Raw genomic sequence first — 288,358 nt, 5'->3', positions numbered from 1 at the left:
GAACAGCTGAAGGCGATCCAATGGCCTTCCAACATGACATAGACATTACACATGTGGAAGCTCCCTCATCTATAACTGTTCGAAAAATATTAGTTTTCCGGTAAGTAGACTTTATTTGAAAAGCCATATGATGAGGAAGTCTCTTTTTGACATTGAGCATATCAAAAGTGAGCACTAAAGAATTGTTTGGATCAACTGCCCCAATCGCTAAAAGCAAAGCACTTCGTTGAGAAAGATACGACTGGAGTACCTCTAAAGCAGACATAGCGCAAGGACTTTGAGCCAGATCTTCTACAATGGACTAGTTCTGGGCTATCCTAGCATTAGGGTTAACAGTCGCACGCTTGGCGGAACCTTTCAGTATCCGAGGTGTAGACTCGACAGAGGGTTTCTCAATATGAAGTGGATCCATAGTTCTGGGAACAGATTTATCCTTAGATGTTTCTGCTTCACCATAATCATGTGACAGTGTAGCCACATTGACATTAGAAGTCATCATGAAAACATTTGAGGAATTGTCCCCTTCTTGGTTGCCCCCTGCAGAGGTACTAGGGTTTGAGCTTGCGCCATTAAGTAACTGTTGCCCCTTGGGGAAAGGTTAGTTAAGACAACTTGGGAGCTAGAAGACCCTTGCTGTACTAACAAGCGCTGAGCATCCTGAATTTTCGAGTAGAGATGAGTCAAATGATCTCCACTGCATAACTTGCATGAAAATTTAACCTTTTTCTTAGACTCCTTTCTACCCTTACCAGCACCGTTGCTGGGCTTGTTTGCATTACCCTTCCCATCCTGATTCTTATTTTTACCTCATCCCTTCTTCTTCCCATCAGAATTTTGATTTCCTTTGGGGTTAGAGGCCTGAATGATGTTTATTGAAGAAGGCTGGGAAGGCGAAAGAGTAGACGATGCAAGTTGATTAGAAGAAGCAGTTTGTAGAGACAACTACTGCAATTGGTTCAAAAGGTTCACCGAATTTGCATCAACCGATCCAACTATACCATTAGCGTTAGGGCTTGGCTTCAGTTTGGCTACATCAATTGTAGATCTAGGAGCATCAGGCAAGATTTTCTGAAGAGTCCCAGACTGAGAATATATCAGTTCTAACTACTGGGCGCGAAAGATAGCTTGCTCTTCTGAATAAATGCTACACATAGAAACATCCTTAGAGATCTCAGGTTGTAATGATTTTAAAAACCATTCGAGAAAAAATTCAGGTGGAATTTTGGCTTTTATAAGCCTTTTTCTCTATCTCCATTCCTGGATATGATCTGAAATGTGAGTAGCCGTGTCCTGATGAAAATTGGCCAGAAGCTCAGTTCCGGCTTCGTAACGGACAGGAAACTGAAAATGGTTTAAGAAATGTTAGCCAAATCAGCGAAGGACGTAAAGGTACCCCCTGGCAACTATATATACCACTTAGCCGCATTCCCGGTTAAGGTGCGCTGAAATAATCTCAACCTGATCGAGTCATCAATCAGGGAGTTAGTTGAGCACCATAAATGGAATGTGGTTACATGGTCGCCTTGGTCTTCACCACTCTTCCTTTTGAATTTTGGAATATCCGATGGAAGTTTTGTTGGGACCAGAGGCCAAGTTGGATTATATCTAATTGGGTCATTCATCAACTTAGTCAAGTCTGGCAGATTAAGCATGGCCAGAAAAGGAAGTCGTGGAGGACCTTGGGGATTCCACCCAGATGGGGTGGGGTTCCCAAAAGTCTGAAAAGAATGACCTGGATTTTGAAAGGCACCAGGTTGCCCGAAGTAACTAGTAGAACCTACTGAACCAAAAGGTGACCCTTGTGGTCCAGCAAAATTCGGAGTTTGACCAACTCCAGCCGAAAATCCTCTGTAACTGATAAAGTTTCCCCCTAACGAAGTATTATAAGGAGCTGACAGCCCTTGGTAGGGGTTCCAAGCGTTAGCTAAGGGTGGAAAACTTTGAAATGAATTAACTGAGGAATACGACACATTCCCTTGTTGGCCAAAAAACTGATTCCCAGTTCCTATCCCACTAACTGCAGGGTTTGTCCAACTCTGAAAGGGGTTACTACCTTGACTTGTGAAAGGAAAAAGCATAAACCCTACTGTCGAATCGGAATGTGGTATATGACCACTTCCAAATGGGAAACCCTGAAAATAAGTCGATCCACTCATCATGGATGTGGAGGCGGTTGATGGTGCATTCAATGGAACTGGAGGAATACCTTGAGAGGGAATTCTAAAAGGGAAGAATCCAAAACTGGATGCATTGGCTTGAGAACTTCCACTCATCGACAGAATGGAAGTAGACCCAAATAAGGATGTGCTGGGAGTGTTAGAAGGGATGGAAATAGTTCCTCCCCCTTGCACATATATGGGAGTTTGCATGCTTGCAACACTCGTGGTGGATGCCATGCTTCTAGCAGTGGTCATTGAAGGGATAGATGGGTGTAGAATTGGGCTTGAAGGCCTGTGAGTCAGAATTCCAACATATAACAATACGTCTGGATGATTAGGAGGGAGAGGAGAATTCAGAGCCGCAATTGACTCTCAAAGCTTTTCTACTTCAATACTATCTTCCGACTAGAAGAGTACTTGAGAAATAACTGGTGGGTTCCTCTCTAACTCTGTAGTAGTACCAGGTCTATCTTGTAAACTAATGACCCCAAGCAGAGGATCAATCTCCGATGTACCTGCTGCCACTGGTTGAAAACCACTGGCAGAATCACTCCTATGCCTTCTAGGAGAAGGTTCTAGACTCGCAGGTGAAAGCCCACGAAGTCTACGGGACCATCAAGGTGGTCGGTCAACAACTTTGAATTATTTTTATAAGATCTAATTAAAGACTCAAGAAAATTGAAAGCTAGGCTGACTAGGAGCAGAAAAGACACACTAAAAATGTCCCTAAAGATATCAGGAATCAAACAACTTCCAAGTATTTCCGCTTCGGGTGATTAGGACCAAACACCAAAATACAAGAAAGTTAATAATAAGGGCCTTCCGAAAATAGACTGGGGTAATTACACCCTAGGTCTACTAGCGAAGGTATCAGAGGTAGTTACGCTGACCTCCAGACAACAGCCTTTTCCGATGCAAGCCCCCAAGCTTCGCAAGGGTGCCCTCCAGAAGTACTGCTGAACGTGATGCAACGTCAACCTCAGGTGCCACGGGATTCCCCTCCGCAGCCACCTGTGTAGATCCCTAGGATAGGCAACTAAAGACACCAACTCGTATCAGAAGCCGAGCAGAACAGTCATGAGGTAGGATCTGACAAGTAAGAGAGGGGGTATCTCTCGTCCTTATCTTCACGAAACCTCGTGCTTAACTCCCAGTCATGGAGCTTTCCTGGTCTCCCTAACGCTATTGGATTTCACTCTTTAATTAGACTTCTATGTTTTACAATTTAGAGTGGCCTTGGAGAGTTTACTCTCCTCTCGCCTAATCCAAGGCCCTAAATAAACCTAAAACTTGTTGGTGTATTCTGATTGACAATACAAAAAGTTCTAGTTTATTTTATTAAGCGCTTGATTTTAAGTCGTTGTTCATTTAAGTCAAAGGTACATTATGGAAATGAAATCGATGGTGTTTGTAAGACGCAAAAGAAATTAATGAAAAACTAACTTATATGAAATGCACTTGTTTGTTCTTCGATGAAAATAAATTTCTACTTGGGTTCTAAGAAACTTCTATAAAGCAAAAACTTTTTCCTTTTCTTTTCTTATAGCAGACTTCACACTCACAAAAACTAAAAAGACTATTGATGCTCTAATAATGCAAAAACTACCCTAATGCAAGGTGTACATGATAATGCAATATTCTAGATTACTCTAAAAAGAAATGAAAGCAATTGTTTAAAACTTTTTAATAAGCCAACTTAAGTGTTTGAAAAGAATGCAAGTTTCAAATTTTCCTCCAAATAAGCAAGGCAAATATCGAAAAATCACAATTCACTTTCAAAAAACCAAAGAAACCAAAATCAAACTTGGCAAAAGAAGGCAAAAACAATTTTTTTTAAGAACTTTTCTTTTTCAAGAAGCAATGAAAACAACTTTTCAAAAGCACTCAAAATGCCACCAAAGACTCAAAGACTGAAAAAAAAAAGAACAAGGAAACTTTGTAAGTTACCAATTCCACACGAATGAAAACTTGAACAAAAAGGGGTTTCAACTTGCACTAAACGAACCAAAAGTAGTAAAAGAGCTTTGAGAAATTGACCAAGAAGTCAGGAAAGAAACACTTTCAAATTCATCAACAAGAAACTTTCGAAAAGTAAGAAAAGGTTTATGGACACGAAATGACGGAAAGCAAATCAAGTAGACCAATAATGAAGTTTGACACAAAGATCGAAAACAATCTTCTGTTCCAGAAGACTAGAACAATCAAGAACCTCTATAAGAAGTCTTGTGTGTTCAAACATAAATCATAAAACTCACTCAAAAGAAAACCTAGGCCAAAACTTTTCAAAGTAGAAGAGAATTCAAAACAGCAAGCTCATTGAATAATGAAATTCCAAATACAGAAACTGACCACTCAGAAACCACACAGACCAAGAAACAAAACTTTCTGGGCAGAAAGATTTGAAAAAAGCATGAAAAAAATGGTATACGTGACTGTGTTCTAGCACAGGTGCGTATACATGCACTATAACAAAATAAACTCGCATATATGCAGTTTCACTTCACAGAAACAAGCATGTGTATGCTTCTGTAAATAGACAAAGATGTGTATACTAACTTTTGCAAGAAAAATAAAAAACAAGGCCTGTTGAAAAAGATCAGACTTGAAGTCTGAGTTCCAACAGGAGCAGGCAATACTATCACAGCAAGCAAACCAAGAACTAAGCCCTGATTGACATTTAACAACCCAAACTAGGAATAACAAGATTGTTATCCCCAACGGAGTCACCTATTCTGTTATGGGAATAAGTACCCTAGGGCTTTGGGTCAAAACCCCAACAGAGAAAGAGTAATCTACAGCAAGAAACACGCATACAACTCAAGCAACATTCTTAAATAAACAAACTATGTAAGGATGAACATACCCAGATGTACTTGATTTGGGCATTCCAAGCAGGGTTAAAACCCTCCGCAACTCCTGATGATATTTGAATATGCAGATCAATCAATCCGAACATACATAACAGCATATAGATAAAGCATTTTAATGAAATCGACTTTATATCATTTAAGCAAATGGTTAGTTATACATCAAAATAATCATTCATGCATGAATTACAACAATATCTGATGCATGAACAAGATCAATCTCAGGAACAAGACAACGTTTCTTTTCATTGTAGAAAACTATAATAAACACAGAAAGAGTTCACTTGACTCTCCTTCTTACGACTCCAAGCGGAACCATCCTCCAGGTCCGTCCAGTCCTAGTCTTCAACAACCTCCTTCCATAACCAATACCATGATATCTCAAGCAAGTGGGAGAATATCAACAAGGAAACAAGGGTTTCCTGAACTAGGGGAAGTGCTTGAAGCATAGGGATACTTCAGACTTGATCAGGGGATAATCTCAGTATAGTAATTATATCTCTTCTCTCCTCCTTAAGGCCTTCCCGTTGAAGTCTATTTATACTTCTCCCAATTAGATTTTTAGTTGGGAAACAGTTGGGCCACGGGCACTAGGAGGTAATGAACAGGTAAAACCGGTGAACTCCACCCATAGTTAAGGAAATTTATTTTTTTAAAGTGTTTTAACACATATACGCGGGTTGGGTATAGACTAACCCGTGTGTACATGCTTTTATTACAGGGCAAAGTAGCGTATAGGAAGTAAAACACTATTTTTAAAATATTTGGACCAAGTCTGGAAGGAGGGGTTGCCCCAGGGCATAAACCAAGCATCACAAATACCAAGGGTGATATTTGGAGCTATAACAGTAATGTTCCTTATTCTAAAATATATCTAATAAAAACTAAGTACACTATATAAATCTATCTAACTATGCATCAATGTTAATATTAAGTGATTTGAATAAAGATTAAGATCAATCAAGAAGGCATATTGATACCAGGGCTCAATCATACCACCAAGAACCAAGATGTTTGCCTCTATAGATGAGGGCTTTATGCAAAGTGGAGATGTTGGAAATAATACTGAGATGGGGGGTGAATAAGTATTATCAAGTCAATTATTTTTCATTTCATAACTTGATTTGTTACACAAAATATTGTCACCATGACTTTCTGCAGTCAGTGTGAGTCTATCACCACTCATACTGTCCTCCTTTGCAAGTCTTAAACATCAGCTCTTCATGTCAAGCCTTGAAAAATGAGAGAAAGTCCTTGAAAATATTTAAAACTCTGGTTCTGCACTTTCTCTTAGCATTACCTGCGGTCCCGCACCCCTTGGTCATGTTCCCTGCAGACCTGCCCACTCTGTATCTAAAGGAAAGGGTGCGGACCCCTGTAAAAGTAAAAAAGGCACAAGTTTATTATTAAAAACTCACTTTGGGTTAATTTTGGACGCTTCTAGAAGGAATCTTGAGGTGGCAAGTTTTCTCCTAGGTGGTTCATGCATCCCATAAGTAAAGGAGCTAACCCCTTGATGTGAGGAGCTTATCCCTTTGAAGGAGGACTCTATCCCTTTGAAGGTGGACCTGGTAACTTCCTTCCTCTGCACTATAAAATGAGGCATTGGGCTGGTTGCTAGGGAGGTTAAAAGCTGAATATTTTTTAGGGTAAACATTGTTGGAATTTAGACTTCCTAATTGAGCTTGAGAGGAGAGATTAAATACCTTTGATCTCATTGGGAAGAGTGTGAGGCTTTTCAAAGTAGAGGAGATTCTTGCTTGGACCCTGGGAGGAGCTTGTACAACATCAAGGCACCAATGTTGTAAAGTTCTTCTTTGTTTAAAGTTAATACAATCAAGTTCATTTTTCTCAATAAGCTGTCTTCTAAGGTTTATTTCATGAATTCCTTGATCATCATGATGAATATGATTTATTATACTGGCTATGCAGGTGTTATTTGATGTGTGCCTATTTGTGTTTACAGGTTCTTAAAAGGAAGCTCATTTGGACGGTCGAAGTGTGGCTGCCACAAACTAGCGTTGGACTTAAGGTAGGGTCTAAAACACCTCTTGGCTTTTATTTATAAATCACAATATTTAGAGAAAGGTAGAATTTGCTTGTCTTGTTTGTCGCTAGATATCTGTAGATACTAGGGAGATCGGTCTTGTCCACAAGAACGATTTATCCGGCCGACATGATTTGCATACGCTACTTCAGTTAGTGAAAACGACGTATATACACAACTACAGTTAAGGAAACTTGCGTATAACTTGCAGACTTATAATTTAATTTATTCTTCAGATGTTGATCATTAATCTATGTGTCAGAACCATATAACTAGTAACCAGGAACAGTAAAATAGAACAGACAGTCACACACAAGAACACAAGATATAAGGTGGAAACCCAATGTGGGTGAAAACCACCTGCTGCAATTTGTCTCTATCTTCTTTCAATTAGAAACTTCTTTTTACAATGGATCTGTACTGGTGCAGTCTTATACCAGTACGCAGGCTTCTACCTGCAGAAGGCTACAACCTTCTCTCGTTTTCCAGCTTCTCCTGGAAGGGAGCTACAACCCCCTTAGCTCTTGTACTAGCTGATGTACTAGTACGTAGGTGCTAACCTACAGAAGGCTACAACCTTCTCTTTTCTTCCAGGGACCACGTTTCATAAATTTTCAGACTGGATCCATCAATGAAAATAATCAACCATCAAATACATCTGCATCAACCAATCTCCTTTGCTTCAATCAAAACTGAATCAAACAATTACTTCTCTGAATGCTGTAACTAGACTACATTGACAGTAACCAGAAACCAATCCTGAACCCAGAACACTGCAGCAATAAACAGAAGTAGCTAAAACATATTTCATGAGATGTATGCTACTTCAATATGTATAACCTGTGTACATACACTTTTGTATTAAGACCAACCAGCGTATACGCTGCTTTGACTTACTGAACCAGCGTGTATACGCGCCTCTGCTGTGCCGAACCTGCGTACAGATCTATAAAAGATAATTTACCCTTTTCACTTATTCAGACATGAGTTATACCCAGATTATCAGATTTATAGATCAAGTCATGCACCAAATATAACAGATCAAAATCACACAAAGATACTACTATTCAAGCCTTAAGATCTTGACCCAACAATAGAACTTATCCTTCTTCTTGCGCTTAGGTTCCTCCTTGGTTCAGATCCAGCTATGCACCATAACCCAATTCTAGATCTTGCTCTTCATAAGATATTCAATGCTTGAGTGAATGCCTTTGCCAAATGATCTCCTTCCCTTTTTATAGTCTTAGGCCTTACTCAATACCATGGTCCAAAACCATAGAGAATCAATACCATGGACCCAATACCTGGGTTCAACACTTCAGACGAGATACCATGGTCCAAAACCATAGGTCCAAATACCAAGGACTAAATACCATGGACCAAAAATTAAGGTTTCCCACATGTACGTGCTTTTCCTTGCATGAAAATGCGTGCACATGTATACGAGCCTTATGATTGTCTAACCCCCATGTATATGCGACTTGGTTAAGAGGAACCTGCATATATCTCTTTTTCCTTCATTCTGAGAGCCTGAACTGTGATCTGTCATTTGAGTGAGTTGCCATCAAGGACAAAACCTGTGTCATAGCACCAAACCTATGTCATAATTCCAACAATCTCCCCCTTTCGACTTGATGGCAACCCCAAGACACTCAAAGTCATTCTCCCCCTTTGTCATCAAGGGCAAAGGGTTATGCTCCCCCTGAGTACATAAATCTCTGCTTTGTTGTGCTGTCCATGCTCCCCCTGACTGTAGGCAAGGTTTGCAAGAGGATGTTCTACAAGAAGAAACATGACTTTATACATCATAAATGACCTTCCTATCACCAAAGACTCATACATACATCCATCTCCCAACCAAGTGGGGATATACCAAAAGTTTACACATGATAAAACAATAATATTACATCATTCATCCTAGGCATAGTGGGGAAACCAACATAGGCCGTTACATGACCTTGATAATAAAAGAAATACATGACATAGAGACTAAATATTTAAGACAAGACTATGATAGTCATCAGCAACTAACATCAACAACATCTATCAATCATCATCAAAACCAGCAACCATGATCTCCCTCTGCACCTGATCCATCTGAAACAAAAATAGCTGTGAAATTGAACCAAGATCTTCTAAGATAATGCCAACAATGCATTATTAGAATTATATGCTCCCCTTGAACCTATGCCAGATGGTCTATGTCAAACCCATATCCAACTCTTTTCATCCTGAGTCTGTCCCCACTGTTTGTCTTCAAACCATAATATACGCGACTGTGTCCATAGACACCTGTGTATGTATGCGGATACACTTCATGAAACTCGCGTACAACCACTGTTCTCTGAAACAGATAATTTCAACAGTAGGATGATGCATCGACTACTCCCAACTTCTGTCTCAGATATTAAAATGTCTCCCTGGGCAGTGGTTTGGTGAATATATCAGCAAATATCAGCAACCTATTCCTTGGAGGGAACATACTCCAATTTGACCTATTGTTCAAGCACTTGTTCTCAAAGAAAATGATATTTGATAGGTATGTGCTTGGTCTTCGAATGCATGACTAGATTCTTTAAAATACTGATTGCACTTGTATTATCACAAAAAAATGGAGATAGGTGGAGTACAAGTGATTTGAATGTCTTGCAATGTTTGCATCATCCAAAGGAGTTGTGTGCAACAAGATGCAGCAACCACATATTCTGCTTTAGCTGTAGATAATGCAATTGAACTTTGTTTCTTTCTGAACCAAGATACTAATATGGAACCCATAAAGAATGCACCACCACTAGTGCTTTTTCTGTCATCCACGCTTCCTGCCCAATCTGCATCTGTATATGCATGAAGTGTGAGATCTATATCTCTAGGATACCATAAGCCATAATTTTGAGTTCCTTGAAGATACTTGAAAATTCTTTTGACTGCCTGAAGATGAGTTTCCTTTGGATTTGCCTGAAATCTTCCGACTATTCCAACTGCATGCATGATGTCTGGTCGGGTACCTGTTAGATAGAGCAGACTTCCAATCATTGATCTATAGGTTGGTTGATGCACTGCTGCTGATTCATCATTTGCGCTGAGGCTGCATCCTGTTACCATAGGGGTACATACCGGTTTCGAATCCTCCATCCCATATTTCTTCAAAATCTGCTTGAGGTACTTGGTTTGTGATAGAAAGATACCGTCTTTGTTTTGTTGGACTTGTAAACCAAGAAAATATGTGAGCTCACCAAGTAAGGACATTTCAAATTCTTTCTGCATCACCAAAGCGAAGTTTTGACTCATGGCTTCTTCATTGCTACCAAAGATGATATCATCAACATACACAACAAGTATTAGCAATTTATCATTATCAATTTTTATATATAGATTGCTATCTGTTGATCCTTTTGAAAAACCTTGTTGATGGAGGTACTTATCCAAACAATAATACCAAGCCCTTGGAGCCTGTTTAAGGCCATAAAGAGCCTTTTTGAGTCTGCATACAAGTTTTGGATCATTCCCAAGGATGAATCCACTTGGTTATTCAATGTACACTTCTTCTTCTAAGTCTCCATTTAGAAAGGCAAATTTCACATCCATTTGATATACTTTGAACTCCTGAAAGCTAGAAAGAGCAAGGAACATTCTTATGGCATCAAGTCTAGCAATTGGTGTAAAAGTTTCTTCAAAGTCTATGCCTTCTTGTTGAGCATACCCTTTGCAAACAAGTCTGGCCTTGTTTCTAATAACATCTCCATTCTCTTTCAGCTTGTTTTTGAATATCCATTTTGTCCCTATGACATTCTTATCATTTGGTCTAGGAACTAACTCCCAAGTGTTATTCTTTTCAATCTGCTCAGTTTCTTCATTCATGGCCTTGACCCAGCATTCATCTTTGCATGCTTCACTTACATTTCGTGGTTCAGTGGAGGACAACAATGCTAGATAGCTTGAAGCTTCTGAAATAGTTCTTCTTATTTGTACACTTGCCTCTTTCTGCCCCAAAATTTGAGTTTCTGGATGATTCTTCTGGACATACATGGATGGAGACTTTTCTTCTACCCTTATCTGTTCTTTTGGTTCCTCATAGGTGTCTTATTCATCATTAGTCTGATTTGATGTTGGATGATAGTCCTTATCATCTTCGAAATTTTTGGATTTTACCTACCTTGGAATGTTTCCTTCTTCATCAACCACTACATCAATACTTTCAACAATTTTTCTAAGTCTTTTATTATAACACTTATATCCATTGCTTTGGGAGAGTAACCAAGGAGAATGCCTTCATCTGCTCTAGGTTCAAACTTGCCAAGGTTTTCATCAGTCCTTTTGATGTAACATTTGCTTCCAAAAATTTTGAAGTATTTTACCGTAGGAGTCTTACCATACCATATTTCATGAGGAGTTTGAGTGATGTTCACTCGGACGTTTGTCTTGTTGAGAATACTAACGACAGTAAATGAAACTTCACCCCAGAAGGTTGCAGGAGTTCCAGACTCATCAAGCATAGCACGAGCCATTTGTTGAACCGTTCTGTTCATCCTTTCTACTACTCCATTTTGCTGAGGAGTCCTTGGAGTAGAGAATTCCCTTCTTATTCCATGTTCTTCACAAAAATCAAAAAATTCATCCGAGGTAAATTCCCCTCCTCGATCAGACCTGAGGCATTTGATTTTGTGATCTGATTCGTTTTCAACCAAGGCTTTGAATGCTTTGAACTTTTCGAAAGCTTCGTCTTTATGCTTCAGAAGTCCTATCCAACACATCCTAGAAAAGTTGTCAATGAACAATATGAAGTATTCTTCTCCTCGAGGTGACCTTTTCCTGGATGGACCACATACATCTGTATGGACAAGTTCAAGTGGCTTACTTGCTGATCCTTCCTTCTCAGGGAAATTAGTTCTGGTTTGCTTACCAAACTGACATGATTTGCATATTTTATTGTCTAGAATTTTGATGTTATGGAGATCACGAATTGCTTGATATTTGCATGCTTTCCTTATCTGAGAGAAGCTTAGATGCCCCAATATTCTGTGCCATAGCTAGTGTTCATCATTCTTTCTTAGATAACATTGTTGTTGTCCTCCCTTGAGTATGTATAAATTATTTGGAGTTATTATGCCTTTGATCATTGTTTCTCCTGTATCAAGCTCACGGACAATACATCCATTTGATAAAAATATTACCTCATTTCCTTGATCACACATTTGACTGACACTCAATAGATTATGCTTTAAGCCATCAACATACATAACATTTCTAGCTTTGACCTTTTCTTTCAAAAGAACATAACCTTTACCTTTTATGAGTACAGGGGTGTCATTTCCAAATGAGACCTTTCTTTCCTTTTCTAAGGCACTATATGACTGAAGTTTTTCTTATCACCTGTCATATGTTTCAAGCATCCACTATCGATGTACCACTGATTTTACTGTCCTTCCGCATATAAGGTTATACCACATCTTTTTGGTTGCGGTTCTTTCTTCCTCTATGTTTTGGGACTCAATGAAGCTTGCTCCTTCTGAGTTGTTTGTCGAAACCTACTCTTGCATTCAAGATCTTCATGATCGAAGTTGTTACACATAGAACATTCTATTTCATTTTCAAGAGTAGAAAAGTTATTGTAGGTTCTTTTCATGATTCCAATCACACTCCTTTGATTTCGTGCTTCTTTGGTCATGATGGTCTTGTAGGCAACACATTGAGTTGCTTTGTGTCCAAAGTTATGACAAGAGAAACATTGGCCATTGAAGAAATTCCTGCGATTATCAAACCTTCCATCCAGGTGATTGTAGTTTCCATAGACATTCATTCTTGAGGCAAATTGAGAATGATTTACCTACGGTTGGTTGTAGCTTTTGTTCATCCTTGAAGTAGATTGTCCCTGATGTACTTGGTGATCTCTGTTCATCCTTGAGGTAGATTGACCCTGATTTACCTGGTGATCTGCTTTATGCCTTTGCTGTCGATTGTCAACCTGTTCACTTCTCCTTGTTGCATCAAGATAACTTTTGGAGGTGGATGGCTTCTGTGCTTGAGATGCTTCTTTAGTATATCCAAGACCTGTCTTGATTAGTGGAGAACGCTGCACTTTGATAATCTCATCTAAAGTTTTAGATCCTTTAAAAAAATATAAGATTAAGAGCTTTTGTTTTCTCAATATCTTTTCTAAGTCCCACAATTTCACATTCTAACTTTTCATTGTGTTTTTCCCTTTCAGCAAGTTGGAATGTCAGAGTATCTATAATCATACTTTTTTCTTCTAAACGGATTTTAAGTTTAGAAATTTCTTCATAGAGATCATTTTCATCTATAGCATCCAAGAAATCATCATCTTCAAAAGCCATCAAAAGTCTATAATCATTACATTGTTCATCTTCATCACTAATTGAAAATCCATCACTGTCTTCATGCGTATAAGAGCTCTTCATACTTACATTCTATTTTCTATTCCATCTAACTGGTTCCTTACCTTTATCAAGCTTATCTTTATGAGGACACTTGGCTGCATAGTGACCGACTCTTCCACAAGAAAAGCATTTGAAAGGTAGCTTACCTCTGAATCTTCCAGAACCCCGTTGAAGGTTCTTGACAAAGTTTGATTCTTCCTCTCCTTCTGACATATGTCCTGACTCATTGTAATCTCCTTTTCCTGAAGCTTTGAATGCGGCTTCTCTCCTGTCTGATGGTCCCCCTTTTCTCATTTCGAAAGCAGTTAGGATTCCGTGCAGCTGTGACATGGTAATACTCTGTAGATCCTGTTTTTCTTCTATGGCAAAGAATTTTGATTCAAACTTAGAAGACAAAGATCTTAGAACCTTTTCAACCAAAGTAACTTCTTTTATCTCTTCACCCAAGTTTTTCATATGATTAACAATCTCATCTATTCATAAGAAATAATTAGCCACTCTTTCATCATTGTACATTCCGAGATTTTCATATTGAATTCTGAGAGTTTGTAGTTTTGCACGTTTTACCTGATCGTCTCCTTCATAGCTCAAAACGATCTTGTCCCATATTTCTTTTGCGGTTTTGAGCTGCATAACCTTGACAAATTCTTATTGAGATAAACTCCCTAATAGAGTATTGACAGCCTTTGCATTTGTTTCATACTGCTTCTTACCAGCCGTATCTGTAGGAGTTGCTGATGGAAATGTGTATCCTGCTTCCACAATATCCCAAACTTCTGTACCAAGAGATTGAAGATAGGCTGTGATTCTTACCTTCCAATAGACGAATTTTCTCCCATCAAAGATTGGTGGCCTGATCGATGCCTCTTTTTTGTAGTTTCTCATGATGATAGATCTTCCTTCAAGCGATCAAGCTTCTTTTGAAGGACCTGCTCTGATACCAATTGTTGGAAATAATACTAAGAGGGGGGGTGAATCAATATTATCAAGTCAATTATTTTTCATTTCATAATCGGATTTGCATATGCTACTTCAGTTAGTGAAAACGACATATATACGCAACTACAGTTAAGGAAACTTGTGTATAACTTGCAAGCTTATAATTTAATTTATTCTTCAGATGTTGATCATTAATCTGTGTGTCAAAACCATATAACCAATAACCAAGAATAGTAAAACAGAACAGACAGTCACACACAAGAACACAAGATATAAGGTGGAAACCCAATGTGGGTGAAAACCACCTGCTGCAATTCGTCTCTATCTTCTTTCAATTAGAAACTTCTTTTTACAATGGATCTATACTAGTGCAGTCTTATACCAGTACGCAGGCTTCTACTTGCAAAAGGCTACAACCTTCTCTCGTTTTCCAACTTCTCCTGGAAGGGAGCTACAACCCCCTTAGCTCTTGTACTAGCTGATGTACTAGTACGTAGGTGCTAACCTACAGAAGGCTACAACCTTCTCTTTTCTTCCAGGGACCATGTTTCATAAATTTTCAAACTGGATCCATCAATGACAATAATCAAACATCAAATACATCTGCATCAACCAATCTCCTTTGCTTCAATCAAAACTGAATCAAACAATTACTTCTCTGAATGTTGTAACCAGACTACATTGACAGTAACCAGAAACCAATCCTGAACCCAGAACACTGCAGCAATAAACAGAAGTAGCTAAAACATATTTCATGAGATGTATGCTACTTCAATATGTATAACCTGCGTACATACACTTCTGTATTAAGACCAACCAGCGTATACACTGCTTTGACTTACTGAACCAGCGTGTATACGCGCCTTTGTTGTGCCGAACCTGCGTATAGATCTATAAAAGATAATTTACCCTTTTCACTTATTCAGACATGAGTTATACCCAGATTATCATATTTATAGATCAAGTCATGCGCCAAATATAACAGATCAAAATCACACAAAGATACTACTATTCAAGCCTTAAGATCTTGACCCAACAATAGAACTTATCCTTCTTCTTGCGCTTAGGTTCCTCCTTGGTTCAGATCCAGCCATGCACCATAACCCAATTCTAGATCTTGCTCTTCATAAGGTATTTAATTCTTGAGTGAATGCCTTTGCCAAATGATCTCCTTCCCTTTTTATAGTCTTAGGTCTTACTCAATACCATGGTCCAAAACCATAGAGAATCAATACCATGGACCCAATACCTGGGTTCAACACTTCGGACGAGATACCATGGTTCAAAACCATAGGTCCAAATACGAAGGACTAAATACCATGGACCAAAAATTAAGTTTTCCCACATGTACGTGCTTTTCCTTGCATGAAAGTGCGTGCATACGTATACGCGCCTTATGATCATCTAACCCGCGTGTATACGTGACTTGGTTAAGAGGAACCTGCATATATCTCTTTTTCCTTCATTCCGAGAGCCTGAACTGTGATCTGTCATTTGAGTGAGTTGCCATCAAGGACAACACCTGTGTCATAGCACCAAACCTATGTCATAATTCCAACAGATGGAAATGTAAGTGCAATCCTTTTCTGTGATGAAAATGAAACCTATCTTTGCCAAGATAAGAATTTTCTTATTCTTAACTAAGAGTGAAAGAATTAATGAAGAAAAGGGAAGAGACTGAGTTTGAATATGAATTTAAGATATTTGCAAGGAACTAAAGTTTTTTAATATCTTACAAAGGGTGAGAACAAATATACAATGAAAATATTTTAACAAATAGTTATTAAAATCGCTTGTGCATATGCCCAAATTAAAATCTTAGCATGAATTCATTGTGAGTTTTATATTGAGCAAGAGAAATAGTTCTCCAAACTCAAAATAAGGTAAGCAAAGACAAGTTTGCAAACAATTGATAAATAATTATTCCTTTCCAGAAAGAAAGTCTCCATGAATTATGAATAAACCAGTCAAAGTCCTACAAAGATAACTTCACAAAAATAAAAAATTAGCATAAAATGAGTAAGATTAATAGTAGTGTTAACATTACTCATTTATACTAATTGTGCTAATTAAAACCAGATTAAATAATGAAATAAATGATAATAAATTCGTAAAACAATACAATAGTGTTATTGAAAACAAACTTATCATTAACTCAAATTGCTTTCACTTGAGTACAATCCTTGAGGTCCAGAAATCCTTCAAGACAATAATTCTACAATATTGTAAGAAAAATCCACTTTACAAAATTCAAAATTCTCTTCTATCTACAACATATATCAATACATCACAATAGTGCAATACTGTTAGGCCCCTATACTACTATTGTAACCCCTTATTGTTATTAGTACAACCCACTTATTATATTGATGTACCCATGTAGTGCGCATATTGTTACTATTGTGCCCCATAGAAGCCCACTATTGTTATTATTGTGCCCTTACATTATTATTGTTATGTAGGCTCTGATTATATTATGACCCCTTAGACTCCTATATATAGAAAGGAGGTCTTTTCATTTGTATGATCCAAGAATTGTTCATTTATGCAATGTAAAGGAGGTTGCCCCCTCGAAGAGGCTGAATTCTAAGGCATTGATCTATCTTTTCTATCTTTTTCTTGAGCTGGTTTCATAACATTTGGTATCAGAGCTTTGGATTCTAGGGTTTCGCTGCTCCAAATGTGTCATCATGGAATTTTCGATATAAATTTTTCTCTACGACGTTTCAGAAGCTAAAAAAAAACCATTTGAGAAGAAATCGCGTTGAATCTCGGGTCCGAATTTTAGAGTTGTTCGTGCTATATTTGCGGAGATATGATCTGAGGAAGTTGGTCTTCTTGCAGACTCCTGAATTTCATTCCAAAGAGGTGACCGGGGGAAAATCGTCATAACTTTCTCTCTGAGAATCGGATTGAAATTTTGTAAGAAGGTACAGAAAGAGGATGGACTGTAGTTTCTTTTATATATTTTTCAAAGTCGAAGGTTGAAACAGTGACACGTGGCACTTCATACAAGTTCGCTCTTCTGGAAAGGTCTATAATCAGGTCATCTTGGGAGATTGTGCATAACTCTTTCTTAGAGAATCCAATTTGGATCAGATTGGTGGCATTGGAAAGAGGACATGGAGGTCTACTACAGATTGTAATTTCAGAACTTAAAGATTCGAAAGTATAGAGTTACAGTCGTTTCAAGATAGAGCTCCTAAAATCAAGAAAAAGCAAGATGAGGAAGTTTGATGGCAAGGATCCGGTAAATTGGATACTTCAGATGGAGCAATATTTTGATCTACATGGTGTACCACTGTTACAAAAGGTATGTATTGCATCTTCATATTTAGAACCAGATCAATTTTTATGGTATGAAGGGCTTTGTTCTCGTAAAAAACTTGTTACGTGGTCAGTTTTCAAGGAGGAAATGATAGCACATTATGAGGATACAAAGAGCAACACCTTTTTTAGAGTAACACCACAACAATTGGAAAGAGTAAAAGGGCTTTGTGACATAGTGGAAAGCAAAATTATGGAAACCAGGAAGCATATCCCTCACAACTATAAAGATTGAAGTGTTGTTTCTCCTAGCCTTCCACAACCTACAAGGGTTACACCACAACAATTGGAAGAAAAAAGAGAAAAAGGGCTTTGTTACAATTGTGATAGCAAATGCACTAAGGGTCATAAGTGTGCTGAGAAGAAATTATTTTACATAGAATATGAAGAGGAGGAAGAAAAGGATCAAGAAACATTAAAAGAAGAAGATATATGCCAGGACCCCACCCCAGAGAAAGAAGAAATGAATCAGACCATATCTTGTAAAGCATTGGCAAGAATTACCACTCCTCAAACTCTCAAGATAGAAGGACATATCAAGAAGAAAAAGGTGCAAGAAGTGAAAGATCACATCGAGAAAGAAGAAATGAATCCAACCATATCTTGTAATTCATTGGTTGAAATTACCACTCCTCAAACTATCAAGATAGAAGGACATATCAAGAAGAAAAATGTTCAAGAAGTGAAAGATCACATCGAGAATCAAGAAATGAATCTGACCATATCTTGTAAAGGATTGGAAGAAATTACCACTCAAACTCTAGAGATAGAAGGACATATCAAGAAGAAAAAGGTTCAAGCAGTGAAATATCACATCGAGCATTAACAACAAGTTCTCCAACTTTTAAAGGATAACTCCACTTCGGTGCAAAATCAAACGAAACAACAGGTAGATCAACATCGTAGTGAAAAATGTTTTGATGTAGGTGATTGGGTATTTTTACTGCTACATCTCAAGCAAGCTATTTATGAGAAGGAAATGTTGGCAATACTACATGCACTTAAAAAATGGCGACCTTACCGAATGGGAAGACTCTTCAAGGATGAGGATGTGGAAGCATTGTTTTGTGCTATTTCTATTATCCAACCAGATTGGATAAATGAAGCAAGGGATGAATGGAAGAAGGACGAAGAAGTATGGCCACTTATTCAAAAGTTGCAAAAGATCCCAATTCAAACAATATTGCCAGAAATTGAAGAGGAAGGAAAAATGATATTGGAACCTGGAGCAGTCACTGAAACAAGAACCCGACAGCTACGAAATCGATCAATTTCATAGTATCTCATCAAGTGGAAGAACTTACCCGCTGAATATTCCACATGGGAGGACAAGAATTTTATACAGAAGCATTAAGAACTACTCAAGCGTTGAGGACAACACTTTCTGAAGGAGAGGGGCATGTTAGGCCCCTATATTACTATTGTAACCCCTTATTGTTATTAGTACAACCCACTTATTATATTGATGTACCCATGTAGTGCCCATATTGTTACTATTGTGCCCCATAGAAGCCCACTATTGTTATTATTGTGCCCTTACATTATTATTGTTATGTAGGCTCTGATTATATTATGACCCCTTAGACTCCTATATATAGAAAGGAGGTCTTTTCATTTGTATGATCCAAGAATTGTTCATTTATGTAATGTAAAAAAGGTTGCCCCTTCGAAGAGGCTGAATTCTAAGGCATTGATCTATCTTTTCTATCTTTTTCTTGAGCTGGTTTCATAACAAATACATTAAAACTCTCTATGGAAATCTTCCCCTGGACTGCAAAATAAAACCATAATGCATGCTCTCTTATTTTGTATTTTACAGGATTCTAGAACACCCATTTATAGAGCATTTATCTCTTTTTAAAACCCTAGGACCTCCACCAAAAATTGGATATTGGATAATGGTTTCTGGGTTTTTTTTGGAGTGGTCTAATTACAATCGAAATTTCTCCTTCTCATTCCACTGTAAAATCCTTGGTCTAATGTTTTGGGATCGATCGATATCCTCATGGCATTAAACTGGGGTCCAATCCTTTTTCAGAATTCATCGGATCTCAGAATTGCAACTTTCCTCTGCCTTCGACGCAAATACTTGCAAACAAAACAAAATCAAACAAAAATTAATGCGAATGAGATTCAAACTTTCATGATTCATTTATGGCAATAATTTTCTCCAATTATCATTGGACACCATCTTCGTAAAGATCTGGTAGACTGGCACATAAATTGGCACTCCTCAACAACTTCAACAATTCAACGCTTCGAAAAGCTAAACCTTTGAAAAAGGTTGGATTGAATGGAGCTGATAGTTGGAAAAAAATAATACAAGGATTTACATAGGTGAAATAAATCACTCAATTTGATAAGCACTATGCTTTAACAAAATTGGTTGAAGGAAGTGACACACACACACACACAAATATTTGTGTGTGTGCATGTATGTATATGCATATGTATATGTGAAAACATGCTAGAAAAGAGTGTGAATATAGTTTATTGAGATCACATATAAAGAGTGAAACACCTCAACATTCTCCCACTTGTTGCCTTATTTGGATAAACTATTAATACCATTCTTTTAGTGAGCTACAGTTCCTAGGACCAACTCCTCTCTGCACCAAGATAATTTACCAACACTTGTCAACTGTGTTAGAAAGTTTGCACCAATCTTTGCCATGTCTACTTTTACCAAAAACACCTTCTTGCTTTCCACCATGTTTATAATGAAATGGTATTGTACATCAACATGTTTTGTCATTGCATGGTAAGCTAGGTTCCTTTCCAAGAATATTTCACTCTGACTATCACAACCTATCCTTATTTCTTGTTGAGAAAACCTAATCTTTGAACACAAATTCCACAACCAAATTGCTTCCTTACTTACATGAGTGGATTCCATGTATTCAACCTTGATGTTGATAGTCCCGTAATTGACTAATGCTTGCTCATCTAGCTAATAGCTTCACCGAACAAATTGAATACATATTTCTATTTTACCTTCTTCTATCCAAATTGTCAACCTAGTTGAAATAAAAAAATGCTTATATAATTTCTTCACTATCATCCTCATGTCCTTTATGAGAAAAAAACATGATCACTTGTGCCATGTTTTAACCACCCCTACCACATTTACCTAGTTTAACTAGCTTGCCAAGGTAAACATGAGACATAGAGCTACTGTGACATGAACTAACCCTTAAGCCCAATTAATGGAGTGGGGCTGACAACTGGAACTTACCAACCACAAACTGACCTTGCCTCCATGGCATCCGGGTACACTACTCGGGCTCCTTTGTCCAACTCATCTAAAAGAATGCACATCATTGTCCTCAATGTGGCCAGACTAGCAACATACTTGCGCATGATGTCTACCCTAATATGCAAGTCTGGACTAGTGGTGACACGCATCAACTCGTTGAAGTACGAGTGAAGCTCCTGTTGGTCCTACTTCTTGGTATTCGCTTGGGTGAGAGTCCCAAGTGATGGAATCACATGTGTGTGCACCACAAACTCCATGCTCTTGAATACTCGTGCATGGGAAGTATGTATGCTAGTGATGAGTTGCGGTAGGTCCTCATAGTTCCAGATCTAACTACGAATATGTGCTTGCAACTCAACCTCATTTGCCCTCATCATCTTGGGAAAATGAAGTGGGGCTCCCTTGTACTTCATCGTCCATGCCTGCATATTGTCAATGACAACATGTATATTCTTCAAGATGCGAGCTCTTATCACACATCGATGCTTCCATCCGTGAAGATGAATCACTGCTTGATGCATGGTACCGAACTTGGAGTACAATGCTTTCATGACTGTGTCCAAGGATAATACTTCATCTAGTATTGCCTTCTTCAGTTCAACTTGGACAGACATTGTCACCAAGTCTCCTCCCTGCTTGGACACTTGTAGTTCCTTCGCCATTCACTCATTCTCAACTACGAGGAAGCTTACACTAGAGCTAATGGCTTCAACATACACTCTAGTTTCATCGGCCAAAGCAGTTGGGTCCTTGTGCACATCGGTCACAGTCACTTATTCTTCAACTTGTGCAAGGGATGTTCAGTCCTCCGGAGTTGATACTCTGTCAAGCTACACAACTCTGTGTTGAGGTTCATCAAATGAGTTGTTGCGCATCTCTGCTTCCGACTGACCACCAAGGATCTCAGTGCCTCCTTCGTCATTTGAGACTTTCTCATCATCTGGATGCATTGAAGCGGGCGAGTCAACCTCTCTGTGGTGAGGCATGAGGTCAGTGTCTTGTTCCAACTCCGACTGTTCCATGTCTGCATCCAACTGTTCAAGAGCATGTTTTATCTCATGAGCAAAGTCTTGCCCCTGCAAGGGTTCACCCTGTCCACTTGATGCCAATTTTTCATAAGAATCAACTACTTGTATGAGTGTTGCTTCATATGTCAGCATGTGATGTGCCCCTTGCTGAATATGCTATTACTGTTGGTGTTCTCTGTGATGCTACTTCATGTTGTTGTGCTAACCACTCTACAGATAAACTGACCTGTTCCTTGGGTCTGGAGGAATTGAAGCAATACCTCCATGAGTCCTTCTCGGCCCAATGACATGCCCTATGGATCAAATTGAGATGAACTCTCATGCAGTGATCCTTCACAATGCAATGTGGGTCATACGAGTTGAAGCTTCGGAGGTTGAACGGGTACTTCTTCATCTTTTCAGCTTCAACATCCGCTTGCTTGATGCTCTGGATCTTGTATAACCCAATCTAGAATAGATGAGTGGGACAAGGTGCCTTCTTCTTCCGCTGCAACCTAGTTGTTAATCCTGTTGAGATATGATATGCTACTTCCTGCATGACAAGCACGTCCAAAGCAAACTTTGGCAGAACATGTGGAGGCTTCTCCACAATGAACACTCTGATGACTCTGTCATTTGGTGAGGCATACCAATCCGCGATGCCTAACAATGCATTCATTGCTTCTTCTGACATGCAAGGTGGATCCTGTTCAAATATCAACCTATACACTGGGGTGACAATATGGTTGGAAAACTGTATGATCACTCCTCTGAAGCTGCACTCAGACAATAACTTGAAATATGTGTTCACAACAGTCTCCGCTGATGACCATGCCCACTCTAAGCCCGGGAACTTATGTCGGGCACAGATTGCATCTAGAATGTAGGCAAACATGTAAATCTTTGCATGCATGCCTGCAGGTGACTATTGAGCTTTCGTGACTTGCTCCTTCAGTTGATGAGCCAGTATGCCATACCAGTTGTATGGTCTTCCTTCTCTAGCCAGTTGGTTTAGCGTGACCACCCAAATCTGAGGGAAGGTATCAGTGCTCGCTTGGCCACTCAGTCGACATGTGAATATGACCAAGTATTGGTATGCCTTCCTCAATATATTCGTCTTATAGATCCGATTAGGGGTCATCTTGAAACGAGATGGCTCCTCTACCCAATCCTTCACTGGAGTGGCCTCTGTTGTTGGGCAAGCTGAATGCAGGAGTCATGATAGTCATGGGCTCATTCATCTGATACATCTCATTGTAGTCTCGTGCCCAGAAGGTTGCAAAATTTGTCCCATTGACACTACTCAAGGTCATCGTCTCGGGGTCAGTGTGAGAGACGATCTAGTGAATCATATCCACACATGGGAACACGGGGTATCTGCATGAAATCTGGTATAGGATGGACTTATTAATATTCACGTACACATAGTGGTCTTAAAGGTCTTCCCCAAAAGTACCTGCGAATGTTTTATTCACCTCTTGCCACTTCAGTTTGATGTCCTTGTCTAGATACAACTTCATATCTTCGTAGATCGGAAAACCAGAGGACACCTACTTAGTTGCTGCTCCAGCTTCCATAACATCAGTGTCCTGAGATCCTATTCTCTTGGAAGCCATTGAGACAGATGAACACCTAAAATATTTGGAAATAAGTAGCATGCATGGCAAGAAATATGTCAGTGAAAAAAATCAAATCCAGGGAAGGACATAACACATACCTAGGAAACTAATGAGCAAGATTGCACAAATTTCTTTGGGAGGCTAAGTGACTCACTGCCAAAACTACACAAAAGGAATTCTAGGCTATCTGGGAGGTTGGACTGGCTGTTGGATCTGTGAAATGCGCAATCCAGTTGGGCAGTTGGCTGCGGGATTGCGCAATGTGCAATCCCAACTGGGAAAGGATGTTGGCCTAGGGACAGATTGGTGCAAATTTTTGGGCCAAGTAGCCATTAACCTTCAAAAATGCGCAATTGAATCTAGGAGGCTATTGCTAGGAAAGAATGCGCAAATCTGGAGAGGAAGATGAGCTTTCCTTCTCTAGATTGCACAATGCAGCCGTGGTGAAGGAAGAGATTGGGCCAAGGTTGGCCCGACACGCCGACGGGCAATTAAAAGCAAGTAAGTCGATGAAATAAATGATGACACTAAGTGATAGCAAAAGTGATAAACAGTGCATGCAAAACATGAATGGAAGCTTGAGAAAATATATCAAAATGCATGTGGGGTGAGGCTGTTTGCCAGTTGGGAAAACGTTCGTGCAAAACAGTTTCATGCATGCGACAGCAGTGAGATAGAAACAAAAATTGAAACAGAGATAGGACAAGCTAGAATATATATGTAAATGAGAACAAGCGTTCAAGGAAATCAAGCAAACAACACTCACACAAGTGAATACACAAAAAGTGACAGAAATGCTGAAAAAGACAAGTTGAAGCCACTTACCCATGAATAGCTGAGCTGGATGTGTCGAAGAGTCCTAGATGTGCTATGGGATGTTAGATCTCCAAGATCGATGTGAATGAATGAGCTTTGATGCGTCAAATAAATAAGTTTGGTCTCAAGACGTGCATGCCACAAATCTAGGAAAAAGCGACACTTGGAGAGAAAATTATAAACAAATTTGCATGTAACCCTCAGCTACTAAAAATGGCTCCCTGAATCATGGGATGCCTTTTACATGTTGTCTCTTGCTATTTCAAAAAGATCAAGTCATACATGCATGCAAGTCAAGTTTCCTCGGTCCCGAGTGGAATTAGTCAACCGGACTGTCCATGCATGCTAGTGCTCAACTGCTTGGGAAAAATGCACATTCCTAACTGTAAGCTAGATGAATACCCAAGGGGATTGTGCAATTTCTTGGAAGTGCAGCTGACTGCTACCCAGATTTGTGCAAATCCTGGGTTAAATAGTTTGAGCCTAGGAAAAATTGTGCAAATCCTGCTGGGAGTGTTGGCTGGCAGGATTGGGCAATCCTGGAGACCAGCAGGCTGTCAGAGAGGATTGCACAATTCCTGGAGGGAAGGCTAGTTTCCCTCCATGAATGCACAATTTTCAAGCGGAAGCTGCTCAACCTTCAACTCGACCAAGTCTAGGTAAGCAGCCTGTGAGGGGAATGGATCAACTGTGATTGACATGCTACCTTTGTGTGAGGAGAACAATGAAGCTTGAGTACTTGACGAAGCAAGAAATTTTTTTGTGTAAGGTTGGTAGGGGAGGCTCCAAAATAGGCTAAGGAAAAATTTTGGAGGGTGGTTGTAGCTGCTACACCACTTGGTGACACACTGGTAGAACTCCAGCTCTCTGAATGGACCTTGTTCGTGAAAAACGAGTCTAACACCTCTGGAATTATTGTTCAGTTCTTATCTCATCTTGGCTTCACACTAACTTAATGTAGGATGTAGCATCTGCCAGACTCTTGGTCGATTGACATACATTCCAAGCCAAGGCAACATAGCTGTTTCGATTGGGGTTGAGGGATATATAGGTGCACAAGCAGTATAGTTGTCAGAGTCTTAGTTTCATCTATGGTGTTGCTCCACTGCCAGCAAGCCTGGATAGTACCCTAGTGGAGTCACATAGGAATAGAAGCATGGCTTCATTTCTAGTGAGCCTGGTCAGTACCTCGACAAAGTTACTTGCATCACCTCCTTGCATAGGAAGCCTTTCTCTTCTTTCACCTTATTCATTTTTCATTTTTTTTCATTTTCATTTTCACTTGTGCATAGAAGAGGTTGTTCCAGCAGAGAAGTAGTTTATTGTATCTCTGACATGCTTGTTAAGGTTTACCCCCTCACCTTTACTCTACTTGAGTAAGATGACAAGGGTTAACCAAAAAAAACAATCGACTAGAGAGGGTATACTAGTTAGCGCGCAAGCATTTTCTTTACACCAAGGTTCACTTCGAAGGATACATATTTTCCTTTGATGTATCATGGACTAAGAGTAACAAGTTAATCATACAGAGGAAAGATGACAGATAACTAAGTAGCGATAGCTTTCCAAACCCTCTTTTACTGTACCCAGCTTGTTTCATTAGTCACACATGGTTTCATGCGAACTAACCTATGAAAGAAGCAAGCGAACAAACTAACAACAAAGCCAAGAAAAAGCAGAAGCAAAAATGAGAGCAAAGCAAGCAAACAAACAAGCAAACAAAACATGAAAGCAAAAAAGCATGCAAGCAAACCACTGAAAGCAAACACTACTCCTACTCCTATACTAGCGGTGCATCGGCTTGATCACGTGAAGTGATACTTAAAATGTAGCCACCGGCGCATTGGTAGACCCATGTGGGTGAAGGCTTGGTCTGCGAGTAACCCAATTATGCGGACCAACATACAAGAAAGATATAACAATGAAGACAGCCACACTTAGTGTTTCAAAGTTCCCACGGGACACAAGTGAGTGCATGTGCATGATGGACAGTCCATGGACTTATCATGGTGTTGTGTGACACTGCGTGCAACTTTGAAGCAAAAGCACACTCTTGACTAAGACATGCAAGAAAACGAAAGAAACAAAGACAACTTGCATCGTGAACGAGTGCTTGCAATGTAAGACTCCTCCAAAGCATGAGCAATGGGATCGTTCAGCTCGAGTGGAGGAAGTGTGATTTATGAGTGAGATGGATCTTTAATGCATATAGATGAGTGATGAGGAGGCTTGGGTGATTGAACAGTTTCATGATCGGAAGTGAGACTGACCCCAAGAGAGTGAGGGCCTGACATAACCATCAGCTCGGGTTGAAGTGCCTCGATAGTATTGGGTGTCTCAAATTCATCATTAGGTAGATCATCATAAACTAGTGGCTTCGAAATATCAACTGTGATAGATTCACGATCGTGATAAAAAATGGAATCAAATGGATCACGTATGCCAAGATCAGAAAAATCAATGAATTCTTCAGCATCCTCATGATTAGATGAATCAAACAGAGGGGTAGATGAAAAGCGAATGAACTCATCCTATGTATTTCTAGAAAAGACAAATGAAGGATCACATGGATCTCTAATGAATAACTTATCCTCTCTATTATCAAATGATGGACTAGCATCCGGTGATTCCTACGAGTGATTAACAAGGGGTGCATCTGTGGATGAAGACACACATCCAAAATCATGGATGACAGGTTCACCAAAGAAGCTAGGAAAGAACGAAGGGGGCTCAAGTGGAAGGGAGTCATCCTTCACCGAGTGTTGATGTTCAAGCTCCTACTCATATTCTTCATGAATAACAATGCATGTTTGTTGTGTAACACCAACTCCATCAGTGGGTTGTTCCTCGTTCACAACAAGTTAGGAGTCCAGAATGGATGAACACAAGATAACATCATCCAGAGGAACGCCTGAGTGCGAAGACAGAGGCCGAAGAAAAGAATGCATATGGGAATTCGAAGGAATCACAATCAAATTTGCATGAAAATTAAGTGAAGTGATGTTGGGAGGGTGTGAAGGATGAACAAATGTGCGAACATGCTCCTCAGCATCAAAGGGTGATGGTGGAACTGTTGAATGAGAGGGAGGTGGACAATACGTTGAGACAGTGCCTGCTCCCACATGGGATTGCACAGTTCCATCAACGAAGAAGGTTGAGAGAGGCTTGACATCAAGATTCCTCTTGGGACGGGCAGATTTCTTAAAGCAGTCCTCAAACTGGTCCCAGAGATAAGCAAACTTCATCTGGCTCCTCGGAGCCTGAAGCTGCAAGTCACGGAAGCGATGCCAAAAATGACTAACGGATTCATACAGAGCCCTCCATTGTTGTAACAGTTTCCGGTCAAGATGGTCTAGATCAAAATGATAGAACGTGTCTTCAATAAGATCACAAAAGTGCTCACATGAGTGCACTGTGTCAGCTGGTAGGCTGAGCACCCAACGAAATGGAGATTCACAAAGTGTGTATGCGAGCAGCAACTCGACCTATTCGTCAGTAAACTCATCTTCCTTATAAATCATGGAAAGAAAGTTGTGTAAGTGCTCAAGCCAGGCGAATTTGCATTCACCATCATACGTGTGAGTGGACAAGAGATTGAAAAGCTTCCCCAAGATGGAGACATCTTCATGATTCGAAAAACATCTCAGGGGGAAGAAGAATGCAAGACTCCATGGAAGATATGCAAAGGTTCAAAATTGGATGAGAGGATGCTGCTTGTCATTATGCCTTCCTTCTAGCACCAGAAATGTTGATGGTGCTAGACCCGCCAACATGTCAAGGGGATATCCCTGGTAAGAAGTCCCAATTAGACCTGAAACCGTTTAGTGTAGGAGTCCCAGTAGTGGGTCATAAGGTAATGCCTTGACCATGATGTCGCACATAGGCAAGTAAGATAACTCTGTTAGTAGCAAGGGTGTGACTGATGCAAAGAGTCAAGGAATGTGTACGAGAGGTTCCAACACTTTGAAGGGAGCGGAAGGTGAAAGTGAGTTTCAGGTTGAAAGGGATCAGTCCCAACTTGGATAGGAACACACCACACAAAGGACATGCATAGCTTCTGGCAGAGCAACCCACTCAGATGCGACAATCACAACATACAAGGTAAGATAACACGAACAACACTCGCGGATCAGTCCGAGACAAGTGTGATGGTTGATATAGAAAGGTTCATGAGAAAGTTCTGTCTGATGTACGACAGAGTAGTCGATACGGATGGTGACAACATTAACAACAAGATTCATATAATTGCATACAAACCAATTCATATACAAGTACGTAAGTTAAACAACATATATCATTAAGGAAACCGGAATAGTCCAACTACAATAACAAAATATGCATGAAAATGTGTTGGCTCTTATTATTAAAGAAGTTGTTGTAGCGGCTACAACTACCCTCAAAAATTTTTCCTTAGCCTGTTTTGGAGCCTCCCTACCAACCTAACACAACAATTTTTCTTGCTTTGTCAAGTACTCAAGCTTCAATGTTTCCTCGCACAAAGGCAACTAGTCGATCACAGTTGATCCATTCCCCTCATAGGATGCTCACTTAGACTTGGTCCAGCTACAAGCTGAGCAACTTCCCCTTGAAAATTGCACATTTCTGGAGGGAAACTAGCCTTCCCTCCAGGAATTGTGCAATCCTCTCTGACAGCATGCTAGGGTCCAGGATTGTGCAATCCTGCCAGCCAACCCTCCCAGCAGGATTTGCGCAAATTTTCCTAGCAGCATGTTGTTCAGCCCAGGATTTGTGCAAATTTGGGTAGCAGTCAGCTGCTCTACCCAGAAATTGCGCAAACCTCCCAGGCAGTCAACCCAGCTCCCATCCAGAAATGTACATTTTTCTCCAGCAGTTGAAAAACCTCTTGCATGTGCAACTGAGTTGAATGGTTCCCCCCGGGACCGAGAAAAACAAACTTGCATGCATAATCTCCTTCTCCTAAGGCAACATGTAAAGGCATCCCTTGTCTCATGGATCTATGTTTAGCAGTTGGAGGTTGCATGTAAGGAGAAATTCAGAAACCTCCCACCAAGTGTCGCTTCCCCTAGATTTGTGGCATGCGTGTCACAACCTCGATGTTATCAACACTTGTCAATCAGATGCTGTAGAGCTCATTCCTCACATCAAGCTTGTAGCTTTGACATCACACACAGCTCATCTGTTTTGGGGTGAGCCTGCTTCCCATGCCTTGTGTTACATTTCTATCGCTTTTTGTGTTTTCTCTTGTGGGAGTACTGTTTGCTTGATTTCTTTGAATGCTTTTTATCATTTACATATACTAGCTTGTGCTAGCTTTATTTCAGTTTTTGTTGCTATCTCACTGCTGTCGCATGCATGAAACTGTTTTGCATAGACGTTCACCCAACCGACGAACTGCCTCACCCACATGCATGTTGATCTGTTTGTTAAATATTTCATTCATGTTTTGCATGCACTGTCAATCACTTCTGCTATCACTTGGTGTTAGCATGCATTTACTGTCTTAGTTTCTTTCAGTTTCTCGTCGGTGAGTCAGTCCAACCTTGGCCCGAACTCTACCTTCACCAAGGCTACATTGCGCAATCTAGGGAAGGAAGGCTCACCTTCCCCTATAGATTTGTGCATTCCTGCCCAGCACTGGTCTCGAGGACTATTTTGTGCATTTCTGGAGGACAGTGTCTGCTTGGCCCAAGAAATTGCACAAATATGTCCTTAGGCCAGCAGTCCTTCCCAGCTGGAATTGTACATCGCACAATCCCAGTAGTCAGCAGCCATACTGGACTATGCATTGTGCAGTTCCAGCAGTTAGCCAGTCTCCCAGCAGCCCCATACTGTGCCTTGTGCAGTCTTGGTAGTTGATCTCCCGACCTCTTGGTTGAAATTGTGCAACCTTCATAATCATGCACCCAGGTATGTTGCAAGTCAGTTCTCATGTTCATTTTGGTTTTTGACTGATAGATTGCTTGCCATGAGTGTTTCAATGTCTCCAGGTATCCTAGGTGTTCATATGCCTCTCAGCAGTACAAGTACAATGGTTTCCAGGAGAGTAGAAATGAAGACACCATTCAAAGTACACTTGGAGATGCAGTCGATCAAGTGTCCATGGACTTGCCTACCCATGAAGACATCAAGTTGTTCATAGACAAGGACATCAAGATATGACAACAACAACATCACAACGAGAAACATCATGAACAGCAGTTGAAGACAACATACCAAATGCAACAAATGCAAGAGGAGGGTTGTTGACAACACGGAGGCGGAACAGGGTTGCAAGCTCAAGTAGGTTCATTGATGATGAAAGCAACTTTGGAGACTCTGGCTATGAATTGATGGTGAGACATGAATATCGTGTGAAGGTAGAAGATGGAACAAAGTAGGAGTTGCATGTGCTGAAGCAGAAACTTAGGAAGAACATGAAGCTGCACAGACAGACGAATGAGTTGCCACATGAACAGGATCAACAATGGGCACAACATGCACTCACAGATGAAACTACGCTTGTACATGTAAAGGATCCATCCTAGCAACTGACATAGAGTAGACATGGTGAGCAATGTTGTTGATCGCATGCAAGGGATTCAGCAGAATGCATGTTGTTGAGTGCACACATGCAATGCAACCCATTCAACACACTCACCAAGGCGAAGACAAGAAGAAAGTCCAACTAGGGCTAAACATGTACTTTGGCAAGTTGATGCGCATGACCACTAGCACACACTTGAAGATCAACATGGACACTATGCATTAGTGTGTTGCCAGTTCAACCATACCCAAGAAGACCATACGCATGTTAGCAGACGAGTTGGATGAAGGGGCCAAACAAATGCATCGGTTGCAATGGAGGCAAGAGTTTGTTTCAGCAATATGTCAGCATGAGGTGCATGCACACCATCATGGACGACCAAGCTTGGCATCAGATCACCACCTTCACCATCACAAGCATGTCAAAGAGTTAGTCTCATCACAACAGACTGATTGTTAGTGATGTCTTGCAAGGCTTTCTCAAGCCATGTTGTTTCACATGAGTACATGTGCATTGTAATGTTGAGTCATGTCAAGTGTAAGTCAAGTGTCAATGGTTGGATGTAACAGTCATAGAGTAGGTGAAGAGTCATGAGGGTAGTTGAACTGTCACAAAGGGGAATGTCAAGGGTCACCCCACCCTTTGCTATAAACAAGGGGGATTCACTCAGTGAACCTCTGACATATCACGTGCATTCATGACATATTAAATAATACCCTTACTTTGACTACATATTGGAGAATCCCTCTAAAAATATTATTATTTAACCCCCTACCAATATTAACCCAATACAACTTCCCAATTAAGAAACCCATACTTTCACAAGGTATTGTAGGTATCCATTTTTTTATCAACATTTTTTATACCCCTTTATAATTTTTCATTAACTTTAAACTCCATTTTTTATATTTTCCAATATCAAAACCCTTCATCCCTATATATCCCCCAATATATTATGTCATTTTCCCCTCAATATATATCCCCCAATATGAACCCACGTGGTATGATATTGCTCCCCCAGTGAAGCCCCCGTGGCTATAAATAGTCCCTCATAACTCATTGTAAGGGCTTTTGGTCAGCCAAGATTCTACTAAGACTATCTTGAAGAAGGCTTGGACAGTATTGTAACGCACCTTGGCTTCTCCACTACACGAAGCTAGTACATCTCTTTGGAGGAGTAGGTGGATGTGGTTGTAAGATTCCACTATTGGGGCTAGCAGGTTTACATGGATGTATTGTATGATTGAGAGTTACACTTCTTTATATAATAAGAGCCAACACATTTTCATGCATATGTTGTTATTGTAGTTGGATTGCTCCGGTTGCTTTAATGATATATATTGTTTAACTTATGTACTTGTGTATGAACTGATTCACATGAAATTATATGAATCTTGTCGTTAATGTGTTGTATATGTTGTTAACACTGTCACTGTCCATGTCAACTGCTCTGTCGGACATCAGACAGACCTTTCACATGAACCTTGCTGTAACAACGTTGCACTTGTCTTGGACTGATCCATGAGTGTTGTACATGTTATCTTACCTTGTATGATGTGACTGCCACATCCGATTGGACTGCTTTGCCGGAAGTTGTGCATTTCATTTTGTGTTGTGTGTTCCTAGCCGAGTTGGGACTGATCCCTTTCAACCTAGAACTCACCTTCACCTTCTTCTCCTTTCGAAGTGTTGGAACCTCTCATACCCCTTCCTTGACTCACTACATCATTCACACCCTTGCTACTGACAGAGTTATCTTACTTTCCTCTATGCAACATCACGGTCAAGACATTACCTTACGACCCTCTGCTAGGACTCCTACACCAAATGGTTTGAGGTCTAATTGGGACTTCTTATCGGGAAGATCCCCTTGACATGTTGGCAGGTCCAGGACCATCAACATTTCTGGCGCTAGAAAGAGGGCCTGATGACAGGCAGTTTCCTCTCATCCAGTTTTGAACCTTTGCATATCTTTCATAGAGTCTTGCACTCTTCTTCCCTTGAGGTGTTTTTCGAATCGTGAAGATGTCTCCATCTCAGGGAAGCTTTTCGATCTCTTGTTCACTCACACGTATGATGGTGAAGGCAAAGTGGCTTGACTTGAGTACTTACATAACTTTCTTTCCATGATTTATGAGGAAGTTGAGTTTTCTGACGAACAGGCCGGTTTGTTGCTTACATACACACTTCGTGAATCTCCATTTCATTGGGTGCTCAGCCTATTGGCTGACACCATGCACTCATTTGAGCACTTCTATGATATTATTGAAGACAAATTATATCATTTTGATCTATACCATCTTGACCGGAAACTGCTCTAGCAACAGAGGGCTCTGCATGAATCCATTATTGATTTTTGCCAGCGCTTCCATGACTTGCAGTTTCAAGCTCCGAGGAGCCAAATGAAATTTGCTTATCTTTGGGACCGATTCGAGTACTACCTTAAGAAATCTGCCCGTCCCAAGATAAAGTTTGAGATCAAGCCTTGCTCAACATTCTTCGTTGATGGAGCTACGCAATCTCACGTGGAGGCAGGCACTGTCTCAACTGACTGTTTTCCTTTCTCTTATCCAATAGCTCCACCACTACCCAGTGATGTTGAGGATCATGTTCACACACCTGTTCATCTTCACACCCTCCCAACGTCACTTCACTCAATTTTCGCGTAGATTTGGTTGTGAGTCCTTCAAGTCCTCATATGCATTCTTTTCTATGACCTCCATCTTTGCACCCGGGTGTTCCTCTAGATGATGATGTCTTGTGTTTGTCCATTTCGGACTCTTCACTTGTTGTGAACGAGGAACAACCCATTGACGGAATTGGTGTTGCACGACCATCATGTGTTGTCATTCATGAAGAGTATGAGTGGGAGCTTGAGCATCAACACTCGGCAAAGGATGACTCCCTTCCATCTAAGCCCCCCCCATTCTTTCCTAACATCATTAGTGAACCTGCCATCCATGATTTCACATGTGTGTCTTCATCCACGGATGCACCCATTGTTGATATTTCATAGGACACACCGTATGTTAGCCCTTCATCCAACAATGGAGAGGACCAATCATTCATTGGAAATCCCCTTGATCTTTCATTTGATTTTTCCAAAAATGCAGAGGGTGAACATCCTTCCTCCTCATCTACCCCTCTGTGTGATTCATCAAACCATGAGAATGCCGACCAACACCCTGAATTTTCTGATCTTGGTTTTTGTGATCTCTTCACCTCATCATCCGATCACAATGTTGATTCACTTGTTGTTAATCTGTTTAAGTCACTGGTCTACAAAGATCCATCTGTCAACAAAGTTGAAACCCCACAGACCGTCGAGGCACTTCAGCTCGAGCTGATGGTTATGTCAAGCCCTCGCTATCCTGAGGTTGGTTTCACTTCCGATTAGGAAATTGTTCAAACACTCAAGGCTCCTTATCACTCATCTGTATGCACTCAAGATCAATCTAACACTTAGATCTTACTTCCTCCACTCGAACTACACAATCCCATTTCTCAAGCATTGGAGGAGTCTTACATTGCAAGCACTGGTGCGCGACACAAGTTATCTTTGTTTCTTTTGTTTGTTTGCATGTCACAATCAAGAGTGTGCTTATGCTTCAAAGTTACACGTAGTGTCACAAAACACCAAGGTAAATCCGTAGACTGCCCGTCATGCACATGCACTCAGTTATGTCCTATGGGCACTTTGAATCACAAAGTGTGGTTGTCTTCATTGTTATATCTTTCTTGCTTGCTGATTTGCACAACTGGGTTGCTCGCGGACCAAGCCTTCACCAACATGGGTCTACCAATGTGTTGGTGGCTGCATTGGAAGTATCACTTCACATGATCAGGCCCATGTACAGTTAGTGTAGGAGTAGGAGTAGTGTTTTATTTCAGTTGTTTGCTTGCATGCTTGTTTTCTTACGTGCTTTGTTTACTTTTTTGTTTTCTTGCATGTTTTTTTACTTGTTTCGCTTTCATTTTTGCTTCTGCTCTTACTTTTCTTTGTTGATTGTTAGTTCATTCACTTTTTTTGTTCGTAGGTTATTTTTGCATGAAACCATGTATGACTCTTGAAACGAGCTTGGTAAAGTACAAGAGGGCTTGTACAACTATCACTACTTGGTTATCTGCCATCTTTCCTCTATATGATGAGCTTGTTACTTTTATTCCATGATACATCGAAGGAAAATATGTACTGTTCAAAGTGAACCTTGGTGAAAACACGATGCTTGTGTGCTAACTAGTGTCACCTTCTCTAGTCGGTTTTTTTGGGTTAACCCTTGTCAGCTCAGTCAAGGAGTGTAATGTGAGGGGGAAAAATTTAAACGTCAGAGATACAATAAACTACTTCTCTACCGGAACAACCTCCTCTACTCTCAATAAGTCGGGATCCCTCTTCTGCCTTTGAACTGAATAAGTGCTACAGTGAAAATAAAAAAAAATAAAAAAATGAAAAGTCAAAAAATTCAAAATGAAAAATGAATCAGGCGAAAGAAGAGAAAGGCTTCATGCACAGGGAGGTGATGCAAGTAACTTCGCCGGGGTACTGACCAGGTTCGCTGGCTACGGAGCCGTGCTTGTGTTCCTATGTGACTCCACCGGGGTACTGTCCAGGCCTGATGGCAGTGAAGCAACACCAGAGATGAAACTAAGACTCTGACGACTATACTTCTTGTGCACCTATGTACCCCTCGACCCCAATCGAAACAACTGTGTTTCCTTGGCTTGGAATGTGTGTGAATTGACCAAGGGTTTGGCAGATGCTACATCTTACAATCAAGTTAGTGTGAAGCCAAGATGAGCTGAGAACTGAACAATATTTCCAGAGGTGTTAGACATGATTTTGATGAACAAGGTCTATGCAGAGAGCTGGAGTTCTACCACTGGGTTGCCAAGTTTTGTAGTAGCTACAACCACCCTCCAAAATTTTTCCTTAGCCTGTTTTGTAGCCTCCCTACCAACCTTACACAACACTTTGTCTTTCTTCGTCAAGTATTCAAGCTTCAGTGTTTTCCTCACACAAAGGCAGCCAGTCGATCATAGTTGATCCATTCCCCTCACAGGATGCTCACCTGGACTTGGTCCAGTTACAAGCTGAGTAGCTTCCCCTTGAAAATTGTGCATTTCTCGAGGGAAATTATCCTTCCCTTGAGGAATTGCGTAATCCTCTATAACAGCCTGCTGGACTCTAGGATTGCGCAATCCTGCCATCCAACCCTGCCAACATGATTTGCATAAATTTTCCTAATAGCAGGCTATTCAGCCCAGGATTTGCACAAATTTGGGCAGCAGTCAGCTGCTCTGCCCAGAAATTGCACAAACCTCCTGGGAAGTCAACCTAGCTCCCAGCCAGAAATGCACATTTTTCTCTAGCAGTTGAACAACCTCTTGCATGTGCAGCTGAGTTGACCAGTTCCCTCTGGGACTGAGCAAAACAGACTTTCATGCAGAGGCTGCTTCTCATAAGGTAGCATGCAAATACATCCCTTGTCTCAGGGATCTATGTTTAGCAGTTGGAGGTTGCATGCAAGGCGCAATTCAGAAACCTCCCAAGTGTCACTCCCCCTAGATTTGTGGCATGCGCGTCACAAACTCGATGTTATCAACAATTATCAACTAGATGCTACAGAGCTCATTCCTCACATCAACCTTGCAGCTCTCACATCCCACATTAGATCTACAAGCAATCGGCACATCCAACTCATCTATTTTGGGGTAAGCCCGCTTCCCATCCCTTGTGCTGCATTTTTGTTGCTTTTTTGTGTTTTCTCTCGTGGGAGTATTGTTTGCTTGATTTCTTTGAACGCTTGCTATCATTTACATATATACTAGCTTGTCCTATCTTTGTTTCAGTTTTCATTACTATCTCACTGTTGTCTCATGCATGAAATTGTTTTGCACGAACGCTCACCCAACCAACGAACTGCCTCACCCACATGCATGTTGATCTATTTGTTGAATCTTTCATTCATGTTTTGCATGCATTGTCAATCACTTCTTCTATCACTTAATGTCGCCATGAATTTATTGTCTTAACTTCTTTATGTTGCCCATCAGTGAGTTGGGCCAACCTTGGCTCAGACTCTACCTTCACCAAGGCTGCATTGCACAATCTAGGTAAGGAAGGCTCACCGTCCTCTCCAAATTTGTGCATTCCTGCCCAACACTGGCCTCGAGGACTGTTTTGCACATTTTTGGAAGACAATGGCTGCTTGGCCCAAGAAATTGCACAAATCTGTCCCTAGGCTAGTAGTCCTTCTCAGCTGGAATTGTGCATTGCGTAATCCCAGTAGTCAACAAGCATACTAGACTATGCATTGCATAGTTCTAGTAGTTAGAGAGTCTCCCAGTAGCCCAGACTGTGCCTCGTGCAGTCTTGGCAGTCGGTCTCCCAACCTCCCTATCGAAATTGTGCAACCTTCATGATCATGCACCCAGGTATGTTGCAAGTTAGTTCTCATGTTCATTTTGGTTTTCAAGTGACAGATTTCTTGCCATGAGTGTTGCCATGTCTCCAGGTATCCCAAGTGTTCATCTTCCTCTCAACAGTACAGGTACAATGGTTTTCAGGAAATTAGAGACAAAGACACTGTTCAGAGCACACTTGGGGATGCAGTCGATCAAGTGTCGATGGTCTTGCCTACCCACGAAGACATTAAGTTGTTCATAGACAAGGACATCAAGATATGACACCATAAGCATCACAGCGAGAAGCATCAGGAACAACAGCTGAAGATAGCATACCAAATGTAATGAATGCAAGAGGAGGGTTGTTGACAACATGGAGGTGGAATAAGGTTACAAGCTCAAGTAGGTCCATTGATGATGAAAGAAACTTTGGAGACTCCCACTATGAATTGACCATGCGACATGAAGATTGCGTGAAGACAGAAAATGGAAAAAAGTGGAAGTTGCATGTGTTGAAGAAGCAACTTAGGAAGAACATGAAGCTGCACAGACAGACGAATGAGTTGCAACAAGAACAGGAACAGCAGTGGGTGCAACATGCACTCACAGATGAAATTGCTCTTGTACAAGTTAAGGATCCATCCCAGAAGTTGACACAAGGCAAACATGGTGAGAAGTGTTGTTGATCGCATGCAAGGGATTCAGCATCATGCATGTCATTGAGTGCACGCATGCAATCCAACCCATTCAACACACTCACCAAGGCGAAGACAAGAAGCAATTCCAACTGGGGCTAAACATGTACTTCAGCAAGTTGATGTGCATGACCACCATCACACACTTGAAGATCAACATGGACACTATGCATCAATGTGTTTCCAGTTCAACCATACCCAAGAAGACCATGTGAATGTTAGAAGACAAGTTGGATGAAGGGGCCAAACCAATGCACCGGTTGCAATAGAGGCAAGAGTTCTCCTCAGCAAGATGTCACCATGAGGTGCATGCACACCATCATGGATGACCAAGCTTGGCATCAACTCACCACCTTCACCATCAAAAGCATGTCAAAGAGTTGGTCTCATCACATCAGACCTAGTGTTAGTGATTTCTTGCAAGGCATGCTTAAGCCATGTTGTCTCACATGAGTACATGTGCATTGTGATGTTGAGTCATGTCAAGTGTAAGTCAAGTGTTAATGGTTGGATGTAACAATCATAGAGTAGGTGAAGAGTCATGAGGGTAGTTGAACTGTTACAAAGGGGAAGGACAAGGTTCACCCCACCCTTTGCTATAAATAGTCCCTCATAACTCATTGTAAGAGTTTTTGGTCAGCCAAGCTTCTACTAAGACTATCTTTAAGAAGGCTTGGACAGTATTGTAATGTGCCTTGGCATCTCCACTGCACAGAGCTAGTATATCTCTTTGGAGGAGCAGTCGGATGTGGTTGTAACATTCTACTGTTGGGGCTAGCAGGTTTACATGGATGTATTGTATGATTGAGAATTACACTTATTTATGTAATGAGAGCCATCACATTTTCATGCATATGTTGTTATTGTAGTTGGACTGCTCCGGTTACTTTAATGATATATGTTGTTTAACTTACGTACTTGTGTATGAATTGATTCACATGCAATTATATGAATCTTGTTGTTAATGTGTTGTATATGTTGTTAATGCTATCACCATCTGTGTCGATTGCTTTTCCGGACATCAGACAAACCTTTCACATGAACCTTGTTGTAACAATCATCACACTCGTCTTGGGCTGATATGTGAGTGTTGTACATGTTATCTTACTTTGTATGATGTGACTGCCGCATCCGAGTGGACTGCTCCACCAGAAGTTGTGCATGTCCTTTTGTGTTGTGTGTTCCTAACCGAGTTGGGAATGATCCCTTTCAACCTAGAACTCACCTTCACCTTCTTCTCCTTTCGAAGTGTTGGAACCTCTCATACCCCTTCCTTGACTCACTACATCAGTCACACCCTTGCTACTAATAGAGTTATCTTACTTGCCTTTGTGTGACATCGCAGTCATGGAATTACCTTACGACACATTGCTGGGACTCCTACACCAAATGGTATGAGGTCTAATTGGGAGTTCTTACCGGGGAGATCCCCTTGACATGTTGGCAGGTCCGGCACTATCAACAAAAGTGTAAGTCACAATCATACAATACACCATGTAAACCTGCTAGCCCCAACAGTGGAATGTTATAGCCACATCCGCTTGCTCCTCCAAAGAGATGAACTAGCTCCGTGTAGTGGAGAAGCCAAGGCACGTTACAATACTGTCCAAGCCTTCTTCAACATAGTCTTAGTAGAAGCTTGGCTAACCAAAAAGCCTATACAATGAGTTATGAGGGACTATTTATAGAAAATTGTGGGGTGACCCTTGACATTCCCCTTTGTGACCATTCAACTACCCTCATGAATCTTCACCTACTCTATGATTGTTACATTCACTCTTGACACTTGAGTTACACTTGACATGACTCAACATTACAATGCACATGTACCCATGTGAACAAACTCTTGAACAAGCCAAACTAGACACCACTCTGACTTAGACAACTATAGAAGTCCAATTGCTTGACATCCTCATGTTGATCAACAATAACATATTGGTGCCAAGATTAATATTCTCTAATAGTTTCTGTGTGTTACACCATGACATCGGTCTGGAACCTGAACCTTGCCTCCATGGCATCTGGGTACACTGCTTGGGCTCCTCTGACCAACTCATCTGAAAGAATGCGCATCATTGTCCTCAATGTGGTTGGACCAACAACATAATTGCACATGATGTCTGCACTGATAGGCAAGTCTGGATTGGTGGCGACATGCATCGACTTGTTGAAGTACGAGTCAAGCTCCTGTTGGACCTGCTTCTTGGTCTTCCCTTGGGTGAGAGTTTCATGGGATGGAATTGCATGTGTGAGCACCACAACCTCCATGCTCTTGAATAATCATGCATGGGAATTCTATATGCCAGTGATGAGTTGCGGTAGGTCCTCATAGTTCCGGATTTGACTCTGGATACATGCTTGTAGCTCAACCACATTGGCCCTCATCATCTTGGGAAAATGAAGTGGAGCTCCCTTGTACTTCATCATCCATGCCTGCATGTTTTCAACGACAGCATGTATGTTCTTCAAGATTCAAGTTCTTTTCACACATTGATGTTGGCATTTGTGAAGATGAACGTCTGCTTGAAGCATGGTATCGAACTTGGAGTACAATGCTCGCATGACTTTTTCCAAGGACAATACTTCATATAGTATTTCCTTCTTCAATTCAGCTTGGGTGGACATTATCACCAAGTTTTCTCCCTGCTTGGCCACCTGTAGTTCCTTCTCCATCCACTAATTCTTAGCTATGAGGAAGTCATAGGGGTTGAAGCTTCGGAGGTCAAAAGGGTACCTCTTCATCTGTTCAGCTTCAACATCCGCTTGCTTGATGCTCGAAATCTCGTATAACCTAATACACAACAGAAGAGTGGGTCAAGGTGTCTTCCTCTTCCACTGCAGCCTAGCTGTTAATCCTGCTGAGATATGATACGCTACTTCCTGCATGACAAGCATGTCCAAAGAAAACTTTGGCAAAACATGCAGAGGCTTCTCCATACTGAACACTCTGATGAACGTGTCGTCCGGTGAGGCATACCAATCTGCAATTCCTAACAATGCCTTCATCGCTTCTTCTAACATGCATGGTGGATCCTAGTTGAATATCAACCTGTACACTGGGGTGACAAGATGGTCGGACATCCGTATGATCACTCCTCGGAAGCTGAACTGGGACAATAACTTGAAATATGTGCTCACAATAGTCTCCATCGGTAACCATGTCCACTCTAAGCCTGGGAACTTATGTCGAGCATAGATTACATCTAGAATGTAGGTGGACATGTAAATATTTGCATGCATTCCTTCGGGTGACTGTCGAGCCTTCGTGACTTACTCCTTCAACTGATGAGCCAGTATGCCAGACCAGTTGCATGGTCTTACTTCTCTAGTCACTTGTTCCAGCGTGACCACCCAACTCTGAGGGAAGGTCTCAGTGCTCACTTGGCCACTCAGTCGAAATGCGAATATGACCAAGTATTGGTATGCCTTCCTTAATATCTTTGTCTTATAGATCCGATTAGGGGTCATCTTGAAACGAGCTGGCTCCTTTACCCATTCCTTTAGAATGTCTCTGGAGTGGCCTCTGCTATTGGGAAAGCTGAATGGAGGAGCCATGATAGTCAAGGATCATTCATTTGATACATCTCATCGTAGTCTTGTGCCTAGAAGGTTGCAAGCTTCGTCCCACTGACACTGCTCAAGTTCATCGTCTTGGGATCAGTCTGACAAACGATCCAGTGAATCATATCTGCACATGGGAATGTGGGGTATGTGCATGCAATCCGGTATGGGATGACTTATGAATGTTCACGTACACCTGGTGGTCTTCAAGGTCTTCCCAAAAAGTACCTGCAAATGTTTCATTCACCTCTTGCCACTTTAGTTTGATGTCATTGTCTAGACATGGCTTTGTATCTTCGTAGATCGGCAAACTAGAGGACACCTGCTCAGCTGCTGCTCCAGCTGCCATACCATCAGTCTTCTAAGATCCCTTTCTCTTGGAATCCATTGAGACAGATGAACACCTGAAATATCTAGAAACAAGCAACATGCATGGCAAGAAATATGTCAGTGAAAACAAAACAAATCCGGGGAAGGACACAACACATACCTAAGAAACTGATGAGCAAGATTGCACAAATATCTTTGGGAGGATGAGTGATTGGCTACCAAAATTGTGAAAAAGGAAGTTTGGGCTATCTGGGAGGCTAGAATAGTTGTTGGATTTGTGAAATGCACAATCTAGTTGGGCAGCTGGCTGTTGGGATTGCACAATGTGCAGTTCCAGCTGGGAAAGACTGCTAGCCCAGGGAAAAATTTGCACAAATTTTTGGGCCAATCAACAAGTGAACTCCAGAAATGGGAAATTCAGTCTAGGAGGCCAGAGATGGGCAAGAATGCACAAATCTAGAGAGGAAGGTGAGCTTTCCTTCTCTAGATTGCACAATGCAGCCTTGGTGAAGGCAGAGACTGGGCCAAGGTTGACTTGACTCGCCGACAGGAAATTGAAATCAAGTAAGTCGATGAAATGCATAACGACACTAAGTGATAGCATAAGTGATAAACAATGCATGCAAAACATGAATGGAAGATTGAGAAAACAGATCAACATGCATGTGGGGGAGGTCGTTCGCTGGTTGAGCGAACGTCCGTGTAAAACAATTTCATGCATGCGACAATAGTGAGATAACAACAAAAATTGAAACAGGGCTAAGACAAGCTAGAATATATGTAAATGATAGCAAGTGTTCAAATTAATCAAGAAAACAACACTCACACAAGCGAATACACAAAAAGCGACAGAAATGATGAAAAAGACAAGTTGATGCCACTTAACCATGAATAGTTGAGTCGGATGTGTCGAAGAGTCCTCGATGTGCTATGGGATGTCATAGATCCAAGATCGATGTGAATGAATGAGCTCTGATGCGTCGAATAAATAATTTTGGTTTGAAGACGTGCATGGCACAAATCTAGGAAAAAGTGATTCATGGAGGGAAAATTCTAAACAACTTTGCATGTAACCCTCGCCTGCTAAAAATATCTACCTGAATCATGGGATGCCTTTTGCATGTTGTCTCTTGCTATTCCAGGAAGTTATGAGCGCCAGTATTGTAGCAAGAATGTTGCAACTCCTGGGCTACCAACTTTACCTTGTCAACCCGGGGTTCATACAAACTTGGAGGTGATAGTGCTATATAAACAAGTAAAAGTGATGGTTCTACCTTTCGTCACGGTTCAACTGGCGAGAGACCACTGGGGTTTTCAAGCCAAAATTCTATGGAGTCATATTAAGTTTTTTTTCTTTATGGAAGAGAGTTGAATCTACTCTAAGGGAGAGCTACTCTACTGCAATAATGAAAAAGACCTAAATTCAATGCTAAATCACACCATTTCCTAATTAACTACCGAGAAACTATGCTTTGCAATAATGCTAAATTAACATGAACCAAATGCTACTATCTAAGCATGGAAGTAAGAAGCATCAAAAATCACTAATGTGAAAGTAAAGGGACTAAAATAAATCTATTTTTGTCTTTTTGTCTTTTCATGCAAAATCAACTATGCAAACTAATTTCTTTTGGTGATGTGGCAAGTGAATTAAGGATGTTGGAGGATGGATGGAAGGGTTAGGAGATGGTCAGAAGGTGTGGGAGAACCTTGGGAGACCTTTTATGACTTCCTGGAGGTTTTCCCTCAATTCGGCCTCAAAACAGACCATTTCAGGAAAACCTACAGGATGTACTAGAAACCTACATGATTCCCTGTAAACCGACAGGATACTGCTAAGAGAAAAATGGGAGGTGTTGGAGGTGATGAAAGGCTTAGGGAAGGTGGTAGATGGGTGTAATGAAGTGAGGAGATGTCTAGGATCACTTAGAAGTCAACAACAAAGATAGAGGATGGTTGGATTCGCTCAATGTGCTTGGAAGAATTTCTATGTAAAATGATGAAAACTAGTGAAGGCAATGGTGAAAACAAGGAATGACTATGGTGGATGAAGTGGAAGGTGGTTGCTGGCTATGAAGTCTTTGTCTACTCCTGAAGCACCTGCTCTACATAAAACATGTATAATTTCCAAAAAGCTATGTAAACAAGAAGCATTCTCATAAGCTAGAAAAGCAGAATTAATGAACTAACTGCCTACATTATGCATGAGGAAAGTTGTTGAAAGGAATGAAAGCATGGATGAGATCTACTACAAGAATGAAGATAGAAGAGATGGCAATGAAATATTACTTTTCAAAACTGATCAAATGCTAACTTAAATACAATAAAGTCTAAATCTCATGCAAGAAATAGAAATCTGTGTTTTTGGGGCTGCATAAGGGTCCCTTCTTCAAATCATGGTCCCAATGGGGGGAAATGAGGCCAATACACCTAATGATAGCCTTGTGGTACTCTTTTTATCCCTACTAACCTGCTACTAAATTAAGTCACAAATGGAAGCAAACTAATAAACAACCAATCCAATTTACACTACTTGCAATGAAAATACATCTAAAGGCAAATTAACGATGAAGCTATGAGACTAATCTAAGCATACAGATACAAGAAATAGGAGCCTTGGCTGCTAGGGTTGGGCTCTAACCCAAGAGCTTTAGCCCTTTAATTTAACTCAGTGCTGGCTCAAAACAAAACTCATTCTTATTACCAAAACAGAAAATTACATCAATAAAACTTTCACAAGTCTGGAGCTCGAAAATAGCTTAGAGTTTTACAACAAAAATTTGAATCCTAATGAGGCTCTAGGCCTCTCTACTTATACAACTGAAGTCCCCAATGAATTCCTTAAAATTAGGGAGGCTCGGCTCCCAAACTCGAGATAAACTAGCTCTTTGTCTCTCACTTGCTCGGCTGCCTTCTAATCCTCATGGCTTGGCTGCTTGCACTCCGAGCTGGTGTGATGGATGGAGGAATATTCGAATGGGGGAGAAGTAAATGAGGAGGATTTACCTCCTACAATCCCTCTCCCTTGTCCCATTCAAGTTTTAACCTTAGTATTTTCCAAAATTCCTTGATTTTCTCCTTCAATCCTACATTCAATGCATATTAGTCCACTAGGCATAATATCCAACTCTAACTCATCTCATAAACAAAATATAATCAAAAACATGTAATAAGTTGTGAGAAAAGTTGGTTTTTCTAAGCTAGGAGGTGAACTAAGTCCCATATAATTACCCAATGATGAGGCTCATCATCACTCCCTACTGAAAGTGTTGCTCATCCTCTGAGAAACTCAATCAATATCCATATCCTTCATAGCTCTAGTGGCCTCCCTGGCATCCCATGCCTCTGTTGTGGTTTCCTCTTCTTGTTCATAGAAGCCTGCTTTCTTTTCTACCTCATCTCATTGCCTCTTTTCTTCTTCTTCCTTCCTTCCTTCTAGCATTCCTAAGAGTAATGGTGGACTGAGTTTCAGGCCAATACAATTGACTTTTAGCCTTTGCATAGATTGCTTGTACATGGGTGTCATGTTTAGTGCTTCTCTCAATCTTTGAGGAGAGTGGTACTCTCTTATATTTAAGTTGTATGGTAATGTGTTCCATCTCCCCAGGCAAGCACGTATGCTATCATCCCCTAACATCCTAAACATGTCCTCAAAATGTGAACTTTCTTGCTCTTGGGTAGCAAGATACGTAGGTGCAAGCTGAGGATCATTTGCAATCAAATTATGGGTATTGATGAGGGCCATGGGATCTGATTGTTCAGCTCTGATCATAAGAGATTCATTTTGCTCTCTTGCCAATATCTTCTTCATCTCTGCAACCCTTGATTCCTCATGGTTCATCCATGATGCCAAAGCCATCAACTGTAAATCTCCTTACTTGTCATTAGGATCCCATATATTCATGTCTGTTAAGGCCATGTTGTGCAAATAAAACTTAGACATCTTGGCCCTATCTTCTTGTGTGCTCTGATCACGAAGATCAATGAATTGCCTATAGTCCTGAAATGGCACGGTGCCTCTCTATGCTAGGGTCTTGATCTAGAACTGTAGCCACTGTTCCTTGAGGTATAGGGCATAGGACTTAGCTGGCATCCTACACTGGATTTCTTCCAAAGAGAGACTGGCCATACATGCCAATTGATTCTCTCTTTCTTGCAGTTGTCCTCTCAACCATGCATTTTCTGTTTCTAGTTAATTTTTCATTATGGCCTCTCTGTCTCTCAAGCTACTTAGCTTTGTGCCCTTTGTTAAAAATAGCAACAAGGAATGAAAAATGGAAATGCTAAAAATAACATTGCTATAAATAGAATTTCACGATAGATTCCAATTTTAGTTAGTCCTTGAACTAAAATTGAGAAGTAAAATTCGAATTTGATCTTAGCAGCTGTTTGTAGAATAATTAATTAATTCATCTTGAATAGAGTTTAGGCTTCTGTGATCCATATTAAGTTAGAGAAAGATTTCGGCGAAAATCACATGGAAAGTCATTTGTCGACGCGTTTCGAACCAACCAGTGTGGTTCATCGTCAGGACAAGTTGAAGAACAGATCTAGCGTAGCATGTTATATAGACCGAGCGGAGCCTCCAACGGCTAGTTTGACCAGCCGCTAATATTGACCAAGGGACCAGGATCAAAATACAGTAAGAAAATTAGTTGCAACAGACTACTTCTAAGACTAAATTAAGGGAGAATGAAATAATAAAAATAACAAATTAAACAAATAAATATATATAAAAAACTCACGAAATAAAAATAAAATAAATCCACAATCAAATAAAATAAAACAAATGAGAACAGATAAATAAGAGTTAAAACGCGCATGGATCAATGGAATAAAACGCATACCAATAGTAAAAATAAAAATAAAACAAATAAATTAATTAATTAATTAATAAAAATTAAAACTTAGTAATGAAAAATAATAATAAAGCTCTAAGAATAATGAAATCAAATAATAAATAAAGGGGGAATAAAACCTAACTGAATGACCAAAGGTAAAGAATAAATACCTAAATGAAAATAAATAATAAGAATAGAAATAAAATAAAAGTAGTCTGTTGCAACTAATTTTCTTACTGTATTTTGATCCTGGTCCCTTGGTCAATATTAGCGGCTGGTCAAACTAGCCGTTGGAGGCTCCGCTCGGTCTATATAACATGCTACGCTAGATCTGTTCTTCAACTTGTCCTGACGATGAACCACACTGGTTGGTTCGAAACGCGTCGACAAATGACTTTCCATGTGATTTTCGCCGAAATCTTTCTCTAACTTAATTCATCTTGAGTTAATTAGTTGTAGGAAATCAAACATGAAGTCTATGTGAAGACATGCAACAGTTTCTCCATTGATTGAGGAAGTTATCCCTTGATTAAAGGAGATTAGGATGAGTTGTACTTTGAGTTATAATTAGTTAGCTCAGTTAACTGAGTTAAGTCCAGTTAGATTAGTTCCAACAGTTTGTGGAATTAATTGTGAGTTTAGTTAGTTAATGCATGCTTGCATGTAACTATTGCACTTCAGATAACTGAATATTCTCTCATAAATAACTCGCGCATGTCAGTTCAGTCAGAGACCCAGTTGAGATCAAAGGAAGGGATAGTGTACTATCAGTTGGAGGATTTTCCTATATAGGAAACTCATCCATGCATAAGGAATCATCTCCTTCAGGTTTGTGTAGTTATTTTAGAGGTAGGAGCAGTGTGTGAGGGATTAATACACATAGGTGGCAGCTTGAGGACCCAGGAGAAACTACGCAAGGAAATAGGAGGCTTGGAGGGTAGAGGAGAAGGTTTGTGAGAGGCCTTTGACTGTCTATGAGCAACACAAGGATTATACTGAGAGCTGTTTGGCTTCCAAGCTAAGGCTTTGTGTAATTCTGTGACTATTTTCCACTTGTATGATAATACAGAGATTGGGGTTTTAGGCTGAGGCTTTCCCCAGATTATTTCTTCTGTGTTATGTGTGATTGATTTCTCATTCTCAGTTATATGTGTTCTCTTGATCTTGCTCAATTTGATTAAGCTTCCGCAAAGTGTTGTAAAATTAGATATTGTATTGTGTTTTACTATATTGCATAATATGTTGATCTATAGTGGGAATTTCTACTGGTATCAGAGCAAAGGTGATCAGGGTTGTGAACGGTATATGAAGAAGAGAAATCAAAGTAAAAAAAAAAATTGGGCCACGCATTTTCAGAGCAGATTTGAAAATTTTTGTGAAAAATTTTCAGAAACAAATATCAGATCTGAATTCCTTACGGAAAAAAACCCAAATTCAAAAAAAAATCGGTTGGATCGGACTTCGGATGAGGGAGATATCACTGATTTAAAATCAGCTCTTTTTCCAGAAAATTTCATGATGGCATTGAAGATGAAACATATTAGTGTGCTAGCCAAGAACCTATAAGGTACAAAATGCATGCAAAGCCTTGAAGAGCAAGGCAAAGGTTATATACTTGGTGGTTGAGAGGGAGAGTAAATTACCTCTCAACATGCAGTGCCAGAAGAAGTCTTAGACTATTGTGGAGGAGCCACAATTGGTGAAGCAGCTTCAGGAGGTTGTGGAGCAGCCACAACTAGAGAAGTCGAGAGGAGATCAAGTGGAGACATCCACACATGCAGAGACCTCCAATAGGGGAAAATTTCAAGCCAAGTGGGCAGAGGGATCACATGCAACCATACCTCCAGGTGTGAGGTGGGGCGATGTGAAGTGATAGTCCCAAGAAGGCCAAAATAGGGGCAGGATCTTTGAGGTAGCCAACCTCTTTGATTAAACCTCGCTACGGGAGGTTCGACGAGGAGTAGAAGGACTAGCTAAGCGGGTATAGGCAGATGCACATGGAGTGGCAGAGAGAGCTATAGTGCAAGAATCCCAAGATAGTGCAGTGCTAGCAGGCTGCAACAATGCGAGAGGCACAAGAGTGTTGCAACAGTGCAGGATGGCACAGAGAGGTGTGCAACGGTGCGAGATGCATGGAGTGTTGCAGCAGCTCAGAGGCCATACAGTGAGCACTTGTCAATGGCAAAGGAAGCTTTAGTATCAGAGGATGTTTCTGTTAGCTTCCTATACTAATAGGTTTCATTTTTCATGATTGACAGTGGAAGTGCTAAATATGTTCATCTTTGATGCTGCAAAGGTTCCATATTTTGTATATAGATAGATCATGTAAGTATTGTTGTTATCACACTTGATGGGTGGCCCAACAGTTCAATTTGGACCATGCCATGTTTAAATTTCTGTTGTAGAATAGTGAAAGAATGTCTGTCCAAACAGCTTAAGCTTGGCAGATGAGTAGCTAGGTAGAGAAATGAAGGAGCCCAATTGTTTAATCTGGTCCCTTGGAGGAGATAAGGGTACATTTAGATAGGAGGGCAGTCAAAAGAAAAGAGGATAATCAGGGTTTGCAAGTCTAAGTGCACCCATTCAAAAGGAAGAAAAAATGCTAGGTGTATTAGGCTGGGTAGGTAGTCTGAGGTTGCAGAAGCAAGGTCTGGATCACCTTTGTACTATCAAAAAGAGCTCATCTCATCAATGACAGAAGTGTCAAAGCAGTTGTTTGGTGGCAGAACTTTGGAAGTATGTCTAATTCCCCTTCACTCCCCCTAAAAGTCTCTTACTAACACCCCTTGAGGACCTTGGGATCTGCCCAACTAGTCCTGTTTTCACTTCACTTTTGTAAAATATCAAGTCAAGTTTTGGCTTTCCTCAATGAAAAGAAGCCACATTTCTTGTGTAAAAGTCATTTCTCCACATTCCATTCACTCCTATGCCTAAGTTTCATTTCTTAAACTTAGCCTCTTCCCTACACTTTCACTTCACAAAGTCATATTAACTTCTAATCTTATTATATAGCTCCCTAACTACTTTCCTATCCCTATTTCTACAAAAAAATCATATAAAAACCCAAAAAATACTAAATATCCTACCCTATAGCACTATAGCTATGTAACATAGTCTTGGGAAATAATAGTCCATTTGGGACTAATATGAACCCTTTCGCATCCTAAACCCGGAATTAATTTAACCTCTGGTTAAATTAATAACCATTCCCCCTCGCTCATAAGCCTTGTTATTATACCCTCCACGTTCATTTTTCAAAAGTTTGGTGTTTAAGTGTTTATTTAAACATTAGACTACCCACACGCCCAACCCTAAACCCACTTACCTAAGGTCTAACCTTACCACATATATTACGCATTAAAATAAGCGGGTCCCGCTCCAAAAGTTGCACGTCGCTCTGTTTCCCCCGTCCGTCGTCCGATGTCCCAAGCCGCAGATCTAACGGTGGGCGGTCATTTTCATGCCCCGATCCGCCGGAGGTTAGCGTCCGGGGGATGGGCAGTTTCCCTGTCGTACCCCCGCCACGCGTCATCCTCCCGGCATGTTTGGAGGCTCCCTCCTCGATATCGCTTATGCCCAGAGGTGGTGCGGGATGAAACCGGAAACCGCCAACTGCCAGTGACGTCAGCGCCACGTCACCTCCGCATCGACCCGCCGCTGCCCCGTGTCACCGCCACCTCACCTGCTTGCGTCCTTACCCTGCCAGCGTGTCCTCTGCCACGTCGTTGCCCAAGTTAGCTGCCACGTCACCCTGTCGTATCGGTACCCGTCGTTGACGTCATGCTGACGTCATCACAGAAAAGCGCCAAAAGCGCCAAAGTCCCAAATTTTCATAAAAACACGCGAATTCGACCGTTTTAGTTCATTTTTATTGGTCGAGTTGGGTGTGCTGCGCATGCTGTTTCGCGTCCCCTTGCCTCCAAAGTCCAAATTCAACCAATCGAGCCGCTGCCGCCTGCAATTTCACCTCCATTGCTCGACATTCTACCAGCTCAATTGCCCTTGGCAACTAAAAACCAGGTATTTGCCTAATTTTCACCTGTTTACCCCTGTTCCTGCCATTTTCTCCAGTTCACTCGCTTGAATACCTGCAAATTCCCAAATTAAAGTCACTCATGTACCTAAATGCTACCTAAATTCACTGATAAATCTCCAGCTCAAAAGAAACTGTGTAAACCCGTGCCCACTTACAATTTCACTATTGAAAACCGTTTTTAAGCTCGTATTCCCAGCAAGAACTCCATAACAGCTCAGCATTATCCCCTTTTGCCACATTCCACTGCAAAAACTTCAGTAATTTGGCCAAAATAATCCCCATTCCTTCTGCAATTTTCCCTTACAGTCTTTAATCCAGTGAATTCATCAGAGAAGAGAGAAGCCTTTCAAAACTCTGCAAATTTGCCTCTTTTATGATAGCTATAGACATTCAAAGCTATTGCCTCATTTGAACTTAGTTTGCAACTCCTTTGCAAATTTTCCCAAGCAGTTTTCCTCATCTGTTGTTGTTCTAAACATTATTCCAAGCTCAAGCTCAGAAAGACTTTAAAAATGGCCACTCCAACAGCTCTAAACATCACTCCTATGAACCCACCCAACAAAGAGCTTGAAGCAATGCCCCTAGCTGATAAAGATTACCTCATTCAAGATTTGGTTGGGGACAGGAATCACTTGCAGACCTTCTGCCAGTTGAGAAACAGTTTTTTAAACAACTGTGACATGTATGGCATATGGGAGTCTAATTTTCCTTTTTACTTCCTCCCCTCTGTCAATATTTTTCCTGAGATTATCCATCTATGTGCTGAGAACTATGAGCCAACTCAGAGAGCTGTCAAATCTCCATCTGGGAGCATACTTTTTCACATTACTCCTGACTCTATCAACCAGATGCTAAACTTCAAACAGACTCAACTATTGTTTCCTTTCTCTATGAACTACTTGCTGGATGAAGGCTCCAAGCTCTCCAGCTCTGAGATTGCAAGAATTGCCAAGACATTCATGAGGGCAGACCGCCAACCTACTGAGCCACCTCCATTCCTATATGTCAACTTCAATGAGGTGGGCAAGCTGCTTGTAGATATGATTTCCTCTGTGCTAGGTTTTAAAACAAGTGATCACATTGATGAAACAGTGCTGGTTCTGTTGTCTGCATATAGCCCAGGACAGCCCCCTGCTGTCAAGTATAACTATGCAAATTTATCTCCAACAAAATACATGACCAGCTAGTGAAACTGGATAGAGAGGGAGTCTTTAAATATTCATCATATATCTATCATTTATTCATGTATTACCAGTCTGAATGTTTCCAATGCCCCATCAAAAAGTTGGATTCAAAGGGTGAAAGAAGGTCTGTTATCTTTTGGTCATCAGTTTTTCATGAGGTTCAAAACTCTCCATATTCCTACTGTGATTTCATTGACCAATTTGTTTACCCAGTCTCCTGTCTTTTGAAAAGAAATCCTCCTCCTAGATTATCATATGACATGCAGAAGATATTGCAGCTGTCCAAAAATTACAAAATAGGTGATTGGTATCTCTACCAAAATCACACTGTCATTAGAATCTATGGTTGTGAGCTCTGTCCTTACAGGCTCCCAAGATATGTACCAATGAGACTGTTTGCCCTGGAATACTATATGCAACTCATCAATTCAGATCTCACTCATTTTCATAGTGCCAAGAAGAAAGCTCGCCTGAAATTTAAAGACCATCTAGGCCCCTTTATTATGAACAAGAAAGAGGGTTGGCAAGATGCTGACTAAATATTGGGGCAGAAGCTCAAGTTGAAAAGGAGTTTCTGGTGGGTTCCTTATGACCCGGATGGCTTTATCAGTGCCAGAAGAGTTAAATATAGGCTGGCAGCATATGAGAATTGTAGAGTCCCACAAATTGAACAATATTCCAACCAAGATGAGTGGCTGGTAGGGACACTAGTTGAGGAGATTACTCAAGAAGAAATTATGGAGCAAAATGTCAAAGATTTAGAAAAAAACTTTTGACTTGGATTATTTTGACCAGGTAACTTTCAAACTGCCACAACAAGTCATAGAAGGTCCATCTACAGCTGCAGCTTCACAAGCTGCCCAACAGCGGTCTACACTAGCAACAGGTACAACAAAAGGCAAGGAGCCGATGGATGTAGAACAAGAAAAAATAACAGAACAGCCTGCCACCTCAAAAGAGCAGGGTCAAGGGCAGGCCCCTCCATAGCAAACTGAGGCACTGCAAGTGCCAGCTTTACAAACTCCTGCTAAAGAAGAAAGAGGTAAGAAACGGGACCAAGAAGAAACCACACCTGCTAGTGGGTCTACACAGCAACCTGAAGCCAAGAGGCAAAGAGTTGATCCTCCAGTTGAGGAGGAAATTAGTGAAGACATCCTTGAAAGTCCAAGGAGAGACAGGGAAACAAGCCAGCAAACACCTACTAGCTCATTCCAGCAAGAGCAAGAGAGGCAGCATGGCATGGAGGTGTCCTCCTCAACACAACAAAGCAAGCGGCCACCTGGTATCAAAACTGCTTTCATGGAAATCAAGGCTCAGAATGAACTGTTAAGAGTACAGTTATATGATCAGTTTCTTAAGGCAACACCTGCCAAACAGCAGAGATTGATGGCAGCATATGACTTCAAAGAAGAAAAAATGATTCTCAGCCATTTCAAGCCCAAGATACAGCAGCCACAGTCAGCTGCAGATTATGTGAAGACAAATTTAGAGGTCCTTGCCAAGGACATTCACCCCATGGATCAAATAGAGTTGCACAAGCAAACAGGTGAGATGGTCTATGCCACTCTAGCGGATAAGGCCATGCTGGCCCATGAATTGAAGGAATATTTGAAGAATACGAATACTCAACTAGATTTGGAAAGAATGTCCTCCTCAGCCAAAGACAACAGAATAAAAACATTGGAGGACATTATTTTGGACCTAGGACATGATCCTAAGGATCTTAAGGGTGTTAGAGCCCTTATGAAGAAAAAAGAAGATGATATTTCTGCCCTCAGAAAACAATTGGGGATGCCTTCTACTATGCACCCTCAAACTGATGAGCTGGTACAAGAAAAAGATGCTGAGGATACAATGGATCTACTGATGAGAATGAACCAAAGAATAATTCAGATGGAGAAAGAATTGGAAAGAGCAGTCCAAGGCAAGCAGGGAGAGTCGACCTCCCAGCCACCTCAAATAGTTCCAACTGATGTCCCTGTTCCTCCTACACAAGCAGCAGCAATCCCTCCAGTCATCCCAACAACTACAGCAGCAGCAACTACAACAACACCTGAATCTAGCATGAGCATGGATGAAATGATGAAAGCAGTTAAAGAGCTAGAACTTCAGGCAACAGAGGTAAAAGAGGCCAAAGAAAAGTTGGCCAAACTGGAAGTAAGCTACGATAAGTCCAAGGTGACAGTAGCTGAAAAAACAAGGGAAATTAAGGCCTTGAACGACAAAATAAAGGCCTTGGAGAAGGAGCTAAATTTGGAAAAGACTCTAGCTGAAATAAAAAAGATTTTGTGGGCCAAAATTGGCCAATCAATCACTAGACAATGGAAATCAATCCAAACCATGCATGAACAAATAGAATTAATAGGCCTAGCTCAATTTGAGAATTAAAGGGCTAGAGAAGCATTGGGAAATATGCCTGAACAGGCTAGTAAAATGATTCATTTCTTGAACACTCATACTAAAGAAGAGTTGGTGGCACTAGACATCAGTAACAGGACATATACTGTTCTGACAGCAGAAAAGGTCCTGACTCTAAGAAATTTTGTGCAAAGTCTAGAAAGAAAGTGTCAGGAAATGCAGACAGAAGTAGATGATTTCAAGCTAAAGCTTGCAGCATTGCAGAGCAGAGGATTGCCCAGCCTATTGACCAGCGCTGGAAGACTGCTGACCCGTGAACAGTATGCTACCAGGATGAATAATTACATTTCAAATAAGATTAGAGCATCCACAAGTACCTCAGAGGAAACAGGACCTCCATCAGGACAGAGCCTTTATGACAAGCTGGAAAACTTATTTTACATTGAGCATGAGATCAATCACTTGTTTAAGGTCCTGCCCAATTTCTACAGATATACCGAGGCAGATGAGACATTAATAAAGATACAAAGACATCAACTGCCTAAAGAAGATTGGTGGCAAGCAATGCTGGAAATTTTGCCCAGGTAATTTCGGTCTTTTTCCTCTTCTTTTCAGTTTCGGATTTTGGTCAACCACAGATCATCTACAGGTCAGCAGAGTTGAGTACGCAGACACCGGACAGAGCATGAAGAAAATAGGCAGAGCAGGTCAAAGCAGTGACTCAACAAAGCATTGGGACAGCAGGCCCAACAACGCAAATTAAAAGCGCAGCCACAGCCGACTTTGTTGGTCCAAAAAAGTCAAAATTTCTCTGACATAAAGGACAGCTAGTGCACCAATACTGACTGTAGCATTTAATTCTTCATTTACTTCCTTGGAAGAGTTGGTGATGTAATTTATTGCATGAAGACTCATGAACTAGATATTTTGTATCTCTTTTTTTGTATATATACCTCCCCACAGAATGTATTTGGGGTTGGTGATTTTCTCTCTAAGAGCTGCGCTGTAAATTTTCAGACTTTATAATACAAATGGCTGGTGAAGTTCATGGTCTCTGCACTGTCTGGATGTGAAAGTAATGAACTGCGTTCTGCTACAGAATTCCTGTGTTGTTTAATGGAACAATAAGTTTTCCTAAACCATGTTTTGTCTTTCTGTGTTTGCAAAATTCACATATATGTTTCATGATCTTAGCAATAGAGAAGAAGAATAGCTCAGGACTTGTTTGAATGCACCCTCTGCTCAATCTCTGTTTCTAATTGTGTTTTCTTCAGAATTGGTCATAAATATGAATTCTTAATTGCTCATGTTTGCACCGATTCTTTCATTATGAATGTTGTTTAGGAATTCTTAGTTGCTCCTAGATAATATTCTTACACTTTCCCTCTATCAGCATAGTGAAAGATCCTTGACTGCCTTTCATTCCCTGATTTCATGCCATCGATTCCCAGATTTGAAGAATTGTTCCATAGATGCCTGTCTGGCTCTGTAGCATTACATTTTTCCCAAGAAATACTTTCAGCAGTACACCATCATTGACTCCATTGCCCAATAGTCTAGATTGTTCTGAGACTGCATACCAGTTCTGCCTGAAATCATCATCCAACCAAATTTAAAACAAAACCCTGTACATCATAACTAGCCTAAAATTACTCCAAAACAAAGCTAAAACATAAAGAGAGAGCCCTCTCTGGTTGCAGGTAGGCTAGGACCTGCAGCTAAAAGATTGGTTAGTGGTTACCTCGGCCGTATTCCCTTAGGAGCCAGGGAACAACCTAAGTGATAACATCATTGGCGACTCCACTGGGGAAGAATGAATTTTTCAATTGCTGTCTATTCCTTAAAACTACAGATGAAGCCTGAATGTCAGCCAGGAAGCCTTTGAAACTGTTCTTGCTTTGCATTTACAGGATTAAATAAAAGCTGCTTCAGTCAATCTTCATTCTAGTTTTAAGCTGTAAAACAGTTGTCCCAAAAATCTCATCAGCTTCTTTCTAATTTTAAAACAAACATTCCCAGAAAATACCAGAAAACAAGTTTAGAAGTTGGCCCCAAAGAAGAAAACTCAGTATACCAGGTCAAATCCTGACCCAGATCCTCCAGCTGTTTTTGACAATCCCAACTTAATCCCAAAGATCCTTAGTGTTTGGTCAATTTAGTGTGTTCTAAATTGCTATTTAAAATGTCAATCCGGGGTTCGTAAACTGACGAAGTGAAGTGTACTATATGTACTAGATAACCATTTCCTTAGTCTTTTGTCGTTTTTGAGTTCTTTTTGGTTGTTTATGGATTTATTTTTCCCTAATGTGTGATGGCGAAAATGAAAGTTAAGTATGAAATATGGATGGATGGTGATGGTGATTTCTACAGTGATTTTTCAAAACTTAAAAATGCTCAAAAAGAAAGCTTTAAACAACTGTAATGAAATCAATTCTTAAGAAAAACAATGAACTATTGACAATGGCCCAGTATCCTTGCTGCTGAATGAAAAGAAAGTAAAAACTGAACTTAAAGCAACTCAAAGCAAAGCAACTAATTCACACTACTTTAACTCTTCTGATCCTTTACCCTTCAGCTCAATCTACCTTGTGGGAAGCAATCATGAACAAGTCAAGCAATATGATATCTAAATGGCAAGAAAGTAAATTGCATAAAAGAAACTAGTCACACTACTTCAACTCTTCTGATCCTTTACCCTTAAGCTCAATCTACATTTTGGGAAGCAATCATGAATAAGTTTAAGCAATATGATAACTAAATTGCAAGAAATTAAATTGCAGAAAGGAAACTAATCACACTACTTTAACTCTTCTGATCCTTTACCCTTCAGCTCAACCTACCTTGTGGGAAGCAATCATGAATAAGTTTAAGCAATATGATAACTGAATCACACTACAATAAGTAATATTCTGATTTCTTACTAATAGAGTCACTTGGCCATAGAAAGAAACCATAAACTGATGAGTAGTATGATGTCTAAATAACAGAAAAATAATTAAGCAAATCACAACTTGAAAAAGGACAGTGCTGGAATTAAACTTCAGAAAATGAAAGTTAGTAGGAAGGAAAAGATGATCTCATATGCCAATAGTTATCAAAAAGATGAAAATTTGCCCGGGCTACCTAAGAAAACCTGCAAAAAACATTGATCAGCTAACAACTACAAGAAAGCAGAAGTGAAAATGTAAATAGCAGTGAATTAAGAAGCATCAAAATAGCGTGTTATGTACAGACTAATGATTATGAAAACAGAAACGTAAGGAAATCAAATAACAACTATACAGGGCTTTAGTGCGCAGGGGCCCTCTGCCACCTCAGCCAGTCAATGAACAGTCACAAGAACGAGCTTAGCAAAGTAGTCTTCTCATGTATTAAAGCAGCGAAATATATAAAGCAAAGTACAGTGGGGTGATAACAACAACAGTTCAGAAATTACATATCAAAAAGCTTCTACACAGCGTTCATCAACACGTTATTTATAATGAAAAAGTGTTGAAACTAACTAACTGAATCCTACGCTATTGACTGTGTTGCCAAAGACACATAGATCTCCTCAGTCGAGATCTAGCGTAACTGTCATCATGTCTATTAAATCTTCGGAGTGGTAGCTGTTGGATTCAGATTACGGGGATGATCTCCAGGTGTGCCGGTGTCTTCGTGGGCCGAGGACTGTGCCACGTAAACGTTCACGTGCTCAAAACAGAGACGTGCCACCGCTGAATTCCTTCGTTGGCTTTGCCTTTGACCCTTGTTGACCGTGAACTTCCATGGATGATTTAGCTGATTTGAAGGGACACGTTCCATGTACCCATCACCTGTAGCTTGCCCATGTGGCTCGTTTCTTCATAGGACACTTGTAGCACAACTTTTAACAAAATAGCTGCGGAATCCTGTGCTGGCTGCGGAAACTGGCAAGTTTCCACAACTGCATGAACAAAAACTAAACCAAACAACAGTCATAAACATAGTCAGAAAACCATGTAAAAAGCTCTTTTTAGACTATAATGCAATGATTTAACAGCTGGGTGGATGAAGTAAGTGGAAAAAGAAGGCTGAGAGGGTGTATAGGAAGGTGCAGGTTTGAGGCTCAACATACCCCCACTGTGAAGGTGTTGCATGTCCTCATGCAACCAAAATTGAGTTATTTCCCTGTAATCCACATGTTCCGGGGCTTCTGCAAGGACATCTAGCCCTCTTTTCTTCTTCTTTGATGCTAACATCATCATCCTTGGTTTCTTGACTAGACATTTGAAATTGAGGTTAATCAATGCTCTGCTTAACTTTTTGCACTTCTTCTTCATTTTCTGTTTTTCTTTTGCCACAGTCCTAAATGAAGCATAGTGTTATTATGGACAATCTTGTCTACCTTACTCTGCTCTTTGAGTGCTTCATTTTCCTGTTTGATATGCCTATTTAGGACTTCTAACTCAAATACCTTCTGTTTCAAAGATTGAACTTGTGCATCAAGTGGCAGAGTGGTACTCGGTCCTGTAGCTGATTATTCTAAGGATTCCAGGTAGTTATATGCCTCTTGCTGATTAGGATCTACCTTAGGTGTTTTTCTCGGACTAGGCTCAAAATCTGGTGGAGGAGGAAGACTGCTCTCTCTTTCTGGCCGAAAATGGCTTTCCTCACGTGGAGGACTTGATTCAATGCTTGGTTGAGCTGGAGATTTCTCAAGTGTCTCTTCACCTAAATCAATAAAGTGAGACTGTTTCTCTTTGGTTTTATTCCCCTTCCCTTTTAGCCTAGTGCTCCTCCTTAAGCATGGACTAGTACTCTTGTCTTGTGCACTCTGTTTTTCTTTTTGCTTTTTCTTGGATATAGCAGCGGCCTGAAGGTGTACTAATATTTCTGACAGAGGTTGATAATCCTCTTTTATGGATTGCTCAGGGGATGGATAGACTTCTTGAATGGTTCTCTTGCCTTTTTCTTTCTTCTGTTTCTTATTTTTAGCTCTATCTTCTTCTTCTTTTTGGACAGTTTCTTGAATTTCTATTGTAGGGGAGTCTTGGACTGTAATGTTCTTTTCTTTCCTCCTACTTTTCCTTGGAATCTTTGGTGGACTGCTTCCAGAGGCCTCTGACGGCTCTTGGAAGTAGTTCTTTGTCAAGAATTGCTCCCAAGTATCCTTAGTTTTCTTTAACTGGTCCTCAATAAGAATTTTTATGAATCCATGATGGTAGAGATGAGGCTCAATGTTGCCTACGTGTTTTTGAACTGTAAAACTCATCTTTTTCAAACTTAATAGCAGAAAATGAGGCAAATTAAGAGTGTGACCTTCTATGAAATTCATCATCAGTCTGGCATGATACATATACATAGAACCAAAATGACCTTCACACGTGATAAATTTCTGGATGACTAACAGTAGACTAGACCATTCCTTTTTTAGTGCATGAACAGGGATGCCTTTTGTAAATACGGTGGTATCCATACCTTGGTTTTGTAGCATGATTCTCCATATTTGATCGTCCACACTTCTATTTTTAAACCACCTTTCACCTTCTTGAGGTAGGCCCGTGGCAGCTGCTATTGTGGCCTCAGTCACTGTAAACTTTAAGTCTCCAATCTCCATTGTTTGTCCATCAAAAGACCGCGCAAAAGCTTTGGTTACCTCCTTGTTATGGCCTTTAAACTTTTGGATAAATCGTAGCCACCTGGCTTTCTTCAGCAATTCCTTAGTTTGAGGATAACCCTCCAAGTATTTCGGTCCTTCAGGCTCGACTCTCAGTAATTTTCCCATCCTCTGTTTTAAATTCTAATTGAGAGTTCTTCTGTGTGTGAGGGTTTAGGAAAAATGGCTCCGTTACAGGGTTTAGGATGACTGTAGTGACTGCAGTCGGGGTTTGGATGACTGGAGTGACTGCAGTCGGAAATGGAGAACAGGGAATGGAAGTACCCAATTTACTGGAGGAACAGAGGGTGAGCGGCAGTAAACAGGTTCAAAACACAATGCGGATGCATGCGAGGAGTATGGTATTAGTGGAGTGGTAAACGAGTGAAATAACGGTGGGATTCTTTCAAATCGGATGACTGTGTATGAAATTTTTTTTTACACGTCTCAACAGACGGCTGCGGAAATTACGGCTAAGAAGAGCCGTAACACAATAGGTCACGTCTCAAGAGTACGGGTAATAAATGGAAGTGCAGTCAATCTTGAGTTTAAACTCGGAATGATCATGAGACCGTTAGAGAAATGAATGCGAGGTGTGTGGAGTGATATCGTGGAATAGGAGTGGTAGTGGGGCTATCGTATCAAATCATTGCACATAGTAGAACTTGTTATGGTTTAATAACTATGCGTAATTATGACTTGAATTGTTATTTGATAAAGATTTTTGATCATACCTTTGTCATTTCTTGCTCAAGGCTTCTAACCAATTGCTCTTCTTTGTTGTCTTGGAGATGCCCCATGTCTTTAGCTCAATTACATCTGCATTTCATGATTATGGCACTAACAGTTGACTGTAAATTTTGAAAACAGAGTGATGCTGGCTGCGGAAATCATTTCTGGCTGCGGAAACTGCTTCTGGCTGCGGAAACGGTCTCCAGCTGCGGAAACTGAGACAACACCCCCTTAACTGCACAAAGATAGTTAGAGGAAAACCAACTGAATGAAAATAGTCCTGAAAGGGACTTTTATTGATGGAGTGAAATGGAATGAGTGGAGTGAAATGAAAGTGAAGTGGAGTGAAGTGAAATGGAAATGAGAATGAGATGGAGGTGAAGTGAAATGGTAAGTGAGATGAAGTGAAGATGGAAAGAGAAGGAGAGGAGATATTTTTTTTTTTGGAAAATATAGAGTGTCAGGTGTCCCTGATTTTCACTCTATATTTTCTGTATAAGACCGCCAATCTAGGATTGGTTTTTAGTCTTATACACATTTTTTTTTTTTTTTTTTCAAAAACTGAAAGAAACAAAGATTAGGCTGGTGGGGGAGAGGGATTCTTCTCCACCAGCCTGATTGCAGAATTCTCTTGGAACATTTTGACAAACTCCTCTTTTGAAAGTGGCTTATGATAAATTTTCAATCGGTAGCCATTCACAATAAGAGGAGTCTGAAATTCATCAATGGTCTTGATTCTTACCGCTCCATTGTTAAAGACTTTTTCAATCTCATATGGCCCAAGCCAATGAGTCTGAAATTTTCCTTTGAAGTATTTAAACTTGGAATCAAACAGTAAAGCCCAATCTCCCTCTTGAAACTTTCTCTCTTTGATATATCTGTCATGCCACTTAGCTCTTTGATGTTGAACTAGATCAGTCCTTAAAATTGCATCTTGTCTGATCTCATCTAGCTCATTCAGCTGCTCCATTCTGTGCTTTTGGGCTTCTGATAGATTCATCCCCAACTGAACTGCCATCTTGAAATTTTTGACTTGAAACTCAATGGGGAGCAGGACTTCTTTCCCATAAACAAGTTCATAGGGAGAATGTCCTGTTGTGTTCCTCCATGTAGTTCTGTAGGCCCATAAGGCTTCAGGAAGCCTTTCTACCCAATCTCTTCTGTGTAGATGAACAGTTTTGGTGATGATGTTCTCAAGAACTTTGTTTGTAGATTCTACTTGGCCATTTGCTTGCGGATGGTAAGGAGTAGATTTTCTGTGCTTGATTTTGTATTCTTCCATCAGCTTCTCCATCAAATTAGATGTAAATTGACTTCCCTGATCTGTCACAATTTCTCTTGGGACATCAAAACGAGTAAAAATATCCTCAAAAAGAAATTGAACAACTGAATTTTCAGTGGCAGAAGGCAATGCATTGGCTTCTACCCATTTAGTGACATAATCAGTGCAAACCAATATATATTTCTTTTGTCTAGATGGTGGATTAATGGGTCCAATGAAATCTAAAGCCCATTTTTCAAAGGGTTCGATGAGTACCTATGGCTGTAATGGCATTTCATTTGAAAGAGTCGGTCTCCCAACTCTCTGGCAGCTGTCACACCTTCTGACATATTGTTTTGCATCTTTGAAGAGAGAAGGCCAATAATATCCTAAAGAAAGGATTTTATAGGCCGTCCTCTTGTCAGAAAAGTGTCCACCACATGGTTCATCATGATATGCCTTGAGGATGTCAGGCATTTCATCTTCCCGAACACATCTTCTGATCTCACAATCTAGCCCTGTTTTAAACAATTCATTAGAAATCCATGAATAACTTGAACTCTCCTGAATAATTTTTCTATTTTCATTAGGAAATAAATGTGGAGGTAGCTTCCCTGTAACCAAATAATTAGCAATATCTGCATACCAAGGAGTCTTAGTAGTTACTGCAAACAAATATTCATCTGGAAACTTATCCTCTACAGGAGAATCTTCGTTAGTATTTTGGATTCTAGACAAGAAATCAGCTACTGTATTTTGTTTCCCTGGCCTATCTAACACAGTAATATTGAATTCTTGTAAAAGTAAAATCCATCTTGTAACTCTGCCATTAGTAACAGGTTTATTCATGAGATATCTAATCGCAGAATGATCAGTATGGACAAAAGTTTCATAGCCTGTTATATAATGTCTAAACTTGTTGATTGCATGAACAACAGCTAAGAACTCTTTCTCAGTCACAATATAGTTTAACTCAGTGGGAGTCAAATTTTTACTGGTGTAGTAAATGGCATAAGGAACTAAATCCTTTTGACCCAACACAGCTCCTAGAGCTGTATCTGAAGCATCTGTAGAAATATGGAAAGGAAGTTTCCAATTTGGCCCTCTCAAAATGGGTGCTTCAGATATTCTTGTTTTCAAAGTTTCAAATGCAGATTGACAATCAGGATCCCATTTGAATTCATAGTCTTTTGTAAGTAATTTTAAGAGCGGAGATGCTATTTTGGTGAAGTTTTCAATAAATCTTCTATAGTATCTAGTAAATCCAAGAAAACTTCTAACATCTTTTTGACAATTTGGAATAGGCAACTTGGAGATGACTTCAACTTTTGATCTATCAACTTTAATCCCATCTCCTGAAATATGATGTCCTAAAACAATCCCTTCAGTAAACATCATAAAGCATTTTTCATGACTTAATGATAGGTTTGTTTCTTTACATCTAATAAGGACTTTTTCCAAATTCTCTAATGCCTCTTCAAACGAATTACCATAAACTGTAAAATCATCCATATAAACCTCTACACAATCATGGATTAGATTGGAAAATATTCCTAGTACTGCCCTTTGAAATGTTGCGGGTGCATTACATAATCCAAAAGGAAGTACTCGGTAAGCAAAAGTTCCCCATGGACAGGTAAATGTCGTCTTCAATTGATCTTCAGGTGCTACTTGAATCTGATTGTAACCACTAAAACCATCCAAAAATGAAAAATACTTTTTGCCTGCTAAAGTATCTAATACCTGATCGATAAAGGGTAAACGAAAGTGATCCTTCAAAGTTGCTTTGTTCAATTCCCTATAATCAATGCAAACCATCCATTTACCATTCTTTTTGGGTACTATAACCAAAGGAGAAACCCATCGGCTATCTGAAATTGGATAAATGAAGTTCACATTAAGTAACTTTTGGAGCTCTTCTTTCACTATCTCCCTGAGGTTTGGATTCATCATTCTCTGAGGTTGTCTGATTGGTCTACTGTTTTCCTCAATGTAGATGTGATGAATGCAAGTCTTAGGGTCAATACCTTTCATATCAGTATACTCCCATGCAAATGCAGTAGAATGTTTTTGCAAGATTTTGGTTAGTTCTTCCTGTTGTGATCTTTCCAAATTTTTGTGGATATTCAATGTTTTCCCTGAAAAGATCTCAATGGCAGAACTACCAAATTCTTCCATAGAGAAAAGAGACATTTGTCTAGATGATAGATACTCAATGTCAGAATCTAACTGAAATCGTGTGTGGTCATATTCCGAAGATGTTTCAAAATTTTCTAATGTGTTCAGAATTTGACTATCTTCACTAACTTCAGAAATGGTAAAGACTGGTTGTATAGTATCTTCATCATCAATCCACTCATTATCTCCTATTTCTGTAATTGCTTTTGCTGGAGGATACAGATTGAATTTCTTTGTCGAATTACCATCAGAAATATACATATCCCCAAACCTACAACTGATGAAAGCATCGGCTGTGGCTAGCCAAGGTCTTCCTAAAATGAGAGGATGTCCTCCTAAATTACTCTTGGGAGTTAAAATCATGAAATCCACTGGATACTCCCAAGAGTCTAAGGAGACTGAAATATCTTCTAATACACCATCTGGTTTAATAATTGATCGATCTGCAAGTTGCAGTAAGGTAGGTGTAAAGAGAAGATTAGGAAGTTTCAGCTGTTCCATAGTCTGTCTACTCATAATGTTGATAGCAGCCCCTAAATCAATCAAAGTATTTGGAATTTCAACCCCATTGATATGTGTTTTGACAATTGGACTACCGGGATCTACATACTTCTGCATAGTAATTTTTCCCATCATGATGTCTGCAATTTTCCCTACCAGGTGGATTCTTCTTGTGTCTCTAGGTTTCCTTCCTGGTCTTTTAAAACTCAACTCCTTTATTGTTTTTGCTAGAATAGGAATCTCTTTAATGGCTTGTAACAAGGGAATCTTGATACAGACATTCTTCAATTCATCTAGAAAATCATAGTCAGGCAACAAGATTTGTTTTTCTACCCCTTTGTCAATTTGTAATCTTTCAGGAAAAGGAGGTGTGGATGAAGATGCAGGTTGCTCAACTATAGGAGTTGTGGGAGTTAGCTCTTTTTCTTTTTCTTTCTGAGTGTTTGGGTTTTGAAGAGATGCTTCAGAACCCTTATTGGCTTCAAGAGATTCTTCCTCAGAAATGCTTTGATTTTGGACATCTATAGAAGGTTTATCTAAAACTCTACCAGATCTGAGTTGTACATCATTGAGAGGAACAATCATATAGGCAGGAAATTGTTGACCTTCTATCATGTAAGAATTTTGAGGGTTTTTATTATTGGGGTTTGGTAATGGCTGCGAAGGAAGTTGATTTGACTTCTGTTGGAATGGGAGCAAGAGTTGAGAATTTGGATTCTGTTGAGAAGTTTGTTGTTGTTGTGGAAATGGAAATGATAATTGTGGATTTTGATTTGGAAGTTGTGGAGCTTGTTGATTTTGAAAAGATGGAGGATATTGATAAAATTGAGCAAATCTTCCATAAGGATTTTGCATACCTTGTACCCATGATTGAAAAGGATTTTGAGGTTGGGACCAAGGTTGTTGCCAAGGATTCCAATTTGGTGGGGGTTGAAAATTCATAGAGTTGTTAAACCCTTGATTTTGCTGCCCCTGCCAAGGTCTCGTTGCAACAAAACAGAGAGACTCAATTGTATTTGGATCTTCTTGAAAGACGGCTTTGAGCCCAGGAATTGAAGGAAAATCCTTGGTCTCATGATTCTCTGAACAAATTACACATGTTTCTACAACTTTTGCATCTAAGGGACATTCCCTTAGAGCATGTTTCTTTCTACACTTTGGGCAAAAGATGGCCAAAGCCTCAGCTTCTGCTTTCTGCTTGTTGTGTATCTTAAGAGTGTCTAGTTGCTCACTAAGACTCCCTAAGATATCAGTTTTGAATTCATCAAGCATGTTGCCAATCTCAGCCCTACTTACTGATCCAATTGCAGATTTGTTTGCTCTGATGAGAGAAGGATCTCTAGGCCCTTTTTGAGTTTTAGATTTCCCCCTTGAGAGATGGACACACAGTTCTGCTATATCATGAAGTGGAAGTTGAGATATGTCTCCTTTTCCCATCATGTTCAAAATATCTATCCATTCATCTCTAATGGATTTTAATAAAAGGGCTTTCAAGGTTTCCTCATCTAAGTTACTCATTTTTTCTCTTTTCAGATTGTATTGAAATCTTTCAATTAAATCCTCCAAGTTTTCATCTTCTTTTTGTACCATTTTGAATACCTCATCCTTGTGATTGGTGGGCATACAATAGTCTAGATACCTATCCAAAAATGTTTGTTTCATATCATTCCAAGTCCTAATGGATTGAGTGAGTAATCCCATGAACCATTTCAAAGCTGCTCCTTTCAATGTTGAAGGAAACAGTTTGAGTTTTTGAGAGTCTTCCAGATAATCATAGGTTCGACACACGACCTCAAACTCAAATAGAAATGTTTCAGGATCCTCATTTCTTAACCCATGAAAGTTTGGGAGGACAGATGGTGAAATATTTTTCATTGTTGCTCGAGAATCTTCATCGACTATAGGAAATCCAAATGAGTTATCTCCATCCCTATTTCCCCCATTGTTACCTCTACCTCCTCCATTATTTCCTCCTCCTCCTCTACCTCTACCTCTACCAAATCCGTTTACTCCCTCTTCTGTCATGGTAGTTTCCCTAGAGACTTCAGAGTCCTCTGGTTCCTCTACTAAGGGCGAACGAGGAGGAATTTCTCCCTCTTCTTCCTCAGGTGATTCTACTTCTTCAATTACAATTTGTCTCCCTGTAGAAGGAAAGAAAGGATCTATTCCTAATTCAGATTCGATGGATGGTGTGGGAGAGTCAACTACTGCTTCTTGAATTCCAGGAATCCTAGGGCTAGGAGTGTAGGTTGGAGATGATGGAGGTGTCTCTTGTCTATTCCTTGAAGTAGATGGAGTTGTAAAAATCGAACTCTTGGCTCTAGCTAAAAACCTTCCCCTAGAATCTCTTGCTCTATGCATGTCATTTTTTTTCTTTCTTCAAGTCGGGCTAATAATTCTCTTTCTGATCTTCTAGGTCACTCTAGGTGCAAGAAGAGAGCATACTCAAGAAACTATTAAACCAATAACTTTCTCTTTTCTGATCCTCCAGATCACACTAAGTGCAAGAGGAGAGCATACTTTGAGAGGTTATCAATTTTCCTTCCTTGAAATTTTCTTGTTTTTTTTTCTAAGAAATTGGCTACCTAATTTTCACTTCCCCGGCAATGGCACCAAAATGTTTGGTCAATTTAGTTTGTTCTAAATTGCTATTTAAAATGTCAATCTGGGGTTCGTAAACTGACGAAGTGAAGTGTACTATATGTACTAGATAACCATTTCCTTAGTCTTTTGTCGTTTTTGAGTTCTTTTTGGTTGTTTATGGATTTATTTTTCCCTAATGTGTGATGGCGAAAATGAAAGTTAAGTATGAAATATGGATGGATGGTGATGGTGATTTCTACAGTGATTTTTCAAAACTTAAAAATGCTCAAAAAGAAAGCTTTAAACAACTGTAATGAAATCAATTCTTAAGAAAAACAGTGAACTATTGACAATGGCCCAGTATCCTTGCTGCTGAATGAAAAGAAAGTAACAACTGAACTTAAAGCAACTCAAAGCAAAGCAACTAATTCACACTACTTTAACTCTTCTGATCCATTACCCTTTAGCTCAATCTACCTTGTGGGAAGAAATCATGAACAAGTCAAGCAATATGATATCTAAATGGCAAGAAAGTAAATTGCATAAAAGAAACTAGTCACACTACTTCAACTCTTCTGATCCTTTACCCTTCAGCTCAATCTACCTTGTGGGAAGCAATCATGAATAAGTTTAAGCAATATGATAACTAAATTGCAAGAAATTAAATTGCAGAAAGGAAACTAATCACACTACTTTAACTCTTCTGATCCTTTACCCTTCAGCTCAATCTACCTTGTGGGAAGCAATCATGAATAAGTTTAAGCAATATGATAACTGAATCACACTACAATAAGTAATATTCTGATTTCTTACTAATAGAGTCACTTGGCCATAGAAAGAAACCATAAACTGATGAGTAGTATGATGTCTAAATAACAGAAAAATAAATAAGCAAATCACAACTTGAAAAAGGACAGTGCTGGAATTAAACTTCAGAAAATGAAAGTTAGCAGGAAGGACAAGATGATCTCATATGCCAATAGTTATCAAAAAGATGAAAATTTGCCCGGGCTGCCTAAGAAAACCTGCAAAAAACATTGATCAGCTGACAGCTACAAGAAAGCAGAAGTGAAAATGTAAATAGCAGTGAATTAAGAAGCATCAAAATAGCGTGTTATGTACAGACTAATGATTATGAAAACAGAAACGTAAGGAAATCAAATAACAACTATACAGGGCTTTAGTGCACAGGGGCCCTCTGCCACCTCAGCCAGTCAATGAACAGTCACAAGAACGAGCTCAGCAAAGTAGTCTTCTCATGTATTAAAGCAGCAACATATATAAAGCAAAGTACAGTGGGGTGATAACAACAACAGTTCAGAAATTACATATCAAAAAGCTTCTACACAGCGTTCATCAACGCGTTATTTATAATGAAAAAGTGCTGAAACTAACTAACTGAATCCTACGCTATTGACTGTGTTGCCAAAGACACGTAGATCTCCTCAGCCGAGATCTAGCGTAACTGTCATCATGTCTATTAAATCTTCGGAGTGGTAGCTGTTGGATTCAGATTACGGGGATGATCTCCAGGTGTGCCGGTGTCTTCGTGGGCTGAGGACTGTGCCACGTAAACGTTCACGTGCTCAAAACAGAGACGTGCCACCGCTGAATTCCTTGGTTGGCTTTGCCTTTGACCCTTGTTGACCGTGACCTTCCATGGATGATTTAGCTGATTTGAAGGAACACGTTCCATGTACCCGTCACCTGTAGCTTGCCCATGTGGCTCGTTTCTTCATAGGACACCTGTAGCACAACTTTTAACAAAATAGCTGCGGAATCCTGTGCTGGCTGCGGAAACTGGCAAGTTTCCGCAGCTGCATGAACAAAAACTAAACCAAACAACAGTCATAAACATAGTCAGAAAACCATGTAAAAAGCTCTTTTTAGACTATAATGCAATGATTTAACAGCTGGGTGGATGAAGTAAGTGGAAAAAGAAGGCTGAGAGGGTGTATAGGAAGGTGCAGGTTTGAGGCTCAACACTTAGGAAATAAGAGGAACAAGAAGATTTTGCTGATTCAAGCCCTGAAACAGTTTAGCAAAACTATATTCCAACTCCTGCTAAACCCTCAACCCGTTTTCACACAATTGCTGCTTCCCCTAGTTCTTCATCCACCTCCCAAAGCACCTTTTCCACTCTTCCATTCACTGCACATACTTCAACTCCAGTCCCTGCAGTTCCAGCTGTCCCATTTCTTCCTGTTGTCCCATTTATCCCTGTCAATATGGTAAATCGTTATGCCCCTTTACAGCTACCTGCAAATACAGGGGCCATGGCTCAGGATTATCAAAGTAAGATCACATATTTCGATGGAACTGGCTCTTATACAGCCCAACAACACACTAAGAAAATGCAAGACTATTTTGAGAATTATGAGATAGACGATGATGATGTGAGAATGAAAATTTTTGTCCAAAGTTTAACAGGTGAAGTAAGAACTTGGTTTAGAGCACTTGCTGCAAATTCCATAGCCAATCTGGATGCTCTTTACCAAACATTTCTCAATAGATGGGAAAAGAAAAAAGATCCACTGCACATTTTATCAGAATATGACACTATAAAAAGAGGCCCACAAGAAACTGTCCTAGACTATTGTACTAGATTCAACAATGTTTATAATGCCATTCCTCAAAACCTTAGACCTCCACCTGATTTAGCTTTGATCAAATTCCCTGATGGATTTGATTCTGACATGGCATACCCATTGAGGGAAAGAGCCCCTCCAGGCTTAGCGAACATGCAAAATATAGCTGTTAGTGTTGAGGCAAACCTAATTGCTAAAAGAAATAGGGCAAGAGCTGAAAGAAGAACTACTTTTAAAGAAGAGCCTTCAGCATTTGAACAAAAATTGGATGCAATCATCAAAGTTATGGACAGACTTGGGGATAGGGTGGAAACCATCGAAAGAAAGTCATCATGGGAAGGTCAACCAAGTACTGTAATAAGCCCAAACTTTAGAAAGAATCAAAATCCAAACGTTGGCAGCCCTGGCCCTGATCAGAACATCAGACCTCCGTTTCAAGAAAACTATGCCGAAGCCTCAACATCTAGTGAACCAACAGAGGACCCTCACATCAAATAGATGGGTTTGGACAGTGAACACCAAGTCTTTCTAACGCAAGAAGATCAAGAGGCCCATAATTTCAATCAATTTCAAATAAAATTAGGAGAGTCATTTTATTTTAGAGAAGGCTATGATGCAGTAGCCTATGAGGTTCATAAACAGTACAAATTAAGAAGTAGAACCATAGATGTGCCTGAACCTACCAAGCTCAAGGATACCAAGTAGCCAAAGAAAGTAAAAGACAAAGCTGCTCTCACAGAATCCTCTGATAAAACAGACCCAAACCCAAGAGAAGTTACTGTGGAAGATGTATCAGATATACAGCCCACTAAAAATCAGACATTTACATGTCCTCCCACAAAAGCAAATTCAAACAGTATTTCAGAAAATATTTCTAAAATAGAGGTACTTCAAAACAACATTCAAAATCAAGAGAAGATCACTGAAGACTCAATCGAAAAAGAAAAGTCTGCTGGTCACAACACAAGAACTCAAATGGAGAAACCCTTCAATCTACAAGCAGAAATTGGTAAGCTGAAAATAGCCATTCCTCTCTCTGAGTTGGCCAAACATGAAGTATATAGACAACAAATCAATAGGTCACTCCAAATACCAGACAATAGGGATGCTGTAAATGTTTTAGATGATCAACCTGAATTACTTTTTGGTCCTGAGGTTAATGGAAAAACAGTGAATGGAGGAGTTCCACCTTTTTATGTCAGTTTAAACATTCATGACAAGGTGTTACACAATGCAATGTTTGATTCAGGAGGTTCCCTAACCTAATGCCTAAATATGTGATGGAAAAACTAGAAATAGATATCACAAGACCATACAAAGATTTGTTTTCATTTGATTCCAGCCAAGTCAGGTGTCTAGGCCTAATTAAAGATTTGTGTGTCTCCTTGGTCCAATACCCAACCAAAACAATTCTGATGGATGTGGTGGTAGCTGATATTCCACCCAAGTACAGTATGCTTTTATCAAGATCATGGGGGGCCAAACTCCAAGGATCTTTGCAACTAGACATGTCCTATGCCACTATTTTAGTCTTTGGACAGCCAAAGAGATTGTACTGTGAAACACTAATGAAATATGTGGTTAGCAGTCAAGAAAAACCCCAAAACTTCCCCATCTATTCAATACATTCCGATATGGATTCATTCATTTTATATAATGCTGACATGTGTCCCAAAACTGATGTCAAACTCCTGATAACAGCACAACCAGAGGGTATGAATGAACAATCTAATACTCAAGATCAAAAAACTGTTGTTATGATTGATGTAATAAAGGGAAATGATACATCAAATGACATACAAGATCCAAATCTGCCCATTGAACAAACTTCTAAAACTTTTAAGACAAGTCATAACCAAGAAACCTTATGGTACTTAGAGTTTGATGGCTCAGTAAACAAATTAGGAGCAGGGGCAGGGGTTTGGATACACAACATGTAGAATGACCATGCTGAAGGTCATGCATATAGGTTAAATTTCAGATGCACAAACAATATGGCCGAGTATGAATCCCTTTTGTTAGGTCTCAAACTCATCAAGAATCTAGGTGCAACCAAAGTCTCAATTTTAGGGGATTCAGATCTGATCATACAGCAGATGAAGGTAAATTTTGTCAGAAATGATCCTAGGTTGAGGGCTTACAGAGGGGTAGCCATTGAAATACTTAACACCTTCTTAGAATCTCAGCTAACTAAAATTCCTAGAAAGCACAATTTACATGCACATAGCTTGGCAACCTTTGCTAGCACTTGCAAGCTACCATTTGAGCCCAACCACCATTTCACTGCTGAAATTAAACATAGGCCTGCTGTCCCAGATAATGTAAAAAATTGGCAGATCTTTGAAAATGACACACAGATAAATAATTTCTTGACTTTGAAGGAGGAATTCTCCAGCATGAACATTGATACTAGCACTGTGGATGATCAACAACAGACAGACAGAATTGAACAAAATATATCAGCTGAAACAGCAAATCTGATCTTGCATCCAACTACTTTTGATGACAGAAATTTACAAGAACTGAAGCAAATAGACCTTGATGAATTAGCTGAGGTAGAAGCTGAAGTAATTGAACTAAAAGACAATTTTCTGCCCACAGGCTTGACTCCTTTGGAGGATTTATTCGATTCAAATGACATCTCAAGGAAGCCAAAAATGCAACCACTGAATGCTGAAATTGAGGACTGCAACATTGGAACCTCAGAAAATCCCAAAATGGTAAAACTCTCCAAAGCCTTGCCTGCTGATCAGAAATTGAAATATATAGACTTGTTTAAGGAATTCCAAGATGTGTTTTCCTGGAGTTATGAGGACCTAAAATCCTATGATACTTCAGTCATCCAACACACTATACCTTTGAAAGAGAATCAAAATCCTTTTAAACAGAAGCTTAGAAGGGTGAATCCCATCCTCCTTCCCCTGATTGAAAAAGAAGTTAAACGAATGTATGAGGCTGGAATTATTGCACCTATCAGGTTCTCAGAATGGATTTCAAATCTAGTACCTACTAGAAAGAAAACGGGAGAGATAAGATTGTGTGTTGACTTGAGAAATTTGAATAAAGTCTCTCTCAAAGACCATTACCCTTTACCAAAAATGGATCATATCCTACAAAGGGTAGTGGAAACCTCTAGGATCTCATTGTTAGATGGATTCTCAGGATTCAATCAGATTTTAGTCCACCCGGATGATCAAGACAAAACTGCCTTTACAACACCTTGGGGAACCTTTAAATATGTCAAAATGCCTTTTGGACTAAAAAATGCAGGGGCCACTTTTCAAAGAGCAATGGATATAGCCTTCGCCAAAGAAATCCATGATTTCCTAGTAATCTACCTTGATGATCTCACTACCTTTTCAAAATCAGACCAAGAACACTTAGAACATTTAAGGCAAGTGTTCCTAATTTGCAGAAAATATGGCATATCATTGAATCCAAAGAAATCACTGTTTGGCCTAGAGGAAGGCAAGCTCCTAGGTCACATCATTTCAAAAGATGGCATTAGGATCGACCTGGACAGAATTCAAGCTATCCTTCAAGTGCCTCATCCAAGAAACATCAAAGAACTACAAGCTTTTCTAGGGAAGATTAACTTCTTGAGAAGATTCATTCCTAATTTGGTCGAGCTCATAAGACTGTTAAACAATATGCTGAAGAAAGATTCTAAAGTAAAATGGACCATGGAAGCCAAACAAGCCTTTGAGGACATCAAAACAACCCTAACAAAAACACCAGTCCTCACCAGCCCCAAGTTTGATAGAGATTTCATCATTTTTTCCTTTGCCTATGAACATACAATTGCTGCTATTCTATTGCAAAAAGATGACCAAGGGTGTGAGAAGCCCATTGCCTTTTCCAGCAAAGCTCTTATAGATGCTCCCTTAAAATATCAAATCATGGAAAAACAAGCATATGCCCTTGTAAAATCCATCAAGGATTTCAGAGTTTACATTTTATACTCACATGTGATAGCCTATGTTCCAAATGTAGTGGTCAAGGACATTTTAACTCAAGAAGGAATTGAAGGCAAAAGGGGCAAATGGATTGCCAATATCTTAGAATATGACATTGAAATCAAGCCTACAAAACTGATAAAAGGACAAGGACTAGCCAAATTAATGACTGAAACCAATTTCCAAGCCCTTGACATCAATGAACTGGACAACGAAGAGGAGATGGTGACTCCACAGATCAATCAAGCCTTTTTACAATCACCCTGGTATGCTGACATATGTTTTGTATTGTTAAACCTGCAAGCTCCTCCAGGGTTGTCCAGGACAAAAAAGAGGTTCTTAAAAATGAAGGCATCAAAGTTTTGTATTATGGATAATGTATTGTTTTGGAGAAATCATGAAGGTATTTTGCTTAATTGCCTAACATTGGATGAAACTGACAATGTACTCAAGGAATTTCATGCAGGGGACTGTGGAGGACACTTATACTGGAAATCCACAGCTGATAAAATCCTAAGGGCTGGGTTCTATTGGCCCTCCCTGTTTGCTGATGTGAAAAAATTTGTTGTCTCATGCCACAAGTGCCAAATCTTTGAAGGCAAAAGAAAGTTGTTACCTTTACCCCTCAAACCTATTTCAACTGAAAGACCATTCCAACAATGGGGTTTAGACTTCATTGGTGAAATCCACCCTTCATCTTCTGGCAAACATAGGTGGATTTTGATTGCCATAGATTACTTTACCAAATGGATAGAAGCCATCCCTTGTAAGCAAGACAATGACTCTGCTATCATGCAATTCTTAGAAACCAACATCTTGTCAAGGTTTGGCTGTCCAGATAAAATTATTACAGACAATGCTGCTGCTTTCAAATCCAAAAGAATGATCAGTTTTTGCCATAAATACCACATTACCTTAGGCCATTCCACAACCTGTTACCCTCAAGGCAATGGTCTAGCTGAGTCCTCCAACAAAAGCCTCATTAGCATCATCAAAAAGATCTTGGAGGAGAACAAAAAGAATTGGCATAAGAAGCTGGTAAATGCACTATGGTCAGACAGATTGACCACCAAAATATCCATTGGAACAAGTCCATATGAATTGGTTTATGGAATGGAGGCAAGATTCCCTTCATCTTTAGGAATCCCTGTGATCAAGTTGCTGCAAGAAATACAAGCAGAGCCTAATAATATTCAAAGAAGGATCAATCAAACCATTCACTTGCAGCAAACAAGAGAGGATGTATATCAAAGAACCCAGATTCTACAAGACAAACTCAAAAAAATCTTTGATAAAAGAACAAAAGCTGATGATTTCTTCATAGGAAACAAAGTGTTGAGATGGGACTCTAGGAGGGAAGATAAAGGGAAACATGGAAAATTTGATTTTCTTTGGAAAGGACCTTATGTTATTCATGCTGTACAAGGTAACAACACTTATTTTCTGAAGAGTTTGAATGGCACAGATACTGAGGAAGGCCCGGTCAATGGGCAAATGCTCAAGCACTACTTTGATTCCTATTGATCAGCATAACATGACTGTATATTCTACATAAATATTTGTATTTCCAGCAGTTTTATTTATAGCATTTAAATAAGGAACAACATGCAGTAGAATTTGAGAAAAAGTTCAAAGAATAACTCCCCTTTTGAGGTATACTTTGAGTTTACCACAAGAAATCAAGAAGAAGGCTTGGGACGTATGAAGATGATGATAAGCACTCAGAGAAACCAGCGAGAAGCAGAGCTGTAATTTCAGACAGAACAACTAAGAAAGGTACTGCATACAGGTTACAAAGATTCAGATCAATGGTCTCCAAGACAATGAAGTTTCAGACTACAGCAAGAATTGAAAAATAAGGCCATCTGACCTGCTGTTCTTGGCTTTTCACATGGAAAATCCATCCCCAAGTGGAGCCACTGTTAGCTTCCTATACCAATAGGTTTCATTTTTCATGATTGACAGTGGAAGTGCCAAATATGTTCATCTTTGAGGCTGCAAAGGTTCCATATTTTGTGTATAGATAGATGATGTAAGTGTTGTTGTTATCACACTTGATGGGTGGCCCAACAGTTCAATCTGGACCATGCCATGTTTAAATTGTTGTTGTAGAATAGTGAAAGAATGTCTATCCAAACAGCTTAAGCTTGGCAGATGAGTAGCTAGGTAGAGAAATGAAGGAGCCCAACTATTTAATTTGGGCCCTTGGAGGAGATAAGGGTACATTTAGATAGGAGGGGAGTCAAAAGAAAAGAGGATAATTAGGGTTTGCAAGTCTAAGTGCACCCATTCAAAAGGAAGAAAAAATGCTAGGTGTATTAGGCTGGGTAGGTAGTCTGAGGTTACAGAAGCAAGGTCTGGATCACCTTTTTACTATCAAAAAGAGCTCATCTCATCAATGACAGAAGTGTCAAAGTAGTTGTTTGGTGGCAGAACTTTGGAAGTATGTCTAATTCCCCTTCACTCCCCCTAAAAGTCTATTACTAACACCCCTTGAGGACCTTGGGATCTGCCCAACTAGTCCTGTTTTCACTTCACTTTTGTAAAATATCAAGTCAAGTTTTGACTTTCCTCAATGAAAAGAAGCCACATTTCTTGTGTAAAAGTCATTTCTCCATATTCCATTCACTCCTATGCCTAAGTTTCATTTCTTAAGCTTAGCCTCTTCCCTACACTTTCCCTTCACAAAGTCATATTAACTTCTAATCTTATTATATAGCTCCCTAACTACTTTCCTATCCCTACTTCTACAAAAAAATCACATAAAAACCCAAAAAAAAAAATACTAAATATCCTGCCCTATAGCATTATAGCTATGTAACATAGTCTTGGGAAATAATAGTCCATTTGGGACTAATATGAACCCACTTACCTAAGGTCTAACCTTACCACATATATTACGCATTAAAATAAGTGGGTCTCGCTCCAAAAGTTGCACGTCGCTCCGTTTCCCCCGTCCGTCGTCCGATGTCCCAAACCGCAGATCTAACGGTGGGCGGTCATTTTCATGCCCCGATCTGCCGGAGGTTAGCGTCTGGGGGATGGGCGGTTTCCCTGCCGTACCCCTGCCACGCTTCATCCTCCCGGCGTGTTCGAAGGCCCCCTCCCAGGTAACGCTTATGCCCAGAGGTGGTGCGGGATGAAACCGGAAACCACCAACTGCCAGTGACGTCAGCGCCATGTCACCATGACGTCACCTCTGCGTCGACCCGCCGCTGCCCCGTGTCACCGCCACCTCACCTGCTTGCGTCCTTACCCCACCAGCGTGTCCTCTGCCACGTCGTCACCCGAGTCAGCTGCCATGTCACCCTGCCGTACCCGGTACCTGTCGATGACGTCATGCTAACGTCATCACAGAAAAGCGCCAAAAGTGCCAAAGTCCCAAATTTTCATAAAAACACGCGAATTCGACCGTTTTAGTTCATTTTTATTGGTCGAGTTGGGTGTGCTGCGCATGCTGTTTCACATCGCCTTGCCTCCAAAGTCCAAATTCAACCAATCGAGCCGCTGCCGCCTGCAATTTCGCCTCCATTGCTCGACATTCTACCAGCTCAATTGCCCTCGGCGACTAAAAACCAGGTATTTGCCTAATTTTCACCTGTTTACCCCTGTTCTTGCCATTTTCTCCAGTTCACTCACTTGAATACCTGCAAATTCCCAAATTAAAGTCACTCATGTACCTAAATGCTACCTAAATTCACTGATAAATCTCCAGCTCAAAAGAAACTGTGTAAACCCGTGCCCACTTACAATTTCACTATTGAAAACCGTTTTTAAGCTCGTATTCCCACAAGAACTCCATAACAACTCAGCATTATCTCCTTTTGCCACATTCCACTGCAAAAACTTCAGTAATTTGGCCAAAATAATCCCCATTCCTTCTGCAATTTGCCCTTGCAGTCTTTAATCCAGTGAATCCGTTAGAGAAGAGAGAAGCCTTTCAAAACTCTGCAAATTTGCCTCTTTTATGATAGCTACAGACATTCAAAGCTATTGCCTCATTTGAACTTAGTTTGCAACTCCTTTGCAAATTTTCCCAAGTAGCTTTCCTCATCTGTTGTTGTTCTAAACATTATTCCAAGCTCAAGCTCAGAAAGACTTTAAAAATGGCCACTCCAATAGCTCTAAACATCACTCCTATGAACCCACCCAACAAAGAGCTTGAAGCAATGCCCCTAGCTGATAAAGATTACCTCATTCAAGATTTGGTTGGGGACAGGAATCACTTGCAGACCTTCTGCCAGTTGAGAAACATTTTTTTAAACAACTGTGACATGTATGGCATATGTTAGTCTAATTTGCCTTTTTACTTCCTCCCCTCTGTCAATATTTTTCCTGAGATTATCCATCTATGTGCTGAGAACTATGAGCCAACTCAGAGAGCTGTCAAATCTCCATCTGGGAGCATACTTTTTCACATTACTCCTGACTCTATCAACCATATGCTAAACTTCAAACAGACACAGCTATTGTTTCCTTTCTCTATGAACTACTTGTTGGATGAAGGCTCCAAGCTCTCCAGCTCTGAGATTGCAAGAATTGCCAATACATTCATGAGGGTAGACCGCCAACCTACTGAGCCACCTCCATTCCTATATGTCAACTTCAATGAGGTGGGCAAGCTGCTTGTAGATATGATTTCCTCTGTGCTAGGTTTTAAAACAAGTGAGCACATTGATGAAACAGTGTTGGTTCTGTTGTCTGCATACAGCCTAGGACAGCCCCCTGCTATCAAGTATAACTATGCCAAATTTATCTCCAACAAAATACATGACCAGCTAGTGAAACTGGATAGGGAGGGAGTCTTTAAATATTCATCATATATCTATCATTTATTCATGTATTACCAGTCTGAATGTTTCCAATGCCCCATCAAAAAGTTGGATTCAAAGGGTGAAAGAAGGTCTGTTATCTTTTGGTCATTAGTTTTTCATGAGGTTCAAAACTCTCCATATTCCTACTGTGAGTTCATTGACCAATTTGTTTACCCAGTCTCCTATCTCTTGAAAAGAAATCCTCCTCCTAGATTATCATATGACATGCAGAAGATATTTCAGCTATCCAAAAATTACAAAATAGGTGATCGGTATCTCTACCAAAATCACACTGTCATTAGAATCTATGGCTGTGAGCTCTGTCCTTACAGGCTCCCAAGATATGTACCAATGAGACTGTTTTCCCTGGAATACTATAGGCAACTCATCAATTCAGATATCACTCATTTTCATAGTGCCAAGAAGAAAGCTCGCCTGAAATTTAAAGACCATCTAGGCCCCTTTATTATGAACAAGAAAGAGGGTTGGCAAGATGCTGACTAAATATTGGGGCGGAAGCTCAAGTTGAAAAGGAGTTTCTGGTGGGTTCCTTATGACCCGGATGGCTTTATCAGTGCTAGAAGAGTTAAATATAGGCTGACAGCATATGAGCATTGTAGAGTCCCACAAATTGAACAATATGCCAACCAAGATGAGTGGCTAGCAGGGACACTAGTTGAGGAGTTTACTTAAGAAGAAATTATGGAGCAAAATGTCAAATATTTAGAAAAAACTCTTGACTTGGATTCTTTTGACCAGGTAACTTTCAAACTGCCACAGCAAGTCGGAGAAGGTCCATCTACAGCTGCAACTTCACAAGCTGCCCAACAACGGTCTACACCAGCAACAGGTACAACAAAAGGCAAGGAGCCGATGGATGTAGAACAAGAAAAAATAACGGAACAGCCTGCCACCACAAAAGAGCAGGGTCAAGGGCAGGCCCCTCCACAACAGACTGAGGCACTGCAAGTGCTAGCTTTACAAACTCCTACTAATGAAGAAAGAGGTAAGAAACGGGACCGAGAAGAAACCACACCTGCTAGTGGGTCTACACAGCAATCTGAAGCCAAGAGGCAAAGAGTTGATCCTCCAGTTGAGGAGGAAATTAGTGAAGACATCCTTGAAAGTCCAAGGAGAGACAGGGAAACAAGCCAGAAAACACCTACTAGCTCATTCCAGCAAGAGCAAGAGAGGCAGCATGGCATGGAGTTGTCCTCCTCAACACAACGAAGCAAGCGGCCACCTGGTATCAAATCTTCTTTCATGGAAATCAAGACTCAGAATGAACTGTTAAGAGTACAGTTATATGATCGGTTTCTTAAGGCAACACCTGCCAAACAATAGAGGTTGATGGCAGCATATGACTTCAAAGAAGAAAAAATGATTCTCAGCCATTTCAAGCCCAAGATACAGCAACCACAGTCAGCTGCAGATTATGTGAAGACAAATTTAGAGGTCCTTGCCAAGGACATTCACCCCATGGACCAAATAGAGTTGCACAAGCAAATAGGTGAGATGGTCTATGCCACTCTAGCGGATAAGGCCATGCTGGCCCATGAATTGAAGGAATCTTTGAAGAATACGAATACTCAACTAGATTTGGAAAGAATGTCCTCCTCAGCCAAAGACAACAGAATAAAAACATTGGAGGACATTATTTTGGACCTAGGACATGATCCTAAGGATCCTAAGGGTGTCAGAGCCCTTATGAAGAAAAAAGAAGATGATATTGTTGCCCTCAGAAAACAATTGGGGTTGCCTTCTACTATGCACCCTCAAACTGCAGAGCTGGTACAAGAAAAAGATGCTGAGGATACAATGGATCTACTGATGAGAATGAACCAAAGAATAATTCAGATGGAGAAAGAATTGGAAAGAACAGTCCAAGGAAAGCAGGGAGAGTTGACCTCCCAGCCACCTCAAACAGTTCCAACTGATGTCCCTGTTCCTCCTACACAAGCAGCAGCAATCCCTCCAGTCATCCCAACAACTACAGCAGCAGCAACTACAACAACACCTGAATCTAGCATGAGCATGGATGAAATGATGAAAGCAGTTAAAGAGCTAGAACTTTAGGCAACAGAGGTAAAAGAGGCCAAAGAAGAGTTGGCCAAACTGGAAGTAAGCTACGATAAGTCCAAGGTGACAGTAACTGAAAAAACAAGGGAAATTAAGGCCTTGAACGACAAAATAAAGGCCTTGGAGAAGGAGCTGAATTTGGAGACGACTCTAGCTGAAATAAAAAATATTTTGTGGGCCAAAATTGGCCAATCAATCAGTGGACAATGGAAATCAATCCAAACCATGCATGAACAGATAGAATTAATAGGCCTAGCTCAATTTGAGAATCAAAGGGCTAGAGCAGCATTAGGAAATATGCCTGAACAGGCTAGTAAAATGATTCATTTCCTGAACACTCATACTAAAGAAGAGTTGGCGGCATTAGACATCAGTAACAGGACAGATACTGTTCTGACAGCAAAAAAGGTGCTGACTCTAAGAAATTTTGTGCAAAGTCTAGAAAGAAAGTGTCAGGAAATGTAGGCAAAAGTAGATGTTTTCAAGCTAAAGCTTGCAGCATTGTAGAGTAGAGGATTGCCCAGCCTATTGACCAGCGTTGGAAGACTACTGACCTGTGAACAGTATGCTACCAGGATGAATAATTACATTTCAAATCAGATTACAGCATCCACAAGTACCTCAGAGGAAACAGGACCTCCATCAGGACAGAACCTTTATGACAAGCTGGAAAACTTATTTTAAATTGAGCATGAGATCAATCACTTGTTTGAGGTCCCGCCTAATTTCTACAGATATACCGAGGAAGATGAGACATTAATAAAGATACAAAGACATCAACTGCCTAAATAAGATTGGTGGCAAGCAATGCTGGAAATTTTTCCCAAGCAATCTCAGTCTTTTTCCTCTTCTTTTCAGTTTCAGATTTTGGTCAACTACAGATCATCTACAGGTCAGCAGAGTGGAGTACGCAGACACCGGACAGAGCATGAAGACAACAGGCATAGCAGGTCAAAGCAGTGACTAAGCAAAGCATTGGGACAACATGCCCAACAACGCAAATTAAAAGCGCAGCCACAACCGACTTTGTTGGTCCAAAAAAGTCAAAATTTCTCTGACATAAAAGATAGCTAGTGCACTAATACTGACTGCAGCATTTAATTCTTCATTTACTTCCTTGGAAGAGTTGGTGATGTAATTTATTGCATGAAGACTCATCAACTAGATATTTTGTATCTCTTTTTTTGTATATATACCTCCCCATAGAATGTATTTGGGGTTGGTGATTTTCTCTCTAAGAGTTGCGCTGTAAATTTTCAGACTTTCTAATACAAATGGCTGGTGAAGTTCATGGTCTCTGCACTGTCTGGATGTGAAAGTAATGAAATGCGTTCTGCTATAGAATTCATTTGTTGTTTAATGGAACAATAAGTTTTCCTAAACCATGTTTTGTCTTTCTGTGTTTGCAAACTTCACATATATGTTTCATGATCTTAGCAATAGATAAGAAGAATAGCTCAGGACTTGTTTGAATGCACCCTCTGCTCAATCTCTGTTTCTAATTGTGTTTTCTTCAGAATTGGTCATAAATATGAATTCTTAATTGCTCATGTTTGCACTGATTCTTTCATTATGAATGTTGTTTAGGAATTCTTAGTTGCTCCTAGATAATATTCTTACACTTTCCCTCTATCAGCATAGTGAAAGATCCTTGATTGCCTTTCATTCCCTGATTTCATGCCATCGATTCCCAGATTTGAAGAATTGTTCCATAGATTCCTATTTGGCTCTGTAGCTTTACATTTTTTCCCAAGAAATACTTTTAGCAGTACACCATCATTGACTCCATTGCCCAATAGTCTAGACTGTTCTGAGACTGCATACCAGTTCTGCCTGAAATCATCATCCAACCAAATTTAAAACAAAACCCTGTACATCATAACTAGCCTAAAATTACTCCAAAACAAAGCTAAAACATAAAGAGAGAGCCCTCTCTGGTTGTAGGTAGGCTAGGACCTGCAGCTAAAACATTGGTTAGTGGTTACCTCGGCCGTATTCCCTTAGGAGCCAGGGAACAACCTAAGTGATAACAGTTTCTAGCCCAACAGGGAGGTTAGTTGGGAGATTTGTTGTTTCTAGAATTGCTGGAGCAACAACAGTTGGGAGAAGTGTTGCATGCAGAACATTCCAAAGGTTTAAGATCGGGTTCGAGTTGAATGCCTTTCTTGTTGAGAGGGAGTGTTGAAAATAGCAACAAGAAATGCTAAAAATAGAAGTGCTAAAAATAACACTACTATAAATAGTAGTTCGGGTACTAGTGTTGGACATAGCAACAAGGGATGAAAAATGGAAGTGCTAAAAATAGCATTGCTATAAATAGCATTTTGGGATAGATTCCAATTTTAGTTACTCCCTAAACTAAAATTGAGAAGTAAAATTCAAATTTGATCTTAGCAGCTGTTTGTAAAATAATTAATTAATTCATCTTGAGTTAATTATTTGTAGGAAATCAAACATGAAGTCTCTGTGAAGACATGCAACAGTTTCTCCATTGATTGAGGAAGTTATCCCTTGATTAAAGGAGATTAGGATAAGTTGTACTTTGAGTTGCAATTAGTTAGCTCAGTTAGCTGAGTTAAGTCTAGTTAGATTATTTCCAACAGTTTGTGGAATTAATTGTGAGTTCAGTGAGTTAATGCATGCATGCATGTAACTACTGCACTTCAGATAACTGAATATTCTCTCATAAATAACTCATGCATGTCAGTTCAGTCAGAGACCCAGTTGACATCAGAGGAAGGGACAGTGTACTATCAGTTGGAGAATTTTTCCTATATAGGAAACTCATCCATGCAGAAGGAATCATCTCCTTTAGGTTTGTGCAGTTATTTCATAGGTCAGAGTAGTGTGTGAGGGATTATTACACACAGGTGGCAGCTTGAGGACCTAGGAGAAACTGCGCAAGGAAATAGGGGGCTTGGAGGGTAGAGGAGAAGGCTTGTGAGAGGCCTTTGACTGTCGATGAGCAGCAGAGGGATTATACTGAGTGCTGGTTGGCTTCCAAGCTAAGTCTTTGTGTAATTCTGTGACTATTTTCCACTTGTATGATAATACAGAGATTGGGGTTTTAGGCTGAGGCTTTCCCTGGGTTATTTCTTCTATGTTATGTGTCATTGATTTCTCATTCTTAGTTATATGTGTTCTCTTGATCTTACTAAATTCGATTAAGCTTTCGCAAAGTGTTGTAGAAGTAGATCTTGTATTGTGTTTTAGTATATTGCATAATCTGTTGATCTACAGTGGGAATTTCTACACCCTTCTCCTTGAGCTTCTCCTCCTTGTGCCCAATGTCTTCCAACACCTTGGATTTGGCAATCTACATCCATCGATGATTTCTGGCTCTCTCCTTCTCAAGCTCGAAGAACAGTGGAATATAAATTTTTTTAGGAATGACCCTACTTTCTTTAATAAACCTATAGTATGAGTCAAGGTTAGGTTGGGGGCTAGGTTCTTTTGACTTTGGGTCCTCTTCTTTAGTTTCTTGTTGTTCGCCTACCTCCTTTTCCAATTTTTGTGTCTCATGTAGGTTCAATAGAGTATCTTGTAGGACTGCTTCTGCTTCCTATAGATCCTGTTGTGTATCCTGTAGGATTGCTTTTCCCTTGGAGGAGGTGGATCTAGTCATAGGCCTTTTCACATAGGTGATAGGAGACTTAGGAGAGGACATTTTCTCATGTTGTTTAGGTGAGTCCTCAATCACAATGGGAATTTTAGGTTGGTGTTTGGGGTTTCCCCTGCCTTAGTCTAGTGCTTTTCCTTGTCCTGAAATATAAAGGGGTCTACCTCTATCTTTTGAATTTTTGCTTGATGGGGGTGCTAAGAGTAGTGAGGGTAGTTGTTTCCTCTCTCTCAGTGGGTTTTGGAGACTCCCTAGGTGAGTCCTCCTTGTCTTCTACCTTAACATCCTCCTCTGTTTCTTCATCATCCTTCTTAACATCCTCCTTAGCATCCTCCTCTATTTCTTCATCATCCTCCTTCTCTTTCTCCTCTTCTTCTTCATCTTCCTCATTTCCTTCTATTTCATCTTCTTCTTCATCCATATCATCTTCATCTCCTTCTGCTTATTCTTCTTCTTCCTCTACTTCAGTCTCTTCCTCATCCTTTCCACTGACAGTAGGACTAACATCATATGTGAGAGATTTGATGTCTTCCTCTGCCTGCATGTCTCTGAAAACTGACCATTGTATAGGAATTCTGAGGTTTTGGAGGGCATCTTCTATAAGGATTCTAATTAACCCATGGTGAGCTAACTATTGGGAATTTCCCTCTTGCACCTTGATGCTTGTGTCTATCAGTGATTGCAGCAGGAAGTATGGTATGCTGAGCCTGTGGTGAGGGGGTGTTTCTACTCCAAATCTCAACTCTTCAAGAAGCCTAAAATGATAGCCATAGACCACACTATACCTACCCTCACATGATATGTATTTGATAAGTTGGTATCTCATTTCATTCTAGGGATATGGTAGACTTGCTCACCTTACTCCATTTTTGTCCTCAATGGGTTCCTCACCTTCTAAAAAGAATTTCCTTTTGGCAATTGGGCTATCTCCTTTGTCTTCCTTCCTCCATTGTACTCCTAGGGGAAGTGTGGTAACTCTGCTAATGAGTTCATGGGTGAGCTCTATGGCTCTTACCACAATAGTGGCATGGACTTTGGTAGGCGGAATGAGGGGGAGAGAAAAATCTCGAGCCACCTCATCATCATACCCCTTTAATATTTCGAAAAACCCCATTCAATTATGCCTTATGAAGATTTCTAGTACCTGAGGGTGTTGTTGGATTCTCTCAGTGTTAATGGGATCCTTTCTATTAAAGCCTCCTGTCATCTTGGTTGGTGAGGTTTGAGGAGATGAGATGGTTGATACAATTTTCAAATGTAGAACTAAAAAAATTGAGATGAATATGTGGAAAATTCTCTTGCACAGCTGCCAAATTCACTCAAACTAGAGGATTTTTTATTCAATTTACTTGGAAAGAGGGATGTAATTACAGATCCTACCTCTTCATAGTGTTTGCTGTGGAAAACCCTCGCGTTTTCCCCTCTAAAACTCCTCTCAGCCTATCCTGTAGATTGTCTATGTATATCTTGTAGGAATCCTGTGTGCAATCCTATAGGATTTCCTGTGTAATCGTGTAGGAATTCCTGTGTAGAAAAACGATGGAGTCTTCCTTTCTATAGGTTGCCTGGGTATGAGAGTGACTTGTGAGAGTGAGCCTTGAGGAAATGAATGCATGAATGCATAGGGACGATGATTATTTCCTCTTATGGTCATTTGGGGTGAGGTGGTGTGCTGGCAACTGAGGTACAGTTTCTATTTTTGGACTATTGGTCCCCACTACCACCTCATCATTCCCCACTTCCTCGTAATCAACTCCCACTTCATGCTTTCGTAGCTTTAACTACTTTTGTCCTTCTCCTTTCTGTTTTTGAGTTGATTGCTACCACGTGTGAGAGGAAAAATTGTTTTGTCTTTGTTGACTCATAGAAGGTGGCCAAGTTAACTGGCCGCGTTTCACTTATAAACCAAATTAATCGTAACCTTTACATCTTTTGACTAAATTATGCACATGAGAGAGTGAGCGGGATACTTACCTATGGTGCTAATACCTTGCTGCAGTGGTTGAAGACCAGAGGTGCTTGCTGTGTGTATTGGCTGCATGCTATTCTTCTTCCCTTTTTTGTTGTTCTATGATGATTCTTTTGTGGTGCAGGTACCTGGTGTTGAAGATGATGGTGTTGCTACTGCTTTGGAGTTCCTTCTGCTCTTGGATCATCGTGCTTGAAGCTTGCTATTCGCATGATTTGTATTCTGTGGGATAGGTTGCTACAGGATTTCCTACAGGATGTCTTATAGCTGCTTCTCCCTCAGAACTCTTAATCATATACTTTTTTGGGATTTTGAGGATGGTGACATGGATGGAGAGGGAGACTAGGAGTGTGGAGAATGAGGAATACTCAGGTGATGCTCCCTATTGCTCTTTGTTTCCTTCTTTGTCGAACACTGTGGATTTTTTTTTGGAAATTGATATTTTTTTTAAGGGTGAATGCAGGGGTGATGAAGGTGGACATAGGTATGGTAATGGAATGATGATGTAGGAGTGCTATTTTATTGACATAGCAGGTCATTTTTTTTCCCTAAGGTCACTTCCTGTAGGATTTCAGGGTCACTGTGATTCCTATAGGATCATCCTATAGAAAACATAGTCCCCTTGTAAATTGAAGCAAAGGAGTGGAAATAAATGAAAGAAATGGTAGAGTGATGAATGACAATGAGTGGAAAAATTAAAATGTGAGTGAAATAGGTCTCTTATCCTCCTTTGCTCTCTGATTTTCCTTCTTGCTGACCTACAAAATAGAAACTTTCATGATTTTTCTCTTTTTTTCCTTTTTTTTTTTTTTTGAGAACAACTAGGCTGCCTTTGAGAGGTTTTCATCCTAGTTGTTTGCCTTGGGTGCCTCAAGAGAGGTTTTCACCCAGGGATCTTTTTATTTTTATTTTTTTTTTTTATTGACACCATTGGGCCGCCCCAAGAGGTTTTCAACCCAATAGTGGGACTTAGGCGCCTCATGGAGGTTTTCACCTAAGTCCTTATTCTTTTTTCTTTTTTTTTTCTCTCAGTGATTTGATGAGGTAGGAGCTGAAACTTTCTCCACTACCATCACTGTTTTATTGATACCATCAATGAAATCTTGTTTTGACAATGGTCTCTTGTAAATTTTCAATCGGTGTCCATTAACAAGTAAAGGAATGGCCTCTTCATCTATGGTTCTAATCTGTATTGAACCATTATCATGGCATCTTTCTACAACATAAGGTCCTAGCCATCTTGTCCTTAACTTGCCCTTGAAGTCTTTATACCTAGAATCATATAACAAAGCCCAATCACCTTCTTGAAATTTCTTTTCCTTGATGTTCTTATCATGCTAGATCTTCCTCTAAAGTTGAATTACCTCTGTATGTAGGAGGGCCTGCATTCTGAACTCATCTAAACCATTCAACTGGAGAAATCTCTCTTTTTGTGCACTGTTGAGATCTAGATCTAGTTGGGCTACCGTCCTTAATGTGTTATACTCAAATTCAATGGAAAAAATGGATTTTTTCCCATAGACCAGCTCATAGGGTGTGAATGAAGTGGTGGTCTTTCAGGTGGTATTATAGGCCCAGGTGGCCTCAACTAGTCTATCTGCCCAATCCTTCTTGCTATTACTTACCACTTTGGTCAAGATGCCCTCCAGCGCTCTATTGGTCACCTCCACATGTCCATTAGCTTGTGTATGATAGGGAGTGAAGGTTATATGTTTGATCTTGTGCTGGCTAAGCAAGTCTTCAATCATGTTGGAGGTGAGCTGGCTGCCTTGGTCTGTGACTAGCTCTCTAGGGTACCCAAATTTGTAAAATACATTCTCCCTTAGGAACTCAGCTACCTTCTCTTCTATTTATGCCTTAATTGCCTTGGTTTCAACCCACTTAGTCAGATAGTCAGTGCACATAATGATGTACTATTTTTGTTTGGAACGAGGGTCAATAGGTCCAATGAAGTCCATGCCCCACTTGTCAAATGGCTCGAATGTCACTTGAGGTTGCAGAGGCATTTCATCTCTTGGAGCAGGCATTCCCATACTTTGGAACCAATCACACTAAATAATATATATTTTCACATCCTGATGAAGAGTGGGCCAATAATATCCTGCTTGTAACACTTTTAATGTTGTCCTCTTTGCTGCAAAGTGACCTCCACAAGGCCCATCATGATAGGTCAGAAGGATGTCAAAGACTTCGTCCTCCCTGACACACCTTCTCAAGATTTGATCTGGGCCAAGTTTGAAGAGATTGCCCCCAATCCAAGTGAAAGGGATGCTCTTCCTTACTATCTTGCTTTTCTCTTTGGAGGACAAGTTTGGTGGGAACTATGTAGACACCAAATAGTTTGCTATATCAGCAAACCATGGAGAGAGAACTAAAATAGAAAATAAGTGCTCATCTAGTAACTGGTCATCAACCATTCCTTCTTCACCTGCAGGAAAATTTAACTTAGAGTCCTTTCCATCTCTTCATTTCCATATCTTCTATATTCATTCTTGTAGTAGATCTCATCCATGCTTTCATTCCTTTCAACAACTTTCCTCATGCATAATGTAGGCAGTTAGTTCATTAATTCTGCTTTTCTAGCTTATGAGAATGCTTCTTATTTACATAGCTTTTTGGAAATTATACATGTTTTATGCAGAGCAAGTGCTTCAGGAGTAGAAAAAAAATTCATAGCTAGCAACCACCTTCCACTTCATCCACCATAGTCATTCCTTGTTTTCACCATTTCCTTCACTAGTTTTCATCATTTTACATAGGAATTCATTGATCTTTGTGATCAGAGCACACTAGAAGATAGGGCCAAGATGTTTGAGTTTTATTTGCACAACATGGCCTTAATGGACATGAATGTATGGGGCCCTAATACCAAGCTAGGATATTTACAGTTGATGGATTTGGCATCATGGATGAACCATGAGGAATCAAGGGCTACAGAGATGAAGAAGATATTCGAAAGAGAGAAAATTGAACCTCTTATGATCAGAGATGAACAGTCACATCCCATGGCCCTCATCAATACCCATAATTTGATTGCAAATGATCCTCAGCTTGCACCTAGGTATCTTGCTACCCAAGAGCAATAAAATTTCACATTTTGAGGACATGTTCAGGCTGTTAGGGGATGATATCATACATGCTTGCTTGAGGAGATGGAACACATTTCCATACAGCTTAAAGATAAGAGAGTACCACTCTCCTCAAAGATTGAGAGAAGAACTAAACATGCCACCCATGTACAAGCAATCTATGCAAAGGCTGAAAGTAATTTGGATTGGCCTAAACTCAATCCACCACTACTCTTAGGAATGCTAGAAGGAAGGAAGAAGAAGAAAAGAGGCAGTGGGAGGAGGTAGAAAAGAAAGTAGGCTTCTATGAACAAGAAGAGGAAACCACAGCAGAGGCATGGGATGTCAGGGAGGCCACTAGAGCTATGAAGGATATGGATATTGATTGAGTTGCTTAGAGGATGAGCAACACTTTCAGTAGGGGGTGATGATGAGCCTCATCATTGGGTAATTGTATGGGCTTTAATTCACCACCCAGCTTATTCAAACCAAATTTTCTCACAACTTATTACATGTTTTTTATTATATTTTGTTTATGAGATGAGTTAGAGTTGGATATTATGCTTAGTTGACTAATATGCTTTGAATGCAGGACTGAAGGAGAAAATCAAGGAATTTTGGCAAATAATAAGGTTAAAACTCGAATGGGACAAGGGAGAGGGATTGTAGGAGGTAAATCCTCCTCATTTACTTCTCCCCCATTTGAATAGTCCTCCATCCATCACACCAGCTTGGAGTCCAAGCAACCAAGCCATGAGGATTAGAAGGAAGTCGAGCAAGTGAGAGATAAAGAGCTAGTTTATCTCGAGTTTGGGATCCGAGCCTCCCAAATTTTATGGAATTCGTTTGGGTCTTTAGTTGTATAAGTAGAGAGGCCTAGAGCTGCATTAGGATTCAAATTTTTTTTGTAAAATTCTAAGCTATTTTCGAGCTCCCTACTTGAGAAAGTTTTATTGATGTAATTTTCTATTTTGGTAATAAGAATGAGTTTTGCTTTGAGCCAGCACTGAGTTAACTCAGAGGGTTGAAGATCTTGGGTTAGGGCCCAACCCTAGTAGCCAAGGCTCCTCTTTCTTGTATCTGTATGTTTAGATTAATCTCATAGCTTCATTGTTAATTTTGCTTTAGATGTATTTTGATTGCAAGTAGTGTAAATTGGATTGGTTGTTTATTAGTTTTCTTCCATTTGTGCCTTACTTCAGTAGCAAGTTAGCGGGGATAAAAGGAGTACCACAAGGCTATTAGGAGGTGTCTTGGCCTCAATTCCCCCCTTCGGGATCATGATTTGAGGAAGGGACCCTTATGCAGCCCCAAAAACACATATTTCTATTTCTTGCATGAGCTTTAGAGTTTACTGTATTTAAATTAGCATTTGATCAGTTTTTCAAAGTAGGATTTCATTTCCATCTCTTCTATATTCATTCTTGCAATAGATCTCATCCATGCAGCAACTTTCCTCATGCATAATGTAGGCAGTTAGTTCATTAATTCTTCTTTTCTAGCTTATGAGAATGCTTCTTGTTTACATAGATTTTTGGAAATTATACATGTTTTAAGCAGGTGCTTTAGGAGTAGACAAAGACTTCATATCCAACAACCACCTTCCACTTCATCCACCATAGTCATTCCTTGTTTTCACCATTGCCTTCACTAGTTTTCATCATTTTACATAGAAATTCTTCCAAACACATTGAGCGAATCCAACCATCCTCTATCTTTGTTGTTGACTTCTGAGTGATCCTAGACCTTTCCTCACTTCATTCCACCCATCTACCACCTTCCCTAAGCCTTCCATCACCTCCAACACCTCCCATTTTTCTCTCGGCTGTATCTTGTAGGTTTCTAGTACATCTTGTAGGTTTTCCTGAAATGGCCTGTTTTGAGGCTGAATTGAGGGAAAACCTTTAGGAAGTCACCAAAGGTGTCCCAAGGGTATCCCACACCTTCCTACCATCTCCTAACCCTTCCAACCATCCTCCAACATCCTTAATTCACCTGCCACATCACCAAAATAAATTAGTTTGAATACTTGATTTTGCATGAAAAGACAAAATGACAAAAATAGATTTATTTCAGTCCCTTTACTTGCACATTAGTTATGTTTTATTCTTCTTACTTCCATGCTTTGATAGTAGCATTTGGTTCATGTTAATTTAGCATTATTGCAAAGCATAGTTTCTTGGCAATTAATTAGGAATGGCGTGATTTAGCATTGAATTTCGGTCTTTTTCATTATTACAGTACAGTAGCTCTCCCTTAGAGTAGATTCCCCTTTCTTCCATCAAGAAATGAAGCTTCTTCTGAATCCATAGAAGTCCGGCTTGAAAATCCCAGTGGTCTCTTGCCAGCTAAACCGTGACAAAAGGAAGAACCATCACTTTTACTTGTGTATACAACACTGTCACCTCCAAGTTTGTATGAACCCCGGGTTGATAAAGTAAAGCTGGTAGCCAAAGAGTTGCAACATTCTTGCGAGACTACTCACCGATAATGATGATGAGATCCAAGGTACCCAATACAATCTAACAAGTTTGAATAAATGAGTTGAAGTCAAACAATTGGAAGAATCTATCAACCGGGAGACAATGATGTTTTCCCACTGTCGATAGCGAAGGATTCTGCCACTGATGACTGCAAACCCTAAGGTACTACCAAATGGACTCTAGACCTTGTTCCCAGAGAAATTATTTGAAGTCGGTGGTAAAATATCTATTGGAAGGAAGGCATTAAGGCATCCTTCATCAATCCAGCGCGAGTGTAACCCTAGGCCAATAATGTGGAAGCAATTGAATGAAAAAAGATGTAGTAACCCAATCGAAGCACGTTTCCGGCATACAAAAGATGTAGCTACTGTTGGCATTATGATACAGGTGTTTTCCTTGATGGAAAATCACTCAGATGACAAGTCATAGTGCAACAGGTCAATAGCGAAGATTTAATGATCAGAGAGAGGTATATGCAGGTTCACCTTGACAAAGGAGTGTATACACGCGGGTTAACAGACCAAAAGGAGCATATAACATACACACAATTTCACAGAAGGAAAGGCATGTACATGTTGGAAAACTAAGTTTTGGTCCGAGGTATTTGGTCCATGGTATTTTGATCCATGGTATTGGTCCAAGGTATCTGGTCTGAGGTATTGACCCTAGGTATTTGGTCCAAGGTATTGGTCCTAAGTGGTTTTGGACCATGGTATTGAGAAAGGCCTAAAACTATAAAAGGAGGAGAAGATCATTAGGCCAAGTGTGAAAGCATTCAATATCCGATGAAGTGGGAGATCCAGTATGAGGTTATGGGTTTGTAATGCTTTGCTTGATTTGAACCAAGGATGCACCTATGTGGATGATGATGGATGATGGATCGGGATCATAAGGCTTGGAATGTATTATCATTATGTGGTTTGATAACTGATAGACCATATCTGAATTATTGACGCATGTTTATTCTATAAATGTTATGATCTGGGTATGATTGATGTCTAGAATAGTTGCAAAGTTATGAGTTAATATTTGCAGATCTGTACGTGGGTTCGCTTTGGTAAAAGTGCGTATACACGCTGGTTCGGTTCATCAGAGTAGCGTATACACTATGAAATATGATATTTGAATGTGCAGATGGTTCTAATGGTTGTTGCAAAGTTCTAGGTTCTGCTCTGCGTTTTGGTGACAGGTCTTTCGTGATTCAGTGTTGGGCGATTCAGAATTTAGTGATTGGTTGATGTAATGGTTGTATTGCAGTGGTGATTGATTTTTATTGATGGGTCCAGTATGAAAATTGGATGAAATGTTGCCTTCATATATTGGTGTTGTGTTCCAGGAGTATCCAGTCTAAAAATTTATGAAATGTGGTCCTTGGAGGAAGAGTGAAGGTTGGAGCCTTCAGTAGGCCAGCACCTACATACTGGTAAACATATCGGCCAGTACAATATCTAGGGGGTTGGAGCTCCCTTCCAGTAGTAGTTGGAAAACGAGAGATGGTTGTAGCCTTATGTAGGTCGACGCCTACGTACTAGTAAATATATCGGCTAGTACAAGAGCCAGGGGGTTGTAGCTCCCTTCTAGTAGTAGCTGGAGAATGAGAGAAGGTTGTAGCCTTCTACAGGTGGGTGCCTGCATACTGGTATGATTCTACGCCAGTACAAGATTGTAAACAGATTTTTCTTATATTAAAGGAAGACGACAACAGGTGGTTTTTGTCCCGCATTGGGTTTCCACCTTATATCATGGTGTTCATGTGTGTTTCTTATGTGTGATGATCTATTCTGTTTTACTACACTTGTTTACTATTTATATGGTTAATGAAGTTCTGATGAACTGATTAAAGATCAACATATGATGGATTAACTGAATCATAAGTTTACTAGATATACGCTAGTTGCATTAAACACAGTTGCGTGTACACATGGGTTCCCTTAACTGAAGTAGCATATATGAATCTGATTATGGAAATGAAAAAGTTATTGATTTGCTAATACTGATTCACCCCCCCTCTCAATATTATTTCCAACAACTAGCGCATGATAGAAACCCTCTAAACCAACCAATAATGAAAGCTGACACAGAGGCGAGGAATCCACCAATAGGGTCAATTGGAAACCAAGGTACTGTATGAATCCCAATGTGCGATAATGAAAGTTGACATCGAACACAAGGGAAACCACTCAGTTAAAGACACATGATACTAATCGATGTTGAGCACAAGGTGACCCATCAATAATGAAAATGGGGCCAGGGTGCGGCTCTAGGTCTACTCTTAGAGAAATTTGTTGTAGTCAATAAGAGCAAGACCCGCCAACAAGAAGTCAGTGGAGACCTTCTCAAACCAACATGAGCGAAGGACCAAATAGCTAATGTGATAGTGAACATGAATCTGACAACTAGGTATGGTTGACTGAAAATGATTCAAGAGACACTGCAGAAAGGCCAACTCAAGTTTACATCCCTTGAACAAAATCACAACTCAAATGTGACAATATGGCAGCATATGATAACTTTGTATAAGTTTGTCATGCAAGAGGCACAAACAAACTCTCCATATGATTGGAAGAGATACCCAACCGGAGGAGTACTGACTCAATAACAAGGTTAAGCTTCTCCTAGGTCAAACTAAAGCCCATCCTAATGGAAGAAAGACTTAATTTTGAGTGCTTTGTTCAAGGGTGACACAACTGACTCTAGCTGCCATCAATCATGGAAGCAATGTTATGTTCCCACTCTTTTTGGAATAATTTTTTTTTGTCTTTTTCATATTTAGAAAGCCTGAAAAAAAGAATAAAATAATGCTTATGGTATAGTGGAAAGAATGAGTGTCCAAATACAGATGTGCTAGTTCCTGGGAGGGGAACATACCTATGCTCAATGCAAGGTGACAAACTAGTCAATGACACTCAAAGGAATTTTCTTTCCATGGGAAGAAGCTGTCAAGTTACATAAGCTAAGTGATTGCAAGGTTGATTTTGCAGAAGGATATGGTGAAAAGGTGGCTTATACATGAGTCCATGTGAAGCTGGCTCAAGGCCAAAAGGTACAAATAGTCAACATGCAATGTAGCAGGACAACTCAACATGTGGGAACCTCTAGGGTATAAAGCTAGAAAGATAGCGAAGAAGAAGGAGAATGAGGCTTCAACACACAAGTCATGGTGGGACTAAAGTGGACTCCCGAGCCTAAGAACAAAAGTTCAGAATGGGTGCCAAGTGACAACAAGGTACTATCTAGGGCACCCATGATAAGGTAGGCCCTACCACACAAGTTATGACACTTCTAAGTAATGAGAAGGTTCTGCATCATATCTTCGTGGGGTTGATCCTAAGGCCAAAATGGGAAAGGAAACTGATAAATTCACAATGCAGGTGAAAAACATAACCGATAGACCAGTTTTGAGAACCAATACCTTTCAGAACAGATCAACCATAAAAATGTCCAAAGGAGAAGTCTTCAAAGTTCTGTAGACATAAGTAGGAACACTAGACAAGAAGTTAATACATCCCCCATATAAACTTCAGATAAAATATTGTGTTATAGAATACAAAACTTGAAATTTTGTACCTTATATGTACAATATGGTACAGGGAACCACGCAGCCTTGCGACTTACACACAATAGTTCTTCAGGACAATCCCCTTGTGAGGCTTAGGCCAAGGACTCCTTTGGTAGTTAAAACTCATGGCTTCAAAAAGTTCCTCCTATGAAGGAAAATAAAACTGCAAGAAATCATGAGAACTAGAAGGATCAAAAGAGCAAATAAAGGGGTCCCATGTCGCCATAGGAGGAATCACTCGGTCAACTATTAGGACCAGGTCCCAAGAAGGAAAATAATAGTTCAAAGGATCCTTCTCAGAAGAAATTTAACATTGAGGATTCATTGCCACATAGTTCACCTGTGGCAGGGTAGAGTCTACTTGAACACTTGGAACAAACTAAGGGGTATTCTGTAGTAAATTCGAATTAGGGTGGTGATTATCAGATGCAAGCTAATAAATAGTGACTATATTCCTGTTATGAGAAAAACACATCATTCGAAAGAGTGAAGACACCACAACATTCATATCATAGATAAAATCACGCCCAAGCAGCATATTAAAGTCTAAAGGGTGATCAACCACCATCATATCGATAAAAACAGTATTCCCACCTAAATTAATAAGAAATTGAGGAATAATACCCATAGATACACCAATTCTTCTATCATAGGCTAGCAACTGACAATCAATTGTCAACCACTTTGGAGAACCCAAATATTTCCAAGTTAAGGAGGATATAATACTTGTAGAGGATCCTTCATCCACCATACATCGATAGACGATTGTGGAATTAACTCTAACCTTTATTTGGAAAGGTGCAATGGAAGGAAGACGAGGCTTGAAAAGATTATCCCAATCAAAGGAGACACTCCTAGAACTTGGAAGGGGTACATTCGGAGAGGCCGAAATTCCCTCTATACCAGAAGACTCTGTACTAGACATCAAATAGAATCTGTACTCCAAAAGAGGAGTGGAATTAGCCAGAGATTGCACTGGCTCTATCACTTCATCAACCAAAGATTGACGAGACTATTGAGAAACCATAACATATTTAGGAGTAGAAGAACCTTCAGACTTGGACCATATCCTTTGTACCTTTGGAATACTAGGGCACAAACGAGTAAGATGGTCTCCCTTACATATCTTACAAGGGAAATTAGGTTTAAGACTTCTACGCTTAGGTTTATGATCAACATCCATTCCACCAACATGACTAGCAGTGGTTGGTGGAAAGTCCCCAACATGACTTGCAAAGGTTAGTGACTCTTTCCCAATAGAGATAAGACATGTGGCCCCAGCCTTACTCATAGAAGTAGGTGAGTCAACAGAAATATGACTGATAGACGTAGGTGACCCATCGCTAGTATGACTTGCAGTGACTAGACTTATGCCCCAACATGACTTGCACTAGCTAAAAGCTCATCTCCAACATGACTAGTAGAGGTCAATGATGAGTCATTGCTAGTATGACTTACAGTGACTAGACTTGTGCCCCCAACATGACTTGCATTAGCTGAAATCTCATCTCCAACATGACTTGCAGAGGTTGGTGATGATTCATGGATAGAACTATTCTTCTTCTTCTTCTTCTTCCTCTTCCTCTTCTTTTTAGATCTATTATTACAAGAGGGAGGAGAAAGAGGAATCCTAGATTTCTCTTTTAAAGAAGATGAACAATTAACACCCATTTGATGCCCTTGAAATAAAGCATTCATTTGAGAAGCTTCAAGAACATCTGGAATATTTGGAGTGGACCACAACCAAACTGGTAGTCCAACATTCAATCCAGAAATATTCAAAGTGGCCATCAAGGGGGTACCAACATTTCCAAAGAAAGAAAAAGCACAAGTATCCCTTTTGGAAGGGTACCTTGGTTGGTCTCCACCAGAATATTATCCATACCAAACTTATTCGCAAATCCTTCCCTTGCGGGAATGTACAAATAAGTTTCCAAGGAAGTGAGATGCACAGTCAAAACCTTTGCCCTTGAGGCAACTCCACAAATTTCAAAAGAAAGATCAAAATCCTTTCAATATTGGTGGAGTGGTAGGTCGGTCACTCATAATATAAGGTCCAAAAGTGACAAGAAAAATCCACCTAAATCCAACTAAATCCAAGGAGCAAAGAGCACTCGACTATAAAGTCCCTAAGGATGCAACCAATCAAGAAAATTCCAAGTATTTCTGCTCCGAGTGATGAGGAACGAACACCAAAATACAAGAAAGTGAAGTAAGGGACATTCCGAAGATATTCTGGGATAATGACATCCCAGGCCTACCAGGGAAGGTGAAAAAAATAGTTATGCTGACCTCCAAACAAAATCCTTTGCCGGTGCAAGTACCCAAGCTTCACGAAGGTACCCTCCAGAAGTACTAATGAACATGATACAACATCTGCCTTAGGTGCCGCGGGATTCCCCTCTACAACCACCTATATGATCCCTAGGAATAGAAAATATGGGCACCAGTTCATTTCAAAATCCAGGTGGAACAATCTCAGGGCAGGATCCAGGGGGTATCTCTCTTCCTTGTCTTCACTCTCCCTCCCTTGCTTAACTCCTAGTCACGGAGATTTCCCAGCCTTTCTAACAACACTGGATTTCACTCATTATTCAACATCTATGTTTGATAGTTTGAGTGGCCTTGGAGAGTTAAATCTCCACTCACCTATTCCAAGGCCCTAAAGATCTAGACTTGTTGGTGTAATTAATGAGAAACCAAAAAATGTTCTAGTTCTTTTTAATTAAGCGCTTGATTTTAACTGGCCATTCTTTAAGTCATGGGTAAAATGAGATGAAACTTATGGTGTTTTGACACAAAATAAATCAATAGAAACTTAACTATATGCATGCAATTATTTTTCTTCGATGAAAATGGATTTCTATAAAGTTCTATGAATAAACTTGTACAAGCAAATTTTTCTTTTTCTAGAAAAGACACTCCACACACTCAAAATCTAACAAAAAGACTAAAATGCTTGCAATGAAAACTATCTTAATGCAAACTATAATGATGGTGCATGGATGCTCATACAAGAAGAAAATGTGTTCCTTCACAAGATCAATAGGCCAACTTGACTACAAAGAGGGCACAAATCCAAAGACAAACTTCCCTCGAAACCAAGAAAAACCAATTGAAAAAGTTCACAATTGCTCAAAAACAAAACAAAAGAAACCAAAAACAAAAACTTGAAAAGAAAAAGAAAGGCAAAAGCTATGTTTTTTTCTTTTTCTTTTAAAAACCCAAAGAAATTTTTGAGGTCACAAAAGACTACTAAACTTCAAAGATCAAGAAACAAGCATAAAGAGTCCCTGAACTTTGCAAGTTATGCAACTCATCAATAAAATGAAACTTGAAATGAGAAAGGACTACAAACTTGCATTAACTGATCTGAATAGCAGTATAAAAGACTTCAGCAAACCAACAAAATGTCAAGAAAGACTCTCAAGATTTCCAAAGAGACACTCAAAAACCATGAAAACAAAATAGGTCAACCAAAAAGGAAAGCAAAGCAAAGCAATTTGAAAGTTGGGTTATAAACGAAATTGAAACCAATTTCTTGTTCTGGAAATCTAGAACAACCAAGAACTTTTGACAGAAGCCTTGAACCCAAAACACAAACTGAAACCTTACTAAAAAGTCAATCCTAGGTCAACTAGGTTTTTCACCGAGAAGAAGATTCAAAATTGAAAACTTGCAAGAAAGCAGAGCTTTAATGACAGTGAATGACTAGAAAATAACAAAAGTCACCAGGCAATAGACTTAACTAGGAAAAATATTTTGAAAAATTAATTCAAAATTAGGTATATGTGACTGTGTAAAGGTATATGGGCATGCACACACATTTCAAACAAAGGAAACTCGCATATACACGATTCTATTTGAGGAAACAAGCATGTGTGTGCTACTGTATCCCTAAAAAAACATGTATAAAAATCTCAATCAAGAAAAATAAAAATTCAAGGCCTGATCCAAAAGATCAGAATTGATGCTTGGGAAGCTAATAAGTCACTGACATTGTAAAAACAAGAAATCAAGAAAACAAACCCTGATCAAGAACAAACAACCTAAACTAAGAGAAACAAGTATGTTATCCCTAGTGGAGTTGCCAATTTTGTTGCGGGTGGAAACACCCTAGGGTCTTGGGTTGAAAACCCCAACAGAGTGGAGGGCATACAACATAAATAAATATGTAGACAAGCAGTCTAAATGCTTAAACTACTGAAGTAGGAAGAAGAGGTATTACCCGGAGGTCCTATGTTCGAGGTCGATCCTGCAAGGTCCAAACCCTCTGCTCCTTCCAATTCCTTTAGAACCTGTAACTTATCCAAGAAAAGCATATACAACAATAGTAATAGAAAGCATGTTCATGATATAGGTGTTAAATCATATAAGCATGTAAGAAAATAAGCATTAACATAAGATTTCATAAGCAAATCATAACATAGATTAATGCATAAACAAAATAAATATCAGGAACATAACAACATTTATTTATTGATATAAGCTAAATGAAATGTGGAAAAATACAACTTGAGCCTTCCTCCAGCTCCAAGTGGAACCTTCCTGCGGATCCGTCCTGCCCAGGCGTCAGCAATCTTCCTCCATCGGTATACACAAGGATGTCATAAAAGGGATGAAGGACATCTCAAAGAAGGAAACAAAGGTTCCTATAACTTGGGAGTGCAGGAGGCACGGGGATTCCTTCAAACTTGATTAGGGATGTAATCAACTATAATATCAATATCTCATCTCTCCCTCTCCTTAGGCCTTCCCATGGAGGTTTATTTATACTTCTCCAAATTAGTTTTTTTCAGTTGGGCCACAAGCTATAGCAGGTGAGTAACAGGTAAAATTCATAAAATCTGCCCGAATTTAAGGATATTATATATTTTTTAGTGTTTTAACACATATATGCGGGTTGGGTATAGACTGACCTGCATGTTCACACTTTTTATACAGGGAAAAATAGCGTATGGGATATAAAACACTATTTTTTAGAATTTGGACTAAGTCTGGAAAGGAAGGGTTTCCCTCGGCCATAACCAGAACATCAAATCTACCAAGAGTGGTAAATGGTGCTATAACAGATGCCAAATTAAAGGGTTTTCTACAGTTAGACATGTCATATGCCACTATTTCGGTGGTTGGACAACCAAGAAAGTTATATAGGTAAACTCTCATGAAGTACATGGTAAGAAGTCAAGACAAATTGGTAAATTATCCTATTTATTCTATGTATTCATATATGGATTGATTTATCCTATACAATGATATATGCTTGGAAGAATAATTATAAAACAAGGAAAACAAATGAGAAAAAGAAGAAGGTGTGATGCTGGAGGCTAAAACAAAAAATGATGATGATGAAGAAGGTATGTGGAATATGGATTTTGATGGGGCAGTCAACAAGGAAGGAGTTGGAGCTAGTGTGTGGATTATGAGCCCAAAGTTAGGCCAGTCAAAGACTTATTCTTACAAACTTTCTTTTGATTGTACCAACAATGTTGCTGAATATGAGGCACTGATTTTGGGGCTGCAACTATTGAAAATATCGAGAGCCAAAAATATTTTAGTCCACGGGGATTCATACATAAAGTAAATCAAAGGTGAGTATTCAACTAAGCATCCTAGAATGAGGGAATATAGGAATGATGTCTTAGATCTTCTGCAACATTTTCCAGAATACAATTTATATGTGATTCCTAGAAATCAGAATGCAATTGCTGATGTGTTGGCCACCTCAACAAGCACATTTAAGATCCTTATTCATTTGAATAAGAGGTATGAGATTGAGGTAAAACACATGCCATTTTTACTAGAAAACATTAGATATTGGAAAGTCTTTGATAATGAAAAACAATTAAACAATTTTCTGCAATTAAAGTGAGAATTTTCAAATCTGCATATTGATGATGGAAACAATTTGATAAAGGTGAAGAGGGAAGTGACATAAATCAGATCAGGGAGACTCTTGACAAGCATGAGGCAGACCTTGAAATTTTGCAGTTGAAAGATAATGTGATCCTGAGGGGCTTAGTTCCTTTGGAGGAATTGTTTGATTTCAATGATGTAGCTCATAAGCCCAAAATACTTCCTACTGAGGTTGAAGTGGAGGACTGTAATATAGGGACTGAAGACAAACCAAAAATTGTAAAACTTTCTAAGTATTTAGCTCCAGAAGAGAAGAAAAAATACATAGATCTAATGAGGGAGTATTCTGATGTCTTTTCATGGGGGTATGAGGACTTGAAGGCCTATGATACAAGCATCATCCAGCACACCATTCCTATCAAGGAAGGATAGAAACGGTTTAAGCAAAAGCTAAGAAGGACTAACATTGTTTTGTTGCCCTCAATTGAAAAGCAGGTAAGGAAACGTTTTGATGAAAATATTATTGTCCCTTTGAGGTTTTCTAAGTGTTTGTCAAATTTAGTTCTAGTGAGGTAGAAGATCAGAGTGATATGATTATGTATGGATTTTCAGAACCTTAATAAGTTTTCCCTTAGAAAATTACCCCTTGCCAATGATGGATCACATATTGCAATGGGTAGTTGGTTATAACATAATTTCAATACTTGTTGGTTTCTCCAGGTACATTCAAATTTCGGTACATCTCGAAGATCGAGATAAAACAACCTTCACCAATGGGGGACATTTATGTCTGTGAAGATGCCTTTTGGAATAATGAATGCTGGAGAAACCTTCTAGAGGGCGATGTACATTTCTTTTACTAATGAGAAAGACAAGTTTATTGTTATTTATCTTGATGAAATTATTGTATATTCTAAGTTTGTTGAAGATCATTTGCAACATTCGAATATTGTTTTCAAGAAATGAAAAAAGTATGGTATCTCCTTGAATCCAAATAAGTCCCTGTTTGGAATGGAATAAGGTAAGCTACTTGGACACATAATCTCTAGAGATGGCATCAGAATTGACCCAAGCAGAATTGAAGTAATCCAGAAGATTGATACCCCAAGGAATAAAAAGGAAGTGCAGTCTTTTATTGGCAGGATTAATTTTCTAAGGCGGTTCATTCCAAATATTGTTGAAATTTTAAGGGCCATCACAAATATGTTGAGGAAAGACAGTGAAATCAAGTGGAATGATGAAATAAAAATTCATTCAACGAGGTAAAGTTAGTCTTAGCTCATGCTCCTATTTTGGCTAGTCCTGACTATACGAAATATTTCATTATTTTCTCCTTTGCCTCAGAGCATATTATTGTAGCAGTATTGATGCAGAAAAATCAGGAAGGTCATGAGAAACCTATAGCATTTTTTAGTAGGGGATTAAGGGATGTTGCTTTGAAGTATAACATAATGGAGAAACAAGCTTTTGCACTGGTAAAGGCTTTGAAGGATTTCAGGGTTTATATATTGCATTCTCATGTAATTTCTTTTGTTCCCAATGCAGTAGTGAAAGAGATTCTCACTCAAGCTAACCCAGAAGGAAGGAGAGGTAAGTGGATAGTAGTTATTTTGGAGTATGATATTGAAATTAATCCCACTAAACTTATAAAGGGTCAGGGATTAGCTAAAATGATGGCTGAATCAAATTTACATGCATTAGACATCAATTTCATTGTTTCTCAAGACAATGATGAAGAAGTGGTCCAACATGTATCAGAAAGGTTTATTTCTTCCCCCTGGTATTCATATATCATTTATGTTTTGCAACACTTACAAGCTCCACCTAGTTTGACAAAGACAAAGGTAAGGTTTCTTAAGTTGAAAGTTGTTAAGTTCTACATTATAGATCAGTCTTTATATTGGAAAGATGCAGGAGGAATATTGTTGAATTGTTTGTTAGAGGATGAGGTAGATAGGATAATGGAGGAGTTTCATAAAGGTGATTGTGGAGGGAATCTATTCTGGAAGACCACAACAAATAAAATCTTGAGAGTTGGTTTCTACTGGCCTACCTTGTTTACTGATGTGCACAAAAGGGTCTCTAGTTGTCATGAGTGTCAGATATTTGAAGGGAAGAAGAAACTTTTACCTTTGCCACTAAAGCCTATTTCAGTGGAGGTGCCTTTTCAGCAGTGGGGATTAGACTTCATCGGGGAGATTCATCTGGTTTCATCAACTCAACACAAATGGATATTGATAGCTACAGATTATTTTACTAAGTGGATTGAAGCAATTCTAACTAGGGAGGCCACATATTTAGTGATTATTCAATTCTTGGAAGGTAACATTCTCTTAAGGTTTGGTTGTCCTCATAAGATTATTACTGATAATGTTGTTGCATTTAAGTCTAAAAGAATGATTGATTTCTGCAATAAATATAACATAGTTCTTGGTCATTCTACTGCCTATTACCCGCAAGGAAATGGTCTAGAAGAGTCCTCAAACAAGAGCTTAGTCAACATCATAAAGAAATTGTTGCAGGAGAACAAGAAGACTTGGCATAAGAAATTGATCAATGCATTATGGGAAGATAGGGTAAGTACCAAGAAATCAATTGGAATGTCACCTTTCCAATTGGTTTATGGGGTTGATGTTGTTTTTCTTACTTCCCTAGGAGTTCCAGTAATGAAATTATTGTAGGAAGTAGAGGTGGAACCCAATGATATGCAGAGAAGGATTAATCAAATGATATAGTTGCAACAGACTAGGGAGGAAGTCTACAATAACATTGAGCTGATTTAGGACAATATTAAGAATATTCATGATAAAAGGATAAAGGCTAATGATTTCAAGATTGATGACCTTATATTGAGATGGGATGCTAGGAATCAAGAAAAGGGGAAGAATGGACAAATTGAAAATTGATGGAATGGACCCTATAAATTGCCACTTTTCATGGAAACAATGTTTATCTGCTAAAAGACCTCACAGAGGAGTTGCTTGTTGGTGGGCCTATTAATGGTAGGCTAATCAAACACTATTTCACTTGATTCCAGCTGATTTAAACACATCATTGTACATACCATATTTATTTTCAATATTGCAAGTGTGAGTGCTTTCTATCTGTTGTAGTGGCTACAACCACCCTCCAAAATTTTTCCTTAGCTTCATTTTGGAACCTCCCTACAACCTTTCATAGCACCTTGTTTTTCTTCATCAAGTACAAAAGCTTCAGTGTTTTTCCTGCACAAAGGTAGCCTATCGATCACAACTTGATGCATTCCCCTCACAGGCTATTCATCGGACTTGGTCCAGCTGCAGGTTGAGTAGCTCCCCCAAGAAATTGCGCAATTCTGCCAGCCAACCCTCACAGTGAAAATTGCGCAATTTGTGCAATTTTCCCCAGCAATGCTGCTTAGCCCATAATTTGTGCAAATATGGGCAACAGTCACTTGCTTTGCCTAGAAATTGTGTATATTTCTTGGGCATCCAGCCCAACTCCCAGCAAGAAATGTGCATTTCCTTCCAGTAGTTGGGAAGCTTCATGCATGAGCAGTTGGGTTGACTAGTTCCACCCGAGACCAAGGAAACTTGACTTGCATGCATGGCTTTCTTTTTCCTGGAACATGCAAAAGGCATCCCATGATTCAAGGAGCTATTTTTAGCAGCTGGAGGCTACATGAAAAGTTGCTTTAGAAAATTTCCTCCAAGTGTCGCTTTTTCCTATCTTCGTGGCATGCACGTCATGAGCTCCAAACTTATTTATTCGGTGCATTAGAGCTCATTCTTTCACATAGATCTTGGAGCTCTGAGATCCCATAGCACATCTAGGACTCTTCGACACATCCAGCTCAACTATTCACGAGTAAGTGGCCTCAACTTGTCTTTTTCAACATTTCTGTCACTTTTTTTGTTTTCGCTTGTGTGAGTGTTGTTTGCTTGTTTTCTTTGAATTCTTGCTCTCGTTTACATGCATACTAGGTTTTCCTATCACTGTTTCATTTTTTGTTGCTATCTCACTGTTGTCGCATGCATAAAACTGTTTTGCACGAATAGTCGTCGATTCGGCGATTCGCTTCACCCACATGCATGTTGATCTATTTATTGAATCTTTCATTCATGTTTGCATGCACTGTCAATCACTTCTGCTTTCACTTAGTGTCCCCATGCATTCACCTTCATATTTGCCTTCAGTTTCCCGTTGACGAGTTTGTCCAACCTTGGCCCGGACTCTACCTTCACTGAGACAACATTGCGCAAACTAGGGAAGGAAGGCTCTGTCTTGCTCTCTAGAAATGCACATTTTTTCCCAGACACTACCCCCTAGGACTATTTTGCGCATTTTTGAGGGATAGTGATTCCTGGCCCAGAAAATTGTGCAATGCAGTCCCTGAGCCTGCAATCACTCTCAGCTGGAATTGCGCATTGCACAATCCCAACAGTCAGCAGCCAGTTTGGATTGCATATTGCGCAAATCCATCAACCAGTCTTGCCTCCCAGACAACCCAGATTGCATTTTGCACAGTTCTGGTAGCGAGTCACTCAACCTCCCAAAATAAATTATGCAATCTTGCCTATTAGTTCCCCATGTATGTGCTATGTCATTCCCCGAATTTGCTTTGGTTTTCGCTGATAGATTTCTTGCCATACATGTTTCTTTGTCTCCATATATTTCAAGTGTTCATCTGCCTCTTAGAAATACATAATCAATGGCCTCCAAGAGAGCAGGATCACAGGACATTGACAGAAATGCAGCTGGAGCAGCAGTTGAGTGAGTGTCCTCTAGTCTACTGATATATGAAGATACCAAATTGTTTCTAGACAAGAACATCAAACTAAAGTGGAAAGAGGTCAATGAAGCATTTGTAGGCACTTTTGAGGAAGACCTTGAAGAGCATCAAGTGTATGTGAACATTCAAAAGTCTGGCTTGTATCGGATTGCATGCAGATATCCCGCATTCCCATGCATGGACATGATACACTGGATCATCTCCCACACTGATCCTGAGACGATGACCTTGAGTAGCGTCGGTGGGATGAAGCTTGCAACCTTCTGGGCATGAGATTATGATGAGATGTATTAGATGTCAGAGCCTGCGACTATCATGAAGACTCCCTTCATCTTACCCAACAACAGTGCTAACTCCATAGACATTCTAAAGAACTGGGTAAAGGAACTGACTCGATTCACGTTGACACCCAACTAGATCTACAAGACAAAGATACTACAGAAGATGTATCAATACTTGGTCATATTCGCAGTATGGCCAAGAAAGCACAAAAACCTTCTCATAGAGTTGGGTGATTGCGCTGGACCAACTAGCCAGAGAAGGAAAACCATGTAACTGGTCTAGCATGTTGGCTCATTAGCTGAAGGAATAAGTAATGAAGGCTCAACAGTCACTTAGAGGTATGCATGAAAAGATTTGCATGTCCGCCTACATCTCAGATGCAATCTGTACCCGACAGAAGTTCCAGGGCTTGGGGCGGGCATGGTCACCTGTGGAGACTGTTGTGAACACATATTTCAAGTTGTTGTCCGAATGTAGTTTCAAAGTAGTAATCACACAGATGTTTGATCATTTTGTCACCCCAGTTTACAAGATGATATTCGAACAAGATCCACCCTGCATGTCAAAGGAAGAAATGGAGGCACTGATAGACATTGCTGATTGGTATGCCTCACCGTCCGACACCTTCATCTGAATGTTTAGCACGGAGAAGCCTTTGCATGTCCTACCAAAGTTTTCCTTGGACACACTTGTCATGCAGGAAGTAGAATATCACATCTTAGCACGATTGACAACTAGACTGCACTGGAAGAAGAAGGCACCTTGGCCCACTCTTCCATTGCAGATTGGGTTATATGAGATCTGGAGTATCAAGCAAGCAGATGTCGTAGCAAAATAGACGAAGAAGTATCCATTTAACCTCCAAAGTCACATAGTATTGTGAAAGATCATTGCACGAGATTTCAGTTCAACTGGATCCACGCGGCATTTCATTGGGGCGAGTAGGACCCATGCAGATATTGCTACAGTTTCTCCAAACCCAATGAACAAGTCCGCTTTGCTATGGAGTGGTTAGTGAAGTGATATGAAGCAACATCTCAGAGAGCACCAACACTAGCACCAGTAGTAGCAGTAGAGGCAAGCATACTAGTGCACAACAAGGGAAAGAGTAAGATTGCCGATCGCATGGAGGAGGAGAAAAGCTGCAAGTTCTAAGCATTTCCATTAGTAGAGAAAGTAGCTATGGAGGCAAGAGTCAGGTTCCAGACAGATTTCATGGTGGAGCACACAGACACCATCAAGGACTACCTATCTTGGCATCAATATGATATTATTGATCAGCGCAAGGATATTGAGGAGTTGGAATTCCATGGTTATCTAAGTCATAGTGATGTTTAGCAAGGCTTGCTCAAGCCATTTCTCTCACATGGGTACATGCACATTGTAATGTAATGTCTTTTCAAGTGTAAGTCAGGTGTCGATAGTTGGATGTAACAATCATAGAGTAGATGAAGAGTCATGAGAGTAGTTGAATTGTCACAAAGGGGAATGTCAAGAGTCACCCCACCCTTTGCTATAAATAGTCCCTCATAGCTCATTGTATAGGCTTTTGGTCAGCCAAGCTTCCGATAAGACTACCTTGGAGAGAGCTTGGATAGTATTGTAACAAGCCTTGGCTTCTCCACTGCATAAAGCTAGCACATCTCTTTGGAGGAGCAGTTGGTTGTGGTTGTAACGTTCCACTATTAAAACTAGTGGTTGGACATGGATGTATTGTATCATTGGAACTTACACTTCTTAATATAACAAGAGCCAACACGTTTCATGCATATGTTGTATTGTATTCTATGTTATCTGGTTTACTCTAAATGATATATGTATTGGTTTTCTTACGCATGCATGTATATCTATCTATGTATGTATGCATGAATATTTCTAGAATGTGTTGTTGGTTTAACCATCACTTTGGATTGCTTGCTAACTTGCCTTCCATGTTTTGATGTATCTTTGCTCGTGTGTTCCCTTCTTAACTACCTGCTATCATAGGTTTCCAATGGGCGCACTCATCTCAACCCTCATGTGTTAGAACCTCTCATGCACCTTCCTTGGCTCATTGTAGTTGTCACACCCTTGCTACCAATAGAGTTATCTTACTAACCTCTGTGCGAAATCGCGGTCAAGGCATTACCATACAACCCACTGTTGGGACTCCTACACCAAACGATCTAAGGTCTAATTGGGACTTCTTATTAGGGAGATCCCTTGACATGTTGGTAGGTCTAGCACCATCAACACTATCATAAATTGAAGCCTGAAGTGAAGGCCCTAAGTTTCTTATGAGTTTCTTCCATATGTAATAAAGTCATTGTCATTCAAGTCAGTTTGAGTTAATTAGTTAAAAGTTAATAAAGAACCCAATGGATAAGGTTACTAGTCTACGGTGTTCTTGGTACCTCATAGCGAGGATTCCATCCCCATTGGAGCCTGTGTTAGTGTCCTATGTCTATGAATCTGAGTATTGTTAGCCTTGCAATGTATCTAAGGTCAAAATTGTAAATATTAGTCATGAATCAACTAATTAATATTTTTAAAAAGGTTTAGGTCTATATTAGGTATTATGTAAGGCTTGTCATTTTAATTAGGCCAATGTCTAGAATTATGTTTCTCCTTACAAAGGGAAATCTGATGAAATGTCTTTGGTCACCTGTAAAAAGGTACAAAAATCATGTCACAAGTCTTTGGTTAGTGTGAGTGGTTTAGTCCCATCTTAAGTCAGAGTTAGTAGGCTACTTTAGTTTGGTAATAGTGTCTTCATCAAAGAAATCATGTAATGATCATGACCAAAGTTTTGGAGGCGTCCTTACATTTGTTTGGATGTCATTTCAAAAGGACATGTGAGCTCAGCAAAGGATAACGGTCAAAGGACAGTGATTTAAATTCCCAATGTGATGCAAATCCAAGAAAAACACTGCGCATTCATGATAATTCTTCCTAAACCATAATTAGCATGATCACCCTCGCTCCAAGCCATTCATACTAATCATTTAAACTTGCATTATTATCTCTTAGCACTCATATTTTCCTTCACGACATTAGAAAGCTCAAGAGGACAAGCTTTTTTCGCTGTGAAAGGAAGGCAGGGGTGCTGCAAATCCACATAGGGTTCAATTTCTCGTAGCTTGATGATCCAAATCCTCTCACAGGTGCAAATTTGGTTTTCTTTTTATCTTTTAGTCCTAGTAGAACTCTAGGTTTGCATTTAAATGCCAGCGCAAACTGTCTAGAGCTTGCAAAAAGAACAATTTTTTTTCGTTGCTTTTCTGCATTTCGTTGCGTTTTTTCTTTTTTAGCGCTACGATTTCATCCCAACTTGTTGTGAATCCACACAATGAGACATTTTCCTTCTTTCTCGTTGCCAATTTTCCTTTTCACTGTGAGAGCCTCTGCATGCAAATAGTTGCCTTAGTTTAAAGACTCTAACAAATATTTTTCCCTTAAAAAATTTATGCTCAAAGGTGTTTAGAGGTCGAATTTTCTAGTGCTGTGTTTCTGGTTTGTATGCTGCGACTGTCCCTAGTTTTCTCTTTTTCCAACAACTACAAAATTCTGGGTCCTATAGGGTTTTCCTAAAGAAGTCTAGGGTTGAGTTTCTTGGTAAAATTGTTTGATTGTGTTTTAAAGATATTTCATAAGATTTAAAATCCATAATGCCTCTATTGTTGCTCAAGAAATTTGTTCATAAACTCAAACTATCCATTGCTGCAAAAGTGAAACCATGACAACAACAAGAGGAAAAAAACACAAAGGGGGAGCCATTGTGCATTTTGAACCATAGGACATCACAACCATTAATGCAGATCTAACCATTAGGATGGCTTTTGAACAAGTAGGGTGCATGAGATTCTGTGAGAGAATTCAGGGATATCATTTGCAATTGACAAAGGAATTTTCTAAGCATTTTGATGTTGTACTAGAAAAAGTGGGAAGCATGACTTTTCTTGTCTCAGCTCAATCAATAGCTGAGGCTACTGAGATACCTTTGAGTGGAGAGGAATGGTTCAAAGGGATGGATTTTGATTTGGTTTCTTTCAAGGACTTCCTCAAGCCAAAACATAGGAAAGGGTATGGTTCATTTGTTCCAAGGAGCTATTTATAGGATCATCATGGAAAACTATTGGAGGTCATCCAAAGGTACTTCACATGTGAGGGGAGATTCAACAAGGTGTATCACTATCACATTAGGCTCCTAATGCATTTTACTGGCAAGAAACCTTTGAATCTTCCCTATTATCTATTTAGGAGTTTATGTAAAATGGCTAACAGGGTTCAAACTAAAGGAAGTCAAGTTGAGGCCAGTTTGTTCCATTTCTCATTAACTAAATTGTTGGTAATGAAGGAGCTTGAGAAGAAAGAGCAGTCATGGCAGGAGTTCTTGGTTTCTTCAAGATGGGCAACTCAATCTTCAAACAACCAAAGAATAAGAAAGATACTACCTCAATTTTGATTAAATAAGCTTCAGCTGCAACAACAAGCTTAGTCAAGAAACCTATGACTAAAAGTAAATTGGTTGGTAAGAAAAGTGCTAAGAAGCTACATTTTTCCCCTGAGGTAGAAAGGGTGGTAAGGGTGCCAAGAACTAGAGTTGCAACCAAGAGATTACCTGTAGCTCCTCCATCATCACCAATTCAAGTCATGGAATCAGAGAGCACACAAAGAGAAGTGGAAATTGATGAGAAGGACCAGAAAATTGGGGAGTTACAAGATCAGTTGGACAAGGCCCATGTGATAATAGCTTACTTGCAACAGGAGAATAGGGAGCTTAGGCATAAAGTGTCTCAAGAGACTATCCATCCCAGAAGAGAAGAACCACCAAAGGAAACATTGACACATGTTTCCAAAGGCAAAGGTAAAATGGTTATTGATGTCGAGGAGCTAAAGGAGCCAGTTGAGCATTCTAGAAGACCTAGGACTAGGTCTGCTGCTAAGATACATATGCAAGAAAAGGAGATATTTCAGCCTGTGGTTTTTTATGAACAAAGGAATTTGAGAAGCTACTGGAACAACTTGAAGGGATACAATATCAAGTGGATCAACTTGCAGAGAAAGATCATAGGGACAAGTGGGCCTTGTTTAGAGAGGTAGAGGTTGTTTTACCAGTACTTGACAAAGCTAAGTATAAACTGAAGTGGAAATTGCCTCTACATAGGAAAGTAAAAAATTTATATGTACAAAACTTGGTGCTCAAAAGAAGACTCAGGTTGGTGAAAAGAAAGCTCACTGAAGTCAAAAAAGTTAGAAGGAAGAGGAAGAGAGGTAAGCTGGACTTACTTGTAGAGGCTAGTACTAATGTGGATCTCCAGCAAGGAACATCAACCTAAATCGTAAATCTTATTTTTGGTTTAGGAGATCAAAAGGGTAAAATTTTGATGATAGTTGTAAACCCGCAACGAAGGGTTTGTTTGGCTTACCATATACCAATTTTGACAAGTGTGGGATAGTGAAGTTGAATGTTTTTGTTGTTAGAAGGAAGTTCTATGAATATTCCAACACTCATTTTGGTGTTTCCAACATTTAATTTTATAGGAAAGTCATCATGTGTTTCAGTTTTGGAGGTAGTGGAAAAATAGACCAACGCGCTATGAAAATGGGGTACCAGCCAAAGGGGTGTCTACGGGCATTTTGAATTTGGTTCAAGAGGACCAACACCATCATAGGGATATTTGGAGCATACCCATTTGCTTGTTTTTGTTAGACAGGGGCCACAATTGTACAAAACATGGAAGCCACCTCAATGGGCTCCGAGTTTACCTAAAATGTTGTGAAGTTGAAAAATCAACTCTTCTGTGTTCAAATTTATAATTCTTAATCTCTAGTAGTGGTTTAGATTATGGAAATAAGTGGAAAATAATCTCACGGGTGTGTTTAATGATTATTGGACAATATTTTAAGTTAATGATGTTTTAGGCTTGTATTGGCTATTAGGAAAATTGTTCCTATTTTTCAGTATATGCACTAGTTTTTTAATGTATTTAGTTGAAAGTTGGTTTTGGTCAATGAATTCGACCACCTAGGATAGGAGATCGAATATTTGATGATGTATAAAGATATCAAAAAGCATTGTAAGCAAGTTTTTGTTTGGGATTAGAGGATAAGACTTTGTGCAATGTATTTTTGAAGACTTTTTCCAGTGAATGAATGAAATGCAGAGGAGAAAATTGCAGGGATTCATGAGTCATAAATTTGGTGGTTTTGTGCTCTTTTAGTCTTGTAAGTTTCTTTATGTGTCTACATCTATTTTATGTACATCTTCTTGCTTGGAAAACCAAATGATTAATTCAAAATTCATCTTAAATGAATGCTCTATTTTAGTTTTCTAAGTTATAATTTTTTTTAGCTAAAACAACACTTTAGAATTCATCCATGATTTGATACTCTAATGTGTTAGTTTTTCACATTTTTATACATTCACCTCCTTCGGAAATTTGATCTAAACCCACCACCAAAGTTGCCTACCTTTCCCCTGTGAAGGGACCCTCTCCTTTCCGTCATTTCACTAGACAAATTCAGATTTGTGATGACTCCATGCTCAATGGATCGGCCAAAGTTTCTCATTAGTATACCTTTTAAAAATCAAACTTTGTTGAGCATATTACTTAGCCTAATATCCTATTTTTTGAGTGACTTAAGTGAAAGAGCCCTCTCTAGGTCAGGAGGGCTAGATTCTAACCTAGAATTTGTTTTCGTTTACCTCTGGGATTCCTTTCTTAGCTTAAGGAAATCACAAAGTGCTAACATGTCCCACAATGGCCCTGCTCCTGAATGCTTTACCATCATACTATTGCATGTTCCAATTCCTTTCATAGTTGTTGCTAACATTCTTGAAATCAGTTCCAACCACCCCAATCGGGCATTTCTATGCTTTCCTGTACCAAGCACATAATTCCATTAGACGAAAAATGAATTGAAATAAATTCAAATCATACCTCATTGGTAGCCCATCAATAAGTTACACCTACAATTATGTTTAGTTCTTGTCACAAGAAGTAAAACTAACTCTTCGATCAAATCATCATGTATAAATATATCATATTCAGTTAGCTAAAAACAAAACCATCATAAATTAAAAGCATATATAACATGCCACTATCATAAATTAAAAGCATATATAACATGCCACCATCATAAATTAGAATCATAGATCACATGCATAATAAAAACTGAAATAAAATATTGATACTTATCCTTCAATCTGTTCTTTGCTTCTACCTTTATTCTTGTCGTTTCTATACACACTGAATGAGTTTCAACACCTGGAAATAATCCAATGCCTTCTCTTCAACCACACAAACATACACACATACACCCACACATGGTTTACCACACAATACATACACCTACACCCGATGTACAATGCAACGCATACACCTACACCCGGTATACAACACAACACATATATGTATATAGAGTACAACACATTGAATACACATGTCATGATACAATGACTACACAATACACATAAAATAGTACCACATGTGCACAACACAATGTGTACAACGTGTACACAATACCACATGTACACATCACTACCTGCACAACATGTACACAACACCACCTACACAATGTGTACACAACACCACATGTACACGACACCACATGCACGCATCACCACATGTACCACATGTACACAACACCACATGTACAACATGTACACTACACCATATGTACACAAGACTGCATATACAAAATGTAAACTGCACCATATATACACAACACCACATATACAACATGTACACAATGCCATATGCACACAACACTGCATATGCAACATGCACTCAACATTATATATACACAATACCGCATATGCAACATGAACTCAACACCATACGTACACAATACTTAATATGCAACATGTACACACCACCAGTACTGCACATTCAAAGACCACATTTTCTGTACCAAGAAACCTGGCTTCTAGTGTCTTTCCACTATCCAAGCTTGTCCCATCATGTCACAGAGCACACTGCTTTCATTCCGTTGATGTATCCATCAACATAGCTTATCCATAACATAAACATAGGCATAGTATAAACACATAATATCAATTCATGTCCACATGATACTAACCTCATAAATATGCCAGGGCTACTCTTTCCCCTTGATTCCTCATGAAACCAAGAAATTCTTCATAGCATTCACCTTCATAAGCAATCATTCCTCCACAAGCATGATCCCTGATGATCCTTTCAGACAATGACATACATACATATATACACATGTAAACACTAGCATAAAACAATCATGATCCTTGATGACCCTATCAAACAACTGCATATATATAGACACACACACACATATACATATACATATACTATACATATGCATATACATATACATATACATATACATATATATTGGCATCAACATAATCGTAATCGAAACACAATTACCAGATATCATAAGGTAAAGGTTAAGATAACTCCCTTTATCCATGCATGACATGCACAATATTGAGAACAATAGTTCCCAACATAGCCAAGGCATCTAACGCCTCAAATCCATTTACTTTACCTTTCTCATGATTGTCCTTCCATCGTCCATTATTCTAATGGACCCAACCAGCCCAACTGGTTGTTGTATTCTTTCCTTCAGCTTCCCTTATACATGCACCAACTTCATCTCGGTCTTACATTACCTATTGGGTTCATTCACCTCCCCATGAGCTCCACTAATTTTCCTATTTACCCAACGAATTCCCAAGACACTCAAAACATAAAAGGCAAAAGCAAGAACAAAACCATGAAAAACCAATAGAAATACAACACCACGAATAAAGTGGCATGGCCATGCACTAGACACAATCAAAATCGTAAGCCAAACTCAAACAAATCACAAAATACCGAAAGCACCAAACTAGCAACAAACACCATGACTCAACCCCATGGGTTCCCAATGCTTCCAAGGGAAAGCTCAACCTGAGCCTTCTTTAATATTTCATGAAAATATATTTTTCCATGCGATCCCCTACATCATATTTCCATAAACACATAACTATCAATGCATAAATAAACATAACAATATATCGGTTACCTTACCTCGTTGTGTCAAGCATGTTTCATTGTAACTGAACACACACATATATCATCTCTCAAAGGAATCAAATTCCTTGATGAATCCAACCATACTAAAAATGAATTATTATACTTGTCAAATACATGTTCATAAGTATAACACATATCTACATAATGTCAGACAAAATCAAGGTTAAGAAGATTTTTTGTATTCATGCAAAGCACTCATTCATTTGGAATTGTGGTTTCCAAACATAGCCAAAGGAATTCTCACCCAATTCCTTTCTTTTAATGTTTACCTTGCTACAATTGAGTCTTATCAGGTGTTATCACATCACCTAGCTATTAGTTATATAAACAAATCAATTGTTACCTTGTCACGCTAATGTCAAGCATGTTTCCCTACAACTATTCACACATGTCAGTCACATGTTTCAAATATCAAGACATCATGTCTATTAAATTTAAATCAGCCTTTACCAAGACTAACAACCATGTCATAATCAATAATCAACTCACTGTCATTAGTCATAATATTGCAACTAGCACCCACTTGCACTCAAGTGCATATTGGTTGTATCTATCGTTATTCTGTATTTTTGAGGTTGAGGGAGTAAACACATAGGACAACACCAAAACCACTTTGGAATCTAGGATCTAGCCCTTCCAGCTTCAGAGAGCGATCTCTCTATAAAACAAAGCTTTGTTTTATGTAAATTTTAGGCTAGTTGTGACTGTACTGATTGTTTTGTTTGAATGGTTTGGTTGATTTAAGTGTTATAATTCCATTGGGCTATGGAGTTTGAATATTTAACTGGATTTGGCATCAAATTTTGGATCTTTTCAGAAATTAAATGAATTATGGAATAGCAGAAGTGTAAGGTTCAGTAGAAATTAAGGGGGAATTAAGAATTCCCTAATTTGACTTCAGTGGAAAACATGAAAATTATTAACATCCGAAATAGGGTGCTCCAAATAACAAATCCTATTCATCATAGTTTTTGTTAAGTAATTAAGATTTTCAGAATAACAAAGAGAGAAAAACAATTTTTAAACAAATAAACTGAAGAAACACATCACCATTTAGTACACCACATGAATCTTGTGAAAGGTCCCTGTATTATTGATTCTCCAGTACCTTGAAAAATTATAATATGTAGAGGAAATTACATTCAGAAATCAACCCTTAATACTTCAAACAGTGAAGTATTTATACAAAAATAATTACAAAAAACATTGTCAAAATTGACAGTGTATTATTAGCCTAATTCTAAACAATAAGATTTATCTCTGGTAGAAAAATAGGCCATGTAGATAACTGTATGGAAAGGTGGCTCTGCTTTGGTGGGTTCGGTTGCTGAGTCAACTTGAAATTGTGTTGCGTTGATGTGTTGACTGTTGTGATGGCCGCTATCTTACTGCACCCTAATTACCTTTTTAGTCTAGTAAATCACAAAGTTCTTCCCATCTCTTTTCATCTAGTATGGTCAATTTAATTACCCTCTGGTATATTTCATCAACCTCGGTGTATTTTACAAAAATTTTCTTCGCTGTAAAGACATGTTTTACCTCATTTTGTATGGAGAAGTCATTTGGCATGGTTTCTAAAAATTCTTTTGTTGTCATACTGTCATTTATCCCACTGAACTTGACATTGCTTCTAGCCATTTCTTTCATTTTCAAGACATATTTTTCCTGAGTGATTAAATTATCATTTATCACATAAATGTTAGGCAACCCTTTCCGAATTAATGCTTCAATTTTGTTGCAGAACCTGGTTACTCCTAGCTCTAATGTTTCACATCTTTCCTCCAATTGATCAATGGGGTTCCTTTTGGTCAAAACTTTCTTGACTTCTAAAATAGTGGTAGTTCTGTCACTAATTCCTAATACTTAAAGTTCATACTTTGACTTAGAATTCAGGAATCCGATAATGTTGGAGCCTTCTGTGGGCATTTCTCCAAGCTTCTCCCTTCCCTGAACAATGCTTTATGTAGCTTTTTCTATCAATTCCTTCTCCTCAAAGATGATTTGGATAGATGGCCAAATCTCATTCATAGAGTCTAGAATACCCATCAAAATGGTTTCCTTGGCTTGGGCCAAGGTCTGACCAATGGAGGTATCCCTTTCTACTTTCTGCAACTTCTCCAACAGTCTCTGTGATTTCTGCACTTCAGTAAGACAAGAAGCTTCAACTTTGGCTTTCTGTACTTTAGAGCTTTGAGATGCTCTAGCAAAGTCTTTATTTCTTCTAACTAGATTGACATGTTTTCCAGTGTCTTTGTCACCTATTCAACACTTACAGTATGAGTGGAAGAAGTAGCTGCAGTGGTTGTTCCTGTTGCTGGAAGTTGAGAAATGGGTATGGCATCCAGGGGAATAATGGCCATCTTCTGACTCTGTTTCTTTTTATTTTATCATCTTCTCCATTTTTTCCTCCATTTGTCTAATCTATATGTTCTGCTCTATAATTAGTTTCATCATGTCAGCCTTCTGTGCCTCATTTTCTTCAATGTCCTTGGTCAAGGGGTCCTTTGTGGTTGGTAGCTTAAGCTGCTTTCTTAATGCTACAATATCCAGATTCTTCTTCTTGATGATCTCCTTTGTAGCATTAACATCTTTGGGATCATATCCTATCTTTACCACCAAGTCTTCCAAAGACTTGATCCTATTATCCTTTGCTAAGGAGGATACCTTCTCCATTTTTAACTGAGACTGAACATTGGCAAATGAAACCTACAACTTGGACAATGACATAGAAGTGTTAGTTAAAGTAGAAGATATCATCTCACCAGTTTTCTTATGCATCTCCATTTGATCAATGGGATGAATGTCTTTGGTGTTGAACTCAAATGTAGTGCTCTTGTAGTCTATTGTTGTTTTTGGTTGTGGAGTTTAGGCCTCAAGGAAGGCCATCTGCATCGTTCCATGCTCTGTGTCAAAAACTAATGACAATCTGCTTTGTGAGTTGGAGGTTTGCTTCCAAAACTGATTATAGGTACTATTTTTAAGAATCTCATTCTTAAGCTTAATCTCTTTGTACCTATAAAAACAATCTTCTCTTTCTCTCCTTGTACATTCTGTGAATCTAGCTCTGTTTCCTTTTGACCTTATGATGATGAAGGTTGTTTCTTGCAAGTGGTGAGTCTGTAGTTATGATTGCAGCATGCTCTTCTGTCTCTTTGTCTACATCTGTCCTAGGAGTCAATTTTGGTCTTTTCCTATAACTGATTCTGAATTCTTTTGCCTCACTTCCTATTGTTGATGAAGATCCCTCCTCTCTTTGTCTTTTACTCATTTTCTCCTGAGGAGTGGGAGTCTACAAACTGGAAGTAGAAAAGAGTTGTTCTTCAGCTTCCTGCAAGGTGTTTTTTGTCCATTCTAACTGATTAGCATACTTTTCTATCTCAGGCCTTGAGGTATGAATATAGGGAGTGCTTTTATTTTCTACTATGAGCTTTGAAATAATACCACAAGGGTCATAAGACCATGTAAAACTCAAGCTAAACTTCATCTCTTTAAGCATTTTGTCTGCTTCTTCACCTACTATCCTGGTATTGCATACAAATGGGCCCACCTGTGTCTTTATACGAAACTGTGATTTCTTCTTAGCCACTACAAAATGAATGTCATCAGAATTTAACATATGTCTGATGTATTCCAGGGAAAAAATCCTCATGGGGAGGTATTTTTGGAGTCTGTATGGTGTCAATTCACATCCATAAACTCTGATTTTTGTGTAGTTTTGGTATAAATACCAATCTCCAGTCTTGGCTTGATCTGTCAGATGTAGAATTCTTTTAATATCTTCACTAATCCTAGGTTGTATTGAGTTGTTAAGAATGTTCATGGCTGGGTGAACAAACTCCTCAATAAACTGCTTGTAAGAAAATTCTTGTTGTTCTTTCATGACCAATGAAGTCCAAAAGATCACTGGTTACTGCTTTCCTACATCATCAAGCTTTTGCCTTGGAAAATTGAACTTATCTACTTGATAATAATGGAACATGTAATTCAAAATGGAGGTGTAATTAAACACCTGTTCTGTGGGAAATTTTAGAAATTGTTCATGAATGCTATCAACCAAGAATTGACTGAAATTGAATACAATGGATGGTTTATTGTCTGTGGAAAATATGGAGAGGAAACCTAGAATTGGCTCATCTACCCACTGATCAAAATAATAACCCAAAATATAGGAAATTATGGATATAATTTGTTTAGCTTGATTAGGGAAGATGGAGGAAGGATATGGAGGATTCTTCTTAGGTAATTGGGCATTTTCAGGAAAGAAGATCTCAAAAATTCTAGCTCTAGTAGAAAAATCCAGCTTCTGATAAAGCTGGGTGAGGGCTTCTAAGGAGAAAGGAGCACTATTTTCCACAGGGGGAGCTAGCATCATTTGATTTATAGACTGGGCAGTAATGGTAAAGAGGATGTCACTGGATGGGGCCATGATAGCTCTTTGGGCAGGGACATAACAGGCCTGACATTTTCTAGTGAATTTAGGGGCTTGGAAGGTCAAAGGGAAGATATAATGGGGAAGGTTTGACTCCCAGAGTCCAATTTCATCAGTCTGGTCTACATGCTTGTCTTCTAGCCAACAATATAACTCTAAAAAATCACAGTCACACTGGGTTTCATTAATCCGATAATCTTTGTCAGCTAAGGGGATGTGATCTAAATCTACGGAGAGGGGGATCAAAGGATTAACAAGTTTATCCGGAGTTTTTATATTGGGAGGCATGACTGTATTGATTAAAGATAAGAGAAATTGATAGAAAACCTTACCAGGAAACAGTTGGGGTAACAAATTGTCAGGGGAAGAAGACATAAGACTATCAATTTCGATCTAGTTTTGGTCGAGGAAATGCTTTGAGAATGGTCATTGTGCAAAAGCTGTCAGTTATAGGGAGTAAGCCAGTAAAAATGAGGAAAGGGAAAGGATGAGTAGAAAAAAGAGGAAAGCAATGGTTCTTGAAAGCTTTTAAAGGGAAGAACATGGTGAAAGCTGCTGGAGGTGGCACAGGACCATTAAGTTTGAATGGTTACCCGAGAATTATGAATTTAATGTCGAACAACTCTTTTTCCAGGAGAGCATTTAAGTGGATAACGGCTAGGCAACGTGGTAGAAACGTTGTGGTAGGGACGTGGTAAAGCAGGCGAGGGGAAGGCTGTTTTGGAGGGGGTAGTAGGTGGTAAGTAGTTTGGTAAGAGGGGGTGCGAAATCGGGAGAGGCTGCCATGTTAGGATGGGGGCGTAACGAGAGAAACAGTTTTTTGACCCCCCCCCCCTCCCCCCAATGGTAAAGGCAAGATGGAGAGGGGGGGTGAAGAAAGATATGGGTCGTAGATCATAAGGGGGAGAGGATCTCGATGCCCTGAGAGCGTTGTCCTTTAACCATATACGACAATAGAAATTTTTTCCATATGCGCTTTTTATACTTTTCCTTCAAACTTAGGATAAAGGTGAAAATAGGAAATATACAAAAGCACTTTATCCTATAGTGAATGTTTTTCCTTTTTACAATGTCTTTAGACTTAGGATAAAATGGTGTATCAGCATATATTTACAAAACCATTTAATTTACCTACCCTTAACTAAACTAACATTTTTATTCTTTTAAGAGGTGCACTTAGACTAGAAAACCCACATTATTTTCTTTTATAAAAAGTGAAAAACTATCTAACCTATTCCTTATTTCTCCTATTGATTCAGATTAGATAGTTGAATCAATGTCATTTTCTACCTAACTATTGAATCAATGTCATTTTCTACCTAACTACTGATTTACCAAGATTATATTGTTTTGCAAATATTTATTCTCTAACCTAATTTTCAGAAATTTAAACAAGTTTAATAATGATTACAGTGTATGATTAAACAAATAACCAGTGATTGTGGCATTTTGAACAAGCTACACACAACCGTCATTTAACAATGATGAAGAAAACTAACTATCAGTAGTGGCATTTGGACTTGCAACACTTTCAGTATTATTTCATTTTGTTTTTCTTTTGATTGGGTTCTATTTTTCATTCTTTGTCAATATTTTTGTTTTTTCTCTTTTTCTTCTTTTTTATTTTATTTTATTTTATTTTTGTTTTATTTGGAAATCATTGGCAGATTGACAATTATTTACAATATAAGATCCCTGAGATATAATACTCAAATACCTTGAGATCCTATAAATTATAGGACCCTAATAGTGGCTCCATCTGGGGATGGCACTCTCCCTGTGAGGTGCCAAGAACACTTGATCAGTAGCCTTGAGTGTTCTATTTCAGCAATATCCACACTTGATTTCCTTTGTTGTAGTTATGGTAACATATCGATCGAAGATTAGGGCCTTCTCTTTGGGCTTCAACTTCTGCTAATAGGTCACCCAATCCAAATAATAAACACAATGATATTTACAATGAGTTGATGCTAGAGAACTTCTATTGCTTAGAGAAATAGTGCTTCAACATTCAGCCATTCATAGGTCCACCCGACATTTCTGTCACATCTAGATGTTTGAGAAAAAATGCATTGTGTCCTCTAAAAGCATAAATGACATAAGGCCCTGTCCATAGTGTTGGCTCACTAAGATGTCTTTTTACAGGCAATATTAATCCCTACATTAGTTGTCAACCTGAGGTAAGTCTTTCTATTTCAAGAGTGTCAATATAGTATGTGCAGTGAAGCTAGAGGTTAACTGATGATGAATCGTTGCAATCATTAAAGGCTAATTCTTCAATTCAATTCACACAACTTTGCAAAGAACTATTTATGAAAGGAATGCTCACAACACCCTATGTAATTCTATACAACTTGTTTCGAAACCAATTGGAACTGAATGCAAATGAGAATTACACTGAGAATTATTCAAATAAGCTTGAGACTAATCACACTTAATCAAGTAAAGAAACTATGATTATCGAACAACACTACCAATCTATAACAACCCAAATCAATCTGCATTACTCAATTGAACAACAATAATAAATGAACAACAATCAACAATCAATAATTGAACAACAATCAGTAAGTGAACAACAACAGCTATAAAATATTCCTAAATGGTAAACATTCTATATTGCAATCCATAGAAGTTACTCAGTCTTGTCTCTCAAGATCTATGATAACATCTATTCAATTTGAACAACAATCAAACATGCATTCACTCATTTTAATCAAGGTGATACTTAAGTATATCTCATAGCTTCAATATATATCTAAGTGAACAGCGATATAAATCAATGTCACAAATCTTTAAGATAAATCAAAGAACTAAACATTAAATCAATTACAAAGACTGTTCAGAAACCAACTCACAAAAATATAGAAAAGATAGATCAACGCCCTATAATTTAGCCTCTTCGAGGGGGCAACCTCCTTTACATTACACAAATGAACAATTCTTGGATGATACAAATGACTAAACCTCCCTTCTATATATAGGAGTCTAAGGGGTCACCATATAATGAAGCTGACATAACAGTAATAACATAAGGGCACAAAAATAACAATAGTGGGTTTCTATGGGGCATACTAATAACAATATGGGGACAATAGGGGCACAATAATAACAATAAGGGATACAATGACAATAGTAATGGGGTAATCACTAGTATTATAGGGGCCTAACATGCCCCTCTCCTTCTGAAAAGCATTGTCCGCAACACTTGAGTAGTTCTGGATGCTTATGTATAAAATTCTCATCCTCCCATGTGGAATCTTCAGCGGATAATTTCTTCCACTTAATGAGATACTCCGAATTGATTGATTTTGTAGCTGCCAAGTTCTTGTTTCTATGACTGCTTCTGGTTCCAATATGATTTTTCCTTCCTCGTCAAGTTCTAGCAATATTATTTGAACTAGGAGCTTGTCACCTTTAACCTTCTTTAAACATGAAACATGGAAAACTAGGTGCACTCGGGAAGTTGCAGGAAGCTCTAATTTGTATGCCATAGTACCAATCTTTTGCAACACCTTGTACGGACCATAATACTTTGGTGCTAATTTATTATCCTTCTTAGCTTGCTTGAGGGACATTTGTTTATATGGTTGTAGCCATAGGAATACTCAATCACCTACATCAAAACTTCTTTCGCTGCAATGTTGATATGTCTGTTGTTTCATTCTATTCTGCGCCAATGTGAGGTTATCCTTTAAGAGTTGGAGAACTTGTTGTTGATGCTCGATGTGATGTTCCATTGCTTTAACATTAGAATTTTCTCTTAAATATGATGTGATGGATGGTGGATGATATCCATAAAGTGCCATAAATGGGGCCATTTTTGCTGCAGTATGGAAGGAAGTGTTATACCACCATTCAGCTCGAGGCAACCATTTGACCCATTGTGTCTATTTAGCAGATACAAAGAAACGAAGATATCCTTCCAAACATTGTTTACTATCTCAGTTTTCCCATTAGGTTGAGGATGATAAGATGAGCTATGAGCTAACTGAGTACCGAGACAAGAAAATAATTCTGTCCAAAAATTTCTAGTGAAAATGGGATCTCTGTCGCTTACAATAATCTTTGGGTTTCCATGTAGCTTTTGAGTTGTTTCCATAAATGCAGTAGAAACTGTACTGGCTTTAAATGGATGTGATAATGCACAAAAGTGTGCATACTTGGTAAATTTGCCAACTACCACCATGATGACACTCTTTCCTTCGGACTTGGGTAAACCTATGATAAAATCCATTGAAACCTCCTCCCAATGTTGGCTTGGAGTGGATAAAGGTTGTAATAGACCTGGGGTCTTAATTATTTCAAATTCATTTTGTTGGAAAACCAAACATTCCACCACAAACTTTTGAATATCCGATTTAAGGCCATACCGAAAAAGATCCTTCTTAACCCTGTGGTAAGTTTTTAAAAATCCCGAGTGCCCTCCTAAGGGAGAAGTGTGCAATTCCATAAGAATATTTTGTTTGAGTTGGGAATTCTTACATAGGTATAAGTGATCTTTGTACCATAACGAATCATTTTTCCAGCTAAATGCATCAGATGTATTTGGATCTTGTTGTAACTTTCGAATGAGTGACCACACTTCTTTTTCATTCTTCCATTCCTCCCTTGCTTCGTTTATCCAATCTGGTTGGATAATAGAAATGGCACACAACAATGCTTCCACATCCTCATCTTTTCTTGAGAGTGCACCTGCCACAACATTTTTCTTTCCTTTTTTGTAGATGATTTCAGAGTCATAACCCAACATCTTTGTGACCCATTTCTTTTTCTCTTCAGAGGATAATCTTTGTTCTAAAAAGTATTTAAGACTATCACGATCCGTTTTTACCTTGAAGTGTCTTCCCATTAGGTAGGGTCGCCATTTCTTAAGTGCATGTAATATTGCCAACATTTCATTCTCATAAATAGCTTTGTGTAAATGCTTTCCCTTGATTGGATGACTTTCGAAAGCAATGGGTATTTCATCTTGCATTAAAATAGCATCAATTCTATTTCCTGAGGCATCACATTCCACAATAAAGGTTTTTGTGAAGTCTAGCGTAGCTAAGACTGGTGCTAGGTGCATTCCATCTTTAAGATGTTCGAAGGCTTTTGTTGCTTCTGGAGTCCATGAAAATGCATCTTTCTTCAATAATGTTGTTAGAGGTTCTGCTATTCTCCCATAATTCTTAACAAACTTGCAATAATACCCTTTCAACTTGAGAAATCCTCGTAGACGCTTTATGGATGTGGGGTTTTTCCATTCCTTAATGGCTTTAATTTTGTTAGGGTCTACCTTAACACCTTCATGAGATACAATACGACCTAGATATTGCACCTCTTGTACTCCAAAGAAAAATTTGGAGCTTTTTGCATATAATTGTTTCTCCTCCAATAGTTTGAGCACCCTATCAACATGTTCAACATGATCCTTCCAAGACTTGTTGTAGATTAGTATATCATCAAAAAATACTAACAAAAATTTTCTAAGGAAGGGTTTGAAAATGGAATTCGTCAAACCTTGAAATGTAGAAGCAGGCCAAAAGGCATGACCAAAAATTCATAATGAACCTCATAAGTTCTAAATGCTATTTTCGGAATGTCTTCAATATTCATTCTGATTTTATGATATCCTGAACAAAGATCCAACTTGGTGAAGTAAATTTATCCATGCAATTGATCCAATAATTCATTAATGATGGGAATGGGAAATTTATCTTTAATAATGATCTCATTGAGCTCCCTATAATCTGGACACATGCGCCATGATCCATCCTTCTTGTGCACCAATACTACTAGAGCAAAGAAAGAAATTTGACTAGGTTGAATTATACCAGCCTCTACCATTTCTGCAACCATACGTTCAATTTCACTCTTTGGGAATAGGGATATCTGTACGGCTTGATGTTTGGAGGAGCACTTCCTTGAATCAAATTAATAGCATGATCATGATCACGAATATGTGGGAGACCTTTGGGAGTCTCAAATACCTTGGAATGATTGTCCAAGACTTTTTGGAGATCTGGAGAAATAGATGATTTCGATGTGGGATCCTCTAGCGAACATAATTGTGCAATTACACCTCATTATTCCTTCTTTAGAAGCTTTGTCATACCGTTAGAGCTAATTATCTTTCCCGGTTTCCCTGCAATACCGTTTAATTCAACTTCCTTTCCTTCCACACAAAATTTCATGAAAAGTTCTTGAAAATTAAAAGCTATTGTACCCAATGATTGTAGCCATTGGACTCCTAGTACAACATCAGCACCACCAATTGGAATGGAAAGCATTGGGCTATTCAATACATATTCTCCCATCGATAGCTTGATATTATGGCACTTTCTAGAGAAATTTATGGTTCCTCGACTTGCAACCATCACTTGACACTCTCGTGCTCGATATAGGAAGCAATTCAATTCCTTTGCTATCTTACAATGAATAAAATTATGGGTACTTCCTGAATCAATCAACACTATTACCTTTTTCTTCTTGATATGTCCTTCTATCTTGATAGTTTGAGGAGTGGTAATTCTATCCAATGTATTACAAGATATGGTCGGATTCATTTCTTCTTTATCTAGGATTTGTTCCTGGAGTATATCCTCTTCTTTTGACATTTCTTGTTCCTTTTCTTCCTCCTCTTCACAATCTATGTAGAATAATTTCTTCTCAGCACACTTATGACCTTTAGTGTATTTGCTATCACAATTGTAACAAAGCCTTTTGCTCTTTTTTCTTCCAGTTGGTGTGGTGTCAACCTTGTCGGTTGTGGAAGGCTAGGGGAAACAACACTTCCATCTTTATAGTTGTGAGTGGTAGGCTTCCTGGTTGCCATAATTTTGCTTTCCATTTTTCTTGCTAACCTGAATGCCTTCTCCAATGATTCAGGTTCCCAAAGGCGAACCTCATGTTGGATATTATCCTTTAAAGTCCCTATGAACACATCAATCCTATACTCCTCTGGAATATCTTTTACCCTTACGTTCAATTTTTGGAAGTCCTCAATGTGCTCCATCATTGAACCCTTTTGTTTGAGATTTATTAATTGGCTAAAAAAGGTGTTTCTTTTTTTTATCCTCATAATGTACTATCATTTCTTTTGTAAAAATTACCCAAGTGACAATTTGTTTATGAAAGAAAAGCCATCAATACCATACAAACTGATTTGATTCCAAATATAAAGTTGCAATACGTACCTTTTGTGTGTTTTACACATTATGGAGATCGAAAAATTGCTCCATCTATAGTATCCATGTTCTGGGATCTTCGCCATAAAACTTCCTCATATCGATTTTTGGAACATGGTGGGTCTTCAATCCAACATTAGCATCTATGAAATTATGATTAACATTTCTTTTGTTCTCATCATGAGTTTCCTTTACTACCCTTTCACCATTAGTGACCATTTCTTGTAGCAACTTATTCAAATTTATCCTCAATTCTTCCATCTTATCGTCCATGCCATTCATCTTAGCGTCCATGCAATTCATCTTAGCTTCCACGCCATCCATATTAACTTGCATGCCTTCCATGTTAGCTTCCACACCATTCATCTCGGCTTCATTTACCTTTAGTGAGAGTGAAATTTGTTGTACTTGGTCTTGTAATTTTGATATATCATGTTGCATTTCTTCCTCTTCTTCACGAGTCATGCTAGAGCTTTCAGGTTGCTTACTAGGTGTTTCCATTTTCTTTCTTTGGGGCATTAATTAATGCTAATAATTCTTCACTATTCCCTTTCAATTCCTTCAAACTAATTTTTCAAACCATTCTTATGAAAAATTTAAAAAAAATACACACCTTTTTTTTTCACTTTGTAAGAGCTTGATATTGAATCTATTGTATCTTTGTAACTGTGAACCTCAAATATCTGAAATCTCATCTTGAGGTAGCCCTTTGAGTCCTCTTTCTAACCCCGCAAGTCTGATCAATATTGGATTCTCCAAGGAAGATTTATGCCAAATCTCCCACGGTGACATGATTATAGACTAGTTTAGTAGAGCGAACTTGTACGATGTGTCACGTGTCACTCTTTTGACCTTAGTATCGAAAATTGATACACAGAAAACTATAGGCCATCCTGTTTCTAAAAAGTCTTACGAAATTTCAATCTAATTCTCAAAACAAAAGTTATGACGATTTTCCCCAGGTCACCTATTTGGAATGTAATTCGGGAGTCTTCAAAAACCCTAAATTACTCATATCATATCTCCCCAAATATAGCGAGAAAAGCTCTGAAATTTGGATCTAAAGTTTAGAATGATTTCAACTCAAATCGGTTTTGTTTGTAGCTTCTGAAATGGCTCAGAAAAACAATTATAGTGAAAATGCCATGATGACCTGTTTGGAGCAGCGAAACCCTAGAATCCAAATCTCTGATACCAAATGTTAGGAAACCAGCTCATAAAAAGATAGAAAAGATAGATCAATGCCTTATAATTCAGCCTCTTCGAGGGGGAAACCTCCTTTACATTACACAAATGAACAATTCTTGGATGATACAAATGACTAAACCTCCCTTCTATATATAGGAGTCTAAGGGGTCACAATATAATCAAGCTGACATAACAGTAATAACATAAGGGCACAAAAATAACAATAGTGGGTTTCTATGGGGCATACTAATAACAATATGGGGACAATAGGGGCACAATAATAATAATAAGGGATACAATGACAATAGTAATGGGGGAATCACTAGTATTATAGGGGCCTAACAAAGACTGAATATGAACTATAACACAAAGGAGCAGAGGAACTTCGTGTGACTGGGCCCGAAGTCACCAGAAGCCTTTGCTTAATAAAAACTCAGAACACAAAGATGTATTAAGTGCAACCTTCGTTCATTAACTTCAAAGTAACAGCTGGCAGAGTCACTGAATTAACAATGTTTTTGCTTCAAAAAGAATAATTACACATTAAAAGTCTGAATTGGTATCTAGTTGCCTTTCGGCCTTATATAACATAAAAGAGAAACTTGGATAGAAGCGAATCCTCAAGATTAGGAGATCCTGAGGATTTCGCAATATAAAATCTGATCATATGATAAAACAGGAGTATTCGAACTGATCTTCCGCTTCCTTGTCTACCCCAGACGCCGTGGCTTTTCCCTTTTATGGCCTCGTGCTATCCTTCCAACTGAACAACTTTTTCCCAATCGCATCTCTGCATACAAAGATAGCAAAGAATCAATTTTTCATACTAAATTCACCTATTCTATCACCAAATAGTTTCTTCCAACTTTGACTGATATTTTCCTCATTTTATTCTATAAACGAAGATAATCTTATAAGGATGAATGATAAATGAAGCATTAAATGAAGAGAAACCATACCTTTTTCCTATCCCAACATACTCCCCAGCTTACCTTGTTGCACGTCCTCGCTGCAAGAGTATAGTTCAGATGCAACTGCATGAGGGAATAAGCAGGGTATACTTCTTCCCTGTAATTCCTAAAACCATTCTTTCGCTTGACAACAACGAAAGCTTGGGTTACCTCATGATATTTTAAGTTATAATCACTACGGTATTGATCAGGAGGGTACCATATGATTTTGGTTCTATAGCGACATCCTATCCAGTCTAGTCCAATTGTTAAAATCATATTGCTATATTTGAAAAAATAGGAAGAGGAAGCTTGAAAGTTACGGTATCCAAACCGCTCTCGGCCCCTCACAGTGTTACTGGAAACTTCCCATCTTTGCTTTGATGTAGGAAAGGCTTCTTCTTTAATATCTTGGAAGTATTCCTTTTTGGCCTGAATGATATCAGTATGGATTGGCCCCAATTTTCCTATGACACCGTTTTTCTTCATAAACTGCTTATGCCAGATAGATAGGAGTAGTGGTTGTGTAGGTTCTCCTCTGACCCATAGGTCAATGCCATACTCATGCCTTTTGAATGTGTTGTAAGCCTTGGCCCATTTTAGCTGATTAGCAGCAAAGGAAAGGAACACCTGAAATTGAATGTCCCCTATGAAAGGGGCAGGGTGGCTATCCCTGTCATCCTCTAAAACAAAATTATGCATATAGAGCTCACAAAGGAGGCGCTGAACCTTCTCATCGTGTTCTCTGAAACACTTAATAAAATCAGGAGTGGTTTTAATTTCTACCGGTTTACCAGCCTTAACGGCCTTAACTTTTAATAGGAGATATCTCTCCATAAGAAATAAAGCATAATTAGTGGCGGGAGCTCGACAAGATAGAGTGTCTGAATAGAGAGAATAAATAGTCTCCATTTGTTCTCTGGCTTTCTGCAATTGACCCTCTAAATTTTCAACCTTCTTTTGCTCAGCCTTGTATTGAGCAAAAGTCTTGTCTTCCATCTTGGTAAGTGCCTCGAACTTCTTCTTTAGCCCTTGGTGTTCATGAAAAGGGACCACCTTTTCCTTGTGCTGAGCTAGCTCTTGGTGAACTGTTAAAAGCTCATTCTCTAATTTTCTAATAACGACTTCTCTAACCAAGGGGGTGTAAAGAGGCGTTTCATCTGTTTGGACTTCTGCATCTTGGGTCTCCTTAGGGTCAGTCTGCATAGCAACTTCAACTGCTTCCATAATTACAACTTGAACATTTTCTTCAATATCGGTCTAGACAACAGTGTCCGTAGTGGGGTAGGCCGTTTGAGTTCCCTGTGAAAAGATACAGGGCTCCTCAGTTTGTATGGCAGTATCTTCTCTGATAGCTAGCTCAGTCTGGGTTTCTTTTGGGAAACCCTTAAGAAACTTTGTCTGAGTCTCAACATCCTTCGTAGAACATTGTTTTGTTTGTGTCCCTGCATTCTCCATTTCTGCTTTCAATTTCCTCATTTTGGTTTCTTCTTTTAGCCAGTATTTCAATTGCCTGTTTACCTGCTTATGTTTTCTGTATTTTCTGAGCACCTTTTTAAGCTTAGCTTTGTAGGGCTCTTCTACTCTAGGGCTTCCATCTGGGGCTACGTTACCTTCTGCTACTTGTACAGGCTGCACTATGTTATCATCAGGAATGTTCCCAATTGGAACTATGTTTTCTGGTGGGATTTCTCCTTCCAACTCATAATTATTATTCATTTTGTGTTCAAGAGATCCCAATGCAATGGTATCTTCTAAACAATCATCATTCTCGTGGTCTTCTTCTTGGTAGGCCTCGTCCACAGGGAACTTTAAAGAGGAAATATGATTGGCATCATTCGAGTTTTCACCTTCAGGGTTTCTTTCTGCTAGGGGGTCCATTGAACCGGTGCCTACGGCTTGAGTTTCCTTTTTGCTGGCTGTTTCTTTGTGTTCCTCGGCTTCAAGGGGTGTTTCCATATCATGAATTAACTCTCTCTGCTCCTCCATGGCATCAGTGCATGGCTGGGTTTGTTCATGACTGGAATTGTCAGCAGGGACCAATTGATCAAGGGTATAGTTTTGTTCTTTAGTGTTCCTTGGTTGTTCCCTGCCTTCGATAAACATTTCCATGCTTCCCAAAACCCTTGCCACTTCCTCCTTATAGTCTTGTAAAGGAGGGTCTTGAGGACTAAGAGGAGGTGTGCAGGATTGTCCAGCTTCTTCTGCTTGGATTGGAATGCGCTATTGGACTTTTACTCTCACCGAGCATCTACGCTTAGCTGATTCTAGGGGTGAAGTGGGGCTCTTTCATTTTAATATTTTCTTTGGAACTGGGGTTCTTGGCCTTTGTTGATTTGTTTCCTCATTTTCCGGAGGTGGAGCCAAGGTAGGATTTATGATACTATCCCATGTTAATTGTTGTTGTGCCAATCTATTTGTGATGATTAACTTAATTAACCCATGATGGTTGACTACACTATGTGGGTCCTTGGTTGTCCTTACCCGTCGGGCAACATCGTGTAACAGGGAATTTAAATAAAATGGTAAATTAACTGAAATTCTTTGCTTTAAAATGGCTAGGAGTTTCAGTTGTCGAGGCTTTACCACGTCATGCTAGTCGTCGCAGGTGATATATCTTTGGACGATGACCGCCAGCTCTTGCCATGGTTGCTGCAATGCTGAAGGATGAATTCCTTTCCCCGTTTGTACCAACCACTCGCCTGGGTCCTGGAAGGCTTCAATTGCGCTGTATAAAAGGACGCGTTTGTCTGCCCATTTCTCCCCTTCTGCCGGAAGTCGAGTGACTTTGGCTAGGACTTCTTCTGAAACTACCATGCTTATGCCTTTGACCACTGTACTACCATTCTGTAGATTTTGCAGAAATTCCAGCGTTAGCTCTTCATGGAATCCTTGCAATCTATTTAAGTATTGCAACTAGCCAGCGCGTTCAAGGATTTCGCAGGCTTGATCCGACACCATCATTACTAGAGGCTCACTTCGAATTTCTCTTCCACCCATAGTTGTTGCAATTGAGTTTGGTTATTCTGTATACAACTGTGTTTTACCCCTGTAATGCAACACAACAACAATGTATATCACAAAAACTATAAAGGAAATGATGCTACTTGGATAAGTATTATCATTTTTAGTTAATTCGTCCATCCTGTCATCCATACTTAATGCAAAATCATATGTTTGCATGCCCACCATAATGGTTGCCATTCTTCGACCAATCATAATTTTCTACTAATTATTACACATTCCTGCACATCATGCAATTTGTACTTCGGAGGTAATCTGAATGATTGTCACACATTTATCCATAACTGGAATACGTGTCATCCATACACAGGCCATCCCCCCCCTCTGACGAGAAAAGGGCATCCACGTCCTTTCAGCACGCAGAAAATAGGCAAATAAACCAATGCGAAATAAATGTCGGCAACCAATCTAAAAAGCACAACACGCAAATCAATAAAGCATTTAAGCGACATGTGCCGTTAGACGTGAATTGGCCACAACAAGAAATAGAAATAGCAATATCAAGTCATTATGTCAAATATTTTACCGTGAGCAGAATTAATCACATCAACATAATCAGTGGTTTATGTTTAATGACTGTCATTTAATGCATGGACATATGGAATATGATAAATAAAAATAAAAATTACCATGCTATGTAGCTTGTAAAAGTGCTACCAAACAGAAATTTTCATTAGAAATAGAGTCATAGGTGATAAGAGGTAGATGTCATATGGCAATATAAGATAATACTTCAATACCACAGCAGAGCCACTACTGCTAGCAAGCATTCATAGCGTCGGCAGGGTTGCTTTTTAACCCTTCCAAAAGAGCTAGAGTTCTTTTACAGTTTAATTTTTTCTTTCTTTTGTCACAAAGAGACCATTATGCTAGCATGGTGACTAGATAACCATAGTGCCACTCACCAGGGTGTAACAGAGATGATCAGGCTAGCTCATGATGAGACCCCCTGTTCTTCTGATAAATTAATTATCAATAAGATCATTACCTTGGTTTGGTTGCCAAATTGGAATGTCACCTATTACATTCTTATGATCATGGTAGGCTAGCTCGTGATGAGACCCCCTATCCTCTTTGGACAATATTTAAGCATTTTTCTGTTTTATTTTTCTTTTGCAATTTTTCTTGTAAAAAAGGGAGGCTCATTTGCTCCTTAAGAGTCAGGGATGGTGTAAGAAGTAATAAGATGCCAATGGAAGTATTATACTCTTATCCCTTAACATTATATCGATGAGTTTTATCCATTTGGAAGTATAAACATAAGATAGCATGGATTAAAGGTAATGAATCATTTCATGATTTGTCCAAAAGAAAGAAGAAGATCATGGTATAATGATCAAGATAAAAATGAGAAAAATTCAAAATTTAGCTCGTAAAAGGTGCGGCTCAATCAAAAAAATCAAAAAATAAAAATTAAAAAAAGGTGTTGTTCAATTGATTGAACGACAATCGTTCAATCATTTGCACAACAAAATCAATCAAAAATGAAATTGTTGTTCAATCAATTGAATGGCAGTCATCCAGTTGTTTGAACAGCGGAGTTGAAATAAAAACGAAATGTGTTGTTCAATCAATTGAACAATAGTCGTTCAATGGTTTGAACAGTAAAAACAAATAAGGAAAAATGTGTTGTTCAATCAATTGAACGGCAAGTGTTCAATAGTTTGAATAGCGAAAACAATTGAGAAAAAAATGTTGTACAATCAATTGAACGATAGTCGTTCAATAGTTTGAACAACAAAAACAAATAAGAAAAATAGTGTTGTTCAATCAAGTGAATGGAAATTGTTCAATAACTTGAACAACGAAAACCAATGAACGGAAAATGTGTCATTCAATCAATTGAACGACAGTCGTGAGAACGTAAAGGAAAACGTGTTGTTCAATCAATTGAACAGCAATCGTTCAATTGTTTGAATAGCGAAACATGAAAATAAAATTGTGTTGTTCAATCAATTGAACGACAAACGTTCAACTGTGTGAACAACGAAAACGACAAAGAAAAATGTGTTGTTCAATCAATTGAATGACAAACGTTCAATTGTTTGAACAACGAAAAACGAGAAAAAAAATGTGTTTTTCAATCAATTGAATGGCAGTCGTTCAATTGTTTGAACAGTGAAAAACGAAAAAGAAAATGTGTTGTTCAATCAATTGAACGACAAATGTTCACTTGTTTGAACAACGAAAAACGAAAAAGAAAAATATGTGTAGTTCAATTAATTGAATGGTAAACGTTCACTTGTTTGAACAGGGAAAAACGAAAAAGAAGAAAAATGTGATGTTCAATCAATTGAACGACAAACATTCAATTGGTTGAACAACGAAAACAACAAAGAAAAATATTTTGTTCAATCAATTGAATGACAAATGTTTGCTTCTTTGAATAACGAAAAATGAAAAAGAAAAAAATGGGTTGCTCAATCATTTGAATGGCAAACGTTCAATTGTGTGAACAATGAAAACAACAAAGAAAAATGTGTTGTTCAATCAATTGAACAGAAAAACGTTCAGTTGTTCGAACAATAAAATACGACAAAATAAAACTACGTTGTTCAATTAATTGAACAACAAACGTTCAATTGTTTGTGCAGCGAGTTACAGAAGAAAACTAGATATGTTGTTTAATCAATTGAATGGCAGACGTTCAATTGTTTGAATAGCAAAAGAAAAATAAAAAAAAAAGATCCATATTTACATGGTAATGCCTACAAAGGTATCTACATTATTGATAATTTTTCAAGTAATTTCAAATTTCTAAAGAAAAAGCTGATGGTTTATCATTCCCTGCAGCTAGAATCTGCATTGGGGGGGGGTCCTCGCGTACCTGCTTGCAGAAAGATTCTTTGTTAAGCGGTTGATGATAGAGGCACACTTGATGCCTGTTTATCTTAAAGGAATGGTTGGATCCGTCTATGGTAGTCAAGGTAAGAGTACCATTGTTATGTACTTCTTGAATCTCATAAGGGTCGAGCCATCTTGTTTGCAACTTTCCTAGGAAGTCCTAGAGCCTGGAATAGTAGAGAAGTTCCCAATCCCATTTTTGAAACATTTTCTTCTTGATAAGGTTGTCATGCCATTTTTACCTTTGTTGTTGTATTATTACAATTCATTGCAAATAAAACAATCGAGATTCATCTAGTTCGTTAATCTGCTAAAGACGCTTGGTTTGAGCTTCTGTTAAATCCAGACCCACTTCCTAGGCCATCCTTAGAATATTTATTTCGAATTTGATTAGAAAAAATGGTTTTTTACCAAACACAAGTTGGTAGGGACAGTATCGAGTAGTATTCCTCCAAGTCATACAATAGGCCCACAAGGCCTTTGGCAGTCTAGCAGTCCAATCTCATCGATGTGTTGAGACTGTCTTGGTCAGAATTGCTTCTATAACCTTGTTGGTGCTTTTGACCTGACCATTTTCCTGTGGGTGATACAGAGATGTGATCTTGTGCATGATATGATGGTTTCTGAGGGTGGCAGTAATCTTGTTCCCTATGAATTTCTTTCCCCCATCTGTGATCACTTCTCGCGGTAATCCATACTACACAAATAGCCCAAAAAGGAAGTTAATCACTACTTCCTCTGTGGGTCTTGGTAAATCTATTGTTTCCACCCATTTTGTCACATAATCCGTGGCTACCAGTATGTAGGCCTTTTGATTGGAAGGCGAATGGAATGGACCTATGAAGTCTAATGCCCAATGCTCAAAGGGTTCTATGACAAATTGTGGTTGCAGAGGCATTTCATCAGATTGACTAGGTCGTCCCATCCTTTAACAACTGTTGTAGGCTTGGGCATATTTTTTAGCATCCTTAAATATAGTGGGCCAATAATAACCCATTTGTAATACCTTATGTCTTGTCCTTCGGTCTGTGAAATTTCCTCCATAGGGTTCATCATGGCAATCCTTCAGGATGTCATGGATCTCATCCTCATGGATACATCTGCATATACACATGTCGGCCCCTGTATGAAAAATATATCTGCCTATCAAAGAGAACTAGGCGTTGCGCTGAATAATCAATTTTCTATCTCTTGTTGTTAAATGTTTAGGTAGCTTCCCTATTGCTAGATAATTTGCCACATCTGTGCACCATGGCATCTTAACTGCCACAACAAATAGGTGCTCATCTGAAAATTGGTCATCTACCATTAGTGGATCATTAACCTTCGGGATTCGAGATAGAAAATCAGCGATGGGATTCTCCTTTCCTAGACGATCTTTAATGATAATGTAGAACTCCTGCAAAATCAATAACCATCATCTTACTTGACCATTTGTGATTGGTTTATTAGCTAGATATCTAATGGTAGAGTGATTAGTGTACACAAAGACTTGGTAGCCAGTTATATAGTGTCTATGTTTGTTTATTTCATAAATAATTTCTAAGAATTCTTTTTATGTCACTGTGTAATTGAGTTTTGCAGGGGTAAGACTTTTTCTAATGTAATATATAGCATAAGGTTTCTTGTCCTCCTCTTGGCTGAGGACAACACCTATGGCTACATCTGATGTTTCTGTGGAAATATGGAAAGGCAGCTCCCAGTTTGGTCCACGTAATACTAGTGCCGTTGAGACTAGTTTCTTTAATCTTGCAAAAGTTATGTCACACTTGTCAGACCAACTGAAATCAACATTTTCAGTTAGAGCGTATAAGGGTGCCACAATCTGTGAAAAATTCTTGATAAATCTACGATAATAACCTGCATATCCTAGGAAACTACGTACCTCTGTTTGGGTGCACGGGGTAGGCAGTAAAAGAATTACCTATATTTTTCCTGGGTTTACCTATATTCTTGCTGCAGAGATGTAATGTCCTAGGATCATGCCCTCGGTCATCATCATGTGACACTTGACATTGCTTAAACATAACCTAGTAGCGATGCATCATTCTAAGACCTTTTCTAGTGTTTGTAATGCTTAATCAAAATCTTAACCATATGGAGTAAACTCATCCATATATACCTCTAGTCCTTCATTTATTAGATCAGCAAAGATGCTTAGTATATCTCTCTAAAACATGGCTGGGGTGTTGCATAAGCCAAATGGTAATACCCTGTATGCAAACGTGCCCCAAGGATAGGTGAAGGTCATTTTGTCTTGATCTTCAAGGGAAATCTGAATTTGATTGTACCCACTGAAGCCATCTAGAAAGGAGAAGAACTACTTCCCTGCCAACGTATCGAGGATCTGATCAATGAATGGGAGGGGAAAGTGATCTTTCTATGTTCCTTATTTATCTCTCGATAGTCTACACAAATACGCTACTTCCCATTTTTCTTGGGGACAACCACCAAGGGGGAGACCCATTTACTGTCCGAGATACGATAAATAAAGTTTACATCCAGCAACTTCTGTAATTCCTCTTTCATGATATCCTTGAGGTGAGGGTTCAACCTTCGTTAAGGCTGTTGGATGGGTCACACATCCTTCTCTGTATAAATGTGGTGTGTACATAGCTGTGGATATATCCCTTTCATATCAGGATAATCCTAGGCAAAAGCCCCTTTATTTTTCTGCAATACCTAGATAAGCTTTTTCTGTTGTTCGCTCTCCATATTAGCATTGATATTTAGAAATTTGCTTGGTTCAATCTCAACTGGTTTGCTGTTATGAACAATAGTTGTTTGAATATGTTGGTCGTCTATAGCCTTCAGGGGATCTTCCATGGCTTCATTATCAAGGATTGCTTTCAACATCTGACACTTCACATTGGTTGTCTAATTTATAAATTGTTGATAACATCATCTTCAGTTTTATTTTTAAATTCTAGTGCTTCCGCTACTATGAGTGGTGAACGGATGCTCTCTTCCACGTACGTTGGTGGCTGCTTACATATTTTTACAATGGGAAAAATGGCCTAGCAGGAGGGTATTATATGTTTTAACCCCATACAGAAATTACCTGCATAAGAATTCTAAAACACAAAAATTAAACAATGTGAGAGCATAACACATAAAACACATATACACAGATATTTTCCCTAGATCCCAAAACTGGGACTACCAGCTTGATTTTTCATTATGTTCCTTTCAATGTTACAATACATATTTATACATTTCGAAGCATCCAATAACATGGACAAAAAACCATCACGTCCAACACCATGTGTGAAAATCATGCACAAAACCATAGGTAGGTCCGCCCAACCTAATATAGGGTCCAAAAAAAAAAATTCTCGGGGCGCTACCCCGGACCCCATAGAGGGGCACTACTCGCCCCCCTAAAACCCCCCTGTGACCCCCCATTATGCAATCGATGCAATGAAGGGGAGGCTTTGCCCCCTCTCTAACCCCTTAGTTCACTATGTGGGCTAGTCGTGGAAAGAATAACACAACCCAACATTCTCCCACTTGTTGTTTTCTTTCCATAGGGGGCCACAAGAGAGCTTAGTCATTTATCCAACCCTGCAACGCCCATTGTTTCTCTACACCAAGAGAACTTCTCAGAGCTCATAGATTTTGTCAATGCATCTGCAGTATTCTTCAAAGTGTCCACCTTTACCAGCAACACCTTTTCGTCTTTCTATCATATCCCTCACAAAGTGATACTGAACATCAATGTGCTTTGTCTTTGAATGGTAAGCAGGGTTCTTTTCCAAGAAAATTGCACTTTGGCTGTCACAGTCTATCCTTATAGCTCCCTATACTAACCCCATACTTGAACAAAATCTCTCCAACCAAACGGCTTCCTTGCTTGCATGAGTGGCTGCCATGTATTCTGCCTCTGTAGTTGATAGTGCCACTACAGATTGTTTCTCACTCATCCAACTGACTGCACCTCAAAATAGGTTAAACACATACCCACTTGTAGATCTTCTCTGATCCAGATCTCCAACCCAGTGCACATCAACAAAGCCACAGATATCCAAAACTCTGTCCAATCCTAGTCTTCCTTGGTAGCACAAACAATAATCACTAGTGCCACACAAATACCTGAAAACCCGCTTCACTATTGTCCAATGCTCCTTCCCTGGTTTTCACATAAACCTACTCAATACTCCCACTACATGTTCAATGTATGGTCTAGTACAGACCATCGAATACATCAAGCTACCGACTGCACTTGCATATGGAACATGGGACATATACTCTTCCTCTTCTTGTATCTTGGGACACTATTCAACAGATAACTTTACACCTACAGGAATAGGAACCTTCACTGGTTTACTATCTTGCATATTAAACCTTTGCAATATTGTCTCGACATACTTCCTCTGGTTTAACCAGAGCTTCCTCTTTGCCTGATCTCTTTTAATTTCCATGCCCAAAATATAGTTTGCAGCACGAAGATCTTTCATGTCGAATTTGGAGGACAGTTGGGTCTTTAAAACCTAGATAATTTCTTTGTCATTTCCAATTAGCAATATATCAACCACATACAAGACCAGATAAATAACATAGTCACCAATTAATTTAAAATACACACAGTGATCTACTTTGCTTCTGGTGAAACCAAGTCCCTGTATAAATGTATCAAATTTTTGATACCACATCCTTGGTGACTATTTTAACCCATACAGAGACTTCTTTAACTTGCATATGAGTTCTTTCTTACCCTTCACTGCAAAGCCTTTAGGTTGCTTCATGTAGATCTTCTCTTTCAGATCCCCATGAAGAAATGTTGTCTTCACATCCATCTGTTCTACCTCAAAATCAAAAGCAGCAGTAACAGATAAAAGTAATCTAATAGAAGCTACCTTGGCAACAGGAGAAAAAATATCACCAAAATCAATTCCCGGCACCTGGGAATAACCTTTTGCTACCAACCGAGCTTTGTATTTCTCCACCTTTCCTTCTGCATTTGTCTTCTTCTTGAACACCCATTTGCTTCCAATGGGTTTCCTTCCAACCGACAACTCCACCAGATCCCAAGCCTCATTTTTGTGCAAAGATGCCATTTCATCAACCATGGCCTCTTTCCAGAGTTTTCCATCCTATAAATATACTGCTTCCTTCATAGTTCTGGGATCATCATCAGTAATAGATAAAGAAAAATTTGAATAGAAAGCAGATGGACTATACCTTTTTGGCCGCCTTCTTTCTTGAACTGATCTTCTCACACACAGAGTTTGTGGCTCTTCATCTTCTAATTCCTCCTCTTCTATAGAGTCTGATTCTTCCTCCTTTAGCTCAAAATCTATCTTCTCATGTTCCTTTGGTTGGACTTCATGTTTAATAACATATTTCACCTCTCTGAACACCACATCTCGGCTGTACACAACCTTCATTGTTACTGGGTTCCAAATCTTATAACCCTTTAAACCATCCTTATACCCAATAAAGATGCACTTTTTAGATTTACTATCCAACTTGGTTCATTTCTCATTTGGAACATGTACATAATCACATCCAAATACCCTCAGATGTGAAAGAGAGGGTTTCTTACCAGTCCATACCTCTTGTGGAGTCTTATTCTTCAACGGTGATGAAGGTGATCTATTGACCAGGTAACATGTTGTCTCCACCGCCTCTCCCCAGAATTCCTATCCTAACCCGACACCACTGAGCATGCTTCTTGTCCTTTCCATCAACGTCTCTTTCATTCTTTGTGCAACTCCATTTTTCTGAGGTGTATATGGAGTAGTCTTCTGCCGTGCTATACCACACTTCTTACAGAATTCTTCAAATTCCTTATTGCAAAACTCTCCACTGTTATCGGTCCTCAGCACCTTTATCTTCTTCTCTGTTTGGTTTTCCACCAGAGCCTTAAATTCTTTAAAGCTATCAAAGACTTCAGATTTCTTCTTAAGGAAATATATCCATGTATTCCTTGAGAAGTCATCTATAAATGATACATAGTACACAGACTTACTTAGTGATGGAACCTTCACAGGTCCAAACACCTCACTATGCACAAGCTCTAATATCTGTTTCGCCCTCTTACCACTAGAGGGAAAACTCACTCGATTCTGCTTCCCATATACACAATTTTCACATAAATAAAAATCCAGAGAGCTATTACTCATACCTTCTACCATACCTTTATGTCGGTCGGATAAATCGTTCTTGCGGACAAGACCGATCTCCCTAGTATCTACAGATATCTAGCGACAAACAAGACAAGCAAATTCTACCTTGCTCTAAATATTACGATTTATAAATAAAAGCCAAGAGGTGTTTTAGACCCTACCTTAAGTCCAACGCTAGTTTGTGGCAGCCACGCTTCGACCGTCCAAATGAGCTTCCTTTTGAGAACTTGCAAACACAAACAAGCACACATCAAATAACACCTACGTAGCCAGTATAATAAATCATATTCATCATGATGATCAAGGAATTCATGAAATAAACCATAGAAGACAGCTTATTGAGAAAAATGAACTTGATTGTATTAACTTTAAACAAAGAAGAACTTTACAACCTTGGTGCTTTGATGTTGTACAAGCTCCTCCCAGGTTCCAAGCAAGAGTCTCCTCCTCTTTGACAAGCCTCACACTCTTCCCAATGAGATCAAAAGGTATGTAATCTCTCCTCTCAAGCTCAATTAGGAAGTCTAAATTCCAACAACATTTACCCTAAAAAATATTCAGCTTTCAACCTCCCTAGCAACCAGCCCAATGCCTCATTTTATAGTGCAGAGGAAGGAAGTTACCAGGTCCACCTTCAAAGGGATAGAGTCCTCCTTCAAAGGGATAAGCTCCTCACATCAAGGGGTTAGCTCCTTTAGTTATGGGATGCATGAACCACCTAGGAGCGAACTTGCCACCTCAAGATTCCTTCTAGAAGCATCCAGAATTAACCCAAAGTGAGTTTTTAATAATAAACTTGCGCCTTTTTGACTTTTACAGGGGTCCGCACCCTTTCCTTTAGAGACAGAGCGGGCAGGTCCGCAGGGAACATGACCAAGGGGTGCGGGACCGCAGGTAATGCTAAGAGAAAGTGCGGAACTAGAGTTTTAAAGATTTTCAAGGACTTTATCTCATTTTTCAAGGCTTGACATGAAGAGCTGAGGTTTAAGACTTGCAAAGGAGGACAGTATGAGTGGTGATAGACTCACACTGACTGCAGAAAGTCATGGTGACAATATTTTGTGTAACACTTTACCATGAAGTATTCAAAGGCCCTTCTCTCCAATATGTCTAAGCCTTTGATGCCACAGCATGATCTTCTCTCTAGAGACCACTAGATTTTCTACTCCACTTTCAGGAACCACAGAACTATTGCACCCATCAACAACAGTGCTACCTTGCAGCTTGTACAGAGTTCCAATCCGAACTCCCCACATCAATACTAGTGCTCCCTGAACCATCTTGCAGGTATCCTTCTCAAACACTGTTTTTACACCTGCATCATCTAGCTTGCTTACAGAAATCAGATTTCTGGCCAATGCAGGAATATGTAGAACACCCAGAAGTGTTCTAACCCTTCCACCTTGCAAATTCAACTTTACTTTTCCACTACCAACGATTCTAACCTTCCTATCATCCCCTAAGAAGACATCACCGTATTTCTCATACTTGCAAAACCACTCTCTATGGGGAGTGAAGTGAAAGGATGCACCTGAGTCAGTCAACCATGCCTCATGATCTACATGTGTACTTGAAGAAGCCAAGTACACATCCCCACCTTCATCTGAGGTGGTTTTCACCTCTGCAAAAGGAACATCATTAAATCCCTTTCCTTTGTCAAGAGATTTAGATTTATAGTCCCTTTTGTAGTGCCCTTCCTTTCCGCATTTCCAGCACACCACCTTTATAGGATTTCCTGGAGATTTAAATATCCCTCTAGATTTATATTTCCCACTCAATGACTTATTTTTGTTTATGTTCTAGGACTGTCCTTGTACAGACAAGGAATCACCATTCTAGCTCTCCATATTTTTCTGTCTCATCTACTCCATCAACAAGGATGAGACTATTTCATCAAACTGCAAGGCAGTTGCATTGCTACCTATTGCAATAACCAGACTATCCCACGACTCTGGTAGAGAACACAACAAACTAATGCACTTATCTTCATCTGAAATTTTGATACCAATAGACGATAACTGACTTACCACAGTATTAAATGCATTCATATTCTCTGTCACCGAGTCTCCATCTTTCATCCTCAGGTTATAAAACTTTTTCCGTAGGAACAGTTTATTCACCAGAGACTTAGATTAGTACAAAGTCCCTAACTTGTCCCACAAATCCTTCGTCATAGCTTACCCTGATACATTCAACAATACTAAATCTGAGACACACAATCATATTGTGCTATTTGCCTTCCGATCCAGCTTCTTCCATTCTTTATCAGACACTCCCGTTGGTTTAGTACTCGAATCCACCACAATCCACTGATCTTTATCCACCAACAGATCTTCCATCTTGAGTTTCCAAAGCTCAAAACTCTGACCATTAAATTTCTCGATCTCTATCTTTCCACTGCTCGCCATCTTCTTTCACCACCAGAATCGATCCCACAAATCTCCCATTGAATAGGGTCTACCACAAGCCCGAGCGAAACCCCTCAGCAACAAAGGCATCCCCTTGAAGCCAAAACAACTCTGATACCAAATGTAGGTTTTAACCCTGTGTAGAAATTACCTGCATACGAATTCTAAAATGCAGAAAATAAACAATGCGAGAGCATAACACATAAAACACATATATACAGAGATTTTCCCCTGGATCCCAAAACCGGGACTACCAGCTTGATTTTTCATTATGTTCCTTTCAATGTTACAATACATATTTATACATGTCGAAGCATCCAATACCATGGATCGAAAACCATTGCATCCAAAACCATGTGCGAAAATCATGCACAAAACCATAGGTAGGTCCTCCCAACCTAATATAGGGTTCAAAAAAAAAAATTCCCGGGGCACTGCCCTGGACCCCGTAGAGGGGGCCTACTTGCCCCCCCCTGTAACTCCCTGCTGCACAATCGGCACAATGAAGGGGGGGCTCCACGTCCCCTCTAACCCCCCGGTTCACTACGTGGGATAGTCATGGAAAGAATAACACAACCCAATATAAATTCTAGTGCTTCCGCTACTATGAGTGGTGAACGGATGCTCTCTTCCAAGTATGTTGGTGGTTGCTTACATATTTTTACAATGGGAAAGCTTGGCCTGGCAGGAGGGTATAACACTAGATTTTTTATAGCATCTCCCTTTGTGATAGTCATGCTGCGTTCTCGACAACCAATATATGCATCAATTGTTGCCAGCCAAGGTCGACCCAGAATCAAAGGATGCCCATCTAACCTACTCCTTGGGTTTATAACTAGGAAATCTACTGGATACCCTCATGAGTCAATAAAAATTGTAATATCTTGTAAAGTCCCTTTTGGTCTTACCACCGACCAGTCAGCAAGTTCTAATAAAGTGGTGGTTGGTTCTAAGGCTATAATACCGAGTGCTTGACAAGTTTATGTTGTTAATATGTTAATGGTAGCTCCTAGATCAACTAGTGTATTTGGAAACGAGCAGTCATATATCTAAACTGTTAGTATGGGGTTTCTAGGATCTTCATACTTTATTAAAGTTTCCTCTCCCAGGAGTAGGTCAGATAAGGTTCCTACAACATGGATAGTGGGTGAGGTTTTTACCTTCCTCGCAGGCCTTTTTACACATAATTCTTTGATGGTTTTGGCATAGATGGGGATGTCTTGAATATCCTGGAGGAGAGGAATCTTAATACATAAATTTTTTAGTTCCCTTACAAGATTGAAATCAGGATAAGTGATCGGTTTAGGTATCACTAGCCTTTCGAGGAATGGAGGAGAAGTGACTATAAGTTTTTTAGGGTCATCATGTTGATCTGTTTCTTCCCCTTGCTTTGATTCAATATTATTTACAAGTGGTGGAACATGTATAGGTGATGGAATATGTATAGGTGGAGTTACACTTTCAATTGAAGGTTGGTCCCTATTTTCCTCAAGGGTAATGACACGACCTGACCTCAATCTAAGCTCATTACATTCTTTCTACTCAATCTCATATTCTGGATTTTCAATAATATGTACCAACTGGACTGGCCTATTATTAGGATTTGGGTTCGGCTAAGCTGGTAACTGTGGCCACAAAAGAGGTTGAGAATTCTGTTGTAATGTATAAGGAGCTGACAGTGTGGTTTGAGGTTGGGGGCCTGTCCCCGTAGGTACATTAGATATCCCTAGAGGTCGCTACCATTTTGTAGACCAATTCGGATTTTGAGAGGTGGAGGCAGGCCACTAGGATTGATAGGGATTGCCTTGCTAGACAGGAGTAAAAGGAGAATTTGGCCAGCCATTTCCTGGAAAAGATTGTGTTGGCTAGGATGTCATAGGGAATGGTGGACTTTTCCAGTTTGGGTAGGGTGATTGGCCTTGCTAGGCTGCCCCAAGGTTCTGCTGTTGATTAAACTGTGATGAAGGAAAAAATTGGGATGCGTCTTGTGACATACCTGTAGGTTTAGCTTTCCATTGTCGACGCTAGTTCATCAAATATACCGGTTCTGTTTCCTCCTCTGCTTCTTTGAATACTGATTTCAGCCCAGGTAATGATGGACATTTAGGAATTTAGACTTCTGTGATCCATAACATTGTTTAGATAATCTTCGGCAAAATCACATAACCAATCTTTTGTCGACGCGTTTCGAACCAACCAGTGTGGTTCATCGTCAGGACAAGTTGAAGAACCAATCTGGCTTCGCTTGATTAAATAGAGTGTGCAGAGACTCCAACGGCTATATTGCCGATGGCTAATTTTGACCTAATGATCCTAGTCAAACCACTAATCTTATTATTAATAAAAACATATAATTAGTTAATATAATATTTATATTTATTATTTAAATATATATAATCTATATTTATTATTTAAATATAATCTATATTTATTATTATTTAAATGTAATTTATATAATCTATATTTATTATTTAAATATAATGGTCCTTAATAAATTCTATCTTCATGTTTATTAAATAATCCATATTTATTATTATTCCTAAATTATATAAATAAATAGTATTAAATCACTATTATTCTTAGAATTTAGTTACAATAGGTAATTGTGTATATATTTAAACCTAAGGGTCCAATGGTAAACTAGATCTTCTCTATTTGTTCTTTAAAATATATCATTTTTATTAATTATTTTAATATAATGGCCCATTCGAAATTAAAATAATAAGTTATATATAATAATTTAAGTTTATTAAATAATCTATAATTACTTAATAGTTTATAATTCCAATATTATTAAAAAACAATTAAATAGTATTCTAGTTAACTCATTATTATTCTTAGAATTTAGTTACATTAGGTAAATACCATAATTTAAGTATATGTTTTTTAATAATATAACTAACTCAAACTAACTCAATGTTATTGGTATATCATATATTTATATTAATTTCTTGTTTATCATTTAAACCTAATGGTTATTTGGTAAACTAGATCTCCTCTTATAATTAATTTAGTAATTTGTATTCATTAAATAATCAATATTTATTCACTAAATTTTTTTTATTAAAATTAACTATGTTATTAGGTAAATAAACTATTACTTATAAGGTTTAAAAAGGGGTTTTTTTATTATTTAAATAAATAGGAAATTAGTTAAAGGGAAATTTCAATAATTGAAATTATGGAACCAAAAAATCTAAACTAATAAGAATATACCCCCTAGTATCATAAACGGGATAATTAGCCCGAAATTACTTAATAACTTATTAATAGCTCAAGCACTTCACAATAATATGACTAACCCGCCAACAACAAAACTTAAGGAGAGGAAGACAGAAACCCTAAGACCTAACAAAAGGGGAATGAGGAGGCTAGGAAGACAAGGCTGGGACCCAGCAACTGCTAATCTTCCAGCCATCATCCCTATTAAGATTGGTTATGTGATTTTGCCGAAGATTATCTAAACAATGATGGACATTGTTCAGTGTCGTGATCTTTAGTACAAATGGCACATGTGTGAACCATGTCTAACGGGCATTCCTGTTGGTTGTGCTTCTTTTGACAACGTGGGCAGAAGATGGAAAAATTTTGTTATGTTGAAGCTTGCTTTTTCTTAGCTTGTAGAACGTCCAACTGTGTTGTAAAAGTGCCCAGGATATTCGTCTTAAAACCTTCTAGGAGGTTTCCAATCTCCATCAGTGTTATACCTCCACTATGTGGCTTGTTTACTCTACTCATTGGATCTTGGCTAACCGCTCCTATACGTGTGCTTCCTCACGAACACCTGATACACAAACGAATGATTTCATCATACTCTTCCTGAGAAATATCCCCTTTTCCCATTAAGTTTAGAGTTTCTACCCATTCCTCTTTCATTCCTTTAATCAATATAGCTCTTAGGACTTCTTTTGGTAGGGTAGTGTGTGGAGATCTCTACAAATTATAATTAAATTGTTCTACATATTCTTCTAGTGTTTCATTATCTTTTGCAGTCATCTTGAAAATCTCATCTTTTAGTTCCCTAGTTTTACAAAAGTCCTAATATCTTTTAAGGAAGGAGGTTTTCATTTCATCCCAAGAATTGATGGTTTGCCCACCTAGACCCATAAACCATCTTAAAGCTGCCCCTTTCAAAGTGGAAGGGAATAATTTCAGTTTTTTGGGGTCGGTGATATAGTTGTACCCTCTGTGATCATCCCATGGAAGGTTGGGATGTTTTGTAGAGGAAGAGCCTTCAGAGGGGCATTGGCCACCTAGTCGACTATGGGGTATTCTAATGTCGAGGTTTGACCTTGGGGTGGCTATTTTTCCATTTGATCAAAGATATGCCAATAATATTCAGGGATTTCAAGGGGTGCTTTCATAATAAACAGAGAGTTAGCAACCCAAGATGGCTTTACACCACTCCCTAAGTCTAGAATCTTAGGAGTTCCTTGTTGAGACAACTGTGGTTCTGCTTTAGCAGCCCCACTAGTTTCTCCTTTTCCTTCTCATAAGTTACAGGATTTTCCCTCTTGTGGAAGATCAGTGGGTAGGCTTATTGTAGCTTGAAAACTATTTTCCAATCCTCCTACTTAGCTTTGAATCTCAGCATGAGCTTCAGATGGTGAGCCTACTACTTGAGGGATAGCAGTAGAACATTTTCCAGGTATAGCTTGGAATTCTACTAATGCTTGAGACTCTGCTCTTCTTATGATTTCATCTATAAAGGTCATTCTCCCAAGGTTCACCAATCCTTTGGGTTTTGTGGGTTTTAATAGAGGATTTTGTTCTTTCTCTATCTTTTTATTTCTAGTCATTCATAAAACAAATTCCTATTTAACCTCTAAGATTTTGCTGTAAAGCGAGCAGGTAAGAAAGCACTTTACTTGCTAGGTACGCAAGTTCTTACCTTTTGTTTTTAAAACCCAGTTCTCCTACAACAAAGGAATAGAATCAATCACTTTAAACACTCTCCCCAGCAATGGCACCAAAATGTTGGCTCACTAAGATGTCTTTTTACAGGTGATCTTAATCCCTACATTAGTTGTCAACCCGAGGTAAGTCTTTCTATTTCAAGAGTGCCAACACAGTATGTGTAGTGAAGCTAGAGGTTATCTAATGATGAATCGTTGCAATCATTAAAGGCTAATTCTTCAATTCAATTCACACAACTCTGCAAAGAACTATTTATGAAAGAAATGCTCACAACACACTATGTAATTCTATACAACTTGTTCTGAAACCAATTGGAACTGAATGCAAATGAGAATTACACTGAGAATTATTCAAATAAGCTTGAGACTAATCACACTTAATCAAGTAAAGCAACTATGATTATCGAACAACACTACCAATCTATAACAACCCAAATCAATCTGCATTACTCAATTGAACAACAATAATAAATGAACAACAATCAATAATTAGTAATTGAACAACAATCAGTAAGTGAACAGCAACAGCTATAAAAGATTCCTAAATGGTAAAAATTCTATATTGCAATTCGTAGAATTTACTCAGTCTTGTCTCTCAAGATCTATGATAACATCTATTCAATTTGAACAGCAATCAAACATGCATTCACTCATTCTAATCAAGGCACTACTTAAGTCTATCTCATAACTTCAATATAAATCTAAGTGAACAACGGTATAAATCAATGTCACAAATCTTTAAGATAAATAAAAGAACTAAACATTAAATCAATTACAAAGACTGAATATAAACTATAACACAAAGGAGCAGTGGAACTTCTTGTGACTGGGCCTAGAGTCGCTAGAAGCCTCTGCTTAATAAAAACTTAGAATATGGAGATGTATCAAGTGCAACCTTCTTTCATTAACTTCAAAGTAACAGCTGATAGAGTCACTGAATTAACAGTGTTTTTTCTTCAAAAAGAATAATTACACATTAAAAGTCTGAACTGGTATCTAGTTGCCTTTCGGCCTTATATAACATAAAAGAGAAACTTGGATAGAAGCGAATCCTCAGGATTAGGAGATCCTGAGGATTTCGCAATATAAAATCTGATCATATGATAAAACAAGAGTATTCGAATTGATCTTCCACTTCCTTGTCTGCCCCAAACACCGTGGCTTTTCCCCTTTATGGCCTCGTGCTATCCTGCCAACTGAACAACTTTTCCCAATCGCATCTCTGCATACAAAGATAGCAAAGAATCAGTTTTTCATACTAAATTTGCCTATTCTATCACCAAATAGTTTCTTCTAACTTTGACTGACATTTTCCTCATTTTATTCTATAAACGGAGATAATATTATAAGGATGAATGATAAATGAAGCATTAAATGAAGAGAAATCATACCTTTTTCCTCTCCCAATGCATAAATTGTCAAATTTTCTATGCTTTCCTTTGTCCTGTATTATGGAATCCCACTTTAAAACTCTATCACCCAAAGTGAAATCATCTGCTTTAGTTCTTCTATCAAAAACCCTTTTGATATTCTCCTGGATGACTTGAGCCTTATTATAGACTTCTTCCCTGTATTGCTACAATTGGATTATCTGATCAATTCTCCTTTGGATGGCATTTGACTCAACTTGCAATTCCTAAATTATCTTCATGACTAGAACTCCCAAAAAGGATGGAAAAAAAACATTCATTCCATAAACCAATTGGTATGGTGACATGCCAATTGATTTCTTAGTTGTAAGCCTATCAGCCTAAAGTGCGTTTATCAACTTGTTGTGCCATGACTTTTTGTTCTCTACTAACAACTTTTTAATAATGTTTACCAGAATCTTATTTGAAGATTCAACCAACCGATTACCTTGTGGGTAATAAGCACTTGAATGTCCCAAAGTAATATGGTATTTGTTGAATAAATAACTCATTTTCTTAGATTTAAAAGTTGCAGCATTATCTGTAATGAGCTTGTTTGGACAACCAAATCTAGACAAGATATTGGTTTCTAAAAATTTGATAATAACACCATCCGTGGTTAGTATGGAAGGTGTGGCCTCAATCCATTTGGTGAAGTAGTTAGTAGTGGCGAGGATCCATTTATGTTGGGCAGTGGATGGTGGATGGATTTCTCCAATGAAATCTAATTCCCATTGTTGGAAAGGACTTTCAACAAATATGGGCTTCAAAGGTAGAGGCAATAATTTTCTCTTTTCCCTCAAATATTTGGCATTTATGGCAAGAGGTTACGTTCTTATGAACATCATGGAAAAGGGTAGGCCAGTAAAAACCAACTCTAAGGATCTTATTAGTAGTGGTTTTCCAGTATAAATGTCCACTGCAGTCACCTTCATGGAATTCTTGCATTTTTCTTTCTGCATCATCTTTCAACAGACACTTTAGTAGAATACCACCAACATCTTTCCAATATAAAACATTATCTATGATGCAAAATTTTACTGCTTTTAACTTTAGAAATCTAGCCTTTGTCTTAGTTAGACAAGGAGGAGCATTTAAATTGAATAAAACAAAAATGAGGTCTACATGCCACGATGAGGTATCCACAGCCCATATCTTTCTTCCCCCCCGATGGTAAAGCAGGATGGAGAGGGGGCGCTGAAGAATGATATGGGTCCTGGATCGAAAGGGGGAGAGGATCCTGACACACTGACAACGTTTTCCTTTAACCATATACGACAACAGAAATTTTGTCCTTATGCACTTTTTATACTTTGCCTTCGAACTTAGGATAAAGGTGAAAATAGGAAATATACAAAAGCACTTTATCCTATAGTGCATGTTTTTCATTTTACAATGTCTTTAGTCTTAGGATAAAATGGTGTATCATCATATATTTACAAAACCATCTAATTTACCTACCCTTAACTAAACTAACATTTTTATTCTTCTAAGGGGTGCACTTGGACTAGCAAACCCACATTATTTTATTTTATAAAAAATGAAAAACTATCTAACCTATCCCTTATTTCTCCTATTGATTCAGATTAAACAGTTGAATCAATGTCATTTTCTACCTAACTACTGATTTACCAAGATTAGACTGTTTGGAAAATCTTTATTCTCTAACCTAATTTACAGAAATTTAAACATGTTTAACCATGATTACATTGTATGACTAAACAAATAGCTAGTGATTGTGTCATTTTGAACAAGCTGCACACAACCTTTATTTAACAATGATGAACAAAACTAACTATCAGTAGTGGCATTTGGACTTGCAACACTTTCAATATTATTTCTTTTTGTTTTTCTTTTGACGGGGTTCTATTTTTCATTCTTTTTCAATATTTTTGTTTTTTCTATTTCTTTCTTTTTATTTATACCCTTTTTTCAATTTTTGTTTTATTTTTCTTTTATTTGGAAATCATTGACAGATTGACAATTATTTATAGTATAATATCCCTGAGATATAATACTCAAATACCTTGACATCCTATAAATTATAGGACCCTAACAGTATCAACACATATTGTGTTAGTAAAACCATCTTAAAACAAGATCATTCCTTCATGCAATCTTATAGACACATACTCATATCATGAAATTAATCAAACATTTAGACAACTTGTAAACATACCATATTAGATAAACCAAATAGAAGACATAATCAAATTCATACCTCAATGTATCTCAGGGGAGCCTATCACATCTACACAAATCAATCCAGATTAGCACGACACATAATAACATCAAGACCTCATATGCGATGACCATAATCACAATGCATACAATTGTGATGCATATAACAATAGGTTACTACCATTCATGACTATCCGACACATGTGCATATGACCACACTAATTAACTAACATCTATCATGGATATGACCACAACAACAATAGAATGGAAGACGTGTATATAACCATAATACATATAACAACCATTAACCATCATATCTGTATGCCAAACATACAAACCTATATGATGATATGATTTTACTCTGTGGTCCATTGTTGCAACCATGCTCTAATAATCTGCATCTCCTGCTCCATCTCAACCAACAAATAAGTATCTTAACATACCAACAACATGATGTTGACACCAACTGCATAATGACCACCACCGATGCATATATGACCTACTATGCATACATAACCATAACCATGATAATGCATGCATAACGACATACATCTATCCCATCTAGTCTAAGTGTTTGAACATCAAAGCTCTGATACCAATATGTAACCACCCCTCCCACATTTACCTAGTTTAACCAACCTGCTAGGGTAAACATGAGACAAAGAGATAATATGACATGACCCGACCTCCTAGATCCAATTAAGGAAGTGAGGCTGACAACTGGAACTTACCAACTACAAACTGACATCCTACAGGGTTCACAAGACACTCAGAGGAAGAACAACCACTCCTAGTGCCCAAACCCTAAGCTAGATTTCCTTTTTAGTGACCTAGGCCCACAATCACATGCATGACAAGGCCTCTATCCAGCTATAGGCCTCCAATTAAATGCATTAGGGGAATTTTGAGGTCTAAAATGGGCCTCCTAAAGAAATTATAAAATAATAATGGAAATAATAAAATAAGATTACATTACATCATCAAATTTAAGAGGGAAAAAAGAAAAAAACTATTTTTTCAACTTGTATTTTAAACTTATCTCCCTATGAGTTTACTCAAATTTTGAGCAGCAACACTCATTGGATGAAGAATTTGATTCCTCATCTAAGGAGTACCCATGTTGCATACTTTCGATGAACCCTGCTACATGAAAAATGAGAAATACATGAAAAATTTGATTGCAATCACGTTTTTTCATGTATTTCTCATTTTTTGTGTAGTAGGGTCCATCGAAAGTATGCAACATGTGTACTCCTAGATGAGGAATCAATTTTTTCATCCAACAAGTACTCCCGCTTGAAATTTGAGTAAAACCTTAGGGAGATAAGTTGAAAATATGAGTTGAAAAAGTAGTTTTATTATTTTATTATTTTTTAAACTTTTTACTTTTTTACTCCAAAAATGGTGAATCATCCCCCATGGTTGACATCATCATCTTGAATCCTATTGGTTCTTATAAATTTTATTTTGGTTTTACATTTTTCTTAGGAGGTCGATTTAGACCTCAAAATTCCCCTAATGCATAAGCCTATAAGGGTGCGAATATGGCCCAAAACTTCCAGTTCAGAGGGTGCAGTCTTGAATTTTGAGCCACCATTTCAGGCTAGCGTCCATATCACTGCCCAGAACTCAGTGAGACTTCCCAGAATGATAAATAATATCAGGACAAAGTCATCCATACAAAACTTGATCAAGAACTGGACCAAACCAAGCCTAACCATGACAATCATTTCATTAAACATACGGTGAACAAGTAATCTATAGGTCATGAGTGCATATATGAACATAGGGGTTTGAAACTTATATGATAATTACCTGGAAGGTCTAATTCCCTCTCATAATAGCTGCAATGAAATTTTTTAGCTCATGAACTCATTAACCATTGATCAACCAATCAAACATACCAAGAGTCATAGCTACAACCTGTTATGGAACCATGCTTATGACCAACATATAACCATAATAATAACCATGATAGAACAACCAAAAAATCCACATAATATCAAGTACAAGTACTCAAAAAACACAATAGGAAAATATCTCTTATTATCATATGCAAAATCCAACCAAGTCAAGGACTTCCATGTACCACCCGACCATAGATTAGGCTAAACCAAATCTCTCTTTCATCCAATCACCCTTGCACCATATTCCAAGCATGAATGTGGGATCTCATGGAATAAACCAAGCAAGACCAAACCAGGGTTTCCGGAGGTCAAACCACCTCAACCCTAAACTAGTGATTCCACCTCACGATCAGACATCACTAATACCAACAATATTTCTCTCTACCCAAGTTGTCCAGGGCTCCAGGAACCAATAGCTCAACCCAAAACCTTCTAGGGCTCCATATCATTTGTCCAACCCAACTCCAGGGACTAGTAACTCAACCCATCAAGGGCTCCATAGAGTTTGTCCCAACCTAGCCTCCAAGACTATTAACTCAGCCCAAGTTGTTCTAGGGATTCTAGAGCATTTGTTCCAACCCACAACCATAAGGAATTATGAGCACCAATCAGAAAAAAATTAGATGGAAAAACCCATAACACCATGGCTATCCAAGAAATGGCAAGGCAAGGCTACAAAAATAACAATCCAGGCAATCCTCCATGCCAATGATAGATCATAAATAAATAATCACATGCATATACCATGCATCCATAAATCATCAATGAGATCATACATGCAACCTACTACCTGCAAAGTGATCTGGCTGTAACTAGCGATCCAGTTGTCCCCTTGTGCTTTTCCAACATTCCCTTGCCTTCTTTCTCCAAATCATATGTATGCTAAAGTGCTCCAAGCATTCTCTAAGAATGCTCTAAGTGTGCAATAGTATGAGAGAGTGAGAGAATAGAAGAGAGCTCCAAGCTAAAACTGACAAACAGTTAAACAACAAAAGCCATGAACTAATCCTAAGAAACCTTTTTATCATTAAGGCCTCTATTTTCTTCATTTTACTTCATTTTTCCTTCAATTTCCCTCACATGCAAATTTGTGTCTCTTCACTTTCTTTTTCTCTTATTTTCCTTTTTTTCATAAATAAAATGCCAATTATTTCCACTTTTCCTTTGTCAATTTCCTTCGCCATAATAAACCGAAAGTGACACCCACTAGGATTATTTACTCACCATTCAACTTGGAATACTTGTCCCATGACCTTGGTCTTATTATTTTTACTTTGAAAATCAAACAGGGGTTTTTACACACTAGAAAACTCAAATTCTCCTTTTAAAACATACCAATGCTCTTTTCTAGGTGTTGTCATGTATTTTCTCAATGCTCCCACTACATGAGAAATATCTAATCGAGTGCAGACAATTTCATATATCGAACTACCTACAAAACTTGCATATGGAACATGGACCATGTCCTCTCTTTATTCGTGTGTCTTTTGGACACTATTCAATAGTTAGTCTTTCCCCAAATGGAATTGGTTCCTTCATTGGTTTATAATCTTTAATGTTGAAATGCTTCAGAATTGTTTCAATATACTTCCTTTGACTTATCCCAAGTTTCATAACTGTGTATTCTCTCCTAATATCCATTCCAAGAATGAAATGTGTAGCACTAAGATCCTTCATGTTGAATTTGGAGGATAGTTGCATCTTCACCTCCTTGATTACACCCATGTTGTTTCCAATCAACAACATGTCATTGACATACAACATGACATTTATGAAACACTTTCCTTTTGATTTGAGATATACACGGTGACCAACTCAACTTCTCACAAATCCCAATACCTAGTTTTATGTGTCAAATTCTGGTACCACACACTAGGTGATTTCTTTAGACCATAAAGGAACTTCCTTAGCTTGTAAACAAGCTTCTTGTTTCCCTTTACTACATATCCTTCAAGCTATTTCATGTATAATTCTTCTTCCAAATCACCATGTAGAATTATTTTCTTAAAATCATTTAATATATCTCCATATAAAATCCTGCAACTAGAGACAATAGTACTATAATAGAAGTTAACTTTACAATAGGGTAAAACCTCACCAAATTCAACTCCCTCTACTTGGGAATAAACTTTCATCACCAGTCGAGTCATGAACTTAACAACTTAACTTGTTCCATTGATAGTTTTCTTGAACACCCACTAACAAACAACAATTTTCCTTCCATAATGTGATTTGTTATGGCAGAAAAATCTCTCTTGTGGACAAGAACAATCTCCCTATATTCAAAGACAAATCTAGAAACAAACAAATAAGTAACTGAAAACTGTCCTTAGTTTATAGCTTAAATATGATATATAAAATGTGCAAGGACCCTTTCTACGAAATGCTTGTATATGTCCTTGATGCTTTCAAAATCCTTCCCTTGTTGCTTCAAGAGATGATCTACATAAACAAAACCAAAAAGGAATAAAAGTATAATGTAAGCAAAGATTGAAACACAAAGTTAATGGAAATTGCAACATGGCATATGTCATAGAATTAAATCCAATATTCAATTATAAACTAAGCAAAAGATCAAGGAGCTTTGCAATGAGCATCATAACAAGTTCAAATAGGAAAGAAACAATTTCATGTATTAATATTGAATAATAAGGAGCAATACAACCTTATCTTTGATGCTGCAAACCTTGTCCCCATAGTCTCCAATCCTCCCTTTAGGTTATAATATTCTAGCGAAAATTTGACAACATAAGTTTACATTCCAAAGTCCTCTTTCACCCTCTGGTCTGTGCTTAATTTATAGGCCAAGAGGAGGAAGTTTAAGATCCTCTTCTCATGGGATGAGATCCATAAAGAGAGGTATTAGGGTTCCACAAAGAGAGGGAGTTTGATCCATGAACAAAGGAATGAGTCCCAATTAATCAGGGGCTCTGGGCTTTCAATTGGGAAATATTCCTCCAACAAAGCTTCTATAAATTTATTTTTAGTTTTTACCTGCGTTAAGAGGCTTGCACACTTTTTTGTGGGGAATAGAGTGCAGGATTGCGCAAGCCACAATGGTCATAACTGCGTATGCACATGTAATGACTAGGAAAACTATGCAAGTTCTTGAAAATAAGTTTTTAAGCAATGTAATACATGATTCTTGTTGTCTTTGGGATTGTTTTTCTTCCAACATTGTAGGGAAATGCTTTGGAATACTTCATTGGATAGCGGGAGATTCAGATTGGCAGTCATTTTCATGATGGTGACAAAATGATGTGTAATAGATTGCCCCCTAAAGTGAAAAGTTAGAAAATATGTTTGGGGACTGGAGCACTTTATCATTCCAAAGTTTGGATTAGAGTCTAATTGGTTGGAGACACGAAACAAACAATCAAGGATTACAATACAATATCTTCATATAGTCATCACTGAGGTAGGCATTCCCATACTTTGAGAAAAAGTATCTTAAAGAATCAGTATGGAATGAAAAAAGATCCATGTCAATAGTAGACATAATATGGATGTATCCATCAAATATGGATCTATATTTACAATCATGAATATTTAAAATTCCATGCAGCCTAGATGGATGAAAGTAGTTCCAAGGTATTGGTCTCCATCTCTATCAATCCATAGTATGAATCTAACCATGTGAGTGAATGTATCAAAGTTGAACATGGTAGAAACCACCTGATTACTGGTTAATGATGTGAACCATTAACAGGTGCAAGAGAAACCACCAATAATGAAAATGGTTCTCAAGGTACCCCAGTACAATCTATGAAGTGTGATTGAATGTCTTGAAGTCAAACACTCATAAAATCATTCGATCGAAGGTCAATGATGAGAACCTGTCGTCGAAGGTGAGAAACCTGCCATTAAGGCATGCATGTTCCAAGGTACTAAAGGAGGTTTCTAGATCAGCTTCCTATATAATGAATTGAAGTTGATAGGAAGTGACCTATCGCAAGAGGGCCTACGACACAAAACTCATGTAAAATTTTGAAGAAAAAACTTAGAGTGATTCACGACTGACTCAGGGATGGACGATGTGATTGAAGGCTATGATTGCAAGGTAATTTTGTCTGAGGTTGGACTTCTCTTGAACATATTGGCGACATGACATTTTGACTTGGAAGCATTTGACTCAACAATAAGACCAAAAACCAATTTGAAGACTTTCAATGAGGTATGATCAATTGAGGAAAATGGATTTCCCAACCCATACACAAAAGTGATGGAGAGTCATCTTCAAGAGTGATATACTTCCTTTTTAAAATACAAGAATAAATGTTCCTTTCTAATTTTTCCTCACCATTACTGGTAAGTACCTCTTTATTTTTATGCAGTCTTGAGGAGGATAACATATTATCGTCTTATAATATCATCCTTTAGAGTATTTTTAATGAACCCTAGCAAGGAGTGGTTCAGTCTCATTTTGATTGATGAGTCTTGCACTGTTTACATTTTACAAGCCCAACGAAGGGGTAACTCAATGTCATTTTCATTTTTAAATAGTTTGAAAAGACACAAAAAGAAAACTCATGCGGTTCTTTCAACGTAAATTTTTAATGAGCTAGGAGAAAGTAAAGCTCGATGTCTTTCATATTTAGGGAGTCAGGAAAAAAACATAAGTAAACTCCAAAAAGTTCTTTTTTGTAAATAGCCTATGTGGTCCATAAAAGGGGTAAACTTATACTAGGCAGACATATTTTCATTTACTTTAAAGAGGTCGAAATAAACAATCATACTCGACAATATTTTCATATTTTGGGAGTTTGAAAAGATCTTAAAGAGAAACTCTTCCTGGAGGAACAAGTGGTATAAAGGGTAGCAACTAGACATAGGAGGTTGACGAAAATGGGGTGGTAGTCTAGAATTATACTGCTGGTTAACTTTGTAATCAATTAGCTGCACATAAACAAATTATGTATGTGGCTTTTTCCCTTGAGGGTCTCGTTTATCTGACCAATCACTTTCGGTCCGTCATTGACTTCTCCTTTTATCAAGCGCTTCAATCTGCACCATTGATCACTTCTCCAGATCCAATGGGTATCGCGTCGTCTGCTCACCAACTAACTCAGACGATCTCCACCATAGAATGTGAGTCGTCCAATTGAATGACTGTCGCTCAATCTCGCGCACATTCTTGTACGACCAATATCAGGTTGACAGCACGCGAGAAAATTGGTTTTCTCGTGCTACGTGTCAACCGCTAAGGTTAATCGCGTGAACTTGGAACAATACCATTTACCTCTTCTTAAGCGCACGAGATACCGTTTACCACTTGGGAATACTGCCCACGTGCTTAATACATAACTTTAAGAAACATGGTTTAATAGAGGTTTAGCTTAATCTCAGAATAAAGCCTTAACGCTAATTGATAACGATTAACAATAAAACACATAAATGGAAATTAATACCCGATTAGGGTCCAGAACGTCGATACACAACTACAATTTCTGCACCAAAATAGTGTGTCCACACCACACTTCGTTCAATTATTCAACAAAATGGAAATTACAGAGTCTTGGCCCTCTAGGCTCGATTACAACAGTTTTTCTGACCTCTGTTTCAATCTCAAACCCTATCTCTCACTCAAATTCTCACTTAATCATTTTGTTCTCTAATCCCTCTGTTATTACATTCTTTCCTCTTTTATGAATCAATCCTATCCTAACTGCATTGACAAATCAATCTCTATTTTTATCAACTCAACCATTAAATCCCTATTCTTAAGCTCTAATACACACCTGTACTAACAACTTATCTCATATTCTAAAAATAATACAATATTCTAATTATTACAATAATTGAGATAAATATTAATTCGAGAGATCCAACTCTCTCTACTAAAATTTATTTTTGACCACTCAGGTCATGAAATTCATCTCTTGTTAGCCACAACATGTGAACATACAATCACATTGCTAGCTAAGTCTGGATGCTCCTGCATCAAACTCCCGGGGAAGAAAAGAATCCTTCATCAAACTTTCAGGATTTACTCCATACTTCTATAATTTTGTTGTTGTTATCCAACTAGCATCCTCCACTTGCTGTCCCTTCCATTTGACTACATACTGAAAATAAACCTATCCTCTGGTTCTTTTGGATACTCTTTTCTCCAAGACAACTTCCACCTCTTTCTTGACTGTCTTTGGCATTTGTTCTTCCAAGTTTAAAGTTTTAACTTCATCTCCTGTATGTTCCTTATATAGCTTTGACTCTGTCTCCTTTTATGGATACAAATTTGCAACATTGAAGATCGGTGATATTCCAATTCCTTCTGGCAATTCAATTTCATAAGCATTAGTTGAAAACTTCCTCACAATTATGCATGGTTCTATCTTTTTCATCTTTAGTTTATTGTATGTCCCAACAGGAAGTCTTTATTTTCTCAAGTATACCATCACTAGATCTCCCACATGGAATTCTTTTTCTCTCCTCTTCATATCAGCTCTTTGTTTGTATTTGCCATTACTTTCTTGCAATCTGTCTTTGACATCTTCTTGTAGTATCTGTATCTTCTCTGCAAACTCTTCAGCTTTTTCACTTCTTGTCTCATATTTACCCAAATTTCCGAGTTCATACACACATCTTGGATTCATTCCAAAAAAAAATCTGAAATGGACTCATCCCAATACTTCGGTTTGGAGTGTCATTATAAGCAAACTCAGCTTGAACAAGTGCTAAATCCCACTGCTTAGGATTATTATACACTAAACTTAATATGTTTCCCAAGCTTCTGTTTACCACTTCGGTTTTTCCATCTGTTTGAGGGTGATATGTTGAACTGAAACTAAGGTTGGCACCTAGTTTCTTCCAAAGAGTTCTCCAGAAATTCCCAACAAATTTTGTATCCCTATCAGACATAATACTTACAGGTAATCCATGTAACCTTACAACCTCTTAAAAAAACAGATTAGCAATATGTGTTGCGTCACTAGTCTTTTTACATGCAATGAAATGTGCCATTTTGGAAAATCTATCTACCACAACATAAATGGAATCATTCCCTCTTTGAGTTCTAGGTAACCACAAAACAAAGTACATATTAATTGAATCCCATGGTCGGTTTGGTATTGGAAATGGCTGGTACAATCTTGTATTTTGGCTTCTCCCTTTAGCATGCTGACATATCTTGCACTTCTCAACAAATTTCTTAACATCAGTTTACATCTTGGGCCAATAGTATAAAGCATTTATCTAAGCAAAGGTTTTGTCTTGTCCAATGTGACTAGATAATCCTCCACTGTGTTTCTCCTTGATTATGTTTTCCCTCATAGAACATTTAGGAATGCACAATTTGTTACCTTTAAACAATAAACCTCCTTGGATAAGATAATCTAACCACTAACTTCTATTATGAACTATTGGATTTTGTACAACTGCATAAATATCTTTGAATTCTGCATCATCTTTATACATATCAAAGATTTCTTCAAATCCTACAACACCAACTCTTAATTCGTGTACAATGAAATTTACTCTGCTCAAAGCATCGACAACTTTTTTCAACTTACCACTTGTGTGTTTTATCACAAAAGTAAAACTCTGTAAAAACTCTACCCACTTGGCATGTTTCTGGTTCAATTTTGGTTGGTTGTTTATGAACTGTAATGCATGATTGTCAGAATATAATACAAACTCCTTTGGTAGCAAATAATGTCTCCATTTTTTTAAAGCTTTCACAATAACATAAAATTCTTTATCATAAGAAGAATACTTCTTCTTAGCTTCATTTAGTTTCTCACTAAAGTAAGCTATTGGTCTCTGTTCCTGACTCAAAACTGCTCCATTTGCAACTCCACTAGCATCAGTTTCAACTTGGAAAGCTTTCCCAAAATTAGCTAAAGCTAAAACTGGTTTCTCCGTAATTTTCTTCTTCAGCAACTTAAAATTTCGGTCTGTTGCTTCTGTCCACTCAAATATGTTTCTTGGAATAGGTCAGTTCCAAATTGCTTGGACTTTCTCTGGATCCATTTTCATACCGTCTTTAGAAACTACAAATCCCAAATAGATTAATTCTTCTTTCATGAAACTACATTTCTTCATATTTATCAGTAGTTTCTCTTTCTACAGAGTTCTTAAAACCAACTTAAGATGCTCCAGATGTTCTTCTTTGCTTCTACTGAAAACTAGAATATCATCAAGATAAACAATGACAAACTTGCCTGCATATTCCTTCAAGACTTCATTCATTAATCTCATGAATGTGTTAGGTGCCTTAGTGAGTCCAAAAGACATTACTAACCATTCATACAACCCACTATTTGTTTTAAATACAGTCTTCCATTCATCTCCCTCTCTAATCCTTATTTGATGATATCCACTCTTCATATCTATTTTAGAAAAATACTTTGACCCACTTAAACAATCCATCAAATCATCCATGCATGCTAAAGGAAATCTATACCTGATAGTAATCTCGTTTATGGCTTTGGAATCTATACACATACGCCATTCACCACCTTTCTTTGGACTGAGTACTGTTGGTACAACACATGGACTAAGACTCTCTTTGATTAATCCCTTATCCATTAGTTCTTGTACTTGTCTTCCAACTTCTGCATTTTCTTGAGGAGTTAACTTGTATGTTGCTTTGTTTGGAAAACTTTCTCCAGGTATTAGATCAATATGATGACTAATACTCTTGATGGGTGGTAATGAATTTGGCAACTCATCCACAATAATATCAACAAAATCATTCAACAGAGTTTTGATTTCTTCAGATAAATCATCTAAGTTTGTGGAAGTTAAAATTACCTTAGGTCTCCTTATGACAGCAAAATGCATCTGTTCATCCTTCTTGACTTCTTGTAGCAATTTTTTCCCACTCATCAGCATAACATTGTTTCCAGGTGCTTCTTTGCCTACTTCATCCTTCAATGGCAACAGTGTGTGTTTATTTCCATCCTTCTCTAGAGTGTAAGTATTTCTTCTCCAATCATGAATAGCTTTCCAATAAAACTTCCAAGGTCTTCCTAGAAACACATGGCATACATCCATTTGCATTACATCACACAATATCACATCCTTATAAGTACCAATCTGTATCTCTACCTTGCATTTTTCTGTCACAATAAGATGATTTCCTTTTTGCAGCCATGATACTTTGTAAGGAGTAGGGTGTAATATTTTCACTAGTCCTAACTTGTCTACCATTTCTGTAGAAACAAGGTTATCAGTGTTTCCATTATCAATTTTCACTTTACAACATTTTCCTTTGGACTTGCATGTAGTTCTGAATAAACTCTTTCTCTGAGCTGGTTCTCTTGTCTCTTTCTCTGCCTTAAGCAATACCCTTTTCAACAACAAGGATTCTCCTACTTCAGGTGATTCTTCCTTGTCTACAATTTGAGGTTTTTCTTCCCTTGCCTCAGCCACATTCACATTCCTTTGATTTGTTACTTTATTATGAGGACAATCCCATGATCCATGTCCCCATTCTCCACATGTATAACATCGAATTTCTCTTCCTCGACCTCTTCCTCTGGGTGCAAATCTTCCTCTACTAACTTATCCTCTCTGTGGTGGTCTACTACTTGAACTTCTTGCTTCACCCTGAGGGTGCTGAAATCTTGATATGGTAGTTTCTCTACCTCTTGCTGAACTTTTTCCCCTATTCCTCTGATTTGGCTTCCTCTACATCTTCTCTCTGCCTTCAAATATGCTTGATAGGCATCTTCAATTGTCTTTAGACTCACCAAGTTGATTTCATCCTGTATGTCATATCTCAAGCCATTGATGTACCTGGCTACCTTTTCTAAATCATCCTCTACATGTCCTGCTCTAATGCTTAGCTTATAAAACTCTTCTGTGTACTCTTTGACAGTCATTCCTTTTTGCCTCAAATTTTGTAACTGTATGAAAAGATTTAACTGATAATCTTTTGGCATAAATTTGGCTTTCAATCTACTTGCCATTTTATCCCATTGTTTGATCTTGGACTTCCATTTTCTTTCTTTGGATGTTTGTAGTTCATCCCACCAAATAGTTGCATGACCCTTCAATCTGGTAACTGCAAATTTCACCTTCTTTTTGTCATCAACCTCCTCCTCATAGTCAAAATACTTATCTAATGAACTGATCCAGTCCATTAACTCTTCTACATTCAGATTCCCATCATACAAAGGTATTTCCATCTTTGGTATTCCACTTGCTTTGCCCAATATCTTGAGAACTTTGGCAGCTTCACTTTCATCCTATTCTTCTTCCTCGGAAGATTCTTCTGTAGCACTGGCATCTCCTTCATCAGTTGCTCTCCTTTGAGTAGTCTCCATTGTCTCCATCCTTTTACATAGACTTCAGATCTCATCTATAAGAACTCCATTCGCTACAGTTCTCCCCCGACCTATGCTAGCTCCTCTCCTCGGTGGCATGTTTACTGTAGCAAAACTTAATCTTTGAGCTCTGATACCAAAATTATGTAGGAGGTTGACGAAATTGGGGTGGTAGTATGGAATTAGACTACTAGTCAACTTTGTAACCAATCAGCTGCACACAAACAGATTATGTATGTGGATTTTTCCCTTGAGGGTCTCGTTTATCTGACCAATCACTGTCAGCCCCTTGTTGACTTCTCCTTTTATCAAGCGCTTCAATCTGCGCCATTGATCTCACTTCTCCAGATCTAAAGGATATTGCATCATTCACTCACCAACTAACCCGGACGATCTCCACCATTAGTGTGACCCGTCTAATCAAACGGCTGTTGCGCAATCTCGCGCACATTCTTGCATGACCGATATCAGGTCGATAGCACACGATAAAAGTGTTTTTCTCGTGCTATGTGTCGACCACTAAGGTTAATCACGCGAACTTGGAACAATACCATTTACCTCTTCTCAAGCGCACGATATATCATTTACCACTTGGGAATATTGCCCACATTCTTAATACATAACCTTAAGAAACATGGTTTAATAGAGGTTTAACTTAATCTCAGAATAAAGCCTTAACGCTAATTGATAGCGATTAACAATAAAACACATAAATGGAAATTAATACCCGATTAGGGTCCAGAACACTGATACACAGCTACAAATGAATTTCTACACCAGAACAATGCGTCCACACCACACTTTATTCAATTATTCAACAAAATGGAAATTATAGAGTCTTGGCCCTCTCGGCTCGATTACAACAGTTTGTCTGACCTCTGTTTCAATCTCAAACCCTATCTCTCACTCAAACTCTCGGTTACACACTCTGTTCTCGATCATCTAATCTCTCTGTCATTACATTCTTTCCTCTTTTATGAATCAATCCTATCTTAACTGCATTGACAAATCAATCTCTATTTTTATCAACTCAACCATTAAATCCCTATTCTCAAGCTCTAATACACACCTATACTAACAACTTATCTCCTATTCTAAAAATAATACAATATTTTAATTATCACAATAATTGAGATAAAGATAGCCCACAGGGCTTTGGATTGATGGTGAATGGGTGCACTGTTAAGGCACTCCTTGCCATAGGTCACCGGTTCAAATCCCCTGTGGGTGTTTAGGTAGTATTATATAGAAAAAAAAATAAAAAAATGAGATAAATATTGATTTGAGAGATCCAACCCTCTCTACTAAAACTTATTTTTGACCACTCAGGTTAATGAAATTCATCTCTTGTTAGCCACAACATGTGAAGATACAATCACATTATTGGCTAAGTTTGGATGCTCCTACATCACAACTAGTTCTGGTCATGATGGAACTACTCAAAACATGTAAAGGTCAAAAGGCTAGCTAATAAGACCATTCATCACATCAATTCCTTAGGAAAGGGAAAAACACCATGTGAAAGTGAATGATTGACCAAGCAGATGGTGACAATGGAATGAGAAAACCAAGGCCTATCATGCAAAATTAGGTTGATAAAAAATGGTAATCACGAGGGTAAAATAAGAGTGGTTTCATTTTTAGACAAGCTTGAAACAAAAGAAAATTATGCTTGAGAGTTGTTTCATTTTTACACAAGCTTGAAACATGGGAAAACTATGCCTGAGAGTGGTTTTATTTTTACATAAGCTTTAAATAGAGAAAAATTGTGCTTGAGATAGTTAATGCCCCCCAAGCATAACCTATAGAGGCACATGCCCCCCAAGCTTCATTTTATCTACCTAAGTAGACTACTGGTTACTAATAGGCGGATGAAATGAAGGTTCATTGTAACACCCTCCTCTCACATCTACCCAAGTAACAGGTCAACCGAGCTAAACATGTGATGAGAGGCTACTATGATCTGATTCAACCTCCTAGGTCACCTTAAGGAAGTAGAACCGACAAAACACAACTAAAATTACCATCCACACATCCTACAGAAACCCCAGGAGCCATCCAACCCTTCCAGGTGACCAGCCCCTGAGACAACTTGGCATTCTCATGCATTAAAACCTAGATCACTCCCTTGACATGGGAATGCATGTGACTGGGACCCTTCAATCGCTCCCACAACAAGGAATGCATGTGATTGGGGACTTTACCGGGTAGTTTTCTGCCAGCGACTCTAGATTTTGTGCCACTTTTCTAGGGCGAGGACTCAAGCCACAACCCAAAACTCCATGAAACTTCTAGAAATGAAAAGTAACATCAAAAAATGATACAAATTCAAATACTTGAACAAGGACTTGATTGGAGCCCTACTAGCCATGACAATAATTTCTTCAAACATGTCGCAATTATGAATTCTACAAGTTTAAACAACAGATCTGAGCATAGGGGTATTATACTTATTTGAGAATTCCTAAGAAGCATTGGTGTAGTATCAGATTAGTTTAATTATCATCTATTAGGTAATATATTAATTTCTCATTCATTTATAAATTAAAACATGATGAAAACCATACATTCACTATCGTAAAACATATTCATAACCAACATATAAACAACATAAATAATGAGGATACAACAACCATATATGCCACAAATGAACCAGTACATTTACACATAAAATACCAAGGAAATGAACTCTTATTAATAAATGCAAAAACCAATACGGTATGGTACTACCACATTCCACCCGACCATAGATTGGCTGAGCCAAATCTCTCTTCAACCAATCACCCTCGCGCCATATTCCAAGCATGAATGTGGGACTCAGAACCAAAAGAATAACCAAATGAGCGTGGATGCCACCGAATTTCTCCACCTACACCATGAGAAATTTTACTGCCTCCTAGTCCCTATTCTTTACCACAACCCACAGTCTGATTCAGGGGTGACTAGGCCATGATCGAGACACCACCCTGCATGCTTTACCATATATCCTATCATTCACCTGCAAGGATTCCTAGGCCTCATCAAGGGTAACCACCTCTAGGCTTTACCATATATCCCTCCATTCTCTGGTCGAGGATTCCTACGCCCATCGAGGTCCAGAATACATGGATTTACCACAACACATAGTCTGGTTCAAGGGTTACTAGGCCAGTGGCTTTACCGCAATCCATAGTTTGTTTTAGGGATCACTAGGCCATGTGTTTTTCCTTTCAAATATCCACCTCACTCAGCTTCGAATCCACCAGGAAATTTAGGTCTACCAAAACATGAGAACCAATCATCTCAAGGCTATCCAGGAATGGAAAGGCAAGGCTAAAGAATATTGTCACTCTTGGAAAAATCCATGCCAATGAAATCAAAAGAACCAAGAACACACATGCATAACCATGCATTCCAAATCTAGCAAGGAAATCACACATGCAAATCGATACCTACAAGTAAACACATTCTAGTTGCTTGATCCTGCTCTTCCTTGTTTGATATTTGCTTCCTCCTTTCCCTATTTTCCTTTCTTGATCCAATGCTAAAGTGCTCCAACAAAACTCTGTGTCCAAGAGTGTGAGAGAGGGAGAATAGAGAGAGAACTCCAAAACTGAACTGACCAAAAGCTGAGCAAAATCTTGCCAACTGATCCTTAGAAGCCTTTTTATTAATGAGGCCTCTATTTTCTTCATTTTCCATTATTTTCATTCAATTTCCTCCTCACATGCAACCTGTGACCTTTCACCTTCCTTTTCTCCTAATTTCCATTATTTTCATAAATAAAATTCTAATTAATGCCATGTTTCCTTTCCAAAGCCTTTGCCATTACCTTTGTCAATTTCCTTTAGCCATAATAACTAAAATGAACACCCACTAGGATTTTTTGCCCACCATTCATGTTGGAATATGTATTCCATGACCATGTTCTTATATGTTTTTACATGGATTTTTAATCGAGGATGTTACAGAACCCTCCTCCTTGGGGGAACACTGTCCTTGGTGTTCAATGACACCTACAACCAGCAAGACTATTGAAAAGAAAAACATACTGCCCATAGAGATTTATAACATAGATCGTTGCAATATTTACAATGACCACTGCTGAAACATGACAAGCATAACGTTTAATGGAGCTTTATAGCATAGCTCATTATGGTGTTTACAATAACAACCACATATACTCATGCACATTTACTTCAACCAGCAAATAACCATATTGTCTATAGAGCGTTATAAATCTAGCTCGATATTGTATTTACAATAATATACACATATGCACATTTTCTCAACGAGCAAATAAAAGGATACCATACTCGTATCAACAATAAGGGAATCCAGAGGCTTACACTTCCACCCTCAAAAGTAGTACCAGGATTCACCTCTTTCCCAAGAAGTCTAGAGTTCACTGCCAAAGTTAAAATTGCATCCAATGTCCAGCGCTACAATCTTGTGATGTTGTCCTCTCAATGAATAATTATTGACTCACTGTTCCAGGGCACACTCCCATTGTGCATCTAATTCCATCTGGTAATGTTAATGACCAAAAAAATCCATCCCCAGCCTTCCATTCTCTGCTACACAGTCCCTCAAGCAATCTGGTCATCCCCTTCCATGTAGTCACACAACTTCCAAGTTCTGCTGCCACCCCATCCTGGGTAGTCCATCCCTTCGCAAGGTTTCCTCACATCGAAAGGTCCAAAAACCAAGGCATATCCCTGCCTCTAAAACCATCATACCGGTCATAGCATGCTCATGGAAATCAATGGACACTATTGGGTACCAGTGTCCCACAATGACCCTGCTCTTGAAGTGCTTTACCAACACACTGTTACCTATTTCAATTCCTTTTTGTTGTTGTTGCTAATTATTGCGGTCAGTTTCAACCATCCCAAACTGGGCATTGCATGCTTTCCTGTGCCAAGCACACAATTTCCATTAGATTCAAAATAAATTGAAATAAATTCACATCATACCTCATTGATAGCTCATTAATAAGGTACACTTTCAATCCTATTTCCTGTCACAACAAGTCAAACTAGTTGTTTAATCAAATCATCATGTATAAACGTATCACATTTGTTTAGCTCAAAACGCAACCATCATAATCAAAATCATGAATCATATGCAATCATCATAAACAAAAACCCTTAGATCGCATGTAATCATAATAAATCATAAGCATATATCACATGCATAATAAAACTTAAATGAAATACTAATACATATCCTTCAATCGGTCCTTTGCTTCTACCTTTATTCTTTTTGTACATACACCAGATCAGTTGCCACACTCAACAATCACCCAATGCCTTCTCTTGAACCATGTACACGTACACATAGTGTACATCCCCACATGTACTTCCACACATGATGTACAACACCATACGATACATGCACCTACGCCTGATATACAACACATACACCTACACCAGATGTACAATACAACACATACATCTATACCTGATGTACAACACCACACAATACATGTACCTACACCTAGTGTATAACACAACACAACACAATAAATGTACTACACAGATTACAACACAACGAATAAACATGTCATGATACCACAACTACGCAATGTACATACACAGTACCAGACATACATAAAACAACATGTAAAACATGCACACAATGCCACATGTGCACAACACAACATATACGACATGCACACAATACCACACGTACAACTCGTACACAGTACCACCTATACACAACACCACCTGCACAACATGTACACAACACCACACACACAACATGTATGCAACACCACATGTACACAACACAACATGCACGACATGTACAAAGTACCACTTGCACATAGCACCCCCTGTAGAACATGTACACGAAACCACATGCACACAACACCACATGTACAATCATACACACAACACCATATGTACAACATGCACACCATGCCATATGTACATAACACTACATATGAAACATGCACAAAGCACCATATGTACACATTACTACATATCCAGCATGCACACAACACTGCATATTCATCATGTGCATAGTACAATATGTACATAAAATTGCATATCCAACATGTACATAGCACAATCTATACCCAACACTACATATGCAATATATACATAACAACATATATACAACAGGCACACAACATCACAGGTGCAACATGCACAACATATACAACATATACATAACTATGGTACCACACATCTAGAGACCACACTGTCTCTACCAGGAAACCCTACTTCTAGTCTCTTTCCACCATCCATGCTTGTCCTAGCATGTCATAGATCACACTGCTTTCATTTTGTTGATGTATCCCTCAACATTACCTCTACATAGCATAAGAATAGGCATAGTACAAACATATAATATTAATTCATATCCACATGATACGAACCTTGTAGATCTATCAGGTTTACTCCTTCCATTTGATTCCTCAGAAACCAGGAACCTCTTCATGCCATTCACCCGCATAAGAAATCATTCCTTCACAAGAGTGATTCTTGATGACCCTTTCAGACAATAGCATATGCACATACATATATACATATAAACATCAACATAAAACAATCATGATCCTTAACAAACCTGGAATGTAATGGCATACACCCATACATACATACATATATACATATATAAACATCAACATAATCATAGTCACAACACAATTACCAGATATCGTAAGGTCTAGGTTAAGAGAACTCCCTTTATGCATGCTTAGCATGCATGACATTGAGAACAATAGTTCCCAACATAGCCAAGGCATCTGATGCCACAAGCTTATTCACTTTACCTTACTTGATTACCTTTCTCATGATTGCTTTGTCATCATCCATTTATCCCAATGGACCCAACCAACTCAACTGACTATCATATTCTTGCCTTCAACTACCCTTTACTCATGCACCGAGCTTAATTTGAGTCTTTCATTACCTGTTGGGTTTCATTCAGCTCTTCCCGAACTCCATTAACTTTCCTCTTTCCCAAACCAAGTCCCAAGGCCCTCAAACATAAAATGGAAAGAAAAAGAAACAAACCAAAAGAAAACAATGAAAGACAATAATAATATGACAATACAAACAAAGTCGCATGGCCATACACCAGACATAAACAAAGCCACAATCAAGCGCAACAAATCAAAAAATATCAAAAGCAAAAGATTGGCAACAAACACCATGACTCAATCCCCATGGTTTCTAGTGCTTCCAAAGGAAAGCTCAACCTGAGCCCTCTTCAGAATTTCATGGCAATATATTTTCCATGCAATACCATGCATCATATTACCATAAACACATAATTTCCAATGCATAAATAAACATAACAACATACTAGCTACCTTACCTTGTTGTTGATTGTATGTGTAAACTTGAAGATTTTTTTTAACAATTTTGCAAGTGAAAATTATATGTGTTTTGGGTAGAGGATCAATTTACTAAACACATAAAAGATGATTTTTATCTTAGTTTTGCAGAAAATAAATAAGACCAGTACCATAACAACATACACAAGACAGAAAATGATGAATGAGTTCACTCCTCCTGGGCTACATCTCATGATCCATATTCCAATGTTGGGCCCCTTTCATTATGCTCAAAAATATGTATTTACATCAAGTTATAGTGCTCAAAATGCTAAAACAATGTATCCAATGGCTCCAAAATAGTAAAAAACCCCCATTTTGGTTCTTTTTGCACCTCATTTGGCCAAAAACTGAGAAATTTATGCTTGTTTCATTTTTCTCTAGTTTTCTAACTATTGATCCTACAATTTGCCCCAAACCTGGCTTGAGCACCCCAAACATGGAAATGACACACAAACTTGGCCTACATTCTTGCTCGGTGGGTGAAATTGTAGGATGGATAACTATGCCATTAAGCCTCCAATTCTGAAAAATTAAGGCCACATGGGGGCCACATGCCCAGGGGTCGGGGCTCACTGCCCTCCCCATCAACCGAGCCCCCAACCGCTTGACACGCGGTCATATCATGCTCCATAAAACCTAGGACTTAGCACTTAAATTCTACACTAAGGACTATGCTCTCCATCTGCTGGCGGTGAGGTCACGTGGTGGCCATATGGCTCGGGGCTGGCCCCCATTGTAACCACCTAGCCACTAGCTACTCCTACTCTTCTGTCGGTGGTCGTATAGACTTGCATATGGATCGGGGATGGCTCCATGGGGCTGACCCCCTTTTCATCCGTTGATGATTCTCAAACATGGGTTTAGTGATTTGTATGGAGGGCGGTGACTATGGGGCTGGGACTAAGCCCTAGCCCATGATCCCACCCCTTGTTTCTCTTTGGTGCGGTGACTAGGGCTAGGGCTTAGACTCGACCCTAACCCCAAACATGTGAATGGTTAAATTTTAAATATAATTGTGCTACTATATAGGTCAAGTACCATTGTAGTAGAGTTTGTGGAGGTCTTTCTTGGTCTATGCGAGGTCTAGTGTTCAATTCCCTGGGGGTTGTTTGACCTCCATACAAAATTTTTGTCGGCCATGAGGAGGCCACATGGCAGCCACTAGTTGGCCCACATGGCACTCCCTCATTGGGCCACCACAACAAACATTTAACCAATGAAAATTAACCACGACTCAACCAATCAACTAATGCTAAATGTCGACCAACCATTAGCCCATAAAGGACCCAGACATCTTGCCAAGTCATGGCCTAGTCGGTGTACAGACTGCTGACTGGACATCCTTGCAAACCACTTTTCAAATTTTTAGTTGTTTCCCAAATCGATTAGAACATGATATTGGGAGCATCCGATGTCATATTTGAGTGAAACGAGTTGTGTTGGATTCAAGTCGCTGAGATATATCCAATCATACAGGTTTCAAGCTCTATCACATACTTTCAATTTTGAGCATTTTTTTTATACCTAGTATCAATTGTGCCAAGCAAATTTCCTTGTAACTGAACACGTCCATGCCATCTCTCAAGGGACTCTGATTCCCTTGATGAATCCATCCATAACTATAAACTAGTTGTTATACTTGTCAAATACATGTTCATGACTATAGCACATATCCACATAATGTCAAACACAATCAAGGTTAAGAAGACTTCTTGTATGTAAAGCACTCATTCGTTTGGAATAACGGTTTCCAAACATAGCGAAAGGAATTTTCACCCAATTCCTTTATTTTACCTTTTCTTTGCTACAATTGAGTCTTACTATGCACTGTCACATCACCTAACTGATAGTTATATAAACATGTCAACTATTACCTTGTCAAGCTAATACCAAGCATGTTGCCCTACAACTGCTCACACATGTCAGTCTCACATTCCAAAGATCAAGACATCATGTATATTAATTTGAAATCAACCTTTACCAAGTCTAACAACCAGGTCATAATCAACTAACAATCATAAGACATAATGCTACAACTATCACCTACTTACACTCAAGTACATATCAGTTATCTCAACACATATGTATTAGTACAACCATCTTAAAACAAGATCATTCCTTCGTGCAATCTTATAGACCCAAACTCATATCATGCAATTAATCAAACATTCAAAAAATAGATAGACGACATAATAGACACCAAACACTCAAACACCGAATAAATGACATAATCAAACATTCAAACACCCAATAACCAACATAAGAAAACTCATACCTTAATGTATCTTAGGGGAGGCTATCTTGTTTGCATAATCAATCTAGATTAGCATGGTATAACTTATCAACAAATCAACTCAAACATAAATAAGGTCATGATATCCATAGTAATAACTAGTTAATATGTTCACACCATAAACTCATCAGCAATTGTCATTCGTGCATAACAACCACATATGCACAGCCAGTCTAGATTAGTACAACACAATATCAAGAATAGGCCAACTCATACCTGAATGTCATAGCCCTAACCATTTTCATAGACCAATCCAGATTAGAATGATACATGTAACGTCAAGATCTTAAGTACAATGACCCTAATCATTAAGTTAACTAACATATAACAACAAGTTAATATATAACATACTCATCAACAACATATAACACAATCATCAAGTTAACTAGCATATAACAACCAACATGTTAACATATAACATAATGATCAAGCTAACTAACATAAAACAACAAAAAAAATGCATATAACAACAAGTTAATATCATTCACGACTATTCGACACATGTTAATATGACCATATTGATTCACTATCATCTACCATGCATGTAACCACAACAACAATAAAATGAAAAACATGTATATAACCCTAATTCATATAACAATCCATTAACTAACATATATGCATGCCAAACATACAATACTTGTATGAAGATATTCTCTTACCCTAAGGTCCAGTGCCACAACCTCACTCTGATGGTCTGCCTCTCCTGCTCTATCTCAATCAACACATTAGAATCATAACATAGAAACAACATCATGATGACATAGCTACATACAATGACCTCAAAATTCATATCTAACATATTATGCATGCATAACCATAACCATAAAAATGCATGCACAGCAACCTATAGACACTTTAATGAATAGAAAATGCATATACAAATGGCATGCATAACAATGCATAATCGACATGCACTCATGACGATCACATCTTGACAACAACACCATCAACTCCTACATGGAAACACAACTGTGACAATGACCACCACCATGCATACACGATAAATACATAAACCATAAGCATAAAGAGCACATATGCAACCGAAATGTATGCATTACCAACACACTTCCCATCCATTCCAAGTGTTGGACCATGCTCTGATACCACTTTGTAACACCCTCCTCACACATCTACCCAAGTAACCAACCAGTTGGGGTAAACGTGTGATGAGAGGCTACTATGACCTGATTCAGCCTCCTAGGTCACCTTAAGGAAGTGGAACCGAAAAAACACAACAAAAATAACCATCCACACATCCTACAGAACCCCCAGGAGCCATCTAACCCTTCCGGGTGACCAACCCCTTAGACAACTTGACATTCTCATGCATTAAATCCTAATTCGTTCCCTTAACATGGGCATGCATGCGACTAGGAACCCCTAGTCACTCTCATAACAAGGCATGAATGCGATTGGGGACTTTACCAGGTAGTTTTGTGACAACAACACCAGATTTTGTGCCACTTTTTTAGGGCCAGGACTCAATCCATTGCCCAGAAATCCATGAAACTTCCAAAAATGAAAAGTAACATCAAAACAATGATACAAATGCAAATACTTGAATAAGGACTTGAATGGACCCCTACTAGCCATGACAAGAATTTCGTCAATCATGTCACAATTATGCATTCTACAGGCTTAAACAATAGATCTAAACATCAAATCCCTAAAATTGAAGATTCATAGAATAAGATGCAAAAAAACTATTAAAAAAAAGAGGTGAAATTTCTTAAGTTCCATCAATTACTCTAATTCAAAAAATTTCTACATGTTTTGTTTTTCTTTTCATATTCTTCTTTATCCCTAACTTTGTATCTTCTTATTCCCAGATTACTACTTTATTTGATACTTTTGAAAAATACAATATCTCTATTCTAGAGCCTATTGTCTCCACTCAAATGAATTCATAGTTGTATGTTATCACAAGTGATTTAGATTTGTCCCTTATCCCTCTTTGATTTAATCATGTTATTTATTTGTTATTTGTCATGATTTTGCAAAATTATAATTATTACCCTCAACCTCTAAAATTTCATGTACTTTTGTATCCCATTGATACTACCATCTCTACTGTATTATAGAAAACTACCCATTATACATACCCATCACCTACTATGTATTGCCTAACTAGAGCGCACCGTGTTCTATTTCTATAGCATTGGATGCCCTGTGTCCCATGCCTTAATATGATCCTCCATCATCATTTTCCATGCCCTATCCAAACAACCCATTAAACAGACCCATCACCTACTATGTATTTCCTAACTAGAGAGCATCATTTTCTATTTCTATAGATTGGATGCATTTTGTCCCATGCCTTCATATAATCCCCTATCTTTGTTGTCCATTTCCTATCCTCCTCATGAGAATTTTATTCTTTTAACTTATCATGACCCCCTATATGATTCTCATATCTTTTCTTGTTTGTTTCCATTTTCATTCTTAATCTCTCTTCTTTCCTTATTGCATTTTTCTTAAATTTATGTATTGCTTTTAATTATTTTTTACATTAATTGATTGTAGAGTAGTTTATAAAGACAATACATAATAGTGAAAGTTTTTCTCTTAATGCCAAGTATGTAGGTTCATATCCATGTTATGGATTTCTGTGTTTTATTCTTCTTGACTTCTTCATGTTTTAGTAATAGGGTGTAATTAGCACTTGTGGGTATAAGGTGGCCTCTTTTGGATCCATCTCCATATTGTTAAATGGGAGCTTCTCTTCCCTTTGTGCTTCATCCACTGGGATTATGGAAAGGATTTATCATTTTCTTCTACACCATTTGTTTGAATATCTCTATGATTAGGGATCCTAGTCAGTTCTATGATAGAGTGGGATTACTTTGCAATCACTTATAGTAGAGTGTTTGGGAAGTTGAGTACTTTCACTCCAAGATGAGGATCATTAATGACCTGCAATATGAGGTTTGAGGAGATATAAATCTTCCTCAAGGGAGAGGGAGAATGTCACTACTTTGTTTCAACAACAAGGGTTGGTGGAGCTTTCGAGGGCTTTGAGACTTTCAATGAAGCCTAATAATGAGAGGCTTATTTGTTGATTAAGTGTTGTTTCTTTGATGCCCCCACCCATAAGGTGGGTTTCTTCTTTGTTCATTGATGCTTTTGTTGACCATTTGACAATGGTATACAATGTGTTTGATATCAAAGAGTGATTTGCATTAGAATGTCAGCTGCTCATATTCTAGCGATTGCATCTAGGTATACTCTTTGGCCACTATATTTAGCTCCATTGAGAAAACCTTGGAGAATTCATTTCCTAAAAAATATGAGCCTAGGTTATAATATATTATTATGTTTCTTCACCCTTAAAGTAAAACTTTCCAACAACATTTATAATCTCTTTTAATGAGTCAAAACCTCAAAATTAGAGAAGGTTGGTGAGACTTATCTATACTAAGGATGAAGAGAAGAAGTATAAATATGAGTCAAAAGTTGGGAATCATAGTATCATGTGGAGGATAGCTCTAGCCGAAAACTAAGGAATCATGTAAAAGCTAGCACCACACCAAGATTATGGATTTATATTAAGGATGAAATCTAAATTTTTCCAAGAGTCAAATTCCGCAATGCAAAACCCTTTGGTGCAAGGATAGATGAATGAATCTTCTTAGATTTCTAGCTTCAAGATGATATAAATCTATTGATATATCCGTGAGTTTTGGAAAGAATTATTAAATCTACATATTATCCACAAGTTTTATTAATAGTTATTAAATTTGCACATTAACCCATGTCAATGAAAGAATTTTCCCTCGATGTCAGTTTCCTCATGTGTTGTAATGGATGGTGTAAGGGGCCTCTTGGACTATTTGAACCCTAACTAGAAAAGGAGGTCGAGAGATGAGTTACATCCAAACTTGAGGTCAACACTTCTTTAGGGAATCTATTAATCTTGACAATGGTCGATTTAACCATGACTAAAGCATTTCTTTAGGTGCATAGAGTGAAGGAGGGGTCATTGACAAATTCCATTGGAGCAGATTATGTTGCTATCAGGGTTGGAAATTGATGGGAAAAATGACCATAATTTTCAAAACCATTTATTGTGATGTGTTCTAAAGTTTACAAAACATATTTTTGATGTTGTATTATTTTCCGAAAACATTATTAATACTCTATGTAAAATTGCATTCCGTTTGAGCTGGGTCGGTCACAATGTCACTTGTGGAAACCATTCTACATAGCCCTCGTTTGATTGGTTGACCTCTTAGTGCCAAAGTCTTGAATCAATTGATCATGTACTTCTAGACCATTTGCAAGTTGGCTGGACCATCGTACGGAAAATCCTGTCACATCCATTTATGCACAGAGCATGGAGTAAACAAACATTAATGTTTCCTCCCCTCATGCCTCTCTCGTATACTTAATGCCTCTCCTCACACCTCTCTCGTATACTGACTCAAATCCCTCCACTAGCATAAAATAATTAGGGGAGGGACGCCATAAGTCGAAAACACCCCACTAGACCCCTCCAAACACCATGTATGCAACCCCGTTTGAGGTATGACATCTCACCATCGCATGCACCCATGTGTCGAGAGGTAATTTTCACTGGTTCACATGGTTTTGGGTGGGTTAGGGTTTCTTCACCGTTTGTTTTGGAGGGTTATCAATTGGGTCATGTTACCTTACTCAAGTTTGATAGTTGCACATTTTGTCCCCTCGGTACTTGTGCGGACCTATGTTGGCCGCAATCATCACCATTCTTGGTGCCGCGGAGAGTGGGTTATGGGGCGTGACAATTCCTAGTTTGTGCCAGTGTTCAGTTGTTATCTGGAATTTTATTTAGTTTACTGTGTTGGTTGTTCTTCCTCGTCACACACTGGAAACAAGGGTATTCGTTTGTGTTCAACCTTGTTGGAGATTTAGTTTGGCTCAGTGTTGGATATGGCCATTTCATGCTCCAGAGGGTTTATTTGCAGGTAAATCAATAATTTTCAAGAAAATTTGGAGGATTTCATTTGCTTTTTGCTGGTTTTCACAAGTTTATCCCCATGAAAGTTCACTTGTCTATCTTGCAGGTCAATGTGTGCTAGTTAGACTTGCAACTAAGGGTATTAAAGCACCTATGGTTCCTGTGGTGTGCAGGAATGGAGGAATCACAAAAAATGACTCGAAGGTAGGATTTTAATCCTACCAACGTATCTACTTGTATTTTTAAACGCATTCATCCGAATGGATTTTGGGTGCCTTCAAATTTTTGTCTTCTTGTGCCTTTGTGTTTATGCATCGATCAACTTACTTTTCCTGTGCTTTTAAACACATTCAAATCCATGCACCAAATTCAGAATAAAGTTCAATTTTTTTCGTGTTTAAATTCAGGACATAGTTCAAATTTTTGCCTGTTTCGAATTTTGTTGGTTTAGGGTTTCAAATTTGTAATATTGGTTTACGTTTTTGCTAGTTCATGGTTTCAATTTTGTAATTGTGATTTAGGGTTTTAATGGTTTAGGTTTTCAAATTTGTAATGGTGGTTTATGGTTTTACTAGTTTGGGATTTCATTTTTGTAATTGTGGTTTAGGGTTTTTATTCTTTAGGGTTTCAATTTTGCAATGGTCGTTTAGGGGTTTTCTAGTTTAGGGTTTCAAATTTGTAATGGTGTTTTTTCAATTTTTTAATTGTGTTTTAGGGCTATGCTGGTTTAAATTGTTTTATGTGGATGCTCCCACATTTTTTGCATGTTAGGATGAAAGAAGTAACTCCGTAACAATTTTTTTCAACTCTTTATAAATTTTGAGTTGGTTTAAATTTTTTTTAAGATAAGGGAGGTAACGGAGGCCAAAATAAGTAACTTTGTAATAGTCAGGTTGAAAGCATTAACTCTGTAACATTTTTTTGTAACTATTTATGACTGTTGAGTTGGTTTAAGTTTAATTTGTTAACTCCACCATGATTTACCGGGAAACCCATGATTTCATGGTTTCCATTCCTTCCTGAAAGTGTTTGTGCAATGCCATTGTTGGTTTTTGAGATTGTCAGTTTAATTTCATTGTATTCTTGATTTTTTCATCATAGTTCACGTCCCTTGGCTCAAAATATGGTTGAAGAACAGAAAACTCCTAAGTGATATCATCATCATCTTTTGAGTCCTCTTTCCAATTTAGTGAAGTCGAATTGAATTTATTTAGGTAGTCATGTCCTAAATAATAAATGTGCATTTTGGAGTTTCTGTCCCATTGGGGCCTCTTCATTCTAGCATGAATGGCATCATATTCCTCAACTCTGTGAAAAATTTCCAAAGATTTTGATCTCCATGAAATCCTTTTTGATAGATTCTTGTCAATTGGTTCCTTGCATATATCACAACTATTGGAAAAAAGTATATCTGTGCTTGTCTCAATCTTCTTAGAAGCGTGATATGTTTCTTCATCATCCATGCCTTCCATAAGATCACATGTATTAATAATATCGATGTTGTTCTCCTTAGGTTTATTATGTTTTGACTTTTCCTTTTCATCTTTGCATTTGTCTAATGTTTTCTCTTTCAACAAACTCGACGATTGTGGATCCAAGTTTACCATAGCATGGGTTTCCACATTCATAAGCCTTTCACCTGGAAATTTTTAGTTGTTAATTTTGAAATATTGAATCAAATTATACTTATGGAAAGCTGGAAATGTGAAGATTAAGAATCAAAATCACCAAGGGATAAAATTTTCAAAAATTAAAAATAGAAAGGCCACCCATACAGAAAATAGCTCTACTATCTGATAGAGTACATCATTTAGAGTTGCTAAGTGAAAAGTAAAAAATATTAAATTTTTCTAAGTAGAGCATGCATATGGTTCACCTTCATTAAATTTGTTGATGAAAGGAAGTGTATTTTCTAGCTAAGTGGGAATGAATTTCTTAGCAACGTTATTGGTCTTGCAAATCATAGCCTCAAGGTTGTTTGTAAGGAGAAAGTCCTCTATTACCAGAGGAAATAGCCGTTTAGTTTCTTTTGGAGGATATTTTCTCTAAAAAACTTCTTGGAATATCTACAACCTTTTCTAAAAGTATCAACACGTCTTTTGGCCATTTTGAAAGAAGTAACTTTGTAACAGTCAGGCTAAAAGATGTAACTCTATAACAATTTTCTGTAACTCTTTATGATTGTTGAGTTGGTTTAAGTTTAATTTGTTAAATTATGATTCTTTGATTGATTATTTTTTATGTTTCTCAAAATAAATGTTCATTGTGTAAAATAGTTTATTTACCAAGGGTATATTGTTTCCATTTCTCAAGCGTTTAGACCGGTGCATGAATATCCTATTCATAGTTGTTATAGTTGGATCTTGAAATGGGAATAAGGTTTCTAACTAATATGCCATCATGTGTCTTCTATGCTTAAGAACAACATATATGTCATATAAATTGGTATTTAGTAGTGTAACTTCTACTTTGAAGCCAATCTGAAAGGTGTGTTCCATGGACATAATAGATAAAAGGTCCAATTCCTTTCTTAAATGCAACAATACCCTAAAAGTTAACTTAATTTTACCATTCTTAGGTACATGTTTGATGTTTTTAATTTGTTAACATGAGATTATTTAATTGGTTATCATTTATGTTTCTCATAAAGGCAATGGTCACTATGTAAGATAGTTTCTTTACCAAGGGTATATTGTTTCCATTGCTCAAGTGTTTAGACCAATACATGAATATCCTTGTCCTAATTGTTGTAGTTAGATCTTGACATGGGAATAAGGTCTCTAACTTATATGCCATCATGTGTATTCTACACTTAAGAACAACATTTATGTCATATAAATTGGTCTTTGGTAGTGTAGCTTCTACCTTGAAACCATACCAAAAGGTGTGCTCCATGGACATAAGAGAGAAAATGTCCAATTTCTTCCTTAAATGCAGTAATAGCCTAAAAAATAACCTAATACAGAAAGTTTGTTCCAAATTTCTTACCTAGCCCATGAACCATAAAATATTATATTAACCATGCAACATATTAACCATGAAATGGGCCATGAACCATGAATCATGAACTATTATATAAACCATCCACCATATTGCATCCTTACAAAATCCACATTACGATGTGGTTACAAAAACTAAGCCATGCCACCCCTATGCTTGATGGCCTCCATTTCTTGCATTTCCCAACCTTGTTGAGTTTCCTGCCTGACCCAAGTGTGGTGGCATATCCAATATTGGCTTATTAGGATGTTCTTAAATATTTCCATATGCTCGAGTCTAATTTTCTCCTTGTAGCCGTGGAGGGAATAAGTAGCACAAGTGTCCACTTATGTTACTATCCCCAACACTGAGTGGAGGTGTCTTATAAAAACACATAGGATTTAAACCTAAACTGGTAGGGGTATAAGAGGTGGGCATAAACCCTGGCTGATAGTGGGGGACTTGGATGTTAGTCAATTCTTGGTATGATGGTGTATGCTCTCTAATGTGGTCCATAATGTTGGACATCAACATGTTTTACTCCAACTGGCTTGGACCATAGTCTTCTTTGTTTGTCACCCCTCCTTTTTCCAACACTTGTTGAACCTTTCTTGTCTCCCTCTATTGCCTTTCCAATTTTTTTTATGTTCCTTATCTTCTATTTATTTCCATCTTTCCAGCTTTTCCTTTGCTCGAGCTTCTACTGCTACAATCCTTGCAACTCTCTTTTCCTTGGCCAACTCCTTCTTTCTCTTTTTATATTCTCGAATTTCATTTTTTTACATTCAAACTCAAACAATAAATTCATATATTCTTCAAAGGTGAGCAATTGTTAACTCCTCCCTAAATGAACAAAATATGATTTTGAGTGCCTTGATGAGGCCTTCACTCTCTCTACTGGTAGTTAGGAACACACCAAGTATTCTCTACTTTGTTGTCACATGCTCCTCAGGGACTAACATTTTCCTTTCAACCTCTAGGACAATTGATTTCCCCCATTATTGTCTTCCTCTAGTAATTCATGCTGAAGAGACTCTTCTGCTAGTGATCCATTGTCCACAAAATAATGAACAAGTCTAGTGTTCAAATCTACTGGTTGTGAAGGCATGTCCATGCTTTCATCATTGGTGGATGACACATTATGTTTGTTGATATTCAGCATGGCCTTCGCCAACCATGATGGTGAGCTTAATTGGGTTGAAATGCTCAATTGTTCATTGTTTAATCATGTTGCATTAGCATTTGAAATCAAGTTTGTGTTATCATTCGCATGGTCAACTGCCTCATATGGAATATCACATGCATAAGTGGTAGGTGGTTCAATGGGTGTGACAACCTCCATGCTATTTATAATTGGTTCATGATTGAACTGTGTCTCACTCACATGTTCATCATCATCGCCATAGAAGTGCCCTTCAGAAAGGGACATTATACCTTTAACAACATCAACATCTTCCTTCCCATCCACATCTTATTGGGAATCAACATGGTCTTGTAAGTTCTCTGCTTCTTGAACTTCCACATAAAATTCTTGGCTATAGCTAGTATCATGCATAGGAGCATCAAAATTCAGTGGCCATATACCATTCCTCCTAAATCCAACCTTGATATTAGAAGGTGTGAGGGCCATTTTAAATGCTTTACTTACAAGCTCAAACATTTTGACCTCCACCCATGGGTTTTTTTCCATCCATGAAGTTATCTCAGCCCTGAAATAGTTCTTGAAAGGCCCAGACACGCTGACATGAAGGGGTTGCAATCTATGAGTGGTGTGATCCAACAATGTTAACAGGTCAATGCTCAAATTGTTGGCCTCCTCAATTGTCTACATGACCATGTGGCTTCCATGCCGTTCTAAAACCAATAGATGTCTATTTTTAGGCGAAACATCACCTGGTACAGATGCAGCAAAGTGACAAAGACAATTCAAGAATAATTCATTTTTCATCCATGCATGGGGATGTGAAACCATGCATGCACATGGTTCACAATTTTGTATATAGTTTCTTAGTTGAGTTTTACCTTTTATTAGATAAAATTTCGGGATTGAAGAACCAATTGCATTGAGGATTAATTTGAGATTGAACGATTAGGATTTATTAATGATAAATTAAGTGATTTTCCTTCAACTATACTTGATTGCCAATTTATGTAAGGTGATTTACTATTTTTGGAAAGTCATGCTTGAGATGCTAGACATGACTTTCTATTTTTAGAAAGTCACTCTAGGATTGTTAGAAAAGAGGTTTTATTAAGGAAATTCATCCTTGAGCTTCCCATGAGTGGTATTTTTCTTCCGGAGAATAGGGATTCCGTACCCCTATTGCATGCATCTTCGTGCCTTAGTAGATTGAGGACTTCGCACCCTGATCTACTCTAAAGATCCAAGATTCCACACCTTGATCTTTTTAAATATTTAGGACTTCACGCCCTAAACATTTTATTATAGATACAAGACTCCATGTCTTTATCTTTCATGGATTTAGGACTCTGCGCCCTAATTTCCATGGCTTCTCATCTACTCTGCTTTGAAACTCCACACTTCACCTTAAGGTACTGATTGTGAGCTCATACCCATCCGATGGTTCATTTTTAAGGCCATTTTCCAAGACATGCACACATCACAATCTCATAGATCAAAGGAATCAATGAATTTCATAATTAACCTATTCACATTTTACTAAAGATTGTGTATGACTTCCACAACCATTTTGGTTCTAGAGAAATTACTTGCCAACCATTTAAAATTTGAACATCCTTGTTTGAAAATAACTATGTACCTACCACATCTTGCTCATTACAAGATTAAACATATATATATGCATATAAATCACGTCTCATCCATAAATCATAATTAACCATACGTTACACATAACCTTGATCATCCATGGATCTATGTGTCTCAATCCTGAATCAACATCCATGTCATACACATATTGCCAAACTAAGATACCAAAAGAGAAAACATCGATAATATGTTCTTAACCAAAATCAATTCTTATACACACAACCATAGATATTATCCTAAGCACACAACAAATAGGTGACCCAAACCAAGTCTATAGCATATAAGCATGTACATAAGTTTCTCACTCATAATATTATATCATTATATCAAAATCACCCTCTCTAAGTGTCATCAAAGCTATCTCACCAAGAAGGGACACTACATACTCCTCCTCTTGGGCTAAACTTGGCCCGATGTTTTTCCTATATTCATAAGATACTTAGTTATTTTCGATTCTAATATCACTAAGGTGTTAACCTTATGTATATGTATTTGATATATTTTTCTTCATGCTAAACCATAGTTTAATGTTTTCTAAATTGGAAGCAACTCCATGAAATCTAAAACATACCATTCATAATCAAGTAGAAAATATATCCATGCCATATTAGGCTTGTTTCTATATAAATTGCCAAATATTTCTATATCAAAACCCACCATACAATTTATAGTATCATATCAAAATACTATTTTATGTAATTGATATGACATCTAATTAAGATATCTATAATATTTTGATATTCTACATGTTCTTTTTCATAGTCTACATGAATCCTACATGTGTCATCTTCTTGGTTCTATAGTACGTTGAGCTTTTCAATCTATAAATAGCTCACACATTGGTTGTAAAAAAAAACAATAATGGTCCATCCCATCTGAAAATCAAATTTGCATACAATAAGCATAAAATCATCCATGTACAATTGCCACTGAAACTATGCAACAAAACATGATGTCATATATAAAACCCACTCTTAATCTCACTTAATTTATGTCTTCTCAATCCAAGTTTCCCCTTTTCATTCCATAAGACATTCTTGCAATCAAAATCTTTAGGATGTACCTATAGTTTTTACTAAATTCTTAATCTTTAGGAAAAATTACAATTTTAGGTTTAAGACACCATTTTTTTTTTTAACTAACAAGCTAAGGTTACATACAGTCCTCATTGACCCACTTTTGTATTATAGACCATTCCTTTCATTCCCATAGTCTTCATTATTATTCACTTCTCTTACTTGAGAATCAATTATGAATGATTCAGTTAGAAGATATTCATTCCAAAATTAATTAAATATATCTTTTCGAAAGTGGCTTGTAATCAACAACAACTTTTGTAATTATACAAATACAGTATCCACATTATTGAATCTATCTTGATAACTATAATTCAACTTGTTTTCCCACTATAAAATCACTCATAATTTATATTCAATAATTAATCAATCCATTTAGTTTCACTTCTTATCCCTTACTGTTAATACACACACACAAACAAACAAAAAACAAGTTATGAAGAATCTTTTTTAGTTTAAATAAGCTTTAGACTATCATAAAGACATTTCTAGCCTAAGGATAAGTTTTTTTTTTTACTACCTCTCAAAAGATTAGAAGCTTTTGCAGGATTACTAACTACTCATACAACTATAAATCCAAGAAAAAAGTCCTAAATCCTTCAATCTTTTCCATTCCACATATAATACAATCATCTTAGGCTTCTAAATCATGCAAGAATTCCAATTCATCAAAATGTGATCTCACTCTCCTTCAATTTCTCCCTCCAAAAATATCACTTCTTGTAAAACAAGAACTCAACTAAGCTTTTCATTAATCACATACATTTTTCTTTAAGTTCAAATAAAACAAAGTTCTCACCACATAAAATGTTTATCTTCTAAACATGTTATTCTCTTAACAATTTACAAGTTAATCAAATTCCAAGAAAGCAGTTCATCAAGTTCATAAACAATATGAATTTTGACTCAATCACCTAACTAGCAATAGTTTAGAGTAGTTCATGAGTTAAATCCTCATAATTTATCTAATTAATTTGGTTAAATAGAATTCAACCAATATTGAACTTACAAAATAATTAAAGAGACTATTATGGCTTTCCTATACCTAATTTGTCTTGAGCCAATAGAAAGGATATTTCATAAACTTATCACAATAATATTTTTCTACATTTCAATAATTTTAATTCTACCTAAATCCAACACATACAAAATAATTAAAATATTAGAGGATAGATACCTAGTTCACACTTGACTCCATCTATCAAAATCAATTATTCCAAAGATTCTAAACCACCTAATGGTGTTTAGTATACAAATCTTAGTATCTTCCTTTGTAATAAAAATAAAATAATGGATTTAAATCTCAAACAAATTCATGCTACGAATCTCTATCCATTTAATTTTAATTACACATAATCAATCCTCCTTAATCATGTCTGAAATTTCATCAAAATATATTTGTTCATTCTAACCAGAAGAATTACTTAGCTCATAGATATATGTTAGTATGGATTCCACACCCATACCTTACCTCATTACTTAGCTCATAGATATACGTTAGTATGGATTCCACACCCATACATAACTTAGGGAAAACATAACCTTTAAGTGTTACTTCAAATGGCTTCCACAACCCTTCATGCACCAGTCATTTAAGCCTCTTGTTTATTAGGAATGTCATACCTCAACCTAGTATTTGAGTAATTTCTAGTTATTTGATGCATAAATTCAACCCAAACTACACAAATTCATGTCAACGAAATCATAGGAGTTCCATTCTTACTCATTAAGAATGTATTCCAAAATCATATTTTAACACATCAAGTTAATGCACATACATTACTCTTGAATCTACATTCACAGTTAAAAGTGACATCCTTCATGTTAGATTATGTTAAGTTTCCATTAGTGTAGGTAAAAAAAGAGTCAAAATTAAGATGACAAACTCAATCATCATGTTAATTAAATATTGACCTTACACTTGACACACATTCCCAAAGAATACACACCAATGCCATCATGCTATAGTTTAGATTAGGCTAATATTTTTCTTGGTAGATACAATTTCAACTAGTAGAGATGGCTAGTAGGCCCATATCACATTGATAATGATGCATTAAACATATATGCAACCATGCATCCACTCCACATATCTCACTCACCCATTGAAAATAAAACCATTCACATGCTTGGGTTTAACCCCAACTTCTCAAGCACATCCTTTCCCTACATGTCTTTAAGTCCTTTATCATATTTCTTATAATTTGTCTTAACAAAAATATAAAGGAATATAAGAAGCCATTCTTTTTCTTTCACGAGTTTCTAAATGACATAATAATAATAATATCCTTTATGCAACCAATATGCTTCGAAGTCAACATACACAATAATTCAACATGCATGCAAAATAACCATTCATGCATCAACCTACAAGCAAGCATCTTGGCCCATTAGTCCCTAGTGTTTTATCTTGGCTCTAATACCATATGTAAGGTCCCACCTTACCAACCATCAATAGTATAGAGAAGTAAAGGTTAGATTGAATGCTATTACTCAATTTTTATTTTTAGTTTATTTTTGTTTTACTCATAATATGACTAACTTAGCTATCATGTAATCATGTTCCTTCAACTATTTCAATGTAAGAATATAACATACTAAGTCAAGGATAACTTTCCCTTAAGACCAATTCCAAAACATATTTCCTCTCAAGTTTAAAAGATCATAACATTTGCTCTTTTCATACTTATACATGTGCTCTAAGTAAGAGTGGAAATAAATTCTACCATAATTTCATGTGTGAACATTAAGCTAGATCAACCTATTTGATTTCATAGATTATGCTAAATAAGATTCATCTATTGACTCTTGATATCATAACCACAAAAGTATTATACTTCTTATACAAAAATCACATATAAGTGTATGAGCATTAACCTACCTATAGCAAGGTAACTGAGAGAAGAATATGTCTCTCTTCATCAATAAATCTAATAAATATGATATGTTTATGAAATAGAATCATAAAATATATTGACCCAACAACATTTCCAAATTCATCAATTAGAAGTCCCAATTCCAATTATCAAGGCAATGATGCAATCATGAGAATTATAAAATGAATGTTGAAACAAAAGCAACTATTGTTACTAATTCAGAAGCATGTTATTCTTCAAAAAGTGTCATGTAAAACAATGAAACTCCATAAATTGGGCACAAGTAGTTTTTTTCTATAGTCATTGAAGCACAAAAATGCACCCATGAACACATTCATCTCAGACAAAACTTATTATGCTCACTTGCACAAAATCCTACAAAAAGTCGCTATAAAATTGTTTCCAACAACCCCCTTTTTAAATGAAAGATTTAGATAATAAAAGTAACAACAATCCTATTCTCTATTCACACTTCAGCAAATTATTAAATTAATTTTCATGTTCATACCATATAATTGCAGACATAAGAAGCTACATCCATCAAATAGCCTATTCATAAATTTCTAATACATAAAAACTACAGTAAGTAGGACTTTTACTCTAACAATTTATATGCACAAAAACTACAACCATTCATGTCTTTTCAAAAACACTTTGCATGATGGTAAGTAGGACTTTTACTCTAACAATTTATATGCACAAAAACTACAACCATTCATGTCTTTTGACAAACACTTTGCAAACATGCAATCTACAGTCATTGAGGCATTTTGACAATGCAAATAGGCAATCTACAGTCATTGAGGCATTTTGACAAACACTTTGCAAGCATGCAATTTACAACCATTGAGGCATTTTGCCAAACACTTGGCAACAATTAATTTGAGATTCTTCTTCAACCTATTCAACTCAAAAAATTCAAAAATTGAAACTTCAAATGTTGGCATCTTAAAACAGGGACTAAACAATCTTAGTTTTTCATCAACAACTTGAAAACAGACGCACATAGTTGACAACAACAATCTATAAAATCGTTAGGATTTTCGATCTAGGTTCTAAAAAGTACTTTTTTGGAATCAAATGGGGGGTTAAATGGAAAAATGACACGGATACCCCTAGATGTTGAGTGGAAAATTAATAGAACGTTCCATAGATGCGATTTATTAAAACAACAACAACAAAAACATTCCTACTATCTTGTTTATCACTTTGTCAAACACTTAGTGTGCAAACTTCATCTACAGCTGTACATGGAGGAAAAAAACTCAAATTTTTTATAATAGGGTATTGTAGTGAACTCATGGCAACCTGCAATGGACAAAAATTCATTATAAAAAGAACTTAAAACTTTGGCAACACATTATTGTTTTAATCCCCCTGCATGTACATTCTCAACTACAGCTACCATTCATTATTGGTTAGCTCATAAATAAATATGTAAATATCTCATAAACATTCACAAGTAGCAATTTCCAATGAATTTTAAAGTTCTACAACACTTTTAAATTAATAATAAACTAAAATTTCAAGAATGCTTATGAACATACCTGGCAGTGTATTTATAAAATTCCAAAAAGATGGGAATATGCTCCAACTCCAATGAGATTGTGCTCCTGCTCCAATATCCTTACCAACTCATTGTGAACCATCCAGTTTTCCTCCCAACCATATCCAAGGAGAACTTCTCCCCCTAGAACCCCCAAGCTGCAAGAACTTGCAAGCAGTACCAAAATATAGCAGTAGAGAGATATCCAAGGAAAGTTGAGCAAGATAAGTTTCACTTCCTCCCAACACCACTCATGGTCAGCTCCACCAGGTAGAGCTACATAGTAATTTATATTATGAATTTGAAAATCATTTCGAAAGCAATTGGCTACTCTCCAAGTCTGTCACTCTCATAATATTTTTCAAATCTCTCCAACTCTTGGTATCACAATGCACCTCCCTCCCCCTAAGTGAGAATACATGAGACACATATATAGGAGGAGCAACAAATTCCTGTCATAAAGGAGTATTAATATGCATGCATTGTATTTCATTTAGATGAGTGTATCTCATGCCATTAAGCAGAGGTATGCATGCCTTAGTTAAGGATAGTATAACTTATGCATTAAAGAGAGCGTAAGAGGAATCTTTTATGACATGTATTTAATGAGTTGAAGAGGAATATTCCATCCTTTGATGATTGCATAAAATAGAGTGTAATGTATTATTAAAAGAGAGAGATTTACATAGAGCCATGAGAGTCATCAAGGAGAGAGGTGTGAAGTGATTGAGGAGATGAAGGTGACTTGTAATTCTATTTTAATAATAATAATATCATAGTCTCATAAAAGATAATAATAATATTAATATTATTAATAATATTGAGGATTATTTCAAGATTGAACATTTAGGATTAATTAATGATAAGTTAAGTAATTTTTCTTCAAATATACTTGATTGCCAATTTATGTAAGTTGATTTACTATTTTTGGAAAGTCATGCTTGAGATGCTAGACGTGACTTTCGCTTTTTAGAAAGCCACTCTAGGATTGTTAGAAAAGATGTTTTATTAAGGAGATTCATCCTTGAGCTTCCCATGAGTGGTATTTTTCTTCCAGAGAATAGGGATTTCTTACCCCTATTGCATGCATCTCATTCCTTAGTATATTAAGGACTTTGCGCCCTGATCTACTCTAAAGATCCAAGATTCCACACCGTGATATTTTTAAATATTCAGGACTCCACGCCCTAAACACTTTATTATAGATACAAGACTCCACGCCTTTTTCTTTCATGGATTTAGGACTCCGCGCCCTAATTTCCATGGCTTCTCATCTACTCTGCTTTGAAATTTCACGCTTCACCTTATGGTTCTGATTGTGATCTCATACCCATCTGATGGTTCATTGGTAAGGCCTTGTTCCAAGACATGCACACATCACAATCTCATAGACCAAAGGAATCAATGAATTTCATAATTAACTTATTCACATTTTACCAAAGATTGTGCATGACTTCCACAACCATTTTGGTTCTAGAGAAATGATTTTCGTAACCATTTAAATTTTGAGCATCCTTGTTTGAAAATAACCATGTACCTTCCACATCTTTCTCATTACAAGATTAAACATATATAATCATATAAATCATGTATCATCCATAAATCATAATTAACCATATGTTCCACATAACCATGATCATCCATGGATCTATGTGTCTCAATCCTGAATCAACATCCATGTCATACACATATTTCCAAACTAAGATACCAAAAGAGAAAACATCGATAATATGTTCTTAACCAAAATCAATTCTTATACACACAACCATAGATATTATCCTAAGCACACAACAACTAGGTGACCCAAACTAGGTCTATAGCATATAAGCATGTACATAAGTTTCTCACACATAATATTATATCATTATATCAAAATCACCCTCTCTAAGTGTCATCAAAGCTATCTCACCAAGAAGGGACACTACATACTCCCCCTCTTGGGCTAAACTTGGCCCGAAGTTTTTCCTATAGTCATAAGATACTTAGTTATTTTTGATTCTCCTATCACTAAGGTGTTAACCTTATGTATATGTATTTGATATATTTTTCTTCATGCCAAACCATAGTTTAATGTTTTCTAAATTGGAAGCAACTCCATGAAAACCGAAACATACCATTCTTAATCAAGTAGAAAATATATCCATGCCATATTAGGCATGTTTCTATATAAAATGCCAAATATTTCTATATCAAAACCAACCATACAATTTATAGTACCATATCAAAATACTATTTTATGTAATTGATATGACATCTAATTAAGATATCTATAATATTTTGATATTCTACATGTTTTACATGTTCTTTTTCATAGTCTACATGAATCTTACATGTGTCATCTTCTTGGTTCTATAGTACATTGAGATTGCCAAGCTATAAATAGCTCACACATTGGTTGTAAAAAAAAAAAAAAACAATAATGGTTTGTCTCATCTAACAATGAAATTTGCATACAAGAAGCATAAAATCATCCAACAATGTAAACTTTGAAACGGGAACTGATACTGTTACCCGTTTTGTAGAGGTGGCAAAAAAATGACCCGATTTTCAAAAGTGGTGATGCAGAATACACATGTTTTTTTTAGAACATGGTTTTTGGAACTTTAATTTTTTTCATGTGCATTAAGTTTTAGAATGGTAGTGAATGGTAGTGATTTTCATCCTGATTTTAAAAAGTGAGTATTCTGCATCACACCCTTTTTTTAAAAGACCTATTTTTTGACTTTAAATTTTCTAGTGTGTGAAATGTAAAAAATTATTTTCTAAATTTGATAGTTTTTGAAGTCGTCATTGTATTCATATTTTCTTGTTCTCTATCTTAATTTTTTTTTTTTTTTAGTGGGGTTTTTATCGTTTTGCGTTTTTAAATTAGAAAGTCGATAGTTTGAATTTTAGATAATCTACATATTTAGACATCCTTAATTAATTTTTCAATCCACATGAAATAATTGTTTCTAAAAAACAACATTTTTTAACAATGGACATAAAAAATAACCATTTTTAACATAAATATAACAAAAAAACTAAACGTTTTGATAATTTTTTGCTAGAATTAACATGTCAAAATCACAATTTTTATACAAAAATATTAACTAAAAATGGTCAAATAATAGTTTTTTTATGAATTTCATGTCAAAAAAATAATAATAACAACCCATGCGCCCCCCACAACCCCCTGACGACTACATTGAAGCCCCGACCCCATTAACTTATTCCTCTCACGAGAGATCTCTTGTCTGGATTCACTACACATTAATAATTAAAGTAACACGCCTGATCCAATCTCCGAAAATGATGATGATGACAAATCCCTCGATATGATTACCAAGTTATTGTACTCCCTGCATCCATCAAATCTGTGTTTTCTCTTTGTTTTGCTCGCCAACTCTGTATTTCTTCGTGGTCCATCCTTTGCATGCCACGCTAGATGTTTGTTTTCAGCTGAATTTTCTGTTTGAACGAAGCTTCCTAAGCTTCCCCCCCTCCCCGGCCCCCCTTCCCTTCCCTCACCCTACACCCTACACCCTACCATCCCCCCACACTCCCCCTCCTTTGTCCGTGCAGCAATACTAGGGGTGCGACGCGGTAGAGGGTAAAGGAATAATTTCTCCCAACAAAAAAAAAATGTAGGAAGGTTAAGCAATGTACAACCCTAGATAATATGCTGACCATTGGATCACCTAGTTTACTCATAGTCGTAGAAGATAGGCTACCACAAAGTCTATATGAATTTCACATGGACACCTTGACGTGGCCTATTACTATACTACCAAGTACACAGCTGGGTTCACAAAATTTGATGGTTCTTTAAATTATTCTAGTCACCATAATTTTTTTTAGCCACAAGTATGACTCGAACTGCACATTTTGTTATAGATAAGGACATTAATTCGGAGTGGTATGACCCTGACAACATAATCAAAGGTACACTACCGTAACTTGGAAAGCATCAAGGATGAAGATCTAAAGTATTCAAAATATTGATATGATTGGAAGAGTAAAGCATCTATGAAAATTTTGATGATTAAAATAACTTCCAACGTTACTCTTGTCCACTAAATATAATCCTTGTTGAGTAACATTACTAAAATAACTTCCAACTTTACTCTTGTCGACTAAATATAATCCTTGTTGAGTAACATTACAAAGACATTTAGCATGAAAAGGGAAAGTCTTGTAACATTAGAAAGACGTTTAGCTGGTAAAGGGAAAGCAAAGACTTTAGAAAAAATGTGTATAGAGATGACAAACGAATTCCATATATATATTTATATCATGGCATGAACGCAAAGGATCACGTCATCAACCAACCAAAGTGTAGCATCACCCTTACAAATATTAACCGATATCGTTTCACATAATAGTAATCCTCATTGTTAGGACTTTAGCTTCAATTTTGATGGTAAAGAAGAGAAGCGAAAGAAAACATATCTATATAATATTAGTAATTGTGGTGGGTTATCTTTATTCCAGACACATGAAGCCATAATGTTGACCCATAACTTCTATCTATTCATAAATTTTATGAGTCTACATTGTTTTCTGATTCATATTGCCTTACTGTTTCTGCGTTGAAATTTTTAGGTGGGTCTAGCTATGAAATGGAGAAAATGCTCATGGTGGATTTTCTTTAGGTTGCGGTGCATACGCGGCTACATACAAATATAATTTGAATTAGAATACGGAAAATCTAATGAGACTTGCAGCCGATAATAACCGTATGAAAACTGGTAAACTAGAAGATCTAATGCTATATGATATAATCAAATAAAATTTGAACGGGTAATTCGACCACCGCTTTTAGATTTACTATGTATAATTTGGGGTTTGATTTGTTCAAGTGTGGGGTTGTGATTTTTATTAAAGAACTAAGTGCTTCGTATAAGTCATTTTCTTCAATCCGGTGGCCTCATAACTCTGTTTTAGGATAACATTATATTAGTTGTTTACCAATGAGTGGAGGAAACAAAGTGTGGGAACAATTTACGAGGAGTGGGGGTGTTTCTTTCTGATGCGAATATTTAGAATATTTCTTAGATAGTGTTGTCCAGGATGATTTGTTGGTGGTTAGTTATGTATGTCAGTTATTTATTGATTGTGGTAACCCAAAGTCTAGTTTTCAGTATGCTCATGAAGGGAGAAAAACAGAACAGAGAAAAAGGTGGAAGCGTGGGAACAATCTACGCGTTGGTCGCAAGAATCATCGGGAATTTGGATATTGTGTTTGTGATATGAGCATCTGCATTGAAAACCAGATAAATTACCCGGTCCCATACATGGATGTCCATATTCTTTTGCGGTGCCGCAATGCAATCAAGAAACAAAGCTGGCCATGAAAATGAAAAGTTTTATCATTAACACGAGTTTACAAACCCTAATCCCGGAGTGCATGGGAGGATGAGACGAGGAGCAGCCATGGATCGTTCCCACCGACAGCCCCGCCATTAATGGAACCAAGTTAACTGTAGCCGAGGGATTAAGTTAACGGGCATAATTCCCGTAGCTCAGATATAACGGCACTCCACCGTCGTGAAATATCAGATTTAAAACCCTAGTGCGTCAAATATTCCTTCATTTAGCCATTCTCTTCCAGTTAGTCGGCTAATTCTCTCTGCCATACCCGGCGTTTCAATTGCAGATTGAAGGTTGTGTTCTGGAAAAATGGGTCAGTGCTATTCTACTCGTACTGTGACAAAGCCCCAACGACAACCGAAAGCGACCAAGCTCCAGCCCTATCACCATCGCCCCAAGTTTAGCATAAGGCGTTGCATCGCTGTAGCTAAACGTCACAGAAGAAGACTCTATATTATCTATCGATGCATCACTTTGCTTCTATGCTGGTATTTTGATGGACATGAAGCATAGACAAAGTCCATTGCCTGCAAATTCAGTCAAATAATGGTGGATTTGGAAGAAATAGAAGGCAATTACAGGGTCACTTCCCACTTTTTTTAATTTTCTTATTACTGGCGAAATCGTCACTTCTGTGAGGACTCAGAGGTTTCCTCAAAAGATGAGGTTCAGGAATTTATATGAAATTCCAAATGTGTTTCATGATAAAAGGCACATTCTGGGACGTTGGATTCAGAAGATGAGATTCAGATTCTGAAATCTGCATGGGAAGCGAACAACGAATCCATAGACACCCCTTCCAGTGCCATTACTGGGCTATGAATCCATTCGAGAAAGCCAAAACAATCGGCATACGCCACAGGGAGGCGATGCTCAAAGGCTTTCCGATACTCCACCGCCACAGGGAGGCGTTGCTTAGTGGTTCTCTGATACTCCACCGAAATAGAAATCACCTTGGCCTCTATAGCCACTTAAATGTTTTCGTATGGCACAAAAGCATATTTTATATTCACATTGGACGATGAATTGGTGTGAGCGGGTCGATTCCCGGAATCGACCCGCCGCCGGTCGGGCTGCGGCGGGGCGGCGGCGCCACCCCGGGCCGCCCCGCCCCGCCCGACCGGCGGCGGGTCGATTCCCAGAATCGACCAAGAGATACTCTTATCAAATTAATATTCTCAACACCTTCCAATATCGCTCCAGAGTTCCGTTTCCGTTGATATAATGCTCGTTAACTAGACGTTGACAATCTGTAATCAATTGATTCAACAGATTTTTCATCTCTCTTTCGCTAAGGATTCTAGTATAGTCGGGAATGACCTCTAGTCTCTGTAGCCTTAGTGTTGAGCTTGTGTTGTGGAGTATGTATTGTTGCATCTGTTGCCTCAGTTCAGACTGGGGAATTGCATGTCTAATATCGAAGGGCTGGCGGGTGAATGGGTCGCCGGCTTCATCGTGCTTCGCATCCCAAATATTCTCCAATGTCCTACGGTTGTAAACATTCTGAGCACGGTCTTCAGGAAGCGGTAAACGAATTGGATCATAAGCAAATTCTCCAAACAATGCATCAACATACTCTTCTGGAAATTCGCTATCACTTTTAGAATCCATTACGAAGTTCGCAGTATCCATTCTATTAATCGAATGCGAAATCTTTGCCGGGTGTATTTTACTTTTGACTTTCACTTATATACCACGTTGTACAATGTTGTTGTGTGGCCTGTTCTCGAGGAGTCGGCTAGCACAAGCTATCGCTTGATATACAATCAAGTGAATAAAAACCAATAATTTTTAAAAATCACTTCTCTCTTACCAAAAGAGCAAGCCAACCACTTCTCATTTTTAGTAGGGTTATTAAAAAAGGCAATTTTTTTATTAATTGGGAGATGTAAATGAAATTACGGCAATGTTGTTACTCAAATTAAATTATAGCATAACTCAAAATTTTGATTAAAAAACAAGTTTATAATTTACATTTTACAAAAAGATATTCATAAGCCAATTTAAGAGTGATTAAACTAAGTACTTATAATTTTCATTTATTTTTTACAAAAGGGTAATCATAAACAAATCTAAGAGTGATTAGAGGAGGTATATATAATTTTGTATGGAGAGAAAAATGTATTATATATATAATTTTCAAACTTGTGAGAGAAGAGTGATATTGATTTTTGTTTGTATATTAAATATTTTTTTAATTATTATATTTAAATTGAGTATGTGGTATTTTGGAGAAGATATATCAAATTGTTATATAATAAGAACCTTGAATTTAATAGTGTAGAAATTTTGGAAATATATTAAAATAAAAATAAGGTACAAGCATCATGAATATGAATATAGAGCCATAATTTCAATGTTTAACATATTAAGGATGACTTTTCAACTACAAAGACTTGTTTAACATATTAAGGATGATGTTTAACATATCAAATTAATGAATTTATGAGTTATTCTCATGTGGGTAAATTAACACATGGAAATAACTTAGGAAAACTAGTTCCTAATACGTAAAGTGGGTTTTAGTGTGTAAAACTCATACTCATGATGTATTTGAGTGGACCTAATTAATTGTGGCAAGGCCATCACTTTTTTTATGTCATAACAAAACCTATCATGGAACTGTGGGATATGTGGCACTAGGGAAATGGTTTTCTCTCACATAACCTTTATTGAGCACGAAATCCAAGGGCTTGGGTATTAAAGGAATTTCTTCCTAAGAACATAGAGCATGGATGAGGACCTACACTATGAAATAATATCTTCTAATGGCTACTTACTCTAAGACTATGATATGGTTTTCATTCTAAATTTTAGTATATTGGGAAATGGGCTCCTCATCGAGAACTTGATTTGAGACCAAATTATAGGGCTTAAGCCTAAAGGTAAAACTTTTATAGTTCATAGGCTATACATGGGGCCCTAGACCATAAAAATAGGTTCTCTAATTGGATTTAATATAATACAAGCTTTATTATGAGGCTTGACACCTTAGTGAAAGGGTATTATTTCTCGAAACATGTTTTATAGACAAACACTATTGGTTAGTTCCATTACTAAACTACCTCTATTGGAACTATGTCATGACCCCCTCTTCCAAAATGTGTTTTGGATTGGAAAGGAGTTGTTGTGAAAGAATGATCCATGAATGGGGACATATACCATGAGACAAGGCATCTATATGGAACCTCTACCATGGGAGTAGGATACATGCATGTAATTAAGGTCTAGTATAGAGAAAAAAAGAGTCTCATTTCCCAAGAAATATTATGGGGATAGAATCTCAGGCCTTAAGACGACAGAGATTCTGAAAAGGTTGTTACCAGAAGGAACAGTGTTGACATGGGAGTCTGCTGAAACCAGTCGTAGATCTAGAAGACTTTTGAAACCTGGAATCTTGGGCATGCATGTGGACTCAGATGGGGCACTAGTTGATGAAAGAGAAGAATATGGAACATCTTCATCAGCATCTAGTCACTCATCTGAAGATGTGAATTCTGATAGTGTTCAAGAAAATATGAGTGATTTTGAATAATTGTTTAAGACAGTTTATATAACTGATGTATGCATCGTATCTTCAAGTAAAATTAATGTTTTCCATATTTTGTTATATGAGAAGTTATGAAGCATTTTTATGTTGTTGGATTATGTCTTAAGTATGATAAATTTTATTGTTTAAATATCTACAATGCAATATCAAATTAGAGATATAATGTCTGTTTTATTCAGTGTACAAATAAAGACTTTTGAATTCATTCAGTGATATAATTTGTTCATAATGTCATGTTTTTTTAGTTTTATAGTTGAAAAAATTTCAATTTCTTTTGTATCTAGCATGTTGTGGTTGAAAACATGTTAAATTTATACTTAGGAAAGAAAAATGATATTCTACCAGAAACATTAATGTGTTTTTTCCTTAAAATTTAACTTTGTTTGAGACATAAAAAATTGGTTTTATTAGCATTTTTTTTAAAAGTATGAAAATTGACCCTAAAAAAAAAAATCATTATTCCAGTATCAACACTTTCGTTCTGAAGCTATATTTTGCAGGAAAATTTCGTAGAAAATTTCGTAGTCACTGCCATTTTTAAAACAGCCGCAAAATTGACACCTAAAAAAAAAAAACATCGTTCCAGTATACACACTTTTCGTTTTGAGCACTGTTTTTGTGGTTTTTGGGCCAGAGTTCCCGTTTTGAGTTTATAGTTCCCATTTCAAAGTTTACATTGTTATCCACATACAATTGCCATTGAAACTATGCAACAAAACATGATGTCATATATAAAACCCACTCTTACATCTCACTTAATTTATGTCTTCTCAATCCATGTTTCCCATTTTCATTCCATAAGACATTCTTGCAATCAAAATCTTTACGATCTACCTCTAATTTTTACTAAATGCTTAATCTTTAGGAAAAATTACAATTTTAGGTTTAAGACACCATTTTTTTTTAAACTAACAAGCTAAGGTTCCATACAGTCCTCATTGACCCACTTTTGTATTATAGACCATTCCTTTAATTCCCATAATCTTCATTATTATTCACTTCTCTTACTTGAGAATCAATTATGAATGATTCAGTTAGAAGATATTCATTCCAAAAATAATTAAATATATCTTTTCGAAAGTGGCTTGTAATCAAGAACAACTTTTGTAATTATACAAATACAATATCTATATTATTGAATCTATCTTGATAATTTTAAGACAACTTGTTTTGCCACTATAAAATCACTCGTAATTTCTATTCAATAATTAATCAATCCATTTGGTTTCACGTCTTATTCCTTACTATTAATACATACACACAAACAAACAAGTTATGAAAACCATACATTTCTCAAATTATGAAGAATCTTGTTGATTTTAAATAAGCTTTAGACTATCATAAAGACATTTCTAGCCTAAGGATAAGTTTTTTGTTTTGTTTTGTTTTTAACTACCTCTCAAAAGATTAGAACCATTTGCATGATTACTAACTACTCATACAACTATACATCCAAGAACAAAAGTCATAAATCCTTCAATCTTTTCCATTCCACATATAATACAATCATCTTAGGCTTCTAAATCATGCAAGAATTCCAATTCATCAAAATGTGATCTCACTTTCCTTCAATTTCTCCCTCCAAAAATATCACTTCATGTAAAAAAAGAACTCAACTAAGCTTTTCATTAACCACATGCCTTTTTCTTTAAGTTCAAAGTAAACAAAGTTCTCACCACATAAAATGTTTATCTTCTAAACATGTTATTCTCTTAACAATTTACAAGTTAATCAAATTCCAAGAAAGCAGTTCATCAAGTTCATAAACAATATGAATTTTGACTCGATCACCTAACTAGCAATAGTTTAGAGCAATTCATGAGTTAAATCCTCATAATTTCTCTAATTAATTTGCCTAAATAGAATTCAACCAATATTCAACTGACAAAATAATTAAAGAGACTATTATGGCTTTCCTATACCTAATTTGTCTTGAGCCAATAGAAAGGATATTTCATCAACTTATCACAATAATATTTTTCTACATTTCAATCATTTGAAAATCATTTTAATTCTACCTAAATCCAACACATACAAAATAATTAAAATACTAGAGGATAGATACCTAGTTCACACTTGACTCCATATATCAAAATCAATTATTCCAAACATTCTAAAACACCTAATGGTGTTTAGTATACAAATCTTAGTATCTTGATCTGTAATAAAAATAAAATAATGGATTTAAATCTCAAGCAAATTCATGTTACGAATCTCTATCCATTTAACTTTAATTACACATAATCAATCCTCCTTAATCATGTCTGAGATTTCATCAAAATATTTTTGTTCATTCTAACCAGAAGAATTACTTAGCTCATAGATATATGTTAGTATGGATTCCACACCCATACATCAACTCATATATATATATATATATATATATATATATATATATGCATGCTAGTATGGACTTGACAACCATACATAACTTAGGGAAATCATAACCTTCAAGTCTTCCTTCAAATGTCTTCCACAACCCTTCATGCACTAGTCATTGAAGCCTCTTGTTTATTAGGAATGTCATACCTCAACCTAGTATTTGAGTAATTTCCAGTTATTTGATGCATAAAGTCATTCCAAACTACACAAAGTTGTTAGAGCCTAGATTTTCCTCAGGCTGAAAAGACAAGGTTCTAGGTCCACATCAAACCATGCTCAGCCTCGTAGTTAGCCCTACGAGGACAGGAGAGGGCTCTCTTCGGGTCGATCTCGGCAAAAGACAAGCGATGGGGCTCGAGATGACTGAAATAGAAGTTAATTCTAGGCTAGGTATGAAGTACAAGGGTTTGTTTTGAGTTTTTGGGGGTTTTGTGTTGGAAACAGGGAAAGGCAAATTGGGCTTGGGGATGAGGCACAGTTTCTGCAGAGTTCTGATTGGGTCAAGGAAGGCAACCGTTTTGATGCTTTAAATTAAGTGAATGGATAGATCGTACTGGTGAGGAGCTAAGGAGAGCAAGAGAGTCTCAAGAATTCTCCTTAAATAGCTGAAAACATGGAAATTTAAACAAATTCAAAGGCAGAGCATAACAGTTAATGGATTCCACCTTAATCACTCATTTGTTCAAATTCAGAAGAAGAGACAGGAAAATGATACGCATAACACTAATGAAACTTACAATTACTTAGAGAAGCACACCATCAAAACATAAAGCCACATGGATCCCTAACAGTGCTGCAAAACCCTGGTCTTTCCTTAGCCAAAATGCAGAGATAGAATGTACAATGATATGCCAAAGCAATCCCAAGTGTCCAACCCTGAAAATGACTTAGGAATTACATGATATAGACTAGCCCAACCCATTCCCTTACCTCTAGGGGTCGAGCTCATCATTCTAGGAGTTGTTTCAACCAATTCTAAACAAAGCACTAAAATCTAGGCAATCAAAACAACTTGCCTCTATAAGGTAGGAAACTAATTCATTCATTAAATTTTCACTTTTTAGTGAATGGATCCTCTAGAACAAGTAAATAGGTGCCAAAATTACATCATGTTTATCCAAGTACATCAAGATAGATCAAAAATTACATCACAAAGAAGAACTAGTCAAACTGGCCAAATTTCTGAGCTGGAAGGTGAAAAATTGAGCAAAAATCCACTATGCGCCGCGCCAATTTTTCTATGCTTCGTGCCACTTTGAGGCTGCGTTTGAGGCACATATGGAAGTCAAAATTGAGCCCAAGATAGCTCATTGGAAATCCCTACCTGTCTACTTTACAACCCAAGTGGAATTTCTGAATTTGAATGTCATTTGCCCCTCCAAAACTACAATCTCCCAAGACTACTTCCTCTGTGTCAAAATAGGGGCAGAGAGGTCATTTTTTGAGTGTTTTTGACCTCCTGAGGACTCAAAACTTGCCCAAACTTCTTGGCCATGCACCAGAAGTCATGATTTTTCATGCCAAATCCAAAATGTAAACTTTTTGCAATTTGGAGCTCCCTAGCAAAAGCGCGCGCCACGTGGCGCGACGCACAGGGAGAAAAACCCTGTTTTTTGTACCAAAAATTTCCAAAATGCAAAAATTGCTCCAAATTTCTTGAAATTTGGACTGAAGGTGCCTCATCAAGCATCATTCTCAGCCAAAGAGGCTTCAGCCAAGATTCGGAGTCTATCCTCCCTTTTATGGCGTTTTAGTGCCCTCCTGGTGCATGCAGTTTCAGTTGTAAAGTCACTGTCTTGGTCATATAATGTATCGGTGCCCGCCTCCATGGTGTTGAAAGTCTATGCCAAGTGTATGTTTGGTTTGTTGAGAATGAGAAATGAGAACTTGGTGTCTTGTTTCAATGCCAAATGTGTGCCAAAGGGAAATGAGGGACTGTGGCAAAAATGGGACAGTGGGAACAATGAAGTCTTGCCAAGTGGTAGTTTTCCCTTTGACGATTTGACAAACTTTGGAGGAGGGGACAACCACTGAATGTTGGAGTAACTTGGGATTTTACAAATGAGATGGGGAAATAGGAATGATAGGGAATGATGTGACTTAGGGATAGGAAAAAGGGGCTTAGGAGTGAATGAGGGAGCTTTAGGGATAACAGCTAGGGTTTGGGATAATGAGAATTAGGGATATAGGGTTAGTGAATTTAGGGATATGGGAATTAGGGATATGGGGATGAAACTAGAAAATTAATGTGGGAAAAAAAGAGTGTGGAAGTGAGGGAATGGAATTTGGCAACAAAACACCAACTACAAACCCTAAGCACTTGTTTGTGAGCACAAATTGCAAGGTATTAGGGTTTGAATTTTCTTTTACACAACCACCATAAATTGCATGAAAAACTCCTTCACTAGCAAGGAAGAGGGCTTAAATTACTTGCACACTAGAAGAGTTGAGTGATTTTGGAAATTTGAGGGAGTTTTTGAGAGAAATCAAGATTTTTAGCCCAATGCGCCGCGCCTTCCCAGTGCGCTGCGCCAGTGTAAATTTACACTGGAAATTACTGCCCAATGCGCCGCGCCTTCCCAGTGCGTCATGCCTTTTTCCAGGCGACTTTTGGAGGCCTTCCCGGTGTCCAAATTGGGTGCAGGATAGCTTGTTAGAAATTTATTTGAGTCTAATTTCTAACCCAACTAGAATTTTTCAATTTGGAGTTCATTTTCCCTATAAAAAATTAAATCTCCCAAGATTGGTCAAAATGTGCCAAATGAGGTTGCCTCAAGGCAGAGTGCTGTTGCAGTCAACTTTTGAATGCCTTCCTCAACTTCAAATTGAGCTCATGATAGCTCATTGGAAATACATTTCTGTCTAGTTATCATTTGGTTCATCAAGAAAGTTATTTGGCCAACCACGCTAGGAGAAAACTTGATTTTCCCAAGGTCACTTCAGAGGTGCATCAATTCTCCCAAGGCAGTTGTATTTTTGACATTTCTATAAAACCATGACACCTGTGTAAAAAGTGAAGGAGGGTTTTCTTTCTTGGCCTGTTATGGACAAAAACCTCTCTCAATTTTTCCAAATTCATCTTTTCTTGCTCGGAAACATCATTGGAGTAAAACCTATCCCGATGTGTGGAACAAGGGATTTGTCGAAATGAAGCGAAATGAAGGGGATAAGGGGCTTCTAAATTCTTGAGAAAATTTTGGAAAGTAGGGAGGGATGTTAGGAAGCAGGGGAAAGTGTAATCTATGAAATTGAGTGAGGGAAAAGGGTCCAAAAGGGAAAAACACAGGCCTAGCCTAAAAAATAGGGTTTGTAGCAAGAAGCTAGGGTTTGTGTGAAAATGAGTAATTTTGGGGATCTCAGTGATGGGAAATGTTTAATAAGGTACATTAAGGATAGGGGAAGGTGGATGAACATCAGGATACAAGTTTTGTTGATGATTTGACCGTCCAAGAGAAATTGCCTTCAAAACCCTAGGAGAGGGAAATGACCTTACCTAGGCGCAACTGAAGCATGAACAAGGTGTAAAATGACCCATTGGAACCTGAAATGATTATGACAACCCTCTGAATGATGGTATACTCAGCTGAATGGTGACATGGACTGACATTTGGACAACTTTGACAGGAGTAAAAGCAAACCCTAGACCTAATGCCTAGTGACCAAATTTTACTTGAAGACTCACTGAAATGATAAAATTTGACCTCGAAACCTTAAAATCACTTTGTAAGAGCATGTTTGATCACTGGAGGAAGGCTGGAAAGACTGACACTAACAAAAGTCATTTCAAAGAAATCATACGAATTCCATTCTTACTCATTAAGAATGTATTCCCAAATCATATTTTAACACATAAAATTAATGCACATACATTACTCTTGAATCTACATTCGCAGTTAAAAGTGACATCCTTCAAGTTAGCTTCTGTTAAGTTTCAATTAGTGTAGGTAAGAAAGGAGTCAAAATTAACTTGACGAACTCAATCATCATGTTAATTGAATATTGACCTTACACTTGACACACATTCCCAAAGAATACACACCAATGCCATCATGCTATAGTTTAGATTAGTTTAGTTTTCTTAGTAGATACAATTTCAACTAGTAGAGGTGGCTAGTAGGCCCATATCACATTGATAATGATGCATTAAACATATATGCAACCATGCATCCACTCCACATATCTCACTCACTCATCGAAAATCAAACCATTCACATGCTTGTGTTTAACCCCAACTTCTCAAGCACATCCTTTCCCTACATGTCTTTATTTCCTTTATCATATTTATTATAATTTGTCTTAACAAAAATATAAAGGAATATAAGAAGCCATTCTTTTTCTTTCACGAGTTTCTAAATGACAATAATAATAATATCCTTTATGCAACAAATATGCTTCCAAGTCAACATACGCAATAATTCAACATGCATGCAAAATAACCATTCATGCATCAACCTACAAGCAAGCATGTTGGCCCATTAGACCCTAGTGTTTTAACTTGGCTTTGATACCATATGTAAGGTCCCACCTTACCAACCATCAATAGTATAGAGAATTAAAGGTCACATTGAATACTATTACTAAATTTTTGTTTTTAGTTTATTTTTGTTTTACTCATAATATGACTAACTTAGCTATCATCTAATCATGTTCCTTCAACTATTTCAATGTAATAATATAGCATAAGAAGTCAAGCATAACTTTCCCTTAATACTAATTCAAAAACACATTTCCTCTCAAGTTTAAAAGATCATAACATGTGCTCTTTTCATACTTATACATGAGCTCTAAGTAAGAGTGGAAATAAATTCTACCATAATTCCATGTGCGAACATTAAGCTATATCAACCTATTTGATTTCCTAAATTATGCTAAATAAGCTTCATTTATTGAATCTTGATATCATAACCACAAAAGTATTATACTTCTTTTACAAAAATCACATATAAGTGTATGAGCATTAACCTACCTATAGCAAGGTAACTGAGGGAAGAATATGTCTCTCTTCATCAATAAATCTAATAAATATGATATGTTTATGAAATAGAATCACAAAATATATTGACCCAATAACATTTCCAAATTCATAAATTAAAATTCCCAATCCCAATTATCAAGGCAATGCTGCAATCATGAGAATTATATAATGAATGTTGAAACAAAAGCAACTATTGTTACTAATTCAGAAGCATGTTATTCTTCAAAAAGTGTCATGTAAAACAATGAAAGTGCATAAATTGGGCACAAGTAGTTGTTTTCTATAGTCATTGAAGCACAAGAATGCACCCATGAACACGTGCAGCTCAAACAAGACTTATTATGCTCACTTGCACAAAATCCTACAGAAAGTCACTATAAAATTGTTTCCAACAACCCCCCCTTTTTTAATGAAAGCTTTAGGTAATAGAAGTAACAACAATCCTATTCTCTATTCACACTTCAGCAAATTATTAAATTAATTTTCACGTTCATACCAAAAACTTGCAGACATAAGAAGCTACATCCATCAAATAGTCTATTCATAAATTTCTAGTACATAAAAACTACGGTAAGTAGGACTTTTACTCTAACAATTTATATGCACAAAAACTACAGCCATTCATGTCTTTTGACAAACACTTTGCATGATGGTAAGTAGGACTTTTACTCTAACAATTTATATGCACAAAAACTACAACCATTCATGTCTTTTGACAAACACTTTGCAAACATGCAATCTACAGTCATTGAGGCATTTTGACAAACACTTTGCAAGCATGCAATCTACAACCATTGAGGCATTTTTCCAAACACTTGGAAACAATGAATTTGAGATTCTTCTTCAACCTATTCAACTCAAAAAATTCAGAAATTGAAACTTCAAATGTTGGCATCTTGTAAGAGGGACTAAACAATCTTAGTTTTTCATCAAAAACTTGAAAACAGATGCATATAATTGACAACAACAATCTGTAATATCGCCAGGATTTTCGATCTAGGTTTTGCAAAGTACTCTGGAATCAAATGGGGGGTTAAATGGTCAAATGGAACAGATATCCCCTGATGTTGAGTGGAGAAGTAACAGAATGTTCCAGAGATGTGATTTATTAAAACAACAAAAACAAAAACATTCCTACTATCTCATTTATCACTTTGTCAAACACTTAGTGTGAAAACTTCATCTACAGTTGTACATGGAGAAAAAAAACTCAAATTTATGATAATATGGTATTGTAGTCAACTCATGGCAACCTACAATGGACAAAAATTCATTATAAAAAGAACTTAAAACTTTGGTAACACATTATTGTTTTAATCCCCCTACATGTACATTCTCAACTACAGCTGCCATTCATTATTGGTTAGCTCATAAATAAATTTGTAAATATCTCATAAACATTCACAAGTAGCAATTTCCAATGAATTTTAAAGTTCTACAACACTTTTAAATTAATAATAAACTAAAATTTCAAGAATGCTTATGAACATACCTAGCAGTGTATTTATACAATTCCAAAAATATGGGAATATGCTCCAGCTCCAATAATATTGTGCTCCTACTCCAATATCCTTACAACTCATTGTGAACCTTCTGGTTTTCCTCCTAACCGTATCCAGGGATAACTTCTCCCCCTGGAACCCCCGAACTATAAGAGCTCTCAAACAGTATCAAAATATAGAAGTAGAGAGATATCGAAGGCAAGATGAGCAAGATAAGTTTCACTTCCTCCCAACACCACTCATGGTCAGCTCCACCAGGTAGAGCTACATAGTAATTTAGATTAGGAATTTCAAAATCATTTCGAAAGCAATTGGCTACTCTCCAAGTCTCTCACTCTCATAATATTTTTCAAATCTCTCCAACTCTTGGTATCACAATTCACCTCCCTCCCCCAAGTGAGAATACATGAGACACATATATAGGAGGAGCAACAAATTCTTGTCATAAAGCAGGATTAATATGGATGCATTGTATTCCATTTAGATGAGTGTAACTCATGCCATTAAGGAGAGGTATGCATGTCTTAGTTAAGGATAGTGTAACTTATGCATTAAAGAGAGCATAAGAGGAATATTTTATGACATGTCTTTAATGAGTTGAAGAGGTATATGCCATTCTTTGATTAGTGCATAAAATAGAGTGTAATGTATTATTAAAAGAGAGAGATTTGCATAGATCCATGAGAGTCATCAAGGACAGAGGTGTGAAGTGATTGAGGAGATGAAGGTGACTTGTTTCTCTTTTAATAATAATATCATAGTCTCATAAAAGATAATAATAATATTAATAATATTGAGGATTAATTCAAGATTGAATGATTAGGATTGATTAATGATAAGTTAAGTGATCTCCTTCAACTATACTTGATTGCCAATTTATGTAAGGTGATTTACTCTTTTTGGAAAGTCATGCTTGAGATGCTAGACATGACTTTATATTTTTATAAAGTCACTCTAGGATTGTTAGAAAACAGGTTTTATTAAGGAAATTCATCCCTGAGCTTCCCATGAGTGGTATTTTTATTCTGGAGAATAGGGATTCTGTACCCCTTTTGCATGCATCTTCGTGCATTAGTAGATTGAGGACTTTGCACCCTGATCTACTCTAAAAATCCAATATTCCACACCTTGATATTTTTAAATATTCAGGACTTCTTGCCCTAAACATTTTATTATAGATACAAGACTCCACGTCTTTATCTTTCTGGGGATTCTTTTTCTTAGTCACTGAAGCTTTGGGTTGCGTGCTTGCTTGAGAAAGCTCTTTTTCGCTACAAAACAAAAATCACAAAACCCAACATGGACATACAAAAAAAAATGAACCTTATGGCTCAAAGTTAGCTTTAGCCGGAAACTAAATATTTTCCTCAATGTTTCTGATTTTCCGAGATCACACTAAGGCGCAGTGGAAAAGAGCATACGCATGAGAAAAATCCTTCCTTTCTATTTCTGATTTGCCCAGATTGCATAGAGTCGCGAGGCAAAGAGCATACGCAGAAATGAAAGGTTCAGATCTGGTAATAAAAAAAGATAAATAAACCGAAACCAAAATAAATAGAGAGAAAATAACTGTAAACTGCAAATAAACACTGTATACCTCCAGATATTAAAAATTACGTAGCTAGGGCTACCGGAAACCTTTTCGCATGAAACGAAAGGGGTTCCTCACTGGAACAGATGCTCCCAACACAATAGAGCAGTCATCTCGGCCCAAAAGTAGTCAAAAATAGTAGATCTAGGAAACAACAGTCGGATGCAGTTCTACCGGCTTCAGATTTGGATCACCAACGGACGCGGCCCTCAACCTGGCTCTGATAACATGTAGGAATTTACAGGGTAAGTTCCTCAGACAGAACACCAAAGGACACCACTCACACATAGATCACAGATCAATACACCAGTGTTTTGACGTGGTTAAAACCCTCAAAGAGGGAAACAGTCCACGACTTGAGCCAATGCGACCACTTCAGGCAATTTATTAATAAAAGAATGAAATTTTACATAAGCTTCTCTCATGAACAGTTAACCTACAAATGACCCTCCATGCTCTTTAAATAGAGATCATGGACCAAGCGGGTGTTAAGCCATGGATCAAGTGTCGGTAATACCGAGGAGAGAATGAACCGTCGGATCACTACATATCGTGACTGTCGGATTGTAAGTTACAAAATATACATAGTAAAGAAACACACTTTACCTAACTCTATACTAGACCAAGTTATACTTAACTATTTCCTATGTGTCGGAATATCCTAACAAATTTCCATGGCTTCTCATCTACTCTGCTTTGAAACTCCACGCTTCACCTTAAGGTACTGATTGTGAGCTCATACCCATCTGATGGTTCATTGGTAAGGCCTTGTTCGAAGACATGCACACATCGCAATCTCATAGAGCAAAGGAATCAATGAATTTCATAATTAACTTATTCACATTTTACTAAATTTTATGAATGACTTCCACAACCATTTTGGTTCTAGAGAAATTACTTCCGCAACCATTTAAAAATTGAACATCCTTGTTTGAAAATAACTATGTACTTGCCACATCTTGCTCATTACAAGATTAAACATATATAAGCATATAGATAATGTATCATCCATAAATCATAATTAACCATATGTTCCACATAACCATGATCATCCATGGATCTATGTGCCTCAATCGTAAATCAACATCCATGTCATACACATATTTCCAAACTAAGATACCAAAAGAGAAAACATCGATAATATGTTGTTCACCAAAATCAATTCTTATACACACAACCATAGATATTATCCTAAGCACACAACAACTAGGTGACCCAAACCAGGTCTATAACATATAAGCATGTACATAAGTTTCTGACGCATAATATTATATCATTATATCAAAATCACCCTCTCTAAGTGTCATCAAAGCTATCTCACCAAGAAGGGACACTACACTACAGGTGATATATTATTGTGTAATCTATTGAGGTTAATCCATAAAATAGAACAGAAAAATGGAGAATACAAGACTAGTTATAACACCTATTTGTGTCGCTTGTTCCTATAGGTGGGTTATTTGGGACTTCAACTATAAATTTTGGTCCTGGAACTACATATTGTCTGCAATGGTAATTGGTGAACAGTCTATATGGATCTCGTGCATATCTAGTCTCTACTCTAGTCTCTGATCTAGTCTTTACCATAGTCTTCGCTTTAATGGATGAAACATATAAGCAATAATAACAACAAAAGTAAACAAAATTAACAACAAAAAAATGAACATGATAACACTATTCAGCAAAATTAAACCTGATAACAATGTGCACACACTTTGATTGTATGTCTCCAACAACTGTGTTGGGAATAATATTGAGAGGGAGGGGGTGAATCAGTATCTACAAATCAATAACTTTTTACATTTCATATTCAGATTTCTATACGCTACTTTACTGAATCGAACCTGCGTGTGCACGCGACTGTTCTTAAGGAAACTAGTGTATATCGAGTGAACTTATAATTCAGTTAATCCATTATATGTTTGTCTTTAGCCATTACATTAGTACTTTATTAACCATTAGATAAATAGTAACCAGATGCAACAATAATAAAATAAACCATCACACATAAGCAACACACATGAACACCAAAATTTAAGGTGAAAACCCAATGTAGGAGAAAAACCACCTGTTGTTGTCTCTATCTTCTTTTTAATATAAGAAAAACCTGTTTACAATCTTGTATTGGCCCAGACTCATACTAGTATGCAGGTACCCACCTGCATAAGGCTACAACCTTCTCTCATTCTCCAGCTTCTACTTGAAGGAAGCTACAACCCCCTAGCTCTTGTACTGGCTGATATGTTTACCAGTACATAGGCTCCGGCCTATAGAAGGCTACTACATTCACTTGTTCTCCAGCTGCTACTAGAAGGGAGCTCCAACCCCTTGATTAAATCACCAGCCACTACTCGCAGGAAGCTTTGATTTCCTCACTGGAGGCTCCAACCCTCAGTATCCTCTAGGGACCACATTTCATAAAATTTTAGACTGGATACTCCTGGTACAAAACAATACAATATGTAGGCCACGCTTCATCAAATTTTCATTCTAGACCCATTAGTAACATTGACACTCAAAATCAATCACCTCTGCAATACATCCATCAAATACAACTACAACACCCAATCACTAAAACCTAACCATAAATCTCTGATATAACTGAAACTCAATCATCACTTTCTGAATCAACCAATCATTGAAACTTCTGAGACAATTGAATCAAACAATCATTGAACCTCTGTCACAGCTAAATCAACCATTTACTCAAAACCAAATCAACCGATACTTAATCAAAATTCAACCAATCAACTGGAACAGTTAGATCACTGTAACCAAAACACATATCTGAACCCAGGACACTGTATCAATTACCATAACCAATTGCAACCTCAAAAATCATATGTCAAAATGTATACGCTAATTCAGTGAAGCCAACCTGCATGTATACGCTACTTTATTTAACGTAACCTATGTGTACCTCTAAAGATACTGAATCATAAAACCTCTAAACCACAAACTGTACCAATCAATGACATTCTGAAGATCTATTGTCAATTTACAAAGTTCTAAATAGATAGAAGCAAAGATCACCCTTCTTACTCAATCAATTAATCAGCCAGACTCAATTTCCTTAAACAATCAGTTTTACTTTCAAATCTAATGAATACATCATTGGAAAACAACAGTAAAATAGAAGCACTAATCAGATATATCATTCATCTCTAAACAACAAGATTTTCTTTTGCATACGCTACTTGAAAGAGTCGAATCACTGTGTATATGTGCCTTCACCAAGGCGAACGAGCGTATAGATCTACAAGTACTTACTTATAACTTCGCAACTATTCCAGACTTCTACATACTTAGATCATAAAATTTAAAGAATAAAACATGCGTTGGTATTCAGATCTAGCCCATCCATTATCAAATCACATAATGATAAGTCATTTTAGGTCTCATGATCTTGATCCATCATCAAACACTTAGGTGCATACTTAGTTCATATCAAGCAAAGAATCAGAAACCCATAACATGCATATTTTCTTTTGATCTAACTCTTCATCAAATATTCATTATTTGCTCACTTCACACTTTGATCTTCACCTCCTTATATACTAAGAGCCTTTTTCAATACCTCAGACCAAAACAACACTTACAACCTGTGGTATTCTTAGATGGGATCAAGTAACCATTATTTTTCTCAATATTATGGGCTAATACCATGGTATGGACCCTTGGTATTCTTTAACCTTAATTTTCCATCCCATACACATTTTTCATCTTGTGAAAATGTGTGCATATGTATACGCTCTTTTGGTTATGTGAACCTGCTTATATACACTACTTGGACTAGGTGAACCCGTGTATATGTTGGGCCATAGAAAAGGTATGCTTTATGTAGGTTTTAACCCTGTACAGAAATTACTTGCATACGAATCCTAAAACACATAAAGTAAACAATGTGAGATCATAACACATAAAACACATATACACAGAAATTTTCCTGTGGATCCCAAAACTGGGACTACCAACTTGATTTTTCATTATGTTCCTTTCAATGTTAAAATACATATTTATACATTCCGAAGCATCCACTACCATGGACCGAAAACCATCGCGTCCAAAACCATGGACCAAAAAACCATCGCGTCCAAAAAAACATGTGCCAAAATCATGCACAAAACCATAGGTGGGTCCACCCAGCCTAACATAGGGTCCAAAACCAAAATTTTCTGGGGCGCTGCCCCGGATCCCATAAAGTGGGGTTACTGGTACCCCTCAAACCCCCTGTGACCCCCGCCCGCTACACAATCAGCGCAATGAAGGGGGGGCTCCGCCCCCCTCTAACCCCCCCGTTTACTACGTGGGCTAGTCGTGGAAAGAATATAACACAACCCAACATTCTTCCACTTGTTGTTTTCTTTCCACAGGGGGCCACAAGAGAGCTTAGACATTTTTCTAGCCCTGAAACACCCATTGTTTCTCTACACCAAGAGAACTTCTCAGAGCTCATAGATTTTGTCAACGCATCTACAGTATTCTTCAAAGTGTCCGCCTTTACCAGCAATACCTTTTTGTCTTCTATCATATCCCTCACAAAGTGATACTAAACATCAATGTGTTTTGTCTTTAAATGATATGTGGGGTTCTTTGCCAAGAAAATTGTACTTTGGCTATCACAGTCTATCCTTATAGCTCCCTGTACTAACCCCATACTTGAACACAATCTCTGCAACCAAACTGCTTCCTTGCTTGTGTGAGTGGCTGCCATGTATTCTGCCTCTATAGTGGATAGTGCCACTATAGATTGTTTCTTACTCATCCAACTGACTGCACCTCCAAATAGGTTAAACACATACCCACTTGTAGATCTTCTCTGATCCAAATCTCCAGCCCAATCTGCATCAAAAAAGCCACAAGTATCCAACATTCTGTCCAATCCTGATCTTCCTTGGTAGCACAAACCATAATCACTAGTGCCACACAAATACCTGAAAACTCGCTTCACTGTTGTCCAATGCTCCTTCCCTGGTTTTGACATAAACCTGCTCAATACTCTTACTGCATGTGAAATGTCTAGTCTAGTACAGACCATTGCATACATCAAGCTACTGACTGCACTTGCATATGGAACACGGGACATGTCCTCTTCCTCTTCTTGTGTCTTGGGACACTGTTCAGCAGATAACCTCACACCTACAGGAATAGGAACCTTCACCGGTTTACTATCCTGCATATTAAAACTCTGCAGTATTGTCTCAACATACTTCCTCTGGTTTAACCAGAGCTTCCTCTTTGTTCTATCTCTTTTAATTTCCATGCCCAAAATATAGTTTGCAGCACCAAGATCTTTCATGTCGAATTTGGAGGACAATTGGGTTTTCAAATCCTGGATAATTTCTTTGTCATTTCCAACCAGCAACATATCATCCACATACAAGACCAAATAAATAACACAGTCACCAATTAATTTGAAATACACACAGTGATCTGGTTTTCTTCTGGTGAAGCCAAGTCCCCATATAAACGTATCAAATTTATGATACCACATCCTTGGTGACTATTTTAACCCATATAGAGACTTCTTTAACTTGCATACCAGTTCTTTCTTACCCTTCATCGCAAAGCCTTCAAGTTGCTTCATGTAGATTTCCTCTTCCAGATCCCCATGAAGAAATGTTGTCTTCACATCCATCTGTTCTACCTCAAAATCAAAAGCAGCAGTAATAGATAAAAGTAATCTAATAGAAGTAACCTTGGCAACAGGAGAAAAAATATCACCAAAATCAATTCCCGGCACCTGGGAATAACCTTTTGCTACCAACCGAGCTTTGTATTTCTCCACCTTTCCTTCTGCATTTGTCTTCTTCTTGAACACCCATTTGCTGCCAGTGAGTTTCCTTCTAGCCGGCAACTCCACCAAGATCCCAAGCCTCATTTTTTTGTAAAGATGCTATTTCATCAACCATGGCCTCTTTCCAGAACTTTCCATCCTCTGAATCTACTGCTTCCTTCACAGTTCTGGGATCATCATCAGTAATAGATAAAGAAAAATTTGAACAGAAAGCAGATGGACTATACCTTTCTGGCTGCCTTCTTTCTCGAACTTATCTTCTCACACCTGGAGTTTGTGGCTCTTCATCTTTTGATTCCTCCTCCGTTGTAGAGTCTAATTCTTCCTCCTTTACCTCAATCTCTATCTTCTCAGGTTCCTTTGGTTGGATTTCATGTTTAATAACATCTTTCACCTCTCTGAACACCACATCTCAGCTGTACACAACCTTCCTTGTTACTAGGTTCCAAAGCTTATAACCCTTTAAACCATCCTTATACCCAATAAATATGCAATTTTCAGATTTACTATCCAACTTGGTTCGTTTCTCCTTTGGAACATGTACATATGCATCACATCCAAATACCCTCAGATGTGAAAGAGAGGGTTTCTTACCAGTCCATACCTCTTGTGGAGTTTTATCTTCCAATGCTGATGAAGGTGATCTGTTGACTAGGTAACATGTTGTCTCCACCGCCTCTGCCCAGAATTCCTATCCTAACCCGGCACCACTGAGCATGCTTCTTGCCCTTTCCATCAACGTCTTGTTCATTCTTTCTACAACTCCATTTTGCTGAGGTGTATATGGAGTAGTCTTCTGTCGTGCTATACCACACTTCTTACAGAATTCTTCAGATTCCTTACTGCAAAAATCTCCACTGTTACTTGTCCTCATCACCTTTATCTTCTTCTCTGTCTGGTTTTCCACCAGAGCCTTAAATTCTTTAAACTTGTCAAAGACTTCATATTTCTTCTTAAGGAAATATATCCATGTATTCCTTGAGAAGACATCTATAAATGATACATAGTACACAGACTTTCCCAGTGATAGAACCTTCATAGGCCCAAACACATCACTGTGCACAAGCTCTAATATCTGTTTCGCCCTCTTACCACCAAAGGGGAAACTCACCCGATTCTGCTTCCCATATACACAATTTTCACAGAAATCAAAATCCAGAGAGCTATTGCTCATACCTTCTACCATACCTTTACCATGAAGTATTCGAAGGCCCTACTCTCTAATATGTCCAAGCCTTTGATGCCACAACATGGTCTTCTCTCCAGAGACCACTAGATTTTCTGCTCCACTTTCAGGAACCACAGAACTGTTGCACCCATCAATAACAGTGCTACCTTGCAGCTTGTACAGAGTTCCAATTCGAACTTGCCACATCAATACTAGTGCTCCCCGATCCATCTTGTCGGTATCCTTTTCGAACACTGTTTTTACACTTGCATCATCCAACTTGCTTACAGAAATCAGATTTCTGGCCAATGCAAGAATATGTAGAACACCTGGAAGTGTTCTAACCCTTTCACCTTGCAACCTTAACTTTACTTCTCTGCAACCAACGATTCTAGCCTTCTTATCATCCCCTAAGAAGACATCACCACCATCGTATTTCTCATACTCACAGAACCACTCTCTATGGGGAGTGAAGTGAAAGGATGCACTTGAGTCAATCAACCATTCCTCATGATCTACATGTGTACTTGAAGAAGCCAAGTACACATCCCCACCTTCATTTGAGGTGGTTTTCACCTTTGCAAAAGGAGCATCATCAGATTCATTTCCTTTATCAGGAGCTTTGGATTTACAGTCCCTTTTGTAGTGCCCTTCCTTTCCGCATTTCCAGCACACCACCTTTACAGGTTTTCCTAGAGATTTAGATCTCCCTCTAGATTTATATCTCCCACTCGATGACTTATTTTTGTTTCTGTTCTGGGACCGTCCTCGTACAGACAAGGAATCACCATTCTGGCTCTCCATATTTTTCCATCTCATCTCCTCCGTCAGCAAGGATGAGACTATTTCATCAAAATGTAAGTCAGTTGCATTGCTACCTATTGCAATAACCAGACTATCCCACGAATCTGGTAGAGAACACAACAAACTAATGCACTTATCTTCATCTGAAATTTTAATATCGACAGATGCTAACTGACTTACCACAGTATTAAGTGCATTCAGATGCTCTGTCACCGAGTCTCCATCTTTCATCCTCAGGTTATACAACATTTTCTGCAAGAACAGTTTATTCACCAGAGATTTATATTGGTACAAAATCCCAAACTTGTCCCACAAAGCCTTTGTTGTAGCTTCCCCTGATACATTCAGCAATATTGAATCTAAGACACACAATTGTATTGTGCTCTTTGCCCTCCAATCCAACTTTTTCCATTCTTCATCGGACACTCCCGTTGGTTTAGTACCCGAATCTACCGCGATCCATTGATCTTTATCCACCAACAGATCCTCCATCTTGACTTTCCACAACTCAAAACTTTGACCATTAAATTTCTTGATCTCTATCTTTCCACTGCTCACCATCTTCTTTTACCACTAGAATCGATCTCGCAGATCTCCCACTGAACGGGTCTACCACAAGCCTGAGTGAAACCCCTCAGCAACAAAGGCGTCCCCTTGAAGCCAAAAACAGCTCTGATACCAAATGTAGGTTTTAACCTTGTACAGAAATTACCTGCATACAAATTCTAAAACACATAAAATAAACAATGTGAGAGCATAACACATAAAACACATATACACAGAGATTTTCCCGTGGATCCCAAAACCGGGACTACGTGGACTAGTCGTGGAAAGAATATAACACAACCCAACACTTTATCCTCATATTAGCTTAATTAATCATTCATTTTTATATTTTTATCTTCGTTTTAGAAAAGAATTTAGAAGAAACGATTGTAGAATCTAGATAAAATCAATAATTAATGAATTGTGTAATTTTGGGCATGAAAGCTAACTTTTGCTATTTTTATGTGCAGGAATATGAATTGAATGATTGATGTTCAAATGATGGAACAACAGCGACCAAGAAAAGAAAGAAGGACAATGTCTCGCTCATGTAGGCTACTGGAAGAATAGGGGAATCAAGTTTATTTTGTAATAAAATTTGATTGTCAGTTGTGAAATCCTCAGGATCTCTTGATCTTGAGGATTCGCTCCTATCCGTTTGTCTCTTATAGCTTATATAAAGCCGATAGGTGAAATATAACGGGAAGCTAGCTAGGAATTGGGAGATTGTAACTTTCAATTTTGACAGAGAGTATTCTCACCACGGTGATGTTGTATCTTTATTATTGAATTTAATGAGAAAGACTATGTTTTACTTGTAATCGCATTCTGAGTGTCTTTCGGCAGTGACTTCTGGAGACTCTGGGCTCGGTCGCTAGCAGATTTACTATTTTTATTGTTCCATACTTATTTCGTTTTACTCTTGCAATTGTTTATTCTTGTTATTTCATGAAACTAGAATTAGTTTGATTGTTGTGAGTATTGTTCTTTATGAGTTACCTTTATCGTTCAAAGTAGATTTTAGATCTTGCTACGTTTACCTCTGTGTGGTAGTCTTTGATGAATTTATCAGATTAGTTTAAGTATTTGATTGGTGTTCCTTCTGAGTAGTGTTATTAGAGATCTTGAGTTCATAGTTGTTGCTTCCAGTTAAAAGATTGAATAGTTGCTTGTTGTTTATTTGATGTAGTTTCCTTTTTGCTGAATGAATTATTGTCAATACTAGTTAGTAAATCTGCTAAGAGTGATTCCTTTAGCATACTTGCATTTAGATTCAGTTCTCTGCACAATAGATTAAAATAGATTTGAAAATGCTTTAAGGTTTGCCTTCAGAATTTTTTTGGATTGAACTTCGAGAATTATTGCAACGATTCGAAATCATTTCATTCTGAATTAGCCTATGAATTCACTTGCATAGACAATGCCAAAAAAACTTGAAATAAACAGACTTACCTTGGGTTGATAATTAATGTAGGTACTAAGGTTTGTTTTAATAGTCATCTTAGTGCACCAACATTTTGGTGCCATTGCCGGGGAGAGTGTTTCAAAGTGATTTCTTTTTATGTTTCTTGCTATAAAATAATTGGGTATTAAAAATGGGAGGTAAAAACCTGCGTAACCAATAAGTAAAACTATTTCTCAACAGCTTGCTTTTCAGAAAATGCATAGAGGTTAATAGGAGTAGGGATTTTTATGAATGACTAAGAAGAAAAAGGTAGAAAAAGAATAGAAACCCCCACCCAAATCCACAAAACTCAAGGGATCGGTGAACTTTGGAAGATCAACTTTTATAGACGAAATCATAAGAAAAGAAGAATCCCAGACATCAGTAGGATCCTGGACTATATCTTGAAAAGGCCCTATCATAATCCCTCAGGAAGCAGGCTCACCATCTATAACCTGCACTGGGATTCATAGCAAAATCGGAGGATCTAAACAGAGCTTTCAGGTTACGGAAAATTTACATTATGATCCTTCACAAGAGGGGAAATCATGCAACCTTTAGGAAGGAGAAGGAGAAACTAGTGGTGTTGTAGGAATAAATCTATAGTCACCAAAACCCAGATTTCTTGAGATCCTTGTTGAAGGAAGGATACCTGATATCTCAAATCTAGGTAGTGCTGCGAAACCCCTTCCAAATCTGTCTACTAGTCCTATCAGAATTAATTTTCCAGATCAAGATATTCCTAAAGGTTATTGGCACATCTTTGACCAGATGGAGAACAACCAGCCTTAGGGACAAAAGTCAACATTAGAGTATCTTATCATTGACCCAGTCGCTAATGCTCCCATGAAATCCATCCCTTTGCAGAGCATCCCTACTTTCCATGGCTTAACCTAGGAAGACCCAGATGCTTTCCTGTTTGAATTCAATGTTTTGAGTAGGGGATATCATTATACCTCCAATCCTAAGAAACTAAAATTATTTCCCTCTACATTAAAGGGAGCGGCTTTACGATGTTTTATGGGGCTTGATGGAGGGACCGTTAACTCTTGGGAACAAATGAAAAACTCTTTTCTTACTAAGTATCAAGATTATTGTAGGACTAGGGATTTGAGAGATGAAATCTTCAATATGTCTACAAAAGGTAATGAAACTCTAGAAGAATATGTTGAATGGTTTAAATATAATTTACAAAGGTCTCCTCATGCTGCAATATCTAGATATGTTTTGAAAGTAGCTATGATAAAGGGAATGAAGGATGAATGGGTAGAAACGCTAAATTTATTGGGAAAAGGAGACATTTATCAGGAAAATTATGATGATATTATTCAAATATGTATCAGGTTCTTTCGGGGCAGTATGCGCATCAGATCAACTATACGAGATACAACTACCATAAATAATAGAGCTCCCGGGGGGAGCATAACCCGAACATAAATCAGAAATCTCCTAGAGGATTTTAAAACCAACATCCTGGGCACCCTTACAACACATTTGGACGTCCTGTAGGCCAAACAAAAACAAGCCTAAGTAGAACAGAATTTGGCCATTTTCTGCCCACGCTGCTGGAAGAAGCACAGTCAATGGGAGTGTCCATTGGACATGGTCCAAACATGCACTATCTGCACCAAAGACCATGCCACCGATCAGTGTCCATCACTTCCAGGGCTAAAAGCAGTTTTTAAAGAAGCAGAAGAAGAGATAGAACCAGTTTACTTAATGAACCAACATCGACAGTGATAAGGCCGACCCACAGGTATGTCACAAAACCCATGTTAGTTCTTTCCTTCTTCACCATTTAATCAGTGATGGAATTCCGGAAGAGAGTGGCAAGGTCAATCACCTTTCTCCACTTGGTAGTACCAACCATTTCCTATGTCACCTTGGCCAACTAAATCCTTTCTAGGTAATGTTTGGTTGAATTCTCCTTTTTTTACTCCTTTTTGGAAAAATAATCCATACCCATCCCAGTGGCCTGCCTCTACTTCACAAAATTCGAACTGGTCTCTGAATTGGCAGCTACTTCTAGGGATAACCAATTTGTCTATGAGGATAGGTCCTCAACCTCAACCTACATTATCAGCTCCATATCCATTACAGCAAAATCCTAAGCCCCTTCTGCGTCCCCAACTAACAGCCCAACCAAATCCAAACCCTAATAATAGATGGTTCAGTTGATACAAATTGTTGAAAATTCAGACCTTGATAATGAACAAAAAGAATGCAATGAACTTAGGTTGAGGTCAGGACACATTATCACTCCTAAGGAAGATAAATACCAGCCACCAAATGAGTTAGAAACATCACCTGTAATTACACCTTCGACTGTGACTGACACAGAAATAAAACAGGGAGAAGACATAGTCGAATAGAAAGATCCTGAAAAACTCATAATTACTTCTCCCCTGTTCCCTGAAAGATTAGCAATACCTAAACCAATTATTTATCTAGACTTTGATCTCTTAGGGGAACTTAAAAATCTATGCATTAAAATTCCTCTCCTCCAGGCCATCCAAGATATTCCTATTTATGCTAAAACGATTAAAGAACTATGTGTGAAAAATCTTGTGAGGAAAATAAAAGCTTCACCAACTATCCATGTCGTAGGGACCTTGTCTGATTTACTTTTGGGCAGGGAAACACTGATAAAATATGAAGATCCAAGGAATCCCATAGTTACAGTCCAAATATATGACTGCTCCTTTTTGAACACACTAGTTGACTTGGGCGCAGCCATTAACATCTTAACCGCAGAAACTTTTGAGACACTTGGTATCACAACTCTGGAACCAACCACCACCCTGTTAAAACTCGTTGATCATTCGGTTGTAAAACTAGAGGGAACTTTACAGGACATTACGGTTTCCATTGATTCATGGGAGTACCTAGTGGATTTTCTAGTTATCAACCCAAAAAGTCGATTAAATGGGCACCCTTTAATTTTGGGCCGACCTTGGTTGGCAACAGCCGATGCTTACATAGGTTGGTGTACGTGCATCATGAGCATTGCTAAGGGAGACGCTGCAAAGAATCTCATTTTAAAATCCTCCTACCGAACCAAGTCCTCCCATTGTGAAAATACATAAAAATCCACCCACATACCTGGAATAAAGTATTCATTCACCACTTACAGTAGCAGAGGCGCTTGAGTTCAACAATCAGACTAAAGACGATGTAATTAATAACTTTATTAATCAGCCAACCACTGTGAATAATGTCAAATGTAAAATGTTAAAAGCAATTCTTGACAATGAATCCCTAGAAGACCCTTTGAAAGATACTGATGATTAACATATTCCGATAACTGTCGTTCATAACAACAAGCCTATTGAAATTGAACCAAGAAAGATTTTAAACATCAATGATAATTTGGACAGTGACCAACAGCAAAAGATCATTCAAATTCTGCAAAAATATAAAGGGACTTTTGCTTGGGACTATCCAAACATGAAGGGCATAAACCCACAATTATGTACACATCATATCTACACCAAAAAGGATGTCGTCCTATCCAACAACTTCAACAATGACTAAATCCACATCTCAAACATATTGTAAAAGAAGAACTACAGAAGTTGTTGGACGTGAATTTTATTTATCCCATTTCAGATAGTAAGTGGGTCTCTCTGCTGGTAGTTGTTCCCAAGAAAAATGGGAAGTGGCGCATCTGTGTGGATTATAGGGAATTGAATAAAGCCACGCAAAAAGATCACTTCTCTCTTCCATTTATTTATCAAGTCCTTGATACACTGGTAGGAAAGAAATTCTTTTCCTTTCCTGATGGCTTCAACGGCTATAATTAGATCTAAATCACCACTGAGGACCAAGACATAACCACCTTTACTTGCCCATGGGGTACATTTTCTTACAGAGTGTTACCTTTTGGTTTATGCAATGCCCTAGCTACATTTCAGAGGGCCATACTTAGTATTTTTACTGAACTGATAAATGAGGGACTTGAAGTTTACATGGATGACTTCACCCCATATGGGGACAACTTTGACCAAGTGCTACAGAAATTAGAGAAGGTTTTGGAACGATGCATTGCCACCAGGCTGTGTTTAAGTAACGTAAAGTGTCACATGATGATGACAGAAGGTGTAATCCTAGGACACTATGTTTCTTCAGCTGGGATACAGTTAGATCCACCAAACATAGAGGTAATTCTCCTACTACCTACACCTTGTACTCAGACGAAGGTACGTAGCTTTCTCGAATAAGCAGGTTCATAAAAAAAAAAATCACAAATTGTTGCACCTTTGTATGCTTTAACAAGAAATGTTGAATTTAAATGGTATGATAAATGTGACACTGCTTTTGGTGAGCACCAGTATTGCAATAATAATGCTGCAACTTCTAGGCTGCCTACTTTACTCTTATCAACATGGTAGTTCGTAACAAACTTGGAAGCGACAGCGCTATATGCACAAGTACTAGTTCTTACTGCAGGTTGTCACTTGGTCAGCCGGTGCAAGATCACTAGGAGCTCAAGCCAACTTCTATGGATTCTAGAAGAAGCTCTATATGTGATGAAAGGAAAAAGAGAGATTACTCTACTGATGCTATTCTACTTGCAGAAAGGAAGACTGAAATGTAAAGCAAACCAAGGAAATCCTAGTTAACCATTAATCCTACTTTTGCAGAAAGCACTATGAAAACCATGAAAAGAATGCCATTACCTACTCAAGGAAGTAAACAACATCTACCTAAGCTATTTCTGGAAGTAAATGAGCAAAAAACATCTTTTTGGATTTTTATGTATTTTTATGTGAATGTGTCATGCATGTAATTTATTTGTTTGTGAATGTGGCAGCGAATAGGTGGCGATGGAGGGCGGTTTTGGGGCTTGAGAGGATGTAGGATGGTGTGGATGGGTCCTAGGAGGTCTCAGGTGGCCTTCTGGAGGATTTTCCCACACTCGGCCTTCAAAAGAAAGCCTACAGGAAAATCTATAAGAGGACACAAGAAATCTACAGGAGGAAAAACAACGTTCTACAAGAGGCCTACAGGAGGAGGCCGAGAGCAGTTTTGGTTGTTTTGAGGGTGTGAGAGTGGGTGGAAAAGGTGAGTGAAGGTTGGAATGAGGTGTTAGGGCACCTAGGGTCTACCAAGAATCATTAGGAGAGAGAAAGATGATAGGATCTACTCAAGGAGAGAGGAAGGAATTCTATGGAAAATGTAGGAAACTAAGGCAGAATTGAGGGGAGACTTGGGCGACCTGTAGGGCATGGATCAGATGGAGGATGGGATGGCTGATAGGTTGGCCTGCTGCCAGAAGATCTCTACTGCATCAACAACTAACAGTCAACCAATGAGATTAAGCAAGCAAGCAAATAAGTGTATCTAAAACAAGTAAACTATGATCTATTAAAGGAAATGATGATAACCATTACAGGAAAATAAAGCATGAAAGAAGACTATTGAAAATAAGGAAATGAGAATGATGAAGAAGTTCTAAAGCAAATCTAAACTAGACTATGAACCAACTAAGAAGCTGCAAACACTAGAAATCCTATGAATGAGGAAAATATGTGTTTTTGGGGCAGCAAGAGGGTCTTTGCCTCAAATCATGGTCCCAAAGGGAGGAAGAGAGGCCAAGGCATTGTTTCTAGCCTTTTGAATATTATTTTTATCACTTCTTAACCTACTATAGAAAGCACAAATGGAAGCAAACTACTAAATCATCAAAAGCAACCTATTCTTAACCATAAAAGAAATACATCTAACAACAACCTATTCTACAAACTGAAATGAAACATACAAATACAAGTAAAGAGGAGCTTGGCTGCTTGGATTGGGCCCTAACCCAAGAGCTTCATCCCTCTGAGGTAACTCAATGCTAACTCAAAAATGATTCCATCTTTATTTCCAAAACAATAACAAGATTACATGAACTGTCAAGATAATAAGCTCGAAGTTGAGCAGAGTTTACATAAGCAATACTGCAGCAAAAATCCAACAAAAATCTGACCCTAGTGAGGCCCTAGGCCTCTCTACTTATACAAATGAAGCTACCAACAGCTTCCTCAAAATCAAGGAGGCTTGGCTCCCAAAACTCGAGATAATCATCAGTTATCCTCCACTTGCTCGGCTGCTTGCTAATGCATGACTTGGCTGTTTGTACTCCGAGCTGAATGAAGGGGAATTTGAAGTGAGGAGTAATAAATGAGGGGGTTCCCTCCTATAAGTCCTCTCCTTTGTCCACTTCGAGTTATTTCTACCATTTGTCCAGTGGATCCTTGATTTTGACCACAAAATTCATTAATAATTTGCATAAAACACATATTAGACCACATGGCATCATAACTAATTCAACTCACTCTATAAGCATAAATAAATCATAAAATCGTACAATAAGATAAGAGAATGGCTGATTTGACTAGGTTAGGAGGTAAAATGATCCCATATAATTACCCATTTATGAGGCTCATCATCACCCCCTACTAAAAGTGTTGCTCATCGTCTGAGCAACCTAGTCCATCTCCTCATCTTTTATGGCCCTGGTGGCCTCCCTAGCATCCCATGCTTCTGATGTGGTCTCCTCTTCCTTGTCATAGAATCCTTCCTTCCTGTCTATTTCTTCCCAATGCTCCTGTTCTTCTTCCTCTCTTCGGCCTAACAGCAGTGGGGGACTCAATTTTAGGCCAATCCAATTGACCTTCAACCTCTGCATGGAGCACTTATACATGGGCACTCTCCTTAATGCCTCTTTCATCCTCGTTGGGGAATGATACTCCCTGATTTGCAGATTGTGTGGTAAAGTGTTCCATCTCCTCATACATGGATGCACACAGTCATCCCCAAGTAACCTTTCCATATCCTCAAAATGTGCAATGGCTTGTGCCTAATCACTTATATATCTAGGGGCAATCTAAGGATTATGTGCAAGTAGGTTATGTGTGCTGATGAGTGCCATAGGGTTCAATGGCTCAACTCTGATCATTAATGGCTCATTTTTCTCCTTTATCATTAACCTTCTTATTTCTACTACCCTTAACTCTTCATGGTTCATCCATGAGGCCATGGCCATTAGTTGCAAGTCCCCTAGCCTAACATTGGGGTCCCACACATTCATGTCTATGAGGGCCATATTATGCAGGTAGAATTCTACCATCTTTGCCTTATCTTCTAATGTGATTTGGTCACACAGGTCCATAAACTGCTTGTAATCTTGGAAAGGCATGGTGCCTCTTTGTGCCAAAGTGTTTATCTGAAATTGCAACCATTGGTCCTTGAGATACATGTCATAGGATTTTGCTGGTGTCCTACATTGCAATGCCTCCATGGACAGCTGGCCATGCATGCCAGTTGGGTCTCTTTCTCTTATAGCTGCCTCCTTAGCAATTCATTTTCTGCTTCAAGTTGGCTTCTTGCAACTGCTTCTTTGTGTCTGACAACACTTAACTCTCTGCCCACCTCTCTGAGTTTGTTCTCCATATGGTCAATATCCTCAACCCCTTTGGATTTGGCTTTTTGCATCCACCTATGGGTCCTTATTCTTTCTTTCTCCAATTCAAAGAATAGTGGAATTGCAAATTTTTGTGGAATTATTCTTACCCCTTCAAGAAGACTGTAGTAGGAGTCAAGACTAGGCTGGGGACCAGGTTCTTATGCCTCTGTTGCTTCCTCCTTTCCCTGTGGTTGTCCTTCTACCATTTTTTCAAGCTTTTGGGTCTCCTGTAGTTTTAATAGGGTCTCCTGTAGAACATTCTGTGCCTCCGTAGGACTGTTTTTTAGTCCTGTAGTTCTACTTTTTCTCTCCATGTGGGAGATCTAGGAGTCCCCCTTTAATAAGTGATAGGTGCCTTGGAAGGGGATTATTTCCCTTCGGCAGAGCGTGAATCTTCTGTAGTATACCTAGGGGGATAATATGGGGTACAAAGGGAGGTACCCAAGGGAATAATGTAATAATGGAATGAGCCATAGTAATAAATAAGGTGGTTAAGTCGTATCATGTAAGGAACCACAAGTAGTTAGTAATAATGTAATGGGCCCATGGTATTAGATAGATGGTATTGAGGGAACCATGGTAATGACCCATGGTATTGTATGTATGAGGCCTATATAGAGGCTAAAGACTCCCCATTGAGAGATGTCAAGGAATATTGTATGAACAGGCATATGGCTTGTGGAGTGTTCTCCTTCCTTAAGGAGTGAATGTATGGTGTTGCCCTACCTTAAGGGTTTGATCAATAAAGTGAAGAATTTCTATATTCAAATATTGTTATTTATTGGGTTATTTCTATTATCATATATTTTTGGGTTAGATCTATAACAAGTGGTATCAGAGCACTTTCTTGGGCAAAGTGGCGAATTTTTTTTTTTTTTTTGCAGGAATTTTTTGGGCGGCGAGTTTTCAGATCATATCTATATGTTTTGGGGAAAAATCTACAAAATCTAATTGCATATCTAGATTCTTTGTGAAAAAATACCCAAGTTCAAAAAAAAATCGGCCGAATCGGAGTTCGGATGAAGGAGATATCGCTGATCTAAAAATCAGTGGTGTTGCAAACATTTTTCGGGGCAGCGAATTTGCAGATCAGATCTATATGATTTGGGGAAAAATCTGCAAAATATAATTGCAGATCTGGGTTTTTGATGAAAAAATACTCCATTTAAAAAAAAAATCAGTCGAATTAGAGTCCGGATGAAGGAGATCTCGTTGATTTAAAAATCAGTGTTGTTGCAGACATTTTTTTGGGGCAGCGAGTTTGCAGCGTAGATCTATACATTTTGGTGCAAAATATGTAGAATATTATTGTAGATCTGGATTATTTGTGAAAAAATACCCAATTTCAAAAGAAAAATCAGTCGAATCGGAGTCCGGATGAGGAAGACATCGCTGATTTAAAATTAGCTATTTTTTCAGCAATTTTTGGTGATGGTGGGACAGTTGCAGCGTGAATTGGAAATTCCAATACCTAGATCGGGATTTATATCACATGGGAAGATGCAGAATGGTTGTTCCATTTCTGAAAACATGTCATAATAGGGATTATGAGGAATATTGACTGAATTGTGGCCAGTTCAAATTTTTGCCAATTTTTTTTGTGATGGCGGACCTAGATCAGAATTTGAGGGACTTGTATAAACTTGATGGCTCTCATCTAGCCAAATGGCTAGCACAAATGAAGAAAGCCTAGAGGAAAATCTAGAGGAAAATCTATAGGAGGACACAAGAAATCTACAGGAGGAAAAACAACGTTCTACAAGAGGCCTACAGAAGGAGGCCGAAAGCAGTTTTGGTTGTTTTGAGGGTGTGAGAGTGGGTGGAAAAGGTGAGTGAAGGTTGGAATGAGGTGTTAGGGTACCTAGGGTTTACCAAGAATCATTAGGAGAGAGAAAGATGATAGGATCTACTCAAGGAGAGAGGAAGGAATTCTATGGAAAATGTAAGAAACTAAGGCAGAATTGAGGGGAGACTTCGGCGACCTGTAGGGCATGGATCAGATGGGGGATGGGATGGCTGATAGGTTGGCCTGATGCCAGAAGATCTCTACCGCATCAACAACTAACAGTCAACCAATGAGATTAAGCAAGCAAGCAAATAAGTGTATCTAAAACAAGTAAACTATGATCTATTAAAGGAAATGATGATAACCATTACAGGAAAATAAAGCATGAAAGAAGACTATTGAAAATAAGGAAATGAGAATGATGAAGAAGTTCTTAAGCAAATCTAAACTAGACTATGAACCAACTAAGAAGCTGCAAACACTAGATCCTATGAATGAGGAAGATATGTGTTTTTGGGGCAGCAAGAGGGTCTTTGCCTCAAATCATGGTCCCAAAAGGAGGAAGAGAGGCCAAGGCATTGTTTCTAGCCTTTTGAATATTATTTTTATCACTCCTTAACCTACTATAGACAGCACAAATGGAAGCAAACTACTAAATCATCAAAATCAACCTATTCTTAACCAGAAAAGAAATATATCTAACAACAACCTATTCTACAAACTGAAATGAAACATACAAATACAAGTAAAGAGGAGCTTGGCTGCTTGGATTGGGCCTTAACCCAAGAGCTTCATCCCTCTGAGGTAACTCAATGCTAACTCAAAAATGATTCCATCTTTATTTCCAAAACAATAACAAGATTATATGAACTGTCAAGATAATAAGCTCGAAGTTGAGCAGAGTTTACATAAGCAATACTGCAGCAAAAATCCAACAAAAATCTGACCCTAGTGAGGCCCTAGGCCTCTCTACTTATACAAATGAAGCTACCAACAGCTTCCTCAAAATCAAGGAAGCTTGGCCCCCAAAACTCGAGATAATCATCAGTTATCCTCCACTTGCTCGGATGCTTGCTAATGCATGACTTGGCTGTTTGTACTCCGAGCTGAATGAAGGGGAATTTGAAGTGAGGAGTAATAAATGAGGGGGTTCCCTCCTATAAGTCCTCTCCTTTGTCCACTTTGAGTTATTTCTACCATTTGTCCAGTGGATCCTTGATTTTGACCACAAAATTCATTAATAATTTGCATTAAACACATATTAGACCACATGGCATCATAACTAATTCAACTCACTCTATAAGCATAAATAAATCATAAAATCGTACAATAAGATAAGAGAATGGCTGATTTGACTAGGTTAGGAGGTAAAATGATCCCATATAATTACCCATTTATGAGGCTCATCATCACCCCCTACTAAAAGTGTTGCTCATCGTCTGAGCAACCTAGTCCATCTCCTCATCTTTTATGGCCCTGGTGGCCTCCCTAGCATCCCATGCTTCTGATGTGGTCTCCTCTTCCTTGTCATAGAATCCTTCCTTCCTGTCTATTTCTTCCCAATGCTCCTTTTCTTCTTCCTCTCTTTGGCCTAACAGCAGTGGGGGACTCAATTTTAGGCCAATCCAATTGACCTTCAACCTCTGCATGGAGCACTTATACATGGGCACTCTCCTTAATGCCTCTTTCATCCTCGTTGGGGAATGATACTCCCTGATTTGCAGATTGTGTGGTAAAGTGTTCCATCTCCTCATACATGGATGCACACAGTCATCCCCAAGTAACCTTTCCATATCCTCAAAATGTGCAATGGCTTGTGCCTAATCACTTATATATCTAGGGGCAATCTAAGGATTATGTGCAAGTAGGTTATGTGTGCTGATGAGTGCCATAGGGTTCAATGGCTCAACTCTGATCATTAATGGCTCATTTTTCTCCTTTATCATTAACCTTCTTATTTCTACTACCCTTAACTCTTCATGGTTCATCCATGAGGCCATGGCCATTAGTTGCAAGTCCCCTAGCCTAACATTGGGGTCCCACACATTCATGTCTGTGAGGGCCATATTATGCAGGTAGAATTCTACCATCTTTGCCTTATCTTCTAATGTGATTTGGTCACACAGGTCCATAAACTGCTTGTAATCTTGGAAAGGCATGGTGCCTCTTTGTGCCAAAGTGTTTATCTGAAATTGCAACCATTGGTCCTTGAGATACAGGCCATAGGATTTTGCTGGTGTCCTACATTGCAATGCCTCCATGGACAGCTGGCCATGCATGCCAGTTGGGTCTCTTTCTCTTATAGCTGCCTCCTTAGCAATTCATTTTCTGTTTCAAGTTGGCTTCTTGCAACTGCTTCTTTGTGTCTGACAACACTTAACTCTCTGCCCACCTCTCTGAGTTTGTTCTCCATATGGTCAATATCCTCAACCCCTTTGGATTTGGCTTTTTGCATCCACCTATGGGTCCTTATTCCTTCTTTCTCCAATTCAAAGAATAGTGGAATTGCAAATTTTTGTGGAATTATTCTTACCCCTTCAAGAAGACTGTAGTAGGAGCCAAGACTAGGCTGGGGACCAGGTTCTTATGCCTCTGTTGCTTCCTCCTTTCCCTGTGGTTGTCCTTCTACCATTTTTTCAAGCTTTTGGGTCTCCTGTAGTTTTAATAGGGTCTCCTGTAGAACATTCTGTGCCTCTGTAGGACTGTTTTTGAGTCCTGTAGTTCTACTTTTTCTCTCCATGTGGGAGATCTAGGAGTCCCCCTTTAATAAGTGATAGGTGCCTTGGAAGGGGATTATTTCCCTTCGGCAGAGCGTGAATCTTCTGTAGTATACCTAGGGGGATAATATGGGGTACAAAGGGAGGTACCCAAGGGAATAATGTAATAATGGAATGAGCCATAGTAATAAATAAGGTGGTTAAGTCGTATCATGTAAGGAACCACAAGTAGTTAGTAATAATGTAATGGGCCCATGGTATTAGATAGATGGTATTGAGGGAACCATGGTAATGACCCTTGGTATTGTATGTATGAGGCCTATATAGAGGCTAAAGACTCCCCATTGAGAGATGTCAAGGAATATTGTATGAACAGGCATATGGCTTGTGGAGTGTTCTCCTTCCTTAAGGAGTGGATGTATGGTGTTGCCCTACCTTAAGGGCTTGATCAATAAAGTGAAGAATTTCTATATTCAAATATTGTTATTTATTGGGTTATTTCTATTATCATATATTTTTGGGTTAGATCTATAACAAGTGGTATCAGAGCACTTTCTTGGGCAAAGTGGCGAATTTTTTTTTTTTTTTGGCAGGAATTTTTTGGGCGGCGAGTTTTCAGATCATATCTATATGTTTTGGGGAAAAATCTACAAAATCTAATTGCATATCTAGATTCTTTGTGAAAAAAATACCCAAGTTCAAAAAAAAATCGGCCGAATCGGAGTTCGGATGAAGGAGATATCGCTGATCTTAAAATCAGTGGTGTTGCAAACATTTTTCGGGGCAGCGAATTTGCAGGTCAGATCTATATGATTTGGGGAAAAATCTGCAAAATATAATTGCAGATCTGGGTTTTTGATGAAAAAATACTCCATTTGAAAAAAAAATCAGTCGAAATAGAGTCCGGATGAAGGAGGTCTCGTTGATTTAAAAATCAGTGTTGTTGCAGACATTTTTTTGGGGCAGCGAGTTTGCAGCGTAGATCTATACATTTTGGTGCAAAATATGTAGAATATTATTGTAGATCTGGATTATTTGTGAAAAAATACCCAATTTCAAAAGAAAAATCAGTCGAATCGGAGTCCGGATGAGGAAGACATCGCTGATTTAAAATTAGCTATTTTTTCAGCAATTTTTGGTGATGGTGGGACAGTTGCAGCGTGAATTGGAAATTCCAATACCTAGATCGGGATTTATATCACATGGGAAGATGCAGAATGGTTGTTCCATTTCTGAAAATAGGTCATAATAGGGATTATGAGGAATATTGACTGAATTGTGGCCATTTCAAATTTTCGCCAATTTTTTTTGTGATGGCAGACCTAGATCAGAATTTGAGGGACTTGTATAAACTTGATGGCTCTCATCTAGCCAAATGGCTAGCACAAATGAAGAAAGCCTAGAGGAAAATCTAGAGGAAAATCTATAGGAGGACACAAGAAATCTACAGGAGGAAAAACAACGTTCTACAAGAGGCCTACAGAAGGAGGCCGAAAGCAGTTTTGGTTGTTTTGAGGGTGTGAGAGTGGGTGGAAAAGGTGAGTGAAGGTTGGAATGAGGTGTTAGGGTACCTAGGGTTTACCAAGAATCATTAGGAGAGAGAAAGATGATAGGATCTACTCAAGGAGAGAGGAAGGAATTCTATGGAAAATGTAAGAAACTAAGGCAGAATTGAGGGGAGACTTCGGCGACCTGTAGGGCATGGATCAGATGGGGGATGGGATGGCTGATAGGTTGGCCTGATGCCAGAAGATCTCTACCGCATCAACAACTAACAGTCAACCAATGAGATTAAGCAAGCAAGCAAATAAGTGTATCTAAAACAAGTAAACTATGATCTATTAAAGGAAATGATGATAACCATTACAGGAAAATAAAGCATGAAAGAAGACTATTGAAAATAAGGAAATGAGAATGATGAAGAAGTTCTTAAGCAAATCTAAACTAGACTATGAACCAACTAAGAAGCTGCAAACACTAGATCCTATGAATGAGGAAGATATGTGTTTTTGGGGCAGCAAGAGGGTCTTTGCCTCAAATCATGGTCCCAAAAGGAGGAAGAGAGGCCAAGGCATTGTTTCTAGCCTTTTGAATATTATTTTTATCACTCCTTAACCTACTATAGACAGCACAAATGGAATCAAACTACTAAATCATCAAAATCAACCTATTCTTAACCAGAAAAGAAATATATCTAACAACAACCTATTCTGCAAACTGAAATGAAACATACAAATACAAGTAAAGAGGAGCTTGGCTGCTTGGATTGGGCCTTAACCCAAGAGCTTCATCCCTCTGAGGTAACTCAATGCTAACTCAAAAATGATTCCATCTTTATTTCCAAAACAATAACAAGATTATATGAACTGTCAAGATAATAAGCTCGAAGTTGAGCAGAGTTTACATAAGCAATACTGCAGCAAAAATCCAACAAAAATCTGACCCTAGTGAGGCCCTAGGCCTCTCTACTTATACAAATGAAGCTACCAACAGCTTCCTCAAAATCAAGGAAGCTTGGCCCCCAAAACTCGAGATAATCATCAGTTATCCTCCACTTGCTCGGATGCTTGCTAATGCATGACTTGGCTGTTTGTACTCCGAGCTGAATGAAGGGGAATTTGAGGTGAGTAGTAATAAATGAGGGGGTTCCCTCCTATAAGTCCTCTCCTTTGTCCACTTCGAGTTATTTCTACCATTTGTCCAGTGGATCCTTGATTTTGACCACAAAATTCATTAATAATTTGCATTAAACACATATTAGACCACATGGCATCATAACTAATTCAACTCACTCTATAAGCATAAATAAATCATAAAATCGTACAATAAGATAAGAGAATGGCTGATTTGACTAGGTTAGGAGGTAAAATGATCCCATATAATTACCCATTTATGAGGCTCATCATCACCCCCTACTAAAAGTGTTGCTCATCGTCTGAGCAACCTAGTCCATCTCCTCATCTTTTATGGCCCTGGTGGCCTCCCTAGCATCCCATGCTTCTGATGTGGTCTCCTCTTCCTTGTCATAGAATCCTTCCTTCCTGTCTATTTCTTCCCAATGCTCCTGTTCTTCTTCCTCTCTTCGGCCTAACAGCAGTGGGGGACTCAATTTTAGGCCAATCCAATTGACCTTCAACCTCTGCATGGAGCACTTATACATGGGCACTCTCCTTAATGCCTCTTTCATCCTCGTTGGGGAATGATACTCCCTGATTTGCAGATTGTGTGGTAAAGTGTTCCATCTCCTCATACATGGATGCACACAGTCATCCCCAAGTAACCTTTCCATATCCTCAAAATGTGCAATGGCTTGTGCCTAATCACTTATATATCTAGGGGCAATCTAAGGATTATGTGCAAGTAGGTTATGTGTGCTGATGAGTGCCATAGGGTTCAATGGCTCAACTCTGATCATTAATGGCTCATTTTTCTCCTTTATCATTAACCTTCTTATTTCTACTACCCTTAACTCTTCATGGTTCATCCATGAGGCCATGGCCATTAGTTGCAAGTCCCCTAGCCTAACATTGGGGTCCCACACATTCATGTCTGTGAGGGCCATATTATGCAGGTAGAATTCTACCATTTTTGCCTTATCTTCTAATGTGATTTGGTCACACAGGTCCATAAACTGCTTGTAATCTTGGAAAGGCATGGTGCCTCTTTGTGCCAAAGTGTTTATCTGAAATTGCAACCATTGGTCCTTGAGATACAGGCCATAGGATTTTGCTGGTGTCCTACATTGCAATGCCTCCATGGACAGCTGGCCATGCATGCCAGTTGGGTCTCTTTCTCTTATAGCTGCCTCCTTAGCAATTCATTTTCTGTTTCAAGTTGGCTTCTTGCAACTGCTTCTTTGTGTCTAACAACACTTAACTCTCTGCCCACCTCTCTGAGTTTGTTCTCCATATGGTCAATATCCTCAACCCCTTTGGATTTGGCTTTTTGCATCCACCTATGGGTCCTTATTCTTTCTTTCTCCAATTCAAAGAATAGTGGAATTGCAAATTTTTGTGGAATTATTCTTACCCCTTCAAGAAGACTGTAGTAGGAGCCAAGACTAGGTTGGGGACCAGGTTCTTATGCCTCTGTTGCTTCCTCCTTTCCCTGTGGTTGTCCTTCTACCATTTTTTCAAGCTTTTGGGTCTCCTGTAGTTTTAATAGGGTCTCCTGTAGAACATTCTGTGCCTCCGTAGGACTGTTTTTGAGTCCTGTAGTTCTACTTTTTCTCTCCATGTGGGAGATCTAGGAGTCCCCCTTTAATAAGTGATAGGTGCCTTGGAAGGGGATTATTTCCCTTCGGCAGAGCGTGAATCTTCTGTAGTATACCTAGGGGGATAATATGGGGTACAAAGTGAGGTACCCAAGGGAATAATGTAATAATGGAATGAGCCATAGTAATAAATAAGGTGGTTAAGTCGTATCATGTAAGGAACCACAAGTAGTTAGTAATAATGTAATGGGCCCATGGTATTAGATAGATGGTATTGAGGGAACCATGGTAATGACCCTTGGTATTGTATGTATGAGGCCTATATAGAGGCTAAAGACTCCCCATTGAGAGATGTCAAGGAATATTGTATGAACAGGCATATGGCTTTTGGAGTGTTCTCCTTCCTTAAGGAGTGAATGTATGGTGTTGCCCTACCTTAAGGGCTCGATCAATAAAGTGAAGAATTTCTATATTCAAATATTTTTATTTATTGGGTTATTTCTATTATCATATATTTTTGGGTTAGATCTATAACAAGTGGTATCAGAGCACTTTCTTGGGCAAAGTGGCGAATTTTTTTTTTTTTTGGCAGGAATTTTTTGGGCGGCGAGTTTTCAGATCATATCTATATGTTTTGGGGAAAAATCTACAAAATCTAATTGCATATCTAGATTCTTTGTGAAAAAAATACCCAAGTTCAAAAAAAAATCGGCCGAATCGGAGTTCGGATGAAGGAGATATCGCTGATCTTAAAATCAGTGGTGTTGCAAACATTTTTCGGGGCAGCGAATTTGCAGGTCAGATCTATATGATTTGGGGAAAAATCTGCAAAATATAATTGCAGATCTGGGTTTTTGATGAAAAAATACTCCATTTGAAAAAAAAATCAGTCGAAATAGAGTCCGGATGAAGGAGGTCTCGTTGATTTAAAAATCAGTGTTGTTGCAGACATTTTTTTGGGGCAGCGAGTTTTCAGCGTAGATCTATACATTTTGGTGCAAAATATGTAGAATATTATTGTAGATCTAGATTATTTGTGAAAAAATACCCAATTTCAAAAAAAAAATCAGTCGAATCGGAGTCCGGATGAGGAAGACATCGCTGATTTAAAATTAGCTATTTTTTCAGCAATTTTTGGTGATGGTGGGACAGTTGCAGCGTGAATTGGAAATTCCAATACCTAGATCGGGATTTATATCACATGGGAAGATGCAGAATGGTTGTTCCATTTCTGAAAACAGGTCATAATAGGGATTATGAGGAATATTGACTGAATTGTGGCCATTTCAAATTTTCGCCAATTTTTTTTGTGATGGCGGACCTAGATCAGAATTTGAGGGACTTGTATAAATTTGATGGCTCTCATCTAGCCAAATGGCTAGCACAAATGAAGAAATATTTCACATTGAATTACATCATAGATGATGCGACTCAGCTGAGTGTGGGAATCATGTACTTGGACCACGAAAGATGGCAATGGTGGCAGTGTCATCAAAAATGCCATCCAAGGACAACTACTTGGCAGATGTTCGCAAAATCTATTTGTGACCACTTTGACCGTAAATCTAATTTTGTGGGTCCTCTTACTAAGCTCACACAGACAGGCACACAACCTAGCAAATATTTTATTTTTACAGGAAACCAAGAAACCTAAAGGGTTATTTTCTGCTGGTATCTCCTTATTGCAAGTTCATGGATTGATTCAGAAGGAGAAGATCATTGTGTCTATAAATCCTAGTTGCAAGAAAAATCTCATAAATGTCAATTTGGCAAAAAATTTGCAAGTGCTAGCAAAAAACATTGAAAATACACAGGGTAATGATGAGGATGTGCAAGTTTATAAAAATTTGAAGCTTTCAATGGATAAGTATGTGTTGCATTGTGATTTTTACACTTCAAATATGGATAACATGGATGTTGTTTTAGGATATCCGTGGATTGAATCTATGGGTACTGTCAATATTAATGTGTAGAATAAATTCCTAAGATCTGGTATAAAAAGAAGAAAATTACATTACAGGATATTTCCATTAAGCCACAAATAGAGACTAAGGAGGCAGTAGCACAAAGCTCTAATGAAACTTACACATCAAATGATGAGCCTTTGATGATCGACAATCAAACACAAATAGAGGTTGAAGCAGAAAAGGTTACAGGTGCTGATACATCAGATGAGGTTCTCAGTGGTTGAAGTAATATTGGAAGATAAGCAACAAAAGACGCCAAAACATGTACCAGCTACCAATCGGGCTCCATTAGGTGGTGAATTGAAGCAAAAGACACCATGGGTTAACACTTCAACATATCACCACCCACATCACCCTGCAAGAAAACAACCAACAAGATGGAAATGAATTAGCCACAAAGACAACAACCCCTGCATGAAATATAGAGAGGAGCGAAGATCCACCTACTACACATCAACACAGAAGAGCTGCCAAGGTCAACTTCCATATCAAGCGAGCGAGGCACTAGCGAGATCGATGGTTCACCTTTCTCTTGGATGGCTAGATGCACGTGCATGGTACCAATGGACTACTCTCTTGTGTAGATCTTATTATTTGTGTTATTCCCATGTTTCGGGGACGAAACATGGTAAGGGGGGTGGAATGTAGTATACCTAGGGGGATAATATGGGGTACAAAGGGAGGTACCCAAGGGAATAATGTAATAATGGGATGGGCCATAGTAATAAATAAGGTGGTTAACTCGTATCATGTAATGGACCACAAGTAGTTAGTAATAATGTAATGGGCCCATCGTATTAGATAGATGGTATTGAGAGAACCATGGTAGTGACCCTTGGTATTGTATGTATGAGGCCTATATAGAGGCTAAAGACTCCCCATTGAGAGATGTCAAGGAATATTGTAGGAACAGGCATATGGTTTGTGGAGTGTTCTCCTTCCTTAAGGAGTGAATGTATGGTGTTGACCTACCTTAAGGGTTTGATCAATAAAGTGAAGCATTTCTATATTTAGATCTTGTTATTTATTGGGTTATTTTTATTATCATATATTTTTGGGTTAGATCTATAACATCTTCAATAATAATTGGCATTTTTGAGGAAGGCTGGGGTTTCCCTGTTTTGATTCTTGTTCTCTTCCTAGCCCTAGAATACATTGATGTCTACCTCTTCCTCTTTTGTTTAGGCTTAATTGGTGTGCTGAGGGTAGTGAGGGCAGTTGCTGCCTCTCTTTCTAGGGTCTCAGGGGACACTTCTGTCTTTTTTTCCCCTTTTTCTTCTCCTTCTGTCTCTTTCTCTGTCTCTGTTTCTCCCTGCTCTGTTTCTTCAGCTTTCTCCTCCTCTACCTTGGATGCTTCCTTCTTCCCTTCTTGTTCTTCTAAATCCCCAGCTGCTTCACATTCTCCCCCTTGTTGCGCTTCCTCCTCACTGCCAGTAGGACTAATATCATAGGTTAGGGTTTTTATGTCATCTTCTGTTGTCATGTTTCGAAAGATTTCCCATGCTATGGGGAGTGTGAATGTATGGAGGGCTTCTTCCACTAAAATTTTGATTAACCCATGGTGAGCTAGTTGCTCTGAATTCCCTACTTGAACTTTAATGCTAGAGTCAATGAGAGACTATAGGAGGAAGTAGGGGATGCTGAGCTTCTGAGGGGCTGGAGTGTCCATGCCATACCTTAATTCATGCATGATTATAAATTGGTAACCATAGAAAATGTTGTACCTCCCCTCACAGGAAATATACTTGATTATTTGATATTTGACCTCATCCCAAGGGCATGGTATGCTAGCTCTTCTTATGCCTTTTTAATCTTCTACAGGGGTGTCATTGTTTTGGAAGAAGCTTTTCTTAGCAGCCTAGCCAATTGGTTTTTCATCCTTACTCCAAGGCAACCCAAGAGGAAGGGTAGTGACCCTAATGATAAATTCAGGGGTCATCTCCATGGAAAGGCCTCTAAAGGTGACAGTGGAGGGACCAAAGTGTGGGCAAATTCTTGAGAAATTTCCTCTTCAAACCCTTGAAATTTCTCAAAAAATTTCATCCAATTGACTCTTGTGAATATATCCACTACTTGGGGATGTGCATGGAGCCTGGAGGAATTGGTGGGCTCCTTCCTCATAAAACCTCCTGTCATTTTGTTTATGCTTCTTTAGGAAACCAAATGAGAGACAACAATTTTTGAAGAAAAACAGAGAAACAGAGAGACTGTGTTTTTTCAAGAAATAAGCAGAAATTATGTTATGTGTTTCCTCCACCTAAAGGCTTTATTTCCCCTTCAAAATTTAACCACCGCTTGCATATTTTGATATTCAATAGGGGTATGCATAGAACCTACCTCCTCAGCCCAAGAATTGTGTTGAAACCTATGTTTTCTCCCTTCAAAACCACTCACTGGCCCTCCTGTATAACATTGTTGTCCCTCTTGTAGAATTCCTGTAGGTTCTACTGTAGAACCTGTAAGTGCTCTTGTAGACAATGCCGAGAGCAGTAACATGAGAGAGATCAATGGAGAACAATGGTTACAAGGCTATGGGGGCACGAGGATATTGCAGGAGTATTGTTTCGAGGAGAGAATGAAGGAAAAGGTGGTGAGAGTGATCAGGGAGGAGTACTTATTGCTTTTTATGGTTATTTTCCGGTGATGGAGGGTGAGTTGGCCAAGTGTATATTGGCCCCATTCAGACTGTTGATCCCCACCTACCTTGTCATCATGGCCCTTTCCTCGTAATCATCCCTCATGATTGCATCGGAGTTCACACCGCCTCCACTACCTATCCTTGACATCTCTCTTGAGTTGACTGTGCGCACGTGTGGGTGACATTTTCAGATGAGTGAAGTCAACTAGATGAAGGTGGCTAAGTTAACTGGCCACCTTTCCCTCATTCAACCTCAACCATCTCGTTGCTGTTGCATGCCTTCTAATTATACAAATGCAAACAGAGGAGCGGGTTAGTTACTTACCTGAGATCCGAATGCATTTGTTGTGAGGTGTTGTGGCTCTCTCCCTCTGTTGCATGCCTTTATTTCTTTTGATGCATGCTTGTTTGCTTGCTGATGTGTGGCTGTGCTTTGTGTAGGTTCCTCTCTGGCTGGATCTGATCTTCAAGTGTCTACTTCAACCTTCATATTTGCACCCTCTTGCTGCTGATGCTAGATTTTAATGGGATCAGCTACTACAGGAATTCCTACAGGAGCTCCTGTAGCTGCTTCTCCCTTTGAAATCTCAGCTATTTTCTGTGCTTGGAGCTGTGAGGATGATGCCAAAAATGTAGATAGAGATGGAGAGGTAATAGGTAGGCTTCAGGTGAGGTGGATGGTGTTGTTTCCTTTCTTATTTTTTTGTTTTTTTTCTTTTTTTTTCTAAAAAACTGTTTTTTCTGTGTTTTTTCTTGGGCAGGAAGAAGAATGATGCTTGGGATGTGATGCAGGTCTGGAAGTGATGGCAAGGAGGTTTGAAGACTGCAGGAGGATTTATAGATCTTTTATGAAGCTTCCCTACCCCTCAAACTGCCTTTTATATTCATTTCTGGCTCTCTGTAATTCCTACAGGAGCCTCCTGTAGAAAACACAGTTTTTGGAAAAGAAGCACAGTGAGGTGAAAAGAATGCCAAGAATGATGGAGAAAGGTGTGGGAAGGTAGGATAGGTGCTGGTATTGATTTCAGAGCTCCCTTGGCACCTTCTGCTACTTCTTATAGTCCTCCTGCAAACCTGCAATGCAACTGGAAACTCATTTTTTTCTTCTTCTTTTTAAAAAAAAAAAACCAGGGCGCCTCATGGAGGTTTTCACCCTAGTTGCCTACCCTAGGTGCCTCCAAGGGAGGTTTTCACCCAGGGATCTTATTTTCTTTCTTCTCTTTTTTTTTTACATCACTGGGCCGCCTCAGGGGAGGTTTTCAACTCAATGATGGGACTCAAGCGCCTCAAGGAGGTGTTCACTTGAGTCCTTTTTTTATTGTTTTTTTCTTTTTCTTCAGTGAGTAGGTGAAGTGGAGGTTAAGACATGCTCCACTACCATCACTGTTTTATTCAAATCTTCAATGAACTCTCGCTTAGAGAAGGGTTTCTTGTAGACTTTCAACTGATGTCCATTAACAAGCATGGGGATGGCCTCATCATCAATGGTTCTGATCAGAACGGAACCATTGTCATTGCATTTCTCCACAATGTAGGGCCCCAGCCATCTTGACTTAGCTTTCCCTTGAAATATTTATATCTTGAATCATAGAGTAGTGCCCAATCTCCCTATTGGAATTTCTTCTCCTTGATGTTTTTGTCATGCCATATCTTTCTCTGAAGCTGAACTACCTCTGTATGGAGAAGGGCCTGCATTCTGTGTTCATCCAATCCATTGAGCTGGAGTAATCTTTCTTTCTATGCACCATTGAGATCTAGGTCCAGCTGGGCTGCCATACTCAGGGTATTGAATTCAAATTCTATTGACAAAAAAGCCTTCTTCCCATAGACCAACTCATAGGGTGTGAACCCTGTAGTGGTCTTCCATGTTGTGTTGTAGGCCCAAGTGGCCTCAACTAATTTGTCTTCCCGGTCTTTTCTGCTACTGCTCACTACCTTTGTCAAGATCCCTTCCAATGCTCAGTGAGTGACCTCCACCTGCCCATTGTCTTGTGGATGATAAGGGGTGGAAGTCCTGTGCTTGATTCTATGATGTGTGAGTAGGTCTTCAATCAAATTGGAAGTGAATTGGCTACCTTGATCTATGACCAACTCCCTTGGATACCCGAACTTGTGGAATATGTTCTCTTTCAAAAATTCAGCTACTTTTTCCTATGTTGCTGCTTTGATTGCTTTTGTCTCTGCCCACTTTGTCAGGTAATCGGTGCACACAATGATGTATTGCTTCTACTTTGAAGGAGGGCTGAAAGGACCCACAAAGTCCATGCCCCACTTCTCAAATGGTTTAAAGGTCACTTGAGGTTGCATGGGCATTTCATCCTTTGGAGTAGGTTTCCCCATCCTCTGACATCGATCACACTAGCTAGTATATCTCCTCACATCCTGATGAAGAATGGGCCAGTAGTAGCCTGCTTGCAGCATCTTGAAGGCAGTTCTTTTTGCTGTAAAATGACCTCCACAAGGCCCATCATGACATGTCAGGAGGATGTCAAAGACTTCCTCCTCCCTGACACATCTTCTCAAGATCTAATCTGGGCCAAGTTTGAAGAGATTGCCCCCAATCCAGGTGAAAGGGGTGCTTTTCCTCACTATCTTTCTCTTCTCTTTTGAGGACAGATGTGGTGGAAACTGTGTTGAAACCAAGTAGTTTGCTATATCAGAAAACCATGGAGAGAGTATTGAGATAGAAAATAGGTGTTCATCCGGCATTTGGTCATCCACCATTCCTTCATCACCTATAGGCAAATTGACTCTAGACAAAAATTCAGCAACAACATTTTCTTTACCAGGCTTATCAACAATGGTCAAATCAAACTGTTGCAGTAAAAGCAACCATCTAATAATGTGAGCATTCACATCCAGTTTTTTCATTAAATATCAAATTGCATCATGATCAGTGTGCACAAAGGTTTGATAGCTTGTGATATAATGTCTAAATTTGTTTAAGTAATGCACGACAGCTAGGAGTTCCTTCTCGGTCACCGTATAGTTTAACTCTGCCTTTGACAAGTTTTTGCTTATAAATTATATGGCATAAGGTAACTTTTCATCAATTTGTCCCAAGGCTGCTCCTATTGCTTTGTTCGAGGCATCTGTGTGAATGTGGAAAGGTAGGGCCCAGTTTGGGCCTCTCAGAATTGGGGCAGTCACGAGCTTGCTCTTCAAGGTATCTAGGGCTTCTTGACAGTTTTCCGACCATATAAACTCGACATCTTTACCTAAAAGGCCAAAAAAAGGAGAGGCTAGCTTGCTGAAATCTTTAATGAATCTCCGGTAATACCCAGCTAAGCCTAGGAAACTTCTGACTAGGGAAAATTTTAAGAACTACCCTAAATTTATATGTATAATGAATGGGCTAATCCCCATGATACATAGGAAAAATGGGAGGCTATTTTATCAATAATATAATATGTATATATAATTTTTTTGGCGAATCTCTCACCAGATTATATTATCTTGTACAGTGAGGGAGAATCTTTCACTGAATTATAAAATCTTGTAAGATCTTAGCAAATCTTTTACTGAATAATAAAACATTGTGAAGTCTTGGCGAATGTTTTGTTAAAGTATGAAACCATATATGATAATAATAAAACATATTCATTAAACTATAATATACTAACATACATGTTTGGAAAAAGAAACATATTTTTCTCTTCCTACAAACAATGTTCCAAGTTTCAGTGGTTGTGTTTGTCAAGGTTCTTACAATACACTCTTTCGTATCCTTCTATCAGTTTTGATAATATTCCACAACAAAGTTCTTGTAGGTGTTGATATTGACAACGAGTTCTGTCAAGGTAGGAGAGATTAATCCTTTCTCTGCAACTTTGGTCAAGCTACCACTTTTTTCAAGTTATCAAATTTCTTTCTTATTCCATAGACTCCAACTGCGAGATAAAAAAAAGCACATCAAGTTTGTTTACCCCAACATGCCAACAAGTAGCAAGCCCCAACTATATTATATAAGAAAGTATTAGGTATCCCAAGGGCTTAAAGGGGATCTAATTGAAAGAAGTGACCATTGTGAGAATCCTTCCAATCAATAAATGAATATATAAATATAGATTTATTATTATTTTAATTGGCAATCTTCAATTAAATAGTAAAATTTAATTACGTCTCTCCCAATCTAAATTTCTTATTAGAATAATTCACTATCCTCATAGGTCTCACATTTTTTTAAAGCGTTGTAACATGTAGATTAATTTCCTTTTTGGTGAACAATCTCCACCTTTTAGGAAAATATGGTGCAGTGGCTTCAACCCTTATAGATCATTAGGACAAACTAGGAATAGCACAGAACCCTATAGATCATTAGGACAAACTAAGAATAGCACAGAAGATGAAAGGTTGTATAAACCAACTTATTTTTCAAACAACTAATCCAACATCATTACCTAAACTTTTTCATGAAGATGTCATATTGAGAATGTTTGAAAAATGGTGAGAAATCTTCTGTGAGGGTGATGCGGAAAGAGTGATAAGGTTTCATTGTTTTGAATTTTTTTTGTTAAATCAGAAAAATTTAAAAACCAATATTGATGGAGATATTGGTATTTTTTACTAAATTTTGTGAAGTGACTAAATGTAGCTTTAACCATTCACCTTAATATGTTTTTACAATATAATTTTCTAAGTCTATTTAATATCTTCATTATCATAAAAACCAACCTATATCCATCTTAACTCCACATCTACCACTCTTAGGGGGATGACATCTATTTATCCCTCTGAGCACTTGGTAGACCCAGAATTAAGATGGATCTAAGATGATAGAATTTCCCCTTTAAATAGTCTATGCTCACATGAATACCATGGTATTACCATGGGTCAATACCATGGGTTATGATAAACCTGGAGCCTAAAAATTACTATTAGTAATTTATAAAAATTAATAAAATTAATAATTGTTTTTTATTTTATTTTTTATTTTAACCAAGTTAAAATGTTTAACATACATTAAATTACAACATCCATTTTTACTCTTGATCCACCAAGGCCCGAGAGGGATCAAATATTTTTTCACTCTATGCTAGGTTGCATATCATGATATTTGATACCTCTCGGGGCTTAGTAGATCCAGAGTAAAGATGGATCTATGCTGGTTTAATTCCCCCATTTAAATAGGCTACATTCCATGTGAATACCATGGGTCAATACCATGTGCCATTTTTATTTTTAGTAATACTAATATTAGGGTTAATAATGTTTTTTTGCATGGTATTAATAATAATCTAGCCCATGGTATTTGGCCCATAGTATTTTGCCCATAGGTTTCACCTAAATATAATGCATTAATGCATTTTTTGAGTGTTCGTAAATATAAGGTGACTTATGGAGTAAATATAAAAAATGTTTTATTTGTTTACCATACCTCTTGTTTATTTATATTTTTATTAATTTTACCATACCTCTTTTACAAATATGGTATTTGGCCCATAGGATTCACTTAAATAAAACCCATTTTTTTGAGCCTTCATAAATAGAAAGAGGGTTATCGACTAAATACAAAAAGATGTTTTATTTATTTACCATACTTCCACTTTATTTATATTTATATTTGTTTACACCCTTGCATGTATATAAGGTGACTTATGGAGTAAATATAAAAAATGTTTTATTTATTTAGCATACCTCTCATTTATTTATATTTTTATTAATTTACCATACCTCTTTTATAAATATGGTATTTGGCCCATAGGATTCACTTAAATAAAACCTATTCTTGAAAATTAGGCCGAAAGGAAGGTTGTAACTCCTAATTTCAAGGGCTAAATTTACCTTTTTTATCCACTCTCTTAAAATAAGGTGGGCTATTTGAGGCGATTTGTGAAAATGTACTATGATACAAAATATTCGCCCACTAAAAATTTAAAACCCCTTAATTTCGCCAAAGGGCGAACATTCGCCCCTAAAATTTTCCATGCTTCTGACATCTCTCACCTTTTGAGGAGGTGGGACCCTTTGGATGATGGCAATTTTGTTGGGGTCCACCTGCAGTCCTTGTTGAGATATTGTATGACCTAGCATGGTCCTTTTAGTCATCAAAAATTCACATTTTTCTGGACTGAGGGACAAGTTCATCTTAATACAATTGTCTAGAACTTTTCCTAGGTTAGATAAAGCTTCCTGAAATTCATCCATGTATATCTCTACTGCATCATGAACTAATTCAGAAAAAATACTCAATACAACTCTTTGGAAAGTGTCTGGAGCATTACACAAACCAAAAGGAAGGACCTAGTATGCAAAGGTACCCCAAGGACAAGTGAAAGTGGTTTTATCTTGGTCTTTTGGGTTGATTTGAATCTGATTATACCCGCTAAACCCATCTAGGAAAGAGAAAAAAAAATTCCCTGCCAGACCGTTTAACACTTGATCTATGAAAGGTAAAGAAAAGTAGTCCTTTTTAGTGGCTTTGTTCAATTCTCAATAGTCGACACAGATTCTCCACTTACCAATTTTTTTGGCACTAGCACCAAAGGAGAGACCCATTCACTGTCAGAGATGGGATAGATGAATCCTGCATCAAGCAATTTCTGTAGTTCTTCCTTAACAATATCTTTAAGTGCTGGATTCATCCTCCTCTGAGGCTTCCTAACTGGCTTGCAATCCTCCTTAATGTATATATGATGAATAAATACTGAATGGTGCACTCCCTTCATCTCCTTATAACTCCAGGCGAAGGCATCTAGGTGTTTTCTCAGCAAGCTGCATAGTTCCTTCTCTTGGGAAGTGGATAGGGATGGATTGATTTTCAAGGTTCTTTCTGGGCCGAACTCTATATTCTTAACACGGAGAGGAGTGGAGTCAGCCACATAGAGATCAGTTGAGGGGTTGTTTTGGGTTTCTCTTACTATGTCCTCTAAGGGAAATACATTGGGGGTGGATTCTGAATTAGATTTTCAATCATATCATCCTCATCTTGCGGTTTTCCCCCCATGGTGATTTCTAATGCACAAAGTGGTGTAAAATAGACTTCATCCTCATCTTCCTCCTCCAACTAGAGAGGTAGATCATTTTCTAACAAGGGTTGGGTAGGAGGATATAGGATTAACTGCTTGGACATATGCCCGTTCTTTATGGTCATGTTCCTAGCTCGACAGCTGATGTAGGCATTGACGGTATCCAAACAAGGTTTTCCCAGAATGAGAGGATACCCAGTGAGCTTTGCCTTGGGCTGGAGAACTAAGAAATTAGCAGGGTACTCCCAAGAATCAATGGAGGCCATCACATCTTCCACAATCCCCTCAGGGGTCACAGTGGATTGGTCTGCTAACTGTAGCACGGTTGTGGTCTTCCTTAAGGAGCCCTAGAGGTTGAGTTTTAGCATTGTGTCCTTTGTCATCACATTGATGGCAGCTCCTAGATCAATCAAGGTATGTGGGATCATGGTGCCATTAATGTGGACATCAACTACTAGGCTTCCAGGGTCTAGATATTTTGGACAGATTACCTACCCCAACATCAGGTCGGACAGCTGAAATATGACATTGATGGTTGGGGCATCTCTCTTGCGCCTTCCTGGATGCTTAAAGCACTTCTCTTTGATCAACCTATTGTAGATAGGCACATCTTTTATGGCTTGGAGAAGTAATATATTCACACATAAATGTTCCAATTCTCCTAAGAGTTCAGTTTCTTCTAGGGTAGGCTCGACTGTTACGGATAATCTCTTAAGAAATGGTGGAATTGCTTTAGTTTCACTTTCCTCTTTATCTTCCTCAACCTCCCTAGGTGGAGGCTGGATGTCTGGGAGAACTTTCCCAGATCGTAAGTTAATTTCATGAATCTCCACAGCATAAGTTCGGCATGATGGTTCCCCACTATACACTTGTTGAGTCTGTCTGTTGTTCGGGTTCGGATTTGGCTGGGCAGGCATTTGGGGTTGCTTTGGTGGGGCAAGAGGTAACAGTTGTGGTTGGGAAAGTCGTGGAGGTAAAAGAGCGGGAGGAGAGATGTATTGGGGCCTCCAACTGTGATGAGATGCATTCCACTGAGGTTGTGGCTGAGCATAGGACTGGAATGAATGGGTGGCTGGTTGGGCATGATATGGAGATGTGAAGGACCAAGGAGGAGGTGTGGATCAGGAAGGATGAGTAAGGGGGCCCCAAGAAGGTATGGAAGTGACTTGGTTGGGGTTGTAGTATGCCTGAGATGTCCATTGCATCCCTTGCTAATATGGTCTAGGTCGATGCGGCCTCCTTTGGTTTACGTAATAGAGTTCTTCAGTGACTCCCTCAGCCCCTTGATATACAGCTTTAAGTCCAGGTAAGGAAGGGCACTTGTCTGTAGAATGATTTTCTTCACAGACTGAACAAACCTCTATAGAGTTCAATGGGCATTCATTCCTAGGATGCCTCTTGGTGCATCTAGGACAAAAAATGGCCAAAGCCCTCTCTGCTTCCTCTTGTTTCCTTTTGATATGTAAGGTATCCATTTGCATGGCAAGAGTCTGCAACATCTCACTCTTGAAGTCTTCCAACATGTTTCCAATTTCTCCTTTAATGGATGAGCTAGAGGAAGAGGTACTGGCTATGGGTTGACTCCCCCTACCTTTCTTTCTGGCTGCTCTAGAATGGTTTCTAAAAATAGTCTTTATGTCCTCATAGGACAGTTGGTAGATGTCTCCCCAGGCTAGTAGATGGAGGGTTTCTAAAAGATCTTCCCGAATTCCCCCGAGTAGGACCATCTTCAGAGACTCAAGGTCAAGTGTACACGTAGCCCTTTTGTAATTGAGCTAGAACCTTTCCTCATAGTCTTCCAGAGACTCATCACTTCCTATAGTCATTCGGAAAATTTCTTCTTTAATATCTTTTGACCTACAATAGTCTCAATACTTGTTATTAAAGGCTTGTTGCATCTAAGCCCAAGTTGTGATGCTATTGCCAGCTAATCCTATGAACCAGTGCAATGTTGCATCCTTGAGAGTAGAAAGGAACTGTTTCAACTTTTGCTCATCTTCTGCGTAGTCATAGGTTTGACAGATAACAACAAACTCAAACAAGAAGGTGTCAGGATCTTTTGTAGTCAGACCATGGAAATGAGGTAGGGAAAAGGGGCTTATATTCTTCATTTTGGTGTCCCCATTGGTCTCCTGAATGGGAAATGTACCCTCTATTCTTTCTCCATTCCCCCTAGCATTTCTGTGTTCAGCCATTGGCTCCAAAGGAATGTTTTCTTCTTCTTCTTCCCCTATAGGTTCTTCAAATATGTCGGGCTATTCACCTAAGGGTTCTTCTTGATCGCAGCCACTGAAGAAGAGAGAAGGTTGGCTGTGTGAAGTAGTGGGGGTGTTGGGCAAAATTTTTCCTGAATTATCTCTATTCCTATGAGGCATGAAAGGAAATATTTTTGGTTGGGTTTTGTTTATTTTTCCCCACACTAATACTACCTGCAAAACTGAAATTGATTGAATAAACCAATTTGCAACTAACTGAAATGAACTTGCTGAAATGAAATTTGTAGAATTGAAGAGGAAAGCAAGGAAATGCAGAAATGAAAGAAAGGAAGTGACTAATCTAATTTTTCTGAAATGGAAATTGCAAAATTGAAAAGGAAAGAAAAATAAATGCAGAACTGAAAGAAAGGAAATGACTATTCTACTTTTGGTGAACTAAACTATTAGCAGAATGTTGCAAGAAGAAAGCAGTAATCACAAAATACTCTGACACTTCCCCGACAATGGTGCCAAAAAGTGGCGAGCACCAGTATTGCAGCAATAATGCTGCAACTCCTGGGCTGCCTACTTTACTCTTATTAACCCGGTAGTTCATAACAAACTTGGAAGCGACGGTGCTATATGCACAAGTACTAGTTCTTACTGCAGGTTGTCACTTGGTTAGCCGGCGCAAGATCACTAGGAGCTCAAGCCAACTTCTATGGATTCCAAAAGAAGCTCTATATGTGATGAAAGGAAAAAGAGAGATTACTCTACTGATGCTATTCTACTTGTAGAAAGGAAGATTGAAATGTAAAGCAAACCAAGGAAATCCTAGTTAACCACTAATCCTACTTTTGCAGAAAGCACTATGAAAACCATGAAAAGAATGCCATTACCTACTCAAGGAAGTAAACAACATCTACCTAAGCTATTTCTGGAAGTAAATGAACAAAAACATCTTTTTGGATTTTTATGTATTTTTATGTGAATGTGTCATGCATGTAATTTATTAGTTTGTAATTTATTAGGCATGCATGTAATTTATTAGGTGGCGATGGAGGGGGGTTTTGGGGCTTGAGAGGATGTAGGATGGTGTGGATGGGTCCTAGGAGGTCTCAAGTGGCCTTCTGAAGGATTTTCCCACACTCAACTTTCAAAAGAAAGCCTACAGGAAAATCTACAGGAGGACACAGATAATCTACAAGAGGAAAAACAACGTTCTACAAGAGGCCTACAGGAGGAGGCTGAGAGTAGTTTTGGTTGTTTTGAGGGTGTGAGAGTGGGTGGAAAAGGTGAGTGAAGGTTGGAATGAGGTTTTAGGGCACCTAGGGTCTACCAAGAATCATTAGGAGAGAGAAAGATGATAGGATCTGCTCAAGGAGAGAGGAAGGAATTCTATGGAAAATGCAGGAAACTAAGGCAGAATTGAGGGGAGACTTGGGCGACTTGTAGGGCATGGATCAGATGGAGGATGGGATGGCTGATAGCCTGGCCTATTGCCAGAATATCTCTGCTACATCAACAACTGACAATCAACCAATGAGATTAAGCTAGCAAGGAAATAAGTGTATCTAAAAAACAAAGTTTTTGCATCAAGTAAACTATGATCTATGAAAGGAAATGCTGATAACCATTGCAAGAAAATAAAGCATGAAATAATACTGTTGAAAGTAAGGAAATGAGCATGATGAATAATTTTTGAAGCAAAGCTAAACTAGATTATGAACCAACTAAGAAGTTTCAAACACTAGAAATCCTATGAATGAGGAAAATCTGTGTTTTTGGGGCAGCAAGAGGGTCTTTGCCTCAAATCATGGTTCCAAAGGGAGGAAGAGAGAACAAGGCACTTTTGCTAGCCTTTTGAATATTCTTTTTATCACTCCTTAACCTACTATAGACAACACAAATGGAAGCAAACTACTGAATCATCAAAAGCAACCTATTCTTAATCAGAAAAGAAATACATCTAACAACAACCTATTCTACAAACTGAAATGAAACATACAAATACAAGTAAAGAGGAGCTTGGCTGCTTGAATTGGGCCCTAACCCAAGAGCTTCAGCCCTCTGAGGTAACTCAGTGCTAACTCAAAAAGGATTCCATCTTTATTTCCAAAACAATAACAAGATTACATGAACTGTTAAGATAATAAGCTTGAAGTTGAGCAGAGTTTACATAAGCAATACTGCAGCAAAAATCCGACAAAAATATGACCCTAGTGAGGCCCTAGGCCTCTCTAATTATAAAAATCAAGCTACCAACAACTTCGTCAAAGTCAGGGACGCTTGGCTCCCAAAACTAGAGATAATCATCAATTATCCTCCACTTGCTCAACTGCTTGCTAATGCATGACTTGGCTGTTTGTACTCCGAGTTGAATGAAGGGGAATTTGAAGTGAGGAGTAATAAATGAGGGGGGTTCCTATAAGTCTTCTCTTTTGTCCACTTCGAGTTATTTCTACTATTTGTCCACCGGATCCTTGACTTTGACCACAAAATTCATCAATAAACTGCATTAAACACATATTAGACCACATGGCATCATAAGTAACTCAACTCACTCTATAAGCATAAATATACTCAAAAAATGATAAAATAAGCTAAGAGAATGGTTGATTTGACTAGGTTAGGAGGTAAAATGAGCCCATATAATTACCCATTTATGAGGCTCATCAGCTTTTACAGATTTGAAGAAATTAGTTTCGACTACACTAGTATTGTGTGGACCCAACTAGGAGCCACCCTTTCATATCTCTATAGATGTGTCAGATGCAACAATATGCATTGTCCTCAGCCAAGAGGAGGACATAAATCCTTATGCTATTTACTATATCAGCAAAAATCTTACGGATGTTGAACTTAATTATACAATAATAGAAAAGGAAATTTTCGTTGACATTTATGCCATAAACAGATTTAGACATTATATAACTAGCTATCAAGTTTTTATGTATACTGATCATTCCACCATTAGATGCTTAGCTAACAAACCAATTACAAGTGGACGAGTGACTCGTTGGTTGTTACTTTTGTAGGAGTTTGATATCACCATTGAAGACTGTCCAAGGAAGGAAAACCTAGTCACGGATTTTCTGTCTCAGGTTCCAAAGATAAATGATCTACTAGTAGTGGATGACCAGTTTCCAAACGAACATTTGTTTGCCATAACAATTAAAATGCCATGGTAAGCAGATGTAGCAAACTATCTGGTAGTAGGAAAGTTGCCCAGACACTTGAAAATAAGGGAAAGGAAAATTATTCTCCAGCGCAGCGCCCGATTTTATTGGATTGGTGGATACCTTTTTCATACAGGGTCTGATATGTACATATGCAGATGCATTCATGAAGGTTAAATCTACAACATCCTAAAGGCCTGCCATGACGAGCCTTGTGGGGGACACTTCGCAAATCGCAGGATTGGGCATAAGGTACTATAGATGGGCTATTATTTGCCCACCATTTTTAAAGATGCTAAGAAATATGTCCAGGCTTGTGATAGCTACAAGAGGACGGGCCATCCTGGTTAATCTAACAAAATGCCACTACAACCCCAATTGGTAATAGAACCTTTCGAACGATGGGCATTGGATTTTTTTGGCCCATTTCATCTGCCATCAAACCAAAAGGCCTACATACTGGTTGCTACAGACTATGTAACAAAGTGGGTAGAAACAATAGCTTTTCCAAGAGCTACGAAAGAAGTCGTAATTAATTTCCTTTTCGAGTTATTTATGCGGTATGGTTTACCTAGGGAAGTGATAATAGATGGAGGGGGCAATTTGTAGGACATAAGATTACAGCCACTCTACGGAACCACCACATCACACATAGAGTCACTTCCTTGTATCACCTGCAGGGGAAGGGGTAGGTTGAAAGCACTAATAAGGTCATCAAAGGATTTTTGAACAAGAAAGTTTCGAAACATCGGCAGGACTGGGATGCTAGACTGCCAAAGGCCTTGTGGGCTTATCACACAACTTGGAAAAATACTACTGGATATTCTCTGTACCAACTTCTATTTGGAAAAGAACCCATATTTCACATTGCATTTGAAATAAAGACTATCAGAACAGCCCATGAAGTGGGACTGGATCTGACGGAGGCCCAAACTAAATGACTTCAGCAAATAAATGAATTAGATGAAGCTTGACTACTTGCTCTACAACACACTACAATTATTCAGCAGCAAAGGGCTAAGTGGCATGACAGTCTTATTAAAAAGAAGGCATTTCAGAAAGGAGATTGGGCACTCCTCTATGATTCTAGATTTCAAGATTTTCTCGGTAAGTTACAAACAAGGTGACTTGGCCCATATGAAATTCAAGAGGTGCACAACAATAGCACTCTCACTTTGACCACCATTGATGATTCTGGCTATTCTTTCCGAGTGAATGGACATCGGGTATGTCTTTATCATAAGCCACTCACCAAAGAGTATTTTTGCCAACAGGTACGTGATGATCCTATTGGAATTATGATACAGGTGTTTTCCTTGATGGCAACTCACATAGATGACAATTCACAGTGCAACAGGTTAACAACAAAGGATTACAGATCAGACTCCAGAATGTTGGGTTGTGTTATATTCTTTCAATGACTAGCTACCCTAGTCACCGGGGGGTTAGAGTGGGGGTGGAGCCCCCCCTTCGTTGTGTCAATTTTACAGTGGGGGGGTCACAGGGGGTTTGAGGGGGGCGGTTAGCCCCCCTCTATGAGGTCTGGGGTAGCGGCCCGAGGAATTTTTTTTTTGGACCTATATTAGGTGGGCAGACCTACCTATGGTTTTGTGCATGGTTTTTGCACATGGTTTTGGGCGCGATGGTTTTCGGTCCATGGTATTGGATTATTCAGCATGTATATATGTATTGTAACATTGAAAGGAACATAATGAAAAACCAATCTGGTAGTCCCGGTTTTGGGATCCAGGGGAAAACCTCTGTGAATATTTCTTTTATGTGTTATGCTCTCGCTATTGTTTATTTTCTGTTTTTAGAATTCATATGTAGTTAATTTCTATATGGGGTTAAAACCTACATTTGGTATCATATTCGTTTTGGCTTCAAGGGGATGCCTTTGTTGCTAAGGGGTTTCGCTCGAGCCTATGGTAGACCTTGTTCAGTGGGAGATCTGCAGGATCGATTCTGGTGGTGAAAGAAGATGGCAAGCAATGGAAATATAGAGATCAAGAAATTTAATGGTCAGAGTTTTGAGTTATGGAAACTCAAGATGGAGGATCTGTTGGTAGATAAAGATCAGTGGACCGCAGTAGATCCGGGTACTAAACCAAAGGGAGTGTCCGATGAAGAATGGAATAAGTTGGATTAGAAGGAAAATATCACAATACGATTGTGTGTCTCAGACTCAGTATTGTTGAATGTATCAAGGGAAGCTACGATTAAGGCTTTGTGGGACAAGTTAGGGACTTTGTACCAATCTAAGTCTCTGGTGAATAAACTGTTCCTACGAAAAAAGATGTATAACCTGAGGATGAAAGATGGAGACCCGATGACGGAGCATCTGAACTCATTTAATAGCATGGTAAGTCAATTATTATTTGTTGATATTAAATGAAGATAAGTGCATCAGTTTGTTGTGTTCTCTACCAAATTCATGGGATAGTCATTGAGTGGGAGATCTAAATCTAGAGGGAGATCTAAATCTCCAGGAAAACTTGTAAAGGTGTGCTGGAAATGCAGAAAGGAAGGGCACTACAAAAGGGACTGTAAATCTAAAGCTCTTGAAAAAGGAAAGGGATCTGATGATGCTCCTTCTACAGAGGTGAAAACCACCTCAGATGAAGGTGGGGATGTGTACTTGGCTTCTTCAAGTACAAATGTAGATCATGAGGCATGGTTGATTAACTCAAGTGCATCCTTTCACTTCACTCCTCATAGAGAGTGGTTCTGCGAGTATGAGAAATATGATGGTGGTGATGTCTTCTTGGGGGATGACAAGAAGTCTAGAATCGTTGGTCGCGGAAAAGTAAAGTTCAAGTTGCAAGGTGCAAGGGTTATAACACTTCCAAGTGTTCTACATATTCCTACATTAGCCAAAAATCTGATTTATGTAAGCAAGCTGGATGATGCAGGTGTAAAAATAGTGTTCAAGAAGGATACCTGCAAGATGGTTCGGGAGCACTGGTATTGATGCAGAGAGTTCGGATTGGAACTATGTACAAGCTACAAGGTAGCACTGTTGTTGATGGGTGTAACATTTCTGTGGTTCCTGAAAGTTGAGCAGAAAATCTAGTGGTCTCTGGAGAAAATACCATGCTATGGCATCAAAGGCTTGGACATATTGGAGAGAAGTGTCTTAGAATAATTCATGGTAAAGGTATGGTAGAAGGTATGACTAATAGCTCTCTGGATTTTGATTTCTTTGAAAGTTTTGTATATGGGAAGCAGAATCGGGTGAGTTTCCTCTCTAGTGGTAAGAGGGCGAAATAGATATTAGAGCTTGTGCACAGTGATGTGTTTTGACCTGTGAAGGTTCCATCACTGGGTAAGAATGTGTACTATGTATAATTTATAGATGACTTCTCAAGGAATACATGGACATATTTCCTTAAGAAGAAATCTAAAGTCTTCGACAGGTTTAAAGAATTTAAGACTCTGGTGGAAAACCAGAGATAGAAAAAGATAAAGGTGTTGAGGATAGATAATGGTGGAGAGTTTTGCAAGAAGGAATTTGAAGAATTATGTAAGAAGTGTGGTATAGCACGGCAGAAGACTACTCCATACACACATGAGAAAAATGGAATTGAAGAAAGAATGAACAAGATGTTGATGGAAAGGGCAAGAAGCATGCTCAATGGTGTTAGGTTAGGACAGGAATTCTGGGCAGAGGTGGTGGAGACCGCATGTTACCTGGTCAACAGATCACCTTCATCAGCGTTGGAGGATAAGACTCCACAAGCGGTATGGACTGGTAAGAAACCCTCTCTTTCACATCTGAGGGTATTTGGATGTGATGCATATGTACATGTTCCAAATGAGAAAAGAACAAAGTTGGATAGTAAATCTGAAAAGTGCATCTTTATTGGGTATAAGGATAGTTTAAAGGGTTATAAACTTTGGAACCCAGTAACAATGAAGGTTGTGTACAACTGAAATGTGGTGTTCAAAGAGATGAAAGATGTTAATAAACATGAAGTCCAACCAAAGGAACCTGAGAAGATGGAGTTTGAGCTAAAGGAGGAAAATCAGACTCTACAGAAGAAGAAGAATCAGAAGATGAATATCCACAAACGTTGTTGTGAGAAGATCAGTTCGAGAAAGAAGGCAGCCAAAAAGGTATAGTCCATTTGCTTTCTGTTCAAATTTTTCTTTATCAATCACTGATGATGATCCCAGAGCTATAAAGGAAGCAGTAGATTCAGAAGATGGAAAACTCTGGATCTTTGCACAAAAATGAAATGGCATCTTTGCACAAAAATGAGCCTTGGGATCTGGTGGAGTTGACGGCTTGAAGGAAACCCATTGGCAGCAAATGAGTGTTCAAGAAGAATACAAATGCATAAGGAAAGGTGGAGAAATACAAAGTTCAGTTGGTAGCAAAGGGTTATTCCCAGATGCTTGGAATTGATTTTGGTGATATTTTTTCTCCTGTTGCCAAGGTAGCTTCTATTAGATTACTTTTGTCTTTTGTTGCTTATTTTGATTTTGAGGTAGAACAGATGGATGTGAAGACAACATTTCTTCACGAGGATTTGGAAGAGGAGATCTACATGAAGAAACCTGAAGGCTTTGTGGTGAAGGGTAAGAAAGAACTGGTATTCAAGTTAAAAGAAGTCTTTGTATGGGTTAAAACAGTCACCGAGGATGTGGTATCATAAATTAGATACATTTATACGGGGACTTGGCTTCACCAGAAGCAAAGAAGATCATTTTGTGTATTTTAAATTAATTGGTGATTGTGTTATTTATTACTTCACATGGTTACTATTTATACGGTTAATGAAGTACTGATGCACTGATTAAAGATCAACATATGATGAATTAACTGAATCATAAGTCAACCATATATACGTTGGTTGCTTTAAAGACGGTTGCATGTACACACGAGTTACCTTCATTGAAGTAGCGTATATAAATTTGAGTATGAAAAGAAAAAGTTATTGATTTGAATAATACTGATTCACCCCCCATTTCAGTATTATTTCTAACAATTGGTATCAGAGCAGGTCCTTTGGTAGAAGCTTGATTGCTTGAAGGAGATCTGTAGAAACAATGGGAAAGAAGCTAAAGAAGAAAGCGCCTCAGAAGAAGAAGACAACATAAAGGAATAGTGACAACAGGAGAGACAAATGGCTATTAGGTGGAAGCAAGTATTCAAATTCAAAATCCCCTCAGATTGAAGATGAACAAACAAAATAAGTATCAAGTACAAATTTTTGGTCTTCTGGTGATACTTTTCTTTGTTCATGCAATGTTGAAGATATTGAAATTGATATTGAAAGTGATAGTGAAATAAATATAGAGGCAGAAGTTAAAAGACTCACAGATAAAATTAGAGATCAAAAAGATTTATTTAACAAAAGGGAGTGTGCCTTCAAAGAAGAAGTTACCAGATTAAAAGCTCAGTTGGAGGAAGGAAACAAAGTAAGGAAGCAGTACAAGGAAAAGGAAGATCAATGTCAAAAGCTGTAGGATGAAGTGACATCATTAAGAAATGAAGTAAATAAAAAGAGCACAAAAATCAAGAGACTTAAATATAGATCCAGTTACTATGAAAGTCTTGAAGCTAAGATCCTTTCTCTAAAAGAAGATCTTGAAAACTCAAATAAGTAGAATGAAGAACTACCTCAAGCAGATGAAGAACAAGAAAATGAGATTCTCAAATTAAGGAAACAAATGGAAGAAGGAAGAAAAGTTGAAGAAGTCATGAAGAAGCAATATCTTGAAAAGAAAGAACAATATCAGGTTGAGTTAAATATCTTAAAAGGTAAATTAGAAGAAAAAGATAAGCTGTTACGATTTCAAGATAGTACTAATATTTTGGATAATATTCTTAGTAGTCAAAGGTCTCATACCATCAAAACTAGTCTTGGTTTTCATGAAACCGTTGAAGGTGAATCTAGCTCACAAGATGAGGCAAGGAACTCTAATGCAAAATATGAAATGCTCAACAAGGAGATAAGAGGTCAACCCCATCAACAACCAAGGAAATAAAGTCTTCAAAGAAATCATTTACTCCTAACTATAGAAGTGATAGTCGGTTATTTCCTCTGATGAATAATGGTGAATGTTTTATATGTCATAATTTTGGACATGTTGCAACGAGATGCAGAAGTAGAATAGTTCAATACCGTCACATAGAAAGATCATCAGATTCCAGGTACTTTAAGGGATATTTTTTTTCTTGCAATATGTTTTGTCACAAATCCATTGATCTTTATAGAAGGAATATGAAACATGTAATATGTTATGCATGTAACAAGTTTGGACATATAGCAAAGGAATGCAAGAGAAAATTTCGGCCAACATACCAAAAGGAGAAAACATCATCACACTCCAAGGCATGGAAAAAGAAGGAAGTACAGCCAGAAAGATGTGGAATAGCACAATATACAGACATAATAGACTTAGGGGGAGTTGAAAGTTTGAAACTTTAGTGTTCTAAATCTCATATGCAGTTATCATGAAGACAAGTCATGTATATACGCGAGTTCGAAGCTACACAGTTGTGTATATGTTGGTTTGAGGAAAAAGCAGTGGGACAGACTCAAAAAAAAGGGGGTCTGATATGGTTCAGTCAATTACCAAATATATGTTTTGTTCTCATTGATGATGATTACAGTCTACTGGTAATATGTAGAAATGCTCTTGGCCCTCATAAGTTGTTTATGACATGATGTATATGCCTTAATGATTCTTACTGATATTTGCAATGATCAGATCTGATAGTGAACAGATGGCACAGGTTCAGGGGGAGCATATGCTTCTAATAATGCATTGTTGGAATTATAATAGAATACCTTGGTACATGATGATACTTATACTTCTTGATTCACATAGTTGCTTTGATTCAGATGACTCTTTTGACAATGGACATATAAAGGTTGTTGATCTTGAAGTTGCTGACAGATACTTATGGTGCAGATCATATATGGTGTATGATAGTTCTAATGACTATCATGGTCTTTTTTAGATTGTTGGTCCTTGTTATAAATGCCATGTATATCATTTGATGTAAATGTCATGAAAAGACCTAATTTGTAACCCCACTATGCATGGGAAGGACGATGTAATAATTAGTCATGTATAAACATTTGGTATTTCCCCACTTGGTTTGGTGGATGACTCAAATTTGGTGTATCCCCACTTGGTTGGGATATTGATGTATGTATGATTCATTGGTGATAGGAAAATCATACTCACATAGTTGAGTTATAGAGTCATGTTATTCTTTTGGAAAATATTTTTGCAGACTCTGCATGTGCTCAGGGGGAGCATGGACAGTTTAGTGCATCTCAACATGTACAAAGGGGGGGTTTAATCAGAGAATTCAGCATGTGCCTAGGGGGAGCATGATCAATGTTCATATTTAGCTTTTTATATATGGAAGTCTTCATTTTGGTCAGCCCTTTTCCCTTGATCTCAAAGGGGGAGAATATCTTGGTCCACCTTTGCCCTTGATGTCAAAGGGGGAGAGTGTCTTGGTGTTGTTGTTGCCATCAAGTCCAAAGGGGGAGATTGTTGGCATTATGATATAGGTGTTTTCCTTGATGGAAACTCACATAGATGACAATTCACAGGGCAACAAGTTAACAGTAAAGGATTACAAATCAGACTCCAGAGATTGAAGAAAGAGAAGTATACACTAGTTCATTTTGTCTAAGTAGTGTATACACATAGGTCCACACAACAAAAGGAGCGTATACATATGCACACACTTTCATAGAAGGAAAAGTGTGTATGGGATGGAAAATTAAGGTTTTGGTCCAAGGTATTGATCTGAGGTATTTGGTCCGACGTATTTGGTCTGAGGTATTGGTCCGAGGTATTTGGTCCGAGGCATTGGTCCTAAGTGGTTTTGGTCCGAGGTATTGTGAAAGACTTAAAACTATATAAGGAGGAGAAGATCAAAGGGATATGTATGCAAGTAATGAATAACTTATGAAGAGTTAGATCAAAATCAATTATGCATGTTATGGGTTTCTGATGCTTTGCTTGATTTGAACTAAGGATGCACCTAAGTGGATGATGATGGATGAGATCTAATGATGGATCATGATCATAAGACCTAAAATGAATTATCATTATGTGGTTTGATCATGGATAATCTAGATCTGAATGCTAATGCATGATTTACATTGTAAATGTTCTGATCTGGGTATGACTGAAGTCTGGAATAATTGTGATGTTTTAAGTTAGTATTTTCATATCTGTACACTGGTTCACTTTGTTAAAAGTGAGTATACATGCTCGTTCGGCACATCAAAATAGTGTATACATTATGAAATATGATGTTTGAAGTTTCAGGTGGTTCTAGTTGTTGTTGTAGAGTTGTGGGTTCTGCTTTGCGTTCTGGTGACAGTGTTTTGAATGATCAGATTGATTGATTGTGATTTGCTTCAGCGATGATGGGTTTTCAGTGGTTGGTTGTATTACACTGGTGATTGATTTTGAGCTTCAATGTTGCTGATGGGTCTAGTATGAAAAATTGGTGAAACGAGGCCTTAAAATTGTAGTGTTGTGTGCCATGAGTATCCAGTCTAAAAATTTATGAAACGTGGTCCTTGGAAGAAGAGAGAAGGTCGTAGCCTTCTGTAGGTCTGCGCCTACATATTGGTAAACATATCGGCCAGTAAAAGAGTCAGGGGGTTGGAGCTCCCTTCCTGTAGTAGCTGGAAAACTAGTGAAGGTTGGAGCCTTCTGTAGGTTGGCACCTATGTACTATTAAATGGATCGGCTAGTACAAGAGCCATATGTTGGAGCTCCCTTCCAGTAGCAGCTGGAAAATGAGTGAAGGTTGGAGCCTTCTGTAGGTTGACGCCTACGTACTAGTAAACGGATCGACTAGTACAAGAGCTAAGGGGTTGTAGCTCCCTTCCAGTAGAAGATGGAGAACAAGAGAAGGTTGTAGCCTTCTGCAGGTGGGTGCCTGCGTTCTGGTATGAGTCTGCACCAGTACAATATTGTAAATAGGTATTTCTTATATTAAAAGAAGATGGTAGCAGGTGGTTTTTGTCCTACATTGGGTTTCCACCTTAAATCTTGGTGTTCATGTGTGTTGCTTATTTGTGATGGTTTATTATTTTATTTATGCACATGGTTATTATTTATATGGTTAATGAAGTACTGATGCACTGATTAAAGATCAACATATGATGAATTAACTGAATCATAAGTTAGCTGGATATATGTTGGTTTCTTTAAAGACAGTTGCGTGTACACACGAGTTACCTTCATTGAAGTACCATATATAAATTTGAGTTTGAAAAGAAAAAGTTATTGATTTGAATAATACTTATTCACCCCCCCCCCCCCCCCCCTCAATATTATTTCCAACAGATCCCACTATGAAAATTTTAGTTGCAGGGAGTAATGACCTGAAAGCTTTACTCTCATGAAAACTTATCTCTCTTCAGCTATAAATAATGTATATATTTTTCTTACAGTTGGTTGTAATTTATTTTAGATAGGCATCACTGTGTAAATACGGGGATTTCTCTTGTTTTTTTTGGTGTGTTTAATAATTGTTGTTCAATCAATTGAACAGTTGTTGTTCAGTCAATTGAACAGTTGTTGTTCGGTAGAACAAACAAATCTGATTTATTTTTGGTGTGTTTATAATTGTTGTTCAATCGATTAAACAATTGTTGTTCAGTCAATTGAAAAATTGATGTTCGGTAGAATGAACAACTCCTATTTATTTTAGGTGTGTCAATAATTGATGTTCAATCAATTGAACAGTTGTTATTCAGTCAATTGAACAACTACTGTTCGGTAGAATGAACAACTATGATTTCTTTTTGCCGTATTTATAATTATTGTTCAATCAATTGAACAATTTTTGTTCAGTCAATTGAACAGCTACTGTTCGGTAGAACGAACAGACGTGATTTCTTTTTCTTGTGATCAATAATTTATGTTCCAATAACCGCACAATTTCTGTTCAATTTTAATCAAGCAGCCATTTTTCTCTCCCATTCTTTCCTATCAAAACCATCTTTTGGATTGGGAATTTGTACCCAAGGAAACACGGTAATATTAATACCATTATGACTTATAAAACCTTTGATGGTTATCTTTATTCCGAAACTGGCCTGGATTATCTATATAATGACAAGTTGAATATCTCCTCTTTGGAAATATCATAAAATGATTCACTATCTTAATACCATGCTGGTTTATCTTTCACACTTCCAATTGATAATTCCCTTTGGTATGATGATATATGGATAAAATCATAACTTTCATTGGCATTTTTTTACTTCTCATGTCATCCCTACGTAAATGAGCCTCCCTCCCTTTACAATAAAAATCTGGAAATATAATTCAAATCTTCTTATATAAGATAGGGGGTCTCATTACGAGCCAACCTACCATGATCATAAGGATGTAGCAAGTGACATTCCATTATGGCCACCACAAAAGGGTAATGGCCTTTTAAATAGTCAAAATTGTCAGAAGGATAGGAGGTCTCATCACGAGTCAGCCTGATCACTTTGTTATATCCTGGTGAATGGCACTATGATTATCCGGTTACCATGCTAGCATAGTGATCCCTTTATAGCAATAAAAAAACATCTAAATACTGAGTAAAGGATTCTGGCTCTTTTTTGGGTTAAAAAGCAACCTTGTCGAGGCTATGAACGCCTGCTAGTAGCAATGGCTTTGCTTATGGTATTGAAGTTCTATGTTACATTGCCAATTATTCTTTATCCCATTATTTCCTATTGATTCATTTCTAAAGGTGAATTTACCATTTGAACAACGTTTATAACTATATTAACCAATATGCATGGTAAACTATACTTTTATATGAATTATATCAATATTGTCCGATCAATCGATACCAGCAGTCGTTATCATCTATCGCCTGTCATGCTTTCGTCATATTTTTCCACCTAAGGAAACATCTCTTCTCATAATGATCAATTCTTTGTTTTACTCCTTTTGCGGTCATTTCCCATCTTCGCGATTTGTACTGCTCTAACCATTTTTTTGCCGTATTTACGCCGCTCTAACTATTGTCCTGCCGCATTTATGAATCCCCAACATCCTTTCCCTTTTTCCTATGATTTATGGTTGTGGATGCCCTTTTCTAATTAGAGGGGGGAATGTATGCATTATGGGATAGCGTACATAATAATGATCAAGCTCCGCCGAAAAATATTGATGTGACAAACAATATCATTGTCTTTTAATAACAACTTTAATGTTTTGTATACAGTTTATTGTGATGTTCCAAACTAAGAAAAATTGTGAGAAAGTGCATTCAAAAGTGTGAGCTGGGCTACTAAGGCACAACAACGATGGGAGGAAAACTTGTCCGCAATGAACCTACAGTACTCTGAGTAACAGAACAGGCTCACGATATTCTTGAGTGTGCCGGTTGGCTCTAGTACCTGGCTAAATTACAAGGATTCCATAATGAAATAACACTTGAATTCTTGCAAAATATACAAGATGGACACATGATGGTGAAGGGAAAAAATATAATAGTTTCTGAATCTGTTATAGCTAAATTATTTGGACTTCCAGCAGAAGGCACAAAATGGACCAATAAGCATGTTCTCCTGCATGCGCAGTTGTAGTATTCAAGACCTAGATGAACAATTGGTACGAACAGGCAAAGGGATTCACCCCACATCTTTAAAAGAACCATGGAAGGAATTGGTGACCACTGTTCAGAGGTACATCACTTGTGACGGACGTCAAGATGTGGTAAAACCTCAACAACTCAAATTGTTATCAATTCTTAAGCAAAAAATTACGGTTAATTTTCCATTCTTTTTAAATTCCTTATTGTATGGCATTGCTAGTCAGGTTAGGAAGGCTAAAGATCCACATTATGTCATCAGCCATCATGGTATAATTAAGTTAATTATTATTCATGGATTGGCCCAACAGCAATTAACTTGGGATAGCTTTATAAATCTTGCCTTAATCCCACTAGATGAAAACCCATATGCACAAACAGGGATAGATGATAGAAACATTGATAACACAGATATTGAACAATAGAGAGTAGAGGTTGTTATCACTCAGGTTGTTCCCAAAAGTTGTAAGAAAGGGAATACGACCGAGGTAACCACAGACCAATCTTTTAGATACAGATTCTAGCCAATCTGCATCCAGAGAGGGCTCTCTCTTTATGATTTAGCTTTGTTTTGAAATGTGTTAGGCTAGTTATGAAGTTCAAGGGTTTTGTTTTGGGTTTGGATGGTGAGATTCAATAGAACAGTGAGGCAAGCTGAATAGTTCAGTCCATTGGGCATGATGGAGTCGAAGAAGGTAGCTTTCTGGATTAGGTTTCTTAACAGAAGATGGTATCATAGAGCAAGGTAGTCAAACATGGAACAAATATAGGCTGGAATAAGATGGAATGGACTCAAATGGATGAAGGGCAATTAAGAATCCTTCAACATATTGAAAGAGAGAAAATGGATGATTACTGTTAAGGAGCAGTTAAGAATTCCTTAGCAAATAGTCAATATGCGAGAATCAGGAAACAGGAGCAATTAAGAATTCACTATTACACAAATTCTGAAGAAAACACAGAGAATAATAAAGACTGAAAAAAGAGTGCAGTTTTAAGCAAATTCTGAATTAATCCTTTTCTTTACCATTCAGATTATTGTTGAGCCTCAGACCTGCACTTCTTTTCACATCCTCTCAGCCTCCTTTTTCATTCATTTCCCTCATTTGTCACTCATTTCCTCCATCAAATTGCTTAAATCATTGTATTTTAGGACTTTCACATGGTTTATTAATTATGCTAATGACTATGTTGTTGGATTAGAATTTTGGTTCAAGACCTGCACTTTCCGCAGCTCACACAGACTTTCCGCAGCTGATCCCAGTTTCCGCAGCTGTTTTCTTAAACGGCGTGATCCAAGTGTCCTCCGGTCAGAAGAGCCACATGGGCAAGTGCGTGGAACCAAGGACATGGTGTGTGTCCTTCCAGCTCATCCAAATCAGTTATAAACACCCATGGTCAACGAGGGGGAAACTACAGTCAACAAAGGTCATTGGCGGTGGCACGGCTCTGCGTGTTTGGTTTTAGAGCACGTGAAGCACAGCTGGCCTCTTCCTCAGCCACACAGATGATGGGGAACATGAATCCAACAGGAGATTTAATGCCCACCTCGACCGTTGCCTAAATCCGTGGACTGTGCTAGATTACGTGTTTTTCACACAACTGTTAGAATAGCGTAGTTTGTGATTAAGTTAGTTTTGTTTTTCTGCTATAAATAAAGCGTATCTGAACGCTGATTAGTTAGCTGCTGATATGTAATTTTGAACCCCACTGTACTTTCTATTTTGATACGTAATATATGAGAAGACTGTTCTCCATTTGAGCGTGTAATTGATCTTTGAGCTGGCTGGAGTAGGCAGAGGGCCCCTGTTTACTTAAGGCCTGTACAGTGCTTTTAGTTTCCTGCATTCTTTTTATCATTTCATGTATAATAGTTGTACATAATGCTTTTGATTGCTATGTTTCGATCATGTACAATAGCTGTATATAAACGTTGAATTCTGCTCATTTATATTTCTGCACTTTTCCATAACTGATCAGTGTGTTTTGCAGATTGCTTAGGCGTGCCCGGGACAGTTTCTTTTCTTTCTCTATCACAGCTAGTGACACTTGTGATCATCTTGTTTATGTTGCTGACCTTGTTTGTTGTGCAGCCTTTATTTCTTTGTTATCATTTCTTTAAATTGCATAGTTGCTTATTACTTTAGGCATCAAGTTGTTTACTTATTGATGGTTTCTTCTCTATAATCCAATATCTTTATTGAAGACCAAAATATCACTAACACAGCTTGGTTTAGTTGCTCAAGAACTCACAATTGCTTGGCTTATTTTTTACTGTTTCTCACATGATATATTCAGTTAAAGGACAAGAAGTTAAGAAGAAGTTAAAGTATTTGTGATTAGTCTTTCTTTTATGTAGATGTACTTCAGTTTCATATTGCTTAGTTTTAGCTAGACTTGACATAGATTTCATCTTCATTTTTCTTGCAGCAGCATAGATACTGGGCCAAGGTCATTAGTCTTTTATTTGATGCCTTCATTTTCCTTTAAAAGTTGATTTCATTTCAGTTGTTGTTCAAAGCTTTCTTTAGAATACTCTTTCAGTTTCAAGAAATCATTTAGAAGTCGCCACACACACACACACACACATTCACTCACTTCATTACATCTCCATCACCTTTCATTAGGAAAATACAATCAAAAACAAACTAAAAAGATAAAAACAACAAAAGATCTAGAAAAGGTTATCTAAGTACATATAGTAAACCTCACTTCATCAGCTTACGAGCCCCGGGTTAACATTTAAAAGTTGCAATTTAGACATCACCAAATTGACCAAACATTTTGGCGCCGTTGTCGGGGAAGTGAAAATTAGGTAGCCAATTCTTAAAAAAAAAAAAAACAAGAAATTTCAAGGAAGGAAAATTAATAACCTCTCAAAGTATGCTCTCCTCTTGCACCTAGAGTGATCTGGAGGATCAGAAAAGAGAAAGTTATTCGTTTAATAGTTTCTTGAGTATGCTCTCTTCTTGCACCTAGAGTGACCTGGAAGATCAGAAAGAGAATTATTAGCCTGACTTGAAGAAAAAATAAAAAAAATTACATGCATAGAGCAAGAGATTCTAGGGGAAGGTTTTTAGCTAGAGCCAAGAGTTCGATTTTTACAAGTCCATCTACTTCAAGGAATAGACAAGAGACACCTCCCTCATCTCCAACTGACACTCCTAGCCCTAGGATTCCTGGAATTCAAGAGGCAAGAATTAACTCTCCCACACCTTCTATTGAATTTGAATCAGAAAGAGATCCTTTCCTTTCTTCTACAGAAAGACCAATTGTAATTGAAGAAGTAGAATCATCTGAAGAAGAGGGAGAAATTCCTTCTCATTCACCCTTTGTAGAAGAATCAGAAGACTCTGAAGTCTCTAGGGAAACTACTATGACAGAGGAAGGAGGTGGTAGAGGTAGAGGTAGGGGAGGAGGAGGAGGAAACAATGGAGGAGGAAGAGGTAACATTGGAGGAAATAGGGATGGAGATAACTCATTCGGGTTTCCTATAGTCGATGAGGACTCCCGAGCCACCATGAAAAACATCTCACCATCTGTCCTCCCAAACTTCCATGGGTTAAGGAATGAGGACCCTGAAACATTTCTATTTGAGTTTGAAGTCGTATGTCGAACTTATGATTATCTGGATGACTCTCAAAAACTCAAATTGTTTCCTTCAACATTGAAAGGACAAGCTTTGAAATGGTTCATGGGATTACTCACTCAATCCATTAGGTCTTGGAATGATATGAAACAAACATTTTTGGATAGGTACCTGGACTATTGTATGCCCACCAATCACAAGGATGAGGTATTCAAAATGGTACAAAAAGAAGATGAAAATTTGGAGGATTTGCTTGAAAGATTTCAATACAATTTGAAAAGAGCAAAAATGAACAACTTAGATGAGGAAACCTTGAAAGCCCTTTTGTTAAAAGCCATTAGAGATGAATGGATAGACATTTTGAACATGATGGGGAAGGGAGATATATCTCAACTTTCACTCAATGAAATAGCGGAACTATGTGTCCATCTCTCAAGGGGGAAATCTAAAACTCAAAAAGGGCCTAGAGATCCTTCTCTCCTCAGAGCAAACAAATCTGCAACTGGATCGGTAAGTAGGGCTGAGATTGGCAGTATGCTTGATGAATTTAAAACTGACATCTTAGGGAGTCTTAGTGAACAACTAGACACTCTTAAGATTCACAATAAGCAGAAAGCAGAAGCTGAGGCTTTGGCCATCTTTTGCCCAAAGTGCAGAAAGAAACATGCTCTAAGGGAATGTCCCTTGGAAGCAAAAGTTGTAGAGACATGTGTAATTTGCTCAGAGAATCATGAGACCAAGGATTGTCCTTCAATCCCTGGGTTCAAAGCTGTCTTTCAAGAAGATCCAAGTACACTTGAATCTCTCTGTTTTGTTGCAAGGAGACCTTGGCAAGGGCAACAAAATCAAGGGTTTAACAACTCTATGAATTTTCAACCTCCACCAAATTGGAATCCTTGGCAACAACCTTGGCCCCAAGCTCAAAATCCTTTTCAAGCATGGCTACAAGGTATGCAGAATCCTTATGGTAGATTTGCTCAATTCTACCAATATCCTCCATCTTTCCAAAACCAACAAGCTCCACAACTTCCAAATCAAAACCCACAACTATCATTACCATTTCCATAACAACAACAACCTTCTCAACAGAATCAAAATTCTCAACTCTTGCTTCCATTCCAACATAAGTCAAATCAACTTCCTTCTCAGCCATTGCCAAACCCCAACAATAAGAATCCTCAAAATGCTTACATGATGGAAGGACAACCTTTTCCTACCTATATGATTGTTCCTCTCAATGAAGTACAACTCAGATCAGGTAGAGTCTTAGACAAACCTTCTATAAAAGCTCAAGAGCAAAGCATTTTTGAGGAAGAATATCTTGAAGCCGATAAGGGTTCTGAAGCATCTCTTCAAAACCCAAACACTCAAAAAGGAAAAGAAAAAGAATTACCCTCCACAACTCCTATAGTTGAGCAACCTACATCTCTATCCACACCTCCTTTTCCTGAAAGATTACAAATTGACAAAGGAGTGGAAAAACAAATTTGGTTGCCTGACTATAATTTCCTAGATGAATTGAAGAATGTATGTATCAAGATTCCCTTGTTACAAGCCATTAAGGAAATTCCTATTCTAGCGAAAACAATAAAAGAGTTGAGCCTTAAAAGACCAGGAAGGAAACCAAGAGATACCAGAAGGATCCACCTGGTAGGAAAAATTGCAGACATCATGATGGGAAAGATTACTATGCAGAAATATGTAGACCCCGGTAGTCCAATTGTCAAAACACATATCAATGGGGTAGAAATACCAAATACTTTGATTGATTTAGGGGCTGCTATTAACATTATGAGTAGACAGACTATGGAACAGCTAAAACTTCCTAATCTTCTTTTTACACCCACCTTGTTGCAGCTTGCAGATCGATCCATTATTAAACCAGATGGTGTATTAGAAGACATTCCTGTCTCCTTAGATTCTTGGGAATATCCAGTGGATTTCATGATTTTAACTCCCAAGAGTAATCTAGGAGGACATCCTCTTATTTTAGGAAGACCTTGGCTAGCCACAGCTGATGCTTTCATAAGTTGTAGGTCTGGGGATATGTACATTTCTGATGGTAATTCGACAAAGAAGTTCAATCTGTATCCTCCAGCAAAAGCAATCACAGAAATAGGAGATAATGAGTGGGTTGATGATGAAGATACTATACAACCTGTCTTTACCATTTCTGAGATTAGTGAAGATAGTCAAATTCTAAATACATTAGAAAAATTTGAACCATCTTCAGAATATGACTCCACACAATTTCAGTTGGATTCTGACATAGAGTGTCTATCATCTAGACAAATGTCTCTTTTCTCTATGGAAGAGTTTGGTAGTTCTGCCATTAAGATCTTTCCAGGAAAAACACTAAACATCAATAGAAACTTGGAAAAATCACAACAGGAAGAGTTAACCAAAATCTTGCAAAGACATTCTACTGCATTTGCATGGGAGTATACCGATATGAAAGGTATTGATCCTAAGACTTGCATTCATCACATCTACATTGAGGAAAACAGTAGACAAATCAGACAACCTCAAAGAAGGATGAATCCAAATCTTAGGGAGATAGTGAAAGAAGAGCTCCAAAAGTTACTTAATGTAAACTTCATTTACCCTATTTCAGATAGCCGGTGGGTTTCCCCTTTGGTTATAGTACCTAAAAAGAATGGTAAATGGAGGGTTTGCATTGATTACAGAGAATTGAACAAAGCAACCTTGAAGGACCACTTTCCTTTACCCTTTATTGATCAAGTATTAGATACTCTAGCAGGCAAAAATTATTTCTCATTCCTGGATGGTTTTAGTGGTTACAATCAAATTCAGGCAGCACCTGAAGATCAGGATAAAACCACATTTACCTGTCCATGGGGGACTTTTGCTTACCGAGTACTTCCTTTTGGATTATGTAATGCACCCGCAACATTTCAAAGGGCAGTATTAGGAATCTTTTCCGATCTAATTCATGATTGTGTAGAGGTCTATATGGATGATTTTACAGTTTATGGTAACTCATTTGAAGAAGCATTAGAAAATTTGGAAAAAGTCCTTATTAGATGTAAAGAAACAAATCTTTCATTAAGTCATGAAAAATGTTTCATGATGTTTACTGAAGGGATTGTTTTAGGACATCATATTTCAGGAGATGGAATTAAAGTTGATAGATCAAAAGTCGAAGTCATCTCCAAGTTACCTATTCCAAATTGTCAAAAAGATGTTAGAAGTTTTCTTGGGTTTACTGGGTATTATAGAAGATTTATTGAAAACTTCACCAAGATAGCATATCCACTCTTCAAATTACTTACCAAATATTGTGAATTCAAGTGGGATCTTGACTGTCAATCTGCATTTGAAACTTTAAAAACTAGAATATCTGAAGCACCCATTTTGAGAGGGCCAAATTGGAAACTCCCTTTCCACATTTCTACAGATGCTTCAGATACAGCTCTAGGAGCTGTGTTGGGTCAAAAGGATTTAGTTCCTTATGCCATTTATTACACCAGTAAAAATTTGACTCCCACTGACTTAAATTATACTGTGACTGAAAAAGAATTCTTAGCCGTTGTTCATGCAATCAACAAGTTTAGACACTATATAACAGGCTATGAAACTTTTGTCCATACTGATCATTCTGCAATTAGATATCTCATGAACAAACCTGTTACTAATGGCAGAGTTACAAGATGGCTTCTACTTCTACAAGAATTCAACATTACTGTGTTAGATAGACCAGGAAAACAAAATACAGTAGCTGATTTCTTGTCTAGAATTCAAAATACTAACGGAGATTCTCCCATAGAGGATAAGTTTCCAGATGAATATCTGTTTGCAGTAACTACTAAAACTCCTTGGTATGCAGATATTGCTAACTATTTGGTTACAGGGAAGCTACGTCCACACTTATTTCCTAATGAGAAAAGGAAAATCATTCAGGAGAGCTCAAAGTATTCTTGGATTTCTAATGAATTGTTCAAAACAGGGCTAGATTGTGTGATCAGAAGATGTGTTCGGGAAGATGAAATGCCTGACATCCTTAAGGCATGTCATGATGAACCGTGCGGCGGACACTTTGCTGACAAGAGGACGGCCTATAAAATCCTTTCTTTAGGATATTATTGGCCTTCTCTCTTCAAAGATGCAAAGCAATATGTTAGAAGGTGTGACAGCTGCCAAAGAGTTGGGAGACCAACTCCTTCAAATGAAATGCCACTACAGCCACAGGTACTCATCGAACCCTTTGAGAAATGGGCTCTAGATTTCGTTGGACCTATTAATCCACCATCTAAACAAAAGAAGTATATATTGGTTTGCACTGATTATGTTACTAAGTGGGTAGAAGCCAAGGCATTGCCTTCTGCCACTGAAAATTCAGTTGTTCAATTTCTTTTTGAGGATATTTTTACTCGTTTTGGTGTCCCAAGAGAAATTGTGACAGATCAGGGAAGTCAATTTACATCTAAATTGATGGAGAAGCTGATGGAGGAATACAAAATCAAGCATAGAAAATCTACTCCATACCATCCGCAAGCAAATGGTCAAGTGGAATCTACAAATAAAGCTCTTGAAAGCATCATCACCAAGATTGTTCATCTCCACAGAAGAGATTGGGCAGAAAGGCTTCCTGAAGCCTTATGGGCCTATAGAACCACATGGAGGAACACAACAGGACATTCTCCCTATGAACTTTTTTATGGGAAAGAAGTCTTGCTCCCCATTGAGTTTCAAATCAAGACCTTCAAGATGGCAGTTCAATTGGGGATGAATCTATCAGAAGCCCAAAAGCACAGAATGGACCAGCTAAATGAGCTAGATGAGATAAGACAAGATGCAATTTTAAGGACTGATCTAGTTCAGCATCAAAGAACTAAGTGGCATGATCGACACATCAAAGAGAAAAAGTTTCAGAAGGGAGATTGGGCACTATTGTTTGATTCCAAGTTTAAGGACTTCAAAGGAAAATTTCAAACTCATTGGCTTGGACCATATGAGATTTATGAAGTCTTTAACAATGGAGCAGTTCGAGTAAAGACCATTGATGAGCTTCAGACTCCTCTCATTGTGAATGGCCACCGATTGAAAGTCTACCACAAGCCACTCTCAAAAGAGGAATTTGTTAAAATATTCCAAGAAGATTCTGCAATGAGGCTGGTGGAGAAGAATTCTTCTCCTCCATCAGCCTAGTCTTTGTTTCTTTCAGTTGAAAAAAAAAAAAAAAAAAAAAAGGTCTCTTGTATAAGCCTGAAAACCAATCTTGGATTGGCGGTCTTATGCAGAAAATATAAGGTGAAAATCAGGGGCACCTGACACTTTATATTTTCCAAATAAAAAAATCTCTCTCTCTTTCCATCCCATTCGCCATTTCATTCCACTTCATCTCCATTCTATTTCATTTTCATTCCACTTCATTTTCATTTCATTTCATTCATCTCACTCCATTTCATCAATAAAAGTCCCTCTCAGGACTATTTCATTCAGTTAAGTCTTCTCTAACTACTTTTTGTATAGACAGAAGGGTGTTGTTTCAGTTTCCGCAGCTGAGAACTGTTTCTGCAGCACGCACCAGTTTCCGCAGCTCACACCAGATTCCGCAGCCAGCACACTCTGTCTCTACAGCAACAGTACTCTGTTTTCAAAAATCACAGTTAGAGGGCAACAAGGATGGGAGGCACCTGCAGGATCAAAAGGCAATCATGGATCAACAACTTTAATGGTAAACCCATAAAGGTATGATCAAAATTTTTTCCAAACAACCATTTAAACGTCATTTTGTGCATAATTATTAATCGTGGACAGAGCCACTAAATGCAATGATTAGGCAAAGATCATCCCATTTCTCCGCCATGATAATCCTTCATCCACCTCATACCCACATAACGGTCTCATAATCACTCTTAGTTTAAACTCAAATCGAGACTGCGCTTCCATTAATTAGCCGTACGAGGAAGAAGAGACCTATCGTACTACGTCTCTTCTCCACCACGATCTCCGCAGCCAAAACCGAAACGTGTATGTAAGCCGTCCGACTCCAAGGGATTTGGCCGTTATTTCATTCCCTTATTACTCCATTTCCGCACGCATTTGAACTCATTCTCGTGCTTGTCCTCCACTCCTTCACACTTACACCATTTCCACTCTCGTTTTTGCTGTAAACTCCACGGTTCTGTTTTAAACTCCACGGCTTCGTTTCAAACCCCGCAGCTCTGTTTCAAGCTCCACAGTTCTGTTTCAAACCCGTATTACCTTGCATAACACTGCGGCTATTCCATTTACAGTCGTAGTCCATCCATCTTTTCCGTGAGCATCCTCCTTGAGTATCCATACACAGTCAAAGCTTCAGCCGAAGTTGAGATGGGGAAACTGCTTAGAGCAGAACCTGAAGGATCAAAGTATCTAGAAGGATACCCACAGACAAAGGAAGCGTTAAAGAAGGCAAAATGGTTGAAGTTCATTCAAAAATTCAAAGGATATGATAAGGAGGTAATGAAAACGTTTGCTCGTTCATTCAATGGACATAGTGTGGAAGTAGGAGATCTGAAATTCACAGTCACAGAGAACTCCATAGCAACAGCAACCAATCTACCTACGGTGGGAGACCAATGGTTCAAGAACAGAGGGGTGGAAGATCAGGAATGGAAAAATATGCTTAAGAATCCAGGTATGGACACTTCAATATTCACCAAAGGGATTCCTGTACATGTTATTAAAGAAGAATGGACTGCATTGTTGTTATTAGTTCAAAAGTTTATCACATGTGAGGGCCGCTTTGGCACTATGTATATGTACCATGCTGGAATTATGATGAACTTCATGGAGGGACATGCCATCAATTTACCCTATTTTCTGTTAAGAAGCCTAACAAAAATGAGTTCCACTGTCCAAAAGAATATAGGCCATATTGAACCACACTTGTATCATCATGGGTCCATTAAGATTCTCATAGAGGACCAATTGAAAAACAACAATGATACATGGGAAAAGTTTTTAGTCAGGAATCATTTTCAAGAGGTAACTGAAGCTTCCGCTAGCAGCTCTCCTAGAGTCCCAAAAAGAAGTAGGAGAATGAAAAAGGATATTGCAGCCCAAGATCCTCCCATTTTAGAAACTCAGGAGACTACTCACGAAGAAGAAGTGGAGAGAGATAAAACCAAGAAACAGAAAAAGGATAAAGGGAAAACAGTTGTCCAAGAATCATATTCATCCCCTAAACCTTCAATAGAAGAGGACTATCAAACCTTGGCTGATAGACTAGTACAACTCCAAGCTACTGCCCTCTCAAAGAAGAAACAAAAAGAAAAACAAAGCAGTCAGCAAAAGAGTACTAGTGTACAAGTGAGAAGAAGCAGTAGACTTATAGAAAAGAAGAGTGTGACTAAAGAAAAACAGTCACATTTCATTGATTTGGGCACACCTGAAAAGACTCCAATCCAGCTAGATATTGAGCCAAGTCCGCCACGAGAGGAAAGTCCCTTCCAAGAAAGAGAAAACAGTCCTCAAGAATTCGAGTTTAGGCCGAGACAAACACCTGACATTGACCCTGACCAGCAGGAGACATACAATTATTTGGAGACCTTGGAGCAATCAGTTGCAGGTCCAAGCACTATATTGCCTCTTGAGGAACAAGTCCAATCTCTAAAACAAGAGGTGTTTGAGCTAGAAGTCCTGAACCGGCATATTACACAGGAAAACGAAGCATTGAAAGAACAAGGCAAGGTGGACAAGATTGTCCATGACAACACCATGCTTCACCTAGGACTTTGGAAAAAGAAGAACAGAAAATTGAAGAGAAAATGCAAGAAACTGAGCAGGGCCTTGATCAATTTGAAATTCAAGTGTTTAGTCAGAAAACCAAGGACAATTTTGGCAACAAGGAGAAAGAGAAGAAGGCTGGATGTTTTGGCAGAAGCATCTGAGCACATGGACTGAAAAATACTGACAAAGTTTTGGTTGCATGAGGACATGCAACATCCTCACAGTGGGGATATGTTGAGCCTCAGACCTGCACTTCTTTTCACATCCTCTCAGCCTCCTTTTTCATTCATTTCCCTCATTTGTCACTCATTTCCTCCATCAAATTGCTTAAATCATTGTATTTTAGGACTTTCACATGGTTTATTAATTATGCTAATGATTGTGTTGTTGGATTAGAATTTTGGTTCAAGACCTGCACTTTCCGCAGCTCACACAAACTTTCCGCAGCTGATCCCAGTTTCCGCAGCTGTTTTCTTAAACGGCATGATCCAGGTGTCCTCCGGTCAGAAGAGCCACATGGGCAAGTGCGTGGAACCAAGGACATGGTGTGTGTCCTTCCAGCTCAGCCAAATCAGTTATAAACACCCATGGTCAACGAGGGGGAAACTACGGTCAACAAAGGTCATTGGCGGTGGCACGACTCTGCGTGTTTGGTTTTAGAGCACGTGAAGCACAGCTGGCCTCTTCCTCAACCACGCAGATGATGGGGAACACGAATCCAACAGGAGATTTAATGCCCACCTCGACCGTTGCCTAAATCCGTGGACTGTGCTAGATTACGTGTTTTTCACACAGCTGTTAGAATAGCGTAGTTTGTGATTAAGTTAGTTTTGTTTTTCTGCTATAAATAAAGCGTATCTGAACGCTGATTAGTTAGCTGCTGATATGTAATTTTGAACCCCACTGTACTTTCTATTTTGCTACGTAATATATGAGAAGACTGTTCTCCATTTGAGCGTGTAATTGATCTTTGAGCTGGCTGGAGTAGGCAGAGGGCCCCTGTTTACTTAAGGCCTGTACAGTGCTTTTAGTTTCCTGCATTCTTTTTATCATTTCATGTATAATAGTTGTACAGAATGCTTTTGATTGCTATGTTTCGATCATGTACAATAGCTGTATATAAACGTTGAATTTTGCTCATTTATATTTCTGCACTTTTCCATAACTGATCAGTGTGTTTTGCATATTGCTTAGGTGTGCCCGGGACAGTTTCTTTTCTTTCTCTTTCACAGCTAGTGACACTTGTGATCATCTTGTTTATGTTGTTGACCTTGTTTGTTTTGCAGCCTTTATTTCTTTGTTATCATTTCTTTAAATTGCATAGTTGATTATTACTTTAGGCATCAAGTTGTTTACTTATTGATGGTTTCTTCTCTATAATCCAATATCTTTATTGAAGACCAAAATATCACTAACACAGCTTGGTTTAGTTGCTCAAGAACTCACAATTGCTTGGCTTATTTTTTACTGTTTCTCACATGATATATTCAGTTAAAGGACAAGAAGTTAAGAAGAAGTTAAAGTATTTGTGATTAGTCTTTCTTTTATGTAGATGTACTTCAGTTTCATATTGCTTAGTTTTAGCTAGACTTGACATAGATTTCATCTTCATTTTTCTTGCAGCAGCATAGATATTGGGCCAAGGTCATTAGTCTTTTATTTGATGCCTTCATTTTCCTTTAAAAGTTGATTTCATTTCAGTTGTTGTTCAAAGCTTTCTTTAGAATACTCTTTCAGTTTCAAGAAATCATTTAGAAGTCGCCACACACACACACACACACAGTCACTCACTTCATTACATCTCCATCACCTTTCATTAGGAAAATACAATCAAAAACAAACTAAAAAGATAAAAACAACAAAAGATCTAGAAAAGGTTATCTAAGTACATATAGTACACCTCACTTCATCAGCTTACGAGCCCCGGGTTGACATTTAAAAGTTGCAATTTAGACATCACTAAATTGACCAAACAATTATGAAACAAAGATGATATAGCAAACTAGAAAACTGTAAAACATGAGATATAGGGGACTTATTGATCCGGAGTTTGATTCAAGAATTCTGTGACGAGTGTTCTGCATCAATTCCTCATCTAGTAGGCCAAACAAAAGATGGTTCCAACAACTTTTTTATTCTAAAGTTTCAGTATTACAGCAAAATCTAGGAATTCCCACCAACCCCAAATACTTCGTTTGGGGGGGGTATTTATGCAAAATATCTTACAAAATATCTGATGGAGATAATATCTAGTGATGACTAATCCCTTTTTTACAAAATATAGAGACAAACAGTCTCGAAAACAAGGAAAAGATAAATTGATGTCGTGTTGGCTGCTCCGTCTTTGTCGGATATTCTTTAATCCTGTTTCAATACACTTTGACCCGTTTGACCCTCGTTCATCTCTGTTTTCTTATCGCGGAAAAATAGCCCGAAATCTACATTTTACCTAAGAGAAATTTACAAAATCCCCAACATGTCTTCCCACCATTGTTGCTCTGGCAATTTATGCTTTTGAAGTTTCCTCAGGGTTTCATCAGTTTCTGTATATCTGAAAAAATTAGGCTGGAGTTGAAACAGATGTTTTACCTCATGCTCAATATAAAATAAATTCTCTAAGTTATCATAGAGAACTTGGCCTGTGGGGAGTGCCTTTACTCCTGAAGCACTTGTTGATGAACTAACTTGATCAGCAGCATATTTGTTCAATTTATGTACATAATCTATGTGTTTCATAAGCCGGTCATTATTTGCTAAAGGACTTGGCAGACCTTTATTCTGCAAAACTGCAAATTTCTCTGTGAAAGAATTGATCTCTACTTGCATATCCTGGCATCTTCTTTCCAAATTTTGCATCAGAGTTCTCTTGGTTAGAACTCTCTTGATTTCTAGAATGGTGCCTGTCCTGTCTGTGATTTCCAGCACTTCCAATTGTTCGTTGGTCTTGGTGTTCAAAAAATGTATAAGCCGGTTGGCTTGTTCAGCCATTTGTCCCAACAAAACTCTTGTCTTTTGGAATTCCACTTGGGCTGCTCTTACTAAGCCAATCTGCTCATAAATAACTTGGATAGATGGCTAAACATTATTTAGGGATTGATTGATGTTGGTCCAAAGAATTCCTTTGATTTTTGCCAGAGGCTTATCCATAGTGAGATCCTTCTCTAATGTTCTCACTTTATTCTCTAATGCTTTAACCTCTCTTATTTTCTCTGCAACATTTATCTTGGATTTGTCATAGTTCTTTTCTACTTTTGCCAATTTTTCCTTTACTTGTTTCAGCTCTGACACTTGGAGTCTTAATTCTTCCATGGATTTTATCAATTCTTCTGTGCTCATATTAGTACTGCTGCCTGGTGTTGTTGCTGTTGTTTCTGTACCTATAATTACTTCTGTTGTGGCAGTTGGGACATTTGGAGCTGATGTTGCTCCCAGTGTGGAGGGGACTACAGTTGAGACTATTGGGATTACCTCAGGTGGCTGGGAGGTCGACTCTCCCTGCTTCTCTTTTAATGCTTTTTCCAGTGCCTGCTCTGTATCAGTTAATATTTCATTAAGCTTCATGAGCAGGTCCATCATCTCTTATTTTGATTTCTGTTGTACAATTTCTACAGTCTGTGGATGCATGGAAGGAGGTAGTTTCAACTGTTTCCTCAGGGCAGCAATGTATTCTTATTTCTTATTCATAAGTGCCTTTATGCCTTTAGCATCTTTGGGATCATGTCCCAGTTCAATGATGATTTATTCTAAAGATTTGATCCTGTTGTCCTTGGCCAGAGAAGAGGCTTTCTCCAAATGTAATTGAGTAGAGGTATTGTCCAAGGAGTTCTGTAGCTGATGGGCCAACATTGCTTTGTCAGCCAGTGTAGAATAAACCATTTCTCTAGTCTGCTTGTGAAGTTCAATCTAGTCCAATGGATGAATGTCTTTGGCTAGGACCTCTGAGTTTGTTCTGATGTAATCTGTGCTGACTGGGGTTGATGTACCTTTGGCTTAAAATAACTCATTAACATTTTGCCTTCTTTAATGTCATAGGAAAACATTAACCTTTGCTGGTTTGAGGGGGCCATCTTCAAGTATTGATTGTACATTTGAATTCTCACGGGATCATTCTTAGCCTTAATTTCTATGAAAGTCCATTTAATGTCAGAGGCATGTTTGCTTTGTGGCCTGGTAGATGATACTTCAGCACTGTGCTATCTTTCTAGCTCCTACCTGTGTGAGTGAGTTGATGTTTCTACCACTAGGGAAGTCTGCTGGCTGACTACCCTTTCTGTCCTCTGGCTCTCTGTGGTTTCTTCAATAATTTCCTCTTCTGACAGAGGATTCAGTCTTTGTCTCTTTGCTCTTGGTTGTTCAGCAGGTCCACTGATAGGTGTGGACTCTTCTCTGTCTCTCTTCTTGCTTCTTTCCTCATTTAAAGGAGTTTGCAGTGCTGGACTTTCTGGTGCTCTAGTTTGGGCTAGAGGAATTTGCCCCTGATTCTGCTCTTTTAACATTGCTGGCTGATCAGTCATTATTGGCTGCTCTGTAGTTTCTACTTCTTTGCCCTTGGAACTCCTTGTAACTGGTATGTTGGTTTCCTGTGCAGGTTGCTGAGAAGTTCCAGCAGAGGATGTTCCAATTCCTGATTGTTGAGGTAGCTTGAATGATACCTATCCAAAAGAGTCCAGGTCAAGGGTTTTTTCAAGATCTTTCATAGCTTTTTCAATCTTTTCCTGTTCACTAATTTCTTCTATTAAGGCCCCTTATACCCATTCTTCCTGATTTGCATACTGTTCAATTTCTGGGACCCTATGATGTACATACACTGATAACCTGTTTCTTACCCTTTTGTCACTTATGAAACTACATGGGTCATATGGCATCCACAAAAAACTCTTTTTCAATCTAAGGTGTTCTTCTAATATCTTCTCAGCATCTTTCCATGCATCCCTAGAGTTGATGACATAAGGGCCTGTTGAGGGCCCCGAAATCGGGTCAACAACAAGGGGGATACCCACCCGGTCGGGAACCTGGTTGGCGGCTCCTTGCCCGTTTGGTGTAGCGGGTCCGACTGGGGAGGATGGGACCAGCTTCCCAATCTAAAAGATGTGTGTGTGTGTGTAGATTTTGAAGATACTAATCTAAAGGTAATTTTAAACTAATTTAATTCTAGACTCTAAACTGACTCTATGTTACTGTAATCTAACAAAAACAGCACATCTAATCTATACTAACCCAGGGTAAAATTCTTTCATTATGCGATCTAAAAAGATTTCATACAACAACTGGTAATAAAGATCATTCAGCGATCATAAGAATATAAATCAATTAAGATGAACCATTCTGCATAAAAAGTTAGACAAAACAGTTGTGAACAACATATCTCATAATCAGTTATTCATATGTCAAGCACAAACAAATGATTCCACCGTACAAAAGTGCCAAATGGTAATCCAGACATTCATACATTAACATATAAACAAATCAGCTGTATATCACTCTAAGAATATGAGCAGAAATTAATCAAGAGATAAAAGTACCATTTATGACTGATTTCACTCACACACTTCAAGCAATAACGATTTATCTCTACTTACTTCTAACATCTACTAAGAGTACAGAAGTGCAACATCAGTAGCAGACATTAAAATGCAAACATAAATAAATCTCGATCCATCCATTCATTAAAAACCCCCTCCGAGGGTGCAAAAGTGCATGTTCTTAGGACAAGTTTTTTGACAAATTTTCGGACTCTTCTCCAAATGCCATGAGAAGGGTTAAATACTACTAACTAACTAATCTTAATTACACAAATTTAGGGAACGGCTTCAAATGACCGCCCTTTCACTAAAGCAAATTTATTTCTAAAAATTGAATCTAATTTCTAACTGTTTCTGTATCTGCTCCTTAGTGCTGTAAGCAATGTGAGGTTCGCCTGGAAAGAGTCGGTTGGTTGTCTTTTCCTTTTGCTCGGGCGATGAAAGTAGAAATAACAAAAGCTGGCACCTCTTTCTGACAACCTAGAAGATATTTTTGAAAATCTTCCTCTGGCTGGGTGTTTTTTGCTGTGTGTATACTTAGTATAACCCAGATTTCTTTCAAACTGATTGTGCTGTTGCTATTTCGGTTTCCGGCCGTGTGAATGACTCAATGAATTAGGGATTTCGTTGCCTGAACAATCTTACGTATTGAAAATTGCTTCCATTCTTTGTTCCAGGCTTTTCTGAAGCATCATCCCTTTTCAGCGTTTTTCTTTTTGCTTTACACAATCTAAGCTTCAGGATCTTTTGCAAACATGCTGCTTTTGTACGCCTTTGACTCTGAGTCTTGGATAGTCTATTTTCATCAGTGTCTGTGGAGTGATACTCTGGACTCCGCGGCTCTGCTGCATGCGGCATTCATTTGCGAAGGCATCTCCTCTCTGTTCTTCAAGTATTGGCGCTTTCCCCTTTTCCTTAGATGTTTCCTGCATATAGATTTATATCAGTTACTGCCTTACAGTTTACACAAAAGGAAAAGAGATATGATGAAAAGATTGACATGAAAGCTTTAAACTCTAATAAATGCATAATCATGACACTCATAAGGACTTGACTCTTCGAAAAACGCAACACGATCATCTTTGGATACTCAGGCGTGCAATCATTAATTTCCCTTAAGGTGAGCGCTCGATTTTGGGTTTACAGATCATGCCGAAGAAACTTTGCGATGAGTGGTTTCTGCGATTCGTATCGCAGCAATTAATAGTTTCATTCGTCGCAGATCGCAAATCGCAAAATCGCAGTTTGTAGGATCGCAGATCGCAAATCGCAATATCGCAATTTTCATTTGCTCGTTGTGTGCTGCTTTTGCGACGTTTGCGATATGCGACGTCGCATATCGGCCGTCGGCGATTCCTTTTTATTTTCTTTTAAGGGCGCTTTCAAAATATGCGATGCGATGAATTTCGCATCGCTTTCTTTGCAGCTTATTTATGCGCATAGGAAAACTCTTCACTCTCTCTTTGCGATGCGATATAGCTTTTAGGGAGTTAAATACAAAAATTTGGATAAAAATATTTTTGGGATTTTTTGTTAAGGGTCCCCCTTTGCTTGATATTATTGCTAATACTAAACAAAGAGGGGGGTTGTTGGTGACCACAACAATGGCGATTCACTGTGAAGAACCAGTTATCTCTGCTTTTCTATTGACATTTCCACTTCCGAAACAGAAAAATTTTCATATGTCTAAATTTTGTTATGGACAGATAGAGTAGATTACCCCTCACCCTGTCATTGATACTTTGTTTCAACCCTTCTCTTATTCCAATTGTCTGCTTCCCTAGGCTTAGTTCTTGCATTCATACCAGACATTACTCGGTCTTTTTAAAAGATAAAATAAGGTCTTCTCTGCGTGCTGGCTTTAAAATATGCTCATTTGTCGTAGGTAGAGCCTCTGCTGCCCGCAAGCGTCCATAGCCTCGACAGGGTTACCATGTTATCCAGCAATGATCCTTTTTCCTGCTTGAGGTTATTTACAACATTTCAGAGAAAAATCCTTTTTGGCACTTTTTCCTTTTTTACTCTCTAAAGAACAATGTCTTGGTTTGGTGGCCAAATTATGACACAGTCATTCACTTGATTTACACTTTTGCTGAACAAGCTGGCTCGTGATGAGACCCCTTGTCTTTTGATTGCAACAATCTTGAGTCGTTGCCCTGTTTTGATAGACAGTATTGGCAAAGTCAACAAGTTATAATATCTGTGATCACGATAAGCCGGCTCGTGATGAGACCTCTTATTCTTTGAGATATAGTGCTTTCTCGGATTGTTTCTCTGAATGCTGCGGTTTCCTTTGGCAGGGAGGAAGTCATTGTTTTTCCTTAAGAAAGCTCTGGATGACAATAATAGAGCTTTGAAAATAACAGCTTTGCAGAGAATATTTATTTTATTATTGATGATACCTTTCATTGTGCTGGGATAAAACAATTTTTAACCAAAGGTTGATTTCATCAAAGTCTTTTGAAGGGTTGAAACTAATATCATTATTCAGGCTAAAGTTAACTCTATCTGTCAATAATAAAAATCATATTTTTTTTGAAAAGTTTTGCTATTTGTAAAAGTGAAATCAAAATCTGATAGAGAGTTAGTGTGCTCTTTCATGAATCTTATTCAATGATCATTTACAACCGGTTTTATTTATAAGAAAGAGAAAACAAAATAAAAGAAACTAAAACTATCCTACAAAAAAAAATAGAAGAGTGATCTTCTATGGGAAATACATTTTAATAATCTGTCCATTCACAGGCAAAGAATCTCTTCTACCTGCCAAATCCTGCAACATAAACGTCGATGGGCCTATGACTTCTACAATCTGAAAAGGACCAAGCCACAGCTTCTGAAATTTCGTATGTTTGCCCTTTTCTTCTTGAGCCTTATCCCATTTCAAAACTAAATCTCCCATCTGAAAGTTCTTTTTGGTTATGATGGCTGAGTCAAAAGAGGATTTTATTAGCGCTTGGTGGTGAGAATGGGTTTTCTTAGCTTGTTCTCGGCGTTCTTCTAGTTTGATTATTTCCATTTGTCTTAATTGCAAAGAGGAAGTAGATACTTCATCGATGTGTTGTACTAAAGACAAAGAGGGAATGACTAAGTGAGTTGGAAGAACCATTTCTTTCCCATAAACTAAATTAAAGGGAGAAGTGCCGATTGAAGCTTTCTTCGTGATTCTATCTACCCATAAAGCATTTATCAGCGCTTTATGCCAATTCTTTTGGTTTTGGTCGACTGTTCTTTTGATAATCCTGATTAGGTTTTTGTTTGTTGATTCAGCCAACCCATTACCTTGCGGATAGTAATTGGCAGAATATTTCAATTTGAACCCTCTTTTCAATGCAAACTCAGTCATTGCATTTCCAGAAAAGTATGATGCATTATCAAACATCAAGGCCATTGGCAATCCAAACCTAGTGATGATAAATTGATCTATGAATTCAATAATGTTTTCAGAATTAACTGTCTTGAGAGGAACTGCTTCTACCCATTTAGTAAAATAATCTGTTGCCGTGAGGATATACCTATGTTGCTTAGAAGAGTGAGGAACGATCTCACCTATTATGTCCAAGCCCCATTGGCTGAATGGTTGCTCGATGTTGACCGGCTGTAGTGGCATGGACGATTTCCTTTGTTTCCCCGCAGTAGTCTGGCAGATTTGGCATTTCCTTACGTAATTGTATGAGTCTTTGAACAGCGTGGGCCAATAATATCCTGCACGTAAGATCTTATGCGCAGTAGTCTCTCCAGCATAATGTCCACCTACTGGTCCATCATGGAGTTCCTGCAAAACCTTTTCGGCTTCAGTTTTCTCAAGACACCTAAGAAGTACAGAATCGTAATTCCTTTTAAATAGAACATCATTTATGAGCTGGTATTGTTTAGCTTTCAATCTTAGAGCTCTTTTCTTGGTGTGATCCAAATGCGATGGAGCATACCCGTTCTTAAGATAATAAATGGTGTCCGCATATAATGATTCTGCGTCGTTTAGGCTTACCTCATACGTGTGTACCTCTTTGGATGAGTTCTCAGGAATTTGCAATGCTCCCGCTAACATCTTGCAGAAACCTTGACCTCTTACGATGTTTGCTGGTTTGATCTCAAGATCGTATTCTTGTAGAGCGGTAATCCAATTTGCTCTCTTTTCGCCCACATCCTTCTGTACCAAAAGGTTTCTTACCGTTGGAAACGGTACTACGACTTTGGTATGGGCTTTAAGTAAGAAAGGTCTGAAATATTTGATCTCTTTGAAAACAGCATAAGCATGTTTCTCCACGTCTGAGTAATTGAGTTCAGCACCTTGTAAGTTCGAGCTAAAGAATGCGATTGGAGCTTCCACCTTTTCTTGATTTACTTGAGTCAAAATCGCAGCATAAGATTTCTCTGAGGCAAAAGTGTATAAGATGAAAGATTCTGAAAAATTTGGGGTAGCTAAAGATGGAGCGTTGATGATAGCTTGTTTGATCAAGTTGAATGCTTCGTGCTCATCTATGCCCCATTTAAAATTTGAATTCTTTTTTATCATATTTTGTAAAGGAGAAATAATACATGAAAAATCGGGGACAAACCTTTTTACAAAATTGATTTGTCCAAGGAAAGATTGCATGGCCTTTTTGTTATGGGGTATGGATATTTCGGAAATTTCTTTGATTCTGTCAGATTCAATGTGAATACCAGATTTCGACACTATGAATCCGAGCAATTTCCCTTCACTTAATGCGAAAAAATATTTCTTTGGGTTAAGTGAAATTCCATACCTTAAGCATCTTTGAAAGATCTGTTTCAAATCTTTGAGATGGTTGCTTCGCTTCTTGGAGTACATTGTTATATCATCCAGGTAAATCACTACCGATTTATTGACTAAACCTTTAAATGTGATGTCCATGGCTCTCTGAAAGGTAGCTCCGGCATTGATCAGACAAAATGGCATCTTCTGATATGCGTATGTGCCCCACTTGGTTCGGAATGTGGTTTTCAACTGATCATCGGAATGCACCAGCACTTGATTGTATCCTGAAAATCCATCCAGGAAAGACATTAATTCTGAGCCCGCTACTGCCTGTAGTATTTGCTCCATAGGTGGGAGGGGAAAATTATCCTTCTGACAGGCTTTGTTGAGATTCCAGAAATCAATACAGATTCTAATATCTCCGTTTTTCCTCCTAACAGGCACCATATTGGATACCCATTTGGAGTGTCTGACGGGGAAAATTATTCTGGCTCTCAACAATTTATTTAGCTTAGTCTTTATCTGATTTTCTAAGTTGGGGTGAATTTTTCTGAGCTTCTGTTGGACAGGTTTTTCATTGTCAATCATAGGGATAGTGTGTTGAATGATAGAAGTGTTGTATGTTTTCAGCTCATCGTAATTCCACGCAAAAACGTTTTTGAATTGTCTCAGAAGACGGATATATGCTGATTTTTCTTCAGGGGCCAGGCTGTGGCCTAGATTAACGTTTTGCGGCTTTTGATCGGTTCCTAGGTTCACTAATTCATAGTTCAGAGTTGAACTGTAGAGTTTAGAATTGGCAGACCTTTTAAACCGACTTTTCAAATCATACAAATCTTCTAATTTAACCACCGATTTAGGTATAGCGTTATCAGTGCTATTTTGCTAAATTTGGTGATCATGATGGTCTTCGTCAATTATTTGATTTGAGTAGGATCCTTCAGAATTAAGGAAATTTACAATGTCTGGATCGTCATTGAATACTCTCCAGTTGGTGATGTTGTCAGGGATGGATGGTTTAAAGATTAATTCTATTGAAAACCTATCAGGACTAAAATCTTCGAAGGGAATCAATCTAGAGGCTACGTTAGCTAACAGGTCTGCGTTTGCATTTTGGAGTCTTGGGATTGACGAAGTATTGAATGCTATGAAATGTGAAGTTAGATCTTGTGCTAAAGATTGATAGTGCTTTAAATGACTTGACAGGCAATGTATGGTGTTACGTGCCTGTTTGACGACAATTTCGGAATCTCCAAAGACTTGAAGATACTTAACATTCAAGCCGATTGCTTTGTATAGGCCTTGCACCAAGGCTTCGTATTCCGCTGTATTGTTTGTGCAATCTAACTCAAGTCTGCATGTAAGCATGGTCTTGTTCCCATCCGGGTTAATCAGAACGCATCCTGCTCCTGCTCCCTCGTTAGATTTAGAGACATCAAAATATAATTTTCAAAATAAAGATGTATTTACAGAACTATCTAAAAAATTAAAACACCTTGAATCATCAGTTTGGGAAAAGTTTTCAATTTGGGACACAACTGAATTTTCTAAGTAAGGTGAAGTGTGAGCATTGAAATTGCCGAGGAAAGAATCTACCGAATAATTGCCTATGATACTGCTGTTGTATGCTATTGCTTCGTTCTCTCCTTCCAATTCTGTCACTATGTACTTTTGGTGCAATTCTCGTTCAACCTTTATTTGATTGGGTTTGCCGTTGTAGGGTAACCACATGTGCGACCAGTCGGTTGAGAAATATCTGTGGAGTTTCTCGGACCAATCCCTGCTAAGAATTAAACCATAGAATTCAGGGATATCAGCTACTAGAATGTCGATAACTTGACATACTTTCGGGTTATATGACAATCTTATGGTCACCTGGTTAAGTTCACCAATCACTTCGACTTGAGATCGATCAAGTTGAACTATGCGCACTGCAGATTTCTGAGGCTGAACATTCAATTTGGCACATATTGATCTGGGTAGAATATTCGTTGAAGCACCAGAATCAATCAGGCAATTGTGCACGTTTTTATTGGAAATTTCATAAGTGAGGAGAAAAGGAGGAGTATGGGATCTTGACCTTCCTCCAATCAAGGCAATGTCATTCGGATCAATCTTATTGATCATGTTGGTTGGAGGTCTTCCCATGTTGTGGGAAGCTACAGCTGTAGGTAAAGCTGTAGTAGGCACGGCATGTAATTCCTTCATCATTATTTTCTGTTGGTGTTTCAATTTGCTCAATTCGTAGAGAGTGATATTAGCCCTAGTCTTTTTCATGTCATCGATAATGTTATACTCCATTTCATCTGACACTATCAGTGTTCTTGATGGAGGTGCTTGATCTGATTGGATTGGGCTAAATTGGGTCGCTCTAGCGGTTGTTTTCTTTGTTGCGACCTTATCTTTTGTTGCAGGGCTTGCGCCCTTCTGTTTAGGGGTAGTTTGGGGAGGATCAAGTTGATTTTTGCTTCGTGTGCTAACCGGAAATGCTTCTTGATCCTCTTCTTGTGGGAGGATGAAATCCCACATTCCTTGTAGTTCCACAACTTCTTCATCATCGGTCTGCCCTTCAGTGGTATTCTCTTCTTCTTCTTCTTCTTCAAATTCGACGTTTGAGATAGCATTGGGTGGTTTCACCTCCATGGGAAGGTTTCTTTTAAAAGATCTGTAGGGCTTTTTTGAAGAAGTTTCTGCTACTTGCTTTCTTATATCAATCATCTCGTTGGACATGGCCTTTAACACCTTTTGTAATCCTTCCATATCGAAAGGATATTTCGTTTGCTTCTTCTTGGTGTCTTCTTTGAAAGAGATTTTCTTAGATTTGTGTTCTTCTATTACAGATCTCTTTTCTAGGGCGACTACGCGTTTTTCTACTGCTAAGGCCTCAGTTAAGTTTTCAACTAAAGTCATCTTGTTCGCCCTATCTACGAAGATAGCCAAGTTAGACGGTAAGGTCGTGATGTACGATTCACATCTTACTTCCTCGCTGGGTTGAGAAGCAGCGGGAATCTTGTTGAGGAT

This window comes from Pinus tabuliformis, chromosome 7, assembly GCF_031772625.1.
Source record: "Pinus tabuliformis cultivar Carrire ecotype Pingquan chromosome 7, CPIR1, whole genome shotgun sequence".
Taxonomy (NCBI): Eukaryota; Viridiplantae; Streptophyta; class Pinopsida; order Pinales; family Pinaceae; genus Pinus; species Pinus tabuliformis.
This window is presented reverse-complemented; position numbering follows the sequence as displayed.